Consider the following 236,932-nt stretch of genomic DNA (forward strand, 5'->3'; position numbering starts at 1 on the left):
ATTCATAGGGGATGCATTTGAGTTGTTCTTTGATAATAATGTAATTTTAGAGCCAGAAGGTATCTTAGGATCATGTTGTCCAAGTATCACTTTTTTTGTAACCTGATAAACTAAGGCCCAGAGAAGTCAAATTTCTCAGCTGGGGGTCTTCCAATAAGAGAAGAATGGGGTTGGGACTGGACCCCTTTCTCCCAAGGCTCAGTCTGGTGCTCTTTCTATCACCCCATGCTGCCTTCCAGAGTCAGTGTAGACATGCCACACTAGCTCACATCACTCAAAGGTACAGGTTGCAAAACAGCTGGATATTTGGGGAATAAGTCTTGTGTTGTAGACAGCAAAGAACTAACTAAGCCACCTGACCTGTGCTCTCGGCCTCAGTAGCAACTTGTCCTTCCTGGTTGAGCTGACTAAGACAGACAATAGTGAGGAAATACAAAAAGCTGATCACTACTCACCCATGAGGTTTATACTGAAAGACTGACTTCAGGCTTAGCCATCCTTAGTTTAGGGTCGGAGGAAAGGCGATATTACCCTACACCCACAGTGACTACAAACTGTTAACCTAAAACAGGGAGTATTTTTTGGTATGTTTGGTCTCTAGATTTTCTCGTCAAAATTCTTCATTGTGAATGATAAAAATCCAATTCCAACAATCTTTAAACAAGAGAAGGGAATTGATAGGCCCATGTAGCCAGGCATAATAAAGTAGGGTAACTCGAAGAACCTGAAAAAAGATGTTGGCTCCAGGACTGAAGAACTGGGATCGTGATTCAATTCTACATCCAGCTTTTCTCTCTCAGTCTCTGCTTAACTCTCTGATCTGCTCCTATAGCAGGTCTTCTTTGTTTTGTTAGAAAGATAGTCACAGTCTTCTAACTTCATATCCTTATGGTACCATGACCCCGAGAAAACACCACTGCTTCTCTTGTTTTTAAACTCAGAAATCTCAGGGAAGGAGTTTAATAAAGTCAGCTTGAGTTTATACCTTCCCCTGAACCATTACTGAGTGGGAAGGAATGGAGAGCTGTGATTAGCCAGACCTGATACCGGCCCCTGCCTCTGCAAAGGGAGTGGGGAGAAGGGAGGGCAGTTACCAGAATAAAGCGTAATGAGAAAGCTTGCTTGGATGACAAAAAGACAATACCTAGCAACATCCACTACATCTTGTTTTCCACAAGTGGTGGAATTGAGCATAATTTCCATTACCTCTTGCTATTCCTCCCTTTAGCCCACACACATATGTGTGGCTATGGACCATTCATAAATCAATGTGGATAATTGCATTGGTGGTCCAAGGAATTCTTGGTGAGTTAATCAGTCTTGTCAAAATTGATCCATAGCTGGCTGGGTGAGGTGGCTCATGCCTGTAATCCCAGCACTTTAGGAGGTCGAGGCTGGCAGATCACTTGAGGTCAGGAGTTGGAGACCAGCCTGGCCAACATGGTGAAACCCTGTGTCTACTAAAAATACAAAAATTAGCCGGGCGTGGTGGCAGATCCCTGTAATCCCAGTTACTTGTGGGGCTGAGGCATGAGAATCACCTGAACCTGGGAAGCAGAGGTTGCAGTGAACTGAGATCATGCCACTGCACTCCAGCCTGGGCAGTAGAGCGAGACTCAGTCTCAAAAAAAAAAAAAAAAAAATTGACCCCCTTATCCGTAGACCAGACCCTGCAAGAGTCCTCCAAGGACTGGAGGGCAGGAGGCACTGTGCTGGAGGAGAAAGCACAAGATCTGGGGTCTAGGCCTAGTTTTGTCACTGACCAAGTCTGTAGCCTTAGGGACTTGTTTAGAAAATGGGAGAAGGTGGCCCAGGAAGTCATTAAGATCCATCTAACCCTAATATCCTACAGGTACAATTCAGGTGCAGCAGCAGAGCAGGTCACTGCCCCCTCTAGTGGTTCATTTAAAGCAGAGAAGGAGCTCAGGTAGTCTCAATTTCTCATCAAAAGGAGGAATAACTTCTCCACAGAGCCTGACAGGCACATTCCCAAGGAATGAAGTTAAAAGGCAAAGTTCTGAGGGCAGAAGGACTCCACTGCCTTATCAGTCCAAGCCCTGGAGAAGTGCTAAAAATAGGAAACTGCTCTCCAAAATGGAAATGTGTAGCCACTCTGACATCTACTCCCCAAGACATCATGGGTTCAACCAGTAGTTGGTAAGAATTGGAAAGTGACGGTAGGAAAAAAACCAAAAACACAACAAAACAAAACAAAAAAACACCAGTTTGGAAAGGATGTAAATCACTATGTAGAGTAGAGGATGAGAAAAAGAGAGAGACTAGCCTCAAAAATGCTATTGATCAAAACTCATTTATTCTAGAAATGTTTACTGAGCATCTATTGTGTCCTAGGCATTGATTATAAATAATAGCACTGAGGATAAGAGAATGTTACAGACTTCCTGGGGTTCTTATTCCAGTATAGAACACAAACATTACATAAGTAAAAGTATAGTAAGTGCTATAAAGTGGAAACCTAAACTTAAGGTGTTCTCTGAACTCATAATAGAGGGCCCAGACCTTAGCTTTGGTATCAGAGAAGGTATCCCTGAGGAACTGATCTCTAAGCTGAATTATGTGAGTACTAGGGGGTACCAGGTCAGTTGTGTGGGGCAGATAGTAAAGAGAACAAACTGTATGCACATTGTTTGTGAAAATTTTTTGAAAACATTATTTAGGCCTGGTACAGTGGCTCACACCTGTAATCCCACCAGTTTGGGAGGCCAAGGTGGGCAGATCACTTGAGGTCAGGAGTTCAAGACCAGCCTGGCCAACATGGGGACACCCTGACTCTACTAAAAATACAAAAATTAGGTGTGGTAGTGGGTGCTTGTAGTCCCAGCTACTCAGGAGGCTGAGGCAGGGAGAATTGCTTAAACCCAGGAGGTGGAGTTTGCAGTGAGCCGAGATAGTACCACTGCACTCCAGCCTAGGCAACAGAGTGAGACTCCGTCTCAAAAACAAAAAATAAAAAAAATTAAACTATTATTACATGCTATGCTCTGGGGATGCAAAGATGAATAAAATACAAAGTTTTTGCCCTCACAGTTAGCAATCTACAAATGACAGAGGAGAGGGTTTGGAGCCAATAATAGCTGTGCTCCCAGAAGTCTGTGGTTGCAAATTGAGGATGGTTATGATTTTACTAGAAATGTTGGAGGATATAAAAAGCGAACTTTTTCTTAATAAACACCACACTTTAGGGACTTAGACCTTTCTGGACATGCATTTTGAACAGAGTGCACTCCTGCAACAGCTGAGGAAGGAAGGCAGCCTGTGTTCTCAAGTGCCGCGTCCCAGCATCCGCACGTCGCACTTGATACGTGATGCATAAATGAATCACATTGCTTCCCTCAGACTCTTCAGCCTCATCCATTGAATTCATTCAGAATGTGGAAAGGATATTGAGACAAGGGGCAGGGAGAAAGCGGTGGCCAAGTAATGCCTGGCACAGAGTAGGTACTAAAAAGCTTTTGCCAAAGGCATGGTTGAATGAATGAGTACACTAATAGCTCAAACTGGTGTCGAACAACTAGGTGATGAGAAAGTATAATTGTCCCTCAGAGATCCGAATGAGATCCTGACAGGATTTTAAGAATCAAGAGAAATCTTTTATTTGAGGCACAATTAACTTCATGCTTTTTGTTGGCCATTCTCACTGCTCAGCATCCGAGGCTTGAAACCTTCCTGTCTATAAGCAATAACTCAGACACTGGTAAGTGCGTTCTTCTGTTATTGTAAAGATGAAGAAATCCAGCCCCAGCTCAGCAATGCCTGGGCTGAGGACCACTTAGCAAGGTGCTGAGATAGAATAAACATTAAAATCCCTCTTCCCTTCACACTTAGACTTTATTTTATGGAGTCAACACATATATCAAAGACTCAGAAGAGAATATGTTGGAAATTAAATCATTCAGAACATACGGGAGGTCTTATCATTTAAAGGATGGCCATTGATGATCCCTTTTTCACAATTAACTTCTTCTAACTGATGCTCTGTGTGAACTTTCACCTTGAGTTTCTGAAAATGTGGCTGAGCTTTAAGGCTGAAATTTGTGGTGAAAAACAAACTTCGGTTTATTACCTAAAAAAGACTTAAGAAATTTTCACTTCATATCAGTAAGGACTTTTTGTTATAAATAATTAAAAACAACTCCAACTGATTTAAAGAGAATGGAATTCATTAAAATGATATGTGTGTCATAGACTCACAAGTAAGGTTGAAAAACCAGATCAGGGCAATGAATTAGGAGTGAAGCCTCAAATCACACCCTAGAACTGGCCTCCTGCACACCTTCACGTTGCAGCTTGCATCACTGACAATGCACTGATTAAGATTAACTTCAGCAGCAAGTAACAGAGACCCCAAATTACTGACCTTAAATAAGATAGATGTGTACTTCTCTTTCTCATATGAAATTCTGGAGGTCCAAGACTGATCGGTAAATTCTGTTGCTTGAAGGCCCCAGAGATGCAGGCCCCTTCTATTTTCTTGCTCCCCTATGCTGGGCCTCCACTACTGTAGTTTTCTCATTGTTTATGGTACTAATCCAGCTTCAGCCATCCTGATCCACATTCAAGTCAAAAGAAAAGAGGAACGGATGAAACTCCAGCTGTCCTTTAAGGAAGATCTCAGAAGAGGTCAAGCAACACTTCTTTTTTTTTTTTTTTTTTTTTTTTTTGTTGAGACGGAGTCTCGCTCTGTCGCCCAGGCTGGAGTGCAGTGGCACTATCTCGGCTCACTGCAAGCTCCGCCTCCTGGGTTCACACCATTCTCCTGCCTCAGCCTCCCGAGTAGCTGGGACTACAGGCGCCCACCACCGCGCCCGGCTAATTTTTTGTATTTTTAGTAGAGACGGGGTTTCACCATGTTAGCCAGGATGGTCTTGATCTTCTGACCTCGTGATCTGCCCACCTCAGCCTCCCAAAGTGCTGGGATTACAGGCGTGAGCCACCGCGCATGGCCGCAACACTCCTAGTTACAGCTCATTAGCCAGAATTAGCCAAACCTGGCCCCCAAGGAGACTGGATAATATAGTCTTTTATCCTGAATGGCATGTGCCCAGTTAAGAAGAGGTTTCATTACTGTGGATGAAGGAAAGAATAGACAAGCAACCTCTGCCATACATAGCAAGCATAGACACAAAGCACTACCATTACCTCTGCTGTCCCTGCTGGTGCCCAAGAACTCAGGTTTTCTACAATCCTTGGCACTGCAAGGATCTCCGGTATAGGTGCATGTGATTGGCAGGGCCAAGGTCATATGCCTACACCCCAGTGAAACGCAGTTTGAGAAATGAAGTGTCTGGCCTAATCAGCATTTAGAGTGAGGAACAGACTCCACATGCTGCAATATTCGTAAGATATGAAAATGCCCAAACATAGAGGGGGTGGAAGTACCAACTTGCCTAAAAGAATGAACAACTCCTTTTCTTTTTTGCCACCAAGCCTATTTGAATTCTAGATAGATCCTTAAATAATTATAATTCTAGACAATACTGATTGTTCTGTTCCTCATGTGGGATTCCACTGTGAAACTATACAAAAATATTACTTTTGGCAATGGTTTCCTAGGTATGACACCAAAATCATAGGCAACGTAAGCAAAAATAGACAATATTCTACTAAACTTAAAAACTTTGTGCATCAAAGGACACAGTCAATAGTGAAAAGAGAACCTACAGAATGAGAAAACATATTTGCAAATCATATATCCAATAAGAGGTTAATATTCCGAATCTACAAAGGGCTCCTACAACACAACAACCACAAAAAAATCAACAGCCTAATTAAAAAATGGGCAATGGACTTGAGTAGTCATTTTTCCAGAGAAGATATACAAATTAACAGAAAAGTACATGAAAAGATGCTGAACATCACTAATTATTAGGGAAATGCAAATCAAAATTCATACCCATTAGGATAGCTACTATTTAAAAAAAAAAAAACAGAAAATAACAAGGGTTGGCAAGGATGTGGGAAAAGTGGGACCCTGTAGACTGTTGGTGGAAATGTGAAATGATGCACCCACTATGGAAAACAATATGGTGGTTTCTCAAAGAATTAAAAATAGAATTACCCAGCCGGGTGCAGTGGCTCATGCCTGTAATCCCAGCACTTTGGGAGGCCGAGGCGGGCGGATCACGAGGTCAGGAGATAGAGACCATCCTGGCTAATGCGGTGAAACCCCGTCTCTATTAAAAATACAAAAAATTAGCCAGGTGTGGTAGCGGGCGCCTGTAGTCCCAGCTACTCGGGAGGCTGAGGCAGGAGAATGGCATGAACGCGGGAGTCAGAGCTTGCAGTGAGCGGAGATTGTGCCACTGCACTCCAGCCTGGGCAACAGAGCGAGACTCCATCTTAAAAAAAAAAAAAAAATAGAATTACCCAAGATTTAGCAATTCTACTTCTGGGCATATACCCAAAAGAATTGAAAGCAGGTACTTAAACAGATATTTGCACACTAATGCTCATAGCAGCATTATTCACAATAGCCAAAAGGTAGAAGTAATACAAATGTCCATATATAATGAAATATTATTCAGCCTTAAAAAGGAAAGAAGTGCTGACACATGCTACAACATGGATGAACCTCAAGGACATTATGCTAAGAGAAATAAGCCAGTCACAAAAAAATGAATACTGTATGATTCCACTTACATTAGGTGCTTAGAATAGTGAAATTCATGGAGACACAAAGTAGAATGGTGGTTGGCTGCCAGAGGCTGTAGGTAAAGAGTTGTAAAATGGTTCAGCTGCAATGGAAAGCAGTTTCAGTTTTGCAAGATGAAAAGAGATCTGGATATTGGTTGCACAATAATGTGAATGTATTTAACACTACTGAACTGTACATTTAAAAATTGTTAAGATGGTATATTTTGTTATGAGTATTTTATTATAATTTTAAAAAATACTAGTACCACTTAGTACTATTTTCCTGGTGTACACAGCAGTGTGCAAGATTTTCAACTCCCTTGGCATATATCTTGCACAGAATGTGAAACCACTTAGTACAGAGACAAATGATAAAAACTATGGCACACAACTGAAATCATAGAAGTCCTTGCTCTTGAATGAGAAAAAGGAGCATTTTTTTCTTTAATTCAATGGAATTTATCTTTTATGGATATAGGGAATAAGATTTTTCCACTTAATTAATTATAGTTTTAGTGTTCTATGAAGGGTTAATTCACCTTTCTCTTTTATAGAAAAAAAAGTTCTGGGATTCAAATATAAGCGTATGAGTGGGCCAGACCCACAATTCTCAGAAACATTCAACTGTAGGGAATAAAAGCAAGTGCAACTTACCAGTCCCATTACTACCTGAAAGTACCTAGCAGTAACTATCATTTGCATCATGTTTTACAGTCTACAGAAAGCTGTCGCCGACTATATATTATTTCATTTGAACTTCTTAATAACCCTAAGAAGTAATTAAACAAGTATCATTTTTCCTATTTACAGGTGAAAACTATGGATGTCAGAGGATAAATTACATATCCAGAGTTAAATAGAGACTAACAGAGAGGGTAAATACTAAAACAAGAAGGCAAAATCTATTTCCTTCAATCACATTATGATGTCTCCTTAGCACTTAGAAGAGCAAGCTGATTAATACAAAAAGCAGGCAAGGATGCTATGTCTTTTAAACACATGTACTGATTTAATTTTCATTCATATTTTTGTGCTTTGCCCTTTCATTATATTTTTTTCCCAAAGGAAAAAAAATACCTCAAAGTTTATTTTAAATAAAAGCAAAATTTAAAGCTCTTGAAAAGAAATTTGAGAGAGTTCTGGTTCTAGCTACAAGGAAAACTACAAATATCTGACAAACTTTCAGCTATAAGCACGTAGAAATGCTGGATAAAATATAACACATACTCTTTTAAATCATAGCTAAGGGCACCAAAACAAAGGGAACATCACAAGTGATAGAAATGAAAAAGGAAAACTGAAAAACAGAGAAGCAAGCTTGTGGGCTGACAGAGAAAATGTCAGAGCAACAGGCTGTCTCAGCCTTCGTAATGCAGGGAGCTTTAATGCCCATTTGGAAAATGGCACTTAAGTCTTAAGCTTGCCCAAAACAGAGTTTGGAACTGAGAACCTCCTTCATAAAACCATTATCCTAAAAGGGCTGCTCCATTAGTGAAAGAATAGTTTAGGAAACAATTCACCTTCCAGCCCCGGGAGTTAATGGGAGTTAATAAAAGAGCTATCTGAGTAGTCCTGGCTCTGTGTGGGAAAAAGTCTCCCTGAAAATTTAACTATGGGAATCTACCTCCTCACCACCCCGGCAAGCAAGCCAAATAATTAACATATAAATTGGTTCAAGCTTCTGATACTCTTATAACATCTGGCCAAGGCAAACCAAAACCTACTCCAGAAGACCACACCCTCAACCCAGGCTGCACAGGGTTCCCGCACATAAATTCTCCTAAAAATTAGATAACAGTCCAAAATTACAAAACAGATGAAGAAACAATCCACCCTGAATAAGAGTTAGAATAAGATCCCCAAGAATATTTGATATTGAAACAATCTAATAGATATCATAAAATAAGTATATTTAAATGTATTAAAGATATAAAATAAGAAATTGAAACAGAAAAAATAAAATTATACTGTTTAAAAACGGGAGATTTTTTGAAAGAACCAAATGAATTTCTAAAAATTAAAAACATTGTAATCAAAATTTTAAATTACAATAAATAGGATGAATAGTAAGTTAAATACAGCTAGAGAGAGAATTTGTGAACTAAAGGGTAAGTCTTAGAAAATTGCCCAAACTACAGCTCAAACTAAAGAAAGAGATTAAAAAAAAAAAAGGACAGGAGAATGAAAAGTGAAAACCCAGCATATGTTAAATAGAAGTTCCAAAAGGAGATAGAGGCAATTTTGAAAAGCAATGAAGAATTAATGACTAGGAATTTTCTAAGATGAATGAGAAGACACGAATACCCAGGCTCAAGAAGCCAAGAGAATTTTGAAATGTATAATATAAATAAGTTTATGCACAGAAACATCACAAAAAATATTTTCAGAACACCAAAAACAAATAGGTAAACTAAAAGCAACCACAGAGAAAAGATAAAAATATCTCCAAAGGAAGAAAAATTTCCAGCAGACTACTCAACATCAAATACAGGAGACAGAAGAAAATGTAATACGTTTTAATAATAAAGTAAAGTAACTTAACCTAAGAAACTATAACAACTTTATATACTCTTCAAGAGGAGAATGATACTTACACATTGTCAGAAAACACTGAAGGACCTACATTCATGAATCCACAAGGAAAAATACTATCTAGGAATGCACTTTTCACACCTGTAATCGCAGCACTTTGGGAAGCCGAGGCAGGCGGATCACCTGAGGTCAGGAGTTTGAGACTAGCCTGGCCAACATGGCGAAACCCCATTACTGAAAATACAAAAATTAGCTGGGTGTGGTGGCATGCACCTGTAATCCCAGCTACTTGGGAGGCTGAGAGAGGATAATTGCTTGAATCCGGAAGGTGGAGGTTGTACTGAGCTGAGATTGTGACACTGCACTCCAGCATGGGCGACGGAGGGAGACTCTGATTCAAAAAAAAGAAAAGAGAAGAAAAGAAAAGAAAAACAGAAAATTGGCTGGGCATGGTGGCACACGCCTGTAATACCAGCATTTTGGGAGGCTGAGGCAGGCAGATCACTTGAGGTCAGGAGTTCGAGACCAGCCTAGCCAACGTGGTGAAACCCTGTCTCTACTAAAAATACAAAAAATTAGCTGGGTGTGGTGGCACATGCCTATAGCCTCAGATACTCGGGAGGCTGAGGCAGATGAATTGCTTGAACCCGAGAGGTTGCCATAAGCTGAGATTGCACTGCTCCACTCCAGCCTGGGTGACAGAGTGAGACTCTGTTTCAAGAAAAAAAAGAAAAGAAAATTTAATGCAGATGGAAGGGGTGAGGGATCTGAAAAACAATGGTTTCTGCCATACTATTTCTATATGTTTGAAGTGTTAAATAATTTTTTCTAATTTTTAAATAATGAATTAAATCCAAATACACAAATCTCTTTCTACCCATCTTAAGTCCCATATTTTGCTTTTACAGTGAATTGCAGCCCTTACCAGAATCATGTTTTTGTTTTTTTTTTCTCTCAGGCATTTTAAGGGATGGTCAAATATTTAAGCAGGATAAGATTATGAAAATAATTTTCTGACAAATAAAATAACTTTTGTGCAAACATGCATATTCTCCTCAGAATAAACCCCTTGGAGGCAACACAATTTTTCCAAAGCTGGTGGACTGCTTGATTTATATAGCTCCTCTTTTTAAAAGTACTTAAAAGAAATGAAACCTGTAGGGAAAAATTATCTCTGGGTCTACTACTTAAGAAAGTTTTCCTACTTTTCCTTGCTCTGCTCAGCTTCACTATATACCATCTCTTCTTGCTCTCTTACTTGAGGCAAATGACCAATGACCCTGGGGCTGTGGTTTTAAACAAACGTGGCCCACATATCAATTCTGTTCAAATCAGCAAGCATTCACCAAACCCTCACCATATTTTGGGCGCTGAACTACAAGTTGGTTATGTAAGACACAGTCTCTACTTTCAAGACCTCATTAGTTATCAGAAGAAGCAAATACATAAACAAATAACTGCCATATTGTGGCCAGTATTATGAAAGAGCTATGTACAAAATCAAAATTAGGCAGCAATTCCTTCTGAGGAAGAGGTATCGGGGAAAATGAGAATCGGGGGCTTCAGAGAGTTTGACACTTGATTTGATTCTAAAGGAACAGTGGGGATTCTGCAGGCTGATAGAGTGTGTGGGTGTGAATTCTAGACCACGGTAATGACATGGACAAAGATACAGCAGTTGGATAGTGCACAGAACAGAGAAGACCCCAGTGTTCTAGAACACTGGAACATTTTGGAGAAGGCAGTGAAAAGTGAAGGAGGATGGGAGAGTCCTACAAATGAGAAGTCAATTTGGAAGGGCCCTTTTATGCCACGATAGGTTGGGGACTACAATTTATTGAGCCTGACACACTGCTAGAAGCTTTTCATAGATTCCCTCATTTAAGGAGTGTGTTAGTTTATTCTTGCATTGCCATAAGGAATACTTGACACTGGGTAATGTATAAAGAAAAGGGGGTTCATTGGCTGACGGTTCTGCAGGCTGTAGAGGAAGCATAGTGCTCGCATCTGCTTCTGGTGAGGGCCTCAAGAAGCTTCCAATCATGGCGGAAGGTGAAGGAGGAGCACATGCATCACATGGCCAGGGCGGGAGCGCACAGTGAGTGGGAGGAAGTAGGTGCCGCAATCTTAACTGGATCCTGCAGGAACCCACTCACTATTACGGGGACAGAAGCAAGCCATTCATGAGGGATCTGCCCCATGATCCAATACCTCCTACTAGGCCCTACCTCCAGCATTGGGAATTACATTTCAACATGAGATTTGGAAGGCACACACATCCAATATAAGGGAGTTTGAGCTTCACTGTCTGTGTACTGAGGGACATTCAGAAACAAGGCAGTGACACCATTAGATAAGGAAGGAAGGTTGATATAAGTTCATTTGTATCTGCTTGCTTTATTTCAAGGCACAAAGTGGTAATATCTGGGAAAGTGATGGAATGCCAGAAATGTAAAACAGTGGGGGTAGAACTACCCAAATCTGAGAACTGTCTACATTAACTCCAAACTTCTCATTCCTTGTAGGCCCTCTGAGGAATCTAACTGCAACTTATTCCCTTTTTTCTTTGGCCTAAAGCAGTAAAAATTTCCTGAACATTTTACAGACTAATTAGGAAATAGCACAGTTGGAAGTGGGCTAACCTGGAACGCCCACCCGGATAGCCTTTTCATTTACACACCACAGCACCTTCTTTGCCAGGAGATATGGTATATTAAAATACAGGAGTCTCTGGAGAAAGAGCTACTAAAGAATAGTATGAATGTCCCTGTTTGTCCTAATCATCCTAGCTCCATCACATTTGCTGTATACTCACCATGCATGCCTTATTTAACAAAGACCAATTCCTCCATGTAGCTCTAGCTCTAAAACAGCCCCGGTATTCTGTCTCCATTGATACAACAGTGAGAGGAGAATATTGGACTATGATGGTCTCTATATTTTCAGCTCTAAATTTCTATGATTCTAATAAAGGGCATAATTACTTCATTATCTTTTGTTAAATGACTGTTTTATCTAGCCAAAGGAATTTCATTCAAATTTTATATGTTGTGTGAGAAATGTAACAGAGCATTGCATTATATTTACCAACATCAGTCTTCTACACTGAGTTAATATCAGTTTATTTAGTTAGTTTACATTGAGCCATACACATGCACACCTCCTTAGGGAAAAACACTTCAGAACCTTTGATAAAGTAAATGTTGTTTTTTAAAAAAATTGATTACAATTATTACAGAGTTGTTGGTAACTGTACTGGAGAATGAGTACTTTCTATGTATAGGTACTACAATTTATAACTATGAAGCTTTCCTATAAGCAAACTGATTACATGAAAATTGAATAAATTCATGGTTAGATGGTTGCTTTATAAAAATAAACTCATAAGGATTTACTTCAACAATGAGGTCCTCTAAATGCAATCTTGACAGTGGTTTTGTTTTTTTGTTCCCAAAGGATAATTAATAAACTGGGATGAAATATTCACTGTATATGTGTACACACACACACACACATACACAAAAGTATGGGACTTGTATCCAGAATATATAATGAGCTCTTACAACTCAACAGGAAAATAACCCAACTTAAAAATTGGCAAAAGCCTTAAGCAGACACGTCACAAAAGAAGGTGCATGAATGGCTACTTAGCACGTGAAAATATATTCAACATCATTAGGGAAAAGTAAATTAAAATCACAATGAGATACCCCTAGAGATCATAATAATACCAAGTGTGTGCGTGAAAATGTGGAATAACTGGAACTCTTGCACATTATTAGTGAGAGTGTAAAATGGTACATCCATTTACCTACGAAGATAAAATCTATCTTATGATACAGTAATTCCAGCTCTAGGTATTTACCCAAGAGATACAAAAACACATGTTTATAAAAATGCTTGTGAGTGAAAGTTCAAAATGGCTGTTTTGTAATAGCCCAAAACTGGAAACAATCCAAAGTCCTTCAACAGGTGAATGAATAAACAAATTGTCACGTAATCAAACAAATGGATATTTCTAAGAAATAAAAATGAACAAATTTCTGATATACACAACAATATGGATGAATTTCACAGAGATTAGATTGAGTGAAAGAAGTCAGACATAAAAGGGTATATACCTGTACTTTCTTATTCCATTTATATGAAGTTCCACGCAGCCAAAACTACTCTGTTGGGATGGAAATCAGTGCATTTCTGGGGCAGGATTTGGATTGGTGTAAGCCAGATTGACTGCAAAGTATCAGAATGGACCTTTTTAAGGTGATGGAAATGTTCTATATCTTAGTTGGGGTTAAAGTTACATGGGTACATCTATTAAAATTCATCAAACTGTGCACTTAACATCTGCATGTTATTGTATATAAATTATACTTCAATAAAGTTGATTATAGAAGAGTGATCACTGCAGACTGCTGATCATATCTGTCATTTAAGATAAAGGATTTTTGAGACTTCCTTATGTTAGGATTCCTAAGCTTAAATTCCTTCTATAAAACATGTTATGGTAAAATAGAACTTCTTTATAGGGGATGATTTTGTCCTCCAGAGGACATTTGGCAATGTTTAGGGATATTTTTGGTTGTCACAACTGGTTGAAGGTGCTCCTGGCATCTAGTGTGTAAAGGCCAGGGATACTCCTGAACATCCTACAGTGCACAGGACAGGACAGTCCCACAACCAAGAATTATCGGGCCCAAAATGTCAAAAGTGCCATGCTGTAGAACATTTTCTGAAAGGATATTCTACTGTGCTGCATACATAAAAATTAGTGAGATTATTTAATGTTCCCATTAAGTGTGAGCAGCTATGTGTTATCGCTAGTGTGCAGTGAGTGACCAAAGTAACAGTTTTGCGGTTGACAGGACCAATACATTCTTCATCCCACCTGTGCAAAAATGTCAAATTTTTGAAAATGCACTGTTTGCTAAAAGTTGAAATAATAAAATTACAATTTGAGTTTATAAAGTGCATTCAAAAACATTTCAGGGACATATGTACAATATGGTGAGAGGCTGTGCATTTAATGAAACAGCAATGATACTCTTAATATTTGTGTTCAGAATTCATCTTGACAACCTATTTCAAATGGAAAGAATCCTAATCATACAATAAAATCAGATTTAGGGTATGATAAATAAGTATCTTTGCCTGTAAATGTCTTGCACTATTAATGAGTTCATTTATTAAAACTTCCCAAAGTGCCCTTTACATATTTATTAGTGACTTTTGTTAAATATTTTATCTATGGATTCATGGTCAATAATACTAAATACTTTAAATTGTAACATATAAAACATTCAAAGAATTTCACTTACTAAGATATTAATGTACGTTAACCAGGACTCCATTTAGCACTGAAATATTTATTAATACATTTATGAATAATTTACTCCCTTATTTTATCCATTGCTTAACATCTCAGCACTTTTGAAATTTAATTTCTTTGAAAAAAAAAGCTCAAATGGATTTTTCTAGTGTACAGAGTTTAATGTCATACCTCACAAGAAATATTGTTCTCCAGAGGGTAAGTTTTTTTAGGGAATGTGATTTAGTTAGAATGGCTGAGATCCAGCAAGCCTGCATATCGTAGTGCAGTGACACACACACAGAGTATACAATGAGTGTTTGAGGATGATGTGATGGTGGGGAGGGAGGAAGGAGGAACAGAATAGATAAATGAAAATAGAATGCAAATGGATGCCAAAGGATTAATACTACGCAGCTAAATTAGCTAATAAAATGTGAGATAAGGTTACACCTTTTTAAAAAAAAATAAAATGTGGGTGGCTCATTTCCATACATAAAATTTATACTGATTTCATATAATCATTAACGATAATAATATTTAAAACTGACAGTTGTTATATATACCACAAAATTAGGGTCTTTTATCTGACTAAATAGCAAATCATTTCCTTATCCCAAAGGTTAAGAGACATCTGGTGTGTGAGACCCCTAGAGTTACTTAAAGCATAAACTAAATAATAAACATTTCTTGTTTTTATTCCTCTTCTATATAAGTGATCATTCATTAAGCATTTGGTAATAGTAGCAAAGCTGTTTGAGAGATACATTATTAAAATTACTGGTCTCAAAAGAAATTACTGGACAATCTAAAGGTTATGGCATTTGCTTTTTAAATTCTGCAACAACAAATTATGTCTTATTTTGCTGCTTACAAATGATTGTCCATGATATTGTCTGTTCAAACACAAAGTTTATTCAGGATAAATTATTTCTACAGTGAATTGGGTTCTTCAATTTGCTTAGATTTTTGCCCTTTTAAAAAGCAGCAATTATTGCCTCCTAGATTTTTTACCATGTACATTACTGTTCAATTGCTTAAGACTTTGTTAGTATGACAAAGGCCATGAGCTACCATAAATTATCTGTGGACCAATTGTATTTTGAACATAGTGAATTCATGGTTTACATAATTCCTGATTATTGGTCACAAGTGTCACAATTAAATTTTGTCCTTTAAATAGCAGGTAGATGTATTACTAAAATGGCTGTAATTCCAATAAGATATAAATTATCTAACTGGCAAGAGAGAACCAAATATTTAGTTCTGTGTTACTGTTTGTTATGGTTTATATGTTTGTCCTCTGAAACTCACGTTGAAGTGTAATTGCCAGTCTAACCGTATTAAAAGGTGGGGGCCTGTAAGAAGTAATTAGGTCATGAAGGCTCTATACTCATGAATGGATTAATGCCATTATTGTGGGAGTGAGTTAGTTATCTTGAGAGTCGGTTGTTAATAAGTGAGCCCAGCCCCTCATACTTTCTCTTTTGCACATGATCGCTGGCTTTTCCATCTTTCCACAGTGGGATGATGCATCCCAAAGACCCTAACCAGATACTAAAGCCATGCCCTTTAATTGCCCAGCCTCCAGAACTGTAAGATATAAACTTCTTTTCTGTATAAATTACCTGGTGTGTGCTATTCTGTTCTAGTAACAGAAACTGGACTAAGATAGTATTGCTATCAATAAATAATTTACCTTGACTCTCAGAATTTTGGAAATGTTTTTTATTTTCCCTAAACTTTTAAATTCGGAAACGCCTAGAGAGAGGAGAGAGGACATGATTTAAAAAAAAAATTAGTTGTTAGCATAAACACCACTTGTGATTTTATACAAACTGACTGGCAAGTCCGAATAAAGTAAAGCTTGAGATGCTAATGCCAACAAACTAACTAATTTGCTTCAAATACTTTTGAGAAGATCACAGAATGCCTTTTTATTCTTTTCTCCTTAAACCATACTCACCGTACAGACGCAGTTCAGGTTCCATCTCGTTGATGCAGGCTCCTTTGGCCATCCCTGGTCACAGCAATCTCTCCAGACTTAACCACACTTGAGTGTACCACTCTTTTTGGATATTAAATCAAATGGGGCCTAGTATTTACCAATGTTGACAGATAATATCTTGTCTATCCAATGACGCTGAAGGCAGACAAAATCTGCATTTCATATTATTTCTAATATATACTACCCACTGGAGTGCTGGGCCATTTGTTTTTTTCTTTGCTCCCTTCCATGAACATTTATTAACCAACCACCTGTTTAATAAGTACAAACACAGGAGAGAGGAAGACATTTAAATAAACCATAGTCTGTGCCCTTGAGTCATTTGATGATTTTTGTCCCTCCTTACTTCTCCAGTCTCATGCTAACAGCCTTTTTTAGCTTCAGACAGGCTAAACGGTATTTAATTCTTAAATACACTGTGTCTTCTCACTTCTGGAGTTTTGAGCTATTTCCTCTGTATCTAAGAATGCTTGGCCTCCTTGCTTCCATTCTACCCTGTATCCCATTTATTTCTGGCTTTGGTCTAGTCTTAGCTCACATGGTACTTCCTACAGGAAGCCCTCCCTGATCTCCAAAGTGAGGTGACCTTCTTATCTGTTCCTCTGTACTGTTCCCAGCATCGCATTTTCAAAAATGAAGTATAATTGCTTGTTTATCTGTCTGTCATTGGAGTGTATTATCTATTAGTACACATACGTGTCTCTTTCATATTGAGTATGAGTCATGTGTATGTTTAGCTCCTGGTACACAGTATATATTTTCAAAATGTGTTGAATGAATGAATGTCACAAGGGTAAACATTACAATTCCTCCCCTTGAGGATATCACCATCTAGTGGGGGAGACAGTAATGCAGACAAATCATAATACAAGAAGTCAAGGTGTTAAGTTTCAGAATGAACACATAGATTAAAAAGCTATGGGTTGGGGGGTGGGACGTTTGCCTGTAGTCCTAGCTACTCAGGAGGCTGAGGTAGGAGGATGACTTGAGTCCAGGAGTTCAAGGCTACGATAATGCAGTGAGCCATTATCATGCCACTGCACTCCAGCGTGGGCAACAGAGCGAGACCTTGTCTCTATAAGGAAAAAAGAAAAAGCTATGGGGGTCCAAAGTGGCTAATTTTGCCTGCTAGAGTCAGGTTTTTCACAAAGGAGGTGATACTCGAACTGTGTTTAGAAGGATTTCAAAGTTTGCTCGGTGGAAAAGAGGACAGCAGATCCTTCGTAATTAACTACGTTAGAATGTTCCAGCATACCTTTGTGCAGGTCTATAGTCTTGAGTGGTTCAAACCTTCCAAGTGCCTTTCAGTGCAAGAAAGATAGCAAAGAATAGAATATGGCCACAAATGAGGGATCCAAGTAACTAGAACAGTGGAAAGGACTGAATTTGAAAAAAAGATTTTAAAATGCAAGGATTATATATAAGTCAAATTAGTGGCTACTAGCAGGACAATTAACACTGACCACATCTGCTGGAAAGAAACGGCATCAAGAAGAATAAAACACTCAGTCACCTAATGCCAGTCAATGTAAGGAGGGGAAATTGGAGAGCTTAAGAAAGGGAGACACTGAGCAGAGCACTCAAGGGAAACTTCTCCTGCTATGGCATCTAGTAGTCTGTGAAGGTTTCACCAAGGGGGAACAGAAAGCCAACCTTCAACACAAATCTAGAGTCCAGTATAAATGATCAGCGCATCAGGGGGACCTGGGCTGGGAACACATCTTGACTCCGGACCTACAAACCCTTGTCCCTCCCCTGCAGCTCCTTAGACTGCAAGCAAAATGTGAAAAGTGGTATCAGTGAAGAAAATGAACCAAAGGAAACATTTCTCATATTTAAGCAAACTAAGAAATGTTGCTTAGTCCTTACATTGTACAGGAAATGAAATTTGAGAAAGTTTAAAATCACTCAGGCCACCTCTGTAGACTCAGCCTCAACCATAGTGTCACACTTCACATTTTAGAAACAGCTGCTTGTGTTTCTCTGTACACACAAGTTACTGCTGCCCCCAAAGCCTTTTGTCATGATGTTTCTTCTGCTAGGGTATTTTTTTCGTTTCTCCCTTACACTCTTGTCAGCCAGCTAAAATCTATTCGGCTTTCAAGACTCAGCTCAGATATTACCTCTTAAAAGTCTTTTCTGAATCCCAAGGCCACGGTTTTTGTTCCTGCTCTGTTCCCTGGTAATTATTCCTGCTTGTGTATTGGTAACCGCTACCTTCACCAGTACTGGGTCTTACTTATATTGATGTTCTTAGGGCCTCCAGCCGTTCATAGCACCTAATGGGTACCCAGAGAATAGTTCTTAAGTAAGTGAATAAATTAAAGAAGAAACAAAAGTGTTATGGGGAGATTTACTAAGTAATATGATTAGAATTATACTTCAGGAAGACAAATCTGGCAGCAATGTGTAGGATGATTGAGGTAGGAAGCCCAGACGCAAAGGCAGGAAGACCGAAGAAGCTATCGAAACAGCTCAGTGAGGAGGTGGAAATGAGGATGTCAGGAGAGGAACAATCCAAGAGATATTTTGGAATTTAAATCAATAGAACTTGGTGGCTGACTAGTGAACAAGCAGAGGAAAAGAATATTTATCCTTTCTGTTCATAGCTTATCCACCAAATGTGATAACCATTCACAGAAAGAAAAGAGTCTGTAACAAGGTACCTTGAGGAAGGGACTGAAGGAATAGAGAAAGATAACAAGGAGATAGTAACATATTCAGAAAATAAAAAGATCAAAGAGGAAGAAAGGGATCAGGAGGTTGCAGCTTCACTGAAGCTAAGGTTTGGGAAAACTGTGAAGAAAGTGTAGTCCAGAGTAAGGAAACCACAGGGAAATGAAGGAAGGTGTTGGACGGAGCTATTTTATTCACAAATCACAAGGCAATGGCTTCTCATATTTGTGGTCTTAGTTTATATACAACTCCAACCAGCAGTTTCCCTTTCTCCTAACCTTCCCTCGATTTTCCATTATGAAATTGTTGATTGGAACTTATCACTCGGCTGCTAAACAACACGGGGGGCATTCTTTTATTTCAAAGAATCTTTTAAGAGTCTATTTCAGTTGTGCTAAAAATAAGAAAACAAGAAATACTTGGTCACCTGGGGCATAATTTTATGTCCAAATGAAGCCAAAAATATTTAAACAATTTAAAATATCCGGGTAATTGGTCTAATCTCATCTGAATTATGCTAGAGAAAAAGACAATCAGAGAAATGAAAATGCTTTTATTTAAACAAGATACATAGAATAGACCAAATTTCCTTGATCAAAAGTTTCTCTTGTTACTTAGGTCATATTATGTCAGGATTAGGTTCACCTACAATAACAGAAAACTCAAAATAGCAGTGACTAGAACACACACAGATTTATTTTGTCACCCGAAAGAAGTCCAGATGTGGGAGTCCAAGCTTGGCGTGGCAGCTCCACAAAGCAGAGGAGACTCAGGCTCCTGTCTTCATGCTCCACCACAGTTTAGGTCAATTCATTGTCTAAAAAGGATGCTGGGGCTACAGCCATGGTAAATTTTAGGTAGGAAACAGGAAAGGGGAAGGAGAAGCCAAAAGAGTTTTTCTTAGCTGTCTCTCTTGTAAGTAAACTTCTGGAAACCCCTCCCAATGATTCCACCAATTTGTGCTCTATTTCATTGGCCTGAACATAGTGTATGGATACGTTGAGTCAACAGGGGTTGGAAAATGTGGTTTGTCTTCAAATCTGGGCACATAAGTGTCCCAGTAATATTATATGGGTTCTCCTGCTAAAGCAAAAGGGGAAATGGATAATGAGCAACTAGTAATCTCTTCCACAAATATCAAATCTCATTGACATTTGGTGGCTCACTTAGACTGACAAGTCCTAAACACATTAAAATTAAGAAGATGGAGACTTAAAAGCACTATGGCACTTATAGTTGTTAGCTAACTGTGTTAATATCTTCTTTCCTTGGAGGCTGAGGCAGGAGAATGGCATGAACCAGGGAGGCGGAGCTTGCAGTGAGCCGAAATAGTGCCACTGCACTCCAGCCTGGGCGACAGAGCGAGACTCCGTCTCAAAAATAAATACATAAATACATAAATAAAGTAGGTTTTGGCCCAATAAAGTTATAAATATTGGGAAATACTGAAAATATAAATATTTTTTCTTGAATTCAAAAAAGCAATAAAACACAATGTTTAGTGAAGCTAGTTCTTCTTTTCCTAACTGGTCAACGCCAGCAAAAAGAAAAGACTTCTTTCCATCTCTATTTTAGTCGTAAAGAAAAAGATTACCGTTGCTTCTCTGGCTATCAGAAAAATAATCAACTTCTGAAGAAAGGTTACAAATTTTCTGCAAAAGAAACAGAGTTTGGCTGCACTGGACAATCACTTGTTACTACCTATTCACCAAATGGAATCATCTCTTCTTGGCTTTTCCTTTCTTAAATTCTTTATTGAATTCAATACAATAGGTTTACCCCTTTGTGAAAATGTCTTCTTCCTCACTTGGCTTTTGTAGCATGGTCCTACCATGTATAGTTTTCTTCTTTGACTACGTCTTTTTTATCTCCTTTACTAGAGCTTCTTTTTCCATCCACCTCTAAAAAAATAGACAGTTGGTCAGGCATGGTGGTTCATGCCTGTAATCCCAACACTTTGGGAGGCCAAAGAGGGTAGATTCCTTGAGCTTAGCAGTTCAAGACCAGTCCGGGCAATATAGTGAGATGCTGTCTCTTCAAAAAACACAAAAATCAGCCAGGCATGGTGGCATGCACCTATAGTCCCAGCTATTCAGGAGGCTGAGGCAGGAGGATCGCTTGATCCTGGAAGGCAAAGGTTGCAGTGAGCCAAGATTATGCCACTGCACCCCAGCCCAGGTGACAGAGCAAGACTCTGTACCAAAAAAAAAAAAAAAAAAAAAAAAAAAAAGATAGTCCTTCCTCATTCAATCCTGCTCTCACTGCTCTCACCCCATCTAGAATCCACTGGCACTTTCATCTCCTCCCTTCAATATAATTTCTGTGTGGAAGACTTCCATAGGTAGGTTCTAGCTCTGGCCTTTCCAATCCTAATTTCTAACTTCAGTTTATAAAAATAACTTAAAAAAAAACGCTAGCTCTTCCGTGGGCACTTCGAATTTAACAAATCCAACACTGAATTTATCCATTTATCTTTTTTTTTTTTTTTTTTTTTTTAGAGTCTCACTTGCTCTGTCACCCAGACTGGAGGGCTGTGACACAAACATAGCTCTCTGTAACCTCAAACCTGGGCTCAAGCAAGCTCCCTGACTCAGCCTCTCAAGTAGCTAGGATTATGGGCATGCCCCACCAGGCCCAGACAATTTAATTTTAATTTTAATTTTGTGTGGAAATGGGTTCTCTCTATGTTGCCCAGACTGATCTCGAACTCTTGGCCTCATGCATTCCTCCCACCTCTTCCTTCCAAAGCACAGGGATTACAGGCATGAACCACTGTGCCCAGCCTCATCCTATTCTTGTTTGCCCCAAAGCCATTCCTCCTTTTACATTCTCTATCTTGGTTGCTGACATGACATTGCCACCTTTCCAGTTCTTTGGACTGAACACTTGAACATCACCTTGGGTCATATTTTCCCTTCCCACACCTATATCTAACTGTATACCAAAATTCTATTGATTCAGCCGCCAGAGAGGCACTGCATTTCCAGTGTTATTACTTCTCGTTTAGAATATTGCTGTGACATCTAGAGGAGTCTATCTGCCTTCAGTCATCCCACATACTTCTACATCTTCTTTAAAATATCTTTAATTGGTTATACCTTGCACACAGAAAAAGACCAGACCATACTACTGTAACTGCCCAAGGGGTTCACCTTGCCCGCTGCCTAGACAGAGCCGATTCATCAAGTCAGGGGAATTGCCAGAGAAAGAGTAATTCACGCAGAGCTGGTTGTGAGGGAGACCGGAGTTTTATTTTTACTTAAATCAGTCTCCCTGAGCATTCGGGGAGCAGAATTTTTAAGGATAACTTGGTGGGTGGGGGAAAGCCAATGAGCCAGGAGTGCTGATTGGCCAGGGATGAAATCACAGGGAGTCGAAGCTGCCTTCTTGTGCTGGGTCAGTTCCTGGGTGGGGGCTACAAGGTCAGATGAGCCAGTTTATTGATTTGGGTGGTGCCAGCTGATCCATCAAGTGCAGGGTCTGCAAAATAGTTCAAGCATTGATCTTAGGAGCAGTTTAGGGAGGGTCAGACTCTCCAGCTGCATGATTCCTAAACCATAATTTTTAATCTTGTGGCTAATGCTAGTCCTACAAAGGCAATCTAGTCCCCGGGCAAGAAGGAGGTCTGCTTTGGGAAAAGACTGTTACTGTCTTTGTTTAAACTATAAACTAAGTTTCTCTCAAACTTAGTTCAGCTTATGCCCAAGAATGAACAAGGACAGCTTGGAGGTTAGAAGCAAGATGGAGTCGGTTAAGTTACATCTCTTTCACTGTCTCAGTCATAATTTTGCAAAGGCGGTTTCACTATTTGGATTTTGAGGTTCTCTATAATCAAGAACCAATTTGTTTAATGCCTTTCCTACCTCTTCCACACTACTTCTTTTCCAAGGGACACCCCTAGGGATCTAAATTAATCTCTCCCTTATTTCTCCCACTGCCCTTTATCCAAAAGCCATCCATGGTACTCATCACACTCTGCTCTTAGAGTATTTGTGTTTGTCTGCTTTTAGGTGTGAATCTCTAGATCACTTGTCCTTATTGCCTTACTGTGCTTACTACAGTATCTTTAATGTAAAAAGCACTCCATAAATGTTTGTTGAATAATAATTGTAAATAGCCCTTGCTTCTGCTCACTCAATCTTCAATTCAAGGATGACCCTTAGCACAGCTATGAGGTAAGGCTTCAAGGACTCTCCATGCCCTTGCTATGCTCCCCTTACTTTTCCTTAGAGATGTCCAGTACCCTCACATTTTCTCCCGCTAACCCAAGCTTTTTACTAGGGTGCTTACACAGACCACTCCTTTTAAGCAATTCCAACTCCCAGAACTTGCCATTCCCAGTCTCTTACCAAAACCTACATATCCCTGGGATGAACTTTAGAGCCCAGCCTCTTCATTTTATAAACCAAGAAACTAAGTCCCAGAAATGTGACATGAATTCCCCAAGGTCATGATTCCAAGTCCATTGCTCTTTCTCTCACATCTGCATTTAGTGCCCATCTTGCAACTCAACCCCTTCGCTTCAGGCTGCTGCTAAGGATTGGCAAGGGGCTGCTGCTTATCTTCCTCAGTAACACATCTCTCTCTTAACAACAGTCATCTGTGCTCTCACTCACACTAATGGATACTGGAGGAAGTTCACATTGGTACCTGGACTCATCCTGTTGTGATTTTGGTCACAGTGCTTTTCCTACCTCCTGAACCCAGACCTCGGAGAGACACTGTCAATGCTGGAATATGTAAGGCCTGCACATTTTCGCAATGTGCTTTCTTATGACTGTGGAATAAGTGATATTCACTGTCTGATGCAATCCTCCCACATGCCGCAGAAACCATGGTAGCAGAACTCCAGAGGCATCCCCCCTGCAGCATTACAACTTCCTGGGGGAAGAGTTCAGTTCATCAATGTGTTGTAATTTCTGTGAAGGGTATCTAAAGTTCTTAAAAACATCCATGAATGATCCTTTTCAACAGTACTTGGAAGGAAGTCAGGGACTTCACCATTAAAACTGAGCCAACACAGTAATGAAATTCAATGACCACCACAGGAGACATATGAATGCCTCAGGGAAGAACAAAGGCCAGCAAAATCAGCCAACAGCAGTTACTTCTACAAAATGCATTTACAAGAATAAGAACTTGAATGGTTTTCAAGGAATGACAGTCTCCTTCCAGAAAGTGTCATGTGTTCGTTATTCATCCAGTAACACTAAGAGTCTAAATTTAAATTTTGGTTTAGTTTGGGATTGGTGCTGGACTTTAGGGAATAATCTTATCAGGACTGGATTATTCTAGTTAGTGATGATCTGAGGAAACATTGCATTTCTTCAGATGGAAGAAGGGAGCACTGGCAGCTTGCCTTTTCTGAAAGCTTTGATTACAGAAGTATAGGTCCCTGATGCTTAAAGGGACCTTACAGCACATCTAATTCAACTGCCTTTTATAGGTGAAGAACTGATTCCTGTTAACCTGGTAACATAGAAATTGCCTATCCTATTTTGTGAAAATCATCCTACTCTAGAAGTAGGAAATAACGGAGTAGGAACCTGGGCACTAAATTATAGTTGTTATATTATTAGGACTAAGTGTGTATGTCCACGGGCCTGACAGAAATGAATGCTCTGGACGCCATCCACTTGCCTTCCATTTGTTCCTGTGCCCTTTTTTCGTACAAAGTGGATGGCCTCTTTAGGTTTCCTTTAGGAAATGTGTAAGTGCCTACAGGTCTTTGTGCTCACATTAAAATAACTTTATTTTATTTTATTTTTTTTGGAAAAAGAACTTAAAGTCTGCTCAGAGACAGCTCAATTTCTTTATTTAAAAAATGGGATAAGACACACTATTTTTAGATGGCATTTGTGACTATCCAAATGAACAGTGTAAAGTACTTTCAAAAATAGTGCTTTGTAAAAGAAACAAGTTATTCTATTTACTTTATGTACACATTCCATTTATTTCCTCAGCAAATATTTATGAAGCACTTACTAGCATGATCACAATTTCAGTTAAATAGTTAAGTACAGTAGTCTCCCCTTTAACCATGGGTTCATTTTCCACATAATTATTCAATTTAATTATTAGTTATTGTTAATCTTTCACTGTGCCTAATTTATAAATTGAACTTTATCATATGTATGTATAGGTAAAAACATAATACACATACATAGGTTTCAGTACTATCCATGGTTTGAGTCATCTACTGGGGATCTTAAAACATATCCCCTTGGATTAAAGGGAACTACTGTAATTAATTGCTTACTGCCTGTATCAGTCACTAGAATTCTGGCTTTCTGGGAAAAGGTACTTCTTCTCTTTTGTTCTCTAATGCTCAGCACGCTGCGTGGCTGGCATTTAAAAGACTAACAAATATTTGTTGAATGGATGGATGAATGCATGAATGAAAAACCAAATGAATAATGAAAACAAAAGTGTATAATACACTATAACACGTACTATATTGGGCTTGCGTAGTACTATGGGAATTTATAGTAGGAGCATTTAAAGCCAGCCTTGACGGGGCTAATCTCCGGAAGAGCAATTAATCTTTTCAAAATCCGACTGTTGCAGGATACGGTCCCCCACTGGCCTGCCACTAGTTTAAAACGAATTATTTTCTGTGAAACATCAGGATCGTGCCAATAGTAGGGCATCAATAAGACTGAATAAGTCAAAGACCTGCGCGGACAAGTCCAATTAGAACACCTCTGGCTAAAAGCCAGAATGAATGAAAGGGTTCATGCCTCGGCGTAGACACAGAACTGGGACTGAAAAATCTGCCCCAAGCCTCCACGTCGACTTTGGCTCCACCTGCAGCGGCGGCGCAGTAGTCACGTGACCCGGGCCTCCGCGCCCTAGGCGCCTGGGCCAGCCTGCGCCTGCGCAGTACTCCGAGACAGGGGACCCGTGTCAGTGACAGCTTCCGGTTTCGTTTCTCCGCCTTCTGCCTGGCTAGAGCTATTGGGGCTCGGTGGCGGCCGCAGTGGGGTGGAGGGGGCAGGGCGTGGTGAGGTAAGGTGAGTGCCGTAGTGGGGTTCCCTGGAGCCATGGCCTGCTCCATTGTCCAGTTCTGCTACTTCCAGGACCTCCAGGCCGCCCGGGACTTCCTCTTTCCTCACCTGCGGGAGGAGATCCTCAGCGGCGCCTTGCGGAGGGACCCCAGTAAGTGCCTCTCTCGCCTCGCCGTTCCTTCCCTCGTCACCCGCGGCCTCTGCTCGGCGGGTTCGGGTCTCCTACTCGCTCTGCGCCTCCTGCCTCTGCCCTCTGGACCCCTAGTTCTCCCCGTGCCTCCCCTCCGCTCCCGGATGACCGCCTGCCCACCTCGTCCTGAAGCCCCATTTGTGTTGTCTTCCTCTAGACCCAGCTTTTCTCCTTAGCCCCTCTGACCCCTGGCCAAAAACTGCGTCTTGTTTCCTCTCTCCTCTGCCTATCGCCGCTTCCTCCCTCCCTCCCCCCACCCCCACACATTCCTAGCTTTCTGAGTATCTTCTCTGTCTCCCATCTTCAGCCTGGGGTCGTTCCCTGTTTCATGTTGCCTGCTCCGTGATCGCATCCTCCCCGTTCCTTGCCACATGTCAGCGCTCCACTCTGGTATTGCCCCATCGCCCACTCTCTTCCTTCCCGGAGACTGTGGCCTTCTGCCACCTCCCATTCCGAAAGTGTTGATCATCCCCCCACACTCTCCCTTCTTTCATCTGCGTTTCCCCCATTCAGATTTTGAGAACAAATGGCTGACAAATGAGTGACTCTTGAGGTGGTAAGACTCTCTCAGAGAAGGAAAATAACCTGTCAGGAAGTGAACGAGAATCTACGTTAGGAACTAAAATTACAGTGACATAGCCAAGAAAGGTTAATTTGCTTTATTGGGATGAGAAGCCTTTCACCTATTTTTATCATCAAAGTGTTTAATAAGCCTTTCCCCAAGTAGTATAAAGTTCCAAGGCTGGTTTATTAGATACTACATAGGCTTTCAGAATTTCATACATTTCGTCTTTTGAAAGGGTGTGCCTTGTGTTTTATTTTATTTTATTTTTGCATTTCCAACATGAAGCGCATTTGGCTTTGTAGTACAGTGCTCTCACTTTGTGCTATACCGGAATGGTGATACAAAGCCCACTAAGCTCCTCTCCCTTTTTTAGAAAATTTAGAAGATATCAAATCGAACCCGTCTGTGAATGATTACATACTTTGTGCCAGTCATTGGTGCTACAAACCAAATAAGGTTGGTGGACCCTTTGTTTACAGACAAATCATTAACTTCCATTCAGTGTGATTGAGATATACGTGAGGCATTTTCTTGAAGTGGTGATACTTAAGCCTACCTTTGAAGTACTAGTTAGAGGAGTAAAGGAGCAGTAATAGCATGTGCAGAGTAAGCGAGGCCTGAAATGGCATGGTATTTAGAGAACTAAGAAAGGCTGAATGACTGGAGAGGAGGATGGGAGAGGAAGAGTTGGGGCAATGAGGCAGTAATAGTAATAAGGAGCTAGACCATGAGAAGCCTTGTGAAAGTTGTGGTGTTTCTCTGAAAGTTTAAGTAGAGAAATGACATCGTCAGATTTGTACTTAATGTAATCAACAACATTTGTTGAAGACCTGTAATGTGCTCTGGTAGCAAAGTGGAGGAGAGATTGGAAGAAGGGAAATGGATTGGGAAGCTCTTCCAGTAATCCAAGCAAGAAATTATGTGAGCTTGAATTAAGAACCTTAGTAGGATGAAGATGAAGGACTAGATTAGAAAGACATTAAGGAGTTAGAATCTGCAGGACTTTGTGAAGGTCTGGTGATGGGCGTTGTAACTAGTAAGTGAAGGAGAGTTTAGGAAGTCTTTGGCTTGTGGTTTGGGCAAGTATATATAATAAGAGAATGAAGGATACAGATTTTCAACCTTTTGCATTTTAAATGTTTACGGTATGTCCAAGTAAGGACATCTGATTGAACACCAGATACAGATAGTCTAAACAGTAGGGAGTACTGGGCCAGAGATGTTAATTGGGGAGCTAACAGCAAAAAGTGTCAGTTCAGTCTCAAGGATTACGTATGTTGTGAAATGCACTGAGTACTAAAGCTGTAAGCTTAAAGGAGCACTGGTGTTTAAAAGTCAAGTAGAGGTTACTGGGAAGAAGACTGAGAAGGAGTAAAAGAAAGAGGAAAATCAGGTGAGAGTAAGGCCCTCGGAGCTGAGGAAGGCGAGAACTTGATGAAGGTGAGGAATGGTCAGAGGTTTTGCAAATGCAGCAGGGGTCAGGTAAGAAAAGCATAGAAAAATGCTCATTGGTTTTGGGAAGGTGGAGGTAACTTGGACCTTAGGACAGTTTCAGTAGGATAGTGGAGGCAGAAAGCATATTTATAGGATAAGGGGTTAAAAAGTGAAGTATACTATTTCAAGGAGCTTGGCTGTGAAGGATAGCAGATGCAGGATTGTAGATAGGGAATGTAGAAAAAAGGAACAGATTTTCTTTATCCCTCTACCACTCTCCTGGTCCAGGCCACCATCTTTTCTCAACCTGGGCTATGATATGATATGTGTCTTCTTCTAGCAGATCTTCCTGATTTTGCTCTTGGTTTCCCATAATAATTCTCAACAGTAGTTACAGTGGGCTTTTAAGGCATAATTTAGATCACAACATTGCCTTTTTTTTTTTGAGATGAAGTCTCACTCTGTTGCCCAAGCTGGAGTGCAGTGGCGTGATCTCGGCTCACTACAACCTCCACCTTCTGCCTCAGCCTCCTGAGTAGCTGGGACTACAGGCATGCACCACCATGCCCAGCTAATGTTTGTATTTTTAGTAGAGATGGGGTTTCACTATGTTGGCCAGGCTGGTCTTGAACTCCTGACCTTGTGATCCATCTGCCTCGGCCTCCCAAAGTGCTGGGATTACAGTCAGGAGCCACCGCACCCAGCCTAACATTGCCCTTTTAATAACCCTCTATGGTTTTTGATTGCACTTAACATAAAATCCAAAGTTCTTAAATGGTGTATAAGGCCCTTGAGACTCTGCTTCCTGCCATTTCTTGGACCTTATACACCTCTCCCCTTATTTCTAATGCTTCAGACACTCTTCTTTGTTGTTAAACCAGCCAACCACATTTGTGGCTGAGGTTTTTGCCCTCACTGTTGTCTATGCCTTGGATGCTTTTTGCAGATCTTTGCATGCTAGTTGCATCTTGTCATTCAAGTCTCAGCTCAAATGTCAACTCAGGGCAGCCTTTTCTGACCACCTGATCTAGATCTAAAGTAGTCAATACAACCCCCTTGTTCCCACTTGTTATTCTCAATCATATCATCCTGTTTATTTTCATCATTATATCTATACTGTCCAGTATGGTAACCTCTAGGCACATGTGGTTATTGAGCCTTTGAAATGTGGCCAGTGCAACTGAGAAACTGAATTTTTAAAATTCAAGTTAATTTTAATTAATTTAAATTTAAGTAGGCAAAGTGGCTAATGCCTATAATATAGTATGGCACAGTTATAGGTACTAAAACTCAGGTACACACAGATTGAATACTTGTCCAAGTTACATAGGCAGTTGGGGATATAAATACACCCCAAACATCTAGATTAATTTGCACTATACCTATAGATTTATAAATACGGTTTAATGTATTTCTCTTCTAAATCAAATTCTTGAGTTTATGTATGTTGATATTATTGTGGCTATGATCAATTCATGTAGAAAATGAACAGAATGGACCTCTTCATCACTAGTGAGCCCCTTTGTAAAACCTATACAGATGGTCTCAGACTTATGATGGTTTGGCTTCCAATTTTTTAGCTTTACAGTAATGTGAAAGCAATGTGTACTTTGTAGAAACCATACTTCAAATTTTGCACTTTGATCTTTTCCAGAGCTAGTGATACAATGGGTAAGATACTCTTTTGTGATGGTGGGTAGCAGCAGCAAATATGAGAGACTGTACTCTACGGTATTCAAGAAGTACTGTATTCAAGAAATTACATGAGATATTTTCAACCCTTCGTTATAAAATAGACTTTGTGTTAGAAGATTTTGCCCAACTATAGGCTAATGTAAGTGTTCTGAGCACTTTTAAGATAGGCTAGGCCAAGCCGTAATATAAAGAGTTTTGAACGTAAACTTTTGTACAGTGAAATTTTACAGAGAAACAATGAAATTAGCAGAGCAGGTAAATAGGACCTGACTTAAACTGCTGATGGTATTTGCCTTTGCTTCTCTTCACTTTATTTATTAATGTTATAAATGTTTATTGGGAAGCAGAAATCATGAGATCATCTTAAATTTTTTTAGCTGATATAGTTTTAATTTCTTAACCCAGCTCATCTCTAGAGGATATGTAAAAACATAAAACACCTCAATTACTTGTGAATTATAGAGGTGTATCAGTTGGTTTAAAAGTGCTTTTATTGGGCTGAGCTCTTGGAAGACTCAGGTCCTTGGGTCATAGGCATCATGGATCAATCTAAAGAAAACTGCATTTCAGGGCCTGTTAAGGCCCAGTTGGAGGTCCAAAACGTGTTCTCGTGACTCAGCAATTTCCTTGTCAGAATCCATTACCTGCAAATAGTGGCCAGGCTCAGTGGGTCTTATGTCCTTCAAATTCTTCCCAGCGTGTTCCTTTGCAAGCACAAAAGCTTGTCTCCAGTCACAAGCCAGTTCAGAATCAGAAGCAGAAGCAAGTACAGGCAACCAGTGTACCTCATCCTGCCTCCAGGCCACTGAATAACACCCAAAAGAGCAAGCAGTCCCTGCTGTCGGCACCTGAAAATAATCCTGAGGAGGAACTGGCATCAAAACAGAAAAATGAAGAATCAAAAAAGAGGCAATGGGCTTTGGAAGACCTTGAAATTGGTCTCCCTCTGGGTAAAGCAAAGTTTAGTAATGTTTATTTGGCAAGAGAAAAACAAAGCAAGTTTATTCTGGCTCTTAAAGTGTTATTTAAAGCTCAGCTGGAGAAAGCAGGAGTGGAGCATCAACTCAGAAGAGAAGTAGAAATACAGTCCCACCTTCAACATCCTAATATAATCAGACTGTATGGTTATTTCCATGATGCCACCAGAGTCTACCTAATTCTGGAATGTACACCACTTGAAACAGTCAATAGAGAACTTCAGAAACTTTCAAAGTTTGATGAGCAGAGAACTGCTACTTATATCACAGAATTGGCAAATGCCGTGTCTTACTGTCATTCAAAGACAGTTATTCATAGAGACATTAAGCCAGAGAACTTACTTCTTGGATCAGCTGGAGAGCTTGAAATTGTAAATTTTGGGTGGTCAGTACATGTTCCATCTTCCAGGAGGACCACTCTCTGTGGCATCCTGGACTACCTGCCCCCCGAAATGATTGAAGGTCGGATGCATGATGAGAAGGTGGATCTCTGGAGCCTTGGAGTTCTTTGCTGTGAATTTTTAGTTGAGAAGCCTCCTTTTGAGGCAAATACATACCAGGAGACCTACAAAAGAATATCACAGGTTGAGAATTCACATTCCCTGACTTTGTAACAGAGGGAGCCAGGGACCTCATTTCAAGACTGTTGAAGCATGATCCCAGCCAGAGGCCGATGCTCAGAGAAGTACTTGAATACCCCTGGATCACAGCAAATTCATCAAAACCATCAAATTGCCAAAACAAAGAATCAACTAGCAAACATTCTTAGGAATCCTGCAGGGGGAGAAATCCTTGAGCCAGGGCTGCTGTATAACCTGTCAGGAACATGCTACCGAAATTTATTTTACCATTGACTGCTGCCCTCAATCTAGAACACTACAAGAAATATTTGTTTTACTGAGCAGGTGTGCCTTAACCTCCCTACTCAGAAAGCTCCACATCAATAAACATGACACTCTGAAGTGAAAGTAGCCACGAGAATTGTGCTAGTTATACTGGTTCATAATCTGGAGGCAAGGTTTGACTGCAGCCACCCCATCAGTCTGTGCCAGGCATGGTGTCCTCCCAGGAGGCAAATCCAGAGTCTGGCTGTGGGGAAAGTGACCACTTTGTCCTGACTCGATCGGTTAAGGAGCTGTCCAGTAACCTTCCAAGTACCTGAGTGAGTGTGTAACATACTGGGTTGGCCAAGCCTGGTAAAGCTGTTGGACTGAGTATGTGATTCTTTTTAAGTATGAAAATAAAGATATTTGTACAGAAAAAAAAAAGTACTTTTATTTTACTGTGGACAGCTGCTAGAGATATAGTGATACCACTCTCTTCTATATTTTAATTATCAAGGTATGACTTTATGTTACTTTGTATATTTAATTACAAAGGAAGACTATCCTCTATAGCTTTAAAAGATGCTGAACCCTACCCTTTCCCAATGTTTACACTAATGACAACTGTTAATAATTGTTTTTATAAAGTAAATACTATCTACTTAAGACATGAAGTCTGGTCTTACAGCTTTGTGGCTTTTTTGTTTGTTTTGTTTTTGTTTTTTAGAGACAGGGCCTCACTCTGTTGCCCAGGCCAGAGTGCAGTGGCATGATCATAGCTCACTGCAGCCTTAAACTCCTGGATTCAAAGGATCCTCCCACCTCAGTCTCCTGTGTTGCTAGGACTACAAGTATGCAGCACTATGCCCAGATAATTTTTTTGGTTTTTGTTGAGATAGGGTCTTGCTGTGTTGCCCAAGCTGGTCTTGAACTCCTGGGCTTAAGTGATCCTCCCACCTGGACTCCCAAAGTGCTAGAATTATAGGCATGAGCCACTCTCCCTGGTTTATTACTTTGAAGTTGTAGGGATGGGTGGAGTATAGGTCCCCACTTTATGGGTCCCCATTTAACCTACAGTGACATAATTTCCAATGCCTAGACCAGAACTTTCTGAAATTTACAGTTGAGTTGAGCAAAAATATAAATAAATAAATACATGAATAGAGAGGGAGAGCCAGAATAGTTGGAGATAATTTGGGTATTATAATATTGTGGATTTCTTGATTTACCTAATAGTAAAATAATTTCTTGTTGACATACTAAAAATGTAGAACAGTTTTCCTTCTTGCCTCTTTTAGCAACCAGAATATAAAGCATGTAGGGAATTATGTTGAAATAATCAATTCATGTTTTTAAGCAATCTCTAGAAAAATGTGCTTTATTTAGGATAACCTAAAATCATAGAATCACTTTGCATAATGGGCTATCACAAATGATATAAAATACTCTATTTTTTATATGTAGTAAAAATATTTTCTCTAGTTTGAGATCATACTAGGAGAGAAAATAATCTGAAAATAGAACATTTATAGAGATTTCAGAAAATATATGGAGTTATTGGGTTTCTTTAAAATTGGAAGAGGATCATACAGATAAAATTTTATCAGTGAGGAAATTGAGATTTGAGTGTTCTTCAATTTCTTCATTCAGGTAGTATTTATTGAGCATCTACTATGTTCTAAGCACAAAATGAGTTTAAAGATAAATAAAATAAGTCCCTCAAGCAATTTTCAGCTAATAAAAGAAGACACGTATGTGAAACTATTGTTAGAGGTGTTATGCTATGATATGGCACATGATGGGGGAGAATGAAGGAGTGTTGGTCTAGTCTATACAGGAAATCCAGAAAGTCTTCATATAGGAGGTGATATTTTCACATTAATAGTTTAAAGATGTCCATCAGATGGAGAGAAAATAGACAACAGATGTGAAACAGTATGGGATTCAGAAAGCTGCAAATAGTAAATTGTGGTGGGAGGGTGGGATGTGGTAAGAGGTGAAATTGAAGAGGTTGGTGAAGGAGTTTAGATTTTATTCAGTAGCAGGTCTTTAGATTGAAGTAAGAGTACCTTGGGATCATGGAAATTTATAAAAGGTTGCTTGGGAACAGATGATTTTAAGTAAATCATTTTCCACATGTACCTGTGAAAGTGCCTACTTTCTCACCCTGCCTTCTCCCACTTTACCTCTGACACGTTTGTAGTCTCATTATAGTAAGTTGCTTCAAGGTGTAAAAAAAACCTCCCCTGTAATCAAAGTGCTGTAAATTCCTCCATTCATTTGATTATTAGTTTTCCAAATTTTACTTTTTGTTTAATTATCAAGATTTATGATATATTTATGTTGCTTTCCTCACTTATTTACATATAATAATTGTAATAACTCAAGCAAGAAGAAAAATGTTAATACTTAAGAGTCTTATCACAGGAAAATGTTTTCTTAATTCATATCCTTTTTTGCAGAGAAAGTTTTGTACTGATAATAATAAAAATCTATGTTTATTAGAATAGCATTCTGTGGAGGAAGTAGAATAGAAATAAGTATTCAAGGAGAATAAAGGACTTGTAAAAACTGTTGAGAAGATCAGCATTTTTTTTTAATGGCTGTCGGTGGGTATCATTTCCCTATAGTGTTTAGAATCCACTGTTTTAAAAAATAATAGTTTTATGTTTAAATGTACATGTTTATAGTATAACAGAAATTACATATTTTTTGCAAGGGATACATACTAAAAAGTTCTTTTGGGGCATATATGAACAAAAAATTTGAAGGCCATTCTCCTGTAAGACTCAGTGATTCCCAGTCTTTTTTTTTCTTTTTTTTGTTGGCATAATAGCGTACATAAGAAAAATGAGATATGGACCCCAAACAGCTAAAACAATTTTGGAAAAGAAGAAAAAAGTTAGAAGATTCACACTTTCTGATTTCAAAGCATATTGCAAAGCTATAATAACCCAAACTGTATGGTACTGGCATAAAGACAAACAAACCAATGGAATGGAATAGATAGCTGATAAGTAAACCCTCACATATATGGTCAAGATGATCTTCAGCAAGTGTGCCAAGAGCATTCTTTGGGGGAAAAGACAGCTTCTTCAACATATGATGTTAGAGGAAATGGCTATCCATATGCAAAAGAATGAAATTGAATCCTTATCTTATACCATACACAAAAATTAAATAGATTAAAGACCTAAATGCAGCACCTAACACTGTAAAACTTCTAGAAGAAAACATAGGAGAAAAGCTTCATGACATTGGACTTGCATGCTTTTGGGTATGACACCAAAAGCCTGGGCAGCAGAAGCAAAAGTGGACAAATGGGGCTACACTAAGCTTAAAAACTTTGTGCATCAAAGGACACAATCAACAGGGTGAAAAGGCAGTTTTCAAAATGGGAGAAAATATTTGCAAATCATGTATCTGATATGATTAATATCCAGAATATATAAAGAATTCCTGCAACTCAATAACAACAAAAAATCAACCCTATTTAAAATGAGCAAAGTACTTAAGTAGACATTTCTTCAAGGATGATATACAGATGACCAAAAAGAACATGAAAACATGCTCAACGTCACTAATCATCAGAGTGATGCAAACCAAAACATAATGAAATGTTACACCTATTAGAAATGGCTACTATCAAAAAAACGAGGTATCAAGATATGGTGAGGATGTGGAGAATTATAAACTTTTGTGCACTGTTGGTGGGATGATAAGATGGTACAGCCACTATGGAAAAAATAAGAGTTCCTCAAAAAATTTTAAAAAAATTATATGATCCAGCAACCTCACTTCAGGGTGTATATACAAAAGAATTGAAAGCAGGGTCTTGAAGAGATGTTTGCACACCCATGTTCATAGACAGTTCACAGTAGTCAAGAGGTGGAAACAATCCAAATGCCCATTGATGGATGAATGGAAAAACAAAATGTGGTATCATACACATAATGGAATACTGTTTAGCCATTAAAATCAAGGAAATGTCACATGCTATAACATGAATGAACCTTGTTAAATTATGCTAAGTGAAATATGCCAGTCACAAAAAGACAACTACTGTATGATTCCACTTACATGAGGAAGCTAAAGTAGTCATTTATAGAAACAAAAAATAGAATGGTGGTTACCAGAGGCTGAGGAAGGGGAGAACGGGAATTGTTTAATGATACAGAGTCTCAGATTTGCAAGATGAAGTTCTGGAGATCTTTTTTTTTTTTTACAACAATATGAGTACACTTAACACTACTGAACTGTCCACTTAGAAATGGTTAAGATGATAAATTTTATGTTTTTTTGTTTGTTTGTTTGTTTGTTTTTTCTTAAGACAGAGTCTTGCTCTGTCGCCCAGGCTGGAGTGCAGTGGTGCGATCTCGGCTTACTGCAAGCTCCACCTCCTGGGTTCACGCCACTCTCCTCCCTGAGCCTCCCTGAGCCTCTCGAGGGACTACAGGTGCCTGCCATGCCTGGCTAATTTTTTTTTTGTTTTGTATTTTTAGTAGAGATGGGGTTTCACCGTGTTAGCCAGGATGGTCTCGATCTCCTGACCTCGTGATCTGCCTGCCTTGGCCTCCCAAAGTGCTGGGATTACAGGTGTGAGCCACTGCGCCTGGCCAGTGTGTTTTTTTTAACCAAATACAAAATGTCAATCAATTAGATTAATAATAAATAGATTATTTAAAAACACGACAGCTGCTTATGATGGAAAGTGACATAAGTTCCAATAGTTCCAGGCCCTACCTGACTGCTTTTACTGCGAAAAGGATCAATATCTTGGCTCACTTGTAACCCATTTACAGCATACTAAGAATCTCTGCTATGGGCAGAGGGTAGCCATTGATGGTTTTCAGTAAAAGTATAGCAAAAGTATTTTAAGATTTGAGTTTTAAACAGATATATTTGGTAGCTGTAAAGAGAATAGGTTGGGCAGTTCAAAGCTAGAGGCAGGTGAACATTAGATATATAGTTGTAGAAGTCCAAGTTAGAGCCCATAAAGGCAGAACTAAGGTAATAGCAATGGCAATGGAGTTTGAGACTATTAGAATTTGAGCTGAGAAATAGGATAGCCAGACAAATATTTTAGAGACATTTCTTTGTCAGCAAAGAGAAGAATGGATGGGAGTGATGGGTAAAGTGGAAGTGGAGTGACCAGTTAGGAGGCTATTGCAGTATTCCAAAAGAAGAGATTATTTTTTCCTTAGCATGGTTTTCCTAATAGGTTATTTTATAGTATACACAGTGACAATCCTGGAAGTATGACAAGTATTTTTGATAAGTACTATGCTTAATACAATTTGGGACTATTGAGACCTTGAATGAAGAGTAAGTTGTTGAACCTTCCTCATGGAGAAGAATTCTTGAAACTCCTAGGTATCTGCTGTTACCATATCTTGCCTTTAAAAAAGAGACCAGAAATGGTCCCTTGAATATAGATTACTTTTCTTTGTACAATGTGAGTCTAAGTCTCACATATAAGTTCCCCAGAAGAGAGAATCTCATCAAGTCAAGAGAGTAGACATTACTTATCACGTTGCCCTCCCTTTTTTTAAGGTATGTAAAATCAGACATAAAAACCACCACCTGGCTACTCATACTCTACCTTTCAGACGTTAGAACCTCAGTACTGTGCTGTCTAACATGGTAGCCACTAGCCACATATGGCTATTTACATTGAAGTTTAAATCAATAGTAATTAAATTTTAAAAAATCAGTTCCTCAGTCACAGTGGCTACATTTGAAGTGCTCAAGCCACATGTTGCTAGTGGCTACCATATTGAGCAGCACAGATACAGAATACTTCCATTATTACAGAAAGTTCTATTGGAAGTATTACCTTAGTAAGACTTTTTTCTTCTTCTTCTTCAACTTTTAAGTTCAGGGATGTATGTGCAGGATGTGCAGGTTTGTTATATACGTAAATGTGTGCCATGGTGGTTTGCTGCACAGATCGCCCCAGCACCCAGGTATTAAGCCCAGCATCCATTAGCTGTTCTTCCTGATGTTCTCCGTCCCCCCACCACCCCAACAGGCCCAAGTGTGTTTTGTTCTCCCCCATGTGTCCATGTGTTCTCATCATTCAGCTCCCACTTATAAGTCAGAACATGTGGTGTCTCTTTTTCTGTTCCCGCGTTAGTTTGCTGAGGATAATGGCCTCCAACTCCATCCATGTCCCTGCAAAGGACATAATCTTGTTTCTTTTTATGGCTGCATAGTATTCCATGGTGTATATATACCACATTTTTCCTTATCCAGTCTATCATTGATGGGCATTTAGGTTGATTTTGTGTCTTTACTATTGTATTGAGAATAGTGCTGCAGTGAACATATGTGGGCATGTATCTTTATAAAAGAATTATTTATATTCCTTTGGATATATTCTTTTGCGTATCCCAGTAATGGGATTGCTGGGCCAAAAGGTATTTCTGCCTCTACGTCTTTGAGGAATCACCACACTGTCTTCCACAATGGTTGAACTAATTTACACTCCCAACAACAATGTAAAAGCATTCCTTTTTCTCTGCAACCTTGTCAGAATCTGTTGTTTTTTGACCTTTTAACAGTAGTCATTCTGACTGGCATAAGATGGTATCTCATTGTGGTTTTGATTTGCATTTCTGTAATGATTAGTGATATTGAGCTTTTTTTCAATATGTTTTTTGGCCGCATGTATGTCTTCTTTAGAGAAGTGTCTGTTCATATCCTTTGCCCAGTTTATAATGTGGTTGCTTGTTTTTTCTTGTAAATTTGTTTAAGTTCCTTGTAGACTCTGGATATTAGACTTTTGTCAGATGGATAGATTGCAGAAATTTTCTGCTGTAGATTATCAGTTCACTCTGACAATAGTTTCTTTTGCTGTGCAGAAGCTCTTTTGTTTAATTAGATCCCATTTGTCAATTTTTGCTTTTGTTGCAATTGCTTTTGGCGTTTTCATCATGAAATCTTTGCCCATGCCTATGTCCTGAATGGTATTGCTAGATTTTCTTCTAGGGTTTTTATAGTTTTGGGTTTTACCTTTAAGTCTTTAATCCATCTTGGGTTAAATTTTGTATATGTTGTAAGGAAGGATTCCAGTTTCGATGTTCTGCATATGGCTAGCCAGTACTCCCAGCCCCCCATTTATTAAATAAGGAGTCCTTCCCCCATTACTTGTTTTTGTCAAATTTGTCAAAGATCACATGATTGTAGGTAAGAGCCTTATTTCCGAGTTCTCTGTTCTGTTCCATTGGTGTATATGTCTGTTCTTCTACCAGTACCATGCTGTTTGGTTACCATAGCTTGCAGTATAGTTTGAAATAAGGTAGTGTGATGCCTCCAGCTGTGTTCTTTTTGCTTAGAATTGTCTCGGCTATTTGGGCTCTTATTTGGTTCCATATGAATTTTAAAATAGTTTTTTTTTCTAATTCTGTGAAGAATGTCAGTGGTAGTTTAATGGGAATAGCATTGAATCTATAAATTACTTTGGGCAGTATAACCATTTTCACAATATTGATTCTTCCTATCCATGAGCATGGAATGTTTTTCCATTTATTTGTGTCCTCTCTGATTTTGAGCAATGGTTTGTAGTTCTCCTTGAAGAGGTCCTTCACTTCCTTTGTTAGCTGTGTTCCTAGGTATTTTATTCTTTTTGTAGCAGTCATGAATGGGAGTTCATTCATAATTTGGCTCTCTGCCTGTCTGTCGTAGTGTATAGGAGTGCTTGTGATTTTTTGCACATTGGTTTTGTATCCTGAGACTTTGCTGAGGTTGCTTATCAGCTTAAGAAGCCTTTGGGCTGAGACGATGGGGTTTTCTAGATATAGGATCATATCCTCTGCAAACAGAGACAATTTGACTCCTCTCTTCCTGTTTGAGAACCCCTTATTTCTTTCTCTTGCCTGATTGCCCTAGCCAGAACTTACAATACTATGTTGAATAAGAGTGGTGAGAGAGGGCATCCTTGTCTTGTGCTGGTTTTCAAGGGAAATGCTTCCAGCTTTTGCCCATTCAGTGTGATATTGGCTGTGGGTTTGTCATACAAGGCTCTTATTATTTTGAGGTATGTTCCTTCAATACCTAGTTTATTAAGAATTTTTAACATGAAGGGATGTTGAATTTTATCAAAGGCCTTTTCTGCATCTATTGACATATTCCTGTGGTTTTTGTCTTTAGTTCTGTTTATGTGATGAATCACATTTATTGACTTGAATATGTTGAACCAACCTTGCATCCTGGGGATGAAGCTGCCTTGATTGTGGTATATAAGCATTTTGAGGTGATGCTGGATTCAATTTGCCAGTATTTTATTGAGGATTTTTGCACTGATGTTTATCAGGAATATTGGCCTGAAGTTTTTTTCTTTTGTTGTATCTCTGCCTGGTTTTAGTATCAGGATGATGCTGGTCTCATAGAATGAGGGAGGAGTCCCTCCTTTTCAATTTTTTGGAACAGTTTCAGTAGAAATGGTACTAGCTCTTCTTTGTACCTCTGGAAGAATTCCACTGTGAATCCATCTTGTTCTGGGCTTTTTTTTTGGTTGGTAGTGTATTTATTACAATTTCAGAACTCATTATTGGTCTGTTCAGAGATTCAGTTTCTTCCTGGTTGAGTCTTGGGAGGATGTATGTGTCTAGGAATTTATCCATTTTTTTCTAGATTTCCTACCTTACTTCTCTGTGTTTATAAACACAGAAGTGTTTATAGTATTCTCTGAGGGTTGCTTGTATTTCTTTGGGGTCAGTGGTGATATTCCCCTTATCATTTCATATTGTGTTTATTTGATTCTTCTTTCTTTTCTTCTTTATTAGTCTAGCTAGAGTTCTATTTTATTAATTTTTTAAAAAAAACCAGCTCCTGAATGCATTGATTTTTTTTGAAGGGCTTTTTGTGCCTCTGTCTCCTTCAGTTCAGCTCTGATCTTGGTTATTTCTTGTCTTCTGCAAGCTTTGGGGTTTATTTACTCTTGGTTCTCTAGTTCTTTTTAGTTGAGATGTTAGGTTGTTAAGTCGAGATCCTTCTAGCTTTTTGATGTGAGCATTTAGTGCTGTAAGTTTCCCTCTTAACACTGCTTTAGCTGCATCTCAGAGATTCTGGTACATTGTCTCTTTGTTCTCATTAGCTTCAAAGATCTTCTTGATTTCTGCCTTAATTTCATTGTTTACCCAAAAGTCATTCAGGAGCAGGTTGTTCAATTTCCTTCTGGTTTGTGTGGTTTTGAGTGAATTTCTTTCTTTCTTTTATTTTTTTTGAGATGGAGTCTTGCTCTTTCACCCAGGCTGGAGTGTAGTGGCGCAGTCTTGGCTCACTGCAACCTCTGCCTCCCAGGTTCAAGTGATTCTCCTGCCTCAGCCTCCCAAGTAGCTGGGACTACAGGCATGTGCCACCACGCCTGGCTAATTTTTTGTATTTTTAGTAGAGACATGGTTTCACCATGTTAGCCAGGATGGTCTTGATCTCTTGACCTCGTGATCCCCCCACCTCGGCCTCCCAAAATGCTGGGATTACAGGCATGAGCCACCACACCCAGCCTTTTAAGTGAATTTCTTAATCTTGAATTCTAATTTGATTGTTCTGTGGTCTGAGAGACTGTTATTTCAGTTCTTTTGCATTTGCTGAGGAGGGTTTTACTTCTGATTATGTAATCAATTTTAGAGTAAGTGTCATGTGGTGGTGAGAAGAATGCGTATGCTGTTGAATTTGGGTGGAGATTTCTGTAGATATCTATTAGGTCCACTTGTTTTAGAGCTGAGTTCAGGTCCTGAATATCTTTGTTAATTTTCTGTCTCCATGATCTAATGTTGTCAGTTGGTGTTAAAATCTCCCACTATTATTGTGTGGGAGTCTAAGTCTCTTTGCAGGTCTCTAAGCACTTGCTTTGTGAATATCAGTGCTCCTGTATTGGGTGCATATATGTTTAAGGTAGTTAACTCTTCTCTTCTTTTTGAATTGAACCCTTTACCATTATGTAATGCCCTTCTTTGTCTTTTTAAATCTTTGTTGGCATAAAGTCTGTTTTGTCAGAAACTAGGATTGCAACCCCTGTTTTTTTTCTGTTTTCCATTTGCTTGGTAAATTCTCCTCCATCCTTTTATTTTGAGCCTATGTGTCTTTGCATGTGAGGTGGGTCCTTGAAGGTTTTGGCTCTTTATCCAGCTTGCCATTCTATGTTTTTTAATTGGGGCATTTAGCCCATTTACATTTAAGGTTAGTATTGTTATGTGTGAATTTGATCCTGTCATCATGATGCTAGCTGGTTATTTTGCAGACTTGTTTATATGGTTGCTTCATAGTGTTACTGGTCTGTGTACTTCAGTGTGTTTTTGTAGTTGTTGGTAATGGTTTTGTATTCTCATATTTAGTGCTTCCTTCAGGAGCTCTTGCAAGGCAGGCCTGGTGGTGACAGATTTCTTCAGCATTTGCCTATCTGAAAAGGATCTTATTTCTCCTTCAACTGTGAAGCTTAGCTTAGCCAGATATGAAATTCTGGCCTGGAAATTCTTTTCTTTAAGAATGTTGAACATTGGCCCCCAGTTGAGAGATTTGCTGTTAGTCTAATGAGTTTCCCTTTGTAGGTGACCTGGCCTTTCTCTCTGGCTGTCCTTAACATTTTTTCTTTCATTTTGACCTTGGAGAATCTGATGATTATGTGTCTTGGGGTTGATCTTCTTGTGGAGTATCTTACTGAGGCTCTTTGCATTTCCTGAGTTTGAATGTTGGCCTATCTTGCTAGATTGGGGAAGTTCTCCTGGATGATATCTTGAACTATGTTTTCCAACTTGGTTCTGTTGTCTTCATTTCTTTCAGGTACCCCAATCAGTCATAGATTTGGTCTGTTTATGTGATCTTATATTTTCCAGAGGTTTTGTTCATTCCTTTTCATTTTCTTTCCCTCTATTCTTGTCTTATTGTCTTATTTCAGAAAGATAGTCTTCAAGCTCTGAGATTCTTTCCTCCACTTGGTCTGTTCTGCTATTGATACTTGTGATTGTATTGTGATGTTCTCATGTTGTATTTTTCAGCTCCATCAGGTCAGTTATCTTCCTCTCTAAACTGGCTGTTCTGGCTATCGGCTCCTGTATTGTTTGATCATGATTCTTAGCTTCTTTGCATTGGGTTACAACATGCTCCTTTAGCTCACCAAAGTTTGTTATTATCCACCTTCTGAAGCCGACTTCTGTCAATTCAGCCATCTCCACCTCAGTCCGGTTCTGTGCCCTTGCTGGAGGGGTGTTGCAGTCATTTAGAGAAGAGGAACTCTGACTTTTTGAGTTTTCAGTGTTTTTGTAGTGATTCTCATCTTTGGGGGTTATCTATCTTCAGTCTTTGAGGTTGCTGACCTCTGAATGAGGTTTTTGTGGGGCCTTTTTTGTTCATGTTGTTGTTGTTTTCTGGTTGTTTTTCTTTTAACAGTCTGGCCACTCCACCATAGGGTTGCTGTGGTTTACTGGGGATCTGCTCCAGACCCCAGTTGCCTCAGTTTCTCCTGTACCTGGAGGTATCACCAGTGAAGGCCACAAAACAGCAAAGATGGCAGCCAGCTCCTTCCTCTGGAAGCTGCATTCTGGTGGAGTACTGACCTGTTGCTGGCCCGCATGTACCTGTAGGAGGTGGCTGGAGACCCCTGTTGAGAGGTCCCACCCGGTGAGGAGGAATGGGATCAGGGTCCCACCCCAAGAAGCAGTCTGGTCACAATCTGACAAGGCAGCTGTTCTGCATTGTTGGGGAACCTTCCTCATAAACCGTCTATTCTCCACAGCCAGCAGGCTGGAGTGCCTGAGTCTACCGAACCGCAAAGATGGTAGCCACCCCTCCGCCCCTGGGAACTTGGACCCATCTCAGGGTTATTCCAATCTGCCACCATTGGCTGGCTGGGATTCCAAGCCAGTGGGTCTTAACTTGTGAGGTGCTGTGGAAGTGGGGCCCACAAAACGATGACTGCTTGGCTCCCTGGAATCAGCCCCCTTCCTAGGGATATATACAGACAGACAGATTTCCTGCCTTGCCAGGGATCCCAGCTGTAGTATGTAAAACTCATGGTTCTCTGTGTGTGCCTGAGTGGCTGCTCTGCCGAGACTCTACACAGCTCTGTGTATCAGACCCAAGGCCCTGGTGGCGTGGGCTCATGAGATCTCCTGATCCATGGAAGGATCCATGTAAAGATCCATGGGAGAAGCATGGTTTCCCAGGCGGGGTAGCACAATTACTCACTGCTTCTCTTGGCTGGAGGTGACGGTTTCTTTGGCTGCGTGCCACTTCCAGGTGGGCCGTCACCCCCTCCACTCCCTGGTACTTTTCTTCGTTCTCTTTGGGTCAAGCTGTTTGTCCAGTCAGTCCCAATGCAAGAACCTGGGTATCTCAGTTGAAGGTTCTGAATTCACTTGCCCCTTTTCATTCCTCTCCATAAGCACCGCAGACCACAGCTGCTTCTAATCATGCATTTCAGGTCTGAGACTTCTTTCAGACTTTCTGTGCTCAATCAACACACACATACACACAAGCTAATTGAGAATTTTATTTATTTGTAATTTTATATTGTGATCTCATTTTTATAAAATGCATATCTGCAACCTTTGGAGTTTAATTATATATTATATAATATCTATATCTTTCCAAGTCATTTATAGTTTTCAGGTATATATAGCTCTAGCTTGTTTTTTTTCTTCATTTTCTCTCTTTTTTTTTTTTTTGAGAGAGGGTCTCAGCCTATCACCCAGGCTGTGCCATCATGGCTCACTGCTCCCTCCACCATCTGGGCTCAATTGATCCTGCTGCTGCCTCAGCCTCCCCAAATAACTGGGACTACAGACATGTGCCACCATGTCCAGCTGTTTTTTCTATTTCTTTGTAGAGATGGGGGTCTCACTATGTTGCCTAGGCTGGTCTCGAACTTGTGGGCTCAAGCAATCCCACCACCTCGGCTTTCCGTGCTGGGATTACAGGCATGAGCCACCGCACCCGGTCTATAGCATGCTCTTAATGGTTACATGATATTCCACTGAAGACTCCACTAGGCTCTATTTAATAATTGCCTGATCAATGAACATTTTTAAGGTTATTTCTGATATTTTTGCTGTAACAACAGTGGTCCACTAAGCATCCTTATACATGTGGGTCACAATTGTCAAATTACTCTAAAAATTGGTTTTCAGGTTCAGTCCTATCTATGATAATCAGTGCCTATCTACACATACACTTATTATCATAATATGATCAGTGTCTTTGACTTTTGATCTTCTAATAAATGAAAAATGGTATATCATGGCTTTAATTCATACTTCTCAAAATTGAGAAAAGTTGAGCATTTTCAATGTGTAGCAGTCAAGTAGAGCTTGCTTTGTAAATTAACTGTTCACAGCTTTTGCTGACTTTTTAATTGTATTTTTAAACTTTTTCTATTGTTTTACAAAAGTTTATCATATCCTGTGTTTATATTTTGCAAATATTTATATAATCATATCTCTTAACCTTTTTGCCTTTTTAGCTTCTGTTTCATATTCTCCTTTGAAAGATCTTTCCAATCTTAAGCTTGTAAAACATTCTACTAGATTTTAATCTAAATCTAAATATCTTAATCTAAATATCACATTTGTGTGCATGTGTGTTTAAGTGTGAAATCTGAGATGGAACCCTATCCTTATTTTATTGCAAATGGATATGGAATTGTTTTAACACAATTTATTAACTAATTCATCAACTTCCTACTAATTCGAGATGCTATTTTTACCATGTTAACTAGTCAGAAATACTTGCCTCCTTTTTTGGCTTTTCTTCTGTTTCACTGATTTATTTGTCAATTTCTGTCCATTTTAATGCTTAGTAGAGACAGTTTCTGCCAAAGTACTTGTATTACTCCATTCTCACACTGCTGTAAGGAAATAACCTGAGACTGGTAATTTATAAAAAAAAAAAAGAGGTTTAATTGACTCACAGTTCAGCATGCCTGAGGAGGCCTCAGGAAACACAGTCATGGAGGAAGGGGAAGCAAACACATTCTTCTTCACATAGTGGCAAGAAAGAATGAGTGAGAGCAAAGTTGGGGGAGAGCCCCTTATAAAACCATCAGTTCTTGTGAGAACTCACTATCATGAGAACAGCATGAAGGTAGCCACCCCCATGATTCAATTACCTACCACCAGGTCCCTCCCACAACACATGGGGATTATGGGAACTACAATTCAAGATGAGATTTGGGTGGGGACATGGCCAAACCATATCATTTTACCTGTCTCCTCCCAAATCTCACGTCCTCACATTTCAAAATACAATCTTGTCCTTCCAACAGTCCCCCAGAGTCTTAACTTATTTTAGCATTAACTCAAATGTTCAAGTCCAAAGTATCATCTCAGACAAGGCAAGTCCCTTCCACCTATGAGCCTGTAGAATCAAAAGCAAGTTAGTTACTTCCTGTATACAATGTGAGTACAGGCATGGGGTAAATACACCTTTTCCAAATGGAAGAAATTGACCAAAACAAAGGGGCTACAGGCCCCCTGTAAGTCCAAAATTCAATGGGGGCAGTCATTAAACCTTAAAGTTCCAAAATGATCTCTTTTGACTCCATGTCTCACATCCAGGTCATACTGATGCAAGAGGTGAGCTCCCAGAGCCTTGAGCAGCTCCCCCCACTGTGGTTTTGCAGAGTACAGCCTTCCTCCAGGCCTTCTTCATGGCTGCTGTTGACTGTCTGTGGCTTTTCCAGGTGCATGATGCAAGCTGTTGGTGGATGTACTATTCTGGGTTCTGGAGAATGATGGCCCTCTTCTCACAGCTCCACAGTGCCCTAGTGGGGACTCTGTGTGGGGGCTCGCACCCCACATTTCCCTTCCACACTGCCCTACCAGAGGTTCTCCATGAGGGTTCCGCCCCTGCAGCAAACTTCTGCTTGGACATCCAGGCATCTCCATACATCCTCAGAAATCTAGGCAGAGGTTCCTCAACCTCAGTTCTTGATTTCTATGCACCCACAGGCCCAACATCACATGTAAGCCACCAAGGCTTGGGGCTTGCACCCTCTGAAGCAATGGCCTAAGCTATATGTTGACCCCTTTTGGCCATGGCTGAGACACAGAGCATCAAGTCCCAAGACTGCACAAAGCAGCAAGGCCCTGGGCCCACAAAACCATTATTTCCTCCTAGGCCTCCGGGCCTGTGATGGGAGAGGCTGCCATGAAGATCTCTGACATGCGCTGGTGACATTTTCCCCATTGTCTTGGTGATTAACATTTGGATCCTCATTACTTATGCAAATTTCTGCAGCCTGCTTGAATTTCTCCTCAGGAAATGGGTTTTTCTTTTCTATTGTATTGTCAGGCTGCAAATTTTTTAAACTTTTATGCTCTGCTTCCCTTTTAAACACAAGTTCCCATTCCAAACTATCTTTCTCAAGTTTAAAATTCCACCTACCTCTAGGGCAGGGGCAAAATGCTGCTAGTCTTTTTGCTAAAGTATAACAAGAGTGACCTTTTCTCCAGTTCCGAAGAAGTTTGTCATCTCCTTCCGTGAACACCTCAGCTTGGACTTCATTGTCCTTATCACTGTCACCATTTTGGTAAAAGCCATTTAACAAGTCTCTAGGGAGTTCCAAACTTTCCCACCTCTTCCTGTCTTCTGAGCCCCCCAAGTCTCTAGAAAGTTCCAAACTTTCTGACATTTTCCCGTTTTCTTCTGAGCCCTCTAAACTGTTCTAACCTCTGCCTGTTAACCAGTTCCAAAGTTGCTTCCACATTTTCAGGTATCCTTATGGCAGCACCCCACTTCCAGTACCAATTTACTGTATTAGTTTGTTCTCATGCTGCCATCAGGACATACCTGAGACTGGATAATTTATAAAGGAAAGAAGTTTAATTCTCAGTTGAGCATGGCTGGGGAGGCCTCAGGAAATTACAGTCATGGCAGAAGGGGAAGCAGACATGTCCTTCTTTGCATGGTGGCAGGAAGGAGAATGAGTGAGAGCTAAGTGGGGGAAAGCCCCTTCCAAAACCACCAGATCTCGTGAGAACTCACTATGATGAGAACAGCATGGAGGTAACCTCCCCCATGATTCAATTACCTCCCACTGGGTCTCTCCCATGGCACGTGGGGATTATGGGAACTACAATCAAGATGAGATTTGGGTGGGGACACAAGCCATATCACTACTCTTCTTTCAAAAAAACTCTTAGGGTTATTCTTATACGTTTTTCTTCCCATTGAACTTTAGAATTAACTTAAGTTCCCAAAAAAACCAAACCAATTTTATACTGGGATTTCAATGACAATTGTTTTAAGTTTATACATTAATTTGGGAAGGATTGACATTTTCCCAAACTCTAGGTCTATTTCCCCAGCCCCTACCCCTACCCCTAGCTTTATTGAGGTATAATTGACAAATAAAAATGGTACATATTTAAGGTGTGCAACATGATGATTTGATATACATTATGAAATGACTGTTACAATCACCTTACATAGTTAATTTTTTTTTCTTTTGCTTGGGAGAACACTTAAGATCTACTCCCTTAGCTAACTTCAAGTACACAGTACAGTATTATCAGCCATATTTACCATGCTGTACATTAGGTCCTCATAACTTCATCTTGTAACTGAAAACTTTTACCCTTTGACATCTTATTCCTACTCTCTGCTTCTAGTAGTTTGACTTTTTTAGATTCCACTTATAAGTGAGATCATACAGTATTTGTCTAGATAGTTTTAGTCATTTTTTTTGCATCTTTTAGCAAAGTTTTTTGCTTCTCATATAAATCTTAAACACTTCAATATATATCTGAGTGTCTAGTTACTTTATTAAATTTATGATTATGACCTGGATCTCATAACATTTTTATTTAAAATTTATTATTTTGTTGGTTTTTGTTTACATTTAGTTCTTTATCAAGTCTAATTTTTCAAAGTTTCTAATTAATTTCTATTTTCATCTTTATCCATTTTTTTCATTTGTCTAAGATCTGTAGAAAAGTAATACTAAAAAAATTTCCAAGTGGTTCTTTTTGAAATTTTTTCATTTAGTTATCTTTTTATTGCTGATTGCTGTTTTGCTGTATTGTTATTGGAGAGTATAGTCTGTATGTTTTCTGCTTCTTAAAATTTCAACAGTTTGGGGATACAGGTGATTTTTTTGTTACACGGATGAGTTCTTTAGTGGTGAATTCTGAGATTTTTAGTGCACCCATCACCTAAGCAGTGTACACTATACCCAATATGTAGTCTTTTATCCCTCACCTCCCTCCCAACCTCCCCTCTTCGAGTCCTCAGAGTTCATTATATCACTCTGTGTGTCTTTTTGTCCTTATAGCTTAGCTTCCACTTACAAGGGAGGACATATGGTTTTTGCTTTTCCATTCCTGAGTTACTTCACTTAGAATAATGGCCTCCAGCTCCATCCAAGGTGCTGCAAAAGACATTATTTCATTCCTTATTATAGCTGAGTGATATTCTGTGGTGTATATATACCACATTTTCTTTATACACTTGTTGGTTGATGGGCACTTAGGTTGGTTCCATATCTTTGTAGTTGTGAATTGTGCTGCTATAAACATGCGTGTGCATGTGTCTTTTTCATATAATGACTTCTTTTCCTTTGGGAGATACCCAGTAGTGGGACTGCTGGATCACCTGGTAGATCTACTTTTAGTTCTTTGAGGACTCTTCATACAGTTTTCCATAGAGGTTGTACTAATTTACATACCCACCAGCAGTGTAAGAGTGTCCCTTTTTCAACACATCCATGCCAACATCTATTGTTTTTTGACTTTTTAATTATGTTCATTCTTGCAGTAGTGAGGTGGTATTTCTTTGTGGTTTTAATTTGCATTTCCCTCATTATTAGTGATGTTGAGCAATTTTTATGTATTTGTTGGCTGTTTGTGTATCTTCTTTTGAGAAATATCTATTCATGTTCTTTGCCCACTTTTTAATGAGTTTTTTTTTTTTTTTTTTTCTTGCTGATTTGTTTGAGTTCCTTGTAGATTCTGGATGCTAGTCCTTTGTCAGATGCATGGTTTTTGAATATTTTGTCCCACTCTGTGGGTTTTCTGTTTACTCTGCTGATTATTTCTTTTGCTGTACGGAAGCTTTTTAGTTTAAATAGGTCCCATTTATTTATTTTTGTTATTTATTTATTTATTTATTTTTGTACTTGCTTTTTATTTATTTATTTATTTTTGCACTTGCTTTTGGGGTCTTAGGAATTCTTTGCCTAAGCCAATATCCAGAAGAGTTTTTCCAATGTTATCTTCCAGGATTTTTATGGTTTCAGGTTTTAGATTTAAGTCTTTCATCTATCTTGAGTTGATTTTTTATGAGAGATGGGGATCCATTGTCATTCTGCTTTGCCAAAGATCAGTTGGCAGTAAATATTTGGCTTTACTTCTGGGTTCTCTGTTCTGTTCCAGTGGTCTAAGTGCCTATTTTTACATCAATACCATGCTGTTTGGGTAACTATAGCCCTGTAGTATAATTTGAAGTCCTGTAATGCAATACCTCCAGATTTGTTCTTTTTGCTTAGTTTTGCTTTGGCTATGCGGGCTCTTTTTTTGTTCCATATGAATTTTAGGATTTTTTTTTCTAATTCTGTGAAAAAATGATGATGGTATTTTGATGGAAATTGCATTGAATCTGTAGATTGCTTTGGGCAGTATGGTCATTTTCACAATATCGATTCTTCCCGTCCATGAGCATGGGATGTGTTTCCATTTGTTTGTGTCATCTGTGATTTCTTTCAGCAGCGTTTTGTAGTTTTCCTTGTAGAGATCTTCTGCCTCCTTGGTTAAGTATATTCCTAGGTGTTTTATTTTTTTGCAGCTGTTGTAAAAGTGATTGAGTTGCTGATTTGGTTCTCAGCTTGGTCATTGTTGGTGTATAGCAGTGCTACTGATTTGTGTACATTGATTTGGTAACTGTAGACTTTACTGAATTCACTTATCAGATCCAGGAGCCTTTTGGATGCATCTTTAGGATTTTTTATACGATCATATCATCAGTGAACAGCAACACTTTCACTTCCTCTTTTCCAGTTTGGATGGCCTTTATTTCTTTCTCTTGTCTGATTGGTTGGGTGAGGACTTCCAGTACTATGTTGAATAGAAGTGGTAAAAGTTGCCTTGTTCTAGTTCTCAGGGGAAATGCTTTCAACTTTTCCCATTCAGTATGATGTTGGCGGTGGGTTTGTCATATATGGCTTTTATTACTTTAAGGTAGTCCCTTCTGTGCCTGTGTTTTCTGCTTTTGGGATGTTGTGTCAAAGTTTGCTTTCTGGGTAGTAACCTAATTAATATTTGTAAATAGACTTTGGGCATAAGAAAAAACTATTTTCTGTAGGGGACAAAGGTATTTTCTGTATAGCTCTATAGCTTTGATCTCCATAGCAGCCCTTCATTGTATTGCTGTTTAACGTGTTATGCTAATAGAGACTGTGAGTGGGCTTAAAACGACCAGTGACAGCATCATACCAGATTCAAAAGACTATCTCAAATAACTGAGATGGCACTGAAGATGATGTACTCTGGGAAACTGTTAGTTGACTCAAAAAGTAGATGGAAAATGGCATCTGAGCTAGCCTGCGTGGGTCCAAATCCCAGTTCTGCCACTTGTCGGTTGTGTGACCTTGAGCGAGTTATGTAGTCTCCATTTGCCTCAGAAATTTCATCTTTGAAATGGAAGTAACAGTAGTACATACCTCAGAGGGAAAGCTGTTGTGCTTAGAGCAATGCTTTGCATGTAGTAAATACATGTGTTTATTATTATGTGTTTTTTTTGGGTTTTTTTTTTGTTTTTTTCTTTTGAGACGGAGTCTTGCTCTGTCGCCCAGGCTGGAGTGCAGTGGCGTGACCTTGGCTTACTGCAAGCTCTACCTCCCAGGTTCACGCCATTCTCCTGCCTCAGCCTCCCAAGTAGCTGGGACTACAGGCACCCGCCACCACGCCTGGCTAATTTTTTGTATTTTTAGTAGAGATGGGGTTTCACCATGTTAGCCAGGATGGTCTCGATCTCCTGACCTTGTAATCCGCCCCCCTTAGCCTCCCAAAGTGCTAGGATTACAGGCGTGAGCCACCGCGCCCAGCCTATTATGTCTTTTTTTAAAAAAATAAAGGCTGCTGTTGAAGGTGCATGTGGAAGGGTTTTGTTTCCTGAAAAATGAAAATGAATAAAAGCAAGCGTTCTAAGTCAATGTATTTTCTGTCATTGGGATTTTGAACATTTTTGTCTCTAAATTAATGTTATATGATGTGTGACATAATTAAATGTCACATGTAGGCATTTGATTATGTCATCTAAGTGCCTGCATTTACAATGTATAGTATTCAGATTACCCAAAAAACTTTGTATTTTTGGATCTTCTGTTTGGAAAAATAGATGATTACCTTATATTTGAAGTCACTTTTTCTTTACTCATTTAAAAAATAATGGTTCGTAAAGTTGTTTAGCAAGGTTGGAAACAGTTTATAAAGTCAAAAAATCAGTGTACAGTTTCATGTTACAAGGAAGTGCTTATAACTGCAAAAAAGTTAAAAACAATACCTGATACTAGAAGGTTGATTAAGTTATGCTACATTGACACAGTGGTATAATACAGAGCTGTGAAAGAATAATGGCTTATATCTATATTAATTGCATGGAATACCTTCATTTCAGCATATGTGGCTAACTTTTTTCCCTAGTTTCCAGGGTTTTTTTGGTAATATCAGCCTTGTGTTGCGTTTGTCTGTTGATATCTCTATATTGTGCACTAAATTATACACCACTTTAGGCCAGGGAATGAGTAATATATTTCTTATATCCCCAGCATTGGTACACAGATGATTTGTAGTAGGAACTTAATAATGAACAAATGTCTATTGTGTGTTGGATTGTGTCTGAGTTGGATGTTTGTCCTTGTTTTAGGAATGCTAACTATGAAATAAAGCAATGATGAATATGCTATCTACATTTTTTTCTTTACTATGGAACCAAAATATTCCATGTTGTCATGTGATATTGTTAAAATTATTATCAGACTTTCTCTGTGTGTACTTTGAAGAAAAACAGTAATAGCAAAATTAGGCTGGTTTAGGAAGGATTTAATTTAAATATAAGGAGATTTCTCAGGGACAGTACTCAAATAGTAGAGTAGGTTAAGGAAGGAAAATATAGAATTGGTTTCTCTAGAACATGCAGAAATTACCTTTAGTTAGCAATTTTTACATACCTTTACTTACATTTCATAATGTTGCACCCTTCTTCACCTTTTTAGACATGCTTAACTTTTTCTGTTGCTTTGGATATAAAAAATAAATACTAATTTGAAAATAAATTTCATATTAGTCACTTAGTCACTCACTAAAGGGTTATATTACATACATTAAAAATGTACATGTCTATTATAATTTTGTTTTTTTAACAACTTCATATTTATATATTATTTCTTGCTAATATGAAATTTCATGCTAATATGAAATTTATTTTCCTATTTTCTATTTCCCTAGAAATGGAAAAAATTAATAATTCTGATGTATAGGAATATAAGAGGCAGCTTCTCTATTCTTTAGACTTTTCTTTTTTCTTTTAGCTTTGTACTGCTGGATGATGCTTTTCTTGCCTTGGCCAAGTAGAGCCAAGTAAAATTTGCTGAATTCCCTGAATTATTTACAAGTCATAGGTTGTAGAGGTTCTTACTTTTTATAGAAGCAAGTACATTATCTCTGTGTTTTTCTCATCTCAGAAGAACGGAAATGAATTTACTTCTGTACTAAGATCTTTTATTAGACCACAGAAACTAAATTAAATTTTCCTTTTCCTAACATTTAATGGTTTCAGTTTCTCATTTAGTATTTGAACTTGACATACTCATATTGGAAAAAGCAAATACTGTCAAATCAATTGCCCACTTCTAGAATTCAGTTTCCTTTCTAGCTTCAGGTTCTTGTTAAATGAAAAAAACATACACTCAGTTTATGAGGACAGACTGTTCAGAAGCAAATTAGGATAATGTATTTTGGGAATTAAATAGAGCTGCGGAAAGCAGAAGTTGAATTTCTTATTTAAGCTTCTGTTGTTCGAATAATTCATTGATTGGAATTACCCCTAAACAAGACATCTATAATTTTTTTGATGATTGATTAAAATATGTTTTCTGTATGGTTTGAAGGTTTCATTTATCAAATGAGAGACATAACAGGTTTTTCGTACTAGTATAATCTAATCTCTTCAAGGAAAAAATTCTCTACAGAAGGGAATTGTGGTTACATTTTACATTTTGAAGTCATTGGTTTTATTTATTCAGCCAAAACATTTAACTTGGTGAGGGTAAGAACAGGAGTTTATGGTTATGTTACCGATTATTCTAGATATTAATAGTTCAAATAGTCCTGTTCAGTGATAGGTATAAAAAAAAAAAGTTAAAGATTGAAAAGTCAGGTTACTAATCAATGAGGATGCAGTTGCTTTTTTGTTACTATTATTTGTAACTTTATCTCGCTCCTCTTTATTTCTCTTCATATCATGTAAGTTGGTTGGAGATCAGCTTATTAATCTTATTTAGAGAGAGGGTATGATTCAAGATGTGGTATAAACCAGAGTGAAAGAAAATTTCAGCAACTGAGGTGGAGAAACAAAATATTTTAAGATGACAAATTTCTTGAAAGACCCAAATGAAATCTTTAATGCAATCTTTGATTTTCTGTGAATTTTAAGGAAAAAAATGGATAAGAATGTAAACAATAAATTTTAAAGGAAGTTCGCCCCTTAAGAAGGGATTGAGGAAAAAAAAGATGAAAGATTTAAAACAAAGTGGAAATATCTTATATTCCTAGAAATGCTATTTTATCAGTAGATTGTACAACAAATGAGCTGAGAAAGCTCAGTTACAAACATGAATCTGAAATATTTTCCTTATTGCTGGAACGCTGTCCTGATGTAATACAGTTGTAATATGGCCACTTTAGGAGCAATATCTCCTAAACGTCTCCTATGGATGTGAATCGTAGCATGAAAGTAACAAGACCTAAGAAGCATTCTTATCATCTATTTTTAGATTTCTCCAGTAAGTAATATTTGCTATTCTTGAACTGTTTTTAGTGTAACCTGTTTTAGTCACTGTTGGCAAAAAGAATATTTGCAAAATAGACTACAGACACAAGAATGATGTGGTGGTCTTTTTTTTTTTAATCTTCAAAATGGCGTGGTGTTTATTTGGGAACTCAATGGCTTTTATAATTATTTCTTCTAGCCCTACCATGAAATCAGGTTGTTGAAAGTCCCATGTAATTGAGCAAATTGGTTTTCCATTATTGATGTAGGATGTTTTGTTAGTAATGATACAAATTTTGTCCTGAAATGTTGAAAAATACATTGTGTGTGCACGTGTGTGTGTGTGAAATATAAAAATCCTTTAATGCATATCAAGCCATCTAGTCTGAACTAGATTTTTAGAAGATCTTCAGGTTTAATCAAATTCTGCCTCTTAGACTTGAATTCAAACAAAATACTATACTATTCCTATTATTTCATAATCAAAACTAAAGCTAAGAAATGGTACTTTTTAATTATTTTTTCTCACTAATTAAAATGGGATGGAATAGAAGAAAATTATTAGTATTATAATGTTACATACAAAAGTTATTTGGAGGCCGGGTGCAGTGGCTCATGTCTGTAATCCCAGCACTTTGGGAGGCAGAGATGGGCAGTTTGCTTGAGCTTACAAGTTCAAGACCAACCTGGTCAACATGGTGAAACCCTGACTCTGCAAAAAATACAAAAATTTGCCAGACATGGTGGCATATGCCTGTAGTCCCAGCTACTTGGGAGGCTGAGGTAAGAGGACTGCTTGCGCCCGGGAGATTGAGCCTGCAGTGGGCCGGGATCACATCATTGCAGTCCACCCTGGGCAATAGAGCTAGACCTTGTCCCTCCCCCGAGCCCCACACAAAAAAAGTTGTTTGAAAAAGATGGTTTGGATCCTGAATATAAAGTCTGTATATGTGAAGTTTATAAAACATAATCTTTTGTATTTGTTGTATTTCTTTTGAAATGCAAAAGGTTTAGAAACAACCACTGATTTGTTCATTATATTATAAAATATTAATTTAAATACAGCTGCTTTTATGGGGGTATATGGGGAAGCGTTTGAGTAAGAATGTCATTTTCAATTACTACTCATTTAGCAAATATTTATTAAGTACTTATGATACTTTTATGTATGTGTATGTGTGTGCACATATACAGGATACACGTTCTCTGCCCTCTAAGAGCCTAATAGTTGTGTAGACAGGGTGTACGTTTATGTTAGATAAGTACATGTTAACTAACAATGCAGCAAATGACCCAAAACAGTATATAATTAAGTTCTGAATAAGAAACACAGTCAAATGCTGTAGTTTCACAAGAGGGAAAGATCATGGGTGGATGCAAGAAAACTTCATATAGGATTAACCTTAGTTTGGAGAAGTTGGATTTGGAGAGGTAGAGTCACATGGGAAGCATTTAGTTGATGGGTGTAGGATAGGCAAAGGCAGAGAGTAAGACAGAATGTTGTATTTGGAGAGTGGTAATTATAACAGCTATTAAGGGTGTCTATGTGCCAAGCACTGTAAAAGTGCTTTGCATATTCTAACTCTTAACAACTCTGTGAGATAGGTGCAGTTTTTAACTCCATTTTTGCTGAAGAGGAAGCCAAGGCGGTAAGAAATTAAATAAATTGCCCGAGATCATATAACTCTTTAGAAGGTAAAATTGGGCAACCAATCCAGTGCAACCTGACAACTCAATTAAACCTGAGATTTAATTGATGTTCTAGACTTGAGCTGTCTTATACTGTAACCACTAGCCGCATGTAGTTTTGAGCACTTGGAATGTGACTAGGGAAAACTGAGATGTGCTCTACATGTAAAACACACATCACCAGCCTGGGCAAAATGGCAAGGCTTCATCTCTACAAAAAAAAGAGAAAAAAAATTAGCCAGGCTTAGTGACGCACACCTGTAGTCCCAGCTACTTGGGAGGCCAAGGTGGGAGGATCACTTGAGCCTAGGAGATTGAGGCTGCAGTGAGCTGTAATTGCACCACTGCACTCCAGTCTGGGTGACAGAGAGACCCCTTTTCAAAACTAAACTAAACTAAAAAAACACTCATCAGATTTTGAAGAGTGTATATGAAAAATGAATGTAAAATATCTCACCAATAATTTTGCATTGATTATGCATTGAAACAATATTCTGGTTGTATTATGATCAACTATTTATTAAGGTTAATTTCACCTGCTTTTTTTTTTTTTACTTTTTAATATGGCTATTAGTTAATTTAAAATTACATAGGCAGCTCATGATATATTTCTATTAGACAGTGCTCTTCAAGATTGCATACCAGTGAATGAACAGTCCAACTGGAGTGAAAGAATAGAAGAGTGATGATAGGCAAAGCAAAACAATATTTAGGATTAAATTAGACCAGCACTTAGGTTTATCCTTGAGGTGATCCATGCATGCACCATCTGCCTCAAATTTTTAGGGTGGGAAAAGTTGTTAAATAGAGATTCCTGTATCCATTGCAGACCTCCTGAAACAGAATCTCTGAGAGTAGGGCCATCTCTAAAACTTCAGTCATCCCTAACTCATTATTTTAATTTCTTCATTGTAAAGGTTTTAAGGCTTACCCATCAAGGGGGACCTTCAGGAGAAACTATAATGCTGGTTTTATGAAGACAATTAATGTGAATGCTGTTTTCTTAATTTTCTCACCAATTTTGTTGGATTGGACTACAGTAAAATGAAAGACATAGGCAGTTGATCACAGTGTCATTTAAAGAAATGCTTTTTGGAGATTGGGTGGTTGCTACTTATTTGATAAATAGGGAAAGTAACAATTTAAATTGCCGTATAATTTGTAGTCTAGCCTTTCACGGAAATGAGAGCCACATAGCTCTGGCTGTGGGATTTGGTGATTGGTGGAATGTTTGGAATCTTTACACTGGATCTAGACTGTCCTAAAGAAGTTGGCTGTCCTGGTGTCCTTAATTCCATGATACATTTTGTTAAACTGATTAGCCTTTTTAAGTTATACCAGAGCTTAGGGCTTTCAAATTACCGTGTCTTATAAAAGATATTGATCTATTTATTCTTCTAAGAGACAATCATGGTGAGCCATTTTTAGCTTTTTTTTGGAAGTAATTGATAATAAATTTGGCAAATCAGTCTTATTTCTTCATGATGACATAGAGTTTATGAACCTCAAGGCCTTATAGTAATATTCCATATTAACCTAAAACAGTGCATAGTTCTCAAATTTATGTTGAACATTGCTTTAGCTACCTACATTGTTGACCAATGATCAGTTAAAAAATACTAATGATATTGATTAAAGAATACCATCCTTCTTAGAAAGGTTACCAGAAGGAAGTACTGTGCCTGAACAGAATTCTTTACATGAATGGCAATTTTATTAGACATTCATCAACTATTTTCTCAATATATACCTTTTTTTTTTTCTAAAGAATGTGCTTGACCTGCTTGCCTAACCCGAAGGTGTAAGAAATAACTTTGGTAAAGTGCTGGGATTCTAACACTTTTTAATAGCTGAAAATAGCTGTCCACTAGCTCCTTGCAAAATATTCTCAAATGATTTTCAATAGGACATAGGAGGCCACAAAAATTAAATCACTGGCACTGAGTAGAAATAGCCACAAGGGGCCAAGCGCAGTGGCTCACGCCTATAACCCCAGCACTTTGGGAGGCCAAGGTGGGCGGATCACGAGTTCAGGAGTTTGAGACCATCCTGGCCGACATGGTGAAACCCCCGTCTCTACTACAAATACAAAAATTAGCTGGGTGTGGTGGCACATGTCTGTAATCCCAGCTATTCGGGAAGCTGAGGCAGGAGAGTCGCTTGAACCAGGGAGTTGGAGGTTGCAGTGAACCGAAATGGCACCACTGCACTCCAGCCTGGTGACAGAGGAAGACTCCATCTCAAAATAAATAAATAAATAAAATAAAAAATAAAAAGAAATAGCCACAAGGGTATTGCCCCACTGGCAAAACGTTTCCCATTTTTAAGTTGACTATAATTTGGAATGCATTCTCTCATAGTATTATAAATAGACTTAGTCTTCTAGAGCAACCTACAAAAAATATCTTTAACTTACCTGAATAATAGTGCTGTTTCACCTTCCTTTATCTTGACTTGGTTGGGAAAAATGTATTCCTATGAGAATAGAAGATGCCCAATTAAATTCTCTTTCCTTTTTGTTGAAAGAAGTTTTCCAGTCTGGGGCATTGAGAATGGGTAAACCTTCATAAACCTAAATATCTTGTATAAAGTATTTCTCAAGGTCTTTCTTTTCTTGGAGGTTCTGAATTGTGGCATAGAGAGATACTGAATCTCTGCAGGGGTAGGAAATCCAAATTACTGCTGTCTTCTATTTGCTTATATGAGTCATTTGTGAATTGAGTCAGGTGCTTTTTATACCAATATGGAGGAGAAATAACACACTTTTTATAGTTTTGTTTTATACACATTCAGCAGAGGTTATGTACACAAACTAAGCTCTTTGAAGGCTTATTTGCTTTTATATTTCCAGCACTTAGCACAGTTCCTAGAACATAAAAGATGTTGTGTTTGTTGAATGCATGAATGGTTACAGCCTTCCTGAAGAGTCTAAATTCTGCATGGTCTTTTCGAGATTGTGGTAATTTGATATATACATTATTTTTATAGCAATTTAAAAATTGAATCATGAACTTGATAGTAATAAGCTCTTTTAGATTCTTTGCTTTCTAATATAAGAGATAATACATATTCTGAAACTTTAAATGGGATAGCCTTGTTGCCTGCCTTAAACCCACAATAAGACAATTGTTTTTGGTGCAGTGGAAAAATTAGCAAAATAAAGAGATTGCTTAATTGAATTAAATTGCCAAAAAACAAACTAATTTTCCAAGTTAAAAAAACTTCTAAATCACAATATGAAGGGAATGTTTCTATTTTTAAATAAGAACCTTCTTACTTTTGGCCTTAACTGTAAACTCCACTTTTCCCTAATCTTACCCTTCATGAGGCACAGTAGGAGTACATATAGTCTAATACTTAGGAGCATGGGTTTTGGAACTCAGACCTGAACTCAAGCTGTACTCTGCCACTTACTCCTGTGTGATTTTGGTTGAACTACTTAAACTGTCCAAGAAATCTGTTTTCTCATTGTAAAATAGGGACAATAAAGGATCCTGTGATGTTTAAATGAACTAATAATGTCTATAAAGCATTTAGGCGTACAGAAATGTTTAATACATGTTAGTTGTCATATACATTGCATCTTTCTGCCTCTTTCATTCATGTTGACTTTTTCCCCTAGCCTTTCTAGCTACTTTTTAAGGACTGTTTAAGTTGACTGTTCATTGTATTTTTTTTCCCATCTCTTACTCTCTCATCCAAGTTCCCATTAGTAGTCCATTACTGCACTCACCATATATTATGGTTCCATGTTTGTCTGCCTTCTACAATAGATCATGAATTCTTCAAGGGCAAGGAGTATGTTTGTATTTTTCTCAGCTCCTACTACAGGATATGCCACATGGTGTTTAACAGAGTATTTGTTAAATTGCTAATTGACTTGTATATGGAACTCTTCTATAAATTGTGCAATGTTAATCAAATGATAGTGCTATTTTAGGACTTAATATATACCTATTAGGAAGTAATTATTTGGCATTTAAGTACAGAAGATTAGACTGTTACTACAAAGCTAATTGAACAATGACTCCAAGTACTAGACTATAACAAATTCTTTAATCGTCTGTATGTAATTGATTTCAGCAACCTTTAAAACCTCGTATATAAGTGAATCTGTTTGCTTCCTTCCTACTGTAAGCCATCAGGATCAGTCCCATCTTTTAAATTGATTTACCCCCAGAATTTTAAAGCTGATTGCTTAAATATAATATTTTATTTAGCTAAACCTTGACCAGCATTAAGAACTTGGTATGTGTCAGGCACTGAGGACTTTAGTATGCTATCTGGTGTAAGTCCTTACAACAACCCTGCTAGATAGAGGTAGTCTTGTTTTCCATGCCTTTATGATTAAAAACTAAAGTTTAGATGCGTAATTGCACTAGGTCACCGAGACACTAAGTGCTGGATCCAGGATTTGAACAAGCATTCAATACTTTATACGTATTACCTCAAGGCCGGGCGTGGTGATCCACGCCTGTAATCCCAACACTTTGGGAGGCCAAGGTGGGTGGATCACTTGAGGTCAGGAGTTCAAGACCAGCCTGGCCAATATGGTGAAACCCTGTCTCTAGTAAAAGTACAAAAATTAGCTGGGTGTGATGGTGGGCGCCTGTAGTCCTAGCTACTCCAGAGACTGAGGCAGGAGAATGGCTTGAACACGGGAGGCAGAGGTTGCAGTGAGCCAAGATTGCACTACTGCACTCCAACCTGGACAGCAGAGTGAGACTCCATCTCAAAAAAAAAAAAAAAAACCACACACACTTTATATGTATTGCCTCAAATTAAATGTTTAAAGATGATAAAGTTCAAATAAAACTTAGGCAGTGTGATTCTGGGGCCTAAAGTTTTATTTGTACTTTATTAATGCATATAGAGTATCTCATGCTTGTCTCAGAGTAGTTGTCCAAAAATGATAGCTTTTTCTCTTCTGATAAATTAAAAGATGATTATGTAAAAACCAGTCACCTGGACCTTGTAAGGGAACATACTGTCCAAACCTGTCTCGGCTTTTACATTCCTTGTTGCATTGTTGTTGACCATCTTATTTTCCTCTGAGAGGACGTTCCAACGTATAAGAAATCACAGAATATCAGAAAAGGGTGCAGAATAGTAGGTTTGTCTTGTTTCAAAATTCAGTTTTATTTTCCATTGATGATTTGTCTTATCAAAAAGCAAGTTACTTTTTTAAGACATCTGTGAAATTTTGGGTGTTTTTTAATCACTGTGTATATTTGTCTAGTATCTTGAATAATAAACATTTGTCATTTTTAGATTATTAAAACGTCACCTTTGCAGTTTGATTTGAATGTGAATTAACTTGATGTCCAATATCTTAAGATCCAGATAACTCACACACAATTTTACTAATAACTTGCACACAATTTTGCTAATACATAAATTTAGAAATTCAGTAGGTCAAATATTTTCTGATCGTTATTACATATAGCAAAATCCTGGTATAACACAGTTTACCATTATTTTCTTTCTTAACATCAGCATTATACAGTGGTTGGTTCTATGATGTTTAGAAAAAATGCTTTAAAGATATTTAAAGCCCTATATTTCATGCAAGCATTGTTCATCTTTTTAAAAACAGGTAAATCAACAGACTGGGAAGATGATGGTTGGGGAGCATGGGAAGAAACTGAACCACAAGAACCTGTAAGTCTTTACAAATATATGCATGTTTTTTGATAGTGGCATTTTCCTTTTGTAATGATGGTGACATATTTCAGTGTCAGGTTGACATTTTAAATTTGATGTCAAGAACAATTTTGTGCTTACTTAATAGTACTTAACTAGATACCTCTTCTTAAGGAACTTAATGACATTTTAGCTAAAGCGGGTGTCTTCGTTCATTTTGTGTTGCTATAACAGAATACCTGAGACTGGGTAGTTCATAATGAACAGAAATTGATTGGCTCACAGTTCTGGATGTTGGCAAGTCCAGGATCAGGGGCCAGCATCTGGCAAGAGCCTTCTGGCTGCATCATAATACGGTGAAGGTGATAGGACCAGAGGGTGGTGGAGAGGGTGGGAGGGAAGAAAACATGGGCCCAAACTCCTCTTTTTATAACAAATTCACTCCCACAATAAGGAACCTACTCCCTCATTAATGTCCTTAATCTAGTCACTCTGCTCTCATGACCTAATTACCTCTCATTAGGCCCCACTTCCCAACACTGTTGCATTGGGGATTAAACTTTCAACACATGCTTTTTGGGGGCACACTCAAACCATAGCAGTGGGCTAAATGGAGAATAATCGTTTTAGGATTCTTTATCTTTCATAAATAATTCTTTTATATTCTTTCACTATTCACTCAAATATTTGCTGTACCTACCATATTCTAGGCATTTTTCTAGGTGCTGGGAGTATAGCAAGGAACAAGGCAGACAAAGTTCCTATATATGTTAGTATATTTTCACATATGAGTAATAAAAAAATCTAACTTTAATTGGCTTAAATATGAAGAAAATTTATTCGCTTACATAGAAGGAAGTCCAAAGATAGAATGGAATCCTGGGTTGGTTGATCAGGCGATTCAAATATGTCAAGTTCTTTCCTTCTGTCTACTTTGTATATGCAGTGTTGGCTTCATCCTAATGCCTGTTTCACTCACAGGTGTAGTGTGGACAACATGTTTTTTCATTAACGGTTAGAGGGAGAAAAAGACTTGGGCTTTTCATGACTCTTTCAGGAATTAGGGAGCTACTTTCTTAGACGTCTCTAGCAAACTTTTCCTTATATTTTCTTGGCCAGGATTGGGCCACATTCTCATTTCTGAACTAATCACTGGCAAGGGATATGAGATATTCATTGTTGAATCATATTATTCCTTGGAGTTAGAGGATAAGAGGGTCAGCTTCTCCTGAGGCCCGTGGCCACACAGAAGGAGTTGATACCTGAACAAAATCAGGATTTTTTTTAAGAAAGAAGAATGAATATTAGATAGGTCTTCTTACAGTCCTATTTCTAGGAGCTTACACTCTATGAGAGGGAGACATAAAAAAGAAAGATGGATGAAAAAGAATTCAAATGGTAATGTGATAGCAAGTGATCAAGTGACTGCTGTAGATTGGGTGGTTAAGGAAGTCTTTTCAGAGGCTGTGACAGTTAAACTGAGATCTAAAAGGCAACGGAGTAAACAACGTGAGAATCTGATGGAGAGGATTCTAGGCCAGGGCAGCAGCTCATGCAAAGTCTCAAGGCAGGAATGGGCTTGAGAGTTTGAAGGAACATAAAGAAAGCCAGTGTGATGTAGCAGGACTGAGACTGTTACAAGATGGGGCAGAGAAGAAAGCAGGCCAGATGTCAAGCTTTGTGAATTTGTTGTTTATTCTAAATGCAATGGAAAACCACACTTACCTGACTTCTGACTTTGACAGCTCACCTTGGCTGCTCTTTGGAACAGGTTGAAGTAGAGAGCAAAAGTAGAAGCAGGAAGACCAATTACAAGGCTGTTGCAGTAGCTTAGTTGAGGGATGATTGTGGCTTTGATTAAGGTGGTATTAGTGAAAATGAGAAATGGATGGATTCTGGATAATTTTCAGAGGTAATGATAAGACTTTCCAGTGAGCTGGTTATGAAGGATGAGAGGAAAGTGAAAAATCAATAATAACTTCTTTGATCTGGGGTGTGGTGTGAAATAGATTAAAACATGATTGTTGAAAGGTTGATATTCTCAAAAGGTGAGTAATAGATGCCATTCTCTTTACTTTTGTTAATATTTTAAAATATCCATAATAAGTTTTTAAAAAACCCTGCCAGATATTTGGCTTGAATAACTGGAAGGATGTTGTGTCATACTGAGTTGGGGAGGATAAGGAAAAGAACAGCTTTAGCGGAGAAATCAGAGAGTATCATGTGCTAAGAAGTAGAGATATGCTCATGTAATAGAGATTTATGGAAAAACTCCATGAGGAGATTAAGAACAGAAAACCATTTCAGAAGACCTCTAGGAGAATTAGGATGGGTTGAATAGGATAAAATGCAGCTCAGGGAATTTGGTTACCGCAGCACCTCTGCGAACAACACCTGGTCCTCTTCTAATGCTATGTCAAAATGGAGCCTCAGCTACTCCGCTTTTCCTAAGACTGACTGGTTTCTGCTTACTCAGGATTTAAACTATCGCATGGCTTTTGCTATGTCTCTTGTTTGTGGTTGTCTTAGATTATTTCTCCTTCTTTGTTTCACATTCAGAGCTCATATGAAGATTTTACTGAGTCTGTGGATTACAACCTAATATAGGATATTTGGGGAGGGGGACATACTGTTTACACCAGGCCACTTCATGGGACATCAGCAGCTCTATTATTGCTGCCTCCTGGTCAGGCATTCATCAGCAGTTTAATTCGCTATGGCAAGAATGAGGAGGGGAGGAAAGGAAAGGAGGGAGTTTGTGTAAACAAGCTTGGAGATTCTTCATGATTCTATGAAAGTAACCTTTCAGAAAGGGATGTGCTTTGAGAATTTGCTAGAAAGGGATAGTGTAAATGGCAGTTACCTTACATGTGCTATTTGGTACACTTTTAGTATTTGCTTTTTGAAATCATATAGCTAAGTTACCACCGTGAATCACGTTAAGAGACTTCCAAGTAAGTTTGAGGTTTTCTGGAATAAACCTCACAGGCATTGCATACTGAAGTGGACACATGCATTTCTAATTTCAGAAGAGGTTCCAGTGTGACAGTTATTATTACATATATAAAATAGTGCTGGTGCTGAGCTATAGTATTATATTTATTTCAGACCCAGATGGCCACATCTTAAAGAGCCCACTGATATATACTTGGCTTTTTCTGTAATGGATTTTTGTTAATATTTGTGAATGACATAGTTAGGCATTTGTGTGTGAGGCAAGTTGTCCTTAAAGATATCTACTAATTCTTCCCTGATAGTATTAAGTGGGTTCGTTTAGTCATAATGTGCCACAGACTTGCTTTTTGGCTCATCTAAAATGTGCCTTCCTAAGGGTGTGCCGCTTTATGGCATTATAACCTAATGAGTAGAAAAGAAGAAAACTGTGCTACGCAATGGGGTCAGAGAAGCAAGGAGGCCTGATATAAGGCTTTATAAATTTGGAATTTATTCTAAATATGATCAGAAACCACATTATCTGATTTCTGATTTTTCAAGCTCACCTTGGCTGTTCTGTGGAATAGGTGTAGTTAGTTTTCCTTTTATTTTTTTCTTAATTAGCTATATTATTCTTTTATTTTCTTCTTAATTAGCTGTATTTCTCATACTCATGAGGGTCGTGGGCCTCTTTATTTTGCAGTATTTCATTTTGATGTGCCACTGTTGCAGCTGATTCTGAGTGACGTGGACAATGATAGCATAGTTAGAATGCATAAGTGTTAACACACTTCCTTTAAATCTGACCTGTAAAGCATGTCTTCTTTTTTCAGCAAGGATATACTAAATCTAGAGATAACCTAAATCAAGAAATCTCTAGGGATAAATGTAAGGATCTTTAACTGATGTAGTTAAAAGCTGAAAGATGCTTCTACTCATTCTAAAAACACATAAAAATACTGACATGTAGAACATTTCTTCATTTGGATAAAATCGGAATATTTACAAATGGCCCTAATGGATGAGAGTAGCTTGGTGTTCTTTGTCTTGATAGGTTTGCTCATACTGTGACTTGACAAACAGAGCAAGTGAAAATTGTTGATAGACCTCATTCACAACAATTTTGGGTGTACCAATTATTTCTAGCTGTTCTTATTATCCATCTTTGAACACCTGTACCTTGTCATGGGTCATGTGTACATGGTGAGGGAGAATGCATTTGGGCGACAGTAAAAGTAGGCAGGTACAATGAAGTTCAGAGGTTATCTAGTTGTTCAAGTTATCCTGGTTGTTCAAGAGAGCCTCTTTGAATTTGGATCCTTTCCTTAGAAGACATCTTTGCTAAAGATGGGTGGGAACAAAAATGGCACTATGACCAGGGTAAGGACTATGACCTCTCCCTTGAACAGCAGCATCAACCAGAACTTTCCATATATAGCACCATTATGAAGTTTTGCTGAGCAAAATGTTTTATACCAGGACTATTAGAAATCTACTCAGCTGAAGTAAGACTCCTATTTCTACTACCATCTATGATTATAAACAACTCCAGAACTATAACCAGCTCCAGAGGCAAGAATTAGAATAAATTTTGGCAGATGTGTGAAATGTAAAAGTATATGCTCTAGTTGCCTAGTTAGAATGTAAAGGAGTGGAAAGAGAACCTTTTACTCTCTCTTATTAGGAACAGATACCAAGCTCAAAACCTACCTCCTCTGAGAGTCTGAGTCTTATCCACATTAAAGAAGGAACCAGGATTGGAAGAAGTGGAATGTCTTGAAGTCAACTTACAGTGTGTCAAGGCATTATAATTATAAAAACAATTATAGAGGCCAGGCGCGGTGGCTCACGCCTGTAATCCCAGCACTTTGGAAGGCTGAGGCGGGCAGATCACTTGAGGTCAGGAGTATGAGACCAGCCTGGCCAACATGGCAAAACCCTGTCTCTAACTAAAAATACAGAAATTAGCTGGATGTGTTGGCACATGCCTGTAATCCCAGCTACTTTGGAGACTGAGGGAGGAGAACTGCTTGAATCCGGGAGGCGGATGTTGCAGTGAGCCGAGATTACACCACTGCACTCCAACCTGAGCAACAGAGTAAGACTCTGTCTCCAAACAAACAAACAAAAAACAATTATAGGATTCTTCACCAGTTGCCTTGGTTTGAGGTTATTATAACCAGAAGAGGGTAAACTTTTCTTCTGCGTTAGTCGGGCGTTACAGAGATGGTGTGTTTTGCTCTTCAGGAGTGCTGCGGTAGTGTGTAGATAAGCCACAGGAGGGAAGCAAAGAGGAAAGGAGCAGCAGCCACTGCCACGGAATGCTGACATGGAGGCCAACTGGCTGCTACTGAGTTTGGCAAATCACCAGAAACTCCACAGTGCTTTTTATCTCCACCAGTGTGTTAGCTCTTTGAGAGTGGTTTCTTATTTTTATGGCAGAAAATGACTTTTATGTTCAGAGTGACAGTACTGGGATCTGGACAAGGCTTTCTTAGGAAAGGAGAAAGCCTCTTTTTTTCTGACTCTAGGTTGATTCTGATTCTGATTTATAGGTGTTAGCTATAATAATGGCTTAGTGAAGAAAGCATATTTTAATATACACTATCGGCCGTAGCCAACTATGTCCAAGGAAATGTACATCTGTGACACTGGTAGGCTTAGGAGCTTTAATAGTTTCTGTGATAGAAGACAAACATCTTTCTGCTATAGCTATTTCATGTCTGTATTCATCTGCTCAGGCTGCCATAACAGTGTACCATAGGCTAGGTGACTTAAACAACAAAAACTTATTTTTTCGCAGTTCTGGAGACTAGAAGTCTAAGATCAAGGTGCCATCAGGGCTGATTTCTGGTGAGGCCTTTCTTCCTGGCTTGCAGACAACTGCTTTCTTGCTGTGTCCTCATTTGGCCTTTCTTCTACATACACATGCTGGGAGGGAAAGAGCGAGTTCTGGTGTCTCTTCCTCTTATGAGGACACCAGTCCTATCCAACTCTTATGAGCTCATTTGCATTTAACCTAAATTACCTCCTTAAAGGCCCTATGTCCAACCAAGTACAGTCACTTTAGGGTTAAGGCATCAACATATGAATTGGGGTGGGGGCAAGGGGACACAAGTCAGTACATTGGCAAGTGTACTGAATTGGGCAAGTGACAAAAGTAAGGTTAAGGAATTTCTACTTGCCTATAAGTAAATACAATAAGAGACTGAAAAGGCAAGCAGAACAAGCTTTTAAAATGGATTGGGATAGAAGAAAAGGTAAAACAAAGATCTTCCTCTATACTAACTTGACTTTAAGTGACATGATGACAAGATAATGGCGGCTTGGGGACATTGGAAAAGAAGGTAGATGCCATCTGCTGACTGATGATCCTATAACAAATAGTAAATAGCTTTGTTGGTTTTTTTTTTTTAAGAGTATTATAAAGGCTTTTAGTTGGTATTACAATTTTTTTGCTATGAGAAAGAAGTAATTAGAGAAGAATATTTTGTTCAGCCTTATGCTGTATAGGGAATTGAGGCAGTTTGGGAAGAAGCTTGAAAGGCTTAATTTAATTTCATGGCAAGACTGATTTAATGGACTTTCCTTCATTGGTGTATTAAGGCCAACGGTAGAAAGTATAGACTTGGGGATTTGCTCAATAGTAAATAGGTAGTGGTTAATAGGTGGTAAATGGGTAGTGGTTACTGGATCAGGAATCACAGGAAGGTTCTGGGTCAAGGTCTTCAGTTAAGGTAGGCAGCATGGAAAATTTCCATTCAAAAGAGTCTCTGAAATGTGCTCCATCTGTTTTACAGAAAGTGTTATAACTGTTTAGAGAGGCAATTATGATTTAGCAGATTAACAGGGAATAAAAGCATGCTGGTCAGATAGAGGCCCCAGAGAAATGTTTGTTTATAGGCTGAGAAGTGGAATATAGCACGACCTGATTGGAGATTCCTAGAACATTGATAATCTGGGATGATACTGGAAAATGTTTTGCCTTATTTCGTTATTTTCAGTAGACTCTCATGCCACCTGCCACACAGGAGACATGAGCATTGGACTGGCCAGAGGCGGAAGGAGAACACTTACACCGTAAGGATATGCCCTAGGTTATCCTCTGAGGCTGGGCAAGGGTCTGCTTCTCATTAGGCTGTTTCTTATTAGGACTTTGGACTTTGGATTATTAGAAACACTCATTTTGCCGAAGATCTTCCTCTCTATGTTAATACAAGCTTGGTCTAGCCTAGTGATTCTCAACCATGGGTGATTTTTGCCTCCTCAGTGGATATTTAGCAATGATTTGGCATCATCTAGAGACATTTTTGGCTTTCACAGCTTGAGGGAGGTGCATCTAGTGAGTAGAGGCCAATAATTCTGCTAAGCATCCTTCAATGCACAGAACAAAGGATTTTCGGGCCCCAGATGTCAATAGCGCTGAGATTGAGAGACCTTGGCTTATTTAGCCCATGGCTCTTAATGTAACCCTCCCAGTCTGTCTTTTTTGCCTTTTTCCCATTTTGTTCTCTAAAACTTCTTGACCTTTAGAGCATTTGATCTATAAGATCATTAATTTAATTTTAGTAGAATTTGGTGAAGTGATTTGCTGTTGTGAAAAGTGCAGCTAAGTAATTGCCAGGAAACAAAAGTTAGTTTAAGTTCTTCTTGAATCTTTGGCCAGAGCAACAAGTTGTCCAGGCTTGGTCTCTGTGGCATTACTTATGCCTAAATGCTTAAGCTCCATGTAGTCAGCTGCACCTTTTCCTTTCTCTTGTTTATAACTGCTAATTTTAGTTCAAATCTGCACTCCTTAGGCATTCCTACAGAGTAGCTTCTGTTAAGTGAGTTTTGGTTTGGTGATTGGGGCCTCTGGTCTTCTACCAGGGATCTGGCTGGGTGGAGTGGGGAAAGGGAGCCTGGGACCTGACTACTGGTTAAACACACTTGCAACCAAGCATCCTGCTTTTAGCCCCATCCATACCTTTACTTCTCGGGGGACCTGGTGCCAATGGCTACGGCTGCTGGTGATTTTGCAATGCAACTAGGGCAGCTTCTCAGCTTTCTTCTCCATCAGTTTAGGAGTTAGCTTTCTAGGAACTGTAAACTCAGTTACCACCTGTTCCTTTGCTTTCTAGCTCTCACATTTTGTGCCTTTTCTCCTCGTTTTTGTTCGTTTTTTGGAGGAAAGTTTTTTTGTTCTTACTGGTTTTGCCTTTAAAAAAATTCTTTTACTATTGTTCTTAGTGGTGCTGGGGAGACTGAGAGTAAAATTCATGGTTTAATTTACCTTGTTTACCTAGAGGCCAAATAGACTTTAATTTTACACATTATTCTACTCCTTGCTTTTTCTATTTAATGTAATTTGGAGGTTTTTCCATATATGTAAATTACTTCATTCTTTTCAAGGAATACTATTTTATTGTATAGCTGTACTGTGATTTATTTAATCACGCTTCTGCTGAAGGGCATCTAGTTTTCCTTTGCTCTTTTTCTTTTCTTTTTTCCTATAATGAGCAATGCTGCAATAAGCACCTTTATGTCTGCCATTCATCTTTGGTTACATGTTGGCACATAGTGTCATAATTGAGAATCCGACTGCCTGAATTTCTGTCCCAACTCTGCCACTTACTAATTATGAAACCTTGGGCAAGTTATTTAACTTTTCTAAGCTCAGTTACCTCATTTCTAAAGTGGTATTGATAACAATACCAAATTCATAGTATTGCCATGAGGATTAAATGATATATGCTTAGAATAGTACCTGGAGCATAGTAAGTGCTCAATAAATGTTAGCTAGCCTTATTCCATCAGAATAAATTCAAAAGATATATACATTTTCCTATTTTTTTTTTTTTTTCTGAGATAGGGTCTTGCTTTGTCACCCAGGCTGGAGTGCAGTGGCACGATCATGGCTCACTTCAGCCTCGACCTCCCAGGCCTCTAATTTTTCAGTTCTTTCTTTTTTTTTTTCACAGATGGGGTCTTACCATGTTGCCCAGGCTGCATTTTACATTTTGACAGAAATTGTTACATGGTGCTTCTAAAGGGCTACCCAATTTGTATTCCAAATAGCAGTGTATGAGAGTACCTTTCTTTACTTGTTGTTTACAGAAATAAAAACAGCTCTGAGCCAGTTGCTTATTATCATTGGCTGTGTGCTATTGTTTATTTTTTTAAGTGAAATATTTCTCTCCACCCATGTTTTTAACAAATACTGTATTGGGAAACAAGACTGTGAGAGATGAATGCGCTTTTCTCTTGCTGTTCTCAGGTATTTGAAATTGTTGACTCCTAGTATGTTATCATACTTTAGTCTTTGCTAAACCAGATCAATGTAAAATGCCATTTCAGTGTTTTAATCTATATTTTAAATTTATGGGTAAGGTTTGTCATCCTTTCATATGTTTTTCACTTATAATTCTTTTGGGGAATGCATACCATTATCTTATTTTTTTTCTAAACTCCAATAGCAATTTAAGGTTCATTGCACTTACTTTAGCTATTAAATCTATTCTGATTTATATTGAGTGAGAGTTATTTCTTATTTACTAGTATTGTTTATCCAACTAGATGATAGTTTTTGAGCAGGAATTTTTTTGTCACTTTCTTTTACTCCATGGCACCTAGATTTATTATGTAGTATTAAACAGTTGTGGTCAGACAAAGTGACATGTGCCTGCCTATAGTCCCGCCTACTCAGGGGCTGAGATGGGAGGATTGCTTGAGCCCAGGAGGTAGAGGCTGCAGTGAGCTGTGATTGCACCATTGCACTGCACTCCAGCCTGGGTGTCAGAGCGAGACCCTGACTCAAAAAAACAAAAACAAAACAAAGCAAATAAACAGTTGTTCAGGCAATAGAGAAGTATACTTTTTAGTTTTGGAGTTCCATTGTAATTGTTTATGAAATGAATTTTGTATGAGTAATAAAATATATTTGACACATTTATTATAGAAAATTCAGGTATTACAGAAAAATACAAAGAATAAAATAATCCATCCCTAACATCTAAAAATGATCATCATTATTAACTTTAAGGGGTTCTGCATGGCTCTATACAAATAAAGGGGTCTTTGGGGGTCTTTCTTTGGCACTATATGAATAGAAAGTTGAGTGGGCAGATGAATGGGCACAAAGAACACTTTATGAAAATGAGATCATATTATATATACAATTTAAGAACAAATGGCAGAATTAATCCTACTTGAATTGACAGTTGAAGTAAATAAGAGTTACTGAATTAGAGTTAAGTTCCTCTAATGCTAGAAAGAAAGGTAATTTTTAAAATTGAGATTGAAGTTATAGTTTTTTTGTGATTAATTTATTTGTGAGAATTCTCCTTTGGGCCCCTTCAAATCAAATTTAGAAAGAGTTCATGCCTTTCCTTATGTTGAAAAGATCTCAGGATCTTTCATTTGAGAATTTTAGTCTCTGATCTGAAATGTGGCCTAGACTAGTACTTTTCATGCTATGTATGAGAGAGCTCTAGGGTTCTACAGAGGTGCTGTGTAGCTTCCTCATTCGTGCTTTTATCTATTGCATATATTGAAATTTTGTAAAAAATGTTGTTTGGGAATAAAAAGTTCTGCTATCTAAAAAAAGAAAGTTTGAAAAATATTGAGCATTTTATAGTTAGTAGCAGAATAGAAAAAAAAAAGAAAAAAATCCTTAGTAACTAGTAATATAGTGACGTTTACTTTCTTTTTGTGTTTCAAAACTGCTGAAGCACTATGTGTCTTGCTTTAAAAGTATAGATGAGTATTTTATTTCTATGGCTTAGGCAGTAAGCTGCTGAGAATTACAGAGAATGTGCTGACAGCCCTTAGATTACACTGGATCTTACTGGTACCACTAAAATGTATAAATATCTGTGAAAGGTAGCACAATGACAGTAACAACATAAATTGCAAATGATGGACTTACCGTACGAAAGTTGAAAGCTTTGAAAAACTACTCCTGGCTACTTCAGTGACTACGTAAATACTACAATAGCTGAAAAACCAAAAAACATTGGCCACTGTGTTTACCCAGTAATTACCAGTCCCTATAATGCCAGCTATAGTTGAAAGGCTGATTTAATTATTACAGTTTTATTGTCTGCCTGCATTGTGTGCTTAAAATCAAAAGAAAGAAAATTTTTAAAGTATATGCTCTATCCCATATAGAGTTGTTTAGAAAGAATTTCTTTTCATAATGCGCATTAGTGGCTTCTGTATTTTTGTAGATTAAGAAAACTTTTTTACTGGTCTTAATTCAAAAAAAATTCTTGAAGTTTAGGCCACACTAAAATATAATTATAGATTCCCTCCCCTCAACGGCTAGGATTATGTTTTATAGGTGCATTCGTTCATTCATTCATTTTTGCCTTTATAAAAGCAAGTTTTATTGTTATTTACCATAGTAGTTTCAGAAAGAGGAACAGATTAGCTCAGTCCAACATGATTGGCAGCTGGCAAAATCTAGTGAAGCAGGTGTTCTGATTGCTTTAATTTGGGGGATTTAATTTGGTTGCTTTTAATACTTTGCATCTAACACTTCAAACATAATGCAGAATAAATATTTCATCTCCTTTCTTTTTGCTTTAATACCACACCCACCTCACTTCAATATGGAAATATCTTCATTAAATATGATTTCCAAAAGAACAAGCTCCCTGGAGAATATAGCCATGAGGACAGTGCATAAAAAGAAAAACTCAAAATAAAACTCTGTATGATAATTTTCTATTCTAAGGAAACAAAAGTTTCCAGTATATGAAGAAATACACCCAGTCTCAGATGCACTAATAGGTCTGTGAGAAGAGGTTGTGGTATAATAACTGAAAACTGCCAGCTGTTTTCAAGATACTCAAGTGGTAATGGTGCACCTAGCCCAGCAGCAGCCCTCAGAAGAAGCCAGGGTGCTCTCTCCATGTAGGCCAGCGTGTTAGTCCATTTTCATGCTGCTGATAAAGACATACCTGAGACTGGGCAATTTACAAAAGAAAGAGGTTTATTGGACTTATACTTCCACGTGGCTGGGGAGGCCTCACAATCATGATGGAAGGTGAAAGGCATGTCTCACATGGTGGCAGACAAGAGAGCTTGTGCAGGGAAACTCCCCTTTTAAAAACCATCGGAACTTGTGAGACTCATTCACTATCAGAAAAGGGCAGGAAAGACCCACCTCCATAATTCATTTACCTCCCACTGGCTTCTTCCCACAGCACGTGGGAATTGTGGGAGTTACAATTCAAAATGAAATTTGGGTGGGGACACAGTCAAACCATATCAGCCAGGTACAAAAATCCATCTTCAGCTTTTGCCTCCTCCTAAAGCTGTCCCATGGTTGGGCTGCACTGTGTTATCCACAAACGGGACAGAGGGCTTTTCAGCAGCAAGCTGGATCCTACTCGTGATGACGCACATGGACTGAGCCACTGGAATACCAGGTGGCACCAAGGACTTCTACTTATCAGGGTCAGCAGTCTGAGAGCCTGGACTTTTTCATAATTGCTGGAACCGGCTGGGCTATTTTGCGCGGATCTTTGGGGACTCCACTCACCTGTGTTCCAGGAGCGAACCTCTCTGAACACCCACTTCACAGTGGCAGGGAGGGGACGGGCTGGCTCTCAGAGCCATGGAGCTTAGTGCAGCCACCACGACGACGATGATGGGGGAGACTGCATGCAAATTCAGTGTCAACTTTAGTAACAGAGTGGGGGAGGCAAGTTTTGGTGGAAAACCCAAGGTCCCTGGTGGAGCACCTTTAAGCAATGAGGTGCTTTTTTTGTTTCACATTTCAGGCATGGCTTGGGAAATTACCTTGTCAAATGATATTATTTTTGGATCACTAGCTTCAAGGGGGCAGTGTTAGAGACTGTGGGACCCATTATTGTTGGGGAAGTTTTCCAAAACCCTAATTAGTAGGCAAATGCCCTTATGACACAAAGCAAAATGATGAGCTTGCATCTTGTCAGCCACTGAATGTGTGCTGATGCTCTATTAGGCTTCCCAGAGCATTGTTGTTTACAGCCCTATTTCTTGCCTGAGCTTTCTGGAACTGGCACTGGACATCATTTTGTTGTAAAACCTAATACTAGCTCATTGTGATCCAGCCTAGAGAGGGCATTTCCTAATCTCCACTATACCGATATTTTCATCAAGTTATTTGTGCTTAGACTTGAGACTTCCCTGAAAAATCTGGCACTGGAGTCACTTCAGATGGACTCACACTCTTTATTCTTGGTTTGTATTTCTGCAGCCCTTCTGGAGCAATACTGTGGCGGTGTTGTACAGGATACATTAAAGCAGAGAGAGAGAGAGATGTGAGAACATCGAGGGTCTAGTCATTCTCATGGATTCTGACCCACAGGCCATTTACTCATTCTTCCACAGACCCCTGATTTTAGAAGTGAAGGACCAGAGTTCCTCTGTAAATTGTCCAGGGACTGTGTGAATAGTATTGGTATGGTTAGTAAAAATCCACTTGTTCTTTCTAGAGCTTGATTTCTTTTCTGGAAAATGAGGAATTTCACTCAAATGATCCCTGTAGTTCCTTCTGTTTCTGTTTAAGATTGAATCATCCTGTCAGTTGGCTTCAAGAGGATTATGACACGTGTAAGAAGGAGATTGTTGATCTGTACAGACAAGCAGTTCTAGGACCTTTGATTACATTGTCTTGCACTTAGTACTACAGTTTCTTAATTTGTAGATTTATTAAAAGAAATTTGATTTACCTGAGGATTTCTCCCATCCACACCTCCAGCGGTTTTCTGTTTTGAATTTGCTTCATAGTATGGTAAAATTTACTCTGGCTGCGGGCAAAATATTATAGCTAAGCTTGTGGGGAAACAATACATTTTTACCTCTTTATAATTTTAAGGGTATTATTTGGTTTGGGTTGTTGTCATTAGAGGCTTTTTGTCCTAGTATTGAATCTGATATGTTGAATACTGTGCCTTAGTCACAAAGAAGTTACTTTAGAATTTCATGTGACCAGGAGCTTGCAGTTGCAATAGGTATACAGCTGCTCCCCCGTGTGGTTGTGGATCCAAAGAGCTTGTGGAGCTTGTATTAAGAGCACAACACCATTGCATTTTGTGACGAGTTAGTGTCGTTCTTTTTTTTTTTTTCTTATTATACTTTAAGTTCTAGGGTACATGTGCACAACGTGCAGGTTTGTTACATATGTATACATGTGCCATGTCGGTGTGCTGCACCCATTAACTCGTCATTTACATTAGGTATATCTCCTAATGCTATCCCTCCCCCCTCCCCCCACCCCACGACAGGCCCTGGTGTGTGATGTTCCCCACCCTGTGTCCAAGTGTTCTCATTGTTCAACTCCCACCTATGAGTGAGAACATGCGGTGTTTGGTTTTCTCTCCTTGCGATAGTTTGCTCAGAATGATGTGACAAGTTAGCATCATTCTTGAGAAGCACAACTAAAAGTTTAGACCTAGAATTTTATGGCACATCAAACTCTAATGATATAATAATATCATATTTTCTAACCTATTTTTATAATATATAATGCTCAGTTGTACATATCCAACTTTACCATGGCAAACTAGGAGGATATATTTTTAGTACCACAGTAACAGAGTAAGTTGGAGAAGTAGAAAGGACATAGAAAATAAACTGCAGTAAAGAATGATGGAAGATTTTGGCTTTTTGCTTCTTTATTCCCCCATCTTCAGTGGATGAAACCGGAGTGCTAATCCACATCAAGTTTTATTCTCAAGTTTCATGTAAATAAAAATGTACATGTATAAGATGGCTAAGCAGGTTAGGGATATCATAATTGATTATGGAATCATTTTTCTGAATTTGCTTCCAAGCAAGTGACATCTATTTCCAATGCTTTTGTCATGGTTAGTCCTTTTGGGACAAAATTCATGTTTGCTTCTGGGATCACTTATATAGTCCATTTGTTGGGGTAGCAGTAGACAGCTTGATCATAATCTGACACCGAATTTTAGGCCCAACTAAGAAGACTATGATACAGTGGTATTCTGTTCTCATATCTCTTTAACTTGTACTTACCATGGATATGTCAGCCAGAATCTTGAACTATTAAATCTTAGTATTACTTAAGAAAAAACATTACTAAGGACTGAATATACTAGCTTTAGGTTGATTGCTCATTGTCATGCAGTTTCAGGTGTAAGAATAGATAATATATTATTCTAGAGATAGGGAATGCTGTTATTTACTCATATATTCTATTAGTGGACTGTGCTACATGTGGAGTTGAAAAATAATATAAGCCATAGGCCTTGCCAACCAGAGGGTGTCTCATCTAGTGTGTGAGAAATGCGGTCACAGAATAAACAGGTAGCAGGGAGTAGTAAGACTTTTAATTGCAGTAAGTTTGAAAGAAGGTTAGGAGTCAGGGTAGGATGGGTTTGCCAGAGGAACTAGATCTTCTGATGGAAAGACAGAAAGGAGAGGGAAAGTATTTTTAAAGTAGTTCTTGAAGAAATACCTCAAGAATACTCTGGCTCACATATTCAAATATAGTGGTCATCTTGTAGTTCTAAATCGACTCAAAGAACTACAGAAAGATTAGGCTGGAATAAAGTGACAATACAGTAGTTCTTTTGGAGAAAAGGGTTTTCATCGAATATGAGACTAGAGTCAAATATCATGTAAAGACAAGCTTCCAATGAACTAGTACAGCTACCCACAGAGATGAGCAGGGTGATAGAATGGAAAGACCACCTGAATTAAGAATCAGGAAGCCTAGATTTTAGTTTGGGCTCTGACACTAATTCCATGGCTGGAGCACATCCCTCAACCTCCCCGAGACTCCATTTTCTTTATTATAAAATTAGATTTTGGACCAGTTGGCCTCTGAATGTCTTCCATCTTTGACTCTTTGTCTTTTCTGTGCATATAAACATCAGATCTAATCCTTGTTAGTGGCATTATTTTGAAAACATGGAACAGAAACATATGAACAATATTCTTTATTGATAAAAAAGAAAAGCAACTTTTATAATATTTTTAGGATTTACTGATTAAACATAGTTTTGGAAGTGTGATAAGAGGAAGGAATCTATTTGTATAGATGCACAATTATTAAAACAAATTTTTTGAGAACATGCCCAAATAAGGGCTGTATTCCTTTCCTGAAGCATTATATTGATTCTTTTTTATTGCATTGAGATGGAGATTTTAGGATAAGAGTCAGAGACCAATCAAAGAGTTTTGGACCCTCCTAATTTCTTGTCAAACATAATGCCTAAATAATATTCCTATATAAGCTGTCCTCTTCTAAGCTCCTACCTGAAAGTGGATCTCTAATCACTTAGAAGGTCCTGTACCTCACAGTTGATATAATTGGAGTCTCATATATATTATTGGAGGCAACCATAGGGTAATGTTGTCCTCAGCTTACAGGCAAGCCATCATGAGGAGTGATGTGTTGGGTAAACAAAGACTATCCTACAGCAGAAGTTGTGGAACCAGGGAAAAATTTAATTACAACTAAGTTTTACCTTCATAACTTTTATCGTTGGGGGATAATTGTCTAATTTATCTGTAGAAAAATAAACATTAAAAACAACAAGCTAAATACAGAATTCCTTAAGAAAAGTAGAGCTTTAATAAAATGAGATTTTGCCAATGCTATGTTCTCCCTGTCTTGCGGGAGATGGTGCAGCCTCCTTAGCTTATTTTGCTTGAGAAAAAAGTTCCAAATCTGTTTGTTTCCTAATATTCCCATTGCAAAAGAAAAATAATTGCATGACTATCCCAGAGGTTTCAGGCTCATTTTGGGGTATTTCTAAAGATTCCCTATAACCCATATTTTATTTGTGTTTTAAACATTTCTTTGATGGTATCCCAGCAAGAAATAATTTATTATTCCTAGAAATATAATACTACTATAACATTTCTGACTAGGATGATTTTCTGTTTCTAAAATCTTTTAAATTTTATAATGCTTATAATGCATGCTTATTACAAGTTTTTAAAAGGCATGAAATTATAATTTTTTTTATAAAAGGAAATTAACCTGCATAGCCTTCCCCTCCCTTTCCCTCCCCTTTTGAATAATTGAATCTAAAAGACATTAAGTAGGGCTGAGTTAGGTAGGAGTCTACATGACATCAAACCTAGAAGCTGTAAGAGAATAGATGGATAATTTAACTACATGACAATAAAAAATTCTACATGGAAAAAAATAAGCCATCACAAATAGGAAAAACTATTTGCATCTCTTATGTTTAAAGGGCCAATTTTTTTTTTTGTATGTAAATAGCGTATACAAAGCAATTAGAAAAAGAACATCAACCCAACAGGAAATCTACAAAGGAAGGAACAAACTGTTCATAGAAAATTATGCAGTTTGTTCTTTTCCTTTACATAAAAATGAGAAATTTTCTTAAGTATATGAGAAAATGCCTAAATTCTCATTAATAAGAAAAATATAGTTTAAAAGTATATTGGGATACTACCTTTTACCTGTTAAACTGACAGAGACCCACCATTAAAATATTTTTTGAAATGCCTGTGAAAAAGCAAGCACTTCCAAACATTGCTGATGGAATTACAAATTAGTACAACATGTGTGGGGCAGAGTTTGGGAATATTCAGCAAATTTACTAATACACATTCCCTTTGACCCAGCAATTTTACTTCTGGGAATTTAGCTTACTGATACACTTCCACACAAACTGACAAATTTATAAACATATTTATTGCAGCGTTGGTAACAGCAAATGATGGTAAGCAATACAAATGTCCACGCATATAGGGAACTGGTTAAATAAATTATAGTACATCCATAAAATGGAATACTATGCAGACATTAAAACGAATAAAGAAACTTCGTGTGGAAGTGGAATGAAGTCTAAGGAATATGTTAAGAGAAAAAAGCAAAGTATAGAAGTATGTATATATTATGCTACTATTCTTGTAAGAAAAAGAGAGGAAAAGGGTAGTAAATGTGCATAAAGTATGTCTGGAAATACATGTAAGAACTGATTGCATTGTCTCTAGAGTTAACAACTAGATGGCTAGAGTACAGGAGTATAAGAGATTTTTCAAAGAACACGATTTTATAGCTGTTGAATTTTTAACCATGGGGATTTACCTATACAATACATAAACGTCTAATGAAAAAGAGAAAACACCTGTAGGCCAAATAAAAAGAAAGACGCATAATATTATATCAGATGCTTTTATAGATCCTATAACTATAATAAACATCAGATTTTTTTTCTTTGCTGTCTAGCCGTCTCTTTGTAAATAGGATTATTCACTAAATTTCCTAATGCTGAATTATTCCTGGAGTGATTCCTATGTGACTTTTTTTTTTTTTTTTTTTTTTTTCCTGAGACAGAGTCTTGCTCTGTTGCCCAAGCTGGAGTGTAGTGGTGCAATCTCAACTCACTGTAACCTCCACCTCCTGGGTTCAAGTGATTCTCCTGCCTCAGCCTCCCGAGTAGCTGGGATTACAGGCACACGCCACCACACCTGGCTAATTTTGTATTTTTAGTGGAGATGGGATTTCACCATGTTGGCCAGGCTGGCCTCAAACTCCTGACCTCCTGGCCTCGGCTCTCCAAAGTACTGGGATTACAGGTGTGAGCCACCATGCCTGGCCACTATGTGACATTCTTTTAATGCCTTGCTAGTTTATATTTGTTTATATTTAAATTTTTTGCATTAATATTCAAAACTGAAGATTTGTTTATAGTGGGTATTTTGTTTGTCAGTCATCTTTGGCATGTTTTGATAAGGAATATTATGAAACTGTATGAGAATTGGAAATATTTCCTTTTCTATTTTTTCTTCCCCCTCACCCCTTGAGGCAGGCAGGCTGAGTTTGAGTACTCTCGGTATTTTTGCATGTGCAGTAATTGTAGTTTTACCCACAGGAAGAAGAAGGAAATACTTGCAAAACACAAAAAACTTCCTGGCTCCAAGATTGTGTTTTATCCTTATCTCCAACTAATGATCTTATGGTGATAGCTCGAGAGCAAAAAGCTGTATTTCTAGTGCGTGAGTATCGTATTATTTTCAGTGACCTTTATTTTGATGCATTGGATAGAAGAGAAAATGGATTATGTGAAAAGAATATAATGCTTTTTATTTATTTCTCTCTCTCTCTCCCTCCCTCCCCCCCCCCACCCCCTCCCTCCCTCCCTCTCCATTTCCCTGTTTCTCCCCCTTCCATTCTGTTTGTTTTCTCCCTTTTTTCTTTCTTGGCTGTAGCTACCTTAGCGCTCTCTATGTGGTACCTCAGGGGCAGTACTGTGCCTTGCTTAGTTCTTGCAAGGGACAGTCAGAGCTAAAAAGTTCATTGACCTTTTCTTATTAACAATGTGAATGAGGTGATTTTCAACTCTAATTTGAAAACTCATAATATTATAGATTTCTGTTTGGGGCATAATATTTTAACTCATAATTTTTTGTTGAAGATTAAAATTGAGGTTTTTTTCATATCTTATAGATCTCCAAACCTTACTGATCAAAGTGAGAGTATGTGTAAAATGTGTATAGAATGGTCTTACAAAGCAAATTTACCCTCAAGTAGCAAAGATCTAGTAGAAAAATTTTCTCCGTCATCTGAAGATAAAAGTAGTCTTAAACTAGGCAGGGTGGGCATAGGAATTAATAACTTTATTCTATAAGAACTGTGACAACATTATATAGGTTGAATTGGGGGAAGGAGAGGCTGAAGGCCAGGAGACTAGGTGTATTATAAGAATCTTATAAACATTTTTATCTTATATTTACCTATAAAAAAGACCCAAGTCAGTTAATACACAACTGTTAAATTTTGTAATCATATTCTAAGGGGAAAGAGCAAAATTTATAAATTACTCTTTTAGTATATTATAGCTAAAATTAGTTTATATGATATCTTAATTCTTTCAGCAAAATGGAAATATAGTGATAAAGGAAAGGAAGAAATGCAATTTGCTGTTGGCTGGAGTGGTTCTTTAAATGTCGAAGAAGGGTAGGTGCCAGTTAATTTTTGTTTCTCTGTGTGTTACATGTATGTATGAAATTATTTGACTTGTAGGTGAATCTATTAAAAAGTTTCATTATTTGGTTGGGTGCAGTGGTTCACATCTGTAATCCTAGCACTTTGGGAGGCCAAGGCAGGAAGATCATTTGAGCCCAGGAGTTCGAGACCACCCTGGGCAACATAGTAAGACTCTGTCTCTACAAAAAATTTAAAAATTAGCTGGACGTGGTGCGCACACTTGTAGTCCCAGCTACTTGAGAGGCTGAGGCAGGAGGATTGCTTGAACCCAGGAGTTTGAGGCTGCAGTGAGCTATGATCATGCCCTGCATTCCAGCCAGTGCAACAGAGTGACACCCTGTCTCTTAAAAAAAATTATAATTTTTTAAAATAAGAAAGAAATTTCATTATTTGATATGTTTAGTAAATGTATATGCATCCTAACTTTATAGGCTATAGAGAATGATTCGGTCAGCAAATTTTATGTATCGTTTAATTATGATTTTAAAAAATTCTGTTGGAAGATTTAAGGAAGAATTCAAAAAGAAATCTCATAAAGTCCTTTTTACATTTTGTCTTTTCCCTCTGTTCTCCATTACTAATTTTATTCATCTGAAAAGTCAAGGGCAATCATTGTCTTCTCTGCTTTGCTGATATTGGGCTTATACTTGAAGGGTACAGTACTACATTAATTCTTAAAACTCATAAACACTTCAGAAATGCAATTTGGTACATTAGTTTCCTGCTGACCCAGTAAAGCTTTTATAACCATGATATCCAGTATGGTGACATGATGGAGCTGCTAGCCTAGAATCTTGAGCCCAAAACTGGTTTTCAGTTAAATTTTTATGACTCAAAACTGTCTGATCAGAATGAGTAAGAAAATCCTTCATACTTTGAATTCAGATAAAAGACAGCCAAGTGGAAGTGCCTAGAACATGCCTGGAACATTGTAGATATTTGAAATATTCTCTATCATCAGAATAAATGGTAATATTTCTCCTTACACCATTTAGTCTAAGTGTTTTAAAGACATTTGATCTCTGTCAGAAATGCAAAGCAAACATAATACTTTAAAAACAGCGAACAAACACAAGGATGAATTTTTGTTCATGGATTACCCAGTATGATGTATGGCGTAGAAGTGTTTATAGTTTCTTGGATAAGCTGGTGATGATCCTCAGGTTCGACAGATTTAACAAAAGTCAGTGGGTAGGAGTTGTTTTGATTTTGAGACTTAGTTTCTGAGCTCCTGACAAATATTTCAAGTCTACATGTCAGAAAAAAAAATCTTTTTTATTTAACATCACACCTAACGTGTGCTTAGAAATAGATGATCAGAGCAGTTTCTGCAAAATAGAAAAGAAAACCCAGCAAGTTGAAATATGTAAGTTCCTAAAATAGTGTACCCTGCAGAAACACAGTTTGCATGTAACGTGACTGGCAGTTCCTCAACCATTTGCCCAGCTCCTCATCTCAAACAAGAGGCAGGCTGAAGTTCTTAGCTGAAGCAGAGGAGAGGGGAGGGAGGGAGATAGTAGAAAATGGCTGCGTGGGGATCATTTGAGCTTTGCTCAGTTCTGTATACAGTCAGTTGTGTAAGTAAAGTTTTGCTTTCTGTACTTTCATGTTTTTCATGACAATACAGAGTGAAAAATTATGTTTTTTATTAACCTCAAATGCATGTGGCATTACATTTTGTGTGAATGAATTTTATGGACCTTACCGGTGGTGGAGTTTTACTGTATTTTTCCTTATGCATCAGATAAAACTGGTTCACAGAAGTTGTCTTCCAGTTATTATCCTTTAACATCCAATGATAGAGAAATAAAAGTAATTGGTAAGTTCAGTGGGTAAGCATATGATTTTGTTTTTGTTTTTAGGGAATGTGTAACCAGTGCTCTATGTATCCCACTAGCAAGCCAAAAGAGGTAAGAATAAATAAGAGTTATCTGTTTTCTTTGCTTTGATTTATGAGTTGTTAAGATAATACATTTTGTTTGTAACAGGAGTTCCACTGGGCGTCCTGACTGGACCTGCATTGTGGTGGGTTTTACTTCAGGTTATGTACGCTTCTACACTGAGGTGAGTTGAGTTTTCAACAGCTAGAAAACACTAGTTGACTGCAATATCTGGTTATGCATCCCCTTTATACTAGTTTGTGACTTTATTACCTGCTGCCTGAAAATGTGTAGTTGATGCTTTATGGGGGTAGAGGCTGGGATAGGCCATGGCAAGTTCTGGTAGAAGCTACAGAGAAGAGGAGCTGTATTCTGAAAAGAGTGTACCTGGTGTCTCTGGAAAACTGTTGGGGAAATGGTACTCTTTGCCTGGCCATACCTGCTAAGGTATATTGGAAAGAAAACAAGCAGGGCCCTTCTCTGTGTTTCCTCCTAGAATGGTGTGCTCTTGCTTGCACAGCTTTTGAATGAGGACCCAGTACTTCAACTTAAATGCAGAACCTATGAAATACCACGACATCCCGGCGTGACTGAGCAGGTAGTGTAAAAAATTGTGTTCCAACAGTAACAGTGGCATTATTTTGAAGCAGTTTCTCTCCTCTTTTTTAGGTAGAAACTTAAAAGATATCTTTGTCTTGTGGCACAGTTAGTTAGCTCTGCTATCATAGTCTAGAAATATAATCTATTTGTAGCTGAGTAAAGAATACCAGTCTTGCTTTTACTTATTTAATGAAATATTATATGTTTCATTCTACAACAAAGTAAAACCCTTTAGTTAGAAGCCAAGAAAATTTCTTATTTTTAGAATTTAATAGTGACTTAAGGCAAAAAATATGATATTTTATAACCTTATATCTTTTTTTATTTGGATTTAGGTGCCAAAATTACCCAAAGTAAAAGAAAAAAAATTTGGCCTTCTTGTTACTAGTGATACTACCTTGTACTTAACTGTTTCTCGGAAAAGGGGTTACTAAGCTTTTGTTCATAGTGGAAAATACATATATTCATTGAAGATTTCAACTGAGAAAATAATACTGTTTAGTATCTAAGGCTCTAACTTCTTAAGTGCCTTGTAACATTTTGGTTGTCTTAGTCAAAAAATAATTGTAGGGCCATTTAAACCAATATGCTTTTATTTGTTTTGCAGAGTGCATAGTCAAAACTATGTAATATGCCTTCCCTTTGTTGTACTACTTGGCCTCCAAAAGATTTCAAGTGAACAGATGTATATACTGTATGCATTTGTTAATTTAATTTGCATGGGAAATGGACTGGAGCTGTAAAAGAATCTTAACTATCTAGTAAGAGAGACTAGGATTAAAATCTAATATATCTATGGATGAATTAATCAGTAATATAAAGCAATACCTAATTTATTGCTAATTTATTTGGACAGAATACATTCTGTACAAGCTTAGAGAAAGAGGAGTTCAATTTGGACCAGGAAAATAAGAAAATTTCATTGATGAGGCGAGATTTGCATTAAGCCTTGAATAATGGGTATAGAATTTAATTAGGTAATAGAAAAGAGGGGAAAATGTTTCAGGTAATCAAGAGAAAATTTGAGAGAAGATTTGAATGTAGAACTATATATGCAACAACAAAGAAACTTATATTATAAAGTAATGAGAAACTGTCAAATAAGCAGAGTGGCCAAATTTTGCATAAATTCAAAAGCCAAGTGAAAAAATAGAATTGATTCAGGAAATGAGAGAAACTCCTAAAGATTTATGAGAAGGAAGTGATATAATCAAAGGAATATTGAAGATTTCTTTCTTCAGGATAAACTGGAATTAGGGAGGCTAGTTATCTGGTTTTTTAAGTTATCTGTAACAGATGTGGAGTGCTGGGAGCCAGGACTGAAATGGCGTATGGGAAGAGAGAAAGGACCAGTACAAAAATTATTTTGGAGCCGGGCACGGTGGCTCACACCTGTAATCCCAGCACTTTGGGAGCCCGAGGTGGGCGGATTGCCTGAGCTCAGGAGTTTGAGACCAGCCTGGGTAACACGGTGAAACCCTGTCTCTGCTAAAATACAAAAAATTAGCCCGGCATGGCGGCATGCACCTGTAGTCCCAGCAACTTGGAAGGCCGAGGCAGGAGAACTGCTTGAACCTGGAAGGCGGAGGTTGCAGTGAGCTAAGATCTTGCCACTACACTCCAGCCTGGGTGACAGAGCGAGACTCCGTCTCAAAAAAAAAAAAAAAAAAATTGTTTTGAAGAAGAAATTAATAGGACCTGGTTATTGTGTAGAGATGTACAATTTTTAAAAAATGAGCTAAAGATGTCTCTAAGATACTTATCCTGAGGAATGCCATTGTCAAAGTTGGAATAGGGGACTACATTGGCAGTAAATGTTATTAAATGAGGTTTTGCACATGTTGAGTTTGAGGCGATGGTAGGAAATAAAATCAAGTTACTGGTATCATGTAATGATACAAAACTGTTGTATAGGCACAGAGACTAGATTGGACACGATGGTTGAAGTCATAGATAATGAATGAATTCTTTCAAGTAAAGAGTGTAGGAAAATAAAACTGCAGGCTGAAGACTTAAGTCTTAGTAACTAATAATACTCATCGTAAGGAGATAGGAGAAATTGAACTATTAAAGGAAACAAGGAACAGCTGGAAATCAAAGAAGATAATCTGTGAACTGAAAAGAACTTTCCAGAGATGTTTTTCATTTTTCTAAAAATTGACTGGATGATGAAGCTTTTTAAAATACATTAAATTTGGTCATGTCTGTAATACTCTTTTTTAGAACTGGTGGAAAAATATAACTAACATTTAAATATTTTCTTGCTATTTGCTGTACAAACCAAGAAAATCATCTCAAAATTTTTATCAAGAAGGAAGTATTTGTTATTACTCTGTATGCTACGTTAAACAGCTCTGGATCTGACACTTCAATTTATATATCAAAAATATCTTCTATTTGCTTCTTTTTAATATACTCCCAGATTTGTCAGAGATCACAGAAGCGCATTTCCTCTAATTCAGTTCTAGGAGCAATGAGTGTAGTACGGGTGACAGCAGGTCATTCGTTGCAGGAGAGGATTCGAAAGAGAGGAAAAATCTCCTGGAATTTCAAAGAAATTTCTTTTGTATAATAGCTTCTGTAAAAAAGATCTTCTCTGTCATCGAGCACAATATTTACAGATTTGGGGCCAATGGTGTTTGTATTAGTGTTTTCTTCAGGAAGACTACCTGGTTTTGGAGAAACTAACTTGCTAGTGATTAGGTCTTTTCTGTTTTCTAGCTCCCCAAAGTCAGTGAGGAGGCTCTCTCCCTGCTGCTGTGCTCACTGGGCCATGCATGCTTAGTCTTGTGAACTTGTCATGTGAGAACACATGCCATGTCCCTTCCCCACTGGCTTATGCCCCTGTGGCCCAGAAGTCTTCTTTAAAAAGAGAAACAGCCTGACAGTCCAGTAGAAAAAGGAGCAAGGCAGATTTCAAGAGAAGAAATTGGCCCAAAAGCATATAAGAAAATTTTGAGCCTTAATAATAATCTAAGAACTATAAGAAAATACAATGAGATAACTTTTCATCTTTTGGATTGGCAAAGATAAAGATTAACAAACTTTTGATGACAATATAGAGAAACAGTCACTCTCGTGTATTATTGGTGGAAATATAAGTTGATAGGTACTTTTTGAGGCAACTTAATATATATGAGAATGAAAATTGTGAATACTGTATGACCCAACAGACCCACTTGAAGGAATTTACACTAAAGTAATATCTTACTAACATGAAAAGATATAGACAGAAGAATGTTTATTGCAGGGATGTTTATAATGATGAAAATATATTAATTCTTAAATATTCTTTACTGCGTATTATTTGCCCAGTTCACTTCTAATCCCTGAGGATTCATTGGTGTAACAGGCATACAAGGTTCCTGCTTTCATGGGGCTTACAGTTTGGGGATGGTGGAGGGAAACCAACAGTAAGCAGCTAGAGATATCAAGGTGATTCCAATCTCTGATAGGTGCTGTAAAGGAAGTCATGTTGATAAGACAGTAATGTGCCAAGAGAATAGGTATGTTGTTTGAGATGGAGGTTCAGGAGCAGCCTCTCTGGGTAACTAACATTTGAACTGAAACCTGAATGACAGGAACAATTAGGCAGGTGAAGATCTAAGAGGAGAAGATCCAAGCACGTGCAAAGGTCTGAGGGTAATGATGACCTCTCATATTTGCCAGATGTTGCAGCCATGGTTAATGAGTTCAGGTTTTATTCTAAATGCAGAAGAGAGTCATTGAAGAGTTTTAATCAGGAGATTGGTTTGATCTGCTATGTCTCACCAAGAGCACACTGGCTGTGGGGAGCATGGATTGTAGAGAGCAAGAGTGGAAGCAGGAGGCCAAACTGAATGTCTGTCAATATGAACTGGTTAAGTAAAATCGGGTACATATAATGAAAGACTGTGCAGCCACAACGAAAAATGATTTGTTCACTTACTGAAATGGAAAAATATCATTGACATACTATTGAGGTAGTAAAAAACATGTTAGGATACTATATGTGGTATAGCCTTATGCAAATGTGTATGAATATATTTGGAGATGTGTATTGAGATGTGTCTGGGATTTCAGGTGAGTTTTCTTCTGTTTTTACATACTGTTTGTATCTGTGCAATGAGTATATTTACTTATTATGAAATTGTAATTCTTTATTTACTCTCAGCATCTTTGAGATAATTATTCACCATACACAAAAGGTTATATTTGAAAAGAATTTTAGGTCTTTGGCAAAAAGGCACTCTGAAATTAATTTTTTATCTATTTTTACTGTTCTTCTGCCTGATATTGCTTTGGGTGTTGGGTGGTTATTTTACATTATTCGTGAAATTCAGTGTAATAAAAAATAGATAAGCTTATTTGATGTATCTATTCAAGAACTTTTTTTTTTATTTCTTAAATAGAATGAAGAGTTGAGTATCTTATATCCAGCTGCCATTGTGACTATTGATGGATTTAGCCTTTTTCAATCTCTTCGTGCTTGTCGAAATCAGGTAGCAAAAGGTAATATTTTGGCAAGCAATATTTAACCTCTGTTAACGTTTGTTTTATTTAATTTCACCTGCTTATGGAATTAAGTATGTCTTCTAAATAAAAAAGGCCTTCTGAACTAGATTTATGGGAAAAACCTGCCTTCTGTAGAGAAAGGGGAGCATGTTGAGTAGATTGCTTAGTAAGGTAGAGACAAGAGCTAAAACATAAACACTCTTCACATGTTGCCTTTGGAGAGTGTGGTCAGCACAGGAACACTGGGCTTTCTTCACGAATTCAGCAGTATGTCTTGGCTAGCTAGATTTGCAACCAACATTGACAACCAACCCTAGTATTGACAACCAACATTGGGGTAAAGAATTTAGTTGCATGTGGCTGAGGTACCAGATTTTCACTAGATCAGCAGCTGATCAAGGCCAGCATCCTAAAATCTGGTGACTCTACATTGCTTCCATCCTCCCTGAGAATAAAGCTATGACTGTGTGCAAGGGAAATGCAAGATCCTACAGATATCACTGTAGGCAGGACCCAGCAGGGAGTCAACATGAGCTGCTTTTTGCTAACTCAGAACACTCAGAATGGAGAAAAGCTAGAGGCCTAAACTTAATATATATATGGGCAAAGACATTATTTTGTGACTTAGGGATGAAAACTGCCCAAATAATCAAGAATTCTTACTTTTACTACCTATAGTTTACATTCTGATGTTGTTACATCTTTTGGAAGAGATATTTCATCAAATTCAACATGCCATTGATTGTAAGATACACTATTATTTTATGTACCACTGAGAAGAAAAACTATTGCCAGTGAAAGACACACCATCAATTTTCAGATCTCAATTTCAGAGTTGTGAAAATATGGAAGAGTCTTAAAATCAGTGAAAATACAATAGCAAAGACTTGGAACCAACCCAAATGTCCAACGACGATAGACTGGATTAAGAAAATGTGGCACATATACACCATGGAATACTATGCAGCCATAAAAAAGGATGAGTTCATGTCCTTTGTAGGGACATGGGTGAAACTGGAAACCATCATTCTCAGCAAACTATCGCAAGGACAAAAAACCAAACACTGCATGTTCTCACTCATAGGTGGGAATTGAACAATGAGAACACATGGACACAGGAAGGGGAACATTACACTCCGGGGACTGTTGGGTGGGGTGAGGGGGGAGGGATAGCATTAGGAGATATACCTAATGCTAAATGATGAGTTAATGGGTGCAGCACACCAACATGGCACATGTATACATATGTAACAATCCTGCACATTGTGCACATGTACCCTAAAACTTAAAATACAATAAAAAAAAAAATCAGTGAAAATATTAGTAGCACTAACTTCCCCTTTTCTTCTGGGATTGAGTAGAGGAGCCTTAATGGCCCCAAAACAAAGTTTAACTTTGGTGAAAAATTAAATGGCTGATAATACCGATTATAAAATAATGGTCTATTTCTAGTTTATTAAATTAATGGACTTCTTACCTATGGAAAATTGCCTTTTGATATATAGATTAATGGTGAGTATTTTAAATGTTCTCAAGATAATGAAGCTTATGGTTGGCTAAATTTAAATAATTTAAAAGATTCTGAAAATAGGTATAAAAATTTAAACAAATTCTTACCTAGTAAAAAAGCATTTACTAGAAAAGAACCACATAGCCAAGACATCAGAATTTTTGCCAATCATATCAATCTGCTAAAAAAGAGAAAAATTTTTGATTGCAATATGAGATGCTGGATTTAGACTAGGTTTAGAAACAATTTCATGAAGCAGTAAACATATCCTAATTAGCCTGTGTTTTCAGGAAGCTGTCTCAACCATTTAGGAGTTAAACTTTGTTTTGGGGCCACTAAGTCTCCTCTACTCAATCCCAGAAGAAAAGGGGAAGTCAGCGCCACTACTCATATTTTCACTGATTATAAGACTTTTCTTTTCCATATTTTAACAACTCTAAAATTGGGATCTGAAATTATTTCTAAATCTAGTCTAAATGCAGCATCTTACATTGCAATAAATATTTTTTCTCTGTCTTTTTTAGCAGGTTGATATGATTGGTAAAATACTGAAGTCTTGGCTATGTGGTTCTTTTTTTACAATTGATTTAAATTTTTATACCTATTTTCATAATCTTTTAAATTATTTAAATTTAACCCACCATAAGCTTCATTATCTTGAGAACATTTAAAATACTCACCATTAATATATATGCCAAAAGGCAATTTCCTGTGGGTAAGAAGTTTATTAATAAACTAGAAATAGACAATGATTTTATAATTGGTATCATCAGACATTTAATTTTTCACCATTTTTGAATTTCTGTTTGTTTGTTATGTATAAGACCATAAAGCCATTTGTCTCCTAGGAAGTAAGGAATTAAGCCACTTAGTGCCCTTGGGTTGTAAGTTGCTGTAAAAAGAGTTCTGGTTACTTAGCCATAAATTGTGAAGTTTATTTCAGCATATAAGAAAATTATCTTTTCTTGGCCATACTATCAATATGCAATATTTAGAGGTTATATTTTTTCTTTATTATTATTTTTCACTTTCCTGAATAAACAGCCAGAACTCAGCAGTATTCTAATACGTAGCATGGGAGTTTACTGATCCATGGGATGTGCATGAATCTATGGCAAGAGGTGTAATTGTTGCTTTTCCTTTTCTTACTCACTAGATGAAGGGACTGAGGTTAAAGATTGGCATTTCATTCATTTTTTTGACAGTGCTGTTGCTTTTAACATATCTTTCTATCAAGTCTGGCCTCAGTTACCTAGGTTAGAGACCTTGCTGTATGTGTGCTCTGCCAAGTATATCAGGTTTTTACTTTTTCAATCAGTAAAGCACTGATTCCTATCCCTAGGATTTTATCCACTTTGTCAAGAGGGAGAAATTGCTTACTTGGCATCACATGCAGTTTGAATTAACTTTGTTTTTGTTTTGTTTTCTTTTGTTGTTTTCGAGACGGACTCTTCCTCTCTTACCCGGGCTGGAGTGCAGTTGCGTGATCTCAGCTTACTGCAACCTCCACCTCCCAGGTTCAAGCGATTTTCCTGCCTCAGCTTCCCGAGTAGCTGGTACTGCAGGCATGTACCACCACGCCTGGCTCATTTTTGTATTTTTACTAGAAACGGGGTTTCACCATGTTGGCCAGGCTGATCTCAAACTCCTGACCGCAAGCGATCTGCCTGCCTCAGCCTCCCAAAGTGCTGGGATTACAGGCATGAGCCACCATGCCCGGCCTGAATTCCCTTTGATTTTTAGTAGTAGTCTAGGATTTTTAATAGTCTTCTTTAATTACTGGAGTGTTCCAGAATCTTTTGTGACAGCCAACTTAGTCTTTTAAATGTTTGCATTTTACGTGCATTGTCTTGGTGTGAATAAATCTCACCTTATGCCTTGTTTTCATTACTTTGCCTCATTATTAACTGAAATTTTAGAATAACAACTAGTATGGTTTTAATGTTTTTTTGTAAAACTTCATTTTATCCATAATAATTAAGTTTGGATTGTCTATTTTATCTTTGGTAGCTGCAGCATCAGGCAATGAGAACATACAGCCACCACCATTAGCTTATAAGAAATGGGGTCTACAAGATATTGACACTATTATTGATCATGCTAGTGTTGGTAAGTATTACTAATTCAAATTCTCTTGGAATTTACTTCTTATACTTTTTATTGAAGTATCTCATTTATTAGAAATGGACATTTATTCTTTATTTATTATTATTTTTTAAGATGGAGCTTTGCTCTATCACCCAGGCAGGAGTGCAGTGGCATGATCTCAGCCCACTGCAACCTCTGCCTCCCAGGATCAAGTGATCCTCCCACCTCAGCCTCCCAAGTAGCTGAGATTACAAGCGTGCGCCACCACGCCTGGCTAATTTTTGTATTTTTAATAGAGACAGGATTTCATCATGTTGGCTGGGTTGGTCTTGAACTCCTGACCTCACCCGCCTCAGCCTCCCAAAGTACTGAGATTACAGGCATGAGCCACCACACCTGGCCAACATTTATTCTTATATGAAAAAATGCATTGCTTTTAGTGAGACATCTGGAAGTTAGTTCAGATTCAGATCATCATAGGCATATATCTTTAAAGCTGGGCATGATGGCTAACAGCTGTAATCCCAGCACTTTGGGAGGCCGAGGCGGGTGGATCACATGAGGCCAGAAGTTCAAGATTAGCCCAGCCCACATAGTGAAACCCCATCTCTACTAAAAATATAAAAATTAGCCAGGTGTGGTGGTGCACACCTGTATTCCCAGCTACTTAGGAGGCTGAGGCAGGAGAATTGCCTGAACCCAGGAGGTGGAGGTTGCAGTGAGCCAAGATCACGCCACTGCACTCCAGCCTGGGTGACAGAGCGAGACTCTGTCTCAAGAAAGCAAAACAAAACAAAAAGAAATGGTAGCAGTTTTAATAAAGATTTAATTATGCCCTCAGCCGCAGTATTGTACAGTTTTAAGTCACTCACTGTTTGACTAATTTTTCTACAGACAAATTTGGTCTATATAATGACCATATAAATCAGTCTTTTAAAAATGTAACCTTGGTCAGGTGTGGTGGCTTGTACCTATAATCTCAGCTACTCAGAAGGCTGAGGTAGGAGGATCTCTTGAGCCCAAGAGTTCAAGACCAACCTGGGCAATATAGTGAGACCCCATTGCTTAAAAAAAAAAGTAACCTTTAAACTAGTAAAATATAGATAAAAGCAGATTTCTTCTTGCAGCCACTATAAGAGAGCTTACTGTGTTAGGTACTGAGGGTATAGAGATGTAAAGACATGCTTCTCTGCTGTCTGAAAGTGTGAGTCTAGGAGTCTGGTTAGAAGAAACACATGAGAATGGCTACAATACTACAACATAATAATTGTAACAGACAAGGGGACCAGCTGTAGTGGGAGCAGAGGAGGACACACTCATTGTTTCTCCAGCACACCATACACTTTTATCCCTAGATCTATGTGCATGTGGGCTAGAATGCCTCCTCTGTGTTTGTTCACTTGGTCAAGTTCTACTCATTCTATGCAAACTGGACACGGAGAGAAAGAGCAAGGAGAAAAGGAAGGAGAGTGACTCTAAAGAGGCTAAGGATATCTGACACACAGGCTGTCTTTCTATTTACTGCGTAGCTCTTACATGGAATACTCTGTGATAAAAACCTATTGGTAGACATCTCAGTGTGTCTACCTTTTTGCTAGCATAAAAATGCTGCAAAATTCCAAAGTGTTGAGTTCAGTTCAGGGTAGCTTCCCTGCTCTGTTAATTAAACTTTGGAACATTGAAACTGGCTAGGGAAAGTGATTGGATAGAAACTATTATTCTATTCATTTATCCCCAGCCTACAAAATGAAAAAAGGTGCAATAAACTTTATTGTATGTACATCTTTATGTAGAGGTCTGGTTAATTTATTCAACAAATAAATGAGTACCTATTAATATTTGTGCTAGAAATACAAGGTAGGACCCTACTCTGATAAAGCTTATGTTTTGGTGATGGGGAGACAAACAATAAACTAAATGAATATCAAACTCTTAGTGGGCATCATGAAGAAAATAAGTAGGTTATGATAGAGAGTAAAGGAAGAGGGTGCTTTAGGTAGACTAGTGAGGAAAGGCCTCTCCAAGGACGTGACATTCAGACTGAGACTTGAAGGATGAGAAGGAGCCAGCTATGGAAAGATGAGTAGGAAGAGCATTCTAGGCAGAGGAGCATCAGGGATATAGGCCTGGGAGCCTTGAAGACCTCAGAGTGTTCAAGAAACAGAAAGGGGGTTGGTGTGACTTGACTGTGAAGAGTGAGGGGAAAACAGGACAAGGTTAGGTTGGAGATGCGGACTGGGGTTAGATCACGTAGGGATAAGGAGATCCAATTTTATTCTAAATGCAGTGGATGTCATTGATGGATTCTAAGTAGGGGATTACATTTAAACATATCTCTCGTTTGCTGGGTAGAGAGATGCTTGTAGAAGAAAGCAAGGAGACCAGTTAGGGTAGAGAGATGCTTGTAGAAGAAAGCAAGGAGATCAGTTATTGCAGTAATTCACACAAGAGAGAATGATGGCTTTATGGTGGAGGCAGTGGAGTTGGAAGGAAGTAGACAGATTTGAGATACCTTTTGTACTTGCTCAGGGATGGTTTTGAGAAACAAGAGGAAGGAAAGAATTAAGGGTTTCTTAATTTTTAAGTTTGAGCAACGGGCTGGATGATGAGACTGTTTACTGAAATGAGAATAAGGAGGAGGGGAAGAGATTTAAGGTAGGCAAATAAAGAGTTACGTTTTTACAGGTTAACTTCTGACACAGTTAAACATTCAAGTAGAGGTATCAAGTATACGAATTGGACATGAGAGTCAGAAGTTCAGGGAGGAAGCTGGGATTGTACATATAAATTCGAGAGGGAGTGGTTTATTATGGAATGTTTCGTAGAGTTCAAGAAAAGAAGAAGGTCCATTGGATTTGACAACATGGAGTTATTTACTGACTTTTGATAAGAAAGTTACAGTAGAATGGTGAGGATGAAAGCCAAATGAATATAGTCTTAAGAATAAATATTTTTACCCCCTCCTGTCTAAAATCACAAACAAGGAGCATAAGAAATAGATTCCCAGTATCTCCATTTTTATGGAGTCCTGACCTCTTCCTGAAGCCTTATACTCATTTCTCCAGCTCCCTACTGAATAATTTCTACCTAGATATCAAACTTAACATATCCAAAATCGAATTCTTAATTTCCTCCTGTCAAACTTGCTCCTGCTTTTTTTTCTACATCATCTTTCTTCTTCTGGTTGCTCCTTACCGTGACATACAAGGCCCAACTTTATCTGGCTTATGGTACCTCTGACACTGTCTCCTGTAGGGTTCCCCTCCCTGTTCATTGTGTTTCATCACACAGATCTCCTTTGTGTTCCTCAGACACAGCAAGCATATTCCCACTCTAGACCATTTAGAATTACTGCTCCCTCTGCCTGGAAAGCTTTAGCTAGTCACATGGCTTTCTCCCTCTCTTCACTCAGGTCTCCTTATATATCACATTGTCAAAGAGGCCTTCTTTAGTTACTCTACTAGGCCTAGAAAATTATCCAATGAGTTTGACTTTATGGAAACTTATATTGAGAGGGACTTTGATGTCTTTCGAAGTGTGGAGAGGCCTCAGACGCTCAGGGAAAACTCTAAATGACAAGGTAATAATAACTCCAGAAAAAAAAGAATGCACGGCCAAGGAAATGTAATTACAGTAAGTAGCATGTCTCAGCAGTGAGTAATACTTATATCGTTCCTAATAATAAAAACAGTGAATTTAATAAAAAATTGAGATACAAATATTTTGGAAGGATATAGGGCGAGAAAGAGAGATGTAAATAAGCCATACCACCTTAAGTTAATGAAAAATAGTGCTAAAATCAGTGACTCGAAAGATAACAGCCCCCTAAATTCGGTACCAATGTGTAGCAATATAGAGGGCAGAAAAACACTTTAAATAATACTATAGGAATGTGGTCAGCTGTAGACTGTGCGAAATTAGTCTCAAACAGCCTTGTTTCTTCAACAAATAGATTTCAAAGGATCGAGGATGGGAAGGAAGGGTTGAGGAGGTCAGAAGGATTTTGGACCAAGCTTAATGTCCATTTGTTTGTGGTTCTTACTTTGAAACCCAGAGGTATTGTTTTTCTCAGCAATGGTCAGCTATTTTGCTTCAAGAGCAGAGAATGCAGAAAGTTTAGGTCAACCAAGGTTAAGATTTAGCCAGAGGAGTATGTGTGTAGGGGGAAACGAGTGTAGGGAGGTTGTGGATATTTGCAAGAAAGTGATGATGATGGAACACAAAGCTAAGCTGGATAGAAAGGGAAGTGATCCCAGGAGGTACTTGATAAATAGTGGAAAAAATAGTGGGATTAATTAATTTAAACTCGAAATTGTGAAATTACTGCAGGGAGTTTCTGGAGTAATTGAGATAGAAAGCTAGGAGGTGGTGGTCTAAGTGTGGTATGCTTGAAATCAAAATTACAAAGAATCTACAGTTGCTGATGACAGGATCTAAAGTGTGACATTGAAAATAGATGATTTAAGTTATAGGAAGGAAAACATCATTGGTAGCAAGGATAGAAAGGACTGATCAGCCATTTCCTTACAATAAATTAGAATCCTTTAAAAAAAATTGCATATCTATTGCAAAATTGTCCTCTGGATTACCATGTAGTAATTTATACTCCCATGTATATTGCATGGGAGTTTGAAAAGAAGCTGTTTTAAAACCTAAATTTCAATTTATGTGCCATGCAATTTGCCCTTTGATCGTGTTTTGTAACGATCAAGTTTTAAGCAAATTTTAAGCAAATTTTGTAATGTAGTGAAAACATTTTGTATACTGAATCATGGATTCATTCATGACTATGAGACAGGTGTTCTGATCTTTTATAATAGTCTAGGAGGTGGGAGGGGAGTTTAAAAAATAGTCCAAGGATTTGTTTGATCACTTTAATTCCTATAAATCCAGTGAATGGTTTGCTTATGAACTCACTCAAAGAATTTCCTTTCCTAGGAAAGGAATGAATGCATTTTTTGACAGTTTTCAGGCAAAGGGGAGACAATACATGTATATGAAAATTAGTAAGGTCAGGCACAGCAGCACATGCCTATATTGGCTGGGCACAGTGGCTCACACCAGTAATCCCAGCACTTCGGGAGGCTGAGGCTGGAGGATCACCTGAGGTCAGGAGTTTGAGACCAGCCTGGCCAACATGGCAAAACTTCATCTCTACTAAAAATACAAAAATTAGCTGGGCATGGTTGTGCGCGTCTGTAATCCCAGCCATTCGGGGAGGCTGAGGCAAGAGAATCGCTTGAACCTGGGAGGCAGAGGTTGCAGTGAGCTGAGATCGCACCATTGCACTCCAGCCTGGGCGACAGGGTGAGACGCCATCTCAAAAAGAAAAAAAAAAGAAGTGAATTGGTATTTGGGGATATAAGTGGACTGTATACTTCTGGTACCTCTGAGTTTCGTATCTGTTCAAAAAATTAAATTTTGTTTTTATGATGTTCTATAGGTTATAGAAATTATAGATGGAAATTTTAATTTTTTTTTTTTTTTTTTTGAGATGGAGTCTCACCCTGTTGCCCAGGCTGGAGTGCAGTTAGTGCGATCTCAGCTCACTGCAACCTCCACCTCCCGGGTTCAAGCAGTTCTCCTGCCCCAGCCTCCCAAGTAGCTAAGATTACAGGCACCCACCACCACGCATGGCTAATTTTTGTATATTTAGTAGAGGTGGGGTTTCACCATGTTGGCCAGGCTGATTTCAAACTCTTGACCTCAAGTGATCCAACTGCCTTGGCCTCCCAAGTGCTGGGATTATAAGAGTGAGCCACCATGCCCGGCAGAATATTTTCTGATGTTGACTTTGTAGCTTTTAAAATGACTTTTGGTTATTAAATAAAACTAAACATTTAGCATCTTAGAATGGAACTGAAGTAAAAATGTAATGATCGAAATAACATTGTACATTCAAATCACGTTTTTTTTTTTTATTAGGTATTATGACTCTGTCCCCCTTTGATCAAATGAAGACTGCCTCCAATATAGGTGGATTTAATGCAGCAATTAAAAATAGTCCACCTGCCATGTCTCAGTATATCACTGTAGGGTCCAGTCCATTTACTGGCTTCTTCTATGCTTTAGAGGTATGAGTTTTATCAGTGATCATGAGTAAGGCTGCTCTTGATTTTACAATTTGTCTACAAATTGGATATGGTAACTTGCTTAGCCTTAAAAGATTAAGCAGTTTACATTTCTAAATTTCAATTGAAACTAAAATTAATCTCAACTAGCTTTCTTCTAAATTCTTTAGATTAACTGAAAAGGTACTACCATCAGTATAAAAGAAAATTCTTTGTTTCTGAAGCCCTGAGTTCTTTGATAGCTGAGATGTCTTTAAATATTGGTGCAATAGTCAGGAGCTCAGGCTTGTTAATGATGCCAGCCCACTAGGGATTTGAGTAAATGAGGAATTGTAAAGACAGAACAAGCTGCCAACTATACTTGTTATAAGTGGTGAAAATTGCTTCCTAAAATAGTGGAAAGTTGAGTGTTAGATTTGGCAGCTCTTGTTTCTCACTTAAAAAGCATGCTTCTCAGAATTGTCCAAAATATCTTTTTACTTTTATAAAAATGTGTGTGTGTATATGTGTGTGCATATATATATATATAAAGAGAGAAAAGAGCCAGTTATGTGTAGATGTGAAATCCGTAGTCCAGCTAGAATAATGTAATCTTAATGTCCTAGTTTAAAATTTATTTTAATGAAATTACAATTTAAAGAGGGAAATTCTAATGGTAAAATAGACTAATTGTGATTTTATTTTTAAACTATAGAGTTAAAACTTTTTCTTATATTGCGCCTAAAATAAACTTTTTACTGTACTCTGAAAGAAGCTGAGTTGCTAGTCCAGCCTTTACAACTTTTCAAAGCATTTTAAAGTAAGCTTTATTTAGAAAGTATGTTTGTTTCTTTGTAAGCTACTAAGTTCAAATGTTCTGTTTTTCAGGGAAGCACACAACCATTGTTATCCCATGTTGCACTAGCAGTTGCAAGTAAACTCACTTCTGCTTTATTTAATGCTGCCAGGTAATTACTTAACAATTAAATAAAGAATATCTCATTTGTATCTAGCTTGCTTTTAACTTATATTTTCATAGTCTGCACTTTAAAACCCTGGAAGCTCAGTTTTATTCTAAGTTTTCTTTCTTTTCAGTGGTTGGCTTGGTTGGAAAAGTAAGCACGAAGAAGAAGCTGTCCAAAAGCAAAAGCCGAAGGTTGAGCCAGCTACCCCATTAGCTGTAAGGCAAGTCTGTCATGCTTCCCAAATTTTAGTCCTTTTAGAAAGGTACTATTGAATGTATGGTCTTTCCGTGTGCTTGGTTGATTTGCTGATCTCGTCTTTGGAACTTCTGAAAGCCACTGCAGTGGAATTTTTTTTCCCACTAGAATGTAAAACTCCATGTGAAGAGTGATTCTTACCTGTTTTGTTCACAACTGTATCACTGTTATATACTAGGTATTCAAGATGTATTTCTTGAGTGTGCTTTTTAACAAATAAACTTAGCTTAGTTGTAGGAGAATTAATTTAGTGATAGCTGTTGAATTTCTTTTTAAAGTTTAGATAGTTTGTTACTAAGTTGTGTAAACTTTAAAAGTACTTAGTGATTTCTTTTAAAAAATGTAATCCTAGTGGATTGCGGTGGCTCACGCCTGTAATCCTAGCACTTTGGGAGGCCGAGGTGGGTGGATCACTTGAGGTCAGGAGTTTGACACCAGCCTGCTCAACATGGTGAAACCTTGTCTCTACTAAAAATACAAAAATTAGTTAGGCATGATGGCATATGCCTGTAATCCCAGCTACTCGGGAGGCTGAGGCAGGAGAATTGCTCAAACCCGGGAGGCAGAGGTTGCAGTGAGCCGAGATTGCACCGTTGCACTCCAGCCTGGGGGACAAGAGCGAAAAACTCCATCTCAAAAAAAAAAAAGTAAAGGCAGGAGTCCTGTATTCAGGGACTCTTTAGACAGACTCCTGGCCTGTGCCTCCTTGTTTACTTCAGTAGTGCTTTAGAATGTGTTAGTTATATTGGTGAGATTTTTTTTGGTGGAGGGAGCATGATTTTTGTTTTTTTTTTTTTTTCATTATTATTTTTTAGATAGAAGCATTTTTTCTAATGTTTGGTTTTGTTTTAAAATCATTTTTTATTACCTAATATAAAGTACCACCATGAAGGGAAATAGAACACCTCCTCTTTATGGATGTTCTTCACCTAAGAAGAGCCAACTAATTATTAAAATTTATCGAAGTATAGCTTCTAAGTTTTTTTTCATCTTTTTAAAAAATACATTGTAACATATCACATTTCCTAATATCAAGAGTCAATAAATTAGCCAAATGGTCCTGTGCGTCTCAAATAGATGTAACAAAGGTTGGGCACCTTTGTTTCAGGGACTTTTCTCTAAGTGAGCTTTCCTAGTTCTCTTTTAGTACCTCTTTACTTTTATTTTACTCACAATTCTAATGAGGTTGATTATAGACCAACAGCAGTTTAGAGATAACTATTTAGAAAAAGGAAGGTTTTTGCTTCAGGCAGATTGGTGTCAGCAGGATGTCATATCTTGCAAAAAAGAGAAAGATTAAGAAGAAGAATTTAAAATAGACAAAAGATGCCTGTGTGGGAGCATATTCTAAAATTTAGTTGATGGTGAGGACATTGTTTTCTGTGATATGCCTTTTAATCAAATATAGTTATACTTTATATTCTCTAAAGGTATAGGGTTATGGGTATCTATTGAAAACCTACATAGGACTGTGGTTTTATTTCTTTTATGTATTTTATATTACAAATGTCAGTTGTGATTAAAAATTAACTATTAATCCAGGTAAAATTCATATTTCTTTATATAAAAACAGATTCAGCCTATTTCATTTATGCATTTCATTATTCTGTTATATGTTTCTGAACTGGAATGTGATTTGAGCTTTTTATTTTCTTTTAAATATCAGATTTGGACTTCCTGATTCTAGACGCCATGGTGAAAGCATATGTCTGTCTCCATGTAACACACTGGCAGCAGTAACAGATGATTTCGGCAGAGTTATTTTATTGGATGTAGCTAGAGGAATTGCAATACGCATGTGGAAAGGTACTTCTTACAAAAATCCAGAAAAACAATTAATTCACTTTTTACCCCAATAGTTGAGCAATGTTACCATCGTTCAGCTTCTGGTTGATAACTCTGTTTAATTCTTTATGTTTACATTTTCTTTTTTTGACATGAACTCAGATCAGCAACCACTTGATCCAGTAGTCAGTTGATACATCTTTTAGGTTTGATCACCTCATAGCCATGTTTAACCTTTTCCTTATGCACTTTCTTTCAATTCTCACTGTTATGTCAATTTCTGAGTTCAGTTTCTTCCCCCTGCTACATTTATTCCCCTTCACAAAGCCATTCTTGAGCCAAATGTTCTCCCCAAATCTATAATGCCAAGTCTTTCAGATTTAAGATAGCAAAATCCATCTTCACTGACTTGACTTTTATATCCATATGCTTGGGTCAATCCACCTGGTATGTCAATAAGTATGTCACTTAGGAGTTTCCTTCAGCTATTAGTAACAGACCCGAGTAACAGACCACAGTATCTTCAGGAACCCAGTCTTCTTCCTTGTAGCTTCCCCACTCAAGGTTCTCATAGACAGCCCTCTTATCTGCATTCCGGGAAGGAAGCAGAAAGGAAGAAGGCTTCTCCTGGCAACTGAGTCAATCTACTTTGAAGATATTCCCCAAAGTCCCTTCAACCATTATCTACGTTAGCCAGGACTTAGTGACATGGCCTCATCTAACTATAAGGGAGACTTGAAAATATCTTTTAACTAGGCACATTGTGAATAATATCTCCCTGACTAAGAAAGAAGGGATGATTACATTATTTAGAATCATCTGGAATAGTAACATGTCAGTATAGACCACAATTTATGGTGCAATCTTGTCTATCCTGTAAAATGTGAGGAATAATGGATTGAGGTCATTCAATTACTCTGGACCAGATTGAAGCCACTATCACCTTCTTGCCAAAGAACTCCTGCAGTGACAGACAGAGGCAGTCTTTACCTACTGCATGTCTCAGTATCTGTAGAAATAGTTTTAGTACTGCAGATACATCATTTCTCCTTGGTGTTTGTCTTCTGAAACAATATCAAAGGTATGTTCTCAGCAAGACTTTTCTAAAATACCAAGACAAAGCTGTACTGACTGCTCCAAATCCACTATGGCAATCTTATTCCTTGCATCATTGCCTGTCTTTCTGCAGCTGGTACAGCCAGTTTTTCTTTCCATTGTGTCCTTGGAAAGAAGGATCAATTGCCTATGTGAGGGACCACCCTAAAATGGAAAACAGCATCAGCTACTTCTCCCATGCAAGAGCTTCCTCCCATCGCCCTGTAACCCATATTTTCTATCTGCATGTCACCAAAAGGCATGCGTGGGAAGGGAAGGGAATGAGCAGGAGGGGTAATCAGGTGGCTTCAATTGTATCTATAATCTTTTCTCTCTTTTTTTTTTTTTAGAGAGTTTTGCTCTTGTCGCCCAGGCTGGAGTTCAGTGGTGTGATCTTGGCTTACTGCAACCTCCACCTCCCGGGTTCAAGTGATTCTCCTGCCTCAGCCTCCCAAGTAGCTGGGGTTACAGGCATGCACCACCATGCCCAGCTAATTTTTTGTATTTCGTAGAGACAGGGTTTCACCATGTTGGTCAGGCTGGTCTCGAACTCCTGACCTCGGGTGATCCACCCGCCTCAGCTTCCCAAAGTGCTGGAATTACAGGCATGACCCACTGTGCCCAGCCAATGTTTTCTTTTTAAAGAGAAAAAGTGATCAGAAGTAAATATAGCAAAATACTAAGATTTGATAAGGCTTGGTGATAGACTGATTATTATTTATTATCATTTTTTATTTAAGATATTCCATAATAAAAAATATACTTTTATAGCTTTTCTTACCCCACCCCCACCCCCACTATTCCAGAGTACTTCAGGAGGCTACTATGGAACCTAAATTAAGTAATTAACTTCCCTTTACCTCTGTCTCTAAGGGTACCGCGATGCACAAATTGGATGGATTCAAATTGTAGAGGACCTCCATGAAAGAGTGCCAGAAAAGGCGGATTTTTCCCCCTTTGGAAATTCTCAGGGTCCAAGTCGAGTAGCTCAATTCCTTGTGATCTATGCACCAAGAAGGGGAATTTTAGAAGTGTGGAGCACACAGCAGGGACCTAGAGTAGGAGCTTTTAATGTGGGGAAGCACTGCAGGTAAGCTGCAAATGCTGGCATTGTGCTGGTTCCAAAATGAAATATAGGAATGCTTTTATTAAAATAAAGCTTTTACTAAAGCTGCTTATTAGATTACAAGTTTGAGAATTACAATATTCTTTATTGTGGTTTTTCCTGTGAGTGCCTGGCATGTACATAAGTATTTAATAACAAAAAAAAATTTAAAATGCCATGATACACTGCTGAATTAAAGTTAGCTTGTTGCTGATGTTTGTCCCTTACTTATGCTGCGAAGGCTCAAAAGGAAAGGTTCCTTTTGCCCTAGTCATAAGTGAGGTGAATACTTTGTTTGCCATTGAAACAGGGGCCTGATTGTGTTCATTTAATTTTTTAGAATCTTTCAACAAGGCAGAACTCTGCTAGTTGAGCCCTGCTTTATTTATGTATTTGCTATCAGTATTTAGTTGCCTTATTAATGCTTCTAAATTGATAATAATGTTGGGTTTCCTAGCTATAATAAAAGCACCTTTTGGCATTTCTCCTTGTTCTAATGTTTTTACCATATTGGTATGTGATTTCTTTAGGCTGCTGTATCCTGGCTATAAAATAATGGGCTTAAATAATGTTACCAGTCAGAGCTGGCAGCCACAGACTTACCAGATCTGTTTGGTTGATCCAGTGTCTGGAAGTGTGAAAACAGTGAACGTTCCCTTCCATTTAGCACTGAGGTAAGGTGTGTCCAGTGTTGCTGATTGACGCTCCTCTGCTAACTTTTCCTAGTTCCTAGGTTTGTTGTACTCTCTTTTGTAGTTGCTATTTTGTTGTTTCCCTTTTCTTTAGACTGATATCTTTAAAGTTAAATAGGAAACATATAAAGGAAAAAAGTTGGAGTGTGTCAGAATTAGGAAGAAAATAATTTCACATTCTGTAATAATTTGTTATATTTATTGGTTTAGTGATAAGAAGAGTGAACGAGCCAAGGATATGCACCTAGTGAAGAAACTAGCAGCCTTACTGAAAACAAAATCTCCCAATCTTGGTAGGTGTTCTCTCATACAAATAACAAAGCATATTGTTCTATCATCTTTTAAATCAATAAAATATTCTGAATGGAGCAATCAAAATGATGCATGGATGAGCTTATTGGAATTGCTCTGTAAGGCTGAAGTGTGCCATCTAGAGGGTGTTATAATTCATAACAAGAAAACATTAATGTGAGAGAACCCAAAAATCCTTTAGACTCACTGATAGTACAGATGTGTTCATTTTCTTTCAGAATAATGTTTCACTGTTTTAAAAATTAAAATTTTACTTTGATTATTTTTTTCTTTATAGATTTGGTTGAAACAGAAATAAAGGAATTAATTCTTGATATTAAATACCCTGCAACCAAGAAACAAGTAAGTGTATAATACACGAACTTTCCTGCTAGTGGCTGTAATACATCCTTCTTAAGAAAATCTTTATTTTCCTATTTCCCCCAAACATGAGAGGCTGAAGTCTTCTTTTCACATTTTTATTATTTATCCCTTTCTATATTTTCATGTAGAAGTTCCTGTTGTCTCTTTAAAAAAAAAAAAATTAATATTCACTCCTGTAATCCTAGCACTTTGGGAGGCCGAGGCAGGCGGATCTTGAGGTCAGTAGTTCGAGACCAGCCTGGCCAACATGGTGAAACCCTGTCTCTACTAAAAATACAAAAAAATTAGTTGGGTGTGTTGGCAGGCACCTGTAATCCCAGCTACTCAGGAGGCTGAGGCAGGAGAATCGTTTGAGCCCAGGAGGCGGAGGTTGCAGTGAGCTGAGTTTGCACCATTATACCCCAGCCTGGGTGACAGGGTGAGACGACGTCTCAAAAAAAAAAAAATTAATATTACCATACATCTGAGTGTGTTTTATATACACATACCTACACATCCCTACATTATATATATTACATATATAATATATATAAAATAGTAAATATGTGTGTATGACCACCTACCTTAGGAAATACAATCTTACCAGGAACTCTAAAGAGCCCTGAGTGTCCCCACTCAGTCCCATTCCCTTCTCCCATCCCTAAGGTAACTGTAATTTAGAATTTTGTGGTTCTTTCTTTTTCTTTGCTTTATAGTTACATCATTCCTGTGTGGCTCCTTTGAAACCTGTTGATGCATTTCCTGCCTTTTCAAACTTTATATAAATGGAGTCATGCCCTATGTCTTCTGTGACTTTAGTTTTTCCTTCAGGATTATGTTTCTGTGTCATTCATATTGGTGTATGTAGCTGTAGTTATGACTGATTCATTTACTATGCCATATAAATTCCACTCACTGACTAGAATTTATTTACACTCCTGTCAGTGAACGGTTAGGTTGTTTCCAGATTTTTGACATTACAAATGATGCTATGCTTATCCATGTACAGATTTCCTCATTCACATATGCAAGAGTCTCTCTAGCGTTTATACCTAAGAGTGGAATTGCTAGGGTGTGAGCTGCTTCAACTGTACTAGTCGATGGCAAATTGTTTCCCAAAATAGTTGTACTAATTTATATTCCCACCTGTTCTGTATGAGTCCCTGTTACTCCATAGCCTCAACATTCCATGGTATTGCCAGACCTTTACTTTTTGCCAGGCTCGTGGTTATAATATGGTCACCATTGGTGATTTCTTTTACGCCCACTCCTCCTATCCAAACCCCTCATAATGCTATTCAAGTCCTAACTCCACAAATTCTTACATAATGCTTCGATCCCCATGGATAACTCTGAACTCCTACTCTACTTTCAATCAAAACTGGATAATTAATGACTACTTATTTTCTAATTATTTCATGTATGTTAATCATAGCTCCCCCAACTTTTTTTTCTTTAGGTCTTTTAAGCTCCTTCAAGTAGGAACCTTACCAAATACTTGATTTTTATAATTCACAGCATCTAAAATAATGCTACTGTGAAAATGTAAGAAAAAACCATATCACAGGTTTTTTCTTTTCTCTTACACAGTCACTCAACACTTCTGCCACTAGATGTAGGGTTTTTTTTTTTTCCCCACACACCAATCAATTTCTTTGGCAGATTCTCCAGCTAACACCAGCTGGTTATTCTCTAATTCAGTTCAATTCTGACACCATCTACCTGGAGATAGCATGAGATCATCACAACAGGTTAAGAGCTCAGTCCCACAAGACTTCTACCTACTTCAGGTACCAGTCACAAGTAGTCGGTTGAATTCAGCTATATTTCTGACTGACTGGCTATAAATTAGGGTTACTATGACCCTCTCTTTGCGGTTGATGAATTTGCTAGACCAGCTCACAGAACTCAGGGAAACATTTTACTTGAACGTTTACCCATTTATTATAAAGAATATTACAGAGGGTAGAGATCAACAGTCAAGTGGAAGAGATGCATAGAGGAAATCATATGGAAAGGGTTGCAGAGCTTCCATTCCCTCTCCTGGCAAGCCACTATTCAGGAACCTCTACATGTTCAGCTATCCGGAAGCTCTTCCAACCCTTGTCTTTTTGGGTGTTGATGGAAGCTTCATTATATAAGCATGATTGATTGCATCATTGGCCATTGGTGATCAACTCAGTCTTCAGCTCCTCTTGGCTCCCCAGAGGTCAGGGGTTGGGCTAAAAGTTTCAATCCTCTAATACATGGTTGGTTCCACTGGTAACCAACCCCTTATTCTGAAGCTCTCCAGGAGCCTGCCATGAGTGGCCTCGTTAGAAAAAAAGAAGCTTCTATCACCTAGGAAATTACAGAGGTCTTAGAAGCTCCCCATCAGAAACGGGGGTCAAAGACCAAATGTTAGAACAAAAGGTTCTCCTAGCACCTCTGTCTACAAAGGGATTAAGAGCTCTGACTGATGAACTAGGGCAGAGACCAAACACTAGAACAAAAGAAACTCCTAGCACCCCCCATTGTTCAAGAAATTATAGGAACTCTGTGTCAGGTACTGGGGCCGTAGACCAATATGTATATTTCTTATTATTTTATAGCTACATACATGGGAGAATTTAGTGAATAGTGATACGTCGGAGAATTTAGTGAATAGTGATTTCTGTTGCAGTCCATTTTTAAAACACTTTTTGTTATTGTAGAACAGAAAGGCCTTTGTGGCTTTTAATTGTGTCTTCTATTCTACTGACAATGCTAATTGGCTCTCATTTTCCTCAGGGTAAAGTCTCCATTATTAGAGATGACATGATGATGACAAAGTGGGCATCTAGAGAGGCAGTTTGAGAAATCTGTAATAGAAAGGGTCATAACCCACACAGTTCTTCTCATTTTGATGCCATCTTTCTTCTTATCTTAAATCATAGAACAACAAAATTGGGAAACCAGCATAATGCAAAATGTCTTCTTGATTTTCTTTTTTTAATGATACTTCTGAATCATGTATGAAGCTGTGAATTTTATAAAAAATGCTAGAAAACCCAATAACAAAAGTTATATGTCTTATAGGACTGCCTAAAGGGAAGGAAGAAACCAGTTTAGGCTTTAGGAGACTGAATAATGGGGAAGAAAGCAAGCTAGCTGCTAGCCTGTGTAATCATAGGCAGAATTGGAGCAGGTTACGCTTGTCCTGGGTTCTGGCCTCTTACAGTCACGTTCTTTATTGCTTCCTCGTAGTTGCTTCATTATAGGCCTGACCAACATCTTGAGCCACCCTCTAAGCCCATTTCTCCTCCGAAAACACACAGAGGTTATTGTGTTATGATCAGATATTTGTCTTATCCCACATTCTCAGCCTACTTTTTAAACTATTTAATCTCATTAATTAAAACCCAATTTAATGTGCTAATATGAAAGGATAAATATGACCTTTAACTGCTATGTCTAACTCATTGATGTTTCTGATAGTTGCTACTTTAGGCATGAAGGGATATTTTGGGACTGGTTATGAAGAATCTTAAATATCTATGGGGGTGGGGAGAGGGAGGTAGGGAAGGGTGGGTACTGTATCCATCTAGCAGGGTCTATAGATTCTGCCTGCCATGCACAAATGCAATAATTAAGCTATAACTAAGTTTTTGGCAGCTTTTGTTATTGACATGACAATAAATTCTGCTTTTCATTTATGCCTAGATAGTATAGGCATATTCAAACTCTTCTTAGTGGTAAATAGCTTTATCTTTGTTTCTGTTTTGATTTGGCTATTCTGTTAAGTAGCAGTTGCCTTCTAGTTGTTTTATTCTCAGCCTGGATTTTTGTCATTTATGTCATATTTGGCATGACATGAAGTTGATTGTATATTACTTAACAATGCAACTTGAGATTTAAGATATGTACACTAAAACATCTTAAATATAGAGCTTCCCTTTGAAATTTGGGGTAGTGAAAGTTTGGGCATAAATATAAGATTTAAGAAACAAAATCACTGCCTTATAATTACTAGAACTGTTCAATATCTTTCTTCTAGGCTTTGGAAAGCATTTTGGCAAGTGAACGTTTACCATTTTCTTGCCTTAGAAACATCACTCAGACTTTAATGGACACTTTAAAAAATCAAGGTAATAGGGTTTGTACTGATTGGAGGTTATGTTCTTAACTCAAAGTTTGTAACTCTGATTATAGAAAGCTATTGACTTTGTGATACCATCATGTTACTTTAATGTGGAAGTAATATAGATATAAGAAATTAAGAATCTCATTTATTCCGTATTTAATATATGTAGTTGATCTTCATCTAAGCTGTCTTTGAATGTATTGACTGTTATTGGGAAGTTGTTTTTAATTGTGAGGAAAGATGTCAGGATAATGATAAGTGGTTATTCTGATATAGCTTTGTATTAATGTTCTATATCAGTGTATGAGTTTCCTATCAGTTTCCCTCGTGAACAGAATTAAGGACTTCCAGAATCACAGTCAACAATCAGATTATTATTTCTGAATTTTCTGGTCATTTTTTGATGTTCAAAATTTGTACTATCACGTTGTTCTTTAAATCCATCAGTCCATCAAAATGTATTTGTCTGAAAAAGGATTACACTTGAAACTTGAAACTGTGGGGTTGTAACACCATATTCCATCCAACTGAACTAGTAAAAATTCACTTTATTCTGAATTCCTAACATCAGTTAAATTGTGTGCAGTGGACTGGTGTCATCTAGTTGTGACTTTTGTTTGTCCTATTAATTATGTAAAACCAGCTTTGTGTTTTAGTTGTGTGTAAGCCAGCTTAAAGTGGCTTAATACACAAATTATAATTTGTTCTTTCAGGGCTTCAAACATGCTAATTTCGAGACTCTTTTTCAACCTTTTTTTTTTAACAGATACATAAAACTGACATTGGCAAATAGTGAACTCCTTTAGCGTACACCACTTGTCAGAAATAAATCCCTCTTTTAAAAAGCATGGTATACTTACAAAGCCCTCCCACCCCTCAAGGCATTCACAAAATCCCAAAATTTATTAAATGAAAAGTTATCTTTCACTGGCCTATTAGTAAACCAAACACCATTGTTGGAGTTCCATAAGATCATCAGTTTCAAGTTCTACATAAACATAAGATTCCTAAAAACTTTAATTATTTTGTATGGTCAGTTTTATTATGGCTATTAGAACTTGAACAATATTCCACGATACTGTATTTCAAATAAGATTTTGAGGGAATTATCAGTGTCTCCCTTTTTAAAGAATAAATATTTCTTTTAGATATAAATATTCATACAGTATATGAATTATGTAGTCAGGGAAAATATTTTCAAAGGTATTTCCAGATAATTTCTTTAAATTTTAAGTATTAGATGAGGATATTTCTGCTTTCTTTTTTATCTCCCTACTTTTAGAGCATCTTATTTTATTTAAAAAGTTAGATATTTTGTCATGACAGAAAAATTATTTTTGCTTTCAAAATCTGGTATAGCTTAAGCATCTCAATATTTAATACATCAGAGCATCAGGGAATTATGTAATATTGAGAGATTTAATGAAAGAAAAGCCTGTTTATAAGTCTGTTAAATATATCTCTTATATATACTTTTCCTTCTGCCTTTTAGAACTTGAGTCTGTTGACGAAGGATTGCTCCAGTTTTGTGCCAATAAACTAAAATTGCTGCAACTCTATGAGTCTGTCAGTCAGTTAAATTCCCTTGATTTTCATTTAGACACACCATTCTCTGATAATGTAAGTAATCCCCACATTTTATGTTATATAAAATAATCTCTCTGATTAGTTTTACTTTTTAAAATTAGTAGTAAGGAAATAGAAAAATTAAGAATTTTTTTTAAAGCTTTAAAGGTATATTTTCCTTACCAAGCCCCCTGCTAGCTCTCTGTGCTTTGCTGCTATATTTATATTATTTATACAAGTGCTGAGATTATAGGCATAAGCCACTATGCCCAGCCATGATATGTTTTTGTACATATAGTATATAAAAATAGTTTGAAAGCCTAGCAGGTTATATCCCTGAGAGCCACATACAGGACTTATATGTAGATACAATGAGAATATTTTTCTATGTTTTTATTTTGTAGTGTTTACACTGCTTCATAATTAAGCATTTAAATTCAATATTTAGTTTCCTCAGAATAGTACGAGTTGCATTTGACACCCTTTTAAATTTTTTTCTGATTATACAGTAATACATGTTTATTAAAATTCTAGCATTTGCCAAGGCATAGTGGCTTGCACCTGTAATCTCAACACTTTGGGAAGCTGAAGTGCGAGGATCACTTGAGCCCAGGAGTTCGAGAGCAGCCTGGGCAACATAGTGGGACCCTGTCTCTACAAAAAAAAAAAATTTTTAATTAGCTGGATGTGGTGGTGCATACTTGTGGTCCCGGCTACTCAGGTGGCTGAGGCAGGAGGATTCCTTGAGCCCAAGAAGTCAAGGCTGCAGTGAACCATGATTGTGCCAAGGCACTCTAGCCTGGGTAACAAAGTGAGACCCTGTCTCAAAAAAAAAAAAAATGCGAACATTCTAGAAGATAATAAAGTACTCTCAAGAAATATGCTAAAATGGTACTTTTAGTGCCATGTCTTTTAGTACCTACCTCTAGTACCATGTTTGGTTTAGTACCAAACATGTAGTGTTTCAAAATTATAGTTTATTTAAATAACCTCCTACTCATGAAATGTGATTTGTAAGTAAAGTTTTAAGCAGGATGCATGATAGCTATTATATTAATTAAAAAGTCAACTTTTGCTTACAGCCTTGAATTTCAGTTCAGATAATGTGGTTGATAGATGTGGAATGTTGTTTTGTTTTGTTTTCTATTTTAAAGGACTTGGCTGTGTTACTAAGGCTTGATGAAAAAGAACTGCTTAAGCTCCAGGCATTACTAGAGAAATATAAGCAAGAGAACACCAGGACAAATGTTCGATTTTCTGATGATAAAGATGGTGTGTTGCCTGTAAAAACATTCTTGGAATATTTAGAATATGAAAAGGATGTGCTCAACGTAAAGAAAATAAGTGAAGAGGAATATGTGGCTTTAGGTAGGTAAAATAATACACTGGTCTTTGTATGCCTCTTCTTTTAGAAGAAAACATGGTAGGAACATATAGCATCTCAGATATTCCATTTGTTTTGAAATTTAAATAATGAAAGGATTTAATGTACTGTGTTTTTTGACCAACAAAAGATAACTCTGGTCAACAGGTTGTATTAATGAGTATACTAAAGAGACAATATTGGATCATGATTTGCTTTCTGCTTTAATAAATCAAGCAAATTGTACCATTAATTTCTCTTCCTTCATAATGTTTTGTTTCTCTGGAATTCTAGATTGTGATTCAATAAGATTGCTAGTCCAAATGGTAAGCAGTCATTGATTAATGTGCTTTGTTTTTGTTTTACCAGGTAGTTTCTTTTTTTGGAAGTGTTTGCATGGAGAAAGCTCCACTGAGGATATGTGTCACACTTTGGAGTCGGCTGGACTTAGCCCTCAGCTGTTGTTGGTAAGGTTTTTTTGGTTGCTGGATGCTGTTCTTCCTTGTGAATGTCACCCAGAAGTGTCAGTCTTCTTTTTTTTTTAAACTATTGTCTTTTAGGATATCATAAAATGTCCACGAAAACTTTCTAAAAATGATCAAAGAAAATTTTAATCACCATATTTAATAGAGTAATATTATTTATTCTTCTTATACCCTGTAAATTTTTTTTCTTTTTCTTTTACTTTGAGAGAGAGAGTCTTGCTCTGTCACCCAGGCTGGAATACAGTGGTGTGATCACTGCTCACTGCGGCCCCAACCTCCTGGGCTCAAGTCATCCTCCCATCTCAGCCTCCTGAGTAGCTGAGACCTACTGGGCAATTTTTTTTTTTTTTTTTTACTTTTGTAGAGATGGGGGTCTTGCTATGTTGCCCAGCCAGTCTCAAACTCCTGGCCTGAAGCAATCCTCCCCGCTTGACTGTTCAAAGCTTTTGGATTACAGACAAGAACCACCATGCCTGGCCAATTTTCTGTAAATGTTAACAAGCATATCGTATAGTTGGCCTAAAATAAGTTTAGAATCTGTGTATACACGCATCTATATGTGTGCATTTACAATAGAATTGGATCATCAGTAAAAAACTGTCATATTACAGTGAAAAATATCTTAAAAACAAAATAAACTTCCCATAAAGCAATGTGGAATTGTTACCAAACATTTTCAAACTTTGAATATATATTATAATGTAATCTCTAATATAACAAATATAAAACAAGAGTCATCCAAGGAGAAAATACAACACTAGATTTTTGCCCTTTCTGAAAAAAAACAAGGAAAGTTACCCCATCTTCCTTGTTCTTCTTTGTTATTACCTATCACCTACACATGCATGCATACACAGTTGTCCCTCAGCACCCATGGAAAATTGGTTCCAGGAACCTCCCCTCCATTACCAAAACCATGGATACAGAAGGTCCTGATAAAAAATGGTGTAATAAAAAATTAGCCAGGCATGGTGGTATGTCCCTGTATTCCCAGCTACTCAAGAGGCTGAGGCATGAGGATCCCTTGAATCAAGGAGGTCAAGGATGTGCTGATTGCACCTCTGCACTCCAGCCTAGGTGACACTGCACTCCAGCCTAGGTGACAGAGTGAGACCCTGTCTCTAAAAAAACAAAAAAGTTAAATGGTGTGGCATTTGCATGTAACTGATGCACATCTCCCGTATACCTTAAATCATATCTAGGTTACTTATAATACCTTCTGCAATGTAAATGCCGTGTAAATTGTTAAAACTGTACTGTTGAGGGAATAATGACAAGAAAAAAGTCTGTACATGTTCAGTATAGATGGAACCGTCCATCTTTTTTTTCTGAATATTTTTGACTCACAGTGGATGAAATCCACAGATGTGGAATGCATGGATACAGAGGGCCAACTGCATACTCTTTCACACACCCTCATTTACATGTTATATTTTGGCCAGGATTTGGGCATCCTACCTCTGTGAGCTTGTTGATGGTTTAATGTGTTGTTTTTATTATGTATGTGTCTGGTTTTGGTATCTGGGTAATGCTGGCCTCATAGAATGAGTTTGGAAGTATTCCCTCCTCTCCAGTGTTGTGAAATAGTTCGAGTAAAATTGATATTAGTTCTTCTTTGAATGTTTGAAGGAATTCAGCAGGAAATTCATCAGATCTGGGCTTTTCTGTGATGGGAGACTTTTTATGACTGCTTCCATCTCGTTGCTCATTACTGGTTTGTTGAGGTTTTCTGTTTCTCTACTGCTGTTGGCATAAAGCTGTTCATAATAGTCTCCAATGATCCTTTGTATTTCTATGGTATCAATTGTAATGTTTTCTTTTTTGTCTCTGATTTTATTTGAGTCTTTTCTCTTTGTTTCTTAGTCTAACTAAAGGTTTGTTGATTTTGTTTATCTTTCTTAATAAAAACAACTTTTTTGTTCATCTTTTGTAATTTTTTTTAGTCTCAATTTCATTTATTTCTGCTTGATCTTTATTACTTCTTTTACTAATTTTTAGGTTGGTTCTTTTCTAGTTTCTTGAGGTGCATTGTTAGATTGTTTATTTGGAGTCTTTTTATTGAGGTGTTTATTACTATAGACTTCCCTCTTTTCTTTTTTTTTGAGACGGAGTCTCACTCTGTCACCAGACTGGAGTGCAGTAGCGCAATCTCGGCTCACTGCAACTTCCACCTCCTGGGTTCAAGCGATTCTCCTGCCTCAGCCTCCTGAGTAGCTGGGACTACAGGCATGTGCTACCACACCCAGCTAATTTTTGTATTTTTAGTAGAGATGGGGTTTCACAATGTAGGCCAGGATGGTCTCGATCTCTTGACCTCGTGATCTGCCTGTCTTGGCCTCCCAAAGTGCTGGGATTACAGGCGTGAGCCACATGCCCGGCCGACTTCCCTCTTAGCACTCCTTTTGCTGCATCCCATTGTTCTGGTATGTTGTATTTCCATTTTTATTTTTTCAAGAAATTTTTAGATTTTATTTTTAGTTGCTTCCTTGCCTCATTGGTTGTTCAGGAGCATGTTGTTTAATATCTGTATTTGTGCAGTTCCCAAAGTTCCTCTTGTTACTGATTTCTACTTTTATTCTGTTGTCAGATAAATACTTCATACGATTTTGACTTTTTAAAATTTGTTGAGAATTGTTTTGTGGCTAACATATAGTCTGTCCTGGAGAATGTTTTCTGGGCTGATGAAAAGAATGTGTATTCTGCAGCAGCAAGTGAAATGTTCTATAAATGTCTATTAGGTCCATATGGTCTAGTATGTAGTTTAACTCTGATCTTTCTTTGTTGATGTTCTACCTGGAAGATCTGTCCATTCCTGAAAGTGAGGTTGAAGACCTCTGTTATTACTGTATTGAAGTCTGTCTCTCCCTTTAGATCTATTAATATTTGCTTTATATATTTGAGTGCTCCATTGTTGGGTGCATATATACTTACTATTGTTAGATCCTCTTGCTGAATTGACTCTTTTATCGTTGTATAATTACCATCTTTGTCTTTTTTTTTTTTTTTTTTTTGAGACAGAGTTTCACTGTTGCCCAGGTGGGAGTACAGTGTCATGATCTCGGCTCACTGCAACCCCTACCTCCCAGGTTCAAGTTATTCTCCTGTCTCAGCCTCCCCTTTGTCTCTTTTTATAGTTTTCAACTTAAAGTCTATTCTATCTGATATATGTACAGCTTCTCCTGCTCTTTTTTGGTTTTAATTTTTATGGAATATCTTTTTCCATTCCTTCACTTTCGGTCTATGTTAGCCTTTATAGGTGAAGTGAGTTTCTTGTATGCAGTATACACTTGTATGTTGTTGAGTCACTCTGTGTCTTTTTTTTAGTATTCTTACTCCTGGGCCTGAGCTATTCTCTCATCTCAGCCTTCCAGTCAGCCAGGACTATAGGTGCATATCACTGTGACCAGCTCACTCTGTGTCTTTTAATTGGAGAATTTAGCCCACTTACATTCAGTGTTATTATTGATTGGTAAGGTCCTACTACTGCCATTTTGTTACTTGTTTATTAGTTGCTGTGTAACTCCTCTTTTTTCTGTCTTTTTTTTATAGTTAAGTGATTTTCTGTTGTCGTATGTTTCAATTTGCTGCTTTTGATTTTAGTGTATCTATTGTAGGCTTTGCACTGTGATTACCATGAAGCTTACAAAAAAAATCTAGTTACAACAAGTATTTAAAACTGATACCAACTTAACTTTGATCGCAAAACAGCAAAACCAACAAACCATAAAAAGAAAACCTATACGCATTAACTCTCTTCTCCCCCCATTTTAGCATTTTTGATGTCATCATTTTATGTTCTTGTCTCTTAACAAATTGTCATTTTTTTGGTAGTTTTTTCTTTTAGTCTTCTTACTAAAGATATACGTGGTTTAAACACCACGATTACAATATTAGTACGGCAATCACATTAGCATCATTTTCTTTCAGTTTGGAGAACTCCCTTTAGTGTCTAAGAAATCACACGTTTCTTATAGGATAGATCTGATAGCAATAAATTCCCTCAGCTTTCGTTTGTCTCGGGAAATCTTTTATTTCCCTTTTTCATTTCTAAGGAATAACTTTGCCATGTACAGTATTTTTAGGTGGCAGTTTTTTTCCTTTAACATTCTGAACATATTGCCCCACTCCCTCTTGGCCTGTAAGGTTTCTGCTGAGAAATCTGCTACCAAGCATATTGGATCTATCTTATATGTTATTTACTTCTATTCTCCTGCTGTTTTCTAAATTCTGTCTTTGTCTTTGACCCTTATGAGTTTGTAAATTGGACTATTCTTGTTTGAGTTAACTCGGATTGGTAACCCTTGACCTTCCTGTACCTGTATATTCTGGTTTGGAAAGTTTCCTGTTATTACTTATTTGAGTAAACATTCTACTCCTTTGTCTTTCTCAGTTCTCTCTTTAACTCCAATAACCCCAATAGTTGCTCTTTTGATGTTGTTTTATAGATCCTATAGACCTTGTTCATTCCTTTTCATTCATTTCATTTCTTTCTTCTCCTCTGACTATGTATTTTCAAATAGTCTATCAACAAATTCACTGATTCTTTCTTCTGTTTGATCAGTTCTGCTATTGATGCTCTGTATTGCATTTTTAATTTAATTTATTTTTGAGCTCCAAGGTTTCTATTTGATTTTTTCATTAGTATTTCAATCTTTTAAAAATTTCCCTGATAAATTTTTGAATAGATTATGTGTGTTTTCTTAAAGTTTGTTGAGCTTCCATTTTGAATTCTTTGTCTGAGAGATCACACATCTCCCTCACTTTAGGTTCTGTCTCTGGTGCCTTACTTTGTCCGTTTGGTGAGGTGGTGTTTCCCTGAACATTCTCGATGCTTGTGGAAGTACAATGGTATTGTGCATTGATATATTAGGTATGTACTTTATTTTAGTCTTCACAGTCTGGCTTTATTTGTACTTGACCTTCCTCAGAGGGCCTTCCAGGGATTCTAAGCTGACTGACTTTTATGTTCCCTGAGCTTGTGACCACTGCAACACTTGACATCACTCTAAGCCCAGGCTTGCTGCAGGTCTCTCAAGAGCTCTGAGGTTTATGTGGCTTTCCAGCCTTCATGGACTAGGGGAAGACCCAAGGAGGGTACTGAGGCTATTTGGGAATGCTGGCCGGGGACCTGGGTCCAGAAGACTGTCCTGGTGGCCCAGACAGGTATGCATCCCAGCGGGTCTCTGCACGAGTGGATGGGTCCCCAGCTGCAGTTAGAGGGGGTAGAAGTGAGACTGGACCTCTTTAGGATCTGTGTGAAAAGGAGGCTGGTGGGCCTGTTTTGTTGGCCCGGATGGTTATGTGTCGCCCAGCAGGTTCCTGCACAAGTGAGGTAATTCCTCAACTGCAACAGGAGGGGCTTGAGCTGAGACTGGGCCCTCTTGGGATCAGCTGTGGGAATGGAGGCTGGTGTGTCTCATGTTGGCTCAGAGAGGCATGTGTCTTCAGCAAGTTCCTGCGCAGATAGGATAGTTCTCCAGCTGCAGTGAGGGGGCCCTGAGGGGGATCTGCTGTGAGATAGAGGTTGGTGAGCCTGTCAGGGAGGCTCTGAGTCCTGGGCTGAGAGATATGGGTGAGTCTGCCTCTGGGTCCTTATGCAAGCAACTCTGAGCTGGGACCTCAGCTAAGGAAGGTGAGGGCAGCACCACAAGGCTACTTTCCAGCCCACTGCTGAGACCAATGCTAGCAGGCAGACTAGCCTTTCTGCCAAAACACTAGTGTGTACAGTTCCTTCTGGACCCCATGGCAAATGGTTTTGGTGGCAGGATCATGGGCAAACAGGGAAGTAGCCAAGCCCCTTGTGGGGACTGGGCTGTTTCTGGGCTTCAATCTGGAAGTCAGTTCAGGGGGACAGATCAACCACCTTATTGTGAGAGAATATAAGTAGGTTACCTTCTATTCTGCCATCTTGATCACCTCAAGGTTTCTGGTCAAAATCTATTATTTAGACATCACGTGGTTATATGTCAATATACAACATATTTATATGTGAGATAACGGTTAATATTTTAATATGTGAATTCATAATATAAATATATTATGAATAATGTAATGTGGCATTCTTTGTTGTGACTGTTAGGATATCTTATTTTGTATTTACTAGTTATGGAGATAGTTACTTTTATACACTAGACTGTCTTCTCCTGTTATATGTGTCCATATATGTGTTTCTATGTGGTAACTTAATTTATCTCTGTATTCACTTTGTTTTTCTTCTTTCATCTTAATGTTTCCTGCAGTTTAAAATATCTTTATATTGCTTATAAGTGATTCTAAAATTATATCATTATGTTCTGATAGTTTCTTTGGCATCATCTATTTTATACTGATCTCCTATATACAAACAAGAGCTTGACTGTTTGGAATTTTTGATGTTTATAGAAAACAGGAAAAACACACTCTAGGTTATAAACAGAGATTACCTGGAGGGTGGGAAATAGAAGGAGGTAACCTAGGGAGAAATAAGAAGGAAAGTTAAGCAGAACAGGTGTTTTGTTTGTTTCAGAATTTTATTACAAGTGGTGGTGGGTAGAGGAGAGGTTGGTTGGAGAGAAAAGTAGAATTCATGGTGTGAAGAGAGGTCCAAGGCATGGTATTTAATTTTTTTGGCTGCCTTAATATAAAATAACCTTCTGGCTGCCAATTTTGATGAGCATTTTGAAACTTTGTTGTTGATGGGGAAATGAACCAAGCTTTAAGAGACCTTAAATCTATAGGTATGTTTAGAAATCTGGTATACTGGCCGGGCGCAGTGGCTCACGCCTGTAATCCCAGCACTTTGGGAGGTCGAGGCGGGCGAATCACAAGGTCAGGAGTTTGAGACCAGCCTGGCCAACATAGTGAAACCCGTCTCTACCTAAAAATACAAAAATTAGCCGGGCATGGTGGCTCACGCCTGTAGTCCAATTACTTGAGAGGCTGAGGCACTTTGAACCTGGGAGGCGGAGGTTGTCATGAGCCAAGATTGCACCACTGCACTCCAACCTAAATAACAGAGTGAGACTCCGTCTCAAAAAAAAAAAAAAAAAAAAAAAAGAAAGAAAAGAAAAGAAATCTAATACACTTTAATAACTGGCCCAGGTCAGACATTTTGTATGTAAAATTTATCAAAGTGAATCTAGTGGCAATTTAACAGTGAGCCTAAAATATAAAATAAATTCTGCCCTCCCCCAACATTTCTTTTTGATTTGCTTCCCAGTATACATGCACATAAAACAGCGAGACAGTGTTATTTTTGATTAAGTATAGAATGTCTTTGTTAACGGTATAGGCAACCAATTTTTTTCAGCCTACCTAGTGGTGAAAAGCATCAGGTTATGGAGGTTAAGGCGAAGTCTAGAAGAGAGGAAATTCCCCTGATAAACTAAGGTCATTCTGAATGTTGTTGGTTAAACAGGATATTGGGTTACAAGTGGAAGGAACATGGTGTAATTGTGATCCCATTGTTGTGACAGTGACTCCCCCTTATCTTCCCTCAAAAATATGATATATGTATCTATACATATGAAGCCGTTAATGGCTTGGAGCATAATAACCTTTATATAGCCATTAGCATTTATCGTTGTTAACATTGTCATTATTTATAAGCATGGAAGATATATTTGTTTTTTAAAAAAGGTTTCTAATGGGTACAAAAAAGAGAATAAGACCTTCTATTTGATAGCACAACAGGGTGACTATAGTCAATAATAACTGTACATCTTAAAATAGCTTAAAGAATATAATTGGATTGTTTGCAACTCAGTGGGTAAATGCTTGAGGGGATGGACACTCCATTCTTCATGATGTGCTTATTTCATGTTGCATGCCTGTATCAAAACATATCATGTACCCCATACAAATATATACCTACCTACTATGTACCCACAAAAAGTTTTTTAAAGGGTGTCTATATGGGATGAGGTTAAAAGGGAGCTGGTATGAGGAGGCCCTTAGAATGGAAATTAGACCAAAAAGGAAAAAAAAATAGAAGGAATTAAAGAGTGTGCGTGTATGTGTGTGTGTGTATATATGTGTGGTTTCGTAAGTGTACAAATTAAGTGCATATATAAATTTATATGTACATGTATATATCCTCATACATATCTGAACATTTTTAAAGGGGGAAGGGGGAGAAGAGAAAATATGCATGTTATTAATAGAATCAGGCAGGTTTATTTTCAAATTTTAGTTCTTTTTTTTTAATTTATCTGAGATCTGATAAACATGGATCCAATTTTAGTTCTTTTCTTTCCTTTTTTTGAGACAGAGTCTCACTCTGTAGCCCAGGCCGGAGTTCAGTGGCATGATCTCAGCTCACTGCAACCTCCGCCTCCTGGGTTCAAGCGATTCTCCTGCCTCAGCCTCCCAAGTAGCTGGGACTATAGGCGCCCGCTACCCCGCCTGGCTAATTTTTTGTATTTTTACTGGAGATGGGGTTTCACCATGTTAGCCAGGATGGTCTCAATCTCCTGACCTCGTGATCCGCCCACCTCGGCCTTCCAAAGTGCTGGGATTACAGGCGTGTCAATTTTAGTTCTAACTCATTAACTGTAGTGCTGGACACATTAGCTTTCCCGTATGAGCTTATTTCATCATTTCTGAAATCTGGATCATCATCCCTGCCACAGAAGTTATTAGGATAAAATGAGGTGATGTGCATGTCACGTACTTATCACAGCTCCTGGCCCTAAGTCATCCTCATAAATTCACTTCTTTCATGCGCTTCTTCTCCTTCAACTCTTTACCTTTCTTAATTTTTGAAAGCTATTTGAAATAATTCATTTAAACTAACTGTCAGTCTTTTAATTTAGAGCTATTTTTCATGTAAAAGTATTGCAGTATTATAATTAATCAAGGCCTTTCAGAGATACCAGTACTGACAGATGTAACACCATCTCATTAAACTTCATTATCCCAGAATTATCTGTGAACCAATTTTATAAATCTTAAAAATATTTCAGCTCCAAGTAGGTATGCTGGTTTACAGACATTTTAAAAGTCACTTATGTTGACTTAAGTTTTTTTGTTTAACGTCTGTTTTTTCATAACTTATTAGTGATTTAAAAATTGGAGTTTGATACTTTTATGTACTTGCTCCTCACTGCCACGTCTGCAATACCTTTGTACAGCCAAGGCAAGGCTAAGATCCACAGCTCCAGATCCTACCTCTCTCTGCAGTCAAAACCTACAGCCAAGTGGCACCTCGTTCATCAGCAGCAAATCTATGCTCACGTAGTAGGAACTCCTATCCTGTAATATGCTCCTTAATAGAGATTTGGATTGGAAGGCAATGCTTAACCCAAAGAAGGTTTGGAAACAGTGAAGTTTAAATATACAGCAGGTTATAGAGACTCTCCTAGGTAGACAAGGTACCTCATTCTCCCTCTCAGATTACATGATACAGCAAGCAACCACTAATTTTTTCACCTCAAGAAGCTGCATCATCCATATGCATGCATCTGCTGTCTAGAAAAAGTGTAAGATTTTGTCGATGCTAAATTTTTTTTAGACTGAAAAAGATTTAAATTTGATTTCAGTCTCTGCTCCTGAGTGTTTGGCTTTCAAAGGAAAAGGATATTTTGGATAAACCACAGTCAATCTGCTGTCTTCATACCATGCTGTCCCTTCTGAGCAAGATGAAAGGTAAACAAAGTTTGTTGCTCTCGTCAACAAAGTTTCGTGTTTGAAATGTCACAAAAAGACAGGAGAGTGGATAGGATCCCTTAACAAAAGGAGTCTATAGTGTACAAAACATTTCACCATAGAGATTCTTTTATGTATTAATAGAATACTCTTAATGCATTTGACTTATGCTTTAATTAATGAAATTTTATATTTTGTATCATCATAAAAAAAACATGATTTGAACAATACATCTTAACTCAGTAAGGCAAATGGAATGGTCTTCGGGGAAGGCAATGTTTTTCTTGTTATTTTTTGTATGATTATCTGAATATTAATCTGTTAAAATATTCAACAGTTTTCAGTAATGATTAAATATTCCAAATAAGGATTTATATTGATTCAAAACAAAGATGACTAAAAGAGCATAAATAAATGGAATAGAAATGTTCTGAATAAAATAGATTGTTAGACTTCCACTTCATTGAGAAATATAAAAACACATCAGTAGGAAACTTAGTTTTAACATTATGTTTAACATAAATGGTTAGTCTAAAAAATTGACAGGATAAGAGTTTATTTTTCAGTTTTCTCCTATCCCTATAGTGGCCATCGATGAGACCTGGGATTCTCAGTCTGTGTCCCCATGGTGGCAGCAGATGCGCACAGCCTGTATTCAGTCTGAGAACAATGGAGCCGCTCTGTTGTCTGCACATGTTGGGCATTCTGTTGCTGCACAGATATCAAACAACATGACAGAGAAAAAAGTAAGTGGGTAAAGGTATGGCTTTGATCTGTACACATCCAGTAGGCTAAGGGGATGCTTTCCTTTTCTGGGGTTTTTTGGAGCGAGGAGAGGGATGAGAGGTGCTCCCCTTAATTTGTTTATTCAGAATGATGCCATGGATACTTGAATTTAGCAGTTGCCGCATGGCAGTATCCTACTGTGTTTTTTTTCTCATCTCTTGAGGTCTCACATTTCCTTTACAGCTCATGGTGGATCAAATAATTTTTTCCAGGGGGTGTTACGTTAATTTGGATGAGAGACCTAAATAGGTCTGTGGAGATTCACTTAACATTGTCAGTCACTGTTGTTTATAGGCTAAATTTAATATTGCCTGCTTGAAATGTTCATTATGATGGAGAGAGATGAAATTTCAGATTGTTTTTTTAGGTTGAAGAGTGCATTCTGAAGAGATATAAGTATTTTGATGGTACTGATAGACAAAACTTGGCCCTTGCCAAAGATGGCCCAGAAAACTTTGAAATGTATACTGATTGAGTCAGGGCCATTAGTGCAGGACTCCTTATAAATATCTGAACTCACCATCCTTGCCCATGAGTCTCCAATCTACTCCTGACTCTCAGGTTTCATCCAGCCAAGTAGTAATATTTGTGAAATAGCATTTATGTGTTGCTTTGTGATGTATCCTCAGTATCCATCAGCTTTCAAGTTAAAAGCTCATTCAAGTTAATATTGATTCAGAATCTTTGGCAGAGAATCACCAGTGCATTTTTTATTAGTTTTCCCAAACAGTTTTGGGTGCTGATTCAGAGGCCCTCACTGATTCCTGGGAGGCACTTTCTCTTGACACTGAGTACTGGAAACTCCTTCTGAAACAGCTGGAGGATTGTCTCATACTTCAGACTCTGCTTCACAGCAAAGGGAACACTCAGACCTCCAAAGTGTCATCACTGCAGGCTGAGCCACTTCCAAGGCTTTCTGTTAAAAAGTTATTAGAAGGAGGAAAAGGTAAGCTGAAGTTTATTTGAGCATTTGCATCCATTTTTTTATGTTACAAGGGTTTCTTTTAATAGAAATGATGGCAAGAATAGAGAAAGAAAAATACACTCAGATTTAAAAAATAACAATAACCTTCTATATACTTCCTCTAAATTAATTTTCTCTAAAGTCTCATTTGGTCAGTTCCATGCTCAGGAACTGCTAGGTGCTTCCCTCTGCCTAAGAAAATTGGCAGTGATTCTCAAAGAGTGGTCAGAGGACCTCAGGAGTCCTCCTTTTTTCACCTACATGTCTGTATGAGGCCAGATTTTCCTCTTATACTGCAACCAAAACACAGAGCACAATAGATTGAATGTCAAAGCTGATTGGAGAATCCAGGTATAAACCAGGCATTACAGAGATTTGCAAATATGTAAAGTAGTGCCATGTTTCTCACCAAATATCTTTTTTTTTTTTTTTTTGCATTGGGAAATGTAATTACTTTTTTTATTATTATACTTTAAGTTCTAGGATACATGTGCAGAACGTGCAGGTTTGTTACATAGGTATACACGTGCCATGGCGGTTTGCTGCACCCATCAACCTGTCATCTACATTAGGTATTTCTCCTAATGCTATCTCTTCCCTAGCCCCACAATCCCCCACAGGCCCCGGTATGTGATGTTCCCCTCCCTGTGTCCATGTGTTCTCATTGTTCAGCTCCCACTTATGAGTGAGAACATGTGGTGTTTGGTTTTCTGTTCCTGTGTTAGTGTGCTGAGAATGATGATTTCCAGCTTCATCCATGTCTCTGCAAAGGACATGAACTCATCTTTTTTTATGGCTGCATAGTACTCCATTGTGTATATGTGCCACATTTTCTTTATCCAGTCTGTCATTGATGGGCATTTGGGTTGGTTCCAAGTCTTTGCTATTATGAATAGTGCTGCAATAAACATATGTGTGCATGTGTCTTTATAGAAGAATGATTTGTAATCCTTTGGGTATATACCCAGTAATGGGATTGCTGGGTCAAATGTAATTATTTTCATAAAATATTAGTATGTAATCAGTTTGTTATTTTCATTTCAAAATGGACTAATAAAAATTTTTTAATTTATCAGTTTTAATTTTTAGTACCATAAAGATTGACAGCTATGACTCATAAACCAAAGTTCTGTGGGGTTGCCAGTAATTTTAAGGGGATCATGAGACTAGTAAGTTCAAGAATTGCCTGAACAAAGCATAAACTCTTAAGCTTGCTCTCCAATAACTTTTGACTTTGAATCCAACTGATTTTTCTATTTCTTTCTCATTTGCTTCCTAGATTTTAGTTAAAATGAAGCATCCATGTGCTTCCCGTATTAGATCTGGACCTATCCTCTTCCCTTTCCCTGCCTCTCTCACTTACGGATATCGAAATCTTACTCATCTTTCAAGGTCCAGCTCAAATGCTTCTCCTCCAGGAAACCTTTCACGACTCACTAACTGCAAATTTTCTCTTCTTCCTCCTAATATCCACAGAACGTTATTCCTCTGTTGTGAAGCATCACTGTCTACTGTCGTGGAGTCATTTGGGTTCCTGTGCTTATATCTTGCAGGAACATAAACATCTTACATTTTTAGTTGTCTTTGGGGGCTCACACTTTTTATCAGCAGCTCTTTTAGGCATTTGATACTGGAAGGACTGTATGTGAGGTTTATAAATACCCACATATTTATAGATTTTTAGTTTACTTCTTTTCTCATTCTTTATAAAACTTGTGACCTTTTTTTATTGTAAACTCGCCACACTTTATGTTGCCACCTAGTGAAAGGGTAAGGATGCCATTTGAATATTGACCTAAGCAATGGAATCAGGGGCTTAATTCTGGAATGAGAATTTTCCAATGATTTAGAAGCCAAACATAAGAAATTAGATTACCCAGCACACTGCTCACATTTATTTTCAGTGATAATTGTGAATTTACTATGAAGCATTCTTTTTGTGGAAAGGTTCTTATTTGAATCAAAAGATGAAGAAAGACTGAGAAAGTTTTGGTAAACAATAGAGTATAATTTGTTTTCGATAATAAACAGGATTCATTAAATATCTGGAACGTTTTTCAGCATGTGTTTACAATTTTTTGTACTATATTGATGACTGAGACATGATATAGTATAATGCTGTTGATTAGCTATGGCTAAATTAGGCCCATAAATATTTCATATAGGCAAATTAGTTGATTATTAAAAGTAAAAGGGCTGGGCATGTTGGCACATGCCTGTAATCCCAGCACTTTGGGACGCTGAGGCAGGTGGATCACCTGATGTCAAGAGTTTGCGACCAGCCTGACTAACATGGTGAAACCCTGTCTCTACTAAATACAAAAATTTAGCTGGGCATGGTGGCACATGCATGTGATCCAAGCTACTTGGGAGCCTGAGACAGGATAATCCCTTGTACCTGGGAGGTGGAGGGTGCGATGAGCCAAGATTGCGCCATTGCACCCCAGCCTGGACAAGAAGAACAAAACTCTGTCTCAAAAAAGAAAAGTAATATTTACTGGGTGCAGTGGCTCACGCCTGTAATCCTAGCACTTTGGGGGGCCGAGTCAGGCGGATCACCTGAGGTCAGGAGTTCGAGACCAGCCTCGCCAACATGGCGAAACCCCGTCTCTACTAAAAATACAAAAAAATTACCTGGGTGTGGTGGGCGCCTGTAATTTCAGTTGCTCAGGAGGCTGAGGCAGGAGAATCACTTGAACCTGGGAGACGGAGGTTGCAGTGAGCTGAGATCGCACCACTATACTCCAGCCTAGGCAACAAAGCATGACTCCTTCTCAAAAAAAAAAAAAAAAAAAAAGTAATATTATATTGGCCTTAGGAGCCTAGACAAGTGTCATAATAACCAATCTATTTTGACTTATAATTTAAGTAAAAGTGTTTTAAGTATATATTAATTTTTTTTGTCTCTGGAAAAATGTATTTTAAATTTTTGAACTTAGAAAGCATATGGTATACAGACATATGCATGTGCATTTATATTTATCTAATATTTTCTGAGAGTATAAGGATGCCCTGACATCGTAAACATCCCACTTGTTGCCCTCACAAGTTGCGTGGTAGGTAGGAACACTGCTGTAAATCTCATGGCTTTTTCGGGTCACCTTCAGGCTGAGAAATGAATGTGGCACTTAGATCTCTTCGTAAGGAAATTGGCTCCCATTGGCAGACACTGCCCTGTGTGTTGTAAATTTTTATTTTCTTTCTTGTCTCCAAACTATAGGTGGCATTGCAGACAGTGTAGCCAAGTGGATATTTAAACAGGACATCAGCCCTGAAGTATTAAAACTGGCTAATGAAGAAAGAGATGCAGAAAACCCAGATGAACCCAAAGAAGGTGTTAACAGAAGTTTCCTTGAGGTATCAGAGATGGAGATGGACTTAGGAGCCATACCAGGTGATACACAAATAATGAGAAACATGAAATTCAAATTGGAAAGATGTGGCCAAGTGTTCATTAAGGAAAAAAAATAACATCACTGCTTTTTTCTGACTTTCAGACTTACTGCATTTAGCCTATGAGCAGTTTCCTTGTAGCCTTGAGCTCGATGTGTTGCATGCACATTGCTGCTGGGAGTACGTTGTTCAGTGGAATAAAGATCCAGAGGTAAGATTCTCGTTACCTCTTTCATGTTATTTCTGCTTCTGTATTCATGCTATTCATATGTGGGGACTAATTAAATAGCTTATTATAAATACTGGCTTTTTCCCCGTTGTAATGCCTCTGTACTAACTAGGGTAGACCTTTTTCACATATTTCCTCTTATAATCCTCCCAGTAAACCTGTGAAGTATAGATACTGTCATTATCCCCACTCTAAAGAAGAAAATACTAGGGCTCAGAGAAGTTAAGTTTCTTCCCTGCAGACACACAGCTAAGTAAGTGTCAGGATTTAAGCATAGAGTTCTCTTTATCTAAAACCAGTGTGCTTTGCCCTACTCCCTAGTTAGGTTGTGACAAGTATATTGTTTATTTCTTTCTGAATTCTGGCATGAAATGGCCCCAACCGAACACAATATTCTTAATATTATAGTCATCATGATAAAAGTCAAGAGTGAAGGTCCCAAGATCAACCTAGTGTCTGATTGTTCAAATATGTATTTGTCTGTTACTTCTGTTTGCCTCAGAAGAACAAAGAGGCAGATTGTGCCCAGGGTTGACTGTAGTCCAAGGTTAGCCTTGCTGCCCTCTCAGCTCTCTGCTCAGGCTTCATTTTCTATTGCTTTTGGTAGCCACTGTTTCTACCAGGGCATTCTCAGTCTAGAAGCAGCATATGGGGAAGGCCTCAAGCCTGGAGGCAGAAGGCAGTGATTTGGATCCCAGCTGAATTGCTGACAAGCTTCTGGCTCAAGAGAGCCACTGAATCTCTGGCCTGTTATTTTCTACCTCCTTTCCCCTCCTTTTTAAAATGAAGGTGCCATGATCAAATAAGATATAAAAACATATTGTAAATATTCCTCTTTGCCAATCAGTCCTTCACTTAGACCTCCTTAGTCAGTTCCCTGGTAAATTATTCCTCTCAAATCAAAATTCTCACCTTTATCATCCTTATATGAGGTTGCACTATTGTAGAGAACTCTCACAGATGAACTAATTCATGCTAATATATTAATGGAAACAATACTCTTCCTTCCTCCAAAAAACTGTAATCACTTACATATTAAAGGAAGACATTATGAAAGTAAGTGATTTAAATAAAGGAATAGTCTTTGATCAATTAAACCTTGACCAAAAAATGATTTTAGGACAGAGGATCCTCTGTCCTAAATGCCCTTCAAATCACCCTCTTCAGTTGACTACAGCCTGAATGGCGATCATATTTAGGCTCTCTACTTAAATGTGTTACTTTCCCATTTTATTAAAAAGGAATGTTATGTCTAGAATGAGAAAATAATAATTTCTAAAATCTGAATTAATTTCAAATTCAAGTCTAAAAAAGTGGCATTTAAGAAGAAAATTCTGCTTTATAGTATTTGTTTATAAACCAAAGGCAGCTTGCAGAGGGGACATAGACAAAGCTGACGTCAAGCCCCATGGTTGCCGCATAGAGCTTGTAATCATCATAGCACACGGTTTCTGAACTCTTTGTTTCAACGTTCTCCTAAAATGAGGGCTGTAATAGTAGTTATCTCAAAAGGTTATTGCATATTTTGAGAAAATGAATGCATAGTGCCTAACATTTTGACTAGTGTTACCAGTATCATTAGTATTGCTTACATTTAAAAGAGGTTGTTGTTTTACTTGTTTGTTTTTCCCATTAAATATTCATCTTGCCCCATCCAACCAGTCTCAGCTCCACCATTTGACACACACAGTTTTATAAGGCTCAAAACAATAAAATTACCTTCAGAGAAATTTCAACACAGTGTGTATTGGCAATGATGATATGTTTGATGATGATGTACAAACTACAAAATTATTTAGCAGAGATCTGAATTATTTCATCAGTGTTGCATACTGTATTTGAGTTTTAATATGTAAACTTCTTTGATTAGAAAGAGTTGAATTTCAAACATCCCATCTAATATTTCGTATTTCCTTCCTGCTTTAATGTTTTTCTCTTTGGCACTTAACATTAACATACTAAATATAATATATTAACTTATCATGTTTATTATATAGGTCCCTCACTAGAATTTAAACACAGTGAAGGCAAGACTTGGGGTCTGTTTTGTTCATTATGGAATCCATCGTGCTTCAAGTAGGGCTTGGTACATACTAGATACTCAATAAATATTTGTTGAATGATGAATGAATGAATTGTATCTACAAAAGTAAACTTATTGTTTTTAAATCTGTATGAAATTCAAGTATTTATTGGAGAGAATATTGCTATGATGTTCAAACCACAGCAAATTTGAATCCAGATGTTAGTCCATATGACCAAGGAGCTTTTAGGAATTAATTATTATATAGGTAATGTGAGTTGAAGAGGGACAGTTTATCAAAAGTTATTTCTTACCCAATAATTTCATGTTGTTATTGCAACATTCTTAGGTGGTTTTATGCAAAAATTTATGTAAGAAGTCTCCATTGATAATGGTAAAACCTATTAAATGATACCTCTTTTTCTTTCTCTTTTTTTTCTCCCTGTATGTAAGGAAGCACGTTTTTTTGTTAGGTCAATAGAACACTTGAAGCACATATTTAATGCACATGTTCAAAATGGTAAGTAAACAGATGTTAGAAACATCACTGGTTGATCTAAAAGAGGCTTCCTGATTTAACAGGATGTGAATTTAAAGATTTACAACCTATTACATTTTTATTTGATTATCCTGCAATCTAACATATTACTGTGTATTGGCTGAGGTGCAAGGGTCTCTTGAGCCCAGTAGTTCAAGGCTGCAGTGAGCTATGATCACACCACTGCATCCAGCCTGGGTGACAGAGTGGGACCCTGTCTCTAAAAAAAAAAAAAAAAAAAAAAAAAAACCAGTACTTGCCATTTTAACTACTTGGAAAAGTGCTATTTATAAAGGGGCAACAACTGATAGTAATAACCACTTCTGTTCCCCAAGCTGACTACTATCCCTGAGTGTAATTAAGGCAGCTGTTCTGCATCTAGCTTTCCAAGGAAAGAGGTGATCAATGATAGATGCAGAACAGCTGCCTTCATTACACCCTTCACAGATAGTGAAGGAAAGAGGGATGGATTTCTCAGGACTGTAATTCTTAATAAAAAATCTTGGTAGCCAAAAGCCTAATAATAAGATTAGACTGTAGCAACTATCTTGTGCTTCTTATGATGGATGTGAATATTCTCCGTTAGCTGCCAGACCTTGGCAAGTACTGATGTCTCCTTGAAAAAATATTGAACTTGTAAACAGATTCCATTTAATAGATGAGTTTCATTATAGGAATTGAGGATATTAGCACTAAGCTAGTTAGTAACCTTAGTAAATGATGAGACTTGGTGTTAGGCTGGGTAAGAGGAGATATCACCTTATATCTCTGTGATAAATTCTAGAGAAGCTGTGTATTTTTCACCTCTATCACATGCTTGCAGGTGACATGAAATCCAGTTGCAGAAATTGTAAAGTGTCCCATTTTACTTGAAGAGAACTTGAAAATTACTTATTCATCTCTTAGATCTTACCTTCATCCAAAATAAATATATATATTTATATATTTACCTTGACTGATTTAGAAAATATCATGTTTAGAGTATTCTATCTTTATTGATAAAATTAAGTTACTGCCAGGCACGGTGGCTCACGCCTGTAATCCCAGCACTTTGGGAGGCCGAGGCAGGCGGATCATGAGGTCAACAGATCGAGACCATCCTGGCTAACACGGTGAAACACCGTCTCTACTAAAAATACAAAACATTAGCTGGGTGCGATGGTGGGTGCCTGTAGTCCCAGCTACTCGGGAGGCTGAGGCAGGAGAATGGCCTGAACCCGGGAGGCGGAGCTTGCAGTGAGCCAAGATCGCACCACTGCCCTCCAGCCTGGGAGAGAGAGCGAGACTCCATCTCAAAAAAAAAAAAAAATTAAGTTACTAACTGACTTCAGACTAGTATTCCTTCAAGTCAGACCTTTACCTATTTGTACCTTTACCCATCGAGTAGAGTTCCTGGCTTCTCATAGCCTGTGAGGGGCCTTACTCATAGACAGACTCAGCTACAAGGGTAGTAATAATAGCATGTGAAATGCCATATTTACATTGCCTAATTGACAACTGTTTCAGAAGTTTAATTTTAATGCCACAGCTCAATGAGTAGTGACAGGGTCTTGCTTTGTTAGCCCAGTTGGAGTATAGTGGCACACATAGCTCACGATAATCTTGAACCCCTGAGCTCAAGCTATCCTATCACCTCAGCCTCCGAGTGGGACTATAGCCATGTGCCACCATGCCTAATTTTTTAAACATTTTTTCATGGGGATGAGTTCTGGCCATGTTGCCCAGACTGGTTTGTTTGTTTGTTTGTTTTTTATATATTTTGTTTTTAATACTTTTTTATATAACTACATACTTTAGTTTCTAGTTATATGTGAAAAAAATCAATTGGCAGACATTGGGATTGTTTCTAGTGTTTGGCTGTTGGGAATAAAACTGTTCCCAACAATCTCATACATATCTTCTGTATTCATTTCTCTAGTGTATATACCCAGCAGAATTGTTGGGTGATAGAGCAGACACATGTTTAGCTTCAGTAGCTACCACCCAGCAGTTTTCCCTGTGGTTTTACCAAATTATTACACCACCAGTAATGCACGAGTGTTCCATTTGTTCCATATCCTCACTAATACTTGGTATTATAATTTAAAAATTGTTCTTAGCCTTTTTGGTGGTTATGTAATGCTGTCTCACTGTGACATTATATTTATCTCATAACTAATGATGTGACTCTTTTCTTCATGCTTAGTGGCAATTTAGACATACTCTTATACAGCCTAGTTCTGATTTTTATTAAATCAGATTTTAAATGAAATTAAAGATTTCATGAACTTTATAAATATTACATGATATAAAAAAGGAAATCAAAATAGTCCATATAGTTTAATAAGCTTAAGAAAGACAGTAATTTATGTGTAATAAAAGTGAGAATATATAAGCATTCTATTTACTGCTTTTACTTGATATCTAGGCATTGCACTGATGATGTGGAATACGTTCTTAGTTAAAAGATTTTCTGCTGCTACATACTTAATGGATAAGGTAAGGTAGTTTCATTTGTTGACTTCTTATTTATTTGGTTCTCTTAATTGACTAATATTAGAAAGATTGTTCACATCAGGCTTTGTTAGACTATTTTTTAATTTGATAATTAGATTTTACTCATACTCAGTTAAATGTAATGCCCAGTACTGGCATTTTAATGACATAAAGAAGAGCTCTAAATCCTCATAAAGAGACTAATATATTATAAAAGCCTCTTAACTAAAGAGATTAGGACTGGTAGTTGATTCAAGCAAGGATTTGCATTTTATTTTAAATTAAAATATACAAATTTACGGTTACCAATCTTTGATGTAAGGCCAAGATATTTTCTTTGAATGGAGTTGATTGCATTCTCCTTTGGTTTTCTTGCGTAAACCTCACCCATAATGTATTGCCTATCATGGCTAGATCTTATTTTTTTAAAGCTGTTATGTAATCTGAGTCCAAAACCTTTAGATTTCTATAATTTTTATAGTTGCTCCCTCTGTATCTAATCGAAAAGACCTAGGAGTTATTCTCCTCCATAAATCTTTGCAAAGCATTCAACATAGCATTCATGTAAATAACTCCCCCTTTTTTCTCATTCATATTTCATCAGTTATTGAATTAAATTACATAATTACAGTGACATCTACAACCAGCATGAGTAGCTTTGGGAACAAGCATAACATGTAAGCACAGAACTCAACTGGTGGGAGCAGAAGCTGCTAGCATGCCGAGAGTACCAGCCTAGCCTCCAGCTGAGTGGCCAGGGACACTAGTTAGTGTGTTTTACAGGCCACTCAACAATGTAGGTTAGTGTAGCATCAGATGAGTGGATGCTAAGAGAATTACCACTGTAAAGATAACATATTCTTTTAAATGTATAGTCACAGTCATTCCTGTATCATGAATAGCACCACAGCCAAGACCCAACTTTAGGCCATTGCTCCCCTTGAAATTACTCTCTTTGATGTTATTTATAACATTTTTCTAGTTAAATCTAACCCTTCTTTCCTCTGTGTTCATCTTCCTTCACTGATGAGCTTCTTTCTTGGAACTTGCATCTTTTGGCCTTTATGATGTTGTTCTCCTATTCAACTTCACCTCTTACCCCATCGTCTTTCGAGAGAATAACAGTAAAATGTAATTTGTGTGTGTGTTACAATTTGTAGTTTCACAGCATTCTCACATCCACAATCACATTTGATCTTCACTACTTTGGGGCGAAAATAGTCCTAAACCAGGAAGTAGGAAATTTGTGATTGGATAAGTCTTTATTATAATGTGTTAATCTTTCATGTGCCAAGACTATGCTAGGTTCTGTGGTTGAACCAATGGAAGTTACGGTCCTGGCCCTCAAAGAGCTCACAGTTTGAACACCAGGTAAACAGACAATAGGGAGTGTTTGGAGCTCAGAAGAGGAGGAAATAAATAACAAAACAAGGGGAAGCCTTCTGACTTAAATTTTGGTGGATGCCTGTATATATATACCAGTAAAAAGTAGGTGAGAGGAAAGTGTATCCCAGCAGTCCTGGAGATATGAGGTAACTTATTGGATTCAGAGAACTAGAAATAGCTTAGGATGGCTGGAACATAGGTTATATTAGAAGAAAAGAAAGGCTAAGATGAAGAAATTCCTGTGCAGGCTGTGAATTTGCGTTTTCTAGTAGTATGTGTAAGCTTAGCACAGGGTCTGGCGCATGTGGTAAGGGCTCAGTAAATGGTAGCTATTATTTTATATTGAAGACACTGGGGCAGTTTTAAGCGGAGGAATTATATATTCAAATTTGTGTTTAAAAAGATGATTCTGGCAACAGACAAAATATCTTGGGACTGGGGTCAGCTGATCTTGGTTGTTCCGAGGCTGTTGCAGTAATCCCAGCAAGTGGTAGTGAGGTGACATTTTTCTCCACTGTCTCCTGTGAGTTTCCTCTCTTATCAAGTAGTATTTCTGAGGGCAGAACTTTTACCTCCCACTTATTACACTGTAGACATATACAGTAGAATCTTAATAAGTACTTATTGCATAAGGAAGTTTTTCTGGGCTAGGAATATAACTCCCATCTGCTTTAGAGTGGTTTTCCTTTCTTTCTATTTCAAACAATTGTGTCTTTATCAACAAGCTGAATTCTTAGGTGTTCTTGATTAGTAGCCCTGAATTAGGCTCTGGGTTTTTTTTTTTAGTTGTTCTTTGCTGGGAGTGGGATGGAGTCTCACTCTGTTGCCCAGGCTGGAGTGCAGTGGCACGATCTTGGCTCACCGCAACCTCCACCTCCTGGGTTCAAGTGATTCCCCTGCCTCAGCCTCCCAAGTAGCTAGGACTACAGGTGCACGCCACCACGCCCAGCTAACTTTTGTATTTTTAGTAGAGACGGGGTTTCACCGTGTTGGCCAGGCTGGTCTCGAACTCCTGACCTCAAGTGGTCAGCCCACCTTGGCCTCCCAAGTGCTAGGATTACAGGCATGAACTACCACACCTGGCCCATGCTCTAGGTTTTTAGGCAACACAGTTATTTGACTGTACAAAGTGACGGCCAGATTTTTAGAGTTTTTACTTATTTAATAGTTCAGAAATATGTAATTTATATTTGAAAAGATTATTCTTGAGCCCCAGTGTGAGATTAAGTTTCACCACAAATTTAGTTGCATCTACTGTTGGTAGAGCCAACAGTTCTACCAACATTTATTTATAGCTCCATTTATAGTTTTTAAATTTGGTTACTTTTTATTATTTGTGCCATAGTAATGTCTTTTTATTTAAATTATTAAATGTTACAACATTTTGTCTTTTTATTTTAGGTTGGAAAATCACCAAAGGATAGGTTATGCCGAAGGGTAAGTGAATCTCCCATAACTAGAATTATAATTGTTAATTCCACACTTTATGTAGTACTTTATTAACTGTATGAGTGAACTTTGCCTTTTACCATTGTGATGACGTATCAGAAGGAGATAAGAAAAATGAAAAGAGAATACTGCATTAAGGAAACTGGTCATGAACTATGGTCAATTTTAATGTACTTTTCCAGATTGTTAGATAGCATATTAAACTAGGTTTTTATAAGATGTTGTTCAGCTTTGGACTGTGAACAAGATAACATGCTACCATTGCTGCACATTCCGATTAGACATTTATAATAGAAGCATCCAACATCAAATTGAAGCAGGTTCAAATGAAGTAGTTAATTTGATCTACCTATATACATGATATATATAATAACATAAGTATACAAATAGAACATTAGTCTTAACTAATATTCTCATCCATGGATATGGGACTTGTACTTGACCCAAGAAATTAATAGTACTAGCTTCCATTGTTGAAGACTTTTTCTGGTGTGTTCTTGAGAATGGTTGTACGACTAGAGTGTGTGTGTGTGTGTGTGTGTGTGCGCGTGCGTGCGTGTGTGTGTGCATGTACCCACAAACACTGAATTATTTGCTTTGGGGATGTGAGGAAATTATAGATTGTTGGTTTTAAAAAGATTATATGGCAGGGCGCGGTGGCTCACGCCTGTAATTCTAGCACTTCGGAAAGGCGAGGCCAGTGGATCACCTGAGGTCAGGAGTTTGAGACCAGCCTGACCAACAAGGTGAAACCCCGTCTCTACTAAAAATAGAAAAACTAGCCAGGCGTGGTGGTGGGCGCCTGTAATCCCAGCTACTCAGGAGGCTGAGGCAGGATAATCGCTTGAACCTGGGAGGTGGAGGTTGCAGTGAGCCGAGATCGTGCCACTGTACTCCAGCCTGGGCAACAAGAATGAAACTCTGTCTCAAAAAAAAAAAAGATTATACACAAATGCAGTGGTCCCTTGGACAAGCCCTTTAAAGGAGTCATTGAGAATCAGATGTTGCTCACAGCATCAATCTGGTATTTAGTTCTCAAGCTTGAGGATTCTCAGCTCAAGTTTTGCTCAGAGAGTTGGTTGGGTTCAGTCTCCAAAAGACGCTCCGAAAGCAGACCAGGCTGTTTTCTTGGAACTTTTCAGGTTAGATTCTCATGTGTGTATCTTCCATCTACCACAATTATTTAGCTACCAGATGCCTTAGCAAGCTGAACAGTGAGTTCAGAAGTGCCACCATCGATAGTAACTGATGAGGCTGTTTCTTTACAATACACAAAGAACACTACGTTTTAAAAGTCAATATTTGTACCACTTTGTAAAGCTTGACTTTAAAATTGGTTGACAGTAAATAATCTAAAAGAAGGAACTTAAGTATGCTAATGCCTTGACTTTCAAATTCTTGCCTGTCTATTCAGTGTGGAAAGTCAGCTGAACAAGTGTATTGTATCCTGGTTCGTGTTTTGCTGATAGTAACTATAGCAGTTTTCCTGCAGGGCCTAATTACGTTCCTTTTTAAAAAACAGGATGTGGGAATGAGTGACACAGCAATGACATCTTTCCTCGGCTCCTGTTTGGATCTTCTTCAGATCTTAATGGAGGTAAAAGAGGTGTATTTTTCATTCTGAACTGCTCCTAAGATATTACATATTCTGCAAACCATTGCATTTAATAAATGACTATTTTAATGAGGTTGTTTTTCATTCATTCATTTCTAAATTTTGACTTAAGCCTAAAAGGTAGTGATGTTTTCTTATTAAATTCTTATTGAAATTAGACTTTGTGTTTTTTTATTACAATTTGGGACAGTGTGCAATATGAATTTGCACTTTGCTGCTAATAAACTCATTGGGATATTTGTAAGCTATGATTTTTCCATTACTGAACACAGTCCTCCATTCTCAAAACCCTTAGGCAGATGTTAGCAGGGATGAAATACAGGTGCCTGTGCTGGATACTGAGGATGCGTGGCTCTCCGTGGAAGGACCAATCTCCATAGTGGAACTGGCCCTTGAACAGAAGCACATCCACTACCCACTGGTGGAGCACCACTCCATCCTGTGCTCCATCTTGTATGCAGTCATGAGGTTTTCTCTGAAGGCCGTGAAGCCACTTTCACTTTTTGACAGTAAGGTAAGTACCTCACAGGATTTCAGAGCTATTTTGGAGTTGCGGGCTTAGCAGACACATGGATTTTCATATTTAATAGAAGCTGTCCAGTACTTTTGTGACTTGTATAATTTGGTGTGAGGTTCCACCTCCCTCATTCCCTGCTTGATTCCATTCTTTTTATTTACCTTCTGTACTGCTCCCCTTGGAGTTTTGCCCTCTCAGCTGTCTGCTCTTCTCATTCTCCATATTATTCCTGGACAGACTCATTTTCTCCCTCTTACATATCTCTAGGCCTGACCAATCCCTAGAGTTTGAGGCATTCATTTCTATTGAACTTCTCTCTTTGAGTGTCTTTATAGGACTTCAGATACCTCATATCTAAAATATATCTGCAAACCAATACCCCCATCCTGCCCCTAACCTAAATTTGCTATTCCTTCTGAATTCCCTGACTTGGTTATTTTATTAATGATGTCATCATTTTTGCCCTGGCAAAAACTAGAAACTTTGAAGTTATCTCACCAATTCCTTACTTCAAGCCAATTTTCTTCATTGTAAATTCATTCTTGTAAATTCTGCCATAGATCATACCTGTCCATTTCTCTCCATGACTATACCCCTAGTTCAGGCATAATCATCTTTCCCTTGGCTATTACAACAGCCCTTTCTTAATCACCCTGCCTCCAGTTTCTCTCTCTCAGTCCCATGCTGCAAGAGCTGTCTTCCTAAGAGACAGGTTTAATTGTATTAGTTCTATACCTAAGATTTTTTTTGGCTCCTCTGCAGGATCAAGTCCAAACTTGTGAGTAGAATATGTTTTTACATATTCTATTGTAACCTTCACAGTTTAGCTGCAGTGGATAGTGAAATCCTTTCCTTCCCCACACAGGTGTCAAATTTTGAGAGACAGGACACAAACTGTTGGAGATAAAAACGTCAACATTATTACTTAGCTTTTTACTGATAGAAGCTGGGTTAGAGAACACAGCTTAGGCTTGTGGGAAAGTGGGTTTATTATTTTGCCCTTAAATGAGAGACTCCCAGACAGGCGTGGTGGCTCACACCTGTAATCCCAGCACTTTGGGAAGCCAAGGTGGGCAGATCACTTGAGGTCAGGAGTTTGAGACCAGCCTGGCCAACATGGTGAAACCCTGTCACTAGGAAAAATACAAAAACTAGCCATGCATGGTGGTGTGTGCCTGTAATCCCAGCTACTTGGGAGGCTGAGGCAGGATAATCGCTTGAACCTGGGAGGCAGAGGTGGCAGTGAGCCAAGATCACACCACTGCACTTCAGCCTGGACCACAGAGTGAGACTCTGTCTCAGAAAAAAAAAAGTATAGATTTTGAATGAGTTAGTATATCTTTGAGATTATAAATGATAAGAGTACTTAAAGGTTAAAAAAGAGAAAGAAATACCAAAATAAAGTGCCCAGCTCAGTATTCCCGTCAGAAAAGGCCTTTGTGAAACCAGAATACATCCAGAATTGGATTAGCACAGTAATGTTTAGTTTCAACCCATGTCATGCCAAGACTACCTGAGACAGCTGGGTGACACTCATCTGCAGAGAGCTAGTATGGTTGAGTGGCCAGTGAAACAATCCCGGTGCTACCATTTGCTAACTAGAATTATTTAGATTTTCTTACTCTCAGTTTTCTCATTCAGAAAGTAGCAGTGACTCTAGCGCCAACCTCATGGTTGTTGTAAGGGTTCCTTGTATTCAACATGGAAGTACTTAGCAGCGTCTGGAATGTAGTAAATAATAAGTGGTGCTATTATAGATGCTATAGCTAGGACCACCAGGTGGGAACTCTTGAGTAACAGATCGTGAGTGTATGCTAAATCTTTAAATACTTCTATCAGTGATGTCCAAAATGTCATGGGTTGCCCTGTAAGTCCGGTTTTTCTTATCACTAAAAGATGAGTAACTTTAATCTACTTGGCAGTCACAATAGATGACCTAGAATCACAGATGATTAGGTATGGAAGGTACATTGGAAGATACCTAGGATGACCTGCTTGCAGAAAAAGAAACAGTAACCCAAGATTGTGGGTCGTTTACCCAAGGCAACCTGGTTGGAAGTGGTGAGCCTCGGACTAGACCCAGGTCTTTCAACTTAAAGGCCACTGCTCTTTGCTCTGTATTAATTTCCTTCCAAGGAACTTCTAAAATCCTGTGTCCTGATATTCTGTTTCTACTCTTTAGACACACATCTGTTCTTTTAAATACGGTGTTTTTAAACAATTCAGCAAGTGTTTTTAAAGGATCCAGAGGCTGGGCACGGTGGCTCATGCCTGTAATCCCAGCACTTTGGGAGGCTGAGGCGGGCAGATCACCTGAGGTCAGGAGTTTGAGACCCGCCTGGCCGACATGGTGAAAACCCCGTCTCTACTAAAAATACAAAAAAATTAGCCTGGGCATGGTAGTACATGCCTGTAGTCCCAGCTACTTGGGAGGCTGAGGTGGAAGAATGGCTTGAACCAGGAAGATGGAGGCTGCAGTGAGCTGACATCACGCCACTGTACTCCAGCCTAGGCAACAGAGTGAGACTCTCTCAAAAAAAAAAAAAAAAAACAAGGATTCAGGGTACATATATGTATTACTTAGCTATTACTGCAGAGCAAATCATCCCAAAACTTGGCTGAAAATAACAAATATTTATTATCTCACAGTTGTTGTGGGTCAGTAATCTGTGTTCTCCTTATCTAGGTGCCTCTGGCTTAGTCTCTCATGAGGCTGTAGTTAAGGTGCTGCATCTGAAAGCTCAACTGGGATGGGGAAAGGGTGATTCACTTCCAAGCACAATTGTTGGCAAGATTCAGTTATGCCACATATGCCTCTCCATACAGCAGCTCACAACACGGAACCTGGCTTCCTGCAGAACAAGTGAGAGTGAATATGAGTGCCTCAAGGCAGAAGCAGTCTTTTGGAACGTGGTCTTGGAAGTAACGTGCTATCATCTCTACCTGCTTCTGTTGCTAGAAGCAAGTCACCAGCCTCCATGCAAGGAGAGGAGACTATAGGAAACACGAATACCAGGAGGAGGGGATCACTGGGGTTCATCTTAAAGGCTGTCTACTACATACTAGATAATTGTTATAAAAATTAAAGGAAGAATTCTAAAATCTTACTGTTCAAGGAGAAATAAAAATCAACCATGAGTTATTATTAAGTTTTAAAGAGATCTTTCTCCCTCTCCCCCCTTAATAATCCACACTCATCAGTTTTCTTGCTCTCTTTCTCTTTAGGGAAAAAATGCATTTTTCAAAGACCTAACTTCAATTCAGTTATTACCTAGTGGGGAAATGGATCCAAATTTTATTTCTGTACGGCAACAGGTAAATTACAGCTATTGGATTTTGTTTTTGTTTCTTGGAAAAAAAACAGTAAGGGAAAAATCTAGCTGGCATTTGAAAAGAATGACCACTTTCTATCGCAAGGACAGAAAACCAAACAGCACATGTTCTCACTCATAGGTGGGAATTGAACAATGAGAACACTTGGACACAGGGTGGGGAACATCACACACCGGGTCCTGTCGTGGGGTGGGGGAAAGGGGGAGGGATAGCATTAGGAGATATACCTAATGTAAATGATGACTTAATGGGTGCAGCACACCAGCATGGCACATGTATACATATGTAACAAACCTACACGTTGTGCACATGTACCCTAGAACTTAAAGTATAGTAATAAAAAAAAATAATAATATTTAAAAAACAATGACCACTTTCAAAGTATTCTTGAGAGCTAGTTGTTTACCTTTAAATGATGTGTTCCTTTTTTGATAACTAAACAATTTAATAGAAAAGCCACTATAAGTGACAGAAAAGCTAACAATACTTTGCTTTAGGTATTTTAAAATGAAACAGTAACAATACATTGCTCTATCTCTTTCTCCATTTTCAAGTTCTTATTGAAAGTTGTCAGTGCAGCTGTCCAGGCCCAACATTCAGCCACAAAGGTCAAAGATCCCACAGAAGAGGCCACACCCACTCCTTTTGGGAAAGACCAAGATTGGCCAGCTCTAGCTGTGGATTTAGCCCATCACCTTCAAGTTAGTGAAGATGTTGTTAGAAGGCATTATGTGGGGGAACTATACAACTATGGAGTTGACCACTTAGGAGAAGAGGTAATCATGACCCTTTGAATGTTAATTGGGCTCAAGTTATAAAATTGATAGTTGGAATAAAGAATCAGTAAAGTCTCCAATGAAGCCTTTTGCTCTTCCTTTTGTTAGAACATCTAGGTATAAAAATAGAACAATAGAATATTTTTTAAAACATAAAATTATAATCAAATAATTCCTACAGTGTGCCAGGCCTGCCCTACGCACAGGGATATAGCAGTAAACAAAACAGACAAGGTTCCTTCATCATGGACTTGATATGCTGGTAGGAGCAGAAAAGCATGCTAAATTTTGCATTGAATGGTAGGTGCTATGAAGAAAATAAAGAGGGCCAGGTGTCGTGGCTCACACCTGTAATCCCAGCACTTTGGAAGGCTCAGGTGGCAGATCACTTGAGCCCAGAAGCTCGAGACCAATCTGGGCAATATAGCGAGACCCCGTCTCTAAAAAGGAAAAAAATATTTATTTTTAAATTAAAAGAAACAGGATCATATGAATAAACAGGAGCCACTACAGTAGAGTGGTCAGAGAAGGTGACATTTGAACCAAGCCCCCAAGGAGAAGCAGCAGCCAGCTACTCAGAAACTGGGAGAACAGTGCTTGAGACAAGAATTACAAAGGCCCTGAGGTGGGGACTAGAATGACTAGGTCCAGGACTAGAAAGGCCGGTATGGCTGACCAAACATAGTAAGCAAGGAATAAAGAAGTATGGCATGAGGCAGGGAGGCTGGCCCGGGCCATGGCCCTATCCTAGGTCTCGGAGCCCATGGTTATTCTAAATGTATTCAGAAGCCATTAGAGGGGCTGGGTGTGGTGGCTCACGCCTGTAATCCTAGCACTTTGGGAGGCCAAGGTGGGTGGATCACTTGAGGTCAGGAGTTCAAGACCAGCCTGGGCAACATGGTGAAACCCTGTCTCTACTAAAAATACAAAAAATTAGCCGGGTGTGGTGGCACATGCCTGTAATCCCAGCTACTTGGGAGGCTGAAGCAGGAGAATCACTTGAACCCAGGAGGTGGAGGCTGCAGTAAGCTGAGATTGCACCACTGCACTCCAGCTTGGGTGGCAGAGTGAGACTCCATCTCAAAAAACAAAAAAGCCATTAGAGGGTTTCAAATAGACATGACATGAAACTCCTTTTATTTGCCAAAAGTTTGAAAACAGCACATTGAGTAGCCATATTGAATTAAAAGATTAGGTGATGAGAGAAAAAAAAAAACCAAGGAGCAGAGATTTGGGTTTAAATGCTAAGTTTGATTTGGATTTATCTTTGGTTGTATACAATCAAAAGATAAATGGCCACAGTTCAAAAATCAACTAGAATCTCTTCACTGGCAACCCCTTTCCTATAGAATAAACAAATCTGCCTGCTCTGACTGTATTATTTCTCCATGTTCCTATCATCTTCAGGCCATTCTACAGGTTCATGACAAAGAGGTCCTTGCCTCTCAGCTGCTGGTGCTGATGGGGCAAAGGCTGGCTCATGCGCTTCTTCACACCCAGACAAAAGAAGGAATGGAGCTGCTTGCCAGACTTCCACCCACACTGTGTACTTGGCTGAAAGCAATGGTCAGTACAATAGAACGAGATCAGGCAAAAGGTCATTGGATGTTTTCTTGAGTGCTTAGTTAATAACAGTTATGAAGAAAATTTGACAGGTTTAATTCACCTAGTTACAAAGAAAAGCATTTTTATGTAATAACTCTTAAGTCAGTAACAATTATTGTTTAGTTGTCTATAATAGGTTATTTTTGTGTCCCATTTGCAGGACCCCCAGGACCTTCAAAACACTGAAGTGCCAATTGCAACAACAGCTAAACTAGTAAATAAAATAATAGAGCTTTTACCAGAAAAACATGGGCAGTATGGTCTAGCCTTACACCTCATTGAAGCTGTGGAAGCCATATCTCTTCCTTCTTTATGACACTTACCTACTGGAAATAGTCTAAAATTATGATTATAACATGAAGTAGTGCATGGTTATTTTACATAGTAAGACCTGGAATTTTATGGGAAAAGTATGTCTTTTTTTTTCCTTTTGTAAAATAAATAAAAGTATATACAACTTTTAAAAAGTGCAACCCTGGCTAAATTCCACTCCTTTGGTTAATACTGAAGATAAAATATAAACAAATGTCAACTCTGTTATAATTAATACAAATGTTTTACTGTTTATTTCTAATTCAAACACTTAAGTAGCTTTATTGTTAAACTTTGCTATTTAAAATTGGTTATAATTTAGATTATGTTCTTATAAGATTCTATATTTCCTATCTAAAATGTTGTTGTAATTCAATTTAAATGTGTTCATGTACAGTCCCCATCAGTAGAGTATAGAAACACCCCACTCTCCTTTAGTAAATGTTGAGAAAATGCCTTTGTTGTCATGCTCCAAATCCCACACTGGGCTGCCACCTGGGAGTTCTGGATACTGAAAGGTTCCTTTCCCAGAGGTTCTGCTGTTGCCATCAGAGGAGGATGACCATGCTTGAGGAGGAAGAATGGGTTCAAGATCATCATATTCATCAGAAGGGGACGCTAAATAGAACCCTTAACCTGTTGTACTTGCCAAAATTGAGAATCAGAGGTGTGTAAAATGCAGCAAATTAATTATAATGTAAGTTAAGATTTGCTTTTTGCCAAGTTGCAAAGTTGTATCCACATCAGGTCACTGTAAAAATGTATTATCTTGTAAAACTTATGTAAAAAAAAAAAAAAAAAGGCAAAGATACTAAAAATTTTAAGTCCAACTTTATTTTTCCTACAAGTGTTTAGAAATGCTTCTGGGATTTGCTAATGTTATCTGTCCTTGGGAACAGTATTGAAAAAACTGCTTAGTGATACTACAGCTTTAGCAAACCTACCTCACAGCTGGGATGAGAGGATAAAATACAACTAATTTTGTACCCTATAGTGCCTAGAGCAGTCCAAGTGCTAAATAAATATTTACTGATTAAAACCAAACTATAGCTACTCGGGAGGCTGCAGGAGGATCGCTTGAGCCCAGGAGTTTGAGGCCATTCTGGGCAATATAGCAAGACCCTGTCTCAAAAAAAAAAAAAAGAAAAAACCAAACTAACCAAAACTCTGTAAAAGAGTGCTTTGAGCTCTACAAATACCAAGTATTTATTATGGTATATTTTTAGAATGTAGCCATACAGTGTAATTATGGGTATCTGTCATGGATCACAATTATTATTCATAGTAAGTCACTGTGATACAGAAGTTTGTTTCTTCACTTCCCCTTAAGAAGCCAACTATAGTAATCATGCAAAGTTGAGGAGTATGTCCTTCAGGGATATAAAGAAAAACAAATCTGTTTTTTGAGCTAAAAGAGCACATCCAAACAAGAATTTAACTGGCTAAAATTTAGTAATTACTGTTAAGTATCAAACTTAAAATCTTACAAGATAAATGGTTAAGATGTCTTGAGTATTTGGGATGGGGGCCTGTGAGTCTGATTGAGACATACATTTTACAGAGTAGCAGCACTGGAAAGGGCTAGTCCAACCTCCCAGCCTCTGCTTGGGTCTCCACTGCCCCAGCCACACACATCCTAGAATTCTTGTAAACATATCTGGCTCTGTATTAACAGTCACTTGTTATATGTGTTCTAAGAGATTAGTTCTTCCTGTGATTTTTCCAAGTACGCTGAAAGTAGTAGTATGAACTTAAGGAGGCTAGTCAAAGAAACTTGGAGTTACAGGTATTTTCAAAGAATAAATCCTCAATTCCATCATCACTTGGCGGGGAGGGGGCACTTATTAAGCATTTTAGATAATAAAACTGGTTAAGCTTACTCTGGCAGAACAGACAATCAAATCTGGGGATTGCTGAGAACAATAATAAGCTGAAGTATGGCTCACAGAATCCTAACACAAATCATTAAGTCTCTAGTTAGATTTATTATCCTAAAATTTTTCATAGAATTTTAAAATTGAATTCTGACTTGTATGGTTAAGAAAAGCAGTTAAATATTTTACTACTTATCAAGGGCTTTTAAAATAAATCTGACAGGAAGAAAGGCAAATAAATACCTATGTAGACATTCTATAATAACAAAGAGCCATAGATGATAAAGGAATTAGATTTTAATGTAGAACTGGTGGTTTCTGAAACAAAGGTATGTGGTACTTTTATTGTAGTTATTGATGAGAAGCCAGTAACCAGTAGTGTTTTCCTAGATATATGCCCACCCTCACACAACTTTCTTCATTAACGTTAAATATGCATTTTTATCTTATTAAATTATATTGTATAATGCTGAAGGAAAACAAAGTGTTCAAATAATCATAACTTCTACATTACAGGTTCTGTTTGTTTAGATGTAGAACTAGAGGGGCCAGGGTAAATGTAGATAAAGAGATATATAGCACCATGCTTCTTAATGCTTCATACTTTTGCAAACAGAAAAAAAAAGTTTTACTTTTATTATAAAACTTCATCTGTGGTCAAAGTAAACACTGTTACATTTAAATTGCTTTTTAAAAACAATTGCGATCTAAAAAGTCAAAAATCTGAAATTTAACAATATGAGACTTACACTGAATATAATGTTCATTTAGAAGTTGCTGTGGTCCATTTCATTTATAAGGGACAAATATTTTTACAGTACACTATAGCAACAGCGAAAGCCCTCTCTCACCCTGATAGGAATGGGTTTGCTGGGTGTCTAGAAGTTAGATTCCTGCTGAATAGAATTAGCCATCCTTAAAAGATTTTAATCCAATACGGAACTGTTTATAAAATGCTTTCTCTATTGTAATGTACTGTAAGTAGTGAAATTCTGTATATACTGCTATTTTCTGTCTGTTCATTGTTGTGAACTTACTTATGTATATTAGTGAAATAAATTTTCAGCTTTCATGTTGTTTCCTAAACATTCATAAGTATAACTATTTAAGAGATTTCTTCCTTTCTTGAGTAACAAATTTGGTGATTATTTTCTTTCTAATCCAACCCCAAAAACTAGCTATTCTGAAAAGGTTGATGTTCACTAATGGGAAGAATGAAATGACCCTTCACCTCTTAAGGGAAACAGGCCTCCGCCATTCCCTTTCAAAACTATACTTTTTTTTACTTGATACTCACAACTTCTGCACCAACATCAGTCAGTATTTTTCCAGAATGCCTTTATTTTCAGTATCATAGAATTTAAATACGGAGTCAAAAGATTTATAAAATATAAAACATTTTCTGCTTGGCCATATTTGAAGACAAGCTGAATATATATCTATGTTCTGAATAAGTCCATTATGGATATATATAGGAAGAGATATACACACATCCATCCACAGATACACACACACACATATATATATTTCTGCATGTATATATACATAATTCTTTCTATAGTTACAGGAAATACTTTTTATAATTCTGATTTTGACTCCCATCCTCCACCATTTACTCATCCACTCATTACCTAAATCTTGGATTTCTTTCCAATATTGTAAATAATCCATCTAAACTTCTAGCCAGTACTGTCAGGAGGGTTCTTGCTCGAGTGAGCTGTTAATACTATTTTCCACTAACAACTTCTGCACATCGAGGACAGAGTGTATCTGAAGACTCCGCTGTATACTTCCAACAACGAGGGCATTTTTCTTTCGTAGTCGGCATGACAATTACTTTATAGGAAGATTCTTCACGAATATCACCACCTATAAAAAAATACATGAAGAGTATTTCTGATAGGCATTCAACTTGTAACACTGTTTCTTAATTGGTTTAGCAGAGGCTTCTTTTTCAGTCTTTTGTCCTGCCCTGGTAAAGCTTGTCAGACACTTCCCCATTTGCCCCATTACATATATAGCCAAGATAATGGGATCATATAACTCAACAACTGAAGAGAGCTGAGGAACTAGAGACCCCCGTGACTCTGAGATTAACTGACATCTCCCAAGTCACTGAGTTCTACATCTACTCAGGCAGAGCAGACTTTCTAGCTGTTAAATCTGGGTATAGTTCTGATGAATGACACTGCCTCTCCAGCTACATACTTGACTACGAATTTTTAAAAGCCAAATTATAGTGACAACTACAGTGTCCTCACTCAAAATATCTCGTGGGACAAAAGGAACCAAAAATATCTCCACAATTAATACTCTTAGACCTCAGATTGATAAAAATATAAAAGTAAGTTATTTTCCAGTCATCATACAAAGAGTATATGAACATTACATGGCCGAGCACGGTGGCTCATTGCCTGTAATCCCAGCACTTTGGGAAGCCGAGGTGGGTGGATCACCTGAGGTCAGGAGTTCAAGACCAGCCTGGCCAACATGGTGAAGCCCCGTCTCTACTAAAAATACAAAAATTGGCTGGGTGTGGTGGCAGGTGCCTGTAATCCCAGCTACTTGGGAGGCTGAGGCAGAATTGCTTGAATTTGGGAGGCGGAGGTTGCAGTAAGCCAAGATTGCACCATTGCACTCCAGCCTAGGTGACAAGAGCGAAATTCCATCTCAAAAAAAAAAAAAAAAAAAAGAAAAAATCATACAAAGTAAATTAAGCCAGAACTTTTACTACATGGTCTATGCTGCCAAGCCCAAATTTGAACTGACGCCTCTAAGTTAGCTTCCCATCTCCTGGTACCCAAAAGCTATGAAAAACACAAGCAGCATAACCTTTGCCAAGATACCTGCTTATCTTTCTTTTTTTTTTTGAGACGGGGTCTCGCTCTGTCGCCCAGGCTGGAGTGCAGTGGTGTGATCTCGGCTCACTGCAAGCTCCGCCTCCCGGGTTCACACCATTTTCCCGCCTCAGCCTCCCCAGCAGCTGGGACTACAGGCGCACACCGCCATGCCTGGCTTATTTTTTGTATTTTTAGTAGAGACGGGGTTTCACCGTGTTAGCCAGGATGGTCTCAATCTCCTGACCTCACGATCCACCCGCCTCGGCCTCCCAAAGTGCTGGGATTACAGGCGTGAGCCACTGCGCCCGGCCTATTTTTCTTTATTAACGCAACTCTGCCTCTACCAATGAAGATGAACCAGGTTGACTTTTAAAATCTTCTATAAAACAAATATCGACAAAATGCTTGCTTATGAGATATCATCGTTAGAATGAGCTCAATAAAAGTTCCTCCTTAACCCCTCACAAGAATGGCTAAATATTTTAATCTGGGGTATACATAATAGGAAATTTTAGAATCAACACTGGGGAACAGTGGGCAGGACTGGGCCAGTACTGGGGTACTAAGTATCAAAGCAGGGGGACGCAAAAGGGAAATGGAAGCAAGTCAGACTAACATAAACTTCATATACAGTGACCATTATTTATTCAAAGGACAGAAAGAAAATCTCTCTCCCTCTTCTGTCCCTAGCCCTCAGTTCCCAAGATCATCAGGTAAGATAGTTTTAAGAGCAGGCTTAGAAACTTGGCAATTGTTTATATTATTTCCATAGAAAGATGTATTCCAAGTACATATCTACCTTTAGAATAAACCTAGTCCACTGGAAAGCTGGAGATGACCTATAATTATTCAGTTCTCCAGCTGTTGTTTCTTTCACCTCCTTCTTACCTTCTAAGTTGATGAGGAATTTCCCTTGAAGCTCAATTACATCTGCAGTTATCTCTCGTGGTTCCTGAGCCAGTAAAGTTGACTCAGAAGCCATCATTAATTCATTCAACTGAGAGGTGCTGGAAGTCTCTTCAGACTGCAGCATCTGGAAGGAAGCATGTGAAAGTTACAGTGTATGTTAAATTTGTACCATAAACTGAGGTTATAAAAAGAAACACTATAAAATCTCACGTTTAGAGAGGAACCTTCTGGTATACCATTGCATCCTGAGCAAACACCACTAAATGCATCAATCCTAATTAGCATAAAAGGTCTTAACTAAATATTTCCATCAACAGTATTTATTGAGAATGCTAGGCACTTCACTTTGCTAGATCCTAAGATGTCTCTTATTTCTAATTGTCACATACATACACACAAAAAAAACCTATATGGTGTTTATTATCCTCACTTTACAAATGAAGAAACAAGCAAAGAGAGGTTAACTTGCCCAAGATTCTCAACCCATAAGTGGTGGAACTGCAGGTCAAGCCCAGGTCTGTCAGCTTCAAAGCCTTTTTTTTTTTTTTTTATGTGTCATTGCATGAGGGGCTAAAATACTATCTCAACAGGCACCTGCTTTTAGTAATGTATACTGATAGTGGCAATCTGAACAATACGCGGGAATGCTCATGAAGTAGACTGAATTTTTCTGATGAACACATTTTTCTCTGTAATTTTGATCTTCAAAGTGAGTTTGTAAGCTAACCAACATAGACATTCCTTTAAAAATTAAAGCCCATGAGAAACAAGAGACTCGAGATTAATTTGGTTTTAACAAGTTTATGCAATTAGTAATGGATAGAACCAGGACTCCATCTGACAGCTACTTGGTATGATTCCTAAGGAAAATACATTCACGTTTTTGAAAATCCCAAAGTATCTTTTTCAATAAAATTGATCCAAACAAGCTGTTCTTCTTTTTAGTTCATTACTTAGAAAGACTGAAGTCAAGGAAACATAGTATGTAGGAAAAAAGGCCAGGACTAGGCTGTGTTACCCTGGCTAGGTCACAGCTTCAGCAGTCCTCATTTCCTCACTTGTAAGATGAACAGCTTCCCAAGTTTTAAATTTTAAAATATGAACATCTCATCGATTATACCTACTAGCTATTTCAAGCTCAAATCTTAATCACGCTAATTACATCATTAAAAATTTAAATTGAGCTTACCATACAAAATAAGATGGATATTTTTTAGAAAACTGACACTAATAAAACTTTTAAAAAATAGCTCTTTCCACCGTCTTTCTGCACCGCCACAATGGTGCGCATGAATGTCCTGGCGGATGCTCTCAAGAGCATCAACAATGCCAAAAAGAGAGGCAAAAGCCAGGTGCTTATTAGGCCATGCTCCAAAGTCATCGTCCGGTTTCTCACTGTGATGATGAAGCATGGTTACATTGGCGAATTTGAAATCACTGATGATCACAGAGCTGGGAAAATTGTTGTGAACCTCACAGGGAGGCTAAACAAGTGTGGAGAGATCAGCCCCAGATTTGATGTGCAACGCAAAGATCTAGAAAAATGGCAAATAATTTGCTTCCATCCCGCCAGTCTGGTTTCATTGTACCGACAACCTCAGCTGGCATCATGGACCATAAAGAAGCAAGACAAAAATACACAGGAGGGAAAATCCTGGGATTCTTTTTCTAGGGATGTAATACATATATTTACAAATAAAATGCCTCATGGAAAAAAAAATTATATTCATTGCCAATTCTCTTCTTAAGCATTTAGACTGGAGAAAAATCACATCATTATGTTAAGCTATAAGCCAATCTGGCCAATCAACCCCTAAATATCCCAAGAATAAAATTCTGATGACCCTTCTGGAAATAAAAATAGGATAAATGCTTTGAAACATATGTGGTAACTTGCTGGAGAAAATGAACTTTCTCCAGATTTCACAAAATAAAAATGGAAACTCTTTTTGGGTTTGTTTTGAATCTGGTCCAGATGGATGAAATTCTCAGGAAACCTGACCCTTAAAACAAAACTCCCGATTTTTATACATTCAAAGATGATCGCGATCAATTTATATGTCACCTGTCTTCTAAATAGTCCTCAGGCCTTTCATTTGAAACAGAACTTTATTTACTCCTTCCCTGTCCCTACACAGTAACATGTACGTGTTACATGCACAGAACACATTTTACAAGACATGGAAAAGAATATGGTGAAATAGGAAACAAAGAATCAGTGATGATATCAGGATTAGAAGATGGAAACCCTAATTTTTAAATTAATTTTTTTTAAATTTAGACACATTTTTTTTAAATGTGCATTGACTTTGCTTAATTTATTAAAAGATATTTAAAAGTGAAAAAGTACATGAAAAGGAACATAATAGAATAATTGCATAGTAAAGTTACACATAACCCAATGTTATTTGATTAATTTAGACACATTTTAAAAGCAAATTTCAGGCAAAGCTCTATGATACTAACACCATTTCAAAAGGTATGTTATTGCTGCATACCTCTATTATCTCAAAAAGCAGTCCAGGTTCTATCACAATGATAACCTTGTACTCAGCTGCATTTTTGCCAGGGATGCTTCCAAGAAATGAATCTCGCATTGCACACGCACTCTCCACAGCTTCTTCCAACCCGGGCTTCTTCCAGATAGAGCTAGTACTAATCCACCCAGTACGGAAAACACTCTTGGGCTCTTCAGAAGAACAGAAACAGTAAACTGCTTTACAAACATCCTAAACTGTATATGAAGTTCTAACCATTAAATACTTACCATTAATGGGAAATAAGAATTGTTATTTATGGTAATCAAGTGATGAAATATTATGGATCCATCCTAATTATTTACAAAACATATCAGCATTGGAAAATCTTTGTTACATTTAAACAAAAGAGAAAATATATAAGATCTCAAAGGAAAAAAAAGGATGCTTAGAAAAAATATACAGAAATATCCCAATATTAACAGCTATCAGTAGTAAGATTGTAAGTGACTTCCCCCTCTTTCTATACTTCTACAGTCTCTAATTTTTATAAACTTATTACAATCAGAAGAAAACAACTATCATAAAACTCACTAAAAGCACTATATTTTGTTTTAATATAACCTAAAATATATTTCAGATCATTTTTTTTGAGAAAGAGTCTTGCTCTGTCACCCAGGCTGAAGTATAGTGGCATGATCTTGGCTCACTGCAACTTCCACCTCCCGAGTTCAAGCAATTCTCCTGCCTCAGCCTCCCAAGTAGCTGGGACTACAGGCGCCCGCCACCATCATGCCCCGCTAATTTTTATATTTTTAGTAGAGATGGGGTTTCGCCACATTGGCCTGGCTAGTTTTGAACTCCTGACCTCAAGTGATCTGCCCACCTCAGCCTCCCAAAAGTGCTGGGATTACAGGCGTGAGCCACCATGCCAGCCATTTCAGAACAGTTATAAAGGTATTTAAGAAAAAAGGTGATTTCTCGACACTGTCAAGCCGCTAATACATTTCAGAAAGCACAGAATTCTGAAATTTATCCTACTCCTCTACAAATAGGTGCAGAAACAAATACATGACCAAAACACACTGTGTCACACAGCAGTCACTGTAAATGGATAAGTGCCCCTTTTATGAAGCAGATAAAAGTAGAAGTTGCACCTTTATCAGGGATATTTCTCATTAAGAGAATAAATGAAGTATTCCTTACCTTTAATATAAGGTATGTGCTGGAACACCTCTTCAGCCAGGTGAGGAAGAATGGGAGCAAAAGAACGAACTATTACATCCAAAATTTCAATTAATGCAGTCTGACAAGAGCGTCGTTTGGGGTCATTTTCCTTTTCACAATAGAGCCTGAACAAGAACAACTTATTCAGCAGTTGACAATACTTTATACATTATGGTCACCAAGATGGGACCTGCCTCAGGTTGAGTTTATTCCTAGTGGCTAATCCTATGGCTCTAATCATCTTCTACTTAAAGAATACAATACACTCTCCTACAATTTTACTCCGTCCAGGTGTACCCACCTCCTTGAAAGCACTCATGGCTACGCTATCTCATTCTGTTTCTCAGGTGGATGACAACTAGAGCCTGGACTACTGTATTAAAGGACTATGAATAAGTTAGTTGATGGTATTTAACATGTGGCTCCCACCCACTACAATGCTATTAGTGTGTTAAGGGAAGGAGTAGGAGTTATAATCCCTATGTGCAAGGTCCTTGGGGTGCTGACAGGCTGAGGATAACGCCTCAGACTGGACTCATTACCATAAAGGTAGGACCATCACCTGCACACTGGAGCAACAGATGAAGACTTGGCATCAAGCCCTCTTCTACAAGGTTACTGCTAATATTATACACTGTTACCATATAATTGCACATATATATCTCTCTCTTCCCTTCAGGATTTGAGAACTCCTGAGAACAAGCATTATGTTCATCATCTGATATCAGTAGTGATGATTTTTTGAACACTTTATCAAGCACAGCGTTAAGCACATTATTGCTTTTCCTTCTCAATCACGAGGTAAGTATTATTATACCCATTTTACAGATGAAGAAACAGATTACAGAATAAGTTGCCCCAAATCAGAACGCTAGTAAGCAGGAGGGCAAACCTATATACTCAGACTTGACTCTGGAACCCAATCTTTTTTTTTTTTTTTTTTTTTGAGACAGAGTCTCGCTCTGTTGCCCAGGCTGGAGTGCAGTGGCGTGATCTCGGCTCACTGCAAGCTCCGCCTCTCGGGTTCACGCCATTCTCCTGCCTCAGCCTCCTGAGCAGCTGGGACTACAGGCGCCCGCCACCACATCTGGCTAATTTTTTGTATTTTTAGTAGAGACAGGGTTTCACTGTGTTAGCCAGGATGGTCTCGCTCTCCTGACCTCGTGATCCACCTGCCTTGGCCTCCCAAAGTGCTGGGATTACAGGCATGAGCCACCGCGCCCGGCCCAGAACCCAATCTTAATAACTGCACAACACTGCCCATTTTGCTCATCACTATATTCCCAACGGATGCCAAACACAAGTAGACACTCAAAAAATATTTGTTGAGGTTTTGTTGTTGTTGTTTTTTGAGACGAGATCTTGCTCTGTCGCTCAGCCAGCTGGAGTACAGCGGCACAATCTCTGCTCATTGCAACCTCCACCTCCCAGGTTCAAGCGATTCTCGTGCCTCAGTCTCCTGAGTGACTCAGATTACAGGCATGTGCCACCATGCCCGGCTAAGTTTTGTATTTTGTATTTTGCCAGACTGGTCTCGAACTCCTGGCCTCATGTCATCCACCTGCCTCGGCCTCCCAAAGTGTTGGGATTATAGGTGTGAGTCACCACGCCTGGCCATTGTTAAGCATTTTAATATTTAGTCATACATACCTATCTTTGATTATACTGAAATAAAAGTTAGAGAGCTCTCTGGTATAAAACGTCCGTAACAGCCGAACAACTTTTCCAAAATCATATTGTTTGTATAATTCGGTAATCTAGGGAAAAAAGCCAAAATAAATTCAGAAGCTGAGACAGGCAAATGAAAATGTAAGTCATCACAAGCAAAATATGCTCCTTTCAAAAATATGTTTCAATGAGACAAATACAAAACAGGCAATATGCAAGAACTCCTGGGAATCTTCCAAATGTCATTTCTGGATAATACATTTGACTACACTCAGAAAATACTATTTTACTCTGAGAACTACGAAAGGACATTAATTAAGGAAAGAATGAGATTGTAAATAACAAAATCACACCATTTTAACAACAGCAAACAGTGGACGTTACCAACAATTCATTAGTGTTCCTTCATTTATGCCTCATTTATTTTTGATTTGGGCAAAATTGGTATGTACACCTCTGACTTAAGGGTACACTAATGCAAACACATTTCCAATTATGAGAAGACACAATTTTTTTTTTTAAGACAGGGTCTCACTCTGTCAACCAGGCTGGAGTGCAGTGGCACAATCACAGCTCACTGCAGCCTCAAAACCATGGGCTCAAGCGATTCTCCTGTCTCAGCCTCCCAAGGAGCTGGGACTACATACACTGGCTAACACGCCCGGCTAATTTTTAAAATTTTTGTAGAGATAGGTTCCTGCTCTGTTGCCCAGGCTGGTCTTGAACACCTGGCCTTAAGCAATCCTCCCACCTCAGCCTCCCAAAGTGGTAGGATTTATAGGTGTGAGTTTCCGCACCCAGCCAGAAAACACAAATTATTTAAGTCTATATAAAAATGAGCAAGTATCTTATGAGACAAATAGGATAGTCCATTTTGTTTATTCTTGTACTTTATTATGAGGAGCACATCTACAGATAAAGGATAACTCCACTTTATTCCATCTTGTTGGAAAAATAGAGCTAATTATGAGAGAAAAATCTGGTCTGAGGGGAAGTCTGGACATATTTCTCTAATCTTTTGAGAAACTCGAAAGATATGATAACACTTTATACCTAAGGCCAACCTGGGAATGTGTGGAATTTAGCAAGTATAACTTTTCAAGAGTGCTATAGTTACTATTTCTAGCAAGGTCTGTTCCACTCAGATAAAACTAAAATTTTAACCTACAATAGTGCTGATATTTCTAGTTTCCAAAAGTTTATTAATTTACATTTACCTTGTTTGCCAAATCCTGCAGTAAGTGTAGCATGTACTGGTCTATGACATACATATCGTTAATAGGGATGGAATCTGTTTCTGGGTTGAAATCAGCCACATTTCCCAAAAGAAAGCGGAGTGTATTCCTAAGCTATTCATAGGAAGAAAAAATATGCAGTTAAAAAAATTTAATGGTGCCTTCAATTTTCACTGAAAAGTTATTTTATTACTAACTCTTGTCATTTTCTTAATGGGGTATTTTTATTATCATTCTAAATAAGACTACAAATGTAAAAAAATAAAAAACAAAAAGTACACAACGAACTCTTATTCCAATAGCCCGGTTATAGGAACAACCACTGGATTCTATGCCTAACGACTGAATTTTCATTACATTTCTTTATTACGCTGGGGCAAAGCACCTTTTGGTAGCCCAGTTTATTCATGTGTGTTGGTCAGAATAATGTTATTTCACTTGCTTCACAGGTGAAAATAAAGATACATGGAAAAATGTGAAAAGTTATTGAGTACATAAAAGTATACAAAATTAATATAATCTATACGATGCTATATTACATTTTATATATTAATAAAATATAAAGGATATTATATACAAATTATATAAAATTACTAGTATTACTACCAATGTTTTGAAACAAATAAATTTACACAGGAGTTTTTTTTTGAGACAAGGTCTCGCTCTATCGCCAGGCTGGAGTCCAGTGGCGCAATCTCAGCTCACTGCAACCTCCGCCTCCTGGGTTCAAGTGATTCTCCTGCCTCAGCCTCCCGAGTAGCTGGGACCACAGGCATGTGCCACCATGCCCAGCTAATTTTTGTATTTTTAATAGAGACAGGGTTTCACTATGTTGGCCATGCTGGTCTCGAACTCCTGACCTCGTGATCCACCTGCCTCTACCTCCCAAAGTGCTGGGATTATAGGCATGAGCCACCACGCCCAGCCAACACAGGAGATTTTTAAAATCTCACAATATATGAAGAACTCGTTTTCATTCAGTTTTTTTCAGTGCCAAACAAAATGTGTCTCATTTTTTAAAACAATGATTTGACAAACTTATCCTTTAGAAATAGGAAGAATAATAGTTCTAACCTTGCTAATATCATCTCTAGCAGCATTAAGCATGGATGGGCCAATTGCAACTTCAGTGAAGACATTGGAATCAGCTACCCACCAGCGAAGGACATCAGCACCATACGGAGGCTCTTTGCTTTGATCCTTTTCATTGAGAAAAAAATATATAAACACAATGGCTTTCAATTCCAATTAGCCGAACAAATGTTTTAGGTAAAGCTCCTATTCAGATATTTTTGAGCACAATGTAAGTATAAACTATACTAGCACTGTAATGAAATGCAGGCTAACAATCTCCAATTAGACTGTATCTAAAAACAAAACTGGAAAAAGAAAGAGCGTGCTCTGCAATCTTGTTCAATGCATAAATGCTCATACCTAATCTCTTCCCTGGTCATGCCTGTTTCCATCTATTACAGCTGGCGGTTAGACACAGTGCCAGGGAGGTCTCTAAAATAAGGGAGGGGAAGAGGAAGAACTGCTTTTCCTTTCACTATTTCCTAGCAACTCTGTACACAAAACAATGAATGGTTACAGGATGTCAGGCGGGCAGTAAAAAGCTACAGGAGTTAAAAAATAAAAAAAAACAGACAAATGGTTTAATTCACAAAAGCAGCTCCAAAACCCACCCCCCCCAAATCATCAGCAACCTCAGATTTGATGTACATTTAGGACCTGCTTTAAAGTGTATAATTTTCAACAATATAATAATGAAATGTGCACTTAAAAGTTGCAATCTCATTTTTCCTTTTATCATTTCCATTTAACTATACAATTACACTTTACACATTTTTTTTCCACTTCAGACAGTAATGTGCCAACATTGTAACAAGGTTTGAGGGAGGCATACCTCACACAATAGTGTGAAAACCCCATCATCACGCTTACCAATCACAAAAGGATCTACACATTTTAAAGGCTCTCAGACAATTAAAAAAAGAAACAGCATGGTTTGGGACCTAACTGGAGAGTCAGGCCTGAAATAAGTTAAAAGGACCACAATCCCAGCCTCTGCCTTTTTCATTACAATCATGTGTTATTTGAGAGTATAAAAGATAGTTTTTATTTTTACATTGAAGTAACTATATTAAGGGCTTTGGCTGCCAATTTAAGATCCTTAAAACGAAGATAAAATACATTTTAGAGAATCACCTACTTGTCCTCCATTAATGACAACATCAGGATGAATGACATTCCCAAGAGACTTGGACATCTTTTCTCCCTTTTCTCCAAGAGTAAATCCATGAACAATCACTGTCCTAAAGCGACAAATCAGCTATTTTAATGATAAACACAATTATAATGATCTTTCTGAAGATTAAGTATAGCTTAAAAAGAGTATCTAAGTTTGACATAAAAATATGAGTTTTCTTGACTGATTATGAATAAAACCTTTTCTTTTTTTTTTCTTTTTTTTTTTTTTCTGAGATGGAGTCTCACTCTTGTCGCCCAGGCTGGAATGCAGTGGCATGATGTCGGCTCACTGCAACCTCTGCCTCCCAGGTTAAAGGGATTCTCCTACCTACTCCTGACCTCAGGGGATCCACCTAACTCGGCCTCCCAAAGTGCTGGAATTACAGGTATGAGCCACCCCGCCCAGCCGAAACCTTTCCTTAAAAGTCAAATTCAGCTAGGTGCAGTGGCTCACGCCTGTAATCCCAACAATCTGGGAGGCCAAGGCAGGCAGATCACTTGAGGCCAGGAGCTCGAGGCCAGCCTGGCCAACATGGTGAAACCCTGTCTCCACGAAAAATACAAAAATTAGCCAGGTATAGTGGCGTGTGCCTGTAGTCCCAGATACTCGGGAGGCTGAGGCATGAGACTCACTTGAACCCAGGAGGCGGAGATTGCAGTGAGCTGAGATCGTCCCACTGCACTCCAGCCTGGGAGACAGAGTAAGACTCCATCTCAAACAAAAAAAATCATTCTTAGCTCATGTATCACAATAGTTAAATAGTTAACTCTCGACTTACACAAAGGAAAACTTTAGATATTTTCATCACTAAACAGATTATTTTCTGAGCTTCTGCTATGTACTGATTTTATCATTAAAACTAACCAGGCTAGAAGTAGCAAACTACAGAGACAGCAAGGAGATCAGTGGTTGCCAGGGGCCCTGGGGTGGGAGTGGAGATTAGCCACAAATGGGCATGAGAAAACTTTTTAGTGTGTTGGAAATGTTATAGAACCTTTTGTGGTGATAATGGAAAAACTATATAATTCACGAAAAATCAAAATAAAATTTTAAATGAACAAATAAAACCAGGAAAAAGTATGTCTTAAAAAGAGCAGATTATCATCTCAAAATCATTTTCAAAAGACAATTTGAAAAAAATAGGATCTGCCCTTTTATTGGTCTTTAAAACGCATGTTAAGAAACAAAAACATGTAAAAGGGCCAAGCGTGGGGGCTCACGCCTGTAATCCCAGCACTTTGGGAAGCTCAGGAGGGTGGATCACTTGAGATCAGGAGTTCGAGACCAGCCTGGCCAACATGGTGAAACCCCGTCTCTACTAAAAACACAAAAATTAGCCGGGCATGGTGGCATGCGCCGTAATTCCAGCTACTCGAGAGGCTGAGGCAGGAAAATCGCTTGAACCCAGGAGGCAGAGGTTGCAGTGAGCCAAGATCGCGCTACTGCACTCCAGCCTAGGCGACAGAGCAAGACTCCATCTCAAAAAAAAAGAAACACGTAAAATGTTCTGGGATGGGTTTTTATCCTAAGAGAGCCACAATCTTAAGCTAAGCTATTTAGGAATCTTTCTGATTAGTACTTTCACCCACACATTTGAAAAAGTAATTATGTGTACTAAATGAGAATACCTAATTTAATAAAATTCACGAAAGCAATGTTTCAGTTCACTAGCCACTGTGGATATTACAAATACAAAGGACATCTGCACTCAGGCTGTCTTCTCTCAACCTCGAATATCCTTCCCTACATTCCTCCTAGTCAGGTTTTACCACAGATCAAGATCTAGTTCTAGGCCAGGCATGGTGGCTCACGCCTATAATCCTACCACTTTGGGAGGCCAAGGCAGGACTGCTTCAGCCCAGGAGTTTGGGACCAGCATGGGCAATTGGAGGAGAACGCATCTCTAAAAAAAAAATTAAAAATTAGCCAGGTGTGGTGGTGCATGTCTGTAGTCCCAGCTACTCAGGAGGCTGTGGCAGGAGGATTGCTTGAGCCTAGGAGATGGAGGCTGCAGCGAGCTCTGACCACACCATTGCACTCTAGCCTGGGTGACTGAATGAGATCCTTTCTCAAAAAAAAAAAAAAGAACTACATAAGTTCCCCCAGCTACTCCAGTCAATGCTGACTTTTTCTTCAAGGAGTTATGATCTGCCTCACACTCACAAGACACCTTGGTGTCTCCTTTTTCCTTTCTCTTTTTTTTACTTCAAATTCTTACAGAACACTGTAAGCAATCAAGAGTGATGCCTTATCATCTCTATAGTACTCAGCATAGTGCTTCACACACTGGCAGGTACTCAGCAGGTTGGTTCAGGTATACTTACTTATAAGGTGCTCTCTTCCTTGTTGCCACACTTGTTAATAAGGATGACTGAAACCAACCCCCGAGCTGGTCTTTTCCTTCCAAGTACAAATCTGCTTTTTGGTCAGGACCTCAAAATTTAAGTATTAAAAGAAAAAAAACCCAGAAATTTAAGTTAATTAAAACAGAAAAAGAATATACTTATTAATAACAGTTAGTGGGGAGGAAGGGAAATAACTTTACAACAGAGAAAACTGACAGATGCCACCTTAACCAAGAAAGTGACCAAAGTCACACATTACCAGTAGTAATGGGACGGAGATGTATCACGTGACTTCTGAAATGATGTACTGAAATAAACACAGTATCCTTTCTGTGATATTCCTGCCTAAAATGCGTAACGTGAATCTAATCATGACAGTGCATCCCACAAACCCAGAGAGACCATCTACAAAATAAACCTGTACTGCATGAATGTCAAGAAATGTCATGAAAGACACAGAACAAGAACTAGAGAGACATGACAATTAAATGTGACATGTGATCTCATTAGATCTTGGGTCCTTTTTTTTTTCCCTTTTCCACATAAGATGTTATTGGGTAAAATTGAATAAGTTCTATAGACAGTTAACAGTATGGAATCAATGTTAATTCCCTAATTTTTATGTCTGTGTTGGTTATGTTAAGAGACTATCCATGTTTTGGGGAAATATATACTAAAATATTGAGATCAAAGATGCATCTTTTCCTCTACATATATATACATAGAGAGGATATATAAAGCAAATGTAGTAAAATGTTAATGTTAATGCTGGGAAATCTAGATGAAGAGCATGCTGTAATTCTTTATAATACTTCATGACTTTTCAAAATAAAAGAGTTTTCAAAAAAAGTAACATGAGGTCTTTGATAAAGATTACATCCATATTTTAAATCTAAACTCACAACTCTCAAAGCCCCCATAATCCCTTTTATTTGTAAAATTATGATTTGTCCTTATATCCTAAGATTGAAGATTTAGTGTTGTAATCTTCATGTAAGAAAGATTACCTGAGTGGAGGTGGGGAAACAAAATTTAAATAACTGAATCAAACCAATTCAATTGCACCAATATTACTGAGCACTTGTCATACAGCAGGCATTGTGTTAGACCCTGGGGAAATCTGGACTCTGCCTTCTTGGAGCTGACATCTAGTAGGGTAGATTCTATGTTAAGCAAGAAATAACTGTGATGGGGCCGGGTGTGGTGTCTCACGCCTGTAATCCCAGCACTTTGGGAGGTGGAGGCTGGCAAATCCTGAGGTCAGGAGTTTGAGACCAGCTTGACCAACATGGCGAAACCCCATCTCTAAAAATACAAAAATTATCTGGGCATGGTGGTGGGCACCTGTAATCCCAGCTACTTGGGAGGCTGAAGCAGGAGAATCACTTGAACCCGGGAGGTGGAGGTTACAGTGAGCAGAGATTGTGCCACTGCACTCTAGCCTAGGCGACAGAGTGAGACTCTGTCTCAAAAGAAAAAGAAAAGAAATAATTGTGATGGGTGTTACCAAGGGGAAAATGAAGGGTTTAACCTAGTCTGTGCAGCCAGGAAAGTCTGAGATAATGTAAGAAGGTAAATGCATATGCAGTGAAAACAAATCTTTAGCTAGACTAAGAAAATAGAAAAGAAGATCCAAATAAACAAAATCAGAAATGAAAAAGGAGACACGGGGCCGGGCGCAGTGGCTCACACCTGTAATCCCAGAACTTTGGGAGGCAGAGGCGGGTGGATCATGAGGTCAGGAGTTCAAGACCAGCCTGGCCAAGATGGTGAAACCCCATCTCTACTAAAAATGCAAACATTAGCCAGGCATGGTGGCGGGGACCTGTAACCCCAGCTACTTGGGAGGAATGAGGCAGAGAACTGCTCGAACCTGGGAGGTGGAGTTTGCAGTAAGATAAGATCAGGCCACTGCACTCCAGTCTGGGTGACAGAGCAAGACTCCATCTCAAAAAAAAAAAAAAAAAAAAAGAGAGAAAGGTGACATACAACAGACAACAGAGAAATACAAAGGATCATCACAGACTACTATAAACAAATGTACACTAACACATAGGAAAACCTGGAGGAAATGGATAAACCCCTGGACACACACAACCTACCAAGATTAAATCGGGAAGAAATAGAACAGTAAGGAGTAACCGGGCTGAATAAGTAACAAAAAATCTCCCAACAAAGAAAAGTCTAGGACCAGATGGCTTTACTGCTGAATTCTACCAAATATATAAAGAACAACAATTCTGCTCAAACTACTCCAGAGCATCGAAGAGGAGGAAACTCTTCTTAAATCACAGTACAAAGGCAGCATTACCCTGATACCAAAACCAGGCAAAGACACAACAAAAAAGAAAACTACAGGCCAACATCTGTGTTGAACAAAGACACAAAAATCCTCAAGAGGCCACTTGCGGTAGCTCATGCCTGTAATACTAACACTTTGGGAGGCCAAGGCAGGTGGATCATGAGGTCAGGAGATCAAAACCATCCTGGCTAACATGGTGAAACCCGTCTCTACTAAAAATACAAAAAATTAGCCAGGCGTGGTGGTGGATGCCTGTAGTCACAGCTACTTGGGAGGCTGAGGCAGGAGAATTGCTTGAACCTAGGAGGCAGGGGTTGCGGTGAGCCGAGATCGTGCCATTGCACTCCAGTCTGGGCGACACAGTGAGACTCCGTCTCAAAAAAAAAAAAAAAAAATTCAACGTGGCCAGGCATCATGGCTCATGCCTATAATCCCAGCACTTTGGGAGGCTGAGTAGTGCTGATCCCTTGAGGTCAGGAGTTCGAGACCAGCCTGGCCAACATGGTGAAACTCCATCTCTATTAAAAATATAAAAATTGCTGGGCAGAGTGGCTCACGCCTGTAATCCTAGCATTTTGGGAGGCTGAGGCGGACAGATCACCTGAGGTGGGGAGTTCAATTCCAGCCTGACCAACATAGAGAAACCCCGTCTCTACTAAAAATACAAAATTAGCTGGGCGTGATGGCACATGCCTGTAGTCACAGCTACTTGGGAAGCTGAGGCAGTAGAATCGCTTGAACCCGGGAGGCGGAGGTTGCAGTGAGCCCAGGTTGCACCACTGCACTCCAGCCTGGGCAATAAGAGTGAAACTCTGTCTCAAAAAAAATAAATAAATAAATAAAAATTAATCAGGTGTGGTGGCACATGCCTATAATCCCAGCTACTCTGGAGACTCAGGCAGGAGAATCACTAGAACTCGGGAGGCAGAGGTTGCAGTGAGCCGAGACTGTGCCACTGCACTCCAGCCTGGGCGACAGTGTGAGACAAGAAAGAAAGGAAAGAAAGAAAGGAAAGAAAGGAAAGAAAGGAAAGAAAGGAAAGGAAAGGAAAGGAAAGGAAAGGAAGAAAGGAAGGAAGAAAGGAAGAAAGGAAGAAAGGAAGAAAGAAAGAAAGAAAGAAAGAAAGAAAGAAAGAAAAAGATTCAATGCAATTCCATGCAAAATACCAATGATATTCTTCACAGAAACAGAAAAATTCATATGGAAAATTCATCCTAAAATTCATATGGAAACACAAAAGCCTCCCAAATAGTCAAAGCAATACCGAGCAAAAAGCACAAAGCTGGAGGCATCACACTGCCCAACTTCAAAATATACTGCAAAGTTATAGTAAAAAAACGCATGGTGTTGGTATAAAAACAGACACTTAGCCCAATGGGACAGAATAGAGAACCCAGAAATAAATCTACCAGTTTATTGCCAACTGATTTCCAACAAAGGCACCAGAACTTACAGTGGGAAAAGGACACCCTCTTTAAGAAATGGTGCTGGAAAAACTGGCTATCCATGTGCAGAAGAATGAAAATAAACCCCTACCCCATCCTGGCTAACATGGTGAAACCCCGTCTCTATAAAAATACAAAAAATTAGCCAGGCGTGGTGGCGGGTGCCTGTAGTCCCAGCTACTCAGGAGGCTGGGGCAGGAGAATGGCATGAACCCAGGAGGCGGAGCTTGCAGTGAGCCGAGATCGTGCCACTGCACTCCAGCCTGGGCGACAGAGCGAGACTCTGTCTCAAAAAAAGAAAAAAAAAAAAAAAAAGAAAGAAAGAAAATAGACCCCTACCTCTCACCATATACAAAAATCAACTCAAAAGAGAGACTTAAATCTAAGGCCCCCATCTATGAAACTACTAGAGGAAAACACAGGAGAAATCCTCCAGGACATCGGTCTAGGCAAAAATGTTATGGCTAAGACTTCAAAAGCACAAGTAAAGGAGCAAAAATAGACAAATGGGACTATATTAAGAAAAAGCTGCAGCACAGCTAAGGAAACAATCAACACAGTGAAGAGACAACCTGTAGAATGGAAGAAAACCTTTGCAAACTATTTGTCTGACAAGAAACTAATATTCAGACTACAAAGGAATTCAAATAAAGAAACAGCAAAAACAAGAAACAACAAAAAAAATCTCATTACAAAGTGGGCAAAGGGTCTGAACAGACATTTCTCAAAGGATGTCATATGAATGGACAACAGGTATATGAAAAAATGTTCAACATCACTAATCATCAGGCAAGTGCAAATCAAAACCACGGTGATATATCATCTTACCCCAGTTAGCCCAGAATGGCTATTATCAAAAAGAAAGTAACAAATGATGGCAAGGATGTGGAGAGAATGGAACTATTATACACTGTTGGTGGAAATGTAAATTAGTACAGTCATTATAAAAAACATTATGGAGGTTTCTTTTCAAAAAACTAAAAACAGAACTACCATATGAGCCAGCAATCCCACTACTAGGTATTTATGCAAAGGAAATAAAATCAGCGCATCCACAGGACACCTACATCTCCATGTTTATTACAACACTACTCACAATAGCCAAGATATGGAATCAGTCTAACTATCCATCAAAGATGAATGGATAAAGAAAATGTGATAAATACACACAATGGAATACTATTCAGCCATAAAAAAGAATGAAATTCTGTCATCAGCAGCAACATGGATGGAACTGGAGGTCATGATGGTAAATGAAATAAGCCAAGCATAGAAAGACAAATACTCCATATTCTCACTCATATGTGGGAGCTAAAAAAGTTGATCTTATGGAGGTAGAAAGTAGAATGACAGTTACCAGAGGCTGGGAAGGGTGAGAGGGAGGGATGAAGAGAGTTTGATTAATGGGGATAGAAAAGGAGTTACATACACAGGATAAATTCTAGTGTTTAATACAGTAGGGTAAATACAGTAACCATTTATTGCATATTTCAAAATAACTAGAAGAGAAGATATAAAATGTTCCCACCACAAAGAAATGGTAAATGTTTGGGATGATAGATATCTTAAATACCCTCACTTGATCATTACATATTAAATGCACCTATCAAAACACTACACGTACTCAATAATATGTACAATTATTACGAATTAATTTAAAATTTTTCTGTTGCAGTGAAAATTATTTGGTTAAGAATATCACACTCTGGCCGGGTGCGGTGGCTCACATCTGTAATCCCAGCACTTTGGGAGCTGAGGCAGATGGATCACTTGAGGCCAGGAGTTTGAGACCAGCCTGGCCAACACGGTGAAACCTTCTCCACTAAAAACATAAAAATTAGCTGGGCATGGTGGCACATGCCTGTAATCCCAGCTACTCAGGAGGCAGAGGCAGGAGAGTCACTTGAACTCAAGAGGCGGAGGCTGCAGTGAGCTGAGATCGCACCACTGCACTCCATCCTGGGCAACAGAGTGAGACACTGTCTCAAAAAAAAAAAAAAATCACACTCTAGAAATATTATGACTAAACTCTATCAGATAGATTTTAAGGACAGTTTTCATGGATTTTAACCCACTTGACAGCGCCAAATATAATGTGCACTTACTGCACTGTAAAACCATTTCAGAAATTGAAAAGCAACAATGGTAGTAGCATTAATTCTCACAAAGCCTAAAGCAGTGAATAAACTTTGAAATACACTATACCTCACTGTTTCACAACTGGCATACTCTTTTCCGAAATTCAGAACGCTGCCCAAAATGTGCCAGCAGGAAACTCTTCTTCCTACTACCTTAAGTAGTGGTATTGACCTGCATTTTCATTACATAGTCATGCATTGCTTCATAATAGAGATATGCTCTAAGAAATGTGTCCTTAGGTGATTTCATCATTGTGTGAACATCATAGAGTGTACTTACACAAACCTCAATGGGATAGCCTACTCTACACCTAGCCAACATGGCATAGTGTTTTGCTTCTAGGCTACAAACCTGCACAGCATGTTACTATACTGAATACTGCAGGCAATGTCAGCACATGGTACATATTTGTGTATCTAAACATATCTAAACACAGAAAAGGTACAGTAAAAATACAGTAGTCATCCCTTGATATATGCAGAGGATTGGTTCTGGGACCCACCAACTCCCCAGCCCCCCACCCCCATATGTACCAAAATCTGTGAATACTCATGTCCCACAGTTGGCCCTGCTGAACCTGCATATATGAACAGTCGGCCCTCCCTTTCTATATGTGGGTTTCAAATCCTCAAAATACTATATTTTCCATCTGCATTTCATTGAAAAAAATTGCATAGAAGTAGACCTGTGCAGTCAGAACCCTGTTGTTCAGGAGTCGGATGTATTATCATCTTCTGGGGCCATCATCATATATGCAGTCTGCTACTGACTGGAATGTCATTATATAACACATGACTGTAATTTAGGGAAACCAAGTACCTAAACTTGCAGTATTTTCTCTCAAATATGCTGGGAGAAAAATTATGAAATAATAATTCTGAAAATCATTACAAAAAAATTATAAAAATATGTAACATATTTGGCCATTATTATTATGCACATTTTACCTGTAATAGAGAGTCAACATGAATTTACATGCATTTTGTTTTTTAAACTTCCTAAGCTGAAAGAAAGGCTTAAATGAAGGAAACAGATCCACCTACTAGGAATCCTATTGTGCGATCCATAGACAAGCTACTTTTCCCACATACCCTTACTCCAGAAAGCAAACAGCGTCTCTCAGGCCAAAGCTGGCCCTTAGTAGGAGCGTGAGGAACTGTGTGATCCATCACTGCTTCTGTGACATCTCATCCGTGTCTCCAACTTCACAGTGATAACAAGCCTTGTTCTTCATTTGAACTCTATCTTTTCACTTAGTTGCCTTAAAAATATTTCTTCTCAAGCATCTAAACACATCCTCTAATATGTGCCTTCTCCTACTACTCCTTTCTAATTCCTGCCCAATGTCTCTCCTTTCTCTTTATCCAATCAGTCAGAAACATTCGCTAATTATCAGTAAGTATAAAGTTAGTCAGCTGTTCGTACAGAGAGGAGAAAAAGCCACAAAAAGCAATGTAGTAGAGAAGATGAGAACTGAAAATCAGGGTACCTGAGTTCTAGTTTGACACTACTAAGCTATGTGACCATCACCTAATTTGGCTCTAAGTCAAGTTCATTTTCTCTTCTGAAAAATGATGGGGTCAGACTATTTCAGTGACTTCCAAACTTTGTTTTACAAAACTGGGTGCCTTGGGGTTGCCAAGTGGCCAAGGAGAATGAACTGGTTGAAAGGAGGAAAAAATTCCCATTTTTAACTATTTTCTGTATTGTAAATTCTAAATGAAATTTCATCTAGAAAAACAGAAAAAGGTTTAGAAATCATTGGATTAAGTAAACTCTAAGGGTCCTTCGAGGTCTAAAATATAGCAGATCTCTAAATAAAGCACACACAAAAAAAGATTTTGATTATAGATCCCTTCTAAATACCAATTCCATATTTTCAAAACTTCTTGATCGGCATATATCTATTTTTAAAAATTACCTGGAAGAACATAAGACCATGAAGTTCCGCTATCAAACCAGATGTCCAAAATATCCTGACCTGGCACATATTCCAAGGCATCAGGGCCACCAACCTAATAAGATAATGTAAAAGCATGTCAGGTACACCAAGATCACAATATAGACAACAAATACTGTACCCCAAAAGTCTTCAGAAAATGAAATGCCGACCATGAAGTTCACATTTTTAGATGAAATTTACAGTATTTTTAAGCATTTCACAGTTAACTATAACTCCCTCCATTCACATTTAAAAGTATCTGTGGCCACTGAATTACACATTTACCAATATAACATGAATTGGTTTTTATTTCCTTGAAATTAACTTTAAATTTGGATATTTTAATGTGTGATACAATCAGCTAACTCTACTACAGATCCTGCAAGGCCTGATGTTACCATTAGGCACTGTTCTCTCACAGTAAATTACATGAGCTTAGTCAACCAAATCAGTCAACATCAATCAATCCCGGCCCTCAATGAGATAAAAATTGACCCTCACGTTCCACTACTTTATTAAATACTACACTTTTTGTTTTGTTTTTGAGACAGAGTCTCACTCTGTCGCCCAGCCTGGAGTGCAATGGTGTGATCTCGGCTCACTGCAACCTCCGTCTCCTGGGTTCAAGCGATTCTCCTGCCTCGGCCTCCTGAGTAGCTGGGACTAAAGGCATGTTGCACCACCATGCCTGGCTAACTTTTTCTTCTTTTTATTTATTTATTTATTTTTTTTTTTGAGACACAGTTTCGCTCTGTTGCCCAGGCTAGAGTGCAGTGGTGCGATCTCGGCTCACTGCAAGCCCTGCCTCCTGGGTTCAGGCCATTCTCCTGCCTCAGCCTCCTGAGTGGCTGGGACTACAGGCGCCCACCATCGCACCCAGCTAATTTTTTGTAGTTTTAGTAGAGGCGGGGTTTCACCGTGTTAGCCAGGATGGTCTCAATCTCCTGACCTTGTGATCCGCCCACCTCGGCCTCCCAAAGTGCTGGGATTACAGGTGTGCACCACTGTGCCCGACCTCATCATACACTTTGTTTTGGGGGGACGGGCTCTCACTCTGTCACCCAGGCTGCAGTGCAGTGGTGCACTCTCGGCTCACTGCAACCTGTCTTCCAGGCTCAAGCCATCCTCCCACCTCAACCTCCCAAGTAGCTGGGACTACAGGCACATGCCACAGTGCTTGGCTAATTTTTATATTTTTTTGTAGAGACGGTTTTGCCATGTTGCCCAGGCTGGTCTCAAACTCATGGACTCAAGCTATCTGCCTGCCTCAGCCTTTCAAAGTGCTAGGATTACAGGTGTGAGCCATCACGCCCAGCTTTAAATACTACACTTCTATAGTTAAACAAAATGTCTACTTTCAAACTGCATTAGCTTCTAATTTACAGTAAATAAATTTGTTAACTTTACATAAGATAATTTTTTAACTCTCAAGAATTTCTCATGTTGTCATTAAGTCCTGTAATACATACAAAGGCTGTTAAATACAAACAGAAATTTACCTCAGATAAGACTTCTTTTGGTAGAAGTTGCTCAGGGGGAAGAGTCCACCAGATATCACTGCCGTGTTGTTCCACTAGTTTAACAATATGCTCAATGGTTTGGCTATTTCAGGGAGGACATGGCAGAATTATTCAATTAACTATTGTGATGAATAACAAACATTTTAAAATTAAGTAATAGTGATTTCTTTTCCTATCTTTTTCCTCAAACCTTAGTTTGAAGAAAAAGCTGCTATCATTTTAAATTCAATATAAATAAAAAATTGATGATACATATGCTTAAAAAGAAGAAAAAAAAAAGGGGCTTCTTCTGACCGCCCTGTTTCCGTTACTGATTTACCTATTTCTTACTAATCTATTTTCTATCCAGGTTCTTATACTCACAAACCTCCTAATTATCTTTCCTCTTCTGATTTCTGCCTAAATTAAACCAACACATTCTCTCAGTTCTACCTTTGAAAGATTACAGTGATTCCCACTGACACTGTTATCAGTCCAACCTCGTTCCCTCAAAACTAAACTGATGCAATCAATGGTCTGAGAGTACTTCCCCCTACCCTCATCCCTTTACTTTACAAAACAGACCTTGAAATAGATGCATTCCTAAACTGCTTTTATCACACGAATTCTCTGCTTGAAAACTTTCCAGGACTCCCTCCCTGCTTACAGGCATCTGCACAAGATGCAATGCCATACTACAGCAGAGACTGTGATGACAGATATCCAGGCTTATATTCTGACTGTCACTTTGTATTTATATGACCATGCACAAGGACTAAAACTTCTTTAAGACCTAGCTTTCCCTTCTGTTAAGAACAATCTAATTCATTGTTCAGAAACTACTGAACACCTCCAGTGTCTTGGGCACAGGCACTAGAGATACAGCAGTTGGCAAAATACACAAGATCCCTCCACTGATGAAACTTAACATTGTAGTAATCCTAGACACTTCCCTCAGAACAACTACAAACTAAATGAGACTATACATGTAAAACTTAGTACAGTACCTAACACATGACAGAAAGCCAATCAACCCCTATCAAATAAATAACAGAACTGGTCGTATCTTTGGGAAGATATACAGTAATAAATTATTTGAAAATTAAACTCAGGGAAAAAAACTCATACTATAGTTTCTCACAAAAATAACATATTTTTGATTTATTAGAATATTGAATTTATTATTGCAGCTTTGTTGCTATTACGGCTTCCTCTAGTTGCTTTTCGTTTAGTCACAGTACATATAATGGCCAAGAGCATGGATCCTGCCAGCAGGGCTTTGGCCTAATTTCTGGCTCCACCACTTGAACCCGGGCAAGGCACTTAACATTTCTGTGCCTCAGTTTCCTCATTTGTAAAACACAAATAGTAACAGCATCATTAAGAGACTTCCTACGAATATTAACTGAGTTAATAAATATAAAACACATAGAATACCTGGCACATTTGAATAAATATTATGTAAGCATTATTCAAACTGATTATTTGACGTCAGGTCTGGGCCTGATAATTCACAGATAAATGAAGTGTTTACCAAAAATTGTTGTGGAAAGCAAAATCAAATGAGTATAAATTAAATATGCTCTACAGGCCGGGCGCAGTGGCTCACACCTGTAATCCCAGCACTTTGAGAGGCCAAGGGGGGTGGATCACGAGGTCAGGAGATCGAGACGATCCTGGCTAACATGGTGAAACCCCATCTCTACTAAAAAAAAATACAAAAAAATTAGCTGGGCATGGTGGCGGGCGCCTGTAGTCCCAGCTACTTGGGAGGCTGAGGCAAGAGAATGGCGTGAACCCGGGAGGCGGAGCTTACAGTGAGCCGAGATCGCACCACTGCACTCCAGCCTGGGTGACAGAGCGAGACTCCGTCTCAAAAAAATAAATAAATAAATAAATAAATATGCTCTACAAATTTAAATTTGAAATACCTTATAAAAGCTGGATATTACTAAGTTGGTATTCTATGAAGGACAGATTTTAAAAGTATAATGCTACCATCATGTACTTTGAAGAACTTATAATGAGAAAGGAAAATGGGCATAAATGCATGTTTCTAAGACAGCGAATCCTTTTACATGGACTTTAACAGTAAAGATAAACTTTTATGTTATCAGACCATAAAAACCTTATGTAATCACTACCTAGTTATATGACAATAGTATTTAGTTACATATTACTATTTTATATAGTTTGTCCAGAACATTTTCAGTTAAGAAAATATGAAATATGGTATAATAGAAAAATCTGAATAAATCTAAAGACCAAAAGAAAAAAAAAAAACAAAAAAATTACAACCATAAAAGAGAGATACTAGTAAAGTACATTTACATGGACACATACGCACAATTACAGTTGATAACACTGTTCATACTAATGAAATTCTCATTAAAAAAGAGTAATTCTAAAAATGGGTGTAATTTTGCCTTTTTTTCACAATGTTATCATCAGACTGGCAAGTTTAGGTAAAGAGTAAAATAAAACAGTAAAATGGCTTTAAATGTATTGGAAAAACACATAAAAATAATATCGAAGTAAAAGTAAATGTCTCAAATTTCATATTAATTTAGCAAATACGGTAGAAATGCTAGGATAAAGAGTATTTTATGTATTTGTATGTATAAAAGATAGAGTATTTGTATGTATACAAAACCATGTATACATATACCACATATCTTTTTCGAAGCACTTTACAAGCACTTGCTAATTGGATTCACAGAAATACACAGTGGGTCTTGAGAAATGATTTGTTCTGCACCTTAGGGTTCCTTAAATTATGAGGCTAAGCAAGTAACAGTTAAAACCAGGGCTTGAATTTGTGTTTCCTAAATCATACATAGTTTGGTGTGCTGTTTTTATTTATTTATTCTGCCTCTGTAACTCATCTATAAAGACAACACTGTAACTGAATTCACACTCTTACTCTCTGGAGTTTGCTAAGCAATGGCAGAAAGGCTCTTTTACCCAGGCATAGAGTGAAGACTGCGTATCAGAGATGAAGTGAGGAACTAGGCAGTCTCAGGAGATTAGTGTGTTGACACAGCAAGCACTAAGTCCAAAGACCAGACTCTAACTGTGACTTACTGGAAAATGATAGGAATAAATCATATTATTTTTTGAGTTTCAGTTTCTATAAACATTGGAAAAAGTGACGAAGAAGACTAGGTGAAAATTTTTATTCTTAAAAGAAAAAGTCCTAATAACTAAAGAAAGTTGAGTAACCTTATGACTATAGATGAAACATATCCATTTTATTTTATTTTAATTAATTAATTTTTTTTGAGACAAGGTGTCACTCTGTGGCCCAAGCTGGATTGCAGTGGCATGATCATAGCTCACGTGAAGCCTTGAACTCCTGCGTCAAATAATCCTCCCGCCTCAGCCTCCCGAGTAGCTGGGACTACAGGCCCATGCCAACATGCCCTGCTTTTTTTCTCCCCCCTCTAGAGATGGGGATCTCGCTTTGTTGCTCAGGCTGGTCTCAAACGCCTGGCCTCATGCAATCCTCCAGCCTTAGCCTCCCAAAATGCTGAGATTATGGGTTGTGAGCCACCACACTCAGCTCCACATCCATATTTTAGAATCCTAAATTCAACTTTAATAAAACTAAGCTCTTTTTCATATTCTTGGCCTGGCACGGTGGCTCATGACTATAATCCTAGCACTTTGGGAGGCCAAGGCAGGAGGATCACTTGAGCCCAAGAGTTCAAGACCAGCCTGGGCAACATAGTAAAGACCCCACATCTATTTAAAAAAAAAAAAAAAGTTCTTTTTCATATTCCTAAATATCAGAAAATTCAATGACATTTTAAATGTTATTTAACTATATTCAAGTAACCTACTGAGCATGTAACTAAAAGCATTAAGAAAGAAAGATTCCAATTTTGCTGTTGGCATGTTATTAAAGCAACAGTAAAATCCCTCCAAGTTTAGTCAGACACCTCTAGTCTAAAATTCATTTTAATTGCCACATTTTTTATAACAATATTAGTAATTTACTTAGATACAGAGCATATTTTAATATAAGAAATGTAATTTTGTATTTTATATATACTTTATTTGCAAATTTAAAAAACTTTTTAAAAAACTGACAAAAGTCCTTTAGTGAGGAGGACTTTTAGCTTACCTAATTACACTTATGAGAAACAACGTAACTACGCATTAGTTATTCCAATGAAAAGCAATCCTGCAATTATTTTTAAAAATCCAATTTCAAAAAGGCTATTGTAAATAAAACAACATACTTCAGATTTTTTTCCTTGTTACATATGTATATGAATCAGAACAAAAGAAAAATTTGTTCAATGTATCCAAAAGAAACATGAAACATTTTTAAGGGAAAAAGCTTTATCTCATTAAGAGAGCAAGTCTCACTAATATTTAGAGAGCAAGACTTCCTTCCTTACTTTATATTGTGAATTATGAAAACATCATGTTCTAAATAAAGTCTACTAAATGTACTTTAGTAAGCATTATGTTCTATAATTTGGTTCTATTATGAGATTCTAGATAAATTATATTTTTAAAACAATAAAGTTAATTTCAAAATGAGAGAGTAAAAAAAAACCCAACAAATATGTTAATTAGCTAGATTTAGCCATTCCACAATGCATACATATTTGAAAACATGTTGTACATAATATGTGCAATTTTTGTCAATTGAATAAATTAATTTTGGGCGGGCACGGTGGCTCACACCTGTAATCCTAGCACTTTGGAAGGCTGAGATAGGTGGATCACTTGAGCTAAGGACTTCAAGACCAGCCTGGGCAACATGGCAAAATCCGGTCTCTACAAAAATACAAAAATTAGCCAGGTATGGTGGTGTGTGACTGTAGTCTCAGCTACTTGGGGGGTGCTGAGGCAGGAGGATCACTTCAACCCAGGAGGCAGAGGATGCAGTGAGCCGAGATTGCACCACTGTACCCCAGCCTGGCAATACAGCAAGACTCCATCTCAAAAAAAAAAAAAAAAAAAATGCCTGGCGCAGTGGCTCATGCCTGTAATCCCAGCACTTTGGGGGGCCGAGGCAGGCGGATCACCTGAGGTGGGGAGTTCAAGACCAGCCTGACCTACATGAAGAAACCCCATCTCTACTAAATATAAAAAAATTAGCCAGGCATAGTGGCACAAGCCTGTAATCCCAGCTACTTGGGAGGCTGAAGCAGGAGAATCGCTTGAACCTGGGAGGCAGAGGTTGCAGTTAACCAAGATCCCACCATTGCACTCCAGCCTGGGGAACAAGAGCAAGACTCCATCTCAAAAAAAAAAAAAAAAAAAAAAAGTGTGACAGAGAGCTTTGAAAATAAAAATTGTAATAAAAATAAACAGACATATAACCCACAAACTTGAGCTAGGTATAATGATAAAAACAAAGATAAATTTAATGTTCAAACAAAAGCTAAAAAGATAATTTGAAAAAAGTATATAAAGTTAACTGTGAACAAGTGCTCAGAAGATACTCATTATAGAGATGTGACAGAAATCTAACAAAATCCGAACATTGGATATGTTATGTTCATTTGATTTTCATACACAAGGAACTAAGCAACCATTAAGAGCTAAGCTGACATTTTTAACAGGTGCATATTCATTCTTCTATAACTAATTAAATTACATCTTCTTTTGTATATCATTATGTTCCTTTATAAACAACTGTATTGGACATCTTATATACATATCTTCACACAAGAGGTATTAGTCCTATTTCCTTTGGGTAAATACTTAGAAGTGGAATTTTTTTATAATGAAACCAAGATAATACTTAAAATATTTTTTAAATAATTTTCTGTTTCCTAAAAAAATTTTTAAACAATTTTCTAACTATTTCCTTGTGGTATTTAATATTCTTCAGAAAAAAATGCAGGAAAATTCCTAATTTGTCTGAAATTTAAGAATTCTACCTTTATTTCTTTAATATTGTATACTTACCACAAACTCATAGTTAACCTATAACCCAAAGATCAGTATAAACGACTGCTGATAAAAGTGGGTGAAACCACTTATCAGTATGTAATCTATATGCTTCCATCTTAATGCTTTATTTCATAAAGCAATAAATCCATCATAAAACCTTGTACTTTACTCAAAGGCCTTATCTCAACACAGGCATTACGTGTCCCTTCTTAGGTTTCAATCTGTGAAAATCCACTAGGTAGCATGAGCAACTATGACATCAGCCAATCATTCTGAACTTCGATATCAACTGGAATGAGGCTTATTTAGCGTGTTATGGACATTAAGCAGCATTAAGATTACTAAGCAACAAAGAAACGACTGCTGTCATCCTACTGTCTTCTGTGTTTTGCCTTTATAAGCAAAAATATTAAAGATTATTAAGACAACTTTTCTTCTGTAACTTACTGAAAGAAGAATGAGGTAAGAGGCTGAATGTTTCACATTTATTTACTAAATTTAATTCTAGAACAAAGTGAAATTTGGGAGGGGAAATTCTATTTTTAATTTAATCCTAGATTTATGTTTTAAAGCTGACAGAAAACCATTTTGGAGAAATTTTTATTTAATGAACATAAATTTTTTGAACAAAACGTTTATTATTGTTAATTGAGAAAAAATTTGAGGTAGCTAAAGTTAACACTCATATTGGAAATTCCTTGGCTTTTTTTACTAAATTTCTCATAGTTTCCAGAAGTTAGGGGCTAAGTTTCCCTATGTTAACTATAGCATTAATAGCATGAAAGTGATTATAACTGTTTCAAATGATGAAAGAAATTTAACCAACCTCTTTTCCTTCCCAGGTAGCCAGTGTTTCTAAATTTTATCTTTTTTATGCTAAAAATTATTTATTCTGTTTTTATTGACTAGTAACAGATTTCAACCTAAATTCTAATGGCATTATCTCACAGATTCAAAAAATGACCAATGACAGTAAAGTCAGAAATGGAATTATTTCTTGAGAAAATACAAATATGATCTAGAATGCAAATGACACTATTAATTCAAATCAAAATAAAACATCAGCGTTTCAAATCTACCAGTCCCTAAACTTATTTAGAACATAAATAAATCGAGACTTTCTTCTGTGAAACAAGTATACTTAGAGATAACGTACAGATCCCATGATGAGCAAAAGTAATCTCCTTATATGTTTAATGGTGTTATCAAGTGTAACAGCAACTCCATGTGGACTGTGTACCAATTTCCAGTGGAGATGTTGTTACTTTTGATGGTTACCAACTTGCTACAATATAAAGGTATAATAAAGACAGAAAATTGTGGTCACTTGGACTCTCATTTGATTCCGGCAGAAAAAAAGATAGACTTTCAGCCTGTTTTATAAAATTAACAAATGATTAAGAATTAATATCAATTTTCTTAAATTCAAGTTTTGCAACACCAAAAAGATCCAATAACGGAAGAGGATTAAAGTCATCATTCAGAAATGGTATACAGGAAAATGACCTATGAATTGACAGACAATACAGCTGAGTTTGTCTGTCATTTCTTTAGGCCAATATTCTGTACAACTGTGCTACTTCAATATCAGAAATCGACTAACACCATGCAACCAATGCAATGGCAAGTATACAGAAGATAATCTGTAACACTACCATGTAAATGTATTGAGTGAATAAAACATAAATGTACCTAATGAAAATTTGTTTGTGTTTTTCTGACAAAGCTCATATTTATTTAACCTAACTTACTGACCAGTCAACCTATGTACCATTTAATTATCAGGATGTATCAATTAAACCAGTTTGCTATATTTACTAATACATACATATGATCCACCTCAGAGTCCAGAGGGCTATTTCACCAAGGAATCCCCACCCACCTCAATCACTTCAGTGAAATTCCCTAGACAACTTGCTCTCTAAATAATGAAAAGAAGAGTAGCTGGGCGCGGTGGCTCACACCTGTAATCACAGCACTTTGGGAGGCCGAGGCAGACGGATCACTTGAGGTCAGGAGTTGGAGACCAGCCTGACCAACATGGAGAAACCCCGTCTCTACTAAAAAAAAAAAAATATATATATATATATATATAATTAGCCGGGCATGGTGGCGCATGCCTCTAATCCCAGCTACTTAGGAGGCTGAGGCAGGAGAATCACTTGAACCTGTGAGGCGGAGGTTGCGGTGAGCCAAGATCGCGCCACTGTGCTCCAGCCTAGGCAACAAGAGTGAAACTCCATCTCAAAAAAAAAAAAAAAAAAAAAAGAAGAGGAGACAATTACACGGCTTATAAAACTTTCCAAAAAAAAAAAAAACCAACTCTGCAGTGTGAAATTTTAAACAAATGCTTGTGGAAATTCATCTTAGCTATAATCACTTTAATTCTTTTTCTTTTAAACTAAGTCTGAGGCCAGGCATGGTGGCTCATGCCTGTAATCTCAGCACTCTGGGAGGCAGAGGCGGATGGATCCTTTGTGGCCAGGAGTTCGAGACCAGCCTCGTCAACATGGCAAGAGCCCATCTCTATTAAAAATACAAAAATTAGCCAGGTCAGTGGCACGTGCCTGTAGTCCCAGCTACTCAGGAAGCTGAGGAGGGAGAATCGCTTGAACCTGGGAGGCGGAGGTTGTAGTGAGCCAAGATTGCACCCCTGCACTCCAGCCTGGGTGACAAAGTGAGACTGTATCAAAAATAAAATAGTCTGAACTGGACAGAATTTATATTAATTCTTAATATGGGTATTAAGATATTAGTAGTTTACATCTGACCAAGCTCTGTAAGAACAACACAGCAACAATATTCAGATTATTCATAGAGTCTTACCTCAGCTCCAACTTATAATAATATTGAAATAGCTTTCCAATGACTTTCCGGTCTCTAGCCTCTACTTTCTTTTCCTAAAACATACTCTTACTCCTCAAGTCTACTTAAAAGTTTAAATTCTTAACAGCATAATTTAGAAAAAAACCCATTCACCAAATTAAAAGAAATTGCTCAAAGAAAATGAAAATCTAGAATGTGTTCCTAAAAGGAATAATTAACATTCCCCTCTCCACATCTGTGAAAAACAGCAACAACACTCAAAGCCTCCCTAATATTACTAGAAGATAAACTAGCTAGACTATTCCTCATTAAAAACAGGGGCCATGTCAGTCTTGTTCACTGTAGCTACTAGCAGTTCCTAGCACTGACACGTACTAAGTGCTTAACAATGTGTTCTGTTTTGTTTCGTTCTGAAGAGACAGTGTCTTGCTCTGTCATCCAGGCTGGAGTGCAGTGGCATGATCATAGCTCACTATAACCTCAAACTCCTGGACTTGAGCGATCCTTTCGCCTTAGCCTCCCAAGTAGCTGGGACCACAGGCCCACACTACCACACCAGCTAATTTTTAAATTTTTCTGTAGAAATGGGGTCTCACTGTTGCCCAATCTTGAACTGCTGGCTTTAAGTAATCCTGTCGCCTTGGCCTCCCAAAGTGCTGGGATTACAGGCGTGAGCCACTGCGCCCACATTAACAATGTTTCTTGAGTGAATACATGAATAGCGCATCATCTATGGAATACTGTGCTTTACACCAAGTAGTTTGCATTTATTATTTAGTATTCGTAACAGTCTACCTGCAACCATTGCTTTTCCTATTTTATAGAGGAGCCAGAGGTTAAGTAAATTCCTCAGGGTCTCACACACAGTGAATGGCAAAGCCTGGGTTCAGATTCAGTTGCCATTCTCCAGAGGTCATAGATTTCCAAGCAACTTCTCTTTCAAAAAGCACAAAAGGGAGCTGTTCAGGATAAAACAATTATTGTAAGACACAATTATGCTAGTGGCTGTAAAACTGAATAAATTTACTATAAATCACTTATAATAAATGAATTTTTTTCTTTTTTAATTTTTTTGAGATAGAGTCTCGCTCTGTCACCCAGGCTGGAGTCCAGTAGCGCGATCTTGGCTCACTGCAACCTCCACCTCCCAGGTTCAAGCAGTTCTCTGCCTGAGCCTCCCGAGTAGCTGAGATTACAGGCCCGTGCCACCATGCCTGGCTAATTTTTGTATTTTCGGTAGAGATGGGTTTCACCATCTTGGCCAGGCTGGTCTTGAACTCCTGACCTCATGATCCACCCGCCTCGGCCTCCCAAAGTGCTGAGATTACAGGCGTGAGCCACCGCACCCGGCCATGAATTTTATAGTATGTAAAGTATGCATTAATAAAGCTTAAGAATGAGGCTGATCTATGTGTAGTGATTTGGAATAAACTATAACACATAAAGTGAAAAAAATCTAGGCACAGAGCAGAAGATAGAGATACTCCCTTTTGTATAAACATATGTATGTGCTGACAGAAGAATTCATTTTTTCTGGAAAGACTCAGAAACAGCTATAAACAATGACTGCCTCAAAAAAAGGTTCTGGATACCTGGAGTAGTAAAAAGCCTGCTTTTCAATGTACAAGCTTTTCTACTATGAATTGTTCACTATGTCCATCTATTATCTTTCCAACTCAAAAAAAAAAAAAAGGAAAGAAACAAGAAAAACTGGGAATATAATGATCAGTGTAATCATGTGCATTTAACTATATTATAATTTCTTAAATTTTAAGTATCTACACAATTACATAATCCCATTTCCACTGAAAAGGAAAGCAGACTCAGAATGTGAGAGTGATTCTCTTCATTCCTGAAGAAAAATTACATTTCAGGCTCCCCTGCTAAACACTGTCCATCTTTGGATCCATGATATCTTAATACAGCCCAATAAATTCTCATAGAAAAAAAATCAGAGCCTTTACTTCCAAGTATCAATATTTAAGAAAATCTACACTTGATCTTAGCCAAAAGGCCGAGAAGCGGTAAGAAAATCTAGTTTTTAATATTTTAACTGTATGATACAATCATTTTGAGTTTATATTTTAGTCCCCAAAAAGACTATTTTAGCATATTTTATTTAACATATATAAACGGTTCTTAATCATCCACATTATTTTTCAATTTTTGAAGAAAAAATAATTCACTTTAAAACACTAAAAAATTTTAGAAAGCATTCTACCTGTTGATCAAGTATTCATCCTTTGTCTTATGATGAAACACAGGAATTGGAACACCCCAAACTCTTTGCCTTGATATACACCAATATGGCCGCCTGTCCATCATTTCAACCATGCCATTCAGTGCTGATCCAGGAATAAATTTCACTTTCTTTAACAATTCCTGCAATTAATTCATAAATCAAGTCTTGTGAGAGAAAGCAGAACAAGTATTCTAGAACAGTCAATTTTCCAAATGCATTTCTTTCTTTCGGATGTTTGTAGCCATTCACATACCTCCATTACCCTCCCCTCAAAAAAACAACTAAAGAACTAAAAGATTTCAGAGCAAATAAGGCAAAGTAAAAATGGAGCCACAAAGAACTTAGTAAATAATATCAGGAGCAGTGATAATATCAGGAGCATTGTTGCATTTTTTAACAATGTTACAAAAGATTTCACACCAATTTCTAATTTACACCAACCCTAGATCAAAACTGGTAATAAAAGCTTTCATAGAACTATTATACTTCACTAAACTATAGTTAAAATCAATTCAAGCTTGATTTCCACCATTTTTTAAAATGCTTAAAAAATAAATTACTATCGTAGACTGCCAAAAAAAGATTGCGATATACCTAATTTTACATAATATAGTTTACAATATAGAAAACACTTTCTCAAAATAAGCCCAAGCATGTGGCTCAAACCTATAATCCCAGTATTTTGGGAAGCTGAGGTGGGAGGATCACTTGAGCCCAAGAGTTCAAGGTTGCAGTGAGCTATAAGCATGGCAGAGCACTCCAACCTGGGCGACAGAGCAAGAGCCTGTCTCTAAAATAAATATCTCTCTCTCTCTCTCTCTCTATCGACAAATGGATAAGTTACTTCCTCTCAAGAAAGCTCCCTTCCTCCATTCCCAAAATAAGGCTGAAAACTGCTACCATTTGATTTAATTTGTCAACTAGCAAAAGATTAATTGTATAGCAAAAATGTTTATTAATAGTCTCCAAAAAGGTCAAAATGTTAACTTCATTTTAAAAAATCTTTCTATCCATTAATAAAAGCATTTTTACATTTTCAAAGGTTTAAACGGTTTCCTCGCTCACTGTAACTACCAGAAGTCCCCTCCCCCAAAGCTCTCTGCAGCACCACCTATTGGCAGAATGGCAAAATCTCTACAAATCAATTTGATTAATACTATACTGGGTTTAAAAGTCTAAGAAATGTGAATATTGAATAGATATTTGATTTTGCTAAGGAATAACTATTACTTTTTAAAGGTGGTGATAATAGCATGGGAATTATGCTTTAAAGAGTTTGGCCGAGCGTGGTGGCTCACGTCTGTAATCCCAGCACTTTGGGAGGCCAAGGAGGGCAGATCACCTGAGGTCAGGAGTTCAAGACCAGCCTGGCCAACATGGAGAAACCCTGTCTCTACCAAAAATACAAAAAAATTAGCCGGGCATGGTGGTGCATGCCTATATCCCAGCTAATCAGAAGGCTTAGGCAGGGAATCGCTTGAACCCAGGAGGTGGAGGTTGCTGTGAGCCAAGATCACACCATTGCACTCCAGCCTGGGCAACAAAAGTGAAACTCCATCTCAAAAAAAAAAAATAAATAAATACAGAGTTTATCTTTGGCTCACACCTGTAATCCCAGCACTCTGGGAGGCCGACGCAGGCGGACTGCTTGAGCTCAGGAGTTCAACACCAACCAGGGCAACTTGACAAAACCCTATCTCTAGAAAAAATACAAAAATTAGCCAGATGTGGTGGCACAGGCCTGTAGTCCCAGCTACTCAGGAGGCTGAGGTGGGAGAATAGGTTGAGTCCAGGAGGTGGAGGTTGCAGTGAGCTGAGATCACACCACCGCACTCCAGCCTGGGTGAAAGAGCAAGACCCTGTTTCAAAAAAAAAGAGTTTATCTTTCAAATATATGTGCTAAAATATCGCCGGGACAATATATAATATGGAAGAAATAATGCCTGGAGTTTGCTTCAAAATAATCCAACTGTTAAGGGGTAAAAAGTGGGTGGTCGGAGGGGTGCAGATAAAAACAAAATTAACCAAAAGTTGATTATTGTTGAAACGGAGTGATGGGAATACGACAATACATTATCCTATTCTCACTACTTCTGCAAAGAACAATTTTTAACTTTACAAAAAAGTTAAAAAAAAAAACTTGGCTTAAATATATTGCGTCAGACTTAAGACGTTCTACAACCAAAAATTGGTGCAGAGCTGCAATTTACAAATTTTAACATTGACAAAGAAGAGAGGCTTTAGATGAAGAAAAAAACAAAATGCACTATATATTACAGTTGTCCACATTACACAAGTATGGAAAGTATAAACTGCTATAAAAAACTTTGGCAAGGACCCCAAATTGCCAGGCCAATAAATGAACCAGCTAAATACAGTAGTATCTTTGAAACTGTAAAGCAAAATACCTATATATTCGACCTGGTTAACACATATATATTTAAGCTCTTTCATTAAATAGAATCAAGTTGTGAGAGATGTTTACACACACACACACACATATATATACACCCATATAGAAAGATACATATTAAATGAAAGGGCTCAAATATATATTAAGTATTTAGAATACCAGTTATAAGTATTTGTTACCCCCAAAGCAACAACTTTGTATATTTTTCATATTGTTAGTTTTTCTTTTTAATATGCTTCCTTTGTAACTAGAACAGTAACTTTTTAAATTGATTGCAATTTCAATCTTAAGGAAGCAAAGGGTTTAAAAAAGTTTTACTGACTGCTTATTATGTATCAGACCGTATTCTGGAAACTTGTATTTCCTTACTCCATGAGATACGCATTATTACCACTTTATATAGATGAGGAAACAGAGGCAGTGGCAGGTTAAACTAGGTAACACAGTTCTGTCCAAATTCTATGCAACTTTGACTACATTGGGCAAGAAAGTCTATCTACTAACAGTGTGATTTGGACAAATCACTCAACCTCTTTATACCTCATTTCTCACACATGTATAATGAAAAAATGGAAGTCCAAGGTCCTTCCAGATCCAAAATTCTACAATTTTATGAAACTAAATCATAATAGCAGCAATCCCCATTACTCCTGAAACCCCACCTCAACCTCACATGCAGCCCCTTTATACTGAGGGAATGATACACCCGACCCCTTAAAACAGGATGCTTTTTATACCTTGGCTGCAGTCTTAATATCCGTGATGTTTATAAACCACTGCTTGCTGGCACGAATAACCACGGGTTTCTTGGTCCTCCAGTCATAGGGATAGCTGTGCACCAACTTTTCCTCTTTCAACAAATTCTTTGCAGTCTGAAGCATCTTTATAACTTAAAAAAAAAAAAAAAAAAAAAAACACCAAATTAGACATAATTAAAAAGTACTGTGAAAATCCTAAAAATGCTCTAAACTTCCAGAAAATACTAAATCTGCAGCAACAGGTGGCAATAAGAGCAGTCACCCTGCCGGCCGCAGTGGCTCACGCCTGTCATCCCAACACTTTGGGAGGCTGAGGCAGGCAGATCACGAGGTCAGGAGTTCGAGACCAGCCTGACCAACATGGTGAAACCTCGTCTCTACTAAAAATACAAAAATCAGCCAGGCATGGTGGAGTGTGCCTGTAATCCCAGCTACTCAGGAGGCTGAGGCAGGAGAATCGCTTGAACCTGGGAGGCAGAGGTTGCAGTGAGCCAAGATGGCGCCACCACACTCCAGCCTGGGTGACAGAGCAAGACTCCATTTCAAAAAAAAAAAAGAGTAGTCAACTTGGCTGGGCATGGTGGCTCACGCCTGTAAACCCAACAATTTGGGAGGCAGAGACGAGAGGATCACTTGAGGTCAGGAGTTCAAGACCAGCCTGGCCTGCATGGTGAAACCCCATCTCTATTAAAAAAACAAAAAAAATTAGCAGGGCATAGTGGCGTGCGCCTGTAATCCCAGCTACTTGGGAGGCTGAGGTGGGAGAATCATTTGAACCTAGGCTAAAGCAGAGGCTGCAGTGAACTGAGATTGCAGTGAACCGAGATTGCGCCACCGCACTCCAGCCTGGGCAACAAAGTGAGACTCTGTCTTACAAAAAAAAATAAAATAAAAAAGAGTAGTCACCTTCCAGGTATCAAAGGTGTGCCCTGGGATTCTCCCGGCAAAAAAAAGCAGGGACTGTAAAATCTTAATCAGACTCCAAATTATGCCACTTCTACCTCTTTTCATGTCAAAGAAAAGATGAACAGATTATATCTAGAATTCTACATTTGAAGTTTAGATCCATAATCTTTCATGCCATGAATCTTAAAACGGTCTCCAGGTAATCTGGAGGAAACCAGGTGTAGTGGGTTGAACTGTGTCCCCAAGAAGATCTAACCCCCAGCACTAGTGAATGTGACCTTACTTGGGAATCAGGCCTCTGCAGATGTAATCAAGTTTAGATGAGGTCACACTGTATTAGGCAGCACTGGTGTTCTTAGAGGAGGATAGAAAGAAGATTATGTTTTTGCCACTGATTCAGTCATGTGAAACTCATCTCATTACCCTTTTGTGGGTTTGAAGCTGCTGTCTCTAAAAGTGCCATCTCATTGTGCTTAGTATCAGTCAATGCTAGAGAAATCTTGAAGAGCTTATGTACAAAACTTTTTTAAATTTTTGTATTACTTTGAAACTTTGCTTCTTTGGGTTTGTGGCGCCCTGGCCACCCAATTTGACTGTGACAGTCCTCTACAGTCTGTGAGCTGGCAGATTTTTTTTTTTTTTTTTTTTTGAGATGGAGTCTTGCTCTGTTGCCCAGGATGGAGTGCAATGGTGCGGTCTCAGCTCACTGCAACCTCTGCCTCCCAGGTTCAAGTGATTCTCCTGCCTCACCCTCCCGAGTAGCTGGGATTACAGGCACCTACCACCACATCTGGCTAATTTTTTGTATTTTTAGTAGAGACAGGGTTTCACCATGTTGGCCAGGCTGGTCTCGAACTCCTGACCTCGTGATCCATCCGTTTCAGCCTCCCAAAGCACTGGGATTACAGGGGTGAGCCACCATGCCTGGTCGGGCTGGCAGTCTGCTGATCTTTTAGTTTCTTTCTCTACCCAATCTCCACTTTCTGGTAAGGTTTCTGTAAAGTCTGTCAGGTGTACATCCTGCAGCTTACTGGTTTAAAACGTACTGTCCTTTGATATAGTCTTTTTGGGGCCGATTGGGAGAAACAGAAATCAATACTCCACCTGCTTTGATACTGAATATTGACAAGTGTCTTTTTGAAATAAAGAACCAGTCCCTCCAATAAAAAAAAAAAAAAAAAAAAGAGGATTTACAGAGAGACATTTAAGACCTAAAGAAGGTGGCTGGGTACGGTGGCTCACACCTATAATCCCAACACTCTGGGAGGCCTAGGCAGGTGGATCACTTGGGGCCGGGAGTTAGAGACCAGCCTGGCCAACATGGTGAAACCCTGTCTCTATTAAAAGTAAAAGACAGGCCAGGTGCGGTGGCTCATGCCTGTAAACCCAGTACTTTGGGAGGCCAGGGTAAACCCTGTCTCTATTAAAAATAAAAGACAGGCCAGGTGCGGTGGCTCATGCCTGTAAACCCAGTACTTTGGGAGGCCAGGGTGGGTGGATCACGAGGTCAGGAGATCGAGACTGTCCTGGCTAATACTGTGAAACCCCATCTCTACTAAAAATACAAAAAATTAGCTGGGCATGGTGGCAGGCGCCTGTACTCCCAGCTACTCGGGAGGCTGAGGCAGGAGAACGCATGAACCCAGGAGGCAGAGCTTGCAGTGAGCCAAGATCACGCCACTGTACTCCAGCCTGGGCAACAGAGCGAGAGTCCGTCTCAAAAAAATAAAATAAAAAATAAAAACATTATGGCCTGACATAGTGAGGGCTCACGCCTGTAATCCCAGCACTTTGGGAGGCCGAGGTGGGCAGATCACCTGAGGTCAGGAGTTCAAGACCAGCCTGGCCAACATGGTGAAACCCCATCTCTACTAAAAATACAAAAATTAGCTGGGAGTAGTGGTGTGTATCCTGTAATCCCAGCTACTTGGGAGGCTGAGGCAAGAGAATTGCTTGAACCCAGGAGGCAGAGGGTGTAGTGAGCTGAGATCACACCACTGCACTCCAGCCTGGGCAATAGAGTGAGACTGTGTCTCAAAAAAAAAAAATTAGCTGGGTGTGGTGGTGTATGCCTGTAATCCCATCTGCTCGGGAGGCTAAGGCACAAGAATCACTTAAACCCAGGACACAGAGGTGGCAGTGAGCTGAAAGCATGCCACTGCACACCAACCTGAGTGAGAAAGTGAGACTCTGTCTCGAAAAAACAAGTAAGATCTAAAGAAGGCCATGTGACAAGAGAGGCAGAGAGTGGAGTAACGCAGTTATAAACCAAGGAATGCCAAGGATTTCCAGGAGCCACCAAAAGCTAGAAAGAGGCAAGTAAGGATTCTCCCATAAAACCTTCAGGAAAACATGATCCTGCCAGTACCATGAATTTAGACTTCTAGCTTCCAGCACTTGAGAGAATAAATTTCTGTTGTTTCAAACCACCAAGTTTACGGTGATTTTTTACAGTAGCCCTAGAAAAGTAATATATCAGGTCTAATTAGCCTTAGTCTTAGTGTGGGCAAAGAAAGGTTTTCATAGCACTTGGTCTCTGAATCTGTAAAGACAGACAGAAAGACAATTCAAGGCTGGAGGATTCCCAAAATTCTAATACATAAATCATGCCATATAGGTCAGTTATTTACAAGGGTTAAAAAGTGAGTAGGGAATGTGTAATTTACAGTCAACATCCAGCCCTGATCTTGATTGTATCCTTCCACAAAAGTAATACTGCTGATTATTATCTCCATAGCGCTAAAATAACTTCACTCCCTGTTGACTGCCCTGACTTGCTTAAATAAACCAGCTTCAAAGCAAAAGATGAAAAAGTCCCAAACTCCATTTTAAAACATATGACAAAACAAGACATAATTTATTTTTTTGTTTCTGTTAAAGTATAAGAAGGGAAAATAGGTAGCAAAGGTTACTGCTAGATACTTTTCAGAAAACATGTATGATATCAACAGATATGATGCTCACCCACATCAGTTCCCTCTTCAAGGACAGCCTTGTTTTGAAGTTCAGGACCTGCAACATCTGTGAAAACTCCATCTTCGTCCACTAAACAATCCTATAAAGTATCATTTTGAACAATTAAAATATCAAGACATTTTCTCTTATGACAATATCTGGCAAAACAATATATATAAAACATCTCAGTATAGCCTAGTCTTTTTCTACATTGAAACTCTAGGTACTTGGCCGGGCACGGCACTCAGGCCTGTAATCCCAGCACTTCGGGAGGTCGAGGTGGGCGGATCGCTTGAGGTCAGGCATTCAAGACTAGCCTGGCCAACATGGTGAAACCCACTTCCACTAAAAATACAAAAATTAGCCAGGCATGGTGGTGTGCACCTGTAGTCCCAGCTACTCGGGAGGCTGAGGCAGGAGAATCGCTTGAACCCTGGAGGTAGAGGTTGCAGTGAGCTGAGATCATACCACACCACTGCACTCCAGCCTGGGCGACAGAGCAAGACTCCATCTCAAAAAAAAAAGAAAAAGAAATAGGAATTTGTGAATTTTATACATTTAAATCACCAAAGCCAAAATGTGTTATTGAAGCATATACATAAACTTTAATAACGAAAGTAACAAAATATATTAAAACATCTTTGAGTGGTCTCTATTGTTTCCAAATCTATGCCTATATACACAGTTGTTCCCTTTCAGACTCACCTTCTAACTAAATGGAAATACTTGCTAAGTAACTGAAGTATGTAAAGTAAATGTAGAGAGGACTGTTTAGCTAAAACAGGCTTTTTCAGGGAGTAAAAGTAATTTGTCTATGTGACTTGATGCTAGAAAAAAAGTATTTTAAAAGTGCCCCATGACATATATTCTTCAATTCTAACGTGCTAACTTTCTCTTAATTTGGGGAAATCTTTTTCAATTAGTACGAATTAAAGAAACTTTAGAGTACTACACAGACCTAAGCACTTCACAATTATGATGACAAAAGTCATCATTTTTAAAAAATGAAGATGTTGGTTAGAATTTATCATTTCCTTTTATTAAGATGAATAATTAAAAATGATAAAAGAGGAACAGTACCATGGGCAGGTTGTGCTGAGATGCTACACCGTAATCTTCCATACCATGAGCTGGGGCTGTGTGAACCAATCCTGTTCCTTTTGCCATGGTCACATGATTTGCAGGTAAAAGAGGAGAGGCTTTATCAGGAATTAACGGATGACTGCAAGTACCATTTTCCAAATCTACACCTGTGGGGAAAGAAAACCACTATTAAGAATCATTTTATATGGCAAATCTATCTCCTTAAGCTTAGCAATAGAACATCAGGTTAAATGTGCAGAATCTAGAACAATACTGGCTAGGCTTAAATTCCAGCTTCCCCTTTAACTTGTTCTGTGACCTTCTGGAATCTATAAAATGCAGATAATTATGGTTCCCACCTCAGAGGGTTGCTGTGAAAATAAACAGAGTTAATGTAGTTTAAGTGTTTTGATACTTACTGCATCTACCACTTAATACTCTCCCTCACCACCCTCCCAAAAAGATCTCTAAGTAATTAATAAGAAATAACTCATTTTTTTCTGGAAAGGAAACCTACCCCATACAAATTACTTCATTTTTAGCTCTTCAACATTTCTACTACTTTAATAAGTAGTAGCTATGTGACACCAGCTTATTTTGACAGAGATAAGAAATATATATACTCCTCCACAATATGGTGACTCAAATAGCAACTCAATAATTATCTGACAGTAAGAATTTGAAACAATTATGCTATCTAGACAAAAGATCTTTAAATTCAACCTTAACACTTTCAAAAATCTTGTGATTTTTAGATTCTATGATAACGTATAACTTGACAATGAAGTCTTTAATATCCTCTGCATTTATAAAAGAGCAGGGGGCTGGGTGCAGTAGCTCATGTGTGTAATTGCAGCACTTTGGGAGGCTGAGGCAGGAAGACTGCTTGAGCCCAGGAGTTTGAAACAAGCCTGGGCAACACAGTGAGAGAGGGTGTGAAGTAAATTATTATTTTGGTTTTTATTTTTACTACCCTATTGCACCAAAGAGGACCGAATGGTCTTAAAAATTCTTAAGCTCCTTTCCTGCCTCTGACATAAAAATCTTTTTATTTTTGTTAAGGTTGTTTAAACTTCTCATTGGCTTGTATCTGAACTGATTAATTTAGAGGGCTTTCCTATTTAGCTAGGCAGTCTTTCTAGGCAGTTTCTGTATCTTTATTCATGTGATTGATTTTTTAGCAAGAAATTAAAAGATATATCACACCTAAGGATCAAAGATAATTTTAGGCCAGGCAAGGTGGCTCAAGTCTATAATCCTAGCACTTTGGGAGGCAGAGGCAGGAGGAACACTTGAGCTCAGGAGTTCAAGACCTGCCTGGGCAACGTAGTGAGACTTCATCTCTTTAAAAATAAAATAAAATAAAATTTTAGTCCAGGCACAGTGGCTCATGCCCATAATCCCAGCACTTTGGAAGACCAAGGCAGGAGGATCACTTGAGGCCAGGAGTTCAAGACCAACCTGGGCAATGTAGCAAGACCTCATCTCTACCAAAAACAATTAAAAATTAGCCCAGCATGGTGGCACACACTTATAGTCCCAGCTACTCAAGAGGCTGAGGCAGGAAGATCACTTGAACCTAGGATCCGGAGGCTGCAGTGAGCCAAGACGGCACCACTGCACTCCAGCCTGGGCAACAGAGCAAGACCACATCTCAAAACAAAACAAAGAACAACAACAACAAAAAGCTAATTTTAAACTTCCCTAGACTTCCATAATTATATTTCAAAGCAGTCACTACCTCAAAAGTCCCAAATTATAGCTCACAAAGAATTATTTTGGGCTAGGCAGAGTGGCTTACGCCTTTAATCCCAGCACTTTGGCAGGCCAAGGCAGGCAGATCACTTGAGCCCAGGAATTCCAGACCAGTCTGGGCTACACAACAATTCATCTCTGTAAAACATTTTTTCAAAATTAGCCGGGTGTGGTGGCATGTGCCTATAGTCCCAGCTACTTGGGTGGCCAGGGCAGGAGGATTGCTTGAGCCTGGGAGTTTGAGGCTGCAATGAGCTGACTGGACCACTGCATTCCAGCATGGGCAACAGCAGGAGACCCTGCCTCTTTAAAAAATAAAATAAAATTCCTTTGATAGAAGAACTGCTTTCTGAATAATTTTCAGAACTTATTCAATCCTTTATTAAAATTATGTATCAAAAAATAAGTACATTTATTTCCTTTCTTGCTACTTTTATTAAAACAGATAAAAACAATTTTAAAAATTAATTTTGCATAAAATTTTACCAAGTAACTACTGGATATTGCCAGAAATTAGTTTTATCTGTTGTATATTTATCAATATTCATATTTTTCTACACTCTTATCATGCTTAATGTATATTCTCCTTTAGTGTAATCAATGTAAAATGTATTCTAGAAAGGTAGAGGCCATATCTGTTTCAATTCACAATAGGCAGTTCAGCAAAGTAGTAAATTCAAGTCAGCCCAATACTTTGATGACTATGTTGTCAGATATCTAAAAATCTTCACCTGAAAATGTTGAAATAGTCTCAAATGTTGTTTCCAAAGTAGAAGCAACAGAGGCTACTTTATCTGCAGCCAGTACGTAGAGGTCTCCAGACTTAGAACATTTCACAACAGCATACCTAACACAAAATTTTAGGAGAAATTACTAATAATGAAACAAGAAAAGCCACAGATACCATTTTAATTTTTAAATAATCATTTTAGAAAAAACTGACTTCAGGCCAGGGGCGGTGGTTCACGTCTGTAATCCCAGCACTTTGGGAGGCCGAGGCAGGTGGATCACCTGAGGATGGGAGTTTGCAACTAGCCTCACCAACATAGAGAAACCCCGTCTCTACTAAAAATACAAAATAAGCCGGGTGTGGTGGCGCATGCCTGTAATCCCATAATCCCAGCTACTCAGGAGGCTGAGGTAGGAGAATTGCTTGAACCCAGGAGGTGGAGGTTGTGGTAAGCTGAGATCGCGCCACTGCACTCCAGCCTGGGCAACAAAAGGCAAAACTCAGTCGCCAAAAAAAAAAAAAAGAAAAAAGAAAAAACTGACTTCAAGATCAAACTGTACTATTTTCAAAACACTTCATAACTTATACTTCTATTTCATTTTCCCAAAAAGCCAGATAAGGTGATAAAAAGGATCACCTAAAGGTTAATAAAATCTATATGAACATAATAACTAAGTTATAATTCATTAAATTTTAAAATAACAAAGAGGATAAAATAAATTCAAAATAATGTTAATAATGGAATAGATTCTATTTGTGTATAAAACAAAAAATGCAATAATATACCCACTTTGATTCAGGCATATAGCAAACAGCTTCATTGGCTGGAATCGTCCAAGGTTGTGTGGTCCAGACCAAAATACTAACAGGAGATGAACCATCTGTGAAAATAAAATTGTAAATATGTTAGCAAATGGGATAATTCTATAACTTTAGTACACTCAAGCTATGAAAAAATCTTACCTATAAGAGATGTCAATTTAGGAGAAGGTTTTAAGAGAGGAAATTTTACATATATTGAACGACTGACATGCTCAGGATTATATTCAAGTTCTGCTTCAGCCAATGCAGTCCTAAGGTTTAAAAATATTAAACATAAATATTTGGAAGCCTCACAAATTTTCCCCTTTTAATTACCAAAAAATGCATATATACCTAGATGACGGAGACCAAAACACAGGTTTGTAAGATCGATAAACCAAGCCCTATAAAAGACAAAAATATGATGTTAAAAGTAGAATTTTGTAACACATACTAAAATCTACTCGAAGAGAAAAAATACTTCTTTACCTTATCATACATTTGGTAAAAAGTTCTCAACTGTTTGGCTTCATACTTCCCATCAAATGTATAGTAGCAATTATTCCAATCTGCCATTATTCCCCAACGAATAAATGCTGATTTCTGTTTCTCAATGGCTGCTTTAGCAAATGATCTAGCTAAAAAAAAGACGAAAAAAAGCTTTTAAAAAACCAATGAATTCGAATTCTTAAACATGGTTTAGCATGTATCTCTCTAAATGCAAATGCTGTAGACAGTTTAGAATGCAATTTTTTTTTTTCTTTTTTTTTTGAGACAGAGTCTCGCTGTCGCCCAGGCTGGAGTGCAGTGGTGCGAGTGGCGCAATCTCGGCTCACTGCAAGCTCCGCCTCCCGGGTTCACGCCATTCTCCTGCCTCAGCCTCCCGAGTAGCTGGGACTACAGGCACCCACCACCACGCCCGGCTAATTTTTTTGTAGTTTTAGTAGAGACGGGGTTTCACCGTGTTAGCCAGGATGGTCTGGATCTCCTGACCTCGTGATCTACCCGCCTTGGCCTCCCAAAGTGCTGGGATTACAGGCCTGAGCCACTGCACCCGGGCACAAAATTTTTTTTTTTTTGAGATGGAGTCTTGCTCTGTTGCCCAGGTTGGAGTGCAGTGGCGGATCTCAGCTCACTATAACCTCTGCCACCCAGGTTCAAGCAATTCTCATGCCTCAGCCTCCCAAGTAGCTGGGACTACAGGCGTGCGCCACCACGCCCGGCTAATTATTTGGTATTTTCAGTAGAAATGGGGTTTTGCCATGTTGGCCAGGCTGGTCTCAAACTCCTCACCTTAGGTGATCCACCTCCCTCAGCCTCCCAAAGTGCTAGGATTACAGGTGTCAGCCACTGTGCTGGCCTATAAAATTTTTTAATAGAAAAATAATTTGAAGGTCAACAGTGTTCAGAAGATACCTACAACAAATTCTAAAATTAACTGGAATTGCAAAAGTTAAAATTTTATTACTGTCTTCTGTATTTTCCAGACTTTATACAATGACCTCACATTTAGGACAAATAAACTGGAAAAATTATTCCTTATTGTTTCGTAATTTAAGAAAAGGTCAGATAACAATTTTCATTTCATTATACACAAAAAATCAATCAGAATATCAAATCTAAGCCAATGATAATAGATTTCACAAGGAAGTAAAAAAATCTTCACAGTTACATCCAAATGTACAATAGTATAACATATAAGAAAAAGAGAGTCCTCCCTGACCCAGTCGACTGAAGAAAAAGGATCAAATAAGAGATTAATGTAAAATATATGTATTTTAGAATTGAATTTTGGCTTAACACCTGAAATCAGTCAACAAGCCCCCTTGAGGAAAGTAAAAAAAAGAATTTACCAAAAAATAGTTTTATAAAATATGAACATTAAGAAACTGAGAATGCAATCAGAAATGCTCACAAAGTCTTTCCTTCAATATCCAAACATAAGTTCTTACAAAAATCAATGAAATAAAATCTGAATTTTCTGTGACAGAAAGGCATTTCCAATAGATCTCATTATAAGCAAACCAAACCCAAACAAAAGGTTCATTTGGTAAAGTTCCGACTTTTCCAAGGACCCTAAGTGTTTACAAATATCATTTTAAAACAGAAATAGAGATTATTTACCTTTCTCTCTAATTTCCATAGCTGAAAGATTCTGAGCTGTTCTACCAAGTTCTGATAATACTTTTATTTCAATGGGCAACCCATGACAATCCCAGCCGGGCACAAAATGTATTTTGGAGCCATTCATCATATGGAATCGATTGGCTATGTCTTTCAAAATCTGCAAAGATAAAATGATAATTATCATTCACACATAAAACATTTGGCCTACAATTTATGTTCTTTTTTTAAACTTAATACCATTTTTAAAACTGCAATTTGAAAGGAAACGTATAAATTAACTCATAAAAAACTACTAACACAAATAGTCTAATATTATTTATATTGAGCTAAGAAATATCATCAAACCATTGCAGAACTTACAGTGTACTCAGAGAATGGAATATTGTGGTTAACTCTGTCATTGACAAACCCTTACTAAAACAGTAGACCTCTTCATTAGGTATAGTTCTAGAACTAATTTACCTTTTTAAGTTCATTTTAGATACTAGAGGGCAGCAGAGCCTTTTAAAAAATATATTACCATAGCTGAATGGGGGAATCAAAGGCAAAGGATAGATTTGGCTCCAAGCTCAATTTCCTTCTTCCCAAGAGGAAACAGTGCTCTGACCACTAGCCCACTAGTCCAGAAAACAATTTCCTCCTTTCCATACCTATCAAAAGTAGAAAAGATATTATTATATTCTCCTCCCATCCCTTCCCCCCTTTAAAAATTCTAATTTCAAACTGTTTACTACTGAACAGGAAGGAGTCCTGTGATCTGAGTGGTTGTCACATTAAAAAAAAAAATTCATCTAGCTATACATACTTAAGATTGGTACACTTTACTCTGGGTATATTATTTAAATTAATCATCATATAAATAACCTCCTTTCTACTTATCTCTTTGGAAATTGTTTACTTATTTTTTTGTCTCTTCCCTGTAAAACATAAACTCCATGAAATCAGAGAGCCCATCTGTCCTCTTCACCCATGAATTCCAGCCTTTCGAATGGTTTCTGGCACTAGTCTATAAATATTTATCAAATACACGAATACATGGATGCATATATGCTCTAAACAATGGTATCTTATATAGTAGCCACTGGCCACATGTGATTTTTGGTGCTAGTCCGAATTCAGATGTAATGATGTAAATTATAAAATATATACCTGATTTCAAACATGTGTTACGAAAATGTGATATATCTCAAAAATGTTTTACATTGACTGTATGTTGAAATGATACTTTAGATATGTTGAGTTAAATGTAATATTAAAATTAATTTCACTTGTTTCTTTTCATTATTTTCTGGGACCACCAGAAAAATTTTAACTTACCTACGTGGCACAAATTTGTAGCTTGAATTATATTTCTTATATTTCTTTTTTTTTTTGAGATGGAGTCTCGCTCTGTCGCCCAAGCTGGAGAACAGTGGCGCAATCTCAGCTCACTGCAACCTCTGCCTCCCAGGTTCAAGTGATTCTCCTGCCTCAGCCTCCTAAGTAGCTGGATTACAGGCACATGCCACCATGCCCAGCTAATTTTTTTGTATTTTCAGTAGAGAGAGGGTTTCACCATGTTGGTCAGGCCGGTCTCGAACTCCCGACCTGATGATCTGCCCGCCTCAGCCTCCCAAAGTGCTGGGATTACAGGCATGACCCACCACGCCCAGCCACTTGCATTGTATTTCTACTGAATAGTGTTGCTTTCAGACATATGAACAGGATGAAATCAATCACTGGAACTAATAATTAACAGTGTACCTAATAAGGATTCTTAAATGTAATAATAAAATATAATATATGAAGCCTCTAGTGAAAAGAATAGTAGCAATATAATAGGAATATTTTACTAACTCCTCAGTATCAAACACCACCCTCCTCCTCCCCAAAAAAAGTTCCTCCATACTTTTGAGAGTCATTTATCTCTGTTCCTTTCATTTTTCTAAGATTCATGCATTGCTTTGTTTGACAGATAAACATCTGAATGCCTACTATATGTCAAGAATTTTTCTAGGAACCTAGAATATGGTAGTAAACAAAAACGACAAGGTCTTTTTTTCTCATGGAGGAACACAGAATATATACCAACATATCACACACTATGGAGAAAAAAGCAAATTATAGGGTTAGAAAATGACCTTTAGGGGCTGGGGGTGGTACCATTTTAGAGGGAAGTCAGGAGAGCCTGATAAGATGACATTTGAACAGAATCTGAAAGAAATGAGGAGGTGATCCATGTGAATATTCTGGTGATGCATTCTAGGAAGAGGAAAAAGCAAGCAGGACTATAATTAGCATGTGTGAGGAAGAGCAAGAATTGGTCCTCTCCTAGTTCCAAAGTGCCCATGCTCTTTGCTAAGGGCTTCAAGAAGGCTTCTCTTCATGTGAGAGATAGTTTTGTAAGATGCCACTGTTTTGGCCAGGTGCAGTGGCTCACGCCTGTAATCCCAGCACTTTGAGAGGCCGAGGCGGGTGGATCACGAGGTCAGGAGATCGAGACCATCCTGGCTAACACGGTGAAACCCCGTCTCTACTAAAAAATAATACTAATACAAAAAATTAGCCGGGCATGGTGGCAGGCGCCTGTGGTCCCAGCTACTCGGGAGGCTGAGGCAGGAGAATGGCGTGAACCTGGGAGGCGGAGCTTGCAGTGAGGGGAGATTGCGCCACTGCACTCAAGCCTGGGTGACAGCGCGACACTCTGTCTCAAAGAACAACAACAAAAAAGACGCCACTGTTTTTTAGGCAATTATTCCTTTGTCCTCAATCCACATGGAGCTGGCTCCCTCTGCTCCAGCTCCAAGAGTAAAAATGTGATCCACTGTAGCCATTAACATATTCTATCCCCAAGTCTGCAATGACTGATTCAGAAATAGATGTGCGACCCAAATCAGGCCAATAAGATTCAATTTCAGGACTTTTATAAGAATTGTTGGGGGCCAGATGCGGTGGCTCACGCCTGTAATCCCAGCACTTTGGGAGGCAGAGGCGGGCGGATCACGAGGTCAGGAGATCGAGATCATCCTGGCTAACACAGTGAAACCCTATCTCTACTTAAAATACAAAAAATTAGCCGGGCGTGGTGGCAGGCGACTGTAGTCCCAGCTACTTGGGAGGCTGAGGCAGGAGAATCGCTTGGATCCGGGAAGCGGAGATTGCAGTGAGCCAAGATTGCACCACTGCACTCCAGTCCAGGTGACAGTACAAGACTCCGTCTCAAAAAACAAACAAACAAAAAAGAACTATTGGGAAAGAGAAGGTGGAATAATGTAAGCCTGAAACTACTGGGAAATGTGCTGGGGGTCTGGGGTGGGGCAGTCACCAAAGTAGCAAAGAGTCGGAGACAGAGAGAAACCAATTCTTTCTTAATTTTATTTGAAGTCCTGATCCAGCTATGCAGGTGGCTAAAACTATCTGGACTCCACAGTAAAAAAGCCAGTAAATTCTCTCTCTTTGCTTAATCCAGTTAGAGCTGGCTCTTCCATTCCTTGCAAAATGGTTTGAAATAATAGAGTTTTATTCTGTATTTATATCACAAAACATGATTTTTTTTTTTTTGAGACGGAGTCTTGCTCTGTTGCCCAGGCTGGAGTGCAGTGGCGCGATATCGGCTCACTGCAAGCTCCGCCTCCCAGGTTCAAGCCATTCTCCTGCCTCAGCCTCCCGAGTAGCTGGGACTATAGGCGCCCACCACCACGCCTGGCTAATTTTTTGTATTTTTAGTAGAGACGGGGTTTCACTGTGTGAGCCAGGATGGTCTCGATCTCCTGACCTCGTGATCCACCCGCCTCAGCCTCCCAAAGTGCTGGGATTACAGGCGTGAGCCACTGCGCCTGGTCTCTTTAATAGCACTATTGACCCATTCAGTGACCAAATTCCTGGTTTTGAAACTACAGATGCCTAAGCCCACTTCCTCCCCAAAATTTCCACTGAAATCTACAAAAAATAAAGAACTGAAAAACGAGTGAACAGATTGTAGTATTAACATATTCTCTCAATGAAATTCTACTAAGCATTTTAAAAATAATGAATTATTGATATCTGTGGGCCAGGCACTGATTACAGGCATGAGCCATACCGCCCGGCCAAGACATACCTTTTTTTTGTCCACTGCTATTCCCAGATTCTAGAACAATGCCTCGCCCGATAATTATGCACTGAATAAGATGATGTTTACTAATATAACATTAAGATCAAAGCAAATAGCAGCAATGTTTTTTTAATGCAGTACTAAACTTGTATATTGCTTTCTATGAAAATATTTGTTTTATGTGCAAATCTAAATTTACATAATTATCATATAATTAGAATACACATTTATAAAGAGTATTTACATAAACACTTTCTTTCAAGTGTCATAACCTAAATTATAGTTACCTTATTTAAAGCATGTCCAACATGAGGGTCACCATTTGCATAAGGAGGTCCATCGTGAAGGCAAAATTCTGTCTTTACTTTTCTTTCTCTTTGCCATGAATAAAGTTCTGAAAATCCACATTTCTGTTTAAAAAAAAAAGATATCTAAACATCATATAAATCCATACTCCTGAGTCTAACCATAAATAACAGCCAACACTTGCTTATTTCCATTCCAATTCCATTCCAATCTATTCCATTCCAATCTACTCAACTCTGAAATACAAGGTGAGGTTTCTGAAATGCGTGTCTAAGTACGTATCTCTTAAAATCTTTCAGTAGTGTCCCCATACACCTCAGATTGAAATCTAAACTCTTTATATGATATGCAGGACCCTACAAAGGTTTAGTACCACTAAGTTCTCGGGCATTCTCTCATCACTCCCCATGCTTCACTCCTCACCCCCGACATGTTGAAGGACCTGCAGATTCCCGACACACATATTCCTGCTATTCTTTGGTGGCAATGCTTGCCATTCCCCAAATCTGGGAACAACATGCATGGCAGTCTCACTTCCCTTCCCTCACTTGCTGTGTGATCTTGTCCAGGTTACTGTGCACTTATGGGCCTGCTTTCTTATCTGAAAAAAAAAAGTGTTAATATCCATCTTACAGGGCTGGTGCGAAGATTAAACGAGGAAACATTTGAAACTGTCGCTCTTTCTGGCATACAGAAGGTATTGACTAAAAAGCCTTTAAAAAATTAAATGAACTCTTATAACTGTCAGAATATTTAGGCTAAGTATATTTACTTAACCAATATTCCAAGAATATCAGGGATTTTTAAAGACTAGAATTACAGAGGCTAACAAGAGGAATCTCTGCTCTTAGAAAGTTCAGTCTAGGCTGGGCGTAGTGGCTCAGGCCTGTAATCCCTGCACTTTGGGAGGCCGAGGCGGGAAGATCACTTGAGGTCAGGAGTGTGAGACCACCCTGGCCAACATGGTGAAACTCCATCTCTACTAAAAATATAAAAATTAGCCGGGCGTGGTGATGTGCACCTGTAATCCCAGCGACTCGGGAGGCTAAGGCAGGAGAATTGCCTGAGCCCGGGAGGCGGAGGCTGTAGTGAGCGGAGATCGCGCCATTGCACTCCAGCCTGGGCGAGTTCAAACGAATCATAATTCCAACGAGGGATCTAAAAGATCCAAGAAGTGGGCTTCAACTTCCCCTTCATTCATCATAATTGAGGTTTTTAAGGTTTTTTTTTAAGGACGGGGGGTGTGCGGGTGACTAGCCAATATGGTCTCGAACTCTTGGCTCAAGCGATTCTCCCGCCTTGGCCTTTCAAAGTTCTGGGATTACAGGCGTGAGCCACTGCGCCCAGCCTGGGTTTTTATTTACATGTGGACATGTGAATTTACTTTTTACAAGGCATTGGAAAAGTGCCCAAAGTCTATCTGTTTTGCCTACGGTAGAAATGGGACATACGTGCGATACATGCTGGTATCTGGGCATCGCTAGTGACCCCTTAATGTCCCGCTCCGGAACCTGGTACAAAGGAGGGACTCATCTAGAGATTTCTTCACTTAGGTTTTCAGCCCACAAAATCTGTGCGAAGCAGACGAATTCCACCAATCTGGTCACACCCCCGCCCACCCGCACCGGCGTGGAGCGCAGAGGTGTGGCGCCTGCGAGCGCCCGGTGCCCGCGGCCGGATCGGGCCTCTCCGGAGGCCCCGCGCCGAGGCGGGGCTCGTACCTGCTGGATCTCCAGCTCCGTGTCCGGCTGCTGGCGGCCCAGCAGCTTCATGGGGAAGCTCGTCTGCGGCAGCAGCACCGTGTCCCGGTATCTGCCACTATTCGAGTTCGGCTGGTGGTTACTGGCCCCGGAGACCGACAGCACCAGAAGCCTCTTCGTCGCCCCTTGCCATCCCGGGCTGCAGGGAAGGCGGGGCGTCCCCCACAAACTTCGGGCAGTGGCCAGGGCGGCCGCGCCCGGCCCGCGAGGGCGCAGCCCCCAGCGCATGGTCGGGCAACCCCTGAGCGCGGGGTCCTCTGCTCCCGCCCCAGCTTGAAGGGGCAAGACCCCAGGAAACCAAGGAGGGCCGAGTAAGAGGGCGCACGCGCTCCGGGAACGGAAGGGGCGGGGAGGGAGCGGCGGGTAGTGGGGGCGGAGCGGTGGGCACAACCTTCCCGGAGTCCGCGGAGACTGAGCCACCTCCGGGTCCTCCCTGCAGCCGCCGGGGGGCGGGCTCAGATTCACGGGGGCAGGGAAAGGTGGGCTCATAGTCCAATCGCTGTGCCCTGCTTTTTAAATATATATATATATATATTTTTTTTTTATTTAACACAACATAGCTATGATTGTATCATTTTAACATGTAGCCAATAAAAAGTAAGATATTTTACATATTCTCTTCATACGAAGCCTTTGAAATTTGGCGTGTACTTTGCACATACTGCACATCTCAATCTGGGCTAAACTCATAGCAAGGCCACAACAGGCACACTTGGGTAATGACTACCACTGTGGGGAGCACAAGTTCAGTGAAAATATTGTAAAATAATAAAATTTCAGCAAATCGAGTTTTAAAGATCTAATTAGCTATTATTAAATATTCCTAAACCTTTCTACAATATAGAAAGGATCTCTGATGAGCTGTGGGGGCAGGGTGAGGTTTATAGGCAGAAAAGGTTGAAGAAGGCAGAAACAGGGAACGAAAAGCAGACGCCATTTGGCTTAATGGATTTGGCTATCATCTCTCCTGATTTCCTGGAACGCAGACCTTATAAGTAAACAGCCTAGGGCAGGAGCTCAGTCCAAATCAATGACTTCCCATAAATTTTAACAATATTATAAAACAATCTAACCTTTTTTTAAGATTCTCTTAAATTCCTGTTATATCCCACTCATAGAATAGTATGGTATGTATAGCAACTTCTGCTCTTGTTTCTGACAGATTCTGCTCTATTTGGTTGTCCAATTCATAATAGTTCACAATTGTTACCATTTCATTGTAGAATATACATCTTGGGAATAGCCTTCCTAATCATAAAACACAACATCCAGAACATTTAGTTCACATAAATAAGAAGGATAGATTTTCTACAAGTATGAAAATATGTATATACCAAAAAAAGATACCGGAAAGTGAGAAACCAAGTGACAAACAGAAAGCACTCAATCAATGTCAGCTTTTCACCAGTCAATGACTCCAGCTCTGTACCTGAATTAACTCACTTAATCTTCAAAACCAGATGAGATGAAGACACAGCATACCAAAAAAAGTGTGAGATAGGAACTACGAGTATTTCCATTTCACAGATAAGGAAACTGAGGTACATAGAGTTATCTAACTTGCTCAAGATGATACAACTAAGTAGCACAGCTGGAATTCAAACCCAGGCAGTTAGATTCCAGTGTGTGTGCATAGCCACCATGTTATGTTGTCTTCCCTACACTATACTGTGGAAGAAAACATTTGCTACACATTAAAAAATAATAATACACAAAATGCATAAAAAGCTGCTACGGATTAAAAAAAATGTAAACAACCCAATTAAAAAAAAAAAGGATAAAAGAAGCTGGACACAGTAGCTCATGCCTATAATCCCAGCACTTTAGGAGGCTGAAGTGGAAATATCACTTGAGTCCAGGAGTTTGAGACAACCCTGGGCAACATAGGGAGACCTCTGTCTCTGAAATAATTTTTTAAATTAGCTGGATGTAGTGGCATGTGCTTGTGGTCCCAGCCGCTTCGGAGGCTGTGGTGGGAGGATCGCTTTAGCCCAGGAGGTCAAGGCTGCAAGTGGGCCATGATTGCACCACTACACTCCTGCCTGGGCAACACAGTGAGAGCCTGTCTCAAAATAATAATAATAATAATAAGGCAAAAGAAATGAACAGTCAACTCAGAGACACAGAAGTGGAAACAGCCAATAAACATAAAAAGATCCTCAACTTTAGGAGTCATGGGAATAGACAGTTAAAATACCATTTCCTTTCCAGCAGATTAAAGCAAAAATAAAGAAGTTTGATAACAGGGCTTGGGAGAATGTGTGAAAGTGGACTGCTGATGGTAGTGTTAAATATGTACTGTCGGCCAGGTGCGGTGGCTCATGCCTATAATCCCAGCACTTCGGGAGGCCAAGCTGGGTGGATCACCGGAGGTCGGGAGTTCGAGACCAGCCTGACCAACATGGAGAAACCCCATCTCTACTAAAAATACAAAATTAGCTGGGCGTGATGGCGCATGCCTGTAGTCCCAGCTACTTGGGAAGCTGAGGCAGGAGATTTTCGAACGGCAATTTAGCAATATCCATCACCATTTAAAATGCACTTAACCTGGGCGTAGTGGCTCACGCCTGTAACCTCAGCACTTTGGGAGGCTGAGGCAAGTGGATCACCTGAGTTCAGGAGTTCGAGACCAGCCTGGCCAACCTGGCCAACATGGTGAAAACCCGTCTCTACTAAAAATACAAAAAATTAGCTGGGAGTGGTGGCGGGCGCCTGTAATCCCAGCTACTCTGGAGGCTAAGGCAGAAGAATCGCTTGAACTCAGGAGGCAGAGGTTGCAGTGAGAAATCAGGCCACTGCACACCAGCCTGGGTGACAGAGCGAGACTCCATCTCCAAAAAATAAAATAAAATGCACTTCCTCTTTGACCCACGGTTTCACATCTGGGATCTATCACAATTATAGTCTTCCAGGAGCACAAAGATATATTTACATAGAAACTCTCCTAACCAACCTCTACATAACTTGCTGAATTCAACTATGCCGTTTTCTTATAAAACCTATGAGAGAATACAATGAACACTTGGGAGAGCACTACTCTTTAGGATGACTGCAGATTTCTATTCTCACTTGTTGAGCTTACCTTGCATTATGTTTGTCTTTATTTAAACCATTTGTACTTGTCATGTAATTATACAATTTAATTATGAAAACCAAAGTATGGCCAGGCGCAGTGGCTCACGCCTGTAATCTCAGCACTTTGGGAGGCCGAGGCGGGTGGATCATGAGGTCAGGAGTTCGAGACCAGCCTGGCCAATACGGTGAAACCCCGTCTTTACTAAAAAAAAAAAATGCAAAACTAGCTGGGCGGGGTGGTGCGCGCCTGTAGTCCCAGTTACTCGGGAGGCTGAAGCAGGAGAATAGCTTGAACCCTGGGAGGCAGAGGTTGCAGTGAGCCGAGATCAAGCCATTGCACTCCAGCCTGGGCGACAGAGTAAGACGCCGTCTCTCTCTCTCTATATATATATATGGTTAAAGTAATATAATTTATGTATATTTTGCCATTTCCCAAAAAGGGTCTACTTAACTCACAGAGTTATTGTGAAAATCAAATGAAGAAGTAAAAGCCTTTTTAAGCTGGGCGCAGTGGCTCACACCTGCAATCCCAGCACTTTGGGAGGCCGAGGTGAGTAGATTACCTGGGGTCAGGAGTTCAAGACCAGCCTGACCAATATGATGAAACCCCGTCTCTACTTAAAAAACAAACAAAATTAGCCCGGCGTGGTGGCGCGCCTGTGGTCCTAGCAACTTGGGAGGCTAAGGAGGAAGGATCGCTTGAACCCAGGAGGAGGAGGTTGTAGTGAACCTAGACTGCACCACTGCACTCCAGCCTGGGCGACAGGGTGAGACACTGCCCCCTCCCCCAACCACGCCCCCCAGTAAAAGATCCCATCTGTAAAAAAAAAATATTTTAATTAGCCGGGTGTGGTGGCGCGCACCTGCACCAGTAGTCCCAGCTACACAGAAGGCTGAGGCGGGAGGATGGCTTGAACCTAGAAGTGGGAAGGCAGCAGTGAGCCGTAATCGACTCTGGGCGACAGAGCAAGCTATCTATCTCTTAAAAAAAAAAAAAAAGTAAGCAAGCATCTTTGACACAATTCTGCATAAAGTTGCTGTGTTATTGCTTGGGGAGTGGGAGGTGGAGGTGTGTGTAGTGGATCTGCTGAAGCCTGTCCACGGACCGCTAGGGGTTCGAAGTTAAATAGCCGCAGAGAGGTATCACTAATCCAATGAACATTTTAAAATAATGAACTCTACGAAGTGGGCTGGAAGACAGCTGAAACCAAAACCAGTCTTTTTTTTTTTTTCAACACACTGTTGCTGGCTTAATGTGTTCTTTCCTTCTTCTTCTTTTTTTTTTAGCCAATCTTTGAAAGTTGACACACCTTTCGCTTTTATTTAATACAACAGGTGACTTGCACCTACGGAGAGCTTGAAGAAAACACGGACAACTGGAATTTTCCCGCGGATCAGGAGTCCAAAGAGGCAGTGCGGAATCGCTGTTGTGCGCTTGCGCGGAGTTTCCCGCATGCTCAGTAGCTGAGGTAGGGATGCCATCCATCTCGAAAGACATACTCGTAGTGCCAAAGCTCGGTACTGGACACAACGAGGGACCTGGGTCTACGATAACGCGCTTTTGCTCCTCCTGAAGTGTCTTTGGTCCAGCGTTGTTCCAAGTTTGTCACCGTAAGTTTCTCTCCTGCCGGTCAGGGCAAGAGCCAGGTAGATAGGATTTATGTTAAAAAATAAAATAAAAAAGGTTTATGCGAATCAGATTGCTTCTCCAGATATTCTAATTTCGGATTTGGACTCTTGAGTGTCAATATTTTAATTGTTTATCTGTGCTTTTATTTTCGAGATCCGGAAGGTTTTTGTAGCCATATATTGTAGAAACAAGAAACAAATTTAGAAACTGCTTGGCACCTAAAATTAAATTTCTTTAAATAGCAAATATTCTTCCAACTGCCATTTCTACATATTTATAGGTTTGCGTGATTTATTTGGATTTCTCTGGAAATATAATTGCTGGTTCAAAAGATATGTACATTATAATTTTATTAAGGTTCTCAAAACGCTCCTAAGAGGGTTCACCGCTTTGCCAACAATGCTCAGGAACATGTTCCCTCACACTCCCAGGTTCACGCCATTCTCCTGCGTCAGCCTCCCGAGTAGCTGGGACTACAGGCACCCACCACCACGCCCGGCTAATTTTTTGTGTTTTTAGTAGAGACGGGGTTTCGCCGTGTTAGTCAGGATGGTCTCGATCTCCTGACCTCGTGATCTGCCCGTCTCGGCCTCCCAAAGTTCTGGGATTACAGGCGTGAGCCACCGCGCCCGGCCTTTTTTTTTTTTTTTTTTTTAAGACAGGGTCTAGCTCTGTCCCCCAGGGTGGAGTACAGTGGTGCCATTATGTCTCACTGCAAGCCTGACCTCCCAGGGTCTGGTGATTCTCCCACCTCAGCCTCCCAAGTAGCTGGGACTACAGGCATGTGCCACCACACCATCTAATTTTTGCATTTTTTTGTAGAGACGAGGTTTTGCCATGTTGCCCAGGCTGGTCTCAAACTCCTGAGCTCAAGCAATCCCCCAGCCTTCGCCTCGCAAAGTTCTAGGATTACGGGTGTGAGCCACCCCATTGAGCGACAATTTTTTTTTTTTTTTTTTTTTTTGAGTTGGAGTCTCTGTCGCCCACACTGGACTGCAGTGGCACGATCTCGGCTCACCACAACCTCTGCCTCCTATGTTCAAGCAATTTTCCTGCCTCAGCCTCCTCAGTAGCTGAGATTATAGGCCCACACCACTATGCCCGGTTAATTTTTGTATTTTTAGTAGAGATGGGGTTTCACCATGTTGGCCAGGCTGGTCTTGAACTCCTAACCTCAGGTGATTCACTGCCTTGGCCTCCCAAAGTGCTGGGATTACAGGCGTGAGCCACCGTGCCCTGCCAAATTTTCTTTTCTATGCCAATCAAAAATAAACAATCATGGCCGGGCGTGGTGGCTCACGCCTGTAATCCTAGCACTTTGGGAGGCTGAGGCAGGCCATGAGGTCGGAAGTTCGAGACCAGCCTGACAAACATGGAGAAACCCTGTCTCTACTAAAAATACAAAATTAGCCAGGTGTGGAGACGCTTGCCTGTAATCCCAGCTACTCGGGAGGCTGAGGCAGGAGAATCGCTTAAACCCGGGAGGCGGAGGTTGCAGTGAGCCGAGATCTTGCCATTGCACTCCAGCCTGGGCAACAAGAGCAAAAACTCTGTCTCAAAAAATAAATAAATGAATGAATAATTAAACTAAAAATAAAATAATCATTTCTCATTGTTTTAGTTTGCATTTCTTTCATAATTAGTGAAGCTGAGTATGTATTTAATGGCCAGTGCTTTTCTCTTTGTAGGTATTGCCCGTTCCTGTTTATTTGCTCATTTTTCTATTGGATTATTCAGCTTTTATATACTGATCTTTTACAAATTAAGTCATTTGTCTGGTATGTGATACAATATTTTTTCTCATTTTGTCAAGTACCTGTTTATTTAGTTTATGGTATTTTGGTCATGTAGAAGTTTTAATTTTATTTGTATTTATTTATTTATTTATTTATTTATTTATTTATTTTGAGAGGGAATCTTGCTCTGTCGCCCAGGCTGGAGTGCAATGGTGCAAATGATCTCAGCTCACTGCAACTTCTACCTCCCGGGTTCAAGCAATTCTCCTGCCTCAGCCTCCTTAGTAGCTGGGATTACAGGCACATGCCACCAAGCCTAGCTAATTTTTGTAGTTTTAGTAGAGACAGGGTTTCACCAAGTTGGTCAGGCTGGTCTTGAACTCCTCCTGACCTCGTCATCCGCCCGACTTGGCCTCCCGAAGTGCTGGGATTACAGGCCACCGTGCCTGGCAACTTTTAGTTTTATACAGTCAAATTTATCAATAGAATATTTTATGGATTCTTGGTTTTATGCTTAAGGGCATTTACCAAGCTTATGAAGTTTATAATTTTTATTTCCATGCTTTTATGGTTTCATTTTTTACTTTTATAAACCATGCATTGAAATGTATTTATATCAAAATGTATTTATATCAAAATATCAAAAGAATGCAAAAAGGACTCAACTTTTTTTTTTTTTTTTTTTGAGATGGAGTCTTGCTCTGTCGCCCAGGCTGGAGTGCAGTGGCACCATCTCGGCTCACTGCAACCTCCGCCTCCCAAGTTCAAGCAATTCTCCTGCCTCAGCCTCCCAAGTAGCTGGGGTTACAGGCGCTCGCCAATACGCCTGGCTCATTTTTTTTTTTTTTTAAGTTTAGCACCTCAGGCCGGGCAGAGTGGCTCACACCTGTAATCCCAGCACTTTGGGAGGCAGGCGGATCACAAGGTCAGGAGTTCAAGACCAGCCTGGCCAACATGGTGAAACCCCATCTCTATTAAAAGTACAAAAATTAGCCTGGCGTGATGGCTTGTGCCTGTAGTCCGAGCTACTCAAGAGGCTGAGGCAGGAGAATCGGCTGAACCCGGGAGGCGGAGGTTGCAGTGAGCCGTGATCACGCCACTGCACTCCAGCCTGGACACCCGAGTGAGACTCTGTCTCAAAAAAAGTTTAGCAACTCAGACCAGGCATGGTGGCTCATGCCTGTAATCCCAGCACCTTGGGAGGCCGAGGAGGGTGGATCACTTGAGGTCAGGAGTCTGAGACCAGCCTGGCCAATGTGGTGAAACCCCATCTCTACTAAAAATATAAAAAAATGAGCCAGGCGTGGTGATGCGTGCCTGTAGTTCCAGCTACTCAGCCGTATGAGGCAGGAGAATCGCTTGAACTCTAGGGGGCGGAAGTTGCAGTGAGCCGAGATCAGGCCACTGCACTCTAGCCTGGGCGACAGAGCAAGACTACGTATCAAAAAAAAGAAAAAGTATTTAAAAGTTTAGCGACTGCCCTGCCATTTATGCAAAATTGAATTTCCCCCATGATTTGAAACACTACCTTTAGTGTGTTCGGTTCTATTTCTGCAATTTATTTCCTTAATTTGTCTCACTAGCCAAACTTTTATATCATATGTTGATTAAATCATATTATATTTTGATAATTGATAAGGAGAGTACCTCTGTTCATAGTTCTTTTTCCAGAATTTGCTCCATTATGCTTACATTTTTATTTTTTCAGATGACCTCGAACATTATCATCAGGCCAAGTTCCAAAATATAAATAATTTTAGTATTTTGACCTGGAACTCATCATTTTTAGATCCCAATCCTCATATGGTCACAATCGTTATATGAGAAGAAACTAATGTTTGATTCCTGTTGTTTTTTCCATCCTTCTGAACTAGCCCTTTGGCAGTTGTAAAGACTTCTCAAATGGATAGGTATTAGGTTGATGGCCTTAAGTGTTACACAGCTTTTTTCTTCTCTACTCTCCAAGCCTCAAGCTCAGAATGTTATGAAGAAAAGCCTGTACTATGCTCTGATTGAGGGTCATGTTGATTATCATTTTGTATTCTCAAGGTCAGAATACTGTTGGAGAAGCTATAGGAACTTTTTGCCCTTAACACTGCCCTAATGTCCTTGCAAAATAACCGAAATAAGGACAATCATAATAATGGTTAGCCAGTATTATTTGGTGTTTACCTTGTGCCAGGGATAAGTGCTTTCTTTACATGTGTTACTCATTTAATAATTACAGCAGCCCTATACTATGAGTACTATTGTCTCCATTTTACAGATTGGGGCACAGAGAATTTAAGTGGTTTTCTCAAGGTCCACAGCTGAGCCAGGATTTGAACACAGGTAGTGGGCTCCAGAGCCTGTGCCCTTAAGCACTATGCTGTTTTAGATTAGGCTTTCAGAAAGACACCTTCACAAGAGTGTTTTAAGGCCCAGAAGATGTAAAACTGGTAGAGAAGGAAGTACAGTGGTGTTATTTGAACTGCTTTAAGACAGTTAACTTGCCTGTAGCTAGTTTGGGCCTTGCTCTTAATCTACCTGTATCATCAAAAGGTAAATCTCACTGTAGTATAGGAGGGGGCATAATTAAAAAGGCTAAAAGGGACCTCTTGTATAGATTTTTTGTTTTGATAATATGGCTATGTATTTTTTCTTTTTTTTTTTAACCAAGAACCAACATTGTATTCATCTGTTTAAAAAATATGTAAGAAAATGATTATGGCTAGGGTATAGTACTATTTCATTACTGATTCAGTTTGGACCAGAGAAGTACTTCAAAGAAGAATGGTAAAAATATTTCCCTATCTGCCAATTAAAAGTGATTTGTGGAATCTCTTTATAAATCATTGTGTGCTTTACATCAACATTATTTTTCCCATTTTTATTTTCTTCTATTTCTTATTTTTCCCATTCTTATGTTTTATAAGCCAATGTTAGCTTTAACTGGTGGTTATTAAATATAATATCATTTTGTGAGGAAATTAGTAGACAGACAATGCCTGAAAGTTCTTCTGTGGAAGAAAACACCATGGACTTGGCAAATACAAGGGGAAGTAGTTGAGTCATTTATGAAGCCTGACAAGGGTCAAGTGGTTGCTTAACTGGTTCAAAGGTAAATGATATCAATGAAAAGTTATAACAACACCATACCGTAAGGGAAGGTGATCTTCCTATTACAAAAGAATTCTTATATAACATGGGAATTGAAGGAGCATACGAACACATAATTAAAATATGGTCAAGACATCTGGGTAGAACAAATCAGTTACCCAAAGACCACATTTCCAGTGCAGAATAAATCAGATATATGTCTGGATATGGATATAAAGGAATAGAAATAAGACAAACAAAGTGTTTACTAAATTATTTCTCTGTTTTCTTTTCTTTTCCTTTTTTTTTTTTTTTTTGAGACGGAGTCTCGCTCTGTTGCCCAGGGTGGAGTACAGTGGCGCGATCTCGGCTCACTGCAACCTCCGCCTCCCAGGTTCATGCCATTCTCCTGCCTCAGCCTCCTGAGTAGCTGGGACTACAGGTGCCCACCACCACGCCCGACTAATTTTTTGTATTTTTAGTAGAGACCAGGTTTCACTGTGTTAGCCAGGATGGTCTTGATCTCCTGACCTCGTGATCCGCCCACCTCGGCCTCCCAAAGTGCTGGGATTACAGGCGTGAGCCACCGCGCCTGGCCCTGTTTCTCTGTTTTCTATCTGAAGTGCTCCTGAATTAGTAGTAATTGTAACTGGTTTATTCCACATATAACTCCTAGTATGCCAAGAAAATTAATCTAGCCTGATTATGATATCATAAAACAAACACTTTATATATAGTCATCCCTCAGGATATGAGGGAGGTTGATTCCAGGAACCCCTGAGAATACTGAAATCTGCACATACTCAAGTCCCACAGTTGGCCCTCCAAAACACTCATAGATGAAAACTCAGTTTTAACAGATCACAGACTCTCTTGAAAATAATATAAAAATATATTTTAAAAAGTCAGCCTTTCCTGTCTACAGGTTTTACATACCTTTTCTATCTGCATTTGGTTGGAAAAAATCCACAAAGTGGACTGGTGCAGTTCGAGCCCGTGTTGTTCAAGTGTCAGCTGCACTTAGAAACCCATTTTATTGGCCGGGCGCGGTGGCTCATGCCTGTAATCCCAGCACTTTGGGAGGCTGAGGCGGGTGGATCACGAGGTCGGGAGATTGAGACCGTCCTGGCTGACACGGTGAAACCCTGTCTCTACTAAAAATACAAAAAATTAGCCGGGCGCAGTGGCGGGCGCCTGTAGTCCCAGCTACTCGGGAGGTTGAAGCAGAAGAATGGTGTGAACCCGGGAGGCAGAGTTTGCAGTGAGCCGAGATCGCACCAGCCTGGGCGATAGAGCGAGACTCCGTCTCAAATAAAAAAAGAAAGAAACCCGTTTTATTTTCATCTTAATTTCCAGACAGCTATTGGTCACAGTATGGTATTCATTACCTTACATAAATTTCTTTTTTTTTTTTTCTTTGAGATGGAGTCCTGCTCTGTCGCCCAGGCTGGAGTGCACTGGCAGGATCTCGGCTCACTGCAATCTACACCTCCTGGGCTCATGTGATTCTCCTGCCTCAGCCTCCTGAGTAGCTGGGATTACAGGTACATGCCACCACGCCCGGCTAATTTTTGTATTTTTAGTAGACACGGGGTTTCACCATGTTAGTCAGGCTGGTCTCGAACTCCTGACCTCGTGATCCGCCCACCTCGGCCTCTCAAAGTGCTGGGATTACAGGTGTGAGCCACCGTGCCCAGCCATAAATTTCAATTCCATCTTCCTTCTGAAGAGTTTCAAACACTTCACTTATTGTTCCAGTTAGGTTCATAATTCCTGTCAATAGAATGTGGATGATAGAAACAAGATGTAAAGGAGGCTGGGCACAGTGCCTCACACCTGTAATCCCAGGATTTGGGGAGGCTGAGGCAGGTGGATCTCCTGAGGTCAGGAGTTCAAGACCAGCCTGGCCAACATGGTGAATCCCCGTCTCTACTAACAATACAAAAATTAGCTGGGCATGGTGTCAGTTGCCTGTGATCTCAGCTACTCGGGAGGCTGAGGCGCAAGAATCACTTGAGCCTGGGAGGCAGAGGTTGCAGTGAGCCAAGATTGCGCCACTGCACTCCAGCCTGGGTGACAGAGTGAGACTACGTCTCAGAAAAAAAAAAAGAAAAAAGATTTTAAAGGGGTTAAAACATCAAATCAAATATTCAGTCAGAAAGTCATGGTAGAACAATGACTATTGATGAATGGAGGTTTATAATGTTCTCTATAGTCCCAGGGCTGAGTGCGGTGGCTCAGGCATGTAATCCCAGCACTTTGGGAGGCCAAGGTGGGCGGATCACTTGAGGTCAGGAATTCGAAACCAGCCTGGCCAACATGGTGAAACCCCGTCTCTACTAAAAATAAAAAAATTAGCCGAGTGTGGTAGCAGGCGCCTATAATCCCAGCTACTCAGGAGGCTGAGGCAGGAGAATTGCTTGAACCCAGGAGGCAGAGTTTGCAGTGAGTTGAGATTGCGCCACTGCACTCCAGCCTGAGCAACAGAGCAAGACTCCATCTCAAAAAAATATATATATATAAAAAAAATAAAAAATATATATAATACATATATTACATATATTTTATATACACACTATATATATACATACATATATATATTATAGTCCTTTCGTCTAGAGAACAATCATGTGTTCCCTTATTGCGATGAAATAATGTTGATTTGATTTAGAGGTGAGAAGTTTTTGTCATAGGTTAATTCCCATAAAACTCTAAGACAGAGATAAAATGGAAGAGGTTTATTAGGGAGTGCTTTCAGGATCATTTGTGGAAGGGAAGGGGAGGAAGGGAAGAAAGTAGGAGAAGGTATCTTGGGCTGTGATGCAGTCTCAGCTAAGGCCTCAGTTGACCCCATAGGGTATTCTGGAAGCTGGATGGCCCTTCATTGCTGGGGAAGCAGCCCACTTGGGGTAGGAAATGGCCTTTAAATCTCCCTATTGTGACGTTTCAGGTGAAGTGATCCTTCTCAGCAGATATACTCCCAAAGAAAGATGGCAGCTGAGGGCCATCTGTTGACAGCTGTCTCAGCAAGTGGGGAAATAAGCTCTTCAGTCCTGAAGGGAATGTGGGTGGTACATCCAGAACAGTCATGACAATTTCAGGATTTGAATTCATATTTTCTTTTTTTTTTTTTTTTTTGAGACGGAGTCTCACTCTGTCGCCCAGGCTAGAGTGCAGTGGTGCGATCTCGGCTCACTGCAGCCTCTGCCTCCCAGGTTCAAGCGATTCTCCTGCCTCAGCCTCCTGAGTAGCTGGGATTACAGGTGTGCGACACCATGCCCGGCTAATTTTTGTATTTCTAGTAGAGACAAGGTTTCACCATGTTGGTCAGGCTGGTCTCAAACTCCTGACCTCAGGTGAGCTGCCCACCTTGGCCTCCCAAAATTCTGGGATTACAGGCGTTAGTCACCGTGCCCGGCCTGAATTCATATTTTCAAAGGAATGTACAGGCCAGACACAGTGGCTCACGCCTGTAATCCCAGCACTTGGGAGGCCAAGGTGGGTGGATCACGAGGTCAGGAATTCAAGACCAGCCTGGCCAAGATGATGCAACACCGTGTCCACTAAAAATAAAAATTAGCCGAGCGTGGTGGTGGGCGCCTGTAATCCCAGCTACTTGGGGGGCTGAAGCAGAGAACTGCTTGAACCCAGGAGGCAGAGGTTGCAGTGAGACGACATGGCGCCACTGCAATCCATCCTAGGTGACAGAGTGAGACTCTGTCTCAAAAAAAAAAAAAAAAAAAAAAAACCAATGTACTGGTTTCTAAAGGCTGTTTTTTCTGTTTATTTCGTTGGAGCTAGAGACTTCTGACACTCCTTACTTTTCCAGGTGATTGGTCTTCATTATAATTTGTTAGGTTGCTTGTTCTCTTTATTTGGCTACTGACGAAGATGGAGGCAAATAATAGTAGAGAATATTCATTGATTTTCAGAAAATAATTGTAGTTATATGCAATCCCTCTGATGTGGTGAGGCTTTGTTTCCCCACCCAAATCTCATCTTAAATTGTAATCCTCATAATCCCCACGTGTCAAGGCAGAGACCAGGTGGAGGTAATTGAATCATGGGGGGCAGTGATAGTGAGGAAGTTCTCATGAGAGCTAATGGTTTTTAAGGGGCTCTTCCCACTTCGCTTGGCACTTCTTCCTGCCACCTTGTGGAGGAGGTGTCTTGCTTCCCCCTTTGTCTTCTGCCATGATTGTTAAGTTTCCGTAGGCCTCCCCAGCCATGCTGAACTGTGAGTCAATTCAACCTCTTTCCTTTATATTAGGTTGGTGCAAAAGTAATTGCAGTTCTTGCCATTGGAAATAATAAATTACCCAGTCTTGGGTCATTCTTTATAGCTGTATGAAAATGGACTAATACACCCTCCCTTTTTAATTACACCCTACACACCTACATCCCCATCCCTTATACTATTCATACCTCTTTTGGCGCTGCCTAGTTTTATGTTATAGATGTTAGGTTACATTATTTTATCTACAACTCACCAAAATATTAGCTCCTCAAACACAAATCTTACATCTCATATTTTTAGCCTCCAAAGCACTTTCCACATACTTTACACATCACCCACCACCTCATACACAAACTTTTTTACATGCTCAGCATCCTAGGCCAGTTTCTCCTATGCTTTGACATGCCCCACTGCAGAGAGACATAAAAAATACAGAATTTATTGAGAGAGTTAATGCCCAAATGGAGTTTTTTCCAAGTTTCTTTTAGTAAATATATATTAAAGAATTTACTCAGTTAATGGGAACAATCCCAAGTTAGCACTCAATTAATATGTGTTGAGTTGGATTTAAGTAAATAAAACCAGTAGTTGGCTTTGAAACTAACAAGACATTTTTCTTGATCTCTTTTTAGAATGTACCATGGCTTCCAGTAATACTGTGTTGATGCGGTTGGTAGCCTCAGCATATTCTATTGCTCAAAAGGCAGGAATGATAGTCAGACGTGTTATTGCTGAAGGAGACCTGGGTATCGTGGAGAAGGTACTCAAACTCTCATTTCATACCAACTTGATTTTTGTTCTTGAGGTTTAGCTAAATGATGTAAAAATGTGGACAGACTTTATCAGTTAAAATAATTGATGGCTCCCTTAGGGAGATTGCAAGACGCTTATTTAAAGGGTTCCATCTCTGCTTTGAAAATGACTCCAAGGTCGGGCGCGGTGGCTCACGCCTGTAATCCCAGTACTTTGGGAGACCGAGGCAGGCGAATGATGAGGTCAGGAGTTTGAGACCAGCCTGGCCAACATAGTGAAATCCTGTCTCTACTAAAGATACAAAAAATTAGCCAGGCGTGGTGGCGAGCGCCTGTAATCCCAGCTACTTGGGAGGCTGAGACAGGAGAATCGCTTGAACCCAGGAGGCAGAGGTTGCAGTGAGCCAAGATTGTGCCATTGCACTCCAGCCTGGGCAACAGGGCGAGACTCCACCTCAAAAAAAAAAAAAGACTCCAGACTTTCTACTTCCAAGATCTTTATTTATATGTCTGAGTCTTCTAAACCATATCCATCCCCAAGGCATTGTAACCAAGCTTCAAATCCTAGAGTAATCTATTACATGCAATGCCATGCAATCCTTAGTGAACTCAACATGTTTGGTAAAATCTGGCATTTACATAAATATTTGTTATAAACAAAGTGATACATTTTTTTCTTCCTCATGGAAAAGAAACTCAAAGCAAGGGTGTTTTTCCCAGTATAGTAATTACAAACTTAAATAGATTATCAGAAAGTTTATAGTGATAGTCAATTCTTAAAAGAAATACCACCATGCTTGTGTTCCAGTTTAAAATACAATCTTCTGGCCGAGTACGGTGGCTCACGCCTGTAATCCCAGCACTTTGGGAGGCCAAGGCGGGCGGATCACGAGGTCAGGAGTTCAAGACCAGCCTGACCAACATGATGAAACCCCATCTCCACTAAAAATATAAAAATCAGCCTGGCATGGCGGTGCACACCTATAATCACAGCTACTCAGGAGGCTGAGGCAGGAGAATTACTTGAACCTGGGAGGCGGAGGTTGCAGTGAGCTGAGATCACACCATTGCACTCCAGCCTGGGCAACAAAAGCAAGACTCCATCTCAAAAAAAAAAAATACATAAATATATATATATATATATATATATATATCTTCCTTGGGATTTGGTTATTACCTCACATTACAAATTTTACACATAAGTTTTCATATATTGACTTTTAATCCTTAAATTCTTTATTATAATCTTTTTTTTTTTTTTTTTTTAAGAGACAAGGTCTCACATTGACACCCAAGGCTGGAGTACAGTGGCACAGTCCTACTGATAGCTTGTTGCAGCCTCAAGCTCTGGGCTCAAAGGACCCTCTTGGCTTAGCCTCCTGAGTAGTTAGGACTATAGGCAAGCACCATGACACCCAGCTAATGTTTTTATTTTGTGGAGATGGGGTTTCAGTATATTGCCCAGGCTGGTCTCGAACTCCTGGCTTCAAGTGATCCACCCACCTCAGACTCCCAAGGTGCTGAGATTACGGGTGTGAGTACAGGTATGAGCCACTACACTTTGCCTAGATCTTTCTTTATTATAGCCTTTAAGGAAAATTGTGTTGTAATTTCTTCCAAGTGAGAACATCGATAGGATATGATTTATCATTAACACTTTAACAATTTAAAATAGAGTGAGTTAAGTCACTCACTTATAAGTGATATATCTATCTAGGGTTGTTACCATAAGAAAAAGTGAGATATGTGAGTAAAAAACAACTTAGAAAAAAGTTGACGTGAGTTCATTATAAAGCATTCAATGTAATTGCTTTTAAAAAGTTAACATAAAAATCAGCCTGGGCAACATAGCAAGACCCCATCTGACATGGTGGGACATGCTTGTAGTCCTAGCTACTTGGGAAGCTGAAGTGGGATAATTGCTTGAGCCCAGGAGTTTGAGGCTGCAGTGACCTGTGATCCCACCACTGTACTCCAGCCTGGGCAACAGAGTGAAACCCTGTCTCTAAAATAAATAAATAAATAATATTAAAAAAAAAAAAAACTCATAAGAACAAATGAAATAAATCTCATTTCCTTTTTTGATAGATTTATGGGCCTGCTCATAGAGGAAATAGAAGATATCTTGATTTAAGCAAAACATTTGTTATAGTCTGTCATTTTCTATTTAAGAAAATATTCAAGCTATTTTTAGTTATGTAGACGACATCTCCCATCCTGAGCCACGGTTAGGTGTATTCATAACTGGATGAATAACATTATCCACAAATTTAAATTCATGAGTCATTTTCATCCTGGAAAAGGATCACTGTTGGCTGATCACAGGACTCTGCTCCTGACATTGTACTGTTCTCTTTAATCATTAAATAACGTACAGTTTTAAAAAATATGGAATGTGTTAGCTGAAGTGGAAGATGATACAGAAAGCATACTTATCAGATTTGTCAATAAGAGAAAGCTGAGCGGGCTAGTTAATGCATTTGATCACAGAATAAGTATTCAAAATAGTTGCAACCTCTGAGAAAAGTGGACCAAATCTAACAGGATATTATAACAGGAATAATATAAAGCGCTGTATTCATGTTCAAGTTATGTAAGATAAATCTGATTCAAATTTGTTTGAAAAAGAGATTTTAGTTGACCACAGACATGCTTGGTAATAACCAACAGAATAATACTGCTGCTTTCAGAGGGCTACTAATATTATTATTATTATTATTGTTATTAATTTTTTTTTTTTAAGAAGGAGTTTCACTCTTGTTGCCCAGGCTCGAGTGCAATGGTGTGATCTCGGCTCACTGCAGCCTCTGCCTCCCGGGTTCAAGTGATTCTCCTGCCTCAGCCTCCTGGGTAGCTGGGATTACAGGCATGCACCACCTCACCCAGCTAATTTTGTATTTTTTTTCTTTTTTTTTTTGAGATGGAGTCTCGCTCTGTCGCCCAGGCTGGAGTGCAGTGGCACAATGCTCACTACAAGCTCCGCCTCTCGGGTTCATGACGTTCTCCTGCCTCAGCCTCCTGAGTAGCTGGGACTACAGGCGCCTGCCACCACACCCGGGTAATTTTTTTGTATTTTTAGTAGAGACGGGGTTTCACCGTGTTAGCCAGGATGGTCTCGAACTCCTGACCTCGGGATCCGCCCGCCTCAGCCTCCCAAAGTGCTAGGATTACAGGCATGAGCCACCGCGCCCGGGCTAATTTTGTATTTTTAGTAGAGGCAGGGTTTCTCCATGTTGGTCAGGCTGGTCTCAAACTCCTGACCTTGTGATCCGCCCACCTCGGTCTCCCAAAGTGCTGGGATTACAGGCATGAGCCACTGCGCCCAGCCCCTAATCTCATTTTTTATGAAGTGTTTTCTATTATGAAAAGTAGGAAATGGAGAAAAATGCCAAAAAGTAAACAAAAATCATCCATCATGCCACCATTGCCAATATTTTGAATTATTTCCTTTCAGATCCTTTTCCTTAACATCACTTATTTTAAGTTGATCTTATGTTGAGATTATATTAGACATACAATTTTGAAACCCAGGCAGCTAAAAAGGAACAGAGATGTAATGCTAAGTCGGGAAAAAAGGTAATATTCTCATTGTCTTCTGTACTGCTCAGGCATTTCTAGTAGTTTATATCCTTCCGTTGATACCTTGTTTTTAAAAAACAGCAAAATCAGTTTATCACACAAGGTTCCAATGATGAGGTCTGGAACTATGTTGATAGAATAGGAAATATTTATCTTAGAGAGGAAAAGAGAATTGCTTTCCTCAGATAGTGGAATGGCTTTCAATGTGTCTTTTTTTTCTCTACAGCAGTGGTCTACAAACTTGATTGATATATAACTAATCTTCAAACTCAACAATTCTTTTGAGTAGGTTCATTCAAAAGGTACTTATAGAGCACCTACTATGTGCTAGACACAGTTCTTTAGGGAATAAAATCCTTTTGTAGAGCTTACATTCTAGCAGAATAGTACTTTGCATTGAGATATACAGCAAATCTCAGTGAGGCATAAAACAGTTTGCTTTTCATAATGACTCCTTATCTCATTGCAAAGTATTGTTAAAATTCTACTAAGATGAGGCCAGGTGCACTGGCTCACGCCTGTAATCCCAGCACTTTGGGAGGCCGAGGTGGGCGGATCACGAGGTCAGGAGTTTGAGACCAGCCTGGCCAATATGGTGAAACCCCATCTCTACTAAAAATACAAAAATTAGCCAGGCGTGGTGGGGGGCGCCTGCAGTCCCAGCTACTTGGGAGGCTGAGGCAGGAGAATTGCTTGAAGTGGAGAGGCAAAGGTTGCAGTGAGCTGAGATCGCGCCACTGCACTCCAGCCTGGGTGACAGAGTGAGACTCCGTCTCAAAACAAACAAACGAACAAATTCTACTAAAATGATATAATCTGTAAATCTACTTAACCAGGCATATATAAATTGCAATATATCATAAGGCTCTGAAAGCAGACTAACAAAGGAGGTTGTGGTTGTCACTTGCAAAACTTTTCTCTTTCACTAGCATGATTATCTGACATATTGATTGAGTGAGGGTGCCATAGGTGAGCTATATGTTAAATATTACAGCAGTTCATATTCGTGTTTTTTAGATTTTTAGAAACAGGATTTCTTAGGCCGGGCACGGTGGCTCATGCCTGTAATCTCAGCATTTTGGGAGGTCGAGGCGGGCGGATCACAAGATCAGGAGTTCAAGACCATCCTGGCCAACATGGTGAAACCTCGTCTCTACAAAGATACAAAAAATTAGCCGTGCATGGTGGCACGTGCCTGTAGTCCCAGCTACTCGGGAGGCTGAGGCAGGGGAATTGCTTGAACCCAGGAGGCAGAGTTTGCAGTGAGCCAAGATTGTGCCACTGTACTCCAGCCTGGCGACAGAGCAAGACTCCGTCTCAAAAAAAAACCAGATAGGATTTCTTACTCTATACCTGTGAATCAACTTGAAGACCTATTGAATTATTATGATTAGGATTAATGTGGAAGTTATAGAAAGAGCCAAGGAACACTTTTCTAATAACTATTAACTTTGCCTTGAAAAGTTATACATTTCCTATCTCTTAACCTATTTAAGCAAAAGGTTGATGTCTAGAGATAAGGAATTTCTAAACTAGGGAAGAAAATGTTCTAGATTATTTAAAAGCTCCTTTCCAAACTTTACCCACTATTAATCCTTTGAGAAAAACCAAGGCAAGAAACCAGTTAACTCATTTGGTGTTAAGTTCTATGACTCTAAAAACTGACAGTGTAATCTAAATTTTGTAGGCACTCATGCACAAGGAATCAGAGGACAACTTATTTTTCATTAGCTCTGCTAAAATTTGCATTCTTTATTATAGACCTGTGCAACAGACCTGCAGACCAAAGCTGACCGATTGGCACAGATGAGCATATGTTCTTCATTGGCCCGGAAATTCCCCAAACTCACAATTATAGGCGAAGAGGTAAGAGTCGTCACAGACATTTTTTTTTAAATCCCTGTTTACCAAATGGAGTTATAACTGACACTTTAATGATTTGTATACCACTATTATGATTTTAAGCATTGTATTTATTGTTTTAAATACAAAAATAATTATTGTATTCCTTGGACTTGGAAATATCTGATTTTAAGACATTTTGGTCTATTTCTAAGCCAGATGTCTTAATTATTGACCATAGAAGATGTGGTTACTGTTATACCCAGCATACAAACTGGAAGATGGGCAGAGATCTAGAACTTTGGAATAAAATGGGTTTTGTTGTCATCTGTGTGTTTTTAAAATTAGGCTTATTTGCATACTTATCCAAAGACTATAACACTTTGAAAGTGAGGGAATTAGGCCAGGCGCAGTGGCTCACGCCTGTAATCCCAGCACTTTGGGAGGCCGAGGCGGGCGGATCACGAGATCAGGAGTTCAAGACCAGCCTGACCAACATGGTGAAACTGAACCCTGTCTCTACTAAAAATACAAAAATTAGCCAGGCGTGGTGGTGAATGCCTGTAATCCCAGCTACTCAGGAGGCTGAGGAAGAACTGCTTGACCCCAGGATGGGGAGGTTGCAGTGAGCCGAGGTGGTGCCCCTGCACTCCAGCCTGGGCAACACAGCAAGACTCCGTCTCAAAAAAAAAAAGAAAGTGAGGGAATTGACATCTCATGTAATACAAGGGAATTATTTGCTGTCAGAGACACTTGTTTAAATGAGTGTATAATACTTACAAATTCTTTTCTTTTTAAACTCTGTTCAGTATAATGACATTGGAACCATTTAGTCAATTTTGATGAGCCACATATGGTTGTTTTTGCAAATTTTTAAGGTTTGCTTTAAAAGCTCTAAATATAAATGGTAAACCGGAAGAACTAGTGAAAACTGTGATGCTGCATTTCTTCTGTTAATGAGACAAAGCATACTCTGTAAACACTAAACGGCTTCAGTAACCATTAGGGTTATCTCTGCTTTAGGATCTGCCTTCTGAGGAAGTGGATCAAGAGCTGATTGAAGACAGTCAGTGGGAAGAAATACTGAAGCAACCATGCCCATCGCAGTACAGTGCTATTAAAGAAGAAGATGTATGACCCATATTTATACTCAACTCTCTATTAACCTGGGCTTTTTGCCATAGTAAAGGAAATAAAATTTGCCTGTAAGATGAAAAATTGGTAGTTATAAAATAGGGGCAACCAGAAACTTGATATCTTTCAGAGCCAACATGGAAGTATCAGGCAACCATATGGATTTAGAGTTCAATTTCTCATCCTATGGGTTTCCTTTCCACTCTAAAACCATTATTTAAAATACTTTTAGCGCCAGGCATGGTGGCTCACACCTGTAATCCCAGCACTTTGGGAGGCCAAGGTGGTTGGATTGCTTGAGTCTAGGAGTTCGAGACCAGACTGGGCAATATAGTGAAACTCTGTCTCAACAAAAAATACAAAAATTAGCCAGGTGTGGTGGTGCACACTTATAGTCTCAGCTACTTGGGAGGTTGAGGTGGGAGGATCACCTGAGCCCATGGAGGTTGAGGCTGCAACCAGCACCATCTCTTTTTTTTTTTTTGAGACGGAGTCTCGCTCTGTCACCAGGCTGGAGTGCAGGGCCGTGATCTTGGCTCACCACAACCTCCACCTCCTGGGTTCAAGCGATTCTCCTGCCTCAGCCTCCCAAGTAGCTGGGACTACAGGCGCACACCACCATGCCCAGCTAATTTTTTTGTATTTTTAGTAGAGATGAGGTTTCACCATGTTGGCCAGAGTGGTCTTGATTTCTTGACCTCGTGATCCGCCTACCTCAGCCTCCCAAAGTGCTGGGATTACAGGCTTGAGCCACCTCACCTGGCCCCAGCACCATCTCTTAAGGAGATTATTTTTTCCTCAGTTGAATGGCCTTGGCACACTTGTGAAAAATCAGCAGGCCATAGATGTATTGGTTTCACGCTGGTCGCGGTGGCTAACGCCTGTAATCCCAGTGCTTTGGGAGGCCGAGGCAGGCAGATCACCTGAGGTCGAGAGTTTAAGACCAGCCTGACCAACATAGAGAAACTCCATCTCTACTAAAAATACAAAATTAGCTGGGCGTGGTGGCGCATGCCTTTAATCCCAGTTACTCAGGAGGCTGAGGCAGGAGGATCGCTCGAACCTGCGAGGCGGAGATTGCAGTGAGACGAGATTGAGCCATTGCACTCCAGTCTGGGCAACAAGAGCAAAACTTCATCTCAAAAAAAAAAAAAGAAAAGAAATAGATGTATGGGTTTCATTATGGACTCTCAGTTATATTCCATTGGTCTATATGTCTATCCTTATGCCAGTACCACACTTTCTTGCTTTGTATTAAGTTTTGCAGTTGGGAAGTGTAAGTTGTCGTACTTTGTTCCTACCTTGTACAGTTTTACACGTACCCTCCAGCCTGAACAGCATAGTGAGACCCTATCTCATTAAATAAATAAATACTTTTAGGAAGAAAATCTAATTTGTTATTTAGTAGATATTTAGTAGATCTGATAGTAAAACATTCATTGGTAATTGGGGATAGAAGGCTATGAAACAGGTTGCTACCTTATATTTTTAGAAGACCATAAATATCATCCTGCTTGCTTTTTATAGTTGCTTAAGTTAAATCTGTGACTTCAGATAGCCACCATAACGTCTTTAGTTTTCTAATTTTTAATTATTTAATACATATTCATTGGAGACTTACTATGAGTAAGACACTTTGCTCTGTGGTATGGAGGAAACAAAGAAAATGAGACATGGTGGGGCCGGGCGTGGTGGCTCACGCCTGTAATCCCAGCACTTTGGGAGGCCAAGGCAGGTGGATCATGAGGTCAGGAGATCGAGACCATCCTGGCTAACACGGAGAAACCCCATCTCCACTAAAAATACAAAAAATTAGCCGGGCGTGGTGGCAGGTGCCTGTAGTCCCAGCTACTAGGGAGGCTGAGGCAGGAGAATGGCGTGAACCCGGGAGGTGGAGGTTGCAGTGACCCGAGATCACACCACTGCACTCCAGCCTGGGCAACAGAGCTAGACTCTGTCTCAAAAAAAAAAAAGAAAAGAAAATGAGACGTGGTGTCTGTCCTCCATCAGAAACACTCCCTTACTCAGAAATTCACATAATGTTGTCATTGTAGTGGTTAAAGGCAGCATATCCTGAATCATACTAAATGTCCTAAACAGAAGGAATTTTCCTTTTAAATCTGCTGCCAGTTTTATTATTCATTTTTCTTTGGATTGTATGGACTGTGTCCTTAAGATAATTCGACTGTTGTTTTTTTAAAATCAGCACTTATGTATAATAATGAGTAGCAACTATACATGTTCAAAACATTTTTTATGCCACTTTACAAGTTTTCCCTGTACCATGATCTAGAGATCAGTATATTCATTGTGCTTAGTGTTCAAGTGACAACAAACTTCTATCAGTTAAGTATTTCATGTTGAAAATCCTTTTTTTTTTTTTTATACGGAGTTTCACTCTTGTTGTCCGGGCTGGAGTGCAATGGCACGATCTGGGCTCACTGCTACCTCCGCCTCCTGAGTTCAAGTGATTCTCCTGCCTCAGCCTACTGAGTAGCTGGGATTACAGCCACCTGCCACCACGCCCGGCTAATTTTTGTATTTTTAGTAGAGATGGGGTTTCACCACTTTGGCCAGGCTAGTCTCGAACTCCTGACCTCAGGTGGTCCACCCGCCTCGGCCTCCCAAAGTGCTGGGATTACAGGTGTGAGCCACCGTGCCTGGCGTGAAAATTCTTAAATCAGACTTTTCTCTTATTCAAATGGACTTTTTCCATGATTACAAAAGAATAAGGTTTTTGTACTATCTCAAAACAGATGACATTAACTTAAGCCATCCGTAATATAATTTCAAACAGGAAAAAAAGAGTAGTTTTAATCTATTTAAATCTGTTTTTAGAATTTTGTATGCTTGATTTAGATATTTTCCTTCTCTCTTTTTAATTTTAGCTCGTGGTCTGGGTTGATCCTCTGGATGGAACCAAGGAATATACCGAAGGTTGATATCTCTTTTGTATTCATATTTGACAGCAGTGGGACAAGGATATGATGTTAGTTGTAAATATTTGATATTTTGTATGTTGTATGGAAAGCTACTATCATGTGTTATGTTTTCCCCTAAAGCTATATTTGTGCTCATGGTTATCATATGTCGTTGATTGTCAAGACAGGAGAAGAAAATTCATCTCCTTCAAATACCACCCCCCACATACTCTACCAGCCCCACACTTCTAATGTCTCCCAGATGAGAATAACATATTAAACCAGTGTTACCAAAATGACTATAGTGAACCCCAGCTTTATTGGGGTATAAAAACGATAACGAGTACAACTGTGTAGCTCTTGCTCTGCCACCACCACCATCCCATGCCCTCCCCATTCATTCTCCCCTAATCTGTGAACTGCTTTCACATTTCATAGCCTCACCTTCTAAAGATGGGTTTTAAAACACAGTACAATATTTCTCCTTATCTAAGATGAGAACAATTAGAGAGCAAAAAATTAAAATAAAATTGGCCATATAAATGTAGGAATGAACAAGCTCAGAGCCAGAGTTTTAGGTTTTGTCTTTTTTTTTTAAGACAGTCTTGCTCATTGCCCAGGCTAGAGTGCAGTGGCACCATCTCAGCTCACTGCAACCTCTGCCTCCCAGGTTCAAGCTATTCTCCTGCCTCACCTCTCAAGTAGCTGGGATTACAGGCACCTGCCACCACGCCCAGCTAATTTTTGTATTTTTAGGAGAGATGGGGTTTCACCATGTTGGTCAGGCTGGTCTTGAACTCCTGACCTCAGGTCATCCACTTGCCTGGGCCTCCCAAAGTGCTTGGATTACAGGTGTGAGCCACCACACCTGGCAAGTTTTAGGTTTTAAGCTTAGAGTTTTATTTTTAAAATTAAGATCTAGGCCGGGCGTGGTGGCTCATGCCTGTAATCCCAGCACTTTGGGAGGCTGAGGTGGGCAGATAATTAGGTCAGAAGTTCGAGACCAGCCTGGCCAACATGGTGAAACCCTTTCTCTCCTAAAAATACAAAAATTAGCTGGGCCTGGTGGTGCACGTCTGTAATCCCAGCTACTTGTGGGGCTGAGGCAGGAGAATTGCTTGAACCCGGAAGACAGAGGTTGCAGTGAGCTGAGATCACGCCACTGCACTCCAGCCTGGGAGACAGAGCAAGACTCTGTTTCAAAAAAAGAAAATAATAATAATAATGATGATGATGATAATAATAATAAAATTAAATTAAGATCTACATAAATTTTCTTGTATTGCCTCTCAGGACATGGCTTAAAAAATTCATCATAATTACTAGAAAAAAACTATTTTACTGTTCTTGAATGAGACATCTCTATAATGGGTGAATCATAGTGTGTGTGTACATGTGTATGTATGTGTGTGTGCTGAAAACATCTGTAGAACCCATTGCGAAATAAGGAAGCTCTAGATAACTTTAATGTGTATAAAAGCACCTAGAAAGCTTATTTAGGTCTTGTCCCCCACTCCTAGATTTTGATTCACTAGTTCTGGGAAGGAGCCTGAGAAGATCTGTATTATAAAAAGTACACCAGTTAATTCTAATGCTGCTTGATAGTCCTTGGGCCTCCCTTTGAGAAACTCTGCTTTAAAGGCTTGAAATACAAGTCTAGAGTGTAATCCAGGAATATAAAGTGATTCGGCAGGTAAGGATGAGTTGGATGATGGTGGAAGAGGCATAGAGGAATATGATGATGGCTATAGAGTTATGGCTGCTTTATTTAGTTGGTTTACACATTGTACTAATGAGACCATGATTGCCAATTCAATTAAGTGGCCATAGATCCTATTGCTGTTTCTGGCCAGCTCGCTTATCATTTATGCCTTTTGCTATAAATAGGATTGATCACGGATGAATCATTGCAAATTCTATACCTTAACTGCAAAACTAACTTGGAGCAATTGATGTAGTAATGATGAGTCATAATATGAGCAAGTTATATAACTGATATTTATTTCTTCTTTGCAGGTCTTCTTGACAATGTAACAGTTCTTATTGGAATTGCTTATGAAGGAAAAGCCATAGCAGGAGTTATTAACCAGCCATATTACAACTATGAGGTATTACTATAAATGATACAAAGTAATTTCATTAGGTAAATAATTATAGTGTTATCTGATTCTTTATGTTACCTAAGCGAGTGGTTTTTAGCTTGGTTGCATATGCAATCATCTGGGGAACTTTTCATTTTTTAAATTTTATTTATTTATTTATTTATTTTTAACTTTTTTTTTAGCTATGCTATTAACTGATGAGAAACTTTTAAAAATATGGATTCCCAGGCCATACCCCAGACCTACTGAATCAAAATCGCTGGGGGCATTGGTACTGGGTATGCATATATATACATGTGTATGTACACAGACACACTAAGTGCATTATATATTTTTTAATTTGTTCCTTATGATTCAAATATAAATGTTAAGAGAATTACTGATAGGGTTCTTGATTAGCTTGGGCATCAAGACACCTGATTTATGATTGGTTCCTGAAGCACATTCAAGAAATGAACCATTTCAACCAAGAAAAGATGCTAGGCATGTTGTTTTCCAGGTAACGCTGTGTAGCGCCTAAGTTACAGTCAGTGTTGGTAACAGAACTTATTATGCTCTTGCATTCTTTTTTCTTGTCTCTTCTAATCTGCTTTGATTTTCTATTATACATCAGATAAATTGCCTTCCATAGAAGCAAGGGACCAGTGTAATTTCAAAGCAAGAATGTACCATTAAATTGCATTAAATTTTATAGGAAATTGTTGAGATAAAGTAGTTAAGGTATTTATATTAATGTGACCTTGATAGAACTTTAGAGAAACAAAGTAATCAGAGTGGGCAATATTACTTCTGAATTTCCACTCTGAGTTAAAAGCAAGGTTAAGCTTTATTTCTAATATAAATTTGTTTTTTCCTGCTCTTCGTATGATTATAAATTTTATTAAGAATCATGTGTTTCTTAGGATTTACCAAAATAGTTATATGTTATTGAGGAAGTCTCTGGGGTTAAATTGCTTGTGTCTATTAATTCTTTAAATATGATTTTAATGTTGATACTGTTATATACAGACACAAGTTTGTGGTTTTTATGTAAACTTTAAGTTAATACTATTACTTTCAAAAGGGGCATTTAATTCATATAAAGCATTGTAATGCATGGTACCTTTCATCAAGAAAAAATCTAAGTGCTTAGGAGTTAATAATTTTCACCACTTCTTTCTGAGATTAGAAAAATTGTATTCATTTTCCACAGAACAATGAAAAGCAGCAGTTAAGGGAACACAGGAATGAAGCAAAGGTGAGAAAAATAGCTAGGGTTTTGGCTCCACTAGTAGGTAGAAAAGAGGTAGGCAACTTGTGGTACCCCAGGTGGTCATTGTGCATCCCACATACCAGTTCCTTTTCTCCAGTTCTGCTTCTCTTCATTACTTCTCTCTGTACCACTTCCCCTCTGGACACTCTGTTTATGCTTTCTTTTGCTTCTCTTGCTTGTGCCTTAAAATTCATTACCACAAATGGAAGTAGAAAAGTTGCTCAGCTGTGTTGATGGTATTCAGGCTAAAGATTCAATTTTAAATAATAATCATCATCACCATAATAGCTAAAATTTATTAAGAGTTTACTGTATGCTGCCAGGTTCAAGGGTTTCAAATATATCCTTTCATTGAATACTCACCACAGCCCTTTAAATAAACTATTATCTCCATTTTAAAGAGGAAACTGAGGCAATTAACTTTCCTGTGGTCACCCAGTTGGTAAATGGCAGAACTGGGATTCAAACTCAAATCCAAACCTTGCTACTGTATTACTTTATATTGCCCCCCTGAGCCAGAGAAAAGACTTAGCAATTCAAACTTTATTATTGCTTCCAACATATACTGAAACTAGTAGAAACTTAAAGGAAATAACATGAAGAAACTCAGTCTATCTTCATACTGAAGCCAGTTTCTTAACCATTGAAGCTTAATTGTCAGAAAATTTTCGCCTTTGTTACCCCTCCCAAAATTAGTGTGGAGCCTTTGAAAGAGAGAGACAATGCGAGAGCCTGAGAGTCAGGAGCACAGAAGAAGGCAAGCCGGCTGCATCATGAGATTGCATTTACCACACCAAGACACTAGAGTCCTTGATCCCATCCTTTTTGCCTAGATGTTCATTTACAGAGGGAATATGACCTTGTAGGGCCTTAAATATTCGTGTCCACTGTTTTCTTTCCTTTATTTTTTTCCAGAATAACTGGAGAGCTGCATTAATAAATAGGTTTCTTGGCCGGTCGTGGTGGCTCATGCCTGAAATCCCAGCACTTTGGGAGGCCACGGCAGGTGGATCACAAGGTCAGGAGTTCGAGACCAGCCTGACCAACATGGTGAAACCCCTGTCTCTACTAAAAAATTACAAAAATTAGCAGAACATGGTGGCACGCACCTGTAATCCCAGCTACTCAGGAGGTTGAGGCAAGAGAATTGCTTGAACCCAGGAGGCGGAGTTTGCAGTGAGCCGAGATCGCACCACTGCACTCCAGCCTGGGCGACACAGTAAGACTCTGTCTCAAAAAAATGAAAATAAAAAAATAAATAGCTTCCTTAGATTCCAAGCCTCTCCTGTAGTGTAAACTCAGGTGGGAACAGAGGAAGCACATTAACATATGCCGAGCACCCAGTACCTGTTCTTTGGCTCCTTTGCTGCCCCATTTGCCATCAGACTCTTCTGGGATTGCCCTACCAATGGAGAGCTGTCTCACCTAGGACCACACCTCTTCCCAATGCAGTCCATTTCCAGTGACTGATTATTGCAGGAGTTTCAAGACCTGACATCTCATCCCAATTTGGGACTACCCTGAAAGGCTATTGTAGCTCCAGATTCCCCGCATAGGAACAGCTCCCTGTAGAGTCAGCTCTTGTTGTACCTGCATCACAGCTTATTTCTTCCCTCTGCCCACACCCTCCTCCTCCTTCCACAGGTGTTGATACCAAGCGCACTTCCTAACAAACATACCACCTGCCTCAGTCTGCTTCCCAGGGAACCCAACCTGCAACCTAAGTATATTTCACAATAACAACACCCAGGGTACTGCTCTAGGACAAATAAGATGATGTGTGTGAAAACATTTTGACAGGTAAACTTAGGCAGTCTAATATAGTGTTTAAGAATATCATCTTTGAAGACAGATGAGCCAATCTTTGGTTAGGAACTTCTTAGAGCCTTTAGTCAGGTTACTTAATGATTCCACCTTTCATTTTTCTCATCTTTAAGGATGAGAATACCTACTTCATGGGTGTGCTTTGAGGATTGAAAGAGAGATAATACATGTAAAGCACTTAGAATGGTGCCTGGTACATGTTTGGTGTTCAGTACAATATGTATATCTCTATAATATATGTCTACTATATTAATATAATTGTATTTTGATGACTTTGCATCAATCATTTTATGTATCAGTTTTAATTTCCATGAAATACAGATTTTTTTTCTATATCAAGTGTATAGTTATAACAATGTGGTTGAAACTGAGTTCTGCAAAGGAAAATATAGATTCTAAGATTGCATTATCATTGTCATTTTGCTACTACAATTGTCAGCAAAATCTTAACTCTCATCCCATTATCCATGGCTACTCTTCAATATTGTATTGGCTTATTCAGTTGCCCTATCTCCATAGCAGCCAAATACATTGTCATCATTACCTATTCCTGTAGCAACATGATTTTTAATATTTCTTGGATAATGAAAAGTAGTTATCAATACATGGTATTTCATTTCCTGGGGATCTTAGTACCTTCTGAAAATGGCCATTTTCAAATACAACAAAGAGATCATTAGATAATTCAGAGAAACAGTAATCAGTTCATGATGTTTCCGCACATTATAAACAGAAATCAGTTTATAAGGATTCCAGGGAATAACCAAAAGTTCTTTGAAACTGTTAACCAGAACAGTAATGAGAATAATCAGCAGATTCTTTCAGGAAAAGTTCTTTGTCAGTGATATTGTTCTTGTACTTTATAACGTTATCATGTTTTTTGAGACGGAGTCTTGGTCTGTCACCCAGACTGGAGTGCAGTGGCGCGATCTTGGCTCACTGCAACCTCCGCCTCCCAGGTTCACGCCATTCTCCTACCTCAGCCTCCCAAGTAGCTGGGATTACAGGCAGCCACCATCACGCCCGGCTAATTTTTTTGTATTTTTAGTAGAGACGGGGTTTCACCGTGTTAGCCAGGATGGTTTAGATCTCCTGACCTCGTGATCCGCCCGCCTCGGCCTCCCAAAGTGCTGGGATTACAGGTGTGAGCCACCGTGCCTGGCTATCATGTTTTTATTTTTTAAATCATGATGCTAATATAACTGAATATTCTATTTATGGGCTAACCTTCTTCTCCAAATAACCACAAGTCTTGTTGTTTCACTCGTTTACACAGGCAGGACCAGATGCTGTGTTGGGGAGGACAATCTGGGGAGTTTTAGGTTTAGGCGCCTTTGGGTTTCAGCTGAAAGAAGTCCCTGCTGGGAAACACATTATCACAACTACTCGATCCCATAGCAACAAGTTGGTTACTGACTGCGTTGCTGCTATGAACCCCGATGCTGTGCTGCGAGTAGGAGGAGCAGGAAATAAGGTATGAAAAATGTCTGTCATCTGCTCTGAAATGCAAGTGAATCATTGAAATACTCAACTTTTAAAAACACGAAATAAGAGTTTAAAGAGATGGGAGTAAAGACCATAATTTGTACATTTCAGCAGTATTTAAATTTTAAAAATAAATTTAAGAGTCAAGGTTTTTTTTTTGTTTTATCTGAGAGTTCAGTGTTAATGAAAGTCATCAGGATGACTCCATGCTTCTTGCCAAAGACCTTATTTTCCCAAGGACCCTCTTAGATTATTTCCTAGACCTTCTACAGACTCTTAAGATCTGGCCTGCCTGCCCGCTTCCTATCTATTTCCCCCATTCTTTCATCCAGGTGTCCAACCTGCTGAGAGAATTATGAAACGGGACACAATTTGATCTACATCCCTAGCCCTGATCTCTTCTCATCTGATTGTCCCCTAGATATCATTATGATGACATCCCTCAGGTATCTCAAATTCAGCATGTCCAATTTGAGTTCATCCTCTTTCTACCCACCTCTGGATGTGTTTCTCTCCCTGTTTTACTGTCCTGCTAATGGCACCACCATTTTTCTAACTGATCCAGCCAAACACCTGAAAGTCATCCTAGACTCCTTCCTTCCTCACATCCTATCACTCTGGTCCTACTTATGTATCTTCTGAATAGTTTTTTTTTTTTTTTTTTTTTTTTTTGAGACGGAGTCTTGCTCTGTTGCCCAGGCTGGAGTGCAATGGCACAATCTCGGCTCACTGCAACCTCTACCTCCTGGGTTCAAGCGATTCTCCTGCCTCAGCTTCCTGAGTAGCTGGGATTACAGGCGCCTGCCACCATGCCTGGCTAATTTTTGTATTTCTAGTAGAGTCTGAGTTTTATAATAATAATTATTTTACACTATAACCAAAAAAAGTCAATTGACTAATGTAAGTTTGATAGCAGGTTACCATTTAGAGTCATGCAAGTTCTAGCAGTGATCTCAGTTGTGTATCAGTATTAGAGGAATTGTTAGGATGACTCTATAAAAGTTTGTATTTTGTGGCGCTGCAAGCTGTTCTTTGTGGGGAAAAATCTGCATCTGTAAATCATCTCTATTAACATAGCTAGCTCTTTTTCTTTCAGACCCTCCAAATCCTAAAGAGATTAACTAAAATCTGATTAGGAAACATTTGTCACCTATTGTATCTAAGGACAGCCACTATAAGACTTCAGAGGAATTTTGGTCTCAACAGTCTTTATCTTAATCTGAACATTCCCTTTCTATAGATCCCAGGTCTTTAGACAAACCCAATCAATTGTCAATCAGAAAATACTTAAATTCACCTATATCCTGGAAGCCTCCCCGCCCCCACCGCTTTGAGTTGTTCCGCCTTTCTGGACCAAATCAATGTATTTCTTAAATGTATTCGATTAATGTCTCATGCCTCTCTAAAATGTATACAACCAAGCTGCTCCCCACTGCTTTGGGCACATGTTCTCAGGACTTCCTGAGGGCTGTGTCATGGGCCATGGTCACTCATATTGGGCTTAGAATAAATCTCTTCAAATATTTTTTTAAAAAAAAGTTTGTATTTTGGTAGTGAAATGGCAATACGTGTAATCCTAAGACTTATGAAAGTATTTGTTAGACTAGTCACATTGCACATCTGTTAGGATCTATTACAATTTATACATTATGGTACTGCTTGATACTTCTCTGTCCTTTATTTAATAATGGTCAGGGTTTTTTTTTGAAGGGGGTGCTGTTTGTTTGTTTGAGACAGAGTCTCGCTCTGTCGCCCAGTCTGGAGTGAAGTGGTGCAGTCTTGGCTCACTACAACCTCCACCTCCCAGGTTCAAGTGATTCTTGTGCCTCAGCCTCCCAAGTAGCTAGGATTACAGGCATGCACCACAACACCCAGCTAATTTTTTGTATTTTTAGTAGAGATGGGTTTTGCTATGTTGGCCAGGCTGGTCTCAAACTCCTGGCTGCAAGTGATCCACCTGTCTCAGCCTCCCAAAGTGCTGGGATTACAGGAGTGAGCCACCACGCGCAGCCCTCTAATAAATGGTCAATTTTTTAGATGTTGAAAAAACCTTGAATTAATTCTGCTGTAAATGTATATTGCTTTTACACTAAAAAATAAAAACAACATGAATAAAAGCAACATGTTACTTTATGTAACTTGGAATATGGAGACAGTTCAGATATCCTCTTTGCAGCTTTTTTGACCATTATTTTTTCTTCATATCACTATATTATTATGCATTTATTCTATGTATTTCTTCATAATACTGGTATAATTTAAACCTGCTAAAAGCTTTAACTGAGTTAATTTTAACAGAGGAACTGATTACATATCCTTGATAGAAACAAGCAGTTTTTCTTATCTGTACCTCAATCTTTTCATGACTTTCAATTATTCTTTCTATTATCAAAGGATAATTCTTATTTTTACCCTTACAGATTATTCAGCTGATTGAAGGCAAAGCCTCTGCTTATGTATTTGCAAGTCCTGGTTGTAAGAAGTGGGATACTTGTGCTCCAGAAGTTATTTTACATGCTGTGGGAGGTTAGTCTGTTTTATTTTAGGAAATTCATAGTTTTTCTACAATTATATCATGCTAAGATATAATATCTCAGTAATATTATTTTACTTAGACTGTTACGATATAAAAGCTAGAAGGAAGCTTAGAGATGATCCAGTCCAAACCCCTCATATGATAGATGGATGAGACAGTAGATTTTCAGCAAGTTTTACTTTAGTTATAGTCTCTTTTTTTGAACTTTGATCTGCATACAGTTAATTTAATTTAGCCCTTGTTTGTAGCCTTTTTTTTTGACACAGGGTCTCTGTTGTCCAGGCTGGAATGCAGTGGCGCAATCATGGCTCACTGCAGCCTTGAACTCCTGGGCTTGTAGTGGAACCGAGGTTGTAGTAACTGAGATTGTGCCACTGCACTCCAGCCTGGGCAAGACTCCATCTCAAAAAAAAAAAAAAAAATAGAAAAGAAAATGCTAAATAAAATTAATTTTAATCAGAGAAAAAATAATTTTATATCCTTTAGTTAGTTAAAATTGTTCTGTAGTCTTAAATTTCAAGTGAATTAAAACTTAACCTTTCTGGACACTCATTATTTTTTCCAGAATTTATTGGCTACTATTGGATAAGGAAGCAAAAGGCACTTAAAAATAACTAGAAAAACCACAATCCAATTAGCCACTAACTTGATTGATTGATTAATTGATTGATTGATGTTTTTCTATAGGCAAGTTAACCGATATCCATGGGAATGTTCTTCAGTACCACAAGGATGTGAAGCATATGAACTCTGCAGGAGTCCTGGCCACACTGAGGAATTATGACTACTATGCAAGCCGAGTTCCAGAATCTATTAAAAATGCACTTGTTCCTTAAAGGAAAGTTTCATCTGGCCGGGCGCGGTGGCTCACGCCTGTAATCCCAGCACTTTGGGAAGCCAAGGCAGGTGGATCACTTGAGCTCAGGAGTTTGAGACCAGCCTGGGCAATATCGTGAGACCCCATCTCTACAAAAATACAAATTAACTGGGCATTCTGTCATGCGCCTGTCATCCCAGCTACTTGAGAGGCTGAAGCAGAAGAATCTCTTGAGCCCGGGATGCGGAGGTTGCAGTGAGCTGAGATCGTGCCACTGCACTCCAGCCTGAGTGACAGGAGTTAAGCCCTGTCTCAGAAAAAAAAAACAAAAAACGAAAAAAAAAAACACCCAAAAAGTACTGAAAGTTTCATTTACTTAGCTAGGAGAAAGACTTGATTCTCAAAATAATACATTTTAAAACTAATTGGGTAGATTTAGAGTTCCACCTTTATTCATTGTTGAGCAGTGATTTATATTTAGTTATTATATTTAGGAATAGAAAATAGAATTAAATAATTTAACTTGATTAATCAACCAGACCAATTTTGACATCTAGAGAACTTATAAACTCAATATGTTATATTTGTTTTCCTGTATTTAGGTGGAGAAATGGGAAAAAGCTTTAGTTCCAATTGACAATTCAGGTCAATGTTCAATCAACATTCCTATCTTTTACACCAGATTTCTCTTTTTTTTTCCTGAGACGGAGTCTCGCTCTGTAGCCTAGGCTAGAATGTAGTGGCGTGATCTTGGCTCACTGAAAGCTCTGCCGCCCAGGTTCATGCCATTCTCCTGCCTCAGCCTCCCACGTAGCTGGGACTGCAGACACCCACCACCACGCCCAGCTAATTTTTTGTATTTTTAGTAGAGACGGGGTTTCACCGTGTTAGCCAGGATGGTCTTGATCTCCTGACATCGTGATCTGTCTGCCTCGGCCTCCCAAAGTGCTGAGATTACAGACGTGAGCCACCGCACCTGGCCTAAACCAGATTTCTTTAGGGCACAATTGTTTCTGGAATCTCACTCTTGTTTTTCACAGTAATTTTAAAAATGTTTCTACTCCAGTTAAGAATACGTATGATGTTATTATATATGCTGATGAAACAGATTTATGAGAAAAGTTTTTTTTTAAATAAATTATTTAATCCTAGCTCTTTGTTATTCACCAGCTTTTTAAAAAAGCGTTTGAAAATTATACATTCTCGACTTTGGGGATTAGTTTATTCTTGTGGCATCATTATAAGGCTTAATTGTAGAAAGCTAAGTACTTGCTTCTGTTCCTTCCAATGAGAGATTATAACATAAACTATCAAAATTATTCTGCTAATATACCTAGATTTTTATTTTTAGGTCTCTGTCCATTGCTTTTAATTAAAATTATCTGTTTTCAAATCAAACACGTGGTTTAAATTAACAGTTCCCAAACTCAACTGCATATCAGAATCACCTAGGAAGATTTTTTAAGATGCAGATTCACAGGCCAGGCGCAGTGGCTCATGCCTGTAATCACAGCACTTTGGGAGGCCGAGGCGGGTGGATCGCCTGAGGTCAGGAGTTCGAGACCAGCCTGGCCAACATGGCGAAACCCTGTCTCTACTAAAAATACAAAAATTAGCCGGGCATGGTGGTACGTGCCTGTAATCCCAGCTACTGGGGGGCTGAGGCAGGAGGATCACTTGAACCCGGGAGGCGGAGGTTGCAGTGAGCTGAGATTGTGCCACTGCACTCCAGCCTGGGCAACAAAGCGAGACTCTGTCTCAAAAAATAAAAATAAAAATTCACAGGGTTTATCCCAACAATTTTGCTTCTCTCTCTCTCTCTCTCTCTCTGTGTGTGTGTGTGTGTGTGTGTGTGTGTGTATTTATTTATTTATTTATTTAGAGACGGAGTCGCTCTCTGTCACCCAGGCCAGAGTGCAGTGGTGCAATCTTGGCTCACTGCAAATCCACCTCCTGGGCTCAAGCGATTCTCCTGCCTCAGCCTCCCGATTAGCTGGGACTACAGGCGTGTGCCACCACCCCTGGCTAATTTTTTGTGTTTTTAGTACAGACGGGGTTTCGCTGTGTTAGCCAGGATGGTCTCGATCTCCTGACCTCATGATCTGCCCACCTCGGCCTCCCAAAGTCCTGGGATTACAAATGTGAGCCACCACGCTCAGCCTGCTTCTGTATATTTTAAGAAATTCAGGGACTTTGATAATCATTTAACTCTAGGACTCACTAGATAAGGTAATATAGTATTATTTTACAGAAGTGTCATAATCTAGCAGGAAGAGGTCTCTGTGGTCTTGACACCTTTGAGCCCTCCCTCTTGTAACTCTCTTCTCATTGTC

General features: G+C 38.7%; 3 protein-coding genes, 2 non-coding genes and 3 pseudogenes across 11 annotated transcripts; 5 read left to right on the forward strand and 3 right to left on the reverse strand.

Annotated features, from left to right (window-relative positions):
- Positions 1-25,721: 25,721 nt before the first annotated feature.
- RAB3GAP2 (RAB3 GTPase activating non-catalytic protein subunit 2) lies at positions 25,722-146,742 on the forward strand. The gene is made up of 35 exons (XM_002809438.6): positions 25,722-26,336; positions 62,136-62,200; positions 80,968-81,091; positions 81,971-82,052; positions 83,945-83,992; positions 84,071-84,146; positions 84,459-84,560; positions 88,954-89,053; positions 92,577-92,675; positions 98,580-98,728; positions 99,593-99,672; positions 99,800-99,889; positions 101,591-101,730; positions 103,678-103,894; positions 104,440-104,583; positions 104,812-104,894; positions 105,191-105,255; positions 109,271-109,361; positions 110,850-110,977; positions 112,078-112,291; positions 112,656-112,753; positions 122,290-122,395; positions 122,981-123,141; positions 123,899-124,127; positions 127,366-127,539; positions 127,643-127,749; positions 130,244-130,310; positions 132,736-132,806; positions 135,591-135,626; positions 137,161-137,235; positions 137,549-137,767; positions 140,996-141,085; positions 141,658-141,879; positions 143,287-143,445; positions 143,645-146,742. Exons 1-35 carry the CDS (start codon positions 26,222-26,224, stop codon positions 143,798-143,800), a joined length of 4,182 nt encoding a protein of 1,393 aa, XP_002809484.2. The 5' UTR covers positions 25,722-26,221; the 3' UTR covers positions 143,801-146,742.
- Positions 26,346-44,416, forward strand: LOC129047921 (aurora kinase A-like; annotated as a pseudogene).
- LOC112131374 (small nucleolar RNA SNORA36 family) lies at positions 94,271-94,401 on the forward strand. The gene has a single exon (XR_002913457.1). It is a non-coding gene; the product is annotated as a small nucleolar RNA SNORA36 family (small nucleolar RNA).
- A 249-nt stretch (positions 146,743-146,991) lies between the features above and the next one.
- Positions 146,992-201,027, reverse strand: IARS2 (isoleucyl-tRNA synthetase 2, mitochondrial). Its single transcript, XM_002809439.5, has 23 exons — positions 200,561-201,027; positions 198,821-198,943; positions 194,459-194,618; positions 192,824-192,972; positions 192,689-192,738; positions 192,497-192,606; positions 192,324-192,414; positions 191,535-191,650; positions 189,046-189,215; positions 187,975-188,065; positions 184,084-184,235; positions 180,913-181,073; positions 169,950-170,052; positions 168,430-168,523; positions 160,602-160,710; positions 158,239-158,341; positions 157,101-157,226; positions 156,009-156,140; positions 154,774-154,880; positions 153,103-153,248; positions 151,918-152,108; positions 149,399-149,543; positions 146,992-147,539 (listed from the first exon to the last, which is right to left on the reverse strand). The coding sequence occupies exons 1-23, from the start codon at positions 200,825-200,827 to the stop codon at positions 147,397-147,399; spliced, it is 3,039 nt and encodes a 1,012-aa protein (XP_002809485.2). The 5' UTR covers positions 200,828-201,027; the 3' UTR covers positions 146,992-147,396.
- LOC100459575 (small ribosomal subunit protein uS8-like) lies at positions 150,668-151,117 on the forward strand (annotated as a pseudogene).
- LOC112131521 (small nucleolar RNA U13) lies at positions 157,883-157,985 on the reverse strand. Its single transcript, XR_002913572.1, has one exon. It is a non-coding gene; the product is annotated as a small nucleolar RNA U13 (small nucleolar RNA).
- Positions 180,590-180,717, reverse strand: LOC112130853 (U2 spliceosomal RNA; annotated as a pseudogene).
- Positions 201,028-205,107: 4,080 nt separating the features above from the next.
- Positions 205,108-235,750, forward strand: BPNT1 (3'(2'), 5'-bisphosphate nucleotidase 1). Of its 7 annotated transcripts, XM_054520254.2 has the most exons (11): positions 205,129-205,285; positions 206,993-207,082; positions 214,988-215,115; positions 220,448-220,552; positions 221,552-221,659; positions 224,551-224,599; positions 226,600-226,691; positions 227,878-227,922; positions 231,038-231,235; positions 233,667-233,772; positions 234,470-235,750. In XM_054520254.2, the coding sequence occupies exons 3-11, from the start codon at positions 214,996-214,998 to the stop codon at positions 234,616-234,618; spliced, it is 972 nt and encodes a 323-aa protein (XP_054376229.1). In that variant the 5' UTR covers positions 205,129-205,285; positions 206,993-207,082; positions 214,988-214,995; the 3' UTR covers positions 234,619-235,750. The 7 variants fall into 7 exon arrangements, with proteins under 7 accessions (XP_024092717.1, XP_054376226.1, XP_054376229.1 ...); XM_054520251.2 differs by lacking the exon at positions 206,993-207,082 and having other exon boundaries at positions 205,109-205,285; XM_063725143.1 differs by lacking the exon at positions 227,878-227,922.
- Positions 235,751-236,932: the final 1,182 nt, after the last annotated feature.

Source organism: Pongo abelii, chromosome 1, assembly GCF_028885655.2.
Source record: "Pongo abelii isolate AG06213 chromosome 1, NHGRI_mPonAbe1-v2.0_pri, whole genome shotgun sequence".
NCBI lineage: Eukaryota > Metazoa > Chordata > Mammalia > Primates > Hominidae > Pongo > Pongo abelii.

Excerpts from the sequence above, each read along its gene's own strand:
- RAB3GAP2 (XM_002809438.6), top strand. The coding sequence starts at position 26,222 with ATGGCCTGCTCCATTGTCCAGTTCTGCTACTTCCAGGACCTCCAGGCC. Across the intron at positions 123,142-123,898 it reads ACAACATGACAGAGAAAAAA|TTTTCCCAAACAGTTTTGGG; the intron begins GTAAGTGGGTAA and ends ATTTTTTATTAG. Across the intron at positions 141,086-141,657 it reads TTATTTCTGTACGGCAACAG|TTCTTATTGAAAGTTGTCAG; the intron begins GTAAATTACAGC and ends TCCATTTTCAAG.
- IARS2 (XM_002809439.5), bottom strand. The coding sequence starts at position 200,827 with ATGCGCTGGGGGCTGCGCCCTCGCGGGCCGGGCGCGGCCGCCCTGGCC. Across the intron at positions 192,415-192,496 it reads TAAATTGACATCTCTTATAG|ATGGTTCATCTCCTGTTAGT; the intron begins GTAAGATTTTTT and ends TTATTTTCACAG. Across the intron at positions 158,342-160,601 it reads AGGAAGAGAGCACCTTATAA|GACAGTGATTGTTCATGGAT; the intron begins GTAAGTATACCT and ends TTGTCGCTTTAG.
- BPNT1 (XM_054520251.2), top strand. The coding sequence starts at position 214,996 with ATGGCTTCCAGTAATACTGTGTTGATGCGGTTGGTAGCCTCAGCATAT. Across the intron at positions 220,553-221,551 it reads TCACAATTATAGGCGAAGAG|GATCTGCCTTCTGAGGAAGT; the intron begins GTAAGAGTCGTC and ends TCTCTGCTTTAG. Across the intron at positions 233,773-234,469 it reads TATTTTACATGCTGTGGGAG|GCAAGTTAACCGATATCCAT; the intron begins GTTAGTCTGTTT and ends GTTTTTCTATAG.